This window comes from Staurois parvus, unplaced genomic scaffold, assembly GCF_062004578.1.
Source record: "Staurois parvus isolate SC_StPar_1 unplaced genomic scaffold, SC_StPar_1.0 ptg000226l, whole genome shotgun sequence".
In the NCBI taxonomy this organism is placed as follows: Eukaryota; Metazoa; Chordata; class Amphibia; order Anura; family Ranidae; genus Staurois; species Staurois parvus.
Window position 1 is genome coordinate 545,394 of NW_028318022.1, and position 288,358 is coordinate 833,751.

General features: G+C 42.7%; 3 protein-coding genes across 3 annotated transcripts; 2 read left to right on the forward strand and 1 right to left on the reverse strand.

Moving 5' to 3' along the window:
* Positions 1–12,688: 12,688 nt before the first annotated feature.
* On the forward strand, positions 12,689–80,492 carry LOC149460530 (glutathione S-transferase 3-like). The gene is made up of 7 exons (XM_089679512.1): positions 12,689–12,805; positions 36,730–36,826; positions 48,738–48,789; positions 70,152–70,284; positions 76,879–77,020; positions 79,358–79,483; positions 80,225–80,492. The coding sequence occupies exons 2-7, from the start codon at positions 36,740–36,742 to the stop codon at positions 80,345–80,347; spliced, it is 663 nt and encodes a 220-aa protein (XP_089535638.1). The 5' UTR covers positions 12,689–12,805; positions 36,730–36,739; the 3' UTR covers positions 80,348–80,492.
* A 12,089-nt stretch (positions 80,493–92,581) lies between these two features.
* LOC149460531 (glutathione S-transferase 3-like) lies at positions 92,582–138,100 on the forward strand. Its single transcript, XM_089679513.1, has 7 exons — positions 92,582–92,694; positions 102,491–102,587; positions 118,566–118,617; positions 122,890–123,022; positions 131,604–131,745; positions 137,073–137,198; positions 137,852–138,100. Exons 2-7 carry the CDS (start codon positions 102,501–102,503, stop codon positions 137,972–137,974), a joined length of 663 nt encoding a protein of 220 aa, XP_089535639.1. The 5' UTR covers positions 92,582–92,694; positions 102,491–102,500; the 3' UTR covers positions 137,975–138,100.
* Positions 138,101–161,237: 23,137 nt separating this feature from the next.
* On the reverse strand, positions 161,238–184,528 carry TMEM14A (transmembrane protein 14A). The gene is made up of 5 exons (XM_089679514.1): positions 184,394–184,528; positions 179,804–179,883; positions 171,623–171,724; positions 163,838–163,925; positions 161,238–161,610 (listed from the first exon to the last, which is right to left on the reverse strand). The coding sequence occupies exons 2-5, from the start codon at positions 179,877–179,879 to the stop codon at positions 161,571–161,573; spliced, it is 306 nt and encodes a 101-aa protein (XP_089535640.1). The 5' UTR covers positions 179,880–179,883; positions 184,394–184,528; the 3' UTR covers positions 161,238–161,570.
* Between the last annotated feature and the right edge of the window lie 103,830 nt (positions 184,529–288,358).

A 288,358-nucleotide genomic window follows, 5' to 3' on the forward strand; every position in this document is an offset into this window, starting at 1 on the left:
GATCAGGCGAACGGTCCAACCCTTTCGGGGGTAGGACAAACACACCCCTAAGTGCACTTTTTCGTGTGGTGTTCGCACTTGCACTTTTTTTGTGATCACTTACGGGTTTTTCGTTGTAGTTTGCACGTTTGCGGACTTAAAAAGCTAGTCTTTGGAGTGTGGGAGGAAACCCACACAGGCACAGGGAGAACATGCAATATCCAGGCAGGAGGTGCCATGGCTGGGATTCAAACCAATGACCCGAGTACTGCCAGGCGGAAGTGCTAACCATTCAGCCACTGTGCTGCACATAAAACCTGTCAGTTTCATAATAAAATGCATTGTGAATGGATAAAGAACAAATGTGAATTCAAACACATTCAAACATTCAAATACATAGAAACTTCACAAACAGTGTGCAACAATTAGCAGCTGAGCAATAACGCAGTTGTAGCTTGTGAGGTGAAAAATGAACCAATAATAAAACATAAATAACCCTTTAAAACTGACAGTTTATGGATACCTGACCTACATTACTGAGTGCCATGGATATCTGCTGGTGAAATTCCTATTGCAATAATGTGTATTATGGGTAGATACATTAATGAAATATTGAGGAATATTTTTGCATAGTTACCCAGTTTGGTATGTTCTATACCTGTGGTATCACTGCGGAAGCTGGAAATCTCTGTAATAGGTGCCACTACTACTGTGATAGTGGCCAGCTTCCAGGTCCTATACTTCCTTGCTGCTTAGTGAACACAGAAACTGACTCTCTTGGTATGGGTGACATTCAGGGATTGCATTTTCTTAGCCACCTGACCTCTGGAAGGTTTTACCCCCATGACCAGGGAATGTTTTGCTATTCAGCACTGTGCTATTTTGTATTTCAATGGTTTTTATTAATTAATAACAATTAACACAGGAGCAACAAATCACGTCCATGCAGGGGCTATCAATTGCATATAAAAGAAGTAGAAAATTAAAGAAATCAGTGCTCTAACACCAACAGGGCAAAAGCTCGCCCACGCAGGTGCTCTCAATGGCACTGAAATAACAAAACATAAATATAACACTGATAATAACTCAGGCTAAAGGCAGCTATCCACTGCCACACCAAAAGCAAACAGAAAAAAAAAGGGATGGGGGGGGGGGGGGGAAGGAGAAGTATGAAAGAAAAAAGATAACCAAACCAAGAGCAGGGATCCAAGAACGCTAAAGCTGAACAACATCTCATCCCCAGACTAGCCGGGGGGAGCGTGGGAAAGGTATATTGCAACCACGGCTCCCACATTTTCAAGAATTTACATTGGGAGTCGTTGCAGATACTCGACATCTGTTCATTGAGCATCATAGTGGTCATACGGTCCCGCACCCCCTGAAGAGGGACAAACGGGCTCCTCCTGAGCAATTGTTCTAGAGGCCAACAAAAACAAATAGGAAGCCAACTTCTGCTGATGAGCCAATAGGCCCGGTATGGGACAATGAAGCAAAGCATACCGAGCATCCCGTCGTATAGAGAGATGGAAAAAGGTGAAAAGGAGGCCAAACACACGAGACCAAAAACAAAGCAGTCTCGGGCATGACCACCAGATATGCAATACATCACCACGATGGCCACAACCCCGAAAGCATCGATCACTGCAGGCAGGATTTGCCTGTGCCAAATGAGCCGGAACCCAATACCAACGAAACAATACCTTGTAAGCCGCCTCCAGCATGGTCGTATTAAATGAGCATTTAGCTATGAGTGACCAGGTCCCTATTCCAGTCCCCCGGATCCACAGCCACTCCCAGGTCGCGCTCCCACTGAACGACATATCAAAGAGAAGTATGCGACAAGCATCTATTCAAAGCTGCATAAAGAAGGGAAATAAGGCCTGGGGCACCCGGCCGCTGTTGGCAAAGCAATTCAAAGGCAGATTTCTGGTACGGGAAGACAGAAGTGCCCCGCAATGAGAGCAGCCAATGCCGCAATTGAAGGTAGCGAAAAAATTCCGCCGGAGGGACATCCCGTGACTCCCGAAGAGAATTCCAGGTAGGGAAGGACCGAGAGGTCAAAAAGTGTCGTACCTGTGAAAAACCATTGGTCACCCACCAAGAAAACGCCCTTGGTTGATCTAAACCTGGTGGGAAGAGGGGGTTGTTAGTGATTGGGAGCAAAGAGCACTGTGCTATTTTAACAGGCAATTACTCAGTCATGCAACACTGTACCCAAATGACATTTTTATCTTTTTTTTCACATAAATAGAGTTTTCTTTTGGTGGTACTTATCCACTTCCCCTCCGAGCGTTTATGTACATGGGCCAGACAGGAACAGTGCAGGAGCGGGTGACCATTTATAAACGACCCCCGCTTTCACTGCCTGTGCGCACTCCCTGGGAGCACGTGGCACCACCGATTGCTGTACGTGACCTCTGTATGAGATCCTGATCATGTGATCACTAATTGACCATTCAATGATCATATGTAGTAAGCATGATGTCACTTCCTGACATCATTTCTTAATACTTGTGAAATCTGTGAATGATCACAGAGGTCACATGGTACAAGGCTATTCACAACAGCCTTGTACCATGTGACAAGCTGTGACCAATCACAGTATTTCTCAATGGCTGCAAGAATGCAGCCAGAGAGAAGGAGAAATTATTGCTTTTACAGCCTTTATGAGTGTAAAAGCTATCAGTGTAAAAAAAAAAAATCTTCATCACCCCCACAAGTAGTACAGTGTCACTATGGTGACACTGTACTGCTAGGGCAGTGGTTCTTAACCTTTTTGGAGGTACTGAACCCCACCAGTTTCATATGCGCATTCACCGAACCCTTCTTAATTGGAAAAATAAAATATGATTTTTAAAATTCAAAACATAGGTATATATTTATACATAGGTGCACAAAATGAACAAAACCATTAAAACATGATTTTCACACAAAAACAAAATAATGAATATTTACCGCAAATCAGTGTGACTTCTGCTGTTGTCTTTCAGAGGCCAGTTCAGAAATGCGCGGCATTACCTTGGCAAGTGCCACTCTCATGTCATTTTCGCAACAAAGTCTGTTCCTTTTCTTCGTCTTTATGTCCAGCATCCTCGAAAAGGATTGCTCGCAAAGATATGTTGTAACAAACGGTATGAAAATTCATCCACCATAGTAATTCATCCCCCATATAGTAATTCATCCCCCATATAGTAATTCATCCCCCCATATAGTAATTCATCCCCCATATAGTAATTCATCCCCCCTATAGTAATTCCTTCCCCATATAGTAATTCATCCCCCATAGTAATTCATCCCCCATATAGTAATTCATCCCCCATAGTAATACATCCCCCATATAGTAATTCATCCCCCATATAGTAATACATCCCCCATATAGTAATACATCCCCCATATAGTAATTCATCCCCCATATAATAATTCATCCCCCATATAGTAATTCATCCCCCATATAGTAATACATCCCCCATATAGTAATTCATCCCCCATATAATAATTCATCCCCCATATAGTAATTCATCCCCCATATAGTAATTCATCCCCCCTATAGTAATTCATTCCCCATATTAATTCATCCCCCATATTAAGTCCCCAAGTCCCCCCTGTGTCAATTCACTTACCTGTGCTCCGCGCGTTCCTCTCGCTGTATTCCCGCGCCGTTCCGGTCTTCAGGGCGGACTGTGAGAGGAGCCTAGCTCCTCTCACGTTCGTCACGCTGCCCCGCTTACACACATCCTGACAGCCAATCACTGGCTATCAGGATGTGAGTGGCAGCGAGACTGGCCAATCATTGCATTTGAGTCCCTGCCGCCCGAGAGGAGGGAGGGGAGCGGGCGCCCGGCACACAAGAGCCACGGCTTGCCGACCACTGGGCTAAGCGATGTTGCGTGACCACCTGCAGCCAATGATGGACAAGCGGGGCATGTCATCACAAATCATATGAGTCGGGTGTGGGTCACCTCCGCCGAACCCCCGAGACTGACTCACCGAACCCCTGCGGTTTGATCGAACCCAGGTTAAGAACCACTTTGCTAGGGTGACAGTATGATAAAAAAAAAACCCATAAATAATAATAGAAAAAATTAAATAAAAATGTAAAACATTTTTTGAAAAAATTAGAATTTTTGGTTATAAACTAATTTGTGTTATTTTCCTTTTACTAAAAAAGATATCTGAATACATTTTGGCCAAGATTTATGAAGAAAGATTATTTATTTGCAAAATTTTATAAGAAAAACACTTTTTTTTTTCAAAATGTTTGGACTTTTTCATTTATACAGCAAAAAAATAAAAATCCCAGTGGTGAATAAATACCACCAAAATAAAGTTTTATATGTCTCAAAAAAATGCTTAAAAATTCATATGAGTACAGTGTTGTGTGACCACGCATTTGTCATTCAAAGTGTGATAGCACTGAAAGCTGAACATTGGCCTGGACAGAAAGGGGGTAAAAGTGTCTGGACTTGAAGTGGTTAATCACCACTTGGCTTTGTATTTATTACTATGTAAATGAAAAAATACTGACATTTTTTTAAAAAATACCAACACTTTTTAATAGTTTGTTTTAAAATTTTGCCAATAAATAATCGTTCCTTATAAATTTAAGCCCAAATCGGTGTATATTATTTAGTCTGTGTGAAAGTTAAAGAGTCTACAAACTATGGTATATCTATATGAAAATTGATCAGTCCTGGTGTTACTGACAGCCTATCTAATTTCTTAAGGTGCTTAAAATGCCAGGACAATACTAATACCCTTCAAATGACTCCTTTTTGGAAGATAGACCGTCCAAGGTATTTAGTAAAAGGCATGGCAAGTTTTTTAAAGTTGTAATTTTTTTGTCACAATTTTTTGGAAAATTAATTAAATAAAATTTGGTTTTTTTTTCACAAATTTTTTTCATACTGTCACCAGTGCAGTACAGCATCATAATATGACTGGTGTGATGGTGATCAGGGATACTGACAGGTGACAGTATGTTCACAAAAAGAAAAATAAATAATTTTTTGTTCATTTTTGTAAACTTTTTTTCTTTTCTAAAGTTAATCAAGGTTAAGCAAGGTAATGTCAAAATGTGCCAGTATGCATTGCATACTTAAATTAGTAACAGAAAACTTAGTAACAGAGTACCAGAGTACCTAGAGTCTCAAACAGTTAAAAACCATATTGACATACAGTATGTAAAAGAGAAACATAATGGTCACAGGTATTTCTCCTTCAATAGTAATACGCCAGTGCAGTATCCTGTATATCGGGGTCTGGGCATTTTGCGGCATAGAGCCACTTCCTCAGGATGCCCCAGCTGAGATGAACTATTGTGTAGAAAGTTCCGTTGGATGTTGATCACACTTCTTGTGAACTATAGCGCATATCCAGCATACAGCAAAACAATCTGTCCCCCAGTTTTTTTAGAGTGCATACAACACCATGTTCACCAATCTATGGGCACATATGCATCAAGCTACATGGATCTGTAAAGCAAATGTCTGTAAAGATGACCGAACAAGCAACCGCAGGGTCCAACAAAGTTTTAAGAAGACTCTCATAGTGTACTTTTTTGTTGTACGAGTATTTATACAGTAGGCTATCAAGTACTCCATTTCACTGTATGCATTCCTTTAATTAGTATGTTGTGCAATGTACATTAAACAGTTTATTTCTTTTGCTTTGAAAATTTATTTGTAAATGCTTTTACTAGTTGCTCTGTATTAGCATGCTATTTGTGCCATGCTCAATATCTATACACTGTATTATAGGTGTTTGCCACCCTCCTGCCTAGGTTGCTAACAGTTTGAGGCAAATTTAGTTTTTGGCTCCCCTGTAGTCAGTTGAGTGATGTTTATTGCTTTTGACGGTTCTGGTGGTTGCAAGCTCGACTGCTTTCCTCTGATTTTTGGTAGCTTCCAGATTTTTGTGGACAGAAGAGGCAGACCTTCACTTGCGTATTTCATACAGCCTCAGCCAATCCCTGGCAGGAAGAATGGCCAGTAGGAGGCTGAGGTGTGTATAAATAGGCTGGAGCCTGGGACAGCAGGGTCCTTGTCCTGTGGGAAGACACCCAGCCTGAGGGCTATGCCCTCTGGGACACATAGCTGAAGATTAGAAGAGGTCATCTGGGTCCCGACTCCAATTAGAGTTAGGGGACCCAAGTCCAAAGTTCCTAAAATCAGGTGCAGGAAGACCCCAGAGAATCTCACCTGGAGGCACACAGTACGAAAGCTGTCTGGCACTGCAGGAAAGCATTCAAGTGCCCACAGCACACAGTACGTGACTAAAAAGATACCAGAGACTGTCCCTGACAACTTTTCTTGGGGGGGATAGCTACTTCATGTTTGCTAGTTCAGATTTTACATTTGCAATGGAGCCCCCTGAGCTGTAGTCCACTAATCACTAGCTTGAAGAGGGTGGCTGCACCCTAAAGAGACAAAGGGTAACCATCAGAAATTTTGGGGCCCCTTACATTGCTTTAGGCCTGGATCCCCAGGGCCTGACCACCAACATTCCCCAGGGCCTGCCGACTGTCTGTCCCACTGAATCCACCCACCGGCCCTGAAGGAATGTCTCCAGAGGGGAAAGACTATAAGGAAATCTCAGAAAGAAACTAGACAGAACAAAAGGAGTGCAGCTCCCAATGTGAGCTGCATACTGTACACACAGACTGGATAGGAGGTGCAGCAGAGGTGGGGGATGTGCCACTCCTATGTCACGTACATTAAAGATGACAGGCTGGTTGGTCATCTGTCTTAATGTAAACCTCTGAAGCACTTCCTCCTCGCCAATGGCAGCTCACCTCCTGAAGCAGGCTTCTTTCTGTGACTGGTACAGCTGTGCTATCGTTATTAAAATGGTGGCAGACCAGATGAACGGTCATGACAGGGCATTGAAGGCATTGACTCCTGGTCAGGACAGCAGCCAGTTCCATTCTTAGCATGAAGCTGCAAAGTGCATCACTAGAGGTTACCGGGGCCTCCCTGCACCTGACTGTTTGCTAGGCTGCTAGGCCGGTCTAGCAACCAATAGTTTTTATACATGTGTAGCCCAGTGCTGGCTACCTAACCTGTATCATTGCAAGGCATTCATAATAAGGACTATGTTGAACCAGCGCTCCTTCTAGTGTTCAGCTGTGATAGTGAAATTGTGTTCAGAGGCACAGAGAGATAGGACCCAGCAAAGAGCAGGGAATGGTGGGATATGTTGTCCAGAAGGCTGGATTTGCAGAGGGAACAATACTGTTGTGAACTATAAGTTCCAGCTGGTTGGAGGAGGAAGTGGAATGCTGGTAGAGTACATATACAGCAATCGGATCCTGGGAGAAGGACTTCCTCTTGGGAAGAGGGGCTTCTGTGAACAGTTAAGTAGGCCGCACGGTCCGGATAGTGTGGAAGATCATTGGTGGGTGAGCTACAGACCTGCAAGCAGATCATCTGTCCCCAGTTTCCTGTCAGCAGAGTGACTAATTGGAGTCGTGTATATCGTCACTTCCACAGCCACAGTAGAATCCCAGTGTCGTAAGGTGCTAAGTCAGATGCCCCAAGCTGGTTGTAGATTCTGCAGGAGACATCCTGAATCCCTTGAGCTGCGGCGTCATCAGGATTGGTGAGCAGGCAGAAGCCCATTCTGTGTTCACTGCTCACTAACAGACACTGCATGCAGACACCTTTTACCACACCTCTTCTAATAAATCAGCATTCTCCACTAGGAATCATTTACTTTTATCATCTATTATTGCTGGTCAACATTGCACTGCAATCTCTTTGGGCCCTATTGAGCCAGCTGAAGATTCAAGATGTCCTTCTCATCAGTACTCCTTTTACTACCTCTCAAGTCAAGGACTCTGTGCCTCACATCTGTGTGTATATTAAAGGGGAACTCTATTTAGAATTTGTTCATAGAGTAGTCCACACGGGTAGCTCGTACAAAGTGTGTTGTCATTTCTGGACCTGTGACTTCAGGATTCTAAGGAAGCAGGCTGAAACTGAAGTCTTTTTTTTCCCTTTCATACCTGAGGTCAAAGGCTCCCTCTGAGTAAATCTGAAGCACTGTCTGACTTATTGTTTTCACTATTGCAAGCGTATTTGTGTTTCACCTTGAGACTTGAAAATAGGTTATTACTTTAAAAAGTATTTGCGTTAATGGTCTGTTAACTAAAGCACCTTTAGTAAATACTCAGTTGCTTTACTATTATGTCTAAACACAAGGTGTCAGAGGTCACCTATGTCTAAACACAAGGTGTCAGAGGTCACCTATGTCTAAACACAAAGTGTCAGAGGTGTTGGGAGGCTTGCAAGGTCAGGGCAACCTTTGGGGATCGTCATCTTACAGTGGCCTTCACGAGAGTAGCGCTACACACAGATAGGCAGAGGCGACAGGAGTCAGGATTTGGACGACTCCTAAATCTACGGGGGGAAGCCAGTCTCAGGACAGTGTGTATCCTATACAAATTGTCTGTAAAAATACTCATGGTTGACAACACCGCATAGGGCCCTTCAATGACCCAGGACAGTGCCCGTGTGCCCAAATGGTGAAACTCAGTATACAGATATCAGTGTGCACTCAGTTTTTAGAGAACAGGGTTGTTAGATAGGGAATAGCAGCTGGTTTATGGGCACAGAGCATGAACACTTAGCATGGCTATTATAGATTTAACAGAGAGATAAGCTGCTGGGCTGGTGATCACTGTCACACAATGCAGGTTGCTCTGAGTCCGCTCTGCAGCGCACTCTGTCTGCCACCTCCGGCTCCCTTCAGCACTGAGTCTGACTTGCTGTCCCCCATGGCTGAGATATGGACTGTGACCCCTCCCCTCTTCTGAAGTCCCCAGGAGCAGAAGTGCCAAGAGCGTCTGCCACTGCCCTCGTCCCCATAGGTCCACTATCCCTCTCTCATCCCAGCCAGCATCGGAGTCCTCTCCCAGCGCTGCATCAACCGCCAGCAGGGATGCCATGGTTCACTGCCTCCTCCGGGCTTAACCCTCCTCTTAGCTGCATCATATTCTGTGGGAACCTCCAGGGGCAGACTGAGCCTCTCATGGGGCCACCTACGGAACCCAGGCCCTTGAGCAGTGCCCAAATGGTCAGTCCACCCCTGGTTGGGTGTATGGGCTGTCCCCCCTGATGGTGGCCCTGAAGAGACAGTACAGATAGAAGTGTCCTCCATTATCTTTTCTGCTAGGCTTGGAGTATCCTAAGGTTCACCCTGCCCCCTACCCCATCAAATCGATTAAACTGCAAAAAGACATGCTCTGCCTGTTTCTTTAGTTGTGAGACTGTGAACTGCTGTGTGTCTGGCTGCCGTGTGCCTCACAAGGAATGGAATCTGGGACAATACAGCCAGCCCTTTCCGGGGTCTGTGCTACAGGTGTTTTTACAATAGTCCGTTTTGCCTGTAAAGACTGCTGTAAACTACCTACACTCTATTTCAACTTTTTAGGATGACACTGCTACATGTTGGATGAGGTCCTGTGCTGAAAATGATAAATTCTACAGCTGTTCACTCCAAGTCAAGCTGTCAGATCACATTCACATGTCTGCCTGGGCATCTATTGCATAGCTGCTACCATCAGACCCCAGGGACCAGTACTAGTTGCACACAGGCGTAATGACGTGATACACTGGGATGAATCCCCAACTGGACCTGGGGGTCATATGATGACAACTTCCAATGCTGGAGCATATCAAGGCAAGCAAAAGTTGGTCTGACCATTTCCTTTAAATCAGAGATGTTTATCTGAGACCTAAGCCTTCCAGCTTTTAGTTGAATATTACAATAAAATAATACAATATGAATGAAGTGGAAGTTTACAAAGGATAACAGAACAGATACATTGTTAACAAAATGTGTTTAAAGGTGAAGGACAAAAATTCTGCATGTATATCAGGCTGTACAGATGCTGCAAAACTAAAACTTTTTGTCAAAACTTGGTGAACTGTGAATGTAGACTGGAAAATGGGTTTGCACTGTGAAGTCCTTCAAGCCAGGGGACTGTAAAGAATTATATGGTGGCTAATTTCGCTATGAAATCCATGAATAGCCTGGCAACAAGGGAACATTTGTGTTGTGGCACTGCCCTGTGTGTACATGCAGCGTGCCCTACTTCTCCCATCCCTGAACAACATCTTTCCTGTCTACTTGCATTCCCTCCTCTCACTATGTGACACCATCCTCCCTTTCCACCAGCATCCCCTCCTCTCGCCATGTGACTCCATCCTCGCCTTCCACCAGCATCCCCTCCTCTCGCCATGTGACTCCATCCTCGCCTTCCACCAGCATCCTCTCCTCTCGCCATGTGACTCCATCCTCCCCTTCCACCAGCATCCCCTCCTCTCGCCATGTGACTCCATCCTCCCCTTCCACCAGCATCCACTCCTCTCGCCATGTGACTCCATCCTCCCCTTCCACCAGCATCCCCTCCTCTCGCCATGTGACTCCATCCTCCCCTTCCACCAGCATCCACTCCTCTCGCCATGTGACTCCATCCTCGCCTTCCACCAGCATCCCCTCCTCTCGCCATGTGACTCCATCCTCCCCTTCCACCAGCATCCCCTCCTCTCGCCATGTGACTCCATCCTCGCCGTCCACCAGCATCCCCTCCTCTCGCCATGTGACTCCATCCTCGCCTTCCACCAGCATACCCTCCTCTCGCCATGTGACTCCATCCTCGCCGTCCACCAGCATCCCCTCCTCTCGCCATGTGACACCATCCTCCCTTTCCACCAGCATCCCCTCCTCTCACCATGTGACTCCATCCTCCCCTTCCACCAGCATCCCCTCCTCTCACCATGTGACTCCATCCTCCTCTTCCACCAGCATCCCTTTAGTATCCTCGCCTTGGTACCAGGACCTTGCCCTGGCACTAATCTAGTGTTGAATAAGGTATACATATATAAAAAAGCTGCAACCATTTCTTACTTCATCTCAGTTTTTCATTTGATATACTACCCGCTTATCACAGTCTAAAAGCTCATCATTGCCATCAAAATTCATGAGTAATGTGTTTACAGTTATCAAACATTTCTTGGATGTGTGTTTTTTTCTTTATACTAACTATGATGCCAAGTAGAAATGTGCTCTTATTCTTTACCTGGAGACTACATTATATATTTATTATTTGTTTCAGGTACTTATATAGTGCTGTCAATTTACGCAGTGCTTTTACATATATATTGTACATTCACATCAGTCCCTAACCCTCAAGGGGTGTACAATCTAAGGTCCCTAACTTACATTCATACATATACTAGAGCCAATTTGGACAAGGACCAATTAACCTACCAGCATGTCTTTGGAGTGTGGGAGGAAGCTGGAGTACCCAGAGGAAGCATGCGAACTCCAGGCAGGAGGTGCCATGGCTGGGATTTGAACCAATGACCAAGGTGTTGCCAGGTGGAAGTGCTAACCACTTAGCCACTGTGCTGCCCCTGTATATATAAACCTTTATGCATTTCCTGATTGAAAAGAAACCTACTGAAAGAAATATATAGACTGCCTTAACTGACTTCTCCTTCTGAAAATGCTAGTTGCCTGGCTGTTATGACTTCCTATTTTTCTAAGTCCCCATTCACACCAAAAACATCGTGCAGGAAACTTGCGTTCCATGCACATTTCTCGCACCACATTCAAAGCGCACTGCAGTTGCAATCTGCAGAGGGTGCCAATGTTACGTTGCCGACACCCAAAACGCAGGTCGCAAATGCAGTACATTTGTCTGCACCAGATCTAGTTGCAGTGCATTTCCAAAAAATAGTGCATTCACTACTTTTGGTGCAGTGTAATCAGAGCCCATTTAAAATAAATGGGCTCAAATCGCACCCAATGAACTGCCTGTGAATCACACAGGAAAGCACAATGTGTTTCTGTGTGATTCCTAGTGTGAATCGCCCCTAAGCCACTCACCTAAAACATCAGCAGTTCCACTGTATGCTTTTTTTCGGATTGATAACTCTAAATCTTAAGGTCATTGGGTCAGCATATCAGCCAGGCAAAAAGCATTTTCAAAAGAAGATCAGCAATGGCAGCCCTCCTTTTTCTGTCAGTACATGTTTCCATGATGTCTGCAGATGTCAGTAGTGCTGGAATCACATTATTAGGCACCATTCACCAAATGCTTGACGTGGTAAATGGACAAAGTTCATAGCATGAAATAAAAATATTAAGACAACACAAAGTCATAATATTTAAAAGAAGGGCATTCTGCTACTTGCAGGGCCATACTTGGATGTGTCTGATGAAGGGTTACAGCTTTTCACTGCACCACAGATATATCTATTCCTACAGGGACCCAGCTTGGCTCTTCAACTGAGCGCTTGGCTTCAGGAGAGCTATGTGGATGAGGGGGGAAAGGGACACCCGCCTAACAAATCAGATCAGCCCATACAAACACTAGCGATCAATGACATGACAGATGTCACACCAAATCACCCTCACATCCATTGAAAGAAACTGACGAATTTTATATATAGAGGGTGTGTATTTTTTTCTCCTCAGCTTATGGAGAGAACAATTTTGTACTTTTTTTTTTTTACTATTATTATTATTTTTTGTTTCACCATCGCAGACGATATCTACTAAACTATTACTAGTTTTACTCTCTCCTTCCCACCATCAGTTTACTTTATGTATTTCTTTGAAACTTTTAAAATTCAAGGAATCTATGTGCTTTCCTTAAACATGCAAATCTGCACACAAGGAGCAACAGGATTGGTAGGGCAGACCCCTCCCCCCATATGTTACTACTATGTATATGCTGGAACTGCAGCTGTGTCTTCAGTGTGTGAGCAGAGGGCCATTCACATCTCAATTGCTGGGCTGTCTTTTGTTCGGAAGTGGGGTAAGACTTTTACTGCAAAAAGAAGGACTGGATTTTAAGTTTTACTAGAAAAATTGTAATTCGAGATTGCTAACTTTGTAGTGTTTGTGTGTATTCTTCTCTTCTACTATGTGTATATAATGTATTTGTATATATACATTTTTTTTTAAAAAGGTAGTATATGTACAATCTTATTGGCAACTGTCTTTAATTTGTATTGCTTTTCAAAATACACAGCATTTAACATCTTTCCCTAATTACAAGTGTACCGTTACATGGAGATGAAGCTACACGGCTTATCTGGTGTCCACCCTGCTCTGTGATTAAAGTGTTCTCTATGAGTATAGAACATATCCCTCTGGATATATAATGCAGTTCTGTTAGAAACAGGAAACAAATTTATACTCAGTAGTTACTGTAAGACACTAGTTTGTTAATCCATCCTTCTCCTTGCCAGATACACTTTGTCATTTTTGTAAAAGTGATACTAAAGGTAATTAAAAAACAAACAAACAAACATGTTATACTTACCTGCTCTGTGCAATGGTTTTGCACAGAGCAGCCCCGATCCTCCTCTTCTTCGGTCCCTGGCTGGCACTCCTGGCTCGTGCCCCCCAGTGCAAGTGACTTGCTATGGGGCACTTGTGTGTGCTTGCTCCAGAGCCACCTCTGTGTAGGGTTGTCACCTCATCTCTTTAACACCGAACACATATTCATTACACAGGTTCTGTGGCTGATTAAGATGGTAATTAGCTCACTAATGCAGGCCATAGACGGGGAGAAAACTAGCCGAAAATTTGTCTGAAAGAATAATCGGCCGATTTTCAGATCGTTAGTGGGTGCATTTGTCAGCAATTTTTTCGTGATTCTGACACATTTTTTTAATCGGTGAAGTTGGAAAAAAATTGGCCGAATTTGCCGATCGGCCGATTTTCACAGCAATGATGGGCAAATAAACCGATCTTTTTACTGATTAAAAAAATGCACATGAGCCGTGACCTGCAAGAAGAAGAGGAAACAGAAGAAGATGAAGACAAAAGAAAAAGAACATCTGTACTTTTAAATGTCAAATAGAATAGTGGAGTGTCCCTGCAGAGAGCTCCGTCCGCTATTATATTTGACATTTAAAAGTATAGCAAAGTTGCAACATTGTATCCATTTGTATCCGAATAGAAACATCTGTATCTGAAATGGATACAAATGGATACAATGTTGCAACTTTGCTATACTTTTAAATGTGAAATATAATAGTGGTGCTCTCTGCAGGGACACTTCACTATTATATTTGCCGGCCGTAGACGGGACAAAAATCAGCCGACTTTATTTTTACCAATGGTGGTAATGTCGGCTGATTGAACGACCGATTTTTCGTTTTTCTAAAAAAAAAAAGCCGGTTTTCTCCCCGTCTATGGCCTGTGTTAGTGCCTTATCTGCATCAATCTAGCTACAGATTCTGTGTAATGAATATGTGTTCGTTGTTAAAGGGCTGAGGTGGCAACCCTACCTCTGTGTGTCCAAAGACACATGCTTCAGGTAAGTATAAAGGGTGAAGGTGGAGGGGGAACATCGCACAGAGGGTTTTTTACATTAATGCAGAGAATGTATTAAAGTGTTACTAAACCTATGACCCTGTATTCACTATATCTGGTCTCCCACAGTACACAAGATGGAAGTGCAATTATTTTCGTAAATATAAACTACTAATTACCTTTTCTCATCAGCAGTTAGAGCAGTCTTGTGACTTCTATCAGTGTCCAGCTGAGCACGTTACAGCTTTTAGGAGGACTTTTCATTCTGCTAGACCAAGGTAGACCAAGAAAGATTGCAGCCATAACTGACAGAAGAATTTTCCGGGATTCAAAGAAAAACCCACAGACAACCTTAAAAGAAATACAGGCTGCTCTGTAAAAAGATGGTGTGGTTGTTTTTAACCACTTGCCGACCGCGCATAGCCGAAAGACGGCTTCACCGCGGCCGGCCAGTTCTGAGTGGACGTCATATGACGTCCTCCCAGAATGCGCTCTCCTGCGCGCCCCAGGGGGCGCGCACCCGGCGATCTCCGTGATCGCTGTGTCCTACGGACACAGCTGATCACGTGATGTGGTGAAAGGCCGATCCCACTGGCCTTTTACCACGTGATCAGCGGTGTCCAATGACACGCTGATCACAGGAAAATGCAAGTGCCGGTTCTCGGCTGCACTTTCCTCACGCTGTCAGATCGTGAGGAAAGTACTGCCGAGAACCGGCAGTTGTCAGAGCGGGGATTGGCACCGATCATCAGGGCACTGATGATCAGTGCCCTGATGATCGGTGCCCAGCAGTGACCCCCGCAAGTTCCGATCAGCAGTGCGCCCACTAGCCCCGCCCACCCATTCCCAGCAGTGCCCCCACCTGTGCCCAGCAGTGCCCCCACCTGTGCCACTCTGCAGTGCCACCTACCTGTGCCCAGAAGTGCCACCTACATGTGCCCAGCAGTGCCACCCACCTGTGCCCACCCACCTGTGCCCACCAGTGCCACCCACCTGTGCCCACCAGTGCCACCCACCTGTGCCCACCCACCAGTGCCCGTCCACCAGTGCCACCCACCAGTGCCACCCACCAGTGCTGCCAGTCAGTGCCACCAGTCAGTGCCCAGGGGTTGTGCCAGTCAGTGCCGCCAGTCAGTGCCCAGAAGTGATGCCAGTCAGTGCCGTCTATCAGTACCCATCATCAGTGTCACCTATCAGTGCCGCCTATCAGTGCTGCATATCAGTGCCGCCTATCCGTGACCCCTAATTAGTGCTGTCTATCAGTGCCGCCTATCCGTGCCACCTCATTAGTACTGCCTATCAGTGCCCTTTAGTGCTGCCTATCAGTGCCCATCAGTGCCGCCTATCAGTGCCCATCAGTGCCGCCTCATCAACGCAAATCAGTAAAGGAGAAAAAATACCTGTTTGAAAAATTTTATAAAAGAAACAAATAAACTTTTTTTTTTTTTCAAATTTTTTGCACCTTTTTTAATTTATAGCGCAAAAAGTAAAGTGCCCAGTGGCGATTAAATACCACCAAAAGAAAGCTCTATTTGTGAGAAAAAAATGATCAAAATTTCATATGGGTACAATGTTGCATGACCGCGCAATTGTCAATCAAAGTGCGGCAGCGCTGAAAGCTGAAAATTGGCCTGGTAAGGAAGGGGGTATAAGTGCCCTGTAGGCAAGTGGTTAAGGAGTACAATACGGTGATACTTGAACAAAAATGAGCTGTTTGGTCGCGGTGCCAGAAAGCAGCTTTTACTGCACCAATGTCGTAAAAAGCCCGGTTACAATATGCTTGACATGCCTAACCAGGCCTTTTTGCGTCATTGATGTAGTACAGGCTTCTTTCTGGCACCTCTAAAATTCAGCTCATTTTTGTTCAAGTGTCATCAAATTGTGCTCCTTCAAAACAACCACATTGTCTTTTTCCAGAGCAGCCTGTATTTTTCTTGTGGTTACCTATAGGTTTCCCTTTGTATCCCGAACAATTCTTCTGGCAGTTATGGCTGCAATCTTTCTTGGTCTACCTGACCTTGGCTTGGTATCAAGAGATCCCAGAACTTTCCACTTCTTAATAGGTGATTTAACATTACTGATTGGCATATTCAAGTCTTTGGACATCTTTTTATTTCCTTTTCCATCTTTATAAAGTTCCATTACCTTGTTACGCAGGACTATTGGCGGTTCTTTTCTGATCCCCATTGCTCAGTATCCATCCTAGTCAGTGCTTCCAGGTAAGAGCTAACAAACTCATTGACTATTTATACACGGACACTAATTGCAATTTAAAAAGCCACAGATGTGGGACATTACCTCTAATTTGCATTTTAACCCGTGTGTGTGTCACCTTGTGTGTCTGTACCAAGGCCAAACATTCCAGGGTATGTAGACTTTTGATCATGGCCATTTGGGTGATTTCTATTATCTTTATGATTTAAAAAGGAGCCAAACAATTATTCCATAATAAATGGCTTCATATGATTATCATCCTTCAATAAAAGAGTATTTTGTGGCATGATCAGTCATATTTTCAATATCAATGCTAAAATTTCACAATTTATGCCAGGGTATGCAAACTTTTGAGCACAACGGTATATAAAATGCTGCGTAAATTGTCTGTCTTATATTACCTGTAATAGGTAGCACAGTGACTTAATGGTTAACACTTCCGCCTGGCAGTACTAGGGTAGTTGGTTTGAATCTCAACCATGGCACCACCTGCCCGGTGTTTGCATGTTCTCCCTGTGCCTGCATGGGTTTCCTCTGGGTACTCCGGTTTCCTCCAACACTCCAAAGACATGCTGGTAGGTGAATTGGCTGTTGTCTAAATTGGCCCTAGTACATGTATGTATGAATGTGAGTTAGGGACCTTAGATTGTATGCCCCTTGAGGGTTAGGGACCGATGTGAATGTACTATATATATATATATATGTAAAGCACTGCGTAAATTGACGGTGCTATATAAGTACCTGAAATAATATTATGTTGATATACACTATATTGCCAAAAGTATTGGGCCGCCTGCCTTTATATGCACAAGAACTTTAATGTCATCCCAGTCTTAGTCCGTAGGGTTCAGTATTGAGTTGGCCCATCCTTTGCAGCTATAACAGCTTCAACTCTTCTGGGAAGGCTGTCCACAAGGTTTAGGAGTGTGTCTATGGGAATGTTTGACCATTCTTCCAGAAGTGTATTTGTGAGGTCAGGCACTGATGTCAGACGAGAAGGCCTGGCTCGCAGTCTCTGCTCTAATTCATCCCAAAGGTGTTCTATCAGGTTGAGGTCAGGACTCTGTGCAGGCCAGTCAAGTTCCTCCACCCCAAACTCACTCATCCATGTCTTTATGGACCTTGCTTTGTGCACTGGTGCGCAGTCATGTTGGAACAGGAAGGGGCCATCTCCAAACTGTTCCCACAAAGTTGGGAGAATGAAATTGTCCAGCATGTCTTGGTATGCTGACTCCTTAAGAGTTCCCTTCACTGGAACTAAGGGGCCAAGCCCAACCCCTGAAAAACAACCCCACACCATAATCCCACCTCAACCTAACTTTACACTTGGCACGACGCAGTCAGGCAAGTGCCGTTCTCCTGGCAACTGCTAAACCCAGACACGTCCATGGGATTGCCAGACAGAGAAGCGTGATTTTTCACTCCAGAGACCACATCTCCACTGCTCTAGAGTCCACTGATGGCGTGATTTACACCACTGCATCCTAAACTTATTGCACAGGTGGCAAACTATCACAGTACCAAGCTGGACTTCACTGAGCTCCAGGGAGAGAGACATTCTTTCACAAATGTTTGTAGAAGCAGTCTGCATGCCTAGGTGCATGATTTTATACGCCTATGGCCATGGAGGTGATTGAAGCACCTAAATCCAATGATTTGGAGGGGTGTCCCCATACTTTTGGCAATATAGTGTATGTGGTTAGTGTGAGATGGCTGTCAAGGGCAGAATGAATGTTTCTTTGTACATCCAACTAGTAAGCCCACCTACTAAAACTAATATATGGAATGTGAATTTGCTCATCTTTTGTGTCTATAAAACTGTTTTAAAGGACTCTAATATTAGTTTTGAGTTAGATCTCATGGAGTTGTCTCCACTTGTATTGTATGTCTACATCTGCTCTGTATTTTGGTAAAAGCAGCATGCTCTATTCTGTTGCATTTGAACTGCACATCTTCCCCACAATGCAACTCAAAATGTAAAGACACCATTTTAAAAAATCATATTCAGTAAATCTCTCCAACACATGCAAATTTTCCCTTTTTTTTTCTCTTTAAAGGATAACATCACCTTTTGGACAAAAATAATAAATGCACTTTTTTGTTGCAGGTAAAAAAATGTGTGTTTATTATTTTTGTCTGCAGTATATCTGCTTCCTCATACGGGATGTATGAGAAAGCAGATATACTGGCAGGAAGAATGGAAAAACTACCACAGCGCTTCACAGCCCATTGGTAGTTCATTGAGGACTACAAGCTGACAGCGGTAAGGCTGTCGGGACTTGTAGTCTCCCATTCTCAGATGACTGTGAATGAGTGATGTGGCTAGGCAGGCGCAGTCCTTCATAGCCACACTTTTAAAAAATTTGACAGCTAGCGAGGGGGAGAAGATCACTCAATAGCTGTAAAAGCGTGGAGCGGGGGCAGTATGATCACATGTTACGAAATGTGAATCTATCCTTTAAAGATGCTGCAAGTACAGAAAAATATCTGTTGATCCTGATAGAAATCCAATGAGCTGCTATCTTCCTGTGCTCTCTGCCTGTTCTGCACTGAGCTTACAACCAGTGTCAGTTCTCCTCTGTAGACTATAGAACCCCCCCCCCCCCCCATGTTAAGATGAGGGATGTATTCAAGCAGCCAAGGACGACAATGCTGCTCCTGCATACATGTAATACATTAAATGAGCATGGCCACCCTAGGACAGTGTGTTACTAGAAAGAAACACTAAGTGAAAATAAAGAGGGGGGAAAAAAAGCAAATGCAGACACGACATGGACTGATAAGCTGTGATTTATTCTTTTTTTGGCTGCAAATTGAATTTACAGAAAAGTATGCTAACCAAATTTTTTTTTTTTTTTTTTTTTTACCACAAAGCTCCTGAACTTATGCTGCATTTGACGAAGTTTGAAGCTCATTCACTGACTATGAACTGGGGAAGATAGGTCTTCTATTTTATTGCTTTTGGGTTTGAGAGCCACTGATATTTGCACTTTCAATCTGCCAACATGATCAAAATCCAAGTTCTAAACTCCATCTAGGTTAAGAAATATTTATTTGTGCAACTGGTCAAATATATATATCAGAGCGCCCAATCCAAATCTGCTACTGTTCATGGACAATGATTAATGGCAGCAATGCACTAGGCAAGATTTCAAAGGTCTTCGTAGGTGTGCTAATCAAATCATGTTACTGATTAGTCATGGTGTCTGAAACATTAAGGACAACGTCAAAGGATAAATGCACCTTGTTAATAATATAATAAATGCACATTTTTTGCAGATAAAAAAAATGTGCATTTATTTTTTGTAGGCCTGTAAAGCACTGCACCAGAAATCTGCAGATCACGGGTGAAATGCAGGGTTCCTGCAGACTGTCAGTGTACCTGTCTGCTCATACCTCATACAGGCAGGCAGTTACACACTGACAAAGAGAGTCAATGAACTACCTAAAGTGCTCACTAGCGCCCTGGTAGTTACTTGAGAACAAGATGACAGTTGCAAAGGCTGTTCGTACTTAAAGTTCTTTCATTCTTAGGCTAGGTTCACACTTGACTTTATTTCTAACTCCTGCCAAACGCCCCTATAGCATTTGACAAGCGTTAGACAGGTGTTTGAGAAGTGTTTTTAATGCTCTCAATGCCCTATGCGCTTGAGCATCACCATAGACTTGAATAGGAGGTTTCAACCCCTCCTGACTCAATATGAGGCGTCAGTTTTGCCACAACGCTAACACTTCAGTTAGCCAGGCCAGGAGCGCCAGCAGGTGACCCAAGAAGAGGATCCAGGCTGCCCTGGGCAAAACCACTGCAGAGAGCAGGTAAGTATGACATATTTGTTATTTTTTTAGAAAAACTAGCAGGGCCCTCTGAATCCTCCTGTATTATATTGTAATTGTACTGTCTGCCCTTATGTTGTACAGTGCTGCGTAAACTGTTAGCACTATATAAATCCTGTATAGTAATAATAATAATTCTGTATTTAACAGACAAAAAGGGAGCAAATAGGAGAAATTTGTTGTACGGCCCCTTTCACGCAGGCTTTCTGATCAGGTCCTCCTGTCAGTGTTTCAGGACAGGCAAATGTAGACAAATTTTAGTCCAATTACATCCACCTACCTCCAAGTTTGTCCAGATGTGAACATAAAAACCAACAAAGGTCGGCTTCCTTTTCCATTATTCCAGATCTAAGCATGACACAAGTCCGTGTACATCTGGCAACCCATAGATCCAGTACGGCTCTGTTGAATGGGCACGGATGTCTCAAAAGTGATCTGTCAGTTCTGCTTTGATTCAGCAGGGGATGTGCTTTCGAATACCTTGATGAAAAGAGTGACAATTTAACCACTTGCCTTCCAGAGGATTTACCCTTTACCCCCCCCCCCCCTTCCTGACCAGGCCATTTTTTGCGATATGTCACTGCGTTACTTTAACTGACAGTTGCACAGTCATGCAATGCTGCACCCAAATGAAATTTACGTCCTTTTTTTCCCACTGATATAGCTTTCTTTCGATTGGTATTTGATTGCCTGTGCTCTGAACATCATCTAAGACAACAATAGAAGAACACAGTCTGCTGAACATAATACTACACAAACATTAGATGTTGCCATGGTTTAATTGCACATAACATGTAAACATTCACAGTGCAGGGAGGAAAAAGCACATGAGGCCCTAGCTTAATGACTTCTCCCAGAGCTAATTGGAGCCAGGAGTGAGCCAACCTGGACTCCAATCAGTGTGATGATGTTGGATGTGTTGCTGACAGCTGTCCTGCCCTTAAAAAACACACACCTGTTTTGGGTTTACTGGTTTCAAGAAGCACTGTCTGATGTGAACCATGCCTCGCAGAAAAGAGCTCTCAGAAGACCTACGATCAATTGTTGACTTGCAGGAAGCTGGAAAGGGTTACAAAAGTATCTCCGAAAGCCTTGATGTTCACGTGTCCACGGTAAGTCAGACTGTCTACAAATGGAGAAAGTTTAGCACTGTTGCTATTCTCCCTAGGCGTTGTCGTCCTGTAAAAATGACTGCAAGAGCACAGCGCAGAATGCTGCATGAGGTAAAGAAGAATCCCAGAGTGTCAGCTAAAGACCTACAGAAATCTCTGGCACATGCTAACATTTTTGTTGACACATCTACAATAAGGAAAACCTTAAACAAGAATGGAGTACATGGGAGGACACCACGGAGGAAGCCATTGCTGTCCAAAAAAGAATATTGCAGCACGTTTGAAGTTTGCAAAAGAGCACCAGGATGTTCCACAGCACTACTGGCAAAATATACTGTGGACAGATGAAACCAAGATTGAGTTGTTTGGGAAGAACACACAACACTATGTGTGGAGAAAAAAAGGCACAACACACCAACATCAAAACCTCATCCCCACTGTAAAGCATGGCGGAGGGAGCATCATGGTTTGGGGCTGCTTTGCTGCCTCAGGGCCTGGACGGATTGTTGTCATTGATGGAAAAATTTAATTCCAGAGTTTATCAAGACATTTTGCAGGAAAACATATGACCATTTGTCCGTCAACTGAAGCTCTGCAGAGGATGGGTGATGCAACAGGACAATGACCCAAAGCATACAGTAATTCAACAAAACAATGGCTGCAACAGCACAGAATACGCCTTCTGGTGTGGCCCAGTCAGAGTCCTGACCTCAACCCGATTTAAATGCTGTGGCATGACCTTAAGAGAGCGATTCACACCAGACATCCCAAGAATATTGCTACACTGAAACAGTTTTGTGAAGAGGAGTGGTCCAAAATTACTCCAGATCGTGTGCATGTCTGATCTGCAACTACAGGAAACGTTTGGTTGAGGTTATTGCTGCCAAAGGAGGGTCAACCAGTTATTAAGTCCAAAGGTTCACATACTTTTTCCTCCCTGCACTGTGAATGTTTACATGTTATGTGCAATTAAACCATGGCAACATCTAATGTTTGTGTAGTATTATGTTCAGCAGACTGTGTTCTATTGTTGTGACTTAGATGACGTTCAGAGCACATTTTATACCCAATTCATGCAAAACTCCACATAATCCCAAGGGGTTCACATACTTTTTCTTGCAACTGTAAGTATGAAGTGCAGGTACTCAAAAGCTGTTGGGAACCCTGTTTCGTCTTCACATGGGCTAATTAGTGATGGGCCGCTGTTTGTTACGTGGTCAAACTTTCAAATCTAATGAACGTTCAACCGCGAACCTTGAACAGAAGTTCCCAGCTGAAAGCTGAATGTAAAAAGGAGTGCCGGCATTGCCCGGCAATTCAAAAACTGAAAAAAAAAAAAACCTGTGAGGTCCCCCCCTTCCCATCCATACCAAGCCCTTCGGAACTGGTATGAATTTTGAGGGGAACCCCCATGCCAAAATCTTTTTAAAAATGGCGTGGGGGTCTCCCCCAAAATCCATACTAGACCCTTATTCCAAGGATGTAGCTCAGAAAATGGGGGGGGGGTGAGCAAACCCCCCCCCCTTTCTGAACCATACCAGGCCACATGCTCTCAACATGGGGGGGGTGCTTTGAGGCGGGGGCTCACCCCCCCAAAGCACCTTGTCCCCATGTGGATGGGGATAAGGGCCTGTTCCCCACAACCATGGCTGGGGTCTGCGGGCAGAGGGCTTTTCAGAATCCCCCCAGATCCCGCCCCCATGTACCCATGTGAATGAGTATATGGTACATGGTACCGCTACTCATTCACAAAAAAAGTGTATTGTAAAAAAATGACACAGTCTGACAAGTCCTATATTAAAAAAAATGCCCCCCGAAGTAGATCCAACATCTATCATGACGCACGTCACCACTGCCGACCCGAAAAAAAAAAAATACTCTGCTCTTGACGCTGGCTCCTGCCGTCAGATAGCTGCGATGGGATAACAGCTCTTAAATACTGTGATGTCACAAGGGGTGGGGTCCCCCCCGTCACCTTGTGCCATCACCACGCGCCGTGATTGGCCAAAGCACTGCACCTGACCTGTGGTTAGGTGCATTGCTTTGGCGTTTTACAATGCACTGTCGGGGTGCAGTGTATTGTGGGGTGTGGCAGGCGAACAGCCCACCGAACACCCTTACTGTTTGTGTTTTCGCCAAACACACAAACGACCGATGTTCGAGTCAAACTTATGTTCGACTTGAACATAATGACCAACACTAGTGCTGATCTGGTAAAGCGCCAACACTTATGTAGTTGGTATACAGTCGTATATACAGTATATGTTACATACAAACTTGTGAATGGTAATGTTTATCCACTTAGCTGTGCAGCTTGTTTTTGGGAGTGCTTTTGCATTTCAAATAATTGCTACATAACATTATAGCACCCTAGCTAGCACTGTTGGGCAGTACTACCTAAATATTAGTATTTTTTCTTTTGTATCTATCAGGATCTGAATAAATACCTACGATTCAGAAAGAAACTTCCAGGTAACATTTTCTTTCTGAGAATTGTACGGTTCATTTTGACATTTTTAGCAGTAGAATGACCTGTTATAAGAGATATAGGAAAGTTGACATTGCAGACCTCTGTGAGAAAATGCAAGAAATCTGGCCTTCAAGGCTTCCTGAGTCACTGAACTAGAATAATTGTGTGCAGAAACCTGGAGTCTTTTATCTACTTGTTATGAGTCCAAGACTCAAAGGTAGTGGGCCAGAATGACCTTCCTTCTGTTTCAGTATGGCAGCCTCCTTCAGATTGCCAGGCAACTTGCATTTTCAGATTGAGATAATTGATGATAAGCCCCATGTTTTTCTCAAGACTAGTGTCTTGAACCACTTTAGTTTGACTACTGATTTTATTTTTGTCCATGGTACCATTAATACTAGCTCAGTCTTCCTGCTTTCTCACTGTCTTCTTCATAGTTGTAAACATGCACACTGGGGTGATCTTGGAATGCATGGGTATGGAAAGATCTTTTCTCCTTGAAGTCATGCATACTTATCTAAGTGCCCTTTTACATCCGTGCCTATCTCAGTGAAAATGTACAGAGTCCTTGACTTGTGTAAATATCGCAGTATGAATTCATGTGTGAGGAGCAAATCATACATAGGTTTTTCTTTTTAGAAGTGTTATAGTGGGTGTAACTTACAATAAGGCATTTTTAGCAAAAGCTGAACGTTTTGTACATACAAGTGATATGAAACAGAATTAAATTGGTGCCATATCTCAGGTTGGAGAATGAATTTAGGTAAATTTAACAACAAGTCACCCATTTGCACACAATTCCTGAAAAGCATCACAATCAGACTTTGAGCTTACTGATCTGTGTGAATATAAATCGGGTTGTTCGAGTTGTAGCCTGTGACGGGAGTGACTTTTGGGGGTGGGGGGACTTCTGTGTCAGTTCATGTTCTCCCCATTATGTTTAAGGCACCCTGTGCCTGTTAGGGGGTACAGGGTGTGAATGTGAATTTCCTAGTATTGTGTATTGGTGTGTTTGTTCTTTGTTCTCGGCCACCTGGCTGTCCTTTGTCCTTGCCATGTGCTGTAGCCCATTGTTCTGTGTCTTGGTTGGATGGGGAGGGGTGATGATGTGTTTCCTGCCCATACTGTAGCCCTCCCCACTGATGGGGTGGGCTGATGATGTTTCCTGCAGCCCTTCCCACTGATGGGGTGGGCTGATGATGTGTTTCCTCTTCCTGGTTGTGTTTCCCCACCCTGTGTATATAACTTGTTGTTTGTGTAAAATAAAGGAGTTCACTTCCTGTTTTAAGAAGAGTTGGGTGCTGTCTTTACGTTCCTGCATGATCAGTGGTGGTGTGGTCCATGGATGGTGTTCGGACAGGGGAAGCTGCGGTATAACGGAAGATACCCAAGAGTGTTGTCGGGTTCCGGTTCCGTTACACAGCCTGTTAGCCAAACGTGGACCTTTGCATGCCTTTATTGTGCCTTTTGTAGAACTATTTCTCCCACTGACACCAACAAGAACGGACCATTCCTTCCACTGACACCAACAGTGAAGAACCATTCCTCTCGCTGACACCAATGATGGGGCATTTTTTTTCTTCCACTGACACCAATGATGGGGCACAATTCCTCCCACTGACACCAGCAATGGGGCATGATTCTTCCCACTGGTATAAACAATTGGGCACTATTCCTCCAACTAATACCAATGATGGGGCAATATTCCTTCCACTAATACCAATCATGGGCCCTGTTCCTTACACTAATATGAATGATCGGCCCTGTTCCTTCCGCTTATACCAACGATGGGGCCCTGTTCCTTCCGCTTATACCAACGATGGGGCCCTGTTCCTTCCGCTTATACCAACGATGGGGCCCTGTTCCTCTTTCTTATACCAACGATGGGGCCCTGTTCCTCTTTCTTATACCAACGATGGGGCCCTGTTCCTTCCACTTATACCAATGACAGGGCCCTGTTCCTCCTTCTTATACCAACGTTGGGGCCCTGTTCCTCCTTCTACTGCCTACAGGCACTATGTAATTTTTGTTTTTTACTCCCACTGATGCCAAACCATTTTCTACTCCCACTGGCCACTCTGAGCCCCCCCCCCCAAATTCTGCAGGACAGCAATGAGCTGTCAGGGCTCTCCCTGGTCCCCGGCGCTTCCATCTTCTCCCGATTTTTTTCCCTTGGAGTTTGGTATCTGTGGCCGCTTGATTGGCCGGGCCAAAGTGATGTCGGCATGTGCGGCTCAGATCACATTTATGATAGAGACCTCTAGGGTCTCTTCTGTTATTAAAAGCATGTCAGCAGATTTTTAAATTACTGACTTTACTACCAGCATAAGCCACCAAGTGGTGTGTGCTAATCAAGTCTATGGGGATGCAGCGGCTGCATGGACACAGCTGCTCGTCCCAATTTGATGGCAGTGTGGGTGAGTGGCCCCAAATGCACACTGTCTGTGTTCGAGGGGACCACTCACCCACACGGCTGTCAAATTGGGACCATGCAGCTGCTGCATTCCCATAGACTTGAATGAGCTGCCTGAACACAATACCTGGTGGCTTTAACTGCCTAAACACCTTGGCCCATTCATGAACTACCGGTCTTTGCACCCATGGGAATGAGGCCTTAAGGTGTTTGGGATTAGGTTTCTTATTTGTGGAGTATAAGTACTGACCACAGCATTGAACCAAAGCACAGAAAAGGACACAGGCATCCCAAGCTTTCAGAATTGCTGACTGCTGAAGAATCTGAAGGAGGTTGCCACACTGAAACTGAAGGAGGGTAATGAACGCAGGCTACCAGATGTGTAAATTTATAGTGTGCTTTTGTTTGCACAGAACTGTTTAGATGTTGGTGTGAAAATCTTTAATGTGAAACGTAATCAAAATTTTTCTATAGTTTTACATAAAGAGAGGGTATGTTAGAACCAGGGCTTTTTTTCAGCAGGACCGCGGGGAACGCAGTTTCGGCACCTCCAGCACTGAAAGTATGTTATGACAAGGGGTGCTGGAGTGTGCTGGAGGATCTGTTGTCACTGAAAAGGATCTATTTCTGTGTGGTGGTCTTTTGTTGCAAGGGAGGTCTATTGTTGGGAATCTATTTTTGATGGGGGTCAATTATTGCTAGAATTGATCTACTGTTGGGGGGGGGGGTCTATTTCCTGTTTGCTGGCTGCTGTGGGATTTTTGTAGCTGCTGGGGCTTATTGTTGCTAGTATGGTATTTTATTTTGGGGGTATATTGTTTCTGGAGGAATTTATTGTTGCTGGGGAGGTCTAATTCTGCTGGCTGCATGTGAACTATTGTACTACCTCTTCTTCTACACTTTTTTTTTTTTTTTTTTTATCATTAACAAATTCCATACAAATTATTTAGCACCACAAAATGATACCTGTATTCTCTAAAAGGAGTGGTACTGGGAGGTAGGTAGGGGGTGGAACCAAATGAAGGTGCTCAGAGGTGGGTAGGGGGCGTAAACAAGAAGTGACTCAGAAGGGGGGAGTTCCTGCACCTATTTTTTGAGGAAAATAAAACCTTTGTCTGGTTATTGCTGTCTGTGTCCCCCTTGGGGAGTCTTCTCTTTACTTTAGGCCCAGAAGCACGACAGAAAGTGGAAATTTATGCAAAGTGAGGGGAAGTACCACCTTTGCCAACTGTTAGAAACCCCCCCTCAACTCCTGTTTCACTGACAGCTGTTAAAGTTTTACTTTTCTTTTCACTTTCTGTCCCAGTTGACCATGGTCATCATAGCAGACTAAGTTTAAAATTTGGGTCCACACTTGGCGCTTGAGGATGATGAACTTGAAAATATCTACTGAGCCATTTTACTCTGCATCCACAAAAGACTATGTACCCTTTGTCAATTTAAATGCAACAACTTTTATTTTTATAAATTTGTATATTTTTTTAAATCTACAACAAAAGTTTTTTTTTTTTCTTTCTAACTTGGGCTCACCTTTATATATTTGCGATTGGAATTAGTTTTCTACGTTTAACCACAAAAAGAGCTGTGCCTGATAACAGACACAACATATCGCCCATGCCAGATATTTCTTTTATCTGCTAAAAACACTTTTATTTAACTTCATGACAGCCATCATTACCACGCATGGTTAAGATCTGCCCCTTGTAAGACTTGGGGCCCATTCCCACTTTGCATTGCATCAGAGCTGTGTTCTTTTAGTGCATTGGGGTTCCATTTAATATGGTGTTGGCTGCCATTCAAAATGAATAGCTCCACAATACACGAACACTCTTAAAGTGCCTCAATGCACCACAGTTATTGGTTTAGAATAAGGCAGTGAAGGCACTGTGGACCCATTACTGCACAGGAAGTAGCAAATCTGTATATTTCTACAAACAGAAGATCATAAGTTAGGGTCACACAAGAGTTTGTGTGGTGTGTGTGTTTTTTGTTTTTTTTTTTTGTAGATTTTATGCTTGCTATCTCAGTAGACACAAAGCTTTTATCACAATAAATGTGTGAAAAGATAAGAACAATTCTCACTGATCCCACAGTCCTGGGATTTTTGCAACGATCATCAACTCGGAATTATTTTATACCATGATTTTGAAAATAGGACTCCAGTCAAAACTGAAGGAGGGGTTTCTAGTAATGTGATGTATGAGATGTGTCTGCACAGCGCTGATTGGTGCTGTGCCAGTCACAGGACATTAAAAAGACTTTAAGAATAGAGAATTAAAACAAATGGCAACAAAGTGTTAACGTTTCATACAAATGTTTAATATTTTTTTTGCAATAACATGGTGTAGGTGGAGTGTAAAATGACTGACAACAGCTTCTACTTTGTTCAAAATATATTGATATCTGGAGGCGGTTTTGCCAATATAAGGCTGTGTCACTCTTCTTCAGCCTGTCTATGGTGTGTATGTGCTAGGATTAACACGGAGGTGAAACCTCCATCAGTAGCCATCCTATATCACACCCCAATAGCATTTAACAATATGATGACATATAGAAGGAGTGAGAGAGAGAGGTAATATCATTTACCAGGGTGTATACACCCACATGTGAGACTCTAAAGTTAAATGGGATGCACGGATAAAAAAGGAGCTAATGAACAGCTTAGAAGGGAACTGTGCTATAAGTCCATCCGTGAAATTTCCTTGCTACTAAATATTCCTTGGTCAACTTTTAGTGGAATTATAGCAAGGTGGAAGCAATTGGGAACAACGGCAACTCAGCTACGAAGTGGTAGGCCACGTAAAATGACAAAGCAGGGTCAACGCACGCTAAAGTGCACAGTGTGCGGAAGTAGCCAACTGTCTGTAGAGTCAATAGCTAAAGACATCCAAACTTCATAAGGCCTTCCGATTTTAGCACAACAGCAGTGCATAGAGATCTCCATGGAATGGGTTTCCATGGCTGAGCAGCTGCATCCAAGCCTTACATCAGAAAGTACAATGCAAAGCATCTGGCAATCCGATGGACGTTTCTGGCATTGGCAGTTGCCAGGAGAACGGTACTTGCCTGACTGCATTGTGCCAAGTTTAAAGCTTGGTGAAGGGGGGATTATGGTGTGGGGTTGTCTTTCAGGGGTTGTGCTTGGCCCCTTAGTTCCAGTGAAGGGAACCCTTAAGGCATCAGCATACCAAGACATTCTGAACAGTTTCATGCTCCCAACTTTGTGGGAACAGTTTGGGGATGGCCCCTTCCTGTTCAACATGACTGTACACCAGTGCGCAAAGCAAAGTCCATAAAGACATGGATGAGCGAGTTTGGGGTGGAGGAACTTGATTGGCCTGCACAGTCCCAATCTCAACCCGATAGAACACCTTTGAGATGAATTAGAGTGGAGACTGCGAGCCAGGCTATCTCGCCTGACATCGGTGCCTGACCTCACAAATGCGTTTCTGAAATGATGGTCAAACATTCCCATAGACACACTCCTAAACCTTGTGGACAGCCTTCCCAGAAGAGTTGAAGTTGTTATAGCTGCAAAGGGTGGGCCAACTCAATATTGAACCCTACGGACTAAGACTGGGAATCCATTAAAGTTCATGTGCGTATAAAAGCAACCGTCCCAATACTTTTGGCAATGTGTGTGCCGGCCACTTTATTAGGTACACCTGTTCAATTGCTTGGTAACACAAATTGCTAATTAGCCAATCACAATGCATTTAGGTATCTAGACATGGTAAAGGTGACTTCCTGAAGTTCAAACTGAACATCAGATTGGGAAAGAAAGGGGATTTAAGTGACTTTGAACGTGGCATGGTTGTTGATGACAGACTGGCTGGTTTGAGTATTTCAAAAACTGCTGATCTACTGGGATTTTCACACAGAACCATCTCTAGGGTTTAGAGAGAATTGGTTCAAAAAAGAGAGAATATACAGTGAGCGCCAATTGTACAGACAAAAATGCCTTGTTGATATCTGAGGTCAGAGAAGAATGGGCAGACTGGTTCGAGATGATAGAAAGGCAACAGTAACTCATGTCAATATGGACTAAAATCTCTGAGGAATGTTTCCAACACCTCGTTAAATCTATGCCACGAAGAATTGAGGCAGTTCTGAAGGCCAAAGTGGGTCCAACCCGATACTAGCAAGGTGTACCTAATAATAAAGTTGCCTGTGTGTGTGTGTGTGTATATACACACGCACACACCCACACACACACGTACACTATCTCAGTAGCTATGCCAAATGCACATTCGCTAAGCCCTTTTTTTTTTTTGTTCCTGTATGATATGTTTGCATGCTTGTGCCTTATCTCAAAGCAGATAAGTATGACTTGCACATTTTTAAATAAACATGTTTAAGAACTAACTTGATATCTTCTTGACTTTTTATTAAACCTGACTCATGGAAGATTGCAAAATGGGCCAATGATGGGCCGCACAGAACTAATAATATGTAGCTGCATACTCCTATACCTCATTGCAAAGGTCTCCCACATTTTCTACTTTTACCTTATTATTTTCACTATATATATATCTATCTATCTATCACACACACATACTTTCAAACAGTATAACATACCGATGAGCATGAAAACCTATTTTTACTGATGAACACACTTTAATCATGCCTCCATGTAGGCCTTATGCAGTACTGGGTACTGTTACAAGCCACTGAGCAGCTGAAAAATGTAATGAGCTTGTCAATAGATCAATTGTGATGACGAGAAATGTATCTGAAGAATGTACATGAATCATAGTTGGCATTCTTGTATCTGAAAAGATCATTCTAGTCCAGATAAAAAATACTTGTTTTTATAATACTGGGAGAGTGGCATTTTGTGCACCAATTTTCTTTTTTTACTAGTGAAATGCAGGATTTTTTTTTACAAAAACTACAATTCATTTTGCAAGGGACTTCTTTTAGAGTATAGTGTAAAGACATGCAATGGCTTTTATTATTTTTTTTTTTTATCATTGTGGACAGAGTGGGAAATGGTTAGACCTTCTGTCAATTTTTTCCTTTCAATGACTTCTATAAGGAGATATAGTAAATTTCAAAATCTGCACCATTATAGTTAGTAGGAGCATCACTTTACCGATTCAGAAAACCTCCATCCAACCTGATAATTCTGTACAATGTCAGAGATGATAAACATTTGTATCTAGTATTGAGTCATCCCTATTTTACTTTACAGAAAATTGTAAACATAAACAGGGAGATATGTGTGATTTGAGAATGCTAGAAAGTCTGTTAACAGCATATTACTTTAAGAAATTGAGCTTTGCATACATAAAGAAGAAATCGAAAGCATGGATAAATATAAGGAAACAGAACGTCTCGTGAGGGCCAGCTGGGGTGGAAAACACTGAATCTCTACCAGCATCACCTCCCAGTAGCAAAGCCAGGAAAAGGTATAGAATAGAAGAAGAAAAAGAATGGGGACAAATGTCAATAGTCCATGTCTTTGGATTCCCTCCCAGGGCCCCAACCCTCACAATCCTCCCCTCCCCCCCAGCTGGAGGTGTCACGTTTCCCATGGCCTCTCAAAGAGTTCTTGCTTGCCGTTAACAATGCTAGCCAAATTTTCATGGCTCACTATCCAGGATAACTTATTTTTCAGAAACCATAAGCTTACTGTAATAGTTTTCTATGCCCCATCAATATTATTTTTGCAGCCAAAAAAGTGAATATACAGTAATTAGAAAGTATGTGCATGCCTTGGAATTAACTGGTTTTCTGCAGTAATTTGCCATAATACGTGATCTGATCCTCTTCTAAGCCACAATAATAGACAAATACAATGTGCTTAAGCTGATAACACACAAACAATTCAAATTTCTCCTGTCTTTAACCACTTAAAGACTGACTGCCCTCAATGTACTGTGGACAGCCATCACTGTTTTTCTGGGCTTGATCCCTGCCGTCATTCGCTGCAGGACATATTTGTCAGCAGGTCTCTGCCAGTGATTTTGGTTGGGACTCTGCTGATCTCCTGCAACGAATGGAGAAGCAGATCTGTGCCTCTATTTGTAAATACAGGCACAGGATCTAGCTTCTCTCAATGGAACCTTTTCGTTCCAGGGAGAGAAGAAAGACAGACATACCACACGTGAGTAAAAGCAGCACATTTGCACCCACACCATAGTTGGATACATATTAACTACTTTACTGCCATTTTTAACCCTTTGATCCCCCAGATGTTAACCCCTTCCTGCCTAGTGTCATTAGTACAGTGTTAGTGCTAATTTATTAGCACTGATCACTTTTATTAGCGTCACTGGAGATGTCAGTGGCAGTTAGTCAGTTCCCACCCAGTGTCATAATGCCCGCCACAGACCTGCTATAAGTTGCTGATCTCCACAATTACTAGTTCTAAAAAAAAAAGAAAAGAGAAATTTCATTATCTATACCACCATTTGTAGACACTAAAACTTTAATGTAAACCAATTAATATACAATTATTGGGATTGTTTATTACCAAAGACATGTAGCAGAATGCATTTTGCCCAAAATTGATATAGAAATGTTATTTGTTAAATTTTTTTTATTGGATATGTTTTATAGCAAAAAGTCAAAAATATTTTTTCTTCAATATTGTCGGTTGTCTCTGTTGGCGCTGTCAGGCTGCCCCCAGCTCTCTTCTTCATGTCTGGTAGGAATGTCCCCCTATTTATGGGTTTTGGGATCGTATTTTGCGAGTTTACTCGGAGGTTACGGACCAGAATGTCTCCAATACACCCCAAATTGTTCTGCTTTCTATCCTGCCTGGCTCCTTCAAATGTATCAAACGTGGCCTTCTCCGCTATTGCTTGATGGCTGCCAGGCTGGTTATACCTCCCATTGGAGAACTAGCTGTATTCCGACTCTTGGAGTGATTTGAGAACATGGATCACATTGGACGTATGGAGTCGCTCTTGACTCAGGAATTGTGCACTTCAGAACGATGTCGTCAGACTTGGCTCTCCTGGCATATGTATAGGGAGTTCTCCACACTCCGCGCTCTCATGGCTACTTGAGCGGGAATTGTCCCTTTTTCTCTTTCTGGTTCATGTTGGTTTATTCTCTTACTGGGTGCCTTTCCTCAGGCGGATCTATTTTCCTTTGTTTTTCCTTTTCTTCCTTCTCTATTTTTTCCCCTCTCCCCTTTTCTTCTCTTCACCCCCCCCCTTTTTTTTTTTCCCCTCCTATTTTTGTTTTTCTGGGCGATTGTCCTCTGGAAGGGGAGGGGTGTGCATTGTTGTGGTGGGTTCCGTTGCTCTTTTCCTTTTTTTTCATACTGATCTCAATTGTTCTGTATGGTACATCATCCCTTAGGCTGACCATAGACGGGCCGTTTGTCGGCTGATAAACAAAAAATTGGTTGCCGATGCTGCCACCAATGCCTAAGGAAAATGGAAATTTTTCGTGGATTTTCCAGCATGACCGATAAAAATAAATGAGAAGATCCGGGAAAAACGGCCGATGGCATTGCCCAACTAACGGCGTGAAAATCGGCCGATTTTTCATGCGGACGGAAATTCGGCCGATAAACGACCCATCTATGGCCTGCATTAGGGTTTGTGATTCTTTTGGTCTTTCTTATCTGTACCCTTGATATTGTTTGTACAACAAGACTATTTGCACTTCAGCCTTGGGTCTGCAATTGGAGCTACGCAGTGCCAGACTGTTATTGTTTATTATTGCCTCATGTTCTTTTGCCTACCCTCCTTCTCCCCCCCCCCCCCCTTCCCTCACCCTCCCTTAGTCCCTTTTTGTTGTATTCTCTACCATTGTATTGTTTATGTGCCAGTTTGACTTTTTTTTTTGTACAGTTTATGAAAAGTTTTAATAAACTGAGATTGATCATAAAATTGTCAGTTGTTTGTTGTTTTATAGCATAAAAATAAAGAGGTGATCAAATACCACCAAACGAAAGCTCTATTTGTGGGGGAAAAACTGACATAAATTTCATTTATGTACAATGTTGCATGACCGCACAATTGTCAGTTAAAGTAACGCAGCGCTGTATCCCAAAAAATGGCCTGCTCACGAAGGGGGGTAAATCTTCTGGAGGGCAAGTGGTTTAATGAGCATCAAACATTTACAGTGCTGGAGGAAAATGTAAGTGAGCACTTGGAGTTAATTACTGGTTGAACCTCCTTTTGGCACCAATGACAAGTACTTTCTGTAACTCTGGATCAGACCTGCATGTCTCTCAGGAGGAATTTTTCACCATTCTGCTCCAGCTCAGACACATTTGTAGGATGTCTGTTGTGAACGGTTCTCCTGAGGTCATTCCACTGCATCTCTATCGGGATATGGGATTGAGGCCACTACAAAAGGTGCCATGTTGTGACTTGTATGAGGCTCAGATGGATTTTTTGGCAAATTACTGCAGAAGACCAGGCTTCCCATACTTTTTCTTGTCATTGTAGGTCTTTGGGAGGATTTTAAAATATCCAGAATGGGTTTATTCCTTAAAGGCATGCAAGCAGGTTTTGGGACAGATTAAACCTCTATTCATTAAAGGCATCCAAGCAGGTTTTGGGACAGATTAAACCTCATTTGTTCTGGTGACCAGGGTCATCAAGGCAGAAGTTGGGGGAAATCCAAACGTTTACAGATGTCACCAGAGCAAAAGATGAGGAAAAAGTCTTGCAGTGAAGACAATTATTTGGGTGGCAGCTGTCTAAGTCTTTGGTAAGATTTGGATGGATTGGAAAAACTGGTGCCTTTTTATTCAACCTTACCAACTATGTATTTATTTATTTTTTTTCTGTTACATCCATCTCCAGGACAGGAAGTAATTGAAAATCTCCCTTGTTTGTCAGATGCAAAAAAGAAAGCTATGGCTATGCTGTATATTCCCTGTCGTAAGCTGAAAATGTGGAACATTACTTTTATTCAAGCAGCAAATACAGGCAAAATTAAAGAAAAAAAAATGGAAGAAAATGCATACCAATATATTTTTTGAGGGTTTATGTAAACATTTTTACTTCACTGAGAAATATTGCTTTCAAATAACGTTCTACTTACGATTTGCAATAACTGTGGACTCTTGGGACTGGTATGGACCTCTGCTTCAAGCAGGTCTCTTAAAGCTGAACTCCTGGGCAAAAAAAAAGTTACATTTGCAGTGGTGCTCTCCCTGCATTGTACAGGCTAAATGCTAGGGAAGGGGTGGGCAACTGTGGCCCTCCAGCTGTTGGTGAACTACAAGTCCCATCATGCCTCTATCTTTGGGAGTCATGCTTGTAACTGTCAGTTTTGCAATGCCTCATGGGACTTGCCCACCCCTGGTGTAGGGGGAACATAAACAGCAGTTTTTCCTACCCTATCTCTTGCTTCTCCGGCAGCTAGCGCTCTCCTCTTCTCTCTGGCTATCCAGCATGTGGGCAGACTGTCTGCATCCTCACTTAGAATGCAGGATTGCTGGTCCTGCATTTTTTCCTAAAGATGTCAAAATGTCCCTGCAACTGACAGATCAGTGAAGAGAAGGGGGTTCAGGGGACTGGTCATGCAGCTGGGAGGCAGTCTATTGAGTGAGGGATAAGGTGAGTGAGTATAAGTCATTTTGTCATTACCCCTAGACCAGTGCAAGGGGAGCCCCACTGCAGGGATAACTGCTGATTTTACCTGGGGTACATTTTGTTATATGTTGTTATGCTCCAGAAACAGTATCAACAGATGTTTTTGTGGGATTTTGTACGCCTCATCATACGACAAGAACATTTTGTCATATGCTCCTCTTGTGCTTGCAGAGGCTTTAGAACCCTAGTTTGAATGAAAACCTTTGTGAGTCTTTGAAAGTCTCAACATTCAGGCATGAATAGCCTCCCATCATACTCAGTTTGGCAATCTTCTTTGTAAAAAAAAAAACACATTTAACACTTAATGCATTTGAAACCGGCAAATAAAGCATAGATAATCTTTCTCTTTATTGAAGAGAATGTATAATTAATTTGAAATGACAAAATATTGCTGTTGAATTTTGGATTAATTTTTTCCTTTCACACTTTACTGCTAAATATAAATGTAATATAAAATATTTCAATGTAAATATATTAACTTACATTCTATTATATTAAATATGAAAATTTGCAAATTGGCCACTAGAGGAAGCTTGAAGTAGCTCAGTGTCGTGTTCCCTTTATTACTGAAATAAGATACCAGCCACGATGAGTTGATCCCATGGCTTTGCAATAAGGGAAAGAGCACTAAAGCACAATCGTATAACTTTGGCAAGCGGAGTTTTTGAAATCTTTAAACTTTATCTCTTGTGCATGTTACTCTGAAAAGAACATTGAAGAGACTGCTTTAATTTCATATAGATTTTGTAACATATGAATATTGTGTAATCTTCTCATAACTGTTTATATAATGTTTTTTCCTAGGCCTGTAATCATGTGTGATAAACCAGTGCTTCACTACTTCAATGGAAGGGGGAAAATGGAATCTATCCGCTGGGCATTTGCTGCAGCTGGTGTCGAGGTTGGTATAATCTCATAAATAATATTATTGTGGCGCCTGTGTGTCCTATGTGTCAAACAATGAGTTTATACCGGCAATGTGAATTAACAGCTGCCCCTAAAAAGTGAAAAACACTTGGACATAAATAAACGTGAATAGGTAGGAGCTGTACAACCATATAACAGAATTTCAAAGCAAAACATCTCTCTGGTATTAGCACCTGCTAGAAAATGCAAAGTGTGATATTACATACTCCCGATAACATCTAACCAATAATGAACATCTAACAATATTATATGTGATATAAATGATCACAATATGTGTAGTGACAGTCCCTTAGAGGTACGTTGCCGTGGACCAAAACTTTGTGCGCTTTCACTACGTGTAGATGAAATAAGTGAATTTCTCACTCCCCAGAAAAATTTAACCACAATTAAGGTGGTCAAATACCACATTATTATAGTATGAATGGAAGATCTGCAACCGGCTCTCCTAAGATATCCCTCCTGGTCATCAGCACATCATAGATATTGGCCCCCGATGGATAATCACAAGATTCCAGGTAAAGCAGTAGTAAATGGGCTCTTAATACCAAGCTCTCCTTAACAAGGAAGTGATGCTTCAAGCAGATCAAGTAAATCAGATGAGTTAAGCGTTCGAAGTGTAGTTTTTTATTGAAATTAACACAATAAATAAACATAAGGCTTATACACTCATATGTGGAGGTGCCCAAAAAACCGGCACCAGTCTATATAGCCTGTGTAATCCAAAAATGGCCGGTGTGCATACCAAGCCTCGCTTTCGCTGTGGCCAGATGTGACGTCATGGGAACCCGGAAGTGACGGGATTACGCTTCTACGTACGTTTCACCTGGCGGTATCTTCAGGAAATCAGTTGTCAGAATCTTTCATCTCAAAACATAATGCAGTCTATCTATAAAACGGTCACCAAAATGACTTTTCCGATGACAACATAAATATTCTGTGTTTGCTCTAGTATGAAGACCAGATGATGCATTCTGCAATGTAAATCTTCTTCTTTTTTCTGCTATATACAGTGGGGCAAAAAAGTATTTAGTCAGCCACCAATTGTGCATGTTCTCCCACTTAAAAATATGAGAGAGGCCTGTAATTGGCATCATAGGTAGACCTCAACTATGAGAGACAAAATGAGAAAAAAATCCAGACAATCACATTGGCTGATTTGGAAAGAATTTATTTGCAAATTATGGTGGAAAATAAGTATTTGGTCACCTACAAACACCTGTCCACAACCTCAAACAGTCACACTCCAAACTCCACTATGGTGAAGATCAAAGAGCTGTCGAAGGACTCCAGAAACAAAATTGTAGACCTGCACCAGGCTGGGAAGACTGAATCTGAAATAGGCAAGCAGCTTGGTGTGAACAAATCAACCGTGGGAGCAATAACACTGTTCAACAAATTTTTATTTTTTGCCAGTTTTGGAAACAAAAGGATCCATTTCTTAATGAATTTCAGATTCTGAGTTCAAATATAACAATGAAATTTGTCAATTGGCTCTAGTTTTTCTGTAAACGGAAAGTTTTCTACTATAGGCGTAATGACTACATAATGCACAATAATTATATAGATAGATGTCTTTCCACAAATATAAAGCAAGTGATTAGAGATGAGCGAAGTATTCAAAAATTCGATTCGGCTGATTCGGCGAATTCGAGGAATAAATTCGATTCGAGGCGAATATATTCGCTGCGAATTTAACTTATAAAAAGGGTGTTTCTAGGCTTCAGAGAGCCTTTATATTAGTGCAGAACACTGTACCTTTAATTTAAATGCCCTTGGAGTCTGCTGGGGAAGAGAAATAATACTGTCAGTCAGTATGACATGCAGATGAGTGCCGTCGATCTTAGAATCACCGCACACTTCACTCATTTGGGCAGTCACAGGGCCAAAACCAGAGTGTGGAGCCACAGTGTGGCGGTGGAGGCAGCAGCAATGGGAGGCCATACAGCACCCTATGACAAAATGGAACCCACCAGCAGTGTGAGGAGACCTGAAAGTGGCACATGGCAGAGTGTGGCAATGGAGACAGCAGCAATGGGAGGCCGTACAGGGACCCATGAGACACTCTGGACCTGGCAGCAGCATGAGGAGGCGGTACAGGGGCCCATGACAGATTACGGGCCTGGCAGCAGCATGAGGAGGCGGTACAAGGGCCCATGACAGATTACGGGCCTGGCAGCAGCAATGGGAGGCCCGTAATCTGCCAGCACCCTATGACAAAATGGAACCCACCAGCAGTGTGAGGAGACCTGAAAGTGGCACATGGCAGAGTGTGGCGATGGAGACAGCAGCAATGGGAGGCCGTACAGGGACCCATGAGACACTCTGGACCTGGCAGCAGCATGAGGAGGCGGTACGGGGGCCCATGGCAGATTACGGGCCTGGCAGCAGCAATGGGAGGCCCGTAATCTGCCAGCACCCTATGACAAAATGAAACCCACCAGCAGTGTGAGGAGACCTGAAAGTGGCACATGGCAGAGTGTGGCGATGGAGACAGCAGCAATGGGAGGCCGTACAGGGACCCATGAGACACTCTGGACCTGGCAGCAGCATGAGGAGGCGGTACAGGGGCCCATGACAGATTACGGGCCTGGCAGCAGCATGAGGAGTCGGTACGGGGGCCCATGGCAGATTACGAGCCTGGCAGCAGCAATGGGAGGCCATACAGCACCCTATGACAAAATGGAACCCACCAGCAGTGTGAGGAGACCTGAAAGTGGCACATGGCAGAGTGTGGCGATGGAGACAGCAGCAATGGGAGGCCGTACAGGGACCCATGACACACTCTGGACCTGGCAGCAGCATGAGGAGGCGGTACAAGGGCCCATGACAGATTACGGGCCTGGCAGCAGCAATGGGAGGCCCGTAATCTGCCAGCACCCTATGACAAAATGGAACCCACCAGCAGTGTGAGGAGACCTGAAAGTGGCACATGGCAGAGTGTGGCGATGGAGACAGCAGCAATGGGAGGCCGTACAGGGACCCATGAGACACTCTGGACCTGGCAGCAGCATGAGGAGGTGGTACAAGGGCCCATGACAGATTACGGGCCTGGCAGCAGCAATGGGAGGCCCGTAATCTGCCAGCACCCTATGACAAAATGGAACCCACCAGCAGTGTGAGGAGACCTGAAAGTGGCACATGGCAGAGTGTGGCGATGGAGACAGCAGCAATGGGAGGCCGTACAGGGACCCATGAGACACTCTGGACCTGGCAGCAGCATGAGGAGGCGGTACGGGGGCCCATGGCAGATTACGGGCCTGGCAGCAGCAATGGGAGGCCCGTAATCTGCCAGCACCCTATGACAAAATGGAACCCACCAGCAGTGTGAGGAGACCTGAAAGCGGCACATGGCAGAGTGTGGCGATGGAGACAGCAGCAATGGGAGGCCGTACAGGGACCCATGAGACACTCTGGACATGGCAGCAGCATGAGGAGTCGGTACGGGGGCCCATGGCAGATTACGGGCCTGGCAGCAGCAATGGGAGGCCCGTAATCTGCCAGCACCCTATGACAAAATGGAACCCACCAGCAGTGTGAGGAGACCTGAAAGTGGCACATGGCAGAGTGTGGCGATGGAGACAGCAGCAATGGGAGGCCGTACAGGGACCCATGACAGATTACGGGCCTGGCAGCAGCATGAGGAGGCGGTACGGGGGCCCATGACAGATTACGGGCCTGGCAGCAGCAATGGGAGGCCCGTAATCTGCCAGCACCCTTTGACAAAATGGAACCCACCAGCAGTGTGAGGAGACCTGAAAGTGGCACATGGCAGAGTGTGGCGATGGAGACATGGGCCCCCTGGCCACGCTTGACTTTCTGGCCACATAGTCGACATACGGCTATGTTTACTTCCTCGGGCGGCTTGACGAAAAATTGCCACACCGCCGAGTAGGAAACTTTGCCCCCGCTACTCCTCACTGGCTGACTGCTACTTCCTCCGTGCACACCGGCACCACTACTGGCCGTGGTGGTAGGCTGCAGTGGAGCTGGTGTTCTACTCCGTGGCCGTTTGCCTCCACTGACACTGCTGCGACTCTGCTGCCTCCTGGGCAACCCACCGACTGTTTTGCTCTCTGCCAAGCTGGCACCCTCTTCTCCTGATGATGCGGAAGCAATAGCCTGATGACGACGAGGCTGCCAAGTACGATCAGCCTCATCATCATCAATTAGGGTCTCCGCCTCACTACTAGCCCCCTCGGCTGCGTGTGGGTCAGGAGACAGACCTGTCTCTAGACCGGCTACCGAGCCACTCTCCTCGCCAGTACTTCTTCGCCTGGCTGCTGAAGAGGCGGATGTCTCCCCCCGTTCCTGACCGCCCTCTGTTAGCTCTTCCTCACTGTACAGTGGGGCTGAGCCCACAGCATGCGATACTTCGCTTGGTGAGGGAACACCAAAGGACAGGGGCAGGTAGAGGACACGTGATTTCAGTGGGCTTGCTCCCGGGCCATGCCAACTAACGGTTGTGTCTGACGTACCCACCGACCATTGGCTGTAGGTGTCAGAGGTGACCTGGGAAGAAGAAGACGACCGAGCCAACCAATCGATGACGGCAGGGTTGTCGGTGGAGACACGACCGCTGGATGACACCGGGAGCACTGGCCTCTGGCTGCGACTAGTGCTGCCTCGACCCCTTCCTCTGCTGCAACGTCTGCTCACTCCTGAAACATTGCCTCCTCTGCCACTCCTCTGCGTGTTGTCTGACATACTCTTTAATTCAACGATTCTGTGTCCCTGAGTAACGATTCTGTGTCCCTGAGTAACAGTTCTGTGTCCCTGAGTAACAATTCTGTGTCCCTGAGTAACAATTCTGTGTCCCTGAGTAACAATTCTGTGTCCCTCAGTAACAATTCTGTGTCCCTCAGTAACAATTCTGTGTCTGTCCCTGAGTAACAATTCTGTGTCCCTGAGTAACAGTTCTGTGTCCCTGAGTAACAATTCTGTGTCCCTGAGTAACAGTTCTGTGTCCCTGAGTAACAATTCTGTGTCCCTGAGTAACAATTCTGTGTCCCTCAGTAACAATTCTGTGTCCCTCAGTAACAATTCTGTGTCCCTCAGTAACAATTCTGTGTCTGTCCCTGAGTAACAATTCTGTGTCCCTCAGTAACAATTCTGTGTCCCTCAGTAACAATTCTGTGTTCCTCAGTAACAATTCTGTGTCTGTCCCTGAGTAACAATTCTGTGTCCCTCAGTAACAATTCTGTGTCCCTCAGTAACAATTCTGTGTCTGTCCCTGAGTAACAATTCTGTGTCCCTGAGTAACAGTTCGGTGTCCCTGAGTAACAATTCTGTGTCCCTGAGTAACAATTCTGTGTCCCTCAGTAACAATTCTGTGTCCCTCAGTAACAATTCTGTGTCCCTCAGTAACAATTCTGTGTCTGTCCCTCAGTAACAATTCTGTGTCCCTCAGTAACAATTCTGTGTCCCTCAGTAACAATTCTGTGTCTGTCCCTGAGTAACAATTCTGTGTCCCTGAGTAACAATTCTGTGTCCCTCAGTAACAATTCTGTGTCCCTCAGTAACAATTCTGTGTCCATCAGTAACAATTCTGTGTCCATCAGTAACAATTCTGTGTCTGTCCCTGAGTAACAATTCTGTGTCCCTCAGTAACAATTCTGTGTCCCTCAGTAACAATTCTGTGTCCCTCAGTAACATTTCTGTGTCCCTCAGTAACAATTCTGTGTCTGTCCCTGAGTAACAGTTCTGTGTCCCTGAGTAACAGTTCTGTGTCCCTGAGTAACAATTCTGTGTCCCTGAGTAACAGTTCTGTGTCCCTGAGTAACAATTCTGTGTCCCTGAGTAACAATTCTGTGTCCCTCAGTAACAATTCTGTGTCCCTCAGTAACAATTCTGTGTCTGTCCCTGAGTAACAATTCTGTGTCCCTCAGTAACAATTCTGTGTCCCTCAGTAACAATTCTGTGTCTGTCCCTGAGTAACAATTCTGTGTCCCTGAGTAACAGATCTGTGTCCCTGAGTAACAGATCTGTGTCCCTGAGTAACAGTTCTGTGTCCCTGAGTAACAGTTCTGTGTCCCTGAGTAACAATTCTGTGTCCCTCAGTAACAATTCTGTGTCCCTCAGTAACAATTCTGTGTCCATCAGTAACAATTCTGTGTCTGTCCCTGAGTAACAATTCTGTGTCCCTCAGTAACAATTCTGTGTCCCTCAGTAACAATTCTGTGTCTGTCCCTGAGTAACAGTTCTGTGTCCCTGAGTAACAATTCTGTGTCCCTGAGTAACAATTCTGTGTCCCTCAGTAACAATTCTGTGTCCCTCAGTAACAATTCTGTGTCCCTGAGTAACAGTTCTGTGTCCCTGAGTAACAATTCTGTGTCCCTGAGTAACGATTCTGTGGCCCTAAAGTCTCTTTGGCCCTAACTCTGTCCCTAATACAGAGAGGTCTGTCTCTCTTGAATGACCGGAGGCTAATGGAGAATTCTAAGATGGCCGCAATTTATAGCTCGACCATTACACAGTGCTGGCTGGCTGGCTGCTGATTGGCTAATGCGATCACATGTCATGAATGAATGTATTATGGGTCAGCGCGCCTTGTCTGCGCGCCTTCCCAGAGATCCCCGCTCCGTCGCCACACATGTCGCCGCCATTTATGGAAAATTTCGATTCGCGCATCCGAAGTCTGCTGATTTTTCCTAATCTTTGAAACGAATTCCACTTCGCCAAGTTCGATTCGCTCATCTCTACAAGTGATATTGACTACATAACAAAGCCTAAATGGCATAATATATTGCATAGGATTACCAAGAAAAATTATAGCCATAAGCTAAGTTGAATCATTTTAATACTTAGTATTCTCACTAGTTTTGTCTTCAGTTTGTGTCGGTTTTGCTTCTCTTGGCTTTTCTCTTGTATTCGAGGAAAGGGCTATCTCTTACAACTGCACGTGACTACACGCTTCAGGTTCTTCCTCACTTGACTCAACCACGAAGGATTCTGGTGCTTTAGGAATTGGTAGCCCCTCTCCATGAGGAACTGGACGTATTGCCGATGGAATATTTGGATAGTGCACAGATAACTTTTTCTTCTTATTTAGCCCTTTTACAATTGGAGGCACCATACAAAAGTAACAATTACTAACATGATCTGTTGGCTCTCTCCAAATCATTGGCACAGCGAAAGGCATAGATGCCTTTTTTCCATTCAACCATTGCTCCAGTGCCGTCCCACAAGAATTGCAGCATATATGTGGTGCCCAGCTCTTGTCCTGGTCTCCTATCTTGCAGCCAAAATACAAGTTGTAGGCTTTCTTAATCATTCCTGTTATCCTCCTTTTTTGTGAGATAAAAGTTATTTCACCGCAGATATAGCAGAAATTATCTGCTTTATTCACACAAGTTTGAGGCATTACTGAGTAGCCTATATAAGCATAAAACGAAATGTAAAGACGCTGTCGAACTACAATCAGCTACAGATACTGCAGCTTTTATGCAGTGAAGTGATGCAATTAAAGGCTAATATTGCATCATCTCAGTATACATGCAATTTTCTATTGGTCACCAGTATCAATTGCGCAATATGCAGCTGAAGTTGCATCATAATTTTGAATGGCTTACGTCATTAGATGGGTGAATATATCATGGAAACTAGAGCCAATCAACATTTTTTAGGGTCATTTTCATTTTCAGCACCCCAAAATTATGTAAGATTAGCTAATTTTATGCCCAAAACTTTTTACCTGTTGAACAGTGTAATTAGAAAATGAAAGACGTACAAGACCACTGATAATCTCCCTCGATCTGGGGCTCCACACAAGATCTCACCCCGTGGGGTCAAAATGATCACAAGAACGGTGAGCAAAAATCCCAGGACCACACGGGGGGACCTAGTGAATGACCTGCAGAGAGCTGGGACCAACGTAACAAAGCCTACCATCAGTAACACACTATGCCGCCAGGGACTCAGATACTGCAGTGCCAAACGTGTCCCCCTGCTTAAGCCAGTACATGTCCGGGCCCATCTGAAGTTTGCTAGAGAGCATTTGGATGATCCAAAAGAGGATTGGGAGAATGTCATATGGTCAGATGAAACCAAAATAGAACTGTTTGGTAGAAACAAAACTCGTCGTGTTTGGAGGAGAGAGAATGCTGAGTTGCATCCAAAGAACACCATACCTACTGTGAAGCATGGGGGTGGCAACATCATGCTTTGGGGCTGTTTCTCCGGAAAGGGACCAGGACGACTAATCCATGCACAGGACAGAATGAATGGGGCCATGTATCGTGAGATTTTGAGTGCAAACCTCCTTCTATCAGCAAGGGCATTGAAGATGAAATGTGGCTGGGTCTTCCAACATGACAATGATCCCAAACATACCGCCCGGGCAACGAAGGAGTGACTTCGTAAGAAGCATTTCAAGGTCCTGGAGTGGCCTAGCCAGTCTCCAGATCTCAACCCCATTGAAAACCTTTGGAGGGAGTTGAAAGTCCGTGTTGCCCAGGGACAGCCCCAAAACATCACTGCTCTAGAGGAGATCTGCATGGAGGACTGGGCCAACATACCAGCAACAGTGTGTGCCAACCTTGTGAAGACTTACAGGAAACGTTTGACCTCTGTCATTGCCAACAAAGGATATATAACAAAGTATTGAGATGAACTTTTGATATTGACCAAATACTTATTTTCCACCATAATTTGCAAATAAATTCTTTCCAAATCAGCCAATGTGATTGTCTGGATTTTTTTTCTCATTTTGTCTCTCATAGTTGAGGTCTACCTATGATGCCAATTACAGGCCTCTCTCATCTTTTTAAGTGGGAGAACTTGCACAATTGGTGGCTGACTAAATACTTTTTTGCCCCACTGTACTACAAGTATTCTTATTATTATTATACAGGATTTACATAGCGCCAACAGTTTGCTCAGTGCTTTAAGTATGACATTTTATCATACTGATCTATAAACCAGGCATACATGGATCGAAATGCAGCTGGTTCAACAGGGCTTGGACCAATTTTGATCTATGTATGGGCAGGCTGATTGTACCCAAGTCGATCCATTGATCGACTAGGGTACAACCAGCCTGTCTGATTTTTTTTTTTTTTTTTTACATTCAATTACTGCTTGTGGCTATAACTTTTAGCATTATTCCTGTTCTTCTGGCCACTAAGGCCCAGGTCCAGCCATCAAACACATGCAGTTACTTCCCCTGTGCACAGTTGGCTGCAACAGTCCTGGCACGGGCAGCCTGTGGAGTTTTCATTCCTAGGGACATATATGACTGGCTGGCAATGGGCTGTCTTGTCACAGTGTCCCTCTCAGATGAGCAGTGCCCTGGCTGTGGCAGGTTGCGTCCTCCTCCAAGTGGTATCTCAGTATCCTGACCTGGTCAGAGGTCTGGTAAGCAGGGGTCTCTTCCACTGGTTTCCACTCTTCTGAAGTAGTCCGTGGTTTTTTTATTTACACTGTTTTGAGCAAGATGTCTGACATAGCACATGGGGAAAAATTGCTCCTTTGCTTAGAAGTTGTGGTGTTATTTTAGAGGAGTCTCTGGAGGGTTATCTGTGCTTAAGATACATACAAACAAATGTACTGTATCAGTGACCCTTCACATATCAGTTGTACTATGTATACTGTAGGGCATTTAAAAGCAAAATTAAATATCTATAGTGTTGCTATCACTTTAAAGACTTGGTTAAGTCAAAACTGTATTTTAAAAAATCAGCACAAGGGACTACAATCAATGATCTATGAATGGAGGAAGATGACCTTTCGTTTATCTACCTGTCCTCTTATTCCTAGAGTGCTTTTTATTTATGGAAGCTGTGTGTATATGTATGTATGTATATATATATATATATATATATATATATATATATATAAATAGAGGGTGGGCATAGTCAGCACCCCTGACTCTTTACAACAGGACCTTCGGATCGCATTAACCTCCAAAGTACCACTGCTAGCAGCACAAGGGACACTCCTCAATGATTTGTAATTACAGTCCCAGTGCATAACATAAAAAAAAATATGCAATCTTTTTAAATAGTGACGTGAATCAATAAGTATAAATAATAAGTAACTAGTATACAGAAAGTCTCCTTTAAAAATGTTGTGTAAATAGTGAGAACAATTCACACCTGAAAGTGTCAAGTGCTTCTTCCACACATCTTTGCGAGGCTCCCCCAAAGGCTAACAAACTCACCAACTATATATGACCCCTCTTCAAATGGGAATATCAAACAGCATTCAAGTCATTGCAAGTGGTTGTTGGATGGTTGCTGCACAGCCCCTTTGATTTGAATGGGTCACCTTTGGCGTACAGTATGCCCACCAAACGTTACGGGGGGGGGGGGGGGGATAATGTTTGCTGCAATACAATGCAAGACTTTGTGACTATGGCATGTGTATACCCTTGTGCCCCTGCCTTTGCGGCTTGGGGGTGTAAAAATGTGGCTCAATGGCCTACTGCAAGTGAAAACTAGGCCTAACTAAGCTGTGGCCTCCAGCTAGAATAAATTTTTGATCTGTACATAATGACCCATTCCTGCAGAATAACCCAAATGACAAGCTTAAAATGGAAGAAATGGCTTATATTCAAATAATCCCCTGCAATTGGTAAAAAATTAATAAAATCTGGATTGGTACTTTTTTTTTTTTTTTTTTTTCCCTTGCGTTGCTTTGCTGTCACGTGACCTCATTGCCTCTCTATTATTTCTGTAAGGGCAGCTGGAGGTTGTTTTCCTTCACTTCTTGTTTTAGTGGCAATGTTGAATAAGAAGTGTATACGAAGTAAAGGATCATGCTCTCTCCCATCCTTTCCAAAAATCTATTCAATCCAAATGCAAAAAAAAAAAAAAAAAGATATCCAATTAGAACCTGGTAATTGGAATGTGGAGGTGTACTGGTTCACTACTTTAATTAAGACATAGGACAGGTATTGTCCTAAGATCCGGTTCACACCAGAACTCTGTGCAGGAAAGGCATGTTCTGTGCGCATTTCCTGCTCTGTGCTCAAAACCCACTTCCTTTGTGATCTGCTGCAGGTGCCAATGTAATGTTAAAGTGTTACTAAACCCAGGACCCTACAGTCACTATATCCGGTCTCCCACAGAACATGGAAATGCAATTATTTTAGTAAATATAAACTGCTAAATACCTTTTCTCATCAGCAGTATAGAGCAGTCTTGTGACTTCTATAAGTGTCTGACAAAGCAGTGGTTAAAACTTGTAGGAGTTTTCATTCTGCTGCTGATTATGAAGCTGCATAATCCCTGACACTCTGTCCAGACAGTACTGATTAGTCCTGTGCTGATCACATGCACCATAAAAAAAAAACCTCTAGCAATACACACTAAACTGAGCATGTGCAGAGTTACTCATAGAGCGCTGTACTATCAGCAGATGGATTGGGGACAGTAGAAAGGGAGGATCAGAAAAGACAGGCTCAAACAGCCTTTTTACACAATGCTGAGGATTAACCCCTTCCCTTATGGTTCCACAGTGAGAATAACAAACATGCTTTACTGCATATACAGACTGATTTTACTGTGTGGGTTTAGTAACACTTTATTGGTACCCCAAATGGAGATCACAAATGCAGTGCGTTGGTCGGCACCATGCGATTTGGTGCAGTGCCTTTTTAACTCAGTAATCGCACAGGAATGCGACACGTGTTCCTGTGCTATCTCGGTGTGAACCAGCCCTAAAACTGCCTACAGACTTGAGAAGATTGTTCATGCAACTAAAAGCCTCCCTTCAAACCATTCTCTGTTTGTTAATTTATTTAGATGAAGAATTTATAGAGTCCATACATTCTAGTCTTTTTTCCATTTTGCCTCACTGATGCTTGTATATCAACAGATATTTCCCGGCATACTCAAAGGTTTCATTGACCAATGTCACTGACTTGATTTTTTTTTTTTTTTTTACAGTTTGAAGAGAAGCTCTATGACACAAAGGAGGAATATGAGAAATTGCTTAAGAGTATGCATTTTTTTTACTTATTGTCCTAACTATGTTGTTTGTACAAACAATACCTTGCTAAATTAGACTCTGAACTATGTCCTTGTTGTTTAATAATATTTTAAATAATTTAAAATGTATTAAAGAGAATGTTTCTTAAAAAGCATAAGGTGCTAAATGGGGGTACCACTCAGGATATCGCTCAGCCCCCTCCAGTCGCAGCATATTTTAGCCTGCTATAAACTGATACTTAAATAGAATATATGTTTTAACCAGTGTTTAGTACCACTTTAAAAGTATGTAACCAGAACATTTTAGCCTTTTAACAGTGTTATAAAGCTGTATACTGTAGATATGATTTTTTACCATAGTAATGTCAGTACCCTGGCCTTGTTGTTCCTACAGAATGGGTATGCAGATAGGAATTTTTTACTAATATACATAAATGCCCTCGGTTGCTGATTCAGAAAATACTTAGACCCCACAGGTCAGCAATACAGCTGAATAAAGAGCTTTTTCAGAAGGTCAGCAATGATAGCTCTTGTATTTCTTTCATGAGATAATTCCTATAACACCTTGATGCCTGCAATATGTAGATTAGTGTTCTTGGGCAAAGTTTCTAGAAATGAAAGAATGTTTATCTATGTTCCATGTTAGAACTAGGACCACATACAGTTGCAAGAAAAAGTATGTGAACCCCTTGGGATTACGTGGAGTTTTGCATGAATTGGGCATAAAATGTGCTCTGAACGTCATCTAAGTCACAACAATAGAAGAACAGTCTGCTGAACATAATACTACACAAACATTAGATGTTGCCATGGTTTAATTGCACATAACATGTAAACATTCACAGTGCAGGGAGGAAAAAGTATGTGAGGCCCTAGCTTAATGACTTCTCCCAGAGCTAATTGGAGTCAGGAGTGAGCCAACCTTGACTCCAATCAGTGTGATGATATTGGATGTGTTGCTGACAGCTGTCCTGCTCTTAAAAAACACACACCTGTTTTGGGTTTACTAGTTTCAAGAAGCACTGTCTGATGTGAACCATGCCTCGCAGAAAAGAGCTCTCAGAAGACCTACGATCAAGAATTGTTGACTTGCATGAAGCTGGAAAGGGTTACAAAAGTATCTCCAAAAGCCTAGATGTTCATGTGTCCACGGTAAGACAGACTGTCTACAAATGGAGAAAGGTTAGCACTGTTGCTACTCTCCCTAGGCGTGGTCGTCCTGTAAAAATGACTGCAAGAGCACAGCGCAGAATGCTGCATGAGGTAAAGAAGAATCCCAGAGTGTCAGCTAAAGACCTACAGAAATCTCTGGCACATGCTAACGTTTTTGTTGACACATCTACAATAAGGAAAACATTAAACAAGAATGGAGTACATGGGAGGACACCACGGAGGAAGCCATTGCTGTCCAAAAAGAATATTGCAGCACGTTTGAAGTTTGCAAAAGAGCACCTGGATGTTCCACAGCACTACTGGCAAAATATACTGTGGAGTTGTTTGGAAGAACACACAACACTATGTGTGGAGAAAAAAAGGCACAGCACACCAACATAAAAACCTCATCCCCACTGTAAAACATGGCAGAGGGAGCATCATGGTTTGGGGCTGCTTTGCTGCCTCAGGGCCTGGACGGATTGTTGTCATTGATGGGAAAATGAATTCCAGAGTTTATCAAGACATTTTGCAGGAAAACGTACGACCATCTGTCCGCCAACTGAAGCTCCGCAGAGGATGGGTGATGCAACAGGACAATGACCCAAAGCATACAAGTAATTCAACAAAACTATGGCTGCAACAGTACAGAATATGCCTTCTGGAGTGGCCCAGTCAGAGTCCTGACCTCAACCCGATTGAAATGCTGTGGCATGACCTTAAGAGAGCGATTCACACCAGACATCCCAAGAATATTGCTACACTGTGCAGGTCCCAAGAATATTGCTACACTGTGCAGGTCTGATCTGCAACTACAGGAAACGTTTGGTTGAGGTTATTGCTACCAAAGGAGGGTCAACCAGTTCAGTTATTAAGTCCAAAGGTTCACATATTTTTTTCCTCCCTGCACTGTGAATGTTTACATGTTATGTGCAATTAAACCACGGCAACATCTAATGTTTGTGTAGTATTATGTTCAGCAGACTGTGTTCTTCTATTGTTGTGACTTAGATGACGTTCAGAGCACATTTTATGCCCAATTCATGCAAAACTCCACGTAATCCCAAGGGGTTCACATACTTTTTCTTGCAACTGTAGCTGTGTTACTGATAGCCAGTGACAGAAGGCAGTCTCTGTGATTTACACCTGTCCTCCAGGCTAAAAAATGTGACTGATGGCTGTTTTCCATTTCATTTTCAGTTCATGAAAAAAGGATATATAGTGTGTGTGTGTGTGTATACATACTGTCAGGGTCCGCCGCGGCTCCGTCCCCGGCGCATGCGCAATAGCGGCGGCTCACGCCGGGACACAGGCACCAGATCCCGGCAGGCCGCGGCTGACAGGAAGCCGCACATGCGCAGTAGGAGCCGCGGGCGCGCCTCGGGCGACCAATGACAGCCCGGGGGCGCGTCCTGGGCGGCTGTTAGGAATGGACTGGCCAGCAATGGTGGGACTCACCTGCCTTTTGATCTGCAGTACCAGGGCTGGCCAGCGGGTGCTCCCAGCAATCGGAGACTCAACCTTTCAGCCAGCTAACACCTGGAACAGATGATACTGGTGTATTTAAGGGATGGCCAGACTTGCAGACTCTGCCTTGGTGTTGTGTTTGTCCTGGGCCCTGTATCTGTCCTGCATCCTGTTTCTGTTCCTTTGCTGACTTCTCCTGCTCTGATCCTGGCTTGTGACCCTGACCATCCCTCTGTCTGACCCTCTGTACTACGCTGCTTGCTACCTGTTCTGATCCCTGGCTTGTGACCCCGACCATTCTCCGCTTGCTCCCCCTGTACCTACCTGCCCAATTGATATTGACCCGGCCTGCCTGACGACGCTTGCTTGTATATACTGTTATTTGTGGGTGGTTTGGTTTGGTTTGTTTGCACCGTATTATGTTTTAGTATTGCACTGCGTTTATGTTTGTACTGTTAGTGTTAATAAATTATATTGTTTATAACATATCTGAGGTCTGCGTTTCCCTGCTTCAGTCACACACCTCTGGTCATACCTGGGAGCCCTGACATTACACCAAGGCCAATCCTGACCAGAAGTGGCTGCACAGGGAAGCCATCTTGGCTTGTTGATGGGAAGGATGGATCTTGATGAGGTTGAATATTTATATCTGCTAGTGTTTGATGACAGGGAGTATGCTTATCAAACTCTGAAGGAGTATACCCGGGATGAATTGCTAGAATGTATACGGCTCGCTCATGTTCTAGTAGATCAGGGCACAGTATTCTCTGAGGTGCAGCCATTGATTGAGGTTTGTGCAGAGTTGGTTTCATCTGGTTCCCCCGAATGCAGGGATGAATTTTTGCCACCATTTAGTGCAGACCAGGTAGAGTCCCTGGTGTGGTTATTAGAGGATGATGTGGGTTACTTTCTGGAGCGTTATTCCACATGTTCACCACAGACACTGAGAGATTGTATAAACGCAGTGCAGTCATTGACCAGACAGACTTTGTGTAAGCTCAGCTTTGTTCAACCCCTACTGCAGACATGGACAGATTTGTTGCACCCAGCCTCAGTCAGCTTACAAAGACCCAGTCCTGCTTCTAACTCTACTCCTGTATTCCCACCAGCTCCTCCAGTTACAGCCCAGTATACTTGGCTATCTACCGCATGTCAGTACCCTGTTCCCACTCGCTGCACCTATCCTGCCTTTAACCCTGTAAAAAAGCCCTCTGTAGCAACTGCTCCCTCTCCTGTTCCATCCTCCAGTTCTTCTCTGTCTCCAGCTGCTCCATTCGTTTGCAGACCTGCGTTTACTTGCAGTGCTCCAGTAGTTAAAACCAGAAAAAAGCGAAAATTCTTTCCAACCAATACCATCCTGCCAGTATCCAAACCGGTGAGCCTGCCTTCCGTGGTTCAGACTGATGCCTGTACGCAGCCTGATGCCTCTACTCGGCCTGAAGCCTCTACGCGGCCTGAAGCCTCTACTCGGCCTGAAGCCTCTACTCGGCCTGATGCCTCTACTCGGCCTGAAGCCTCTACGCGGCCTGAAGCCTCTCCTCAGCCTGAAGCCTCTACTCGACCTGAAGCCTCTACTCGGCCTGATGCCTGTACTCGGCCTGATGCCTGTACTCGGCCTGATGCCTCTCTTCAGCCTGAAGCCTCTACTCGGCCTGAAGCCTCTACGCGGCCTGAAGCCTCTCCTCGGCCTGAAGCCTCTCCTCGGCCTGATGCCTGTACTCGGCCTGATGCCTGTACTCGGCCTGATGCCTGTACTCGGCCTGATGCCTGTACTCGGCCTGATGCCTGTACTCGGCCTGATGCCTCTACTCGGCCTGATGCCTCTACCCAGCATGATGAACTGATCCAGCCTGACGATCCTATTAGGCCAGTTGACTCGATGCCCGCTGTTGATCCAGATGATCCGGTACCTGATCCGGTGCCCGCTGTCGTGCCAATTGACTCAGAGCCCGCTGTCGTACCTGGTGACTCGGTGCCCACTGCCTTGCCAGATGACGCGGTGCCCGCTGGCAAGCCAAATGACCTGATGCCTGGTGACCTAGTGTCCGCTGTCATACCTGATGACCCGATGCCCGCTGTCGAGCCAGACAATCCGGTACCTGATGACCCGGTGCCCACTGTCGTGCCTGTTGACTTGGAGACCACTGCCTTGCCAGATGACGCGGTGCCCGCTGTCGAGCCAAATGACCTGATGCCTGGTGACCCGATGCCCGCTGTCCAGCCAGACGATTCAATGTCTGCCCCGGTGCCCGCGGTCATGCCAGTTGACTCGGAGCCCACTGCCTTGCCAGATGATGCGGTGCTCGCTGTCGAGCCAAATGACTTGATGCCTGGTGACCCGATGCCCGCTGTCCAGTCAGACGATCCAATGTCTAACCCAGTGCCCGCGGTCATACCAGTTGACTCGGAGCCCACTGCCTTGCCAGATGACGCGGTGCCCGCGGTCGAGCCAAATGACCTGATGCCTGGTGACCCGATGCCCGCTGTCCAGCCAGACGATTCAATGTCTGCCCCGGTGCCCGCGGTCATGCCAGTTGACTCGGAGCCCACTGCCTTGCCAGATGACGCGGTGCCCGCTGTCGAGCCAAATGACCTGATGCCTGGTGACCCAATGCCCGCTGTCCAGCCAGACCATCCAATGTCTGACCCAGTGCCTGCGGTCATACCAGTTGACTCGGAGCCCACTGTCGTGCCTGGTGTCTCGGTGCCCGCCGCTCCGCCTGGGGGCCCGAGACCTGTTGCTCCGCTTGGGGGTCCAGCGCCCGCCGCTCCGCCTGAGGGCCCGAGACCTGTCGCTCCTCCTGGGGGTCCGGCGCCCGCCGCTCCGCCTGAGGGCCCGAGACCTGTCGCTCCGCCTGGGGGTCCGGCGCCCGCCGCTCCGCCTGAGGGCCCGAGACCTGTCGCTCCGCCTGGGGGTCCGGCGCCCGCCGCTCCGCCTGAGGGCCCGAGACCTGTCGCTCCGCCTGGGGGTCCGGCGCCCGCCGCTCCGCCTGAGGGCCCGAGACCTGTCGCTCCACCTGGGGGTCCGGCGCCCGCCGCTCCGCCTGAGGGCCCGAGACCTGTCGCTCCATCTGGGGGTCCGGCGCCCGCCGCTCCGCCTGAGGGCCCGAGACCTGTCGCTCCTCCTGGGGGTCCGGCGCCCGCCGCTCCGCCTGAGGGCCCGAGACCTATCGCTCCGCCTGGGGGTCCGGCGCCCGCCGCTCCGCCTGAGGGCCCGAGACCTGTCGCTCCATCTGGGGGTCCGGCGCCCGCCGCTACGCCTGGGGGCCCGAGACCTGTCGCTCCATCTGGGGGTCCGGCGCCCGCCGCTCCGCCTGGGGGCACGATGCCTGTCGCCCCGCCCGGGGGCCCGGTGCCTGCTGCTCCGCCCGGGGGCCCGGTGCCTGCTGCTCCGCCCGGGGGCCCGGTGCCTGCTGCTCCGCCTGGTGGCCCGCTGCCTGCTGCTTCGCCTGGTAATCCGATGTGCCTCTGCCCGGAGTCCTGCCCGATGTGCCTCTGCCCGGAGTCCTGCCCGATGTGCCTCTGCCCGGAGTCCTGCCCGATGTGCCTCTGCCCGGAATCCTGCCCGATGTGCCTCTGCCCGGAGTCCTGCCCGATGTGCCTCTGCCCGGAGTCCTGCCCGATGTGCCTCTGCCCGGAGTCCTGCCCGATGTGCCTCTGCCTGGAGTCCTGCCTGATGTGCCTCTGCCCGGTGTGCCTCTGCCCGGAGTCCTGCCTGATGTGCCTCTGCCCGGTGTGCCTCTGCCCGGAGTCCTGCCCGATGTGCCTCTGCCCGGAGTCCTGCCCGATGTGCCTCTGCTCGATGTGCCTCTGCCCGGAGTCCAGCCCGGTGTGCCAGTCTTTGATATCCCGCCAGTTGCCAGACCCGGGCGGTGGAACATTTTGCCCAGCTAGGACTGTTTGGAGCGTCCTGAGGCCACTCCTTGAGGGGGGGGTACTGTTAGGAATGGACTGGCCAGCAATGGTGGGACTCACCTGCCTTTTGATCTGCAGTACCAGGGCTGGCCAGCGGGTGCTCCCAGCAATCAGAGACTCAACCTTTCAGCCAGCTAACACCTGGAACAGATGATACTGGTGTATTTAAGGGATGGCCAGACTTGCAGACTCTGCCTTGGTGTTGTGTTTGTCCTGGGCCCTGTATCTGTCCTGCATCCTGTTTCTGTTCCTTTGCTGACTTCTCCTGCTCTGATCCTGGCTTGTGACCCTGACCATCCCTCTGTCTGACCCTCTGTACTACGCTGCTTGCTACCTGTTCTGATCCCTGGCTTGTGACCCGGACCATCCCTCTGCCTGACCCTCTGTACTATGCTGCTTGCTACCTGCTGAACCTGGCCTGTGACCCCGACCATTCTCCGCTTGCTCCCCCTGTACCTACCTGCCCAATTGATATTGACCCGGCCTGCCTGACGACGCTTGCTTGTATATACTGTTATTTGTGGGTGGTTTGGTTTGGTTTGTTTGCACCGTATTATGTTTTAGTATTGCACTGCGTTTATGTTTGTACTGTTAGTGTTAATAAATTATATTGTTTATAACATATCTGAGGTCTGCGTTTCCCTGCTTCAGTCACACACCTCTGGTCATACCTGGGAGCCCTGACAGCGGCCAATGGCAGTGCAGGGCGCAATATTTAAAGATGCCCTGCACTGTCATAAATCGCCGCAAGGTCTGATCTGATACCTGTGTTTCCTGTGATTGTGACCCGGATTGTTTGACGTTCTGTCTGCTCCTGCCCTGACCCGGATTATCTGACTACGCTGCCTTCCCCTGTGATTGACCCGGATTGTCCCTGACTACGCTGCCTTCTCCTGTCCCGACCCCCGGCTTGTTTGACCATTCTGCGGACTGACCCCGGTAACTGACCCAGCGTGCGACCTGACCACTCTCTGCCTACTGTCTCAGTACCACGCCATTTCCCACGGTGACAACCGCCGGTTTATCCTGCCAGGTCCTGCCGGCCTCCTCACATCTGACTCTACTCTGTCCTACCTCTATCCACGGAGGCTCCCTCTGCCACGGGTGGTATTGCTCGGAGGTCGTGACCTGGTCCCGGTTCTGCTCCAAGTCCATCCCCACCATCAGGGGCCCTGGTGAAAACGCAGACCGGGACTTAGACCCCACGCTCCGGGTGATTCCGCCTAGTGGGCTGCCAGAGGTGCCACCTGGCGGATCCGTAACAGTACCTTGCGGCCATGACAGTCAGGAAGAGGCCTGGCCTCCCTGGAGGATATCTGCCAGCATATGGCGACCCTAACCCAAGCGGTCCAGACTTTTCATACCCGATGCTCCCACCTTGAGGACCGCATGGAGACGTTAGTCACCCTTACATCCCCGGCACAGAGCTCGAGTCCCGCAGCTTCTCCTGGGGAATCACCTGCTACCCCAGCTCACGGAGCAGGGGCCGCACCCCCTACTCCTGAACCCCGCGTTCCCTTACCAGAACGCTTCCGTGGAGACCGAAGCCGCTTCAGGGCTTTCCGGAATGCGTGCATCCTGTTCTTCGACCTGCAGCACGTTCACCACCGAGACCGTCAAGGTGGGGTTTATAGTCTCTCTCCTTCAGGATGAGCCCCAGGATTGGGCTCATCGCCTGATGGAGAATCACGACCCCCATCTTGATTCCGTGACTGAATTTTTTAGAGCCATGGCCATACTATATGACGACCCTCAGCGAGCTGCTTCCGCAGAGTCCACCTTGTACTCTCTGCGGCAGGGTCGCCGGGCAGCCGAGGAGTACGCGTCTGAATTCAGACGCTGGATGGGGGACACCCGATGGAACAATGCGGCATTATGTCACCAATTTCGCATCGGGCTATCTGAGTCACTCAAAGACGAGTTAGCACGGGTAGGCCTACCTGACTCCCTAGAGAAGCTAATCGAGCTGGCCATACAAATTGACCGCAGATTGAGAGAACGCCGGCTTGAACGAAGCAACCAGGGTCAAAGGGCGGCTTGGGTACCATCAAGGGGATTATTCCCGCCCACAGGAAGCACTACCCGGAGTTCGGAACCTGAGGACACCTCCGAACCCATGCAACTGGGACTGGCTTGGTCCACATTATCGGCCGAAGAACGTCAGAGGAGACTATCACAGAACCTCTGTCTGTACTGCGGGGAAGCTGGCCACCGGGTGCGCTCCTGTCCTACGAAAAAATGTAAGTCCACTTCTAGTTTTTTTCCGTTATCTGCGGAAAGGGGTGATCAGTCAAGTTATCTGGCCATACCGGTGTCTTTACAGCTCCCAGGAAGAACCTTGACGGTGACAGCTATCATAGATTCGGGGGCATGTAGCTGCTTTATTGATCTCACGTTTGCTCACCAGCAAGGTATCCCACTCCAGACCAAGGAAAGGGGGCTGAACATCTTCCTGGCGGATGGGTCTAGCTTAAAATCGGGAGTGGTGAATCAGGAGACACCCCCTATTTTCGCCTCAATGGCTGATCATCACCAGGAATTCCTCCGTCTGGACGCCATCGCGTCCCCCCTTTTCCCGGTCATTCTGGGGCTTCCTTGGCTGCGAGCCCATAACCCCCAGATTGACTGGGAGAAGGGAACCGTGCAGTTTCAGTCCACATACTGTCTGAAAAGTTGCCACGTCTCAGGGCCCGTGGTCCCCCAATTACTCCTATGCATGGATGGGGATACAGATCTGTCCCAGGTTATTCCCCCGGCCTACCACGACTTTCTGGACGTGTTTAGTAAGCAAGGGGCAGACACACTTCCCCCACACCGATCTTACGACTGTCCCATAGACCTCCTGCCCGGATCCGAAATTTCGTTCGGCCGTATTTTCCCTTTATCAGAGCTCGAGTCAGGAGTTTTGAGGGAATACATAGACGAAAACCTTCAGAAGGGGTTTATTCGCCCTTCTACGTCCCCAGCCGGAGCCGGGCTATTCTTTGTAGAGAAGAAGGACAAGACACTGCGGCCCTGTATAGACTACCGCGACCTGAATAGGATCACGGTGAAAAACCGCTACCCGTTACCCCTGGTTCCCGAGCTCCTCCAGAGGTTAAGGTCCGCAATGGTTTTTACTAAGCTAGACTTACGGGGGGCCTACAATCTAGTTCGTATCAGGGAAGGTGATGAATGGAAGACGGCCTTCCGTACGCGATATGGACACTTTGAATACCTAGTCATGCCGTTCGGGCTCTGTAACGCTCCGGCCACCTTCCAACATTTTATAAACAACGTGTTTCGTGATTTCCTTGATATCTTCATGGTTGTCTATTTGGACGACATCTTAATCTTCTCGCCCTCTCTGGAGGCTCATCGAAATCACGTGATGCGGGTGTTGGAACGTTTGCGCCAACACAGGCTATACGCCAAAGCAGACAAATGCTGTTTTGAACAGCATAAGATCACATTCCTGGGATTGGTTCTCTCCCCCGCGGGGGTCGCGATGGACCCCCGGAAAGTCTCGGCAATCCTGGATTGGCCGATACCCACCGATAAGAAGGGCGTGCAGCGTTTTATCGGTTTTGCAAACTTTTATCGAAAATTTATCAAGAACTTCTCCGGACTGGTCTCCCCAATCACGCAACTGACTAAACAGGGGATCCGCTTTAAGTGGTCTACCGAAGCACAAACTGCTTTTGAAGTTCTCAAGAAACTTTTTACCTCTGCTCCGATACTCAGTCATCCCGATTCTTCTCTCCCATACGTGTTGGAAGTGGACGCCTCAGAAAACGCGGTAGGAGCGGTCCTGTCTCAAAGGAACGGCACCAAGGAGCTGCTACATCCTGTAGCGTTCTTCTCCAGGAAATTGACACCTGCCGAGCGAAACTACGACATCGGAGATCGGGAGCTCCTGGCCATAAAGACCGCCCTGGAAGAATGGCGGTACTTGCTGGAAGGAGCTACACACCCCATCCTTATATATACCGATCACAAAAACCTGGAGTATTTGAGGACAGCCAGACGACTGAAGCCACGCCAGGCGAGATGGGCTCTTTTCTTTTCCCGGTTTACCTTCCACATAACTTATCGACCTGGCTCTAAGAACACTAAGCCGGACGCGCTGTCCCGCATGTTTGAGGACCCCGACGATACACCAAGACCTGACACGATCCTACCATCCGGAAATTTCCTCGTCCTACAGACGGAACTCCGCTCCAAACTTCTTGACGCTTCCATGGGACTACCAGCGCCGCCTGGGACACCTCTCCTGAACCGTGAAGGGTTATTGTGGAAGGAGGGTCGGATCGTAGTACCCGAAGGAGTCCGAACCATGGTCCTGGGCCACTGCCACGACCTTCCAATGGCGGGCCATTTCGGAGTTACGAAGACCCTGGAACTTCTGCAGCGCTCATTCTGGTGGCCGAACATGGTCAAGGACTGCGAGCGCTACGTTCAGACTTGTCCTACCTGCCAGAGGAATAAACCCTCCAGAAGCAAGGCCTGGGGATTGTTGCGCCCGTTGCCAATTCCAAAGAGGGCCTGGCAAATGATAGCCATGGACTTTATTGTCGAACTCCCACCGTCTCAAGGCCACACTGCCATATTTGTGATTGTCGATCGCTTCTCTAAGATGGCCCATTTCGTACCCCTGGAAAAGACCCCATCCGCGCCGGAAACTGCACGAATATTTATCAAGGAAATAGTTAGACTACATGGAGTTCCCGAGGATATAGTATCAGATCGGGGAGCCCAGTTCACTTCAAGGTTCTGGAAGGCCTTGTGCGAAGCATTGGGAATCAAGTTGTCACTCTCGTCCGCCTACCATCCCCAGACCAATGGGCGAACAGAGAGGACCAACCAAGTATTAGAGCAATACCTCCGATGCTACACGTCCTACCTACAGGACGACTGGTTGACGCTGTTACCGTCAGCGGAGTTTGCCTACAACAACTCGAACCACTCCGCTACGGGGCAATCCCCATTCTTCACCAATTACGGTTACCATACAACATTTCTTCCCGATCTCATGCCAGAGAGCTCAGTACCAGCATCTCAGGACATCCTAAATTTCCTTTCGACCAATAACAAAACAGTTCAGGAGGCCATCACGAAAGCCCAGGAGGACAGCAAGAAGGCTTTTGACAGGAGGAGAAGGGGGGAACTGGCACTTCAACCTGGAGACCGGGTTTGGCTGGCCACTGCCAACTTGAAGATGCAGTGTCCATCAAGGAAATTGGGTCCGAAATTTGTTGGCCTGTTCCAAGTCAAGCGAGTCATCAACGAGGTAGCTTACGAACTCGAACTGCCGGAGTCTTTCAGGATTCACCCGGTGTTTCATGTGTCTCTTCTGGAACCGGCCGCATCGGACCCTTTCCCGGATCGGGAATCCAGGCCTCCTGAGGCAGTCACCATAGGTGAACAAGAAGAGTACGAGGTAGAAACGATTCTCGGTTGCCGTAGGAGGGGAGGCCAGACGCAGTTTTTGATAAAATGGAAGGGTTATGGTCCTGAGGAAAACTCTTGGGAACCCATCCAGAATGTTCACGCTCCCAGGCTCATCCGGGAGTTCTTTCGTGGCCACCCGCGGTGGAGAAATCAGTGGGGCTCCCGGAGGGTGCCCGTAGGGGGGGGGGCAATGTCAGGGTCCGCCGCGGCTCCGTCCCCGGCGCATGCGCAATAGCGGCGGCTCACGCCGGGACACAGGCACCAGATCCCGGCGGGCCGCGGCTGACAGGAGGCCGCGCATGCGCAGTAGGAGCCGCGGGCGCGCCTCGGGCGACCAATGACAGCCCGGGGGCGCGTCCTGGGCGGCCAATGGCAGTGCAGGGCGCGATATTTAAAGATGCCCTGCACTGTCATAAATCGCCGCAAGGTCTGATCTGATACCTGTGTTTCCTGTGATTGTGACCCGGATTGTTTGACGTTCTGCCTGCTCCTGCCCTGACCCGGATTATCTGACTACGCTGCCTTCCCCTGTGATTGACCCGGATTGTCCCTGACTACGCTGCCTTCTCCTGTCCCGACCCCCGGCTTGTTTGACCATTCTGCGGACTGACCCCGGTAACTGACCCAGCGTGCGACCTGACCACTCTCTGCCTACTGTCTCAGTACCACGCCATTTCCCACGGTGACAACCGCCGGTTTATCCTGCCAGGTCCTGCCGCCCTCCTCACATCTGACTCTACTCTGTCCTACCTCTATCCACGGAGGCTCCCTCTGCCACGGGTGGTATTGCTCGGAGGTCGTGACCTGGTCCCGGTTCTGCTCCAAGTCCATCCCCACCATCAGGGGCCCTGGTGAAAACGCAGACCGGGACTTAGACCCCACGCTCCGGGTGATTCCGCCTAGTGGGCTGCCAGAGGTGCCACCTGGCGGATCCGTAACAGATACATACATACACTGTATATTGCCAAAAGTATTGGGACGCCTCCTTTACACACACACGAACGTTAATGACATCCCAGTCTTAGTCCGTAGGGTTCAATATTGAGTTGTCCCACCCTTTGCAGCTATAACAGCTTCAACTCTTCTGGGAAGGCCGTCCACAAGAATCAGGAGAGTGTCTATGTTTGACCATTCTTCCAGAAGCACATTTGTGAGGTCAGGCACTGATGTCGGACAAGAAGGCCTGGCTCACAGTCTCCACACTAATTCATCCCAAAGGTGTTCTATCAGGCAGGGGCGTATTTGCCACAAAGCAAACAAGGCATTTTCCTAGGGTGGCACTTTTCAGTGGGGCGGCGCACTGGCGCCGCCGCCCCCCCTTTCCCACAGAAGGGACACTTACGTCATGCTAGAGATGTACTGCATGGGTATTCAATACAGGAATTTCAATTATGGCTCCCACGCCGGAAGTGAGTAAGTCACGTGTCTTGTGACGCAACGCGTCGGTACGCGAGGAGGCATTTCCGGGTGCGCGGTGACGTCACTTCCGGCGTGGGAGCCATATTTGAATTTCCTGTATTGAATACCCATGCAGTACATCTCTAGCATGAGGTAGAATAGCAGTGTCAAAGGCATAGGAACATGTGAGTGGGCAATTTTATTGTTTACATACCCCATTAAAAATTGGTTTTACACTATGGAGGCTTTGTGTTTACATATGGTCCAGAGAGGAGATTGCTGACAGGGCTGTGTATGGAAGGATTGGAGTACGCGGCAGTGGACTTGGCAACTATCCTGGTACCATTCAGAGGGGTTTACACTCAGAGCGAGCTGACCCTGTAGGGTCGATATAAGTAGGTTAGGGGGCACTTTGGCCACTAAGGATTTGCACGGAGTGAACACATATCAGCACTTGCATGAGCACTAAGATTGGACATTTTATATACATTTTCTCTCTTTTTTTTTTTTTTTGTGTGGATTTATTATATTGATATTATTAATGGTTTATATGAGTGGTTTTCAGGAGTGTCAGGACACTGGTCACATGTACATTACTTATTCCCGCAAGGGAAGTCACGTGTTGCACTGTTTATGTTGTACCCACTGTTTGCACTGGGGTTTTTTTTTTGTATTTTTTTGTATTTATTTGTGGTATATATTTATCTTTAGCGCTGCACTGTTTTACAGTCAGGTCCATAAATATTGGGACATCGACACAATTCTAACATTTTTGGCTCTATACACCACCACAATGGATTTGAAATTAACAAGATGTGCTTTAACTGCAGACTGTCAGCTTTAATTTGAGGGTATTTACATCCAAATCAGGTGAACGGTGTAGGAATTACAACAGTTTGCATATGTGCCTCCCACTTGTTAAGGGACCAAAAGTAATGGGACAGAATAATAATCATAAATCAAACTTTCACTTTTTAATACTTGGTTGCAGATCCTTTGCAGTCAATTACAGCCTGAAATCTGGAACGCATAGACATCACCAGATGCTGGGTTTCATCCCTGGTGATGCTCTGCCAGGCCTCTACTGCAACTGTCTGCAGTTCCTGCTTGTTCTTGGGGCATTTTCTCTTCAGTTTTGTCTTCAGCAAGTGAAATGCATGCTCAATCGGATTCAGGTCAGGTGATTGACTTGGCCATTGCATAACATTCCACATTTTTCCCTTAAACTCTTTGGTTGCTTTTGCAGTATGCTTTGGGTCATTGTCCATCTGCACTGTGAAGCGGCGTCCAATGAGTTCTGAAGCATTTGGCTGAATATGAGCAGATAATATTCCCGAAACACTTCAGAATTCATCCTGCTGCTTTTGTCAGCAGTCACATCATCAATAAATACAAGAGAACCAGTTCCATTGGCAGCCATACATGCCCACGCCATGACACTACCACCACCATGCTTCACTGATGAGGTGGTATGCTTAGGATCATGAGCAGTTCCTTTCCTTCTCCAAATTCTTCTCTTCCCATCACTCTGGTACAAGTTGATCTTGGTCTCATCTGTCCATAGGATGTTGTTCCAGAACTGTGAAGGCTTTTTTAGATGTCGTTTGGCAAACTCTAATCTGGCCTTCCTGTTTTTGAGGCTCACCAATGGTTTCTATCTTGTGGTGAACCCTCTGTATTCACTCTGGTGAAGTCTTCTCTTGATTGTTGACTTTGACACACATACACCTACCTCCTGGAGAGTGTTCTTGATCTGGCCAACTGTTGTGAAGGGTGTTTTCTTCACCAGGGAAAGAAATCTTAGGTCATCCACCACAGTTGTTTTCCGTGGTCTTCCGGGTCTTTTGGTGTTGCTGAGCTCACCGGTGCGTTCCTTCTTTTTAAGAATGTTCCAAACAGTTGTTTTGGCCACGCCTAATGTTTTTGCTATCTCTCTGATGGGTTTGTTTTGTTTTTTCAGCCTAATGATGGCTTGCTTCACTGATAGTGACAGCTCTTTGGATCTCATCTTGAGAGTTAACAGCAACAGATTCCAAATGCAAATAGCACACTTGAAATGAACTCTGGACCTTTTATCTGCTCATTGTAATTGGGATAATGAGGGAATAACACACACCTGGCCATGGAACAGCTGAGAAGCCAATTGTCCCATTACTTTTGGTCCCTTAACAAGTGGGAGGCACATATGCAAACTGTTGTAATTCCTACACTGTTCACCTGATTTGGATGTAAATACCCTCAAATTAAAGCTGACAGTATGCAGTTAAAGCACATCTTGTTCGTTTCATTTCAAATCCATTGTGGTGGTGTATAGAGCCAAAAATGTTAGAATTGTGTCGATGTCCCAATATTTATGGACCTGACTGTATATTTAGTCACTTCACTCTTTGGTAAAGAGGTTAGTGCCAGCAGCTTGAGAGTTAGGACCCCCTTTTGAGCGCAGGAGGATTTTCTGTCATCTCTATGCACTGTTGTTGTGCTAATCTGAAGGCCACATTAAAGTTTGAAGGTCTTTAGCTAATGACTCTGCAGACAGTTGGGAATGTCTGCGCACTGTGCACTTCAGCATGCGTTGAGCCCACTGTGTCATTCTACAATAAAGAATCTCTCAGTTCAGATCTACTTTAAGCCCCCAGTCACATCAAATCCGATTTTGAAATCGTGCGACTTACAGTGAAGATGCACAATTTCACAATCGGGTGACCTGCCGATTTCAGTTGCGATTTGCAAGACATCTGACACAGATGTCTATGCAAATCGCAACAAAAGTAGTACATGCACTACTTTAGAAATCGGTGCGGCTCTGAACAAAGTCGGAACCGCACCGATATGACCGCTCTAATAGTGGACAATAGGGTGCAACTTGGCATACAATTTGCAAGTCGTCTGGCATGCAAATTGCATTCCAAGTCGCATTCTATGTGACCAGGGTGTAAATCAAACACAGAATTGTACAAGACTTGCAGCATTCAAGCTATTCAGGACTTACTGGTATACTGTTTAATTACAGAGGTTAATACAAATGCTGTTTTGTCTGTGCCAAAGTGCCTGCAGCAGTTATATACTTTATCATTACAAAAGCAATAGTGCAGATGAATGCGTGTTCAGTTGGCAGAACACACCCATCCTTCCAGCTATTGCCACAACACTGTCTAAAACAAAAATTAAAAATAAAAACAATTCTATTCTATATACACACACACATATACACACACCACAACTAGCAGTCTAGGAGTTACTGTGTTTACTGAATAGCATTAGAAGCTTACTGAATATTTTCAATTGTTGAATAAAGGAGTCACTAGCCAGAAACAAATATGCGGATAAAGACTTTATTTTGAATTTAAATTGATACTAAGGCTAGGTGCACATATGTGTGGGTGGTGCCACTGCGGATCCGCCCGAAAATCCATGCAGCTGCACCACCCGTACAGAAGAATGCGGTCCTGCGGGCGGGTGCCATTAGTTCTTATGGCATGCTGCCCGCACTGGAAAACGCAACCATACTGGGAACTGAGGTTCCTGTGCGGACTGCGTTTTCAGAAGAAGTACAGGGACTTCTTCCCTGCATGTTACGGGGCAAGGGAGTCCATTCAAATGAATGGGCTCTCGTGCCTGCGCAAAACGTGGCCCGCACGGCCGCATATATGTGTACCAGAGGTTAAGCTTCTTTTTTTCATTTAAATAACAAACATGTTATAGTTATCTTCTCTGTGTAATGGTTTTGCACAAAGCAGTCCCAATCCTCCTCTTCGCTGGGTCCCCTGCCAGAAGTACCACATTAGATCTTACTTCTCTTGGGCCTTTTTATGGAAGGGGGCAGACCTGGGTGATTAATATGCTGAAAGTTCAGAGCACTTCATTCAGTTGGCTCTGAGTTCAGTCTTTTAGGTTGAATGATGCTGGGTAGAGATGAGCGAATCGAACCAGGCGAAGCGGAATTCGATACGAATTTCAGGAAAAATTTGATTCGCGTCGAATCAGAATATTTGCCTACTTCGGGTGCGCGAATCGGATTTTTCCCGATCAGCCGGCAAAAGTGTCCCTGCAGAGAGCTCCGCTATTTCTGACAGTTCTCTGACAGTTCCTTCACATGTACAGCGGTTGAAACATTGTATCTATTTGTTTCCATTTTGGATACAGATGTTTTTATTCGGAAACAGATGTTTCAACCGCTGTACATGTGAAGGAGCTGTCAGAGAACTGTCAGAAATAGAGGAACTCTGCAGATACACTTTTTGCTGGTTTGGAATTATTCTTATTTTCATCCTACTTCTTCTTCTTCTTCTTCTTCTTCCTCTTCATCCTCATCCTCATCCTCTTCTTCTTCTTCTGAGGATGAGGATGAAGAAGAAGAAGAAGAAGAAGAAGTAGGATGAAAATAAGAATAATTCCAAGCCGGCAAAAAGTGTATCTGCAGAGCTCCTCTATTCTGCAGATACACTTAGAGGAGCTCTGCAGATACACTTTTTGCCGGCTTGGAATTAATCTTATTTTCATCCTACTTCTTCTTCTTCTTCTTCATCTTCTTCTTCTTCTGAGGATGAGGATGAGGATGAAGAAGTAGGATGAAAATAAGATTAATTCCAAGCCGGCAAAAAGTGTATCTGCAGAGCTCCTCTAAGTGTATCTGCAGAATAGAGGAGCTCTGCAGATACACTTTTTGCCGGCTTGGAATTATTCTTATTTTCATCCTACTTCTTCTTCTTCCTCTTCATCCTCATCCTCATCTTCTTCTTCTTCTGAGGATGAGGATGAAGAAGAAGTAGGGTGAAGATAAGAATAATTCCAAGCCGGCAAAAAGTGTATCTGCAGAGCTCCTCTATTCTGCAGATACACTTAGAGGAGCTCTGCAGATACACTTTTTGCCGGCTTGGAATTATTCTTATTTTCATCCTACTTCTTCTTCTTCTTCATCCTCATCCTCAGAAGAAGAGGATGAGGATGAAGAAGAAGAAGAAGTAGGATGAAAATAAGAATAATTCCAAGCCGGCAAAAAGTGTATCTGCAGAGCTCCTCTAAGTGTATCTGCAGAATAGAGGAACTCTGCAGATACACTTTTTGCCAGTTTGGAATTATTCTTATTTTCATCCTACTTCTTCTTCTTCTTCTTCTTCCTCTTCATCCTCATCCCCATCCTCTTCTTCTTCTTCTGAGGATGAGGATGAAGAAGAAGAAGAAGAAGAAGTAGGATGAAAATAAGAATAATTCCAAGCCGGCAAAAAGTGTATCTGCAGAGCTCCGCTAAGTGTATCTGCAGAGCTCCGCTATTTCTGACAGTTCTGTGACATTCACTCCATACAGCGGTTGAAACATTGTATCTATTTGTTTCCATTTATGGAAACAAATAGATACAATGTTTCAACCGCTGTATGGAGTGAATGTTGTTGAAACCGCTGTATGGAGTGAATGTCACAGAACTGTCAGAAATAGGCTATTTCTGACAGTTCTGTGACATTCACTCCATACAGCGGTTTCAACCACTGTATGGAGTGAATGTCACAGAACTGTCAGAAATAGGCTATTTCTGACAGTTCTGTGACATTCACTCCATACAGCGGTTGAAACATTGTATCTATTTGTTTCCATAAATGGAACCATTTATGGAAACAAATAGATACAATGTTTCAACCGCTGTATGGAGGGAATGTCACAGAACTGTCAGAAATAGCGGAGCTCTGCAGATACACTTAGCGGAGCTCTGCAGATACACTTTTTGCCGGCTTGGAATTCTTCTTATTTTCATCCTACTTCTTCTTCTTTATCCTCATCCTCATCCTCAGAAGAAGAAGAAGAGGATGAGGATGAGGACGAAGAAGAAGAAGAAGTAGGATGAAAATAAGAAGAATTCCAAGCCGGCAAAAAGTGTATCTGCAGAGCTCCGCTAAGTGTATCTGCAGAGCTCCGCTAAGTGTATCTGCAGAGCTCCGCTAAGAAATAGCGGAGCTCTGCAGATACACTTTTTGCCGGCTTGGAATTCTCCTTCTTCTCATCCTTCTTCTTCTTCTCATCCTTCTTCTTCTTCTCATCCTTCTTCTTCTTCTCATCCTTCTCCTTCTTCTCATCCTTCTCCTTCTTCTCATCCTTCTCCTTCTTCTCATCCTTCTTCTTCTTCTCATCCTTCTTCTTCTTCTCATCCTTCTCCTTCTTCTCATCCTTCTTCTTCTCATCCTTCTCCTTCTTCTCATCCTTCTTCTTCTCATCCTTCTCCTTTTTCTCATCCTTCTTCTCATCCTTCTCCTTCTTCTCATCCTTCTCCTTCTTCTCATCCTTCTCCTTCTCCTTCTTCTCATCCTTCTCCTTCTCCTTCTTCTCATCCTTCTCCTTCTTCTCATCCTTCTCCTTCTCCTTCTTCTCATCCTTCTCCTTCTCCTTCTTCTCATCCTTCTCCTTCTCCTTCTTCTCATCCTTCTCCTTCTCCTTCTTCTCATCCTTCTCCTTCTCCTTCTTCTCATCCTTCTCCTTCTCCTTCTTCTCATCCTTCTCCTTCTCCTTCTTCTTATCCTTCTTCTCATCCTTCTCCTTCTTCTCATCCTTCTCCTTCTTCTCATCCTTCTCCTTCTTCTCATCCTTCTTCTCATCCTTCTCCTTCTTCTCATCCTTCTCCTTCTTCTCATCCTTCTCCTTCTTCTCATTCTTCTCCTTCTCCTTCTTCTCATCCTTCTCCTTCTTCTCATCCTTCTTCTCATCCTTCTTCTCATCCTTCTCCTTCTTCTCATCCTTCTCCTTCTTCTCCTTCTTCTCCTTCTCCTTCTTCTCATCCTTCTCCTTCTTCTCACCCTTCTTCTCATCCTTCTCCTTCTTCTCATCCTTCTTCTCATCCTTCTCCTTCTTCTCATCCTTCTTCTCATCCTTCTTCTCATCCTTCTCCTTCTTCTCATCCTTCTCCTTCTCCTTCTTCTTCTTCTCATCCTTCTCCTTCTCCTTCTTCTCATCCTTCTCCTTCTCCTTCTTCTCATCCTTCTCCTTCTTCTCATCCTTCTCCTTCTCCTTCTTCTCATCCTTCTCCTTCTCCATCTTCTCATCCTTCTCCTTCTCCTTCTTCTCATCCTTCTCCTTCTTCTCATCCTTCTCCTTCTTCTCATCCTTCTCCTTCTCCTTCTTCTCATCCTTCTCCTTCTCCTTCTTCTCATCCTTCTCCTTCTTCTCATCCTTCTCCTTCTCCTTCTTCTCATCCTTCTCCTTCTCCTTCCTCATCTCCAAGGGCATTTAAATTAAAGGTACAGTGTTCTGCACTAATTTAAAGGCTCTTTGAAGCCTAGAAACCCTTTTTATAAGTTAACTTCGTAGCGAATTAATTCGCATCGAATCAAATTTCTTCCTGAAATTCGGCGAATCGGCCGAATCGAATTTTTGAATAATTCGCTCATCTCTAATGCTGGGTGTCATTCAGCATTGAAGACTGAGTACTTTTTTGGAGTTTATACTGTGTATATCAAATTTAGCTCAGGGTTTGGGTTTAAGCAAAGGCTAGTTTATGCTATAACGGTAGTTGACTGACTGTGTTTACTTCTGATTATTTATTTCAGGTACTTTTATAGTGCCGTCAATTTATGCAGTGCTTTACATAGAAATATTGTACATTCATATCAGTCCCTAACCCTCAAGTGGCATACAATCCAAGGTCCCTAACTCACATTCATACATACATGTACTAGAGCCAAATTAGACAGGAGCCAATTAACCTACCAATATGTCTTTGGAGTGTAGGAGGAAACCCATGCAGGTACAGGGAGAACATGTAAACTCCAGGCAGGTGGTGCCATGGTTGGGATTCAATCCAACGACCCTAGTACTGCCGGGCGGAAGTGCTAACCATTTAGCCACTGTACTGCCCTCTTCACTGACCAGTTGCTCTTGCATTGACCTTGGATCCCACCATAAAAAGCACGTACCATCCTAGAGGTTGATAGAAGCATGTTCCTTGTGAGATGCAGCAAAAATATCACATTGATTGACTTTGGCTTAGCTTGACTTTTATTTACTCAGCATTGTTCTTTTCTGCTCTAGGTGGAGATTTGTTGTATCAGCAAGTTCCAATGGTGGAAATGGATGGTTTAAAACTAGTACAATCAAAAGCCATCCTGAGCTACATAGCTGGAAAATACAACCTATATGGAAAGGACCTAAAAGAGAGACTATTGTAAGTATTCAATGAAAAAAGAGTACTTCTATAAATGTAAACAATGCTAAAAAGTATGGATCAAATTTAAGAAAGTGGTGCATTGAATGTAAATGTTTTTACAACCTTAAGTAACCAGTACAACTGTATCATATTATACTAGGATGTCATAGCCTGCTACACACAGGTTTTTTTTTTTTTTTTTTTCATTTTATAAGTTTAAGGCTCAATGCACCCCCTGAAGCATAAAAACATATGTAAACGGGAAAAACCATACATCATTTTGTGCTTTTAACACACGCTGCAATACATGATGATGTATTAAATGTAAACGTGTATCATAACGCACAGCACACATTTGCATGCATCATGACGTGTCTTAATGCATGCATTAACGTGTTTCTATTGATTTCCATGGAAAATTTGTCAAGCAAAAATGCATAGATTAATCCAGCCACAGCACAATTTCTGCATTCCAGATGCGATTCTGAATGTGTGTTTTTACATGCATTTGATGCATGTGTTTTTTTCCCCTCTTTCTTTTTTCTTTTTTTTTTTTTTCAGTTCAAGATATGTGCTTTTTACATGCAGTGTGTTTTCTACTTTTGTTGACTGCAGTGGAACGCTTCGCACTGGTGTGAACTAGGGCCTTTGGAATACATGGAAAACACTGTGCATGTATTTTTGATCCAGTATAAAAATGCATTGGACTACATCTGGTGTGAACTAGCTGTAAAGGGGACTGAATAAGTGTAAAAATATTTTCCTTTTAAAGTGGTTCTGAAGACATTAGTGGTTATAAAGCATATCTTCTGGTATCAGTTCCCCCTCTCCAAATACTTACCTGGCTCCTCTTTCGATTCAGTGCTGTGCCCAGAAGCAGCATTGCAGCTCTCTTTTCTCACAGGAACAGAGGCAGCAGCAGGAGCCCCTGGGTTTGGCTGCTGTCAATCGAATCCTGTGAGCAGAGAGAGGGGTTCTGGGCTGAGCCACGCTGTGTATCAGATGCACACAGCTCCACTCAGAAGCAGGTCTGCATGTGTGCTCCCATAGCAAGTGGCTTGCTATGGGGTGCACAAAGAAGAAGAGGAGCCAGGAGTGCCGGCGGGGGGGCCCAGAAAAGGAGGTTTGGAGCAGGTAAGTATACCCTGTTTATTATTTTAGAGGAAAAAAATATGAGCCTTTATAATCACTTAAAGCTGAACTCAAGGTTTGACCTTCTTTCCAACAAATCCCAATCTCCCCCCATACAATCAAAATGCGCAAACATTTTTAAACATCTGTACTGCTACCCCTGCAGGAGTGGCTTGGTAGATTGGGTTCTCTGTTCTTCTTCTGCCATGACTCAGAACAACCTCAGCCCCATTGACACACCAGGTTGAGCAAATAGATACTGCACTGTTTCTGTTAGCACAAATATAGACACCCTGCACACAATTAATGTTTGGTATCATTTTACCCCGGTACAAATCATTAGTAAGACCTCATCTGGAATATGCAGTTAAATTTTGGGCATCAATTCACAAAAAGAACATTGGGCAACTGGAGAAAGTACAGAGAAGGGCAACTAAACTGATAAGAGGCATGAGGAGCTCAGCTATGAGGAAAGATTAGAGGAACAGAATTTATTCTCTCTTGAGAAGAGGAGATTAAGGGGGGATATGATCAACATGTATAAATACATCAGTGGTTCATATAGTGAACTCAGTGTAGAGCTATTCACTCTGAGGTTATCAGAGGACAAGGGGGCACTCTTTATGTCTTGTGGAAAAAAAATTTAATCTCCAAACATGGAAAGGTTTCTTCACAGTAAGAGCTGTGAAAATGTGGAGTAGACTCCCTCAAGAGTTTGTTCTGGCCAGCTCAGTGAATTGCTTTAAAAAAGGCCTGGATTCCTTCTTGGATACACAGAATATAACTGGTTACTAACATTTATAGGTAATGTTGATCCAGGGAATATCCGATTGCCTCTCTAGGGATCAGGAAGTATTTTTTTTTCCCCTTCGGGAGTAAATTTGATCATGCTTTGCTGGTTTTTCTTGCCTTCCTCCTCTGGATCAACTGTGGGTATAGAATTATAACTTTTTTTGTCTATGGTTGAACTGGATGGACTTTTATCTTTTTTCAGTCAGACTAACTATGTAACTATGTATTAAAAAGAAAACATCAGACTGGTTAGTAGTAAATGAACCCAATATATTGTCACGAATTGCAGTAAATATCAGTATACACATAAATAAGTACAGAATTTAGTCACAGTTCACTAGAGAATATGTTCACTAGACTATAGCAGCATAAAGTGGAGTTCTATGCATTTAAATTAGTTGCTGGTAATTCACAAAATCAGCAATAAGTAATGGCATTAGAAAACAGTAACATCAATGATATTCAATATTGCAATAACGCCTCTGTAAACAATAGGCTATAACCACTTTAGAGTGCACTCTACAGGTGAAACTCAAAAAATTAGAATAGCGTGCAAAAGTTAATTTATTTCAGTAATGCAACTTAAAAGGTGAAACTAATATATGAAATAGACTCATTACATGCAAAGCAAGATAGTTCAAGCAGTGATTTGTCATAATTGTGATGATTATGGCTTACAGCTCATTAAAACCCCAAATCCACAATCTCAGAAAATTAGAATATTGTGATAAGGTGCAATATTCTAGGCTCAAAGTGTCCCACTCTAATCAGCTAATTAAGCCATAACACCTGCAAAGGGTTCCTGAGCCTTTAAATGGTCTCTCAGTCTGGTTCAGTAGGAATCCCAATCATGGGAAAGACTGCTGACCTGACAGTTGTGCAGAAAACCATCATTGACACCCTCCATAAGTGCTGTATCAAAGCACATTAATAGAAAGTTATGTGGAAGGGAAAAGCGTGGAAGAAAAAGATGCACAAGCAACAGGGATGACCGCAGCCTGGAGAGGATTGCCAGGAAAAGGCCATTCAAAAGTGTTGGGGACTTTCACAAGGAGTGGACTGAGGCTGGAGTCAGTGCATCAAGAGCCACCACACACAGATGGATTCTGGACATGGGCTTCAAATGTCGTATTCCTCTTGTCAAGCTGCTCCTGAACAACAAACAACGTCAGAAACGTCTTACCTGGGCCAAAGAAAAACAGACCTGGTCTGTTGCTCAGTGGTCCAAAGTCCTCTTTTCTGATGAGATCAACTCTTGCATCTCATTTGGAAACCAAGGACCCACAGTATGGAGAAAGAATGGAGAGGCACACACTGCAAGATGCTTGAAGTCCAGTGTGAAATTCCACAGTCTGTGTTGATTTGGGGAGCCATGTCATCTGCTGGTGTTGGTCCACTGTGCTTCATTAAGTCCAGGGTCAACTCAGCCGTCTACCAGGAGAATTTGGAGCACTTCATGCTTCCTTCCGCAGACGAGCTTTATGGGGATGCTGACTTCATTTTCCAGCAAGACTTGGAACCTTCCCACACTGCCAAAAGCACCAAACCCTGGTTCAATGACCGTGGGATTACTGTGCTTGATTGGCCAGCAAACTCGCCTGACCTGAACCCCATAGAGAATCTATGGGGCATTGCCAAGAGAAAGATGAGACATGAGACATGAGACCGCACAATGCAGAAGAGCTGAAGGCTGCTATTGAAGCATCCTGGTCTTCCATAACACCTCAGCAGTCCCACAGGCTGATAGCTTCCATGCCACGCTGCATTGAGGCAATAATTGCTTCAAAAGGGGCCCAAACCAAGTACTGAGCACATATGCATGCTTATACTTTTCAGAGGTCTGATATTATTCTATGTACAATCCTTGTTTTATTGATTGCATGTACTATTCTAATTTTCTGAGATTGTGGATTTGGGGTTTTCATGAGCTGTAAGCCATAATCATCACAATTATTACATGCAAAGCAAGATAGTTCAAGCCGTGATTTGTCATGAGTCTATTTCATATATTAGTTTCACCTTTTTTAAGTTGCATTATTGAAATAAATGAACTTTTGCACGATATTCTAATTTTTCGAGTTTCATCTGTATATGAATGGCAGTGATGACATTTAAAACTCCCTAAAGAGATACCTCTTACTATGGACAATAGGCAGAGTTTTTGTGAAGCAGCTATCTGAGTGAGTGGCTGTCTAGCCCTAGCTCTTCAGCCAGCAAACAATGGGGCCCATTCTTCATGGTGGTACACATCAGTGCCCACAAGTGCAGCCTATCAGTGCCCATCTGTGTAGCCTCATCAGTGCACGTCAGTGAAGGAGAAATATTACTTATTTTCAAAATTTTATAACAGAAATTTAGAAAAACTTCTTTTGTTTTTTTGTTTCAAAATTTGTGAGCTTTTTATATTTGTTTAGCAAAAAAAGAAAACAGTGCTGATCAAATGCCACAAAAAAAGAAAGCTCTATCTGTCTCAAAAAATGGTAAAAAATTTCATATGGGTACAGTATTGCATGACTGTGCAATTGTTATTCAAAGTGTGACAGCACTGAAAGCTAAAATTTGGCCTGGGCAGGAAGGGGGTAAAAGTGCCCGGTAGGCAAGTGGTTAAGAGAGGTACATGTTCAGAAATGTCTAAAACTCGGTAAACATGTTTATAATGAGAAATATTACTGTCATATTTTTTATGACTTAAGGGTATGTCTGTAATTGATAAGGGGAATTTTCCTGAAACATTGAGAATATGGCAATTCTGCAAAGTCATGGAGCAGGGCATGCTCTTGGCATGGACATTCAAGTGACTAATTAAATATTGCTCTGGGGTTGGATGGAAATTGTTTATGTAACTGATACTACTATTATTATTATTATTATTACCAAGGGTGTGCAATTGTGTGTGTTTTTTTTTTTTTTTTTTTCCTAATTGCAGTGTATCCACTTATGGACTGCCCCATGCACTTTTACAGTGGCAGGTCGGCCACTCTGCACTGAATCTGCACTGAATCACATACATGTACTGTATATGATCCAGCATTTCTGGGTAGGGGGTGCACGAATACATGCCTGCCCTTCCATCTGTGCTGTCATTCGGTACAGCACAAGTCGGTCAGCAGGTTCCGGCCAATGATTTATGGCTTGGCACTATTGATTGGTTTAGGTAATGACACTACAGAGCCCTATGTTTACTAACTACACAGGGCTCTGTGCACAAAGCAGCAATGTGGATCGTTCGTCTTCCTGCAAAGCAGGGAGAAAAAATACCCACATTTCTTTGAAAGAGCAGAACACATTACACATTGTTAACCCTTCTGATTGCCTCTAGATGTTAACCCCTTCCCAGCCCGTGTCATTAGTACAGTGACCGTGCATAGTATTATTACTGGTCACGGTTTTAGTGTCACTCAGTTCCCACCCAGTGTAAGAATGCCTGTCGCACTATCATAGTCCCACTATAAGTTGCTGATCACCGCCATTACTAGTATTAAATAAATAAATAATATGTACCATCATTTGTAGATGCTATAACGTTTACACAATTCAATCAATATACACTTATTGGGATTTTTTTTTTAGCAAAGTTGTGGCAGAATACATGTTGGTCTAAATTTTATGAAGAAATGTTTATTTATTTTATTAGATATGTTTTATCGCAGAAAGTAAAACATTTTCAGTCTTTTTTTTTTCATTTCTATCATAACATTTAAAAAATACAGCGATCAAATTCCACCAAATGAAAGCTCTAGTTGTGTGAAAAAAATAATTTCAATTTCATTTGGGTACAGTGTTGCATGACAGCGCAATAGCCAGTTAAAGTAGCGTACTGCCAAATAGCAAAAAAAATCCCTGGTCATGAAGGGGGTAAAACCTTCCTGCGCTTAAGTAGGCATAGACACGCTATATGATCATGGGCGGGTCGGCAATTGTTTTGCTTGTGAGCTGCCACCCCCCCCCCCCCCCCCCCACATGCATGTTGAATAAAATTCTTATCTGATTCAAAGCTGCTCAGTCTGTTACTGTTTGCTTGGGAAGAATCCCTGCTAATATATCTGACTTCTCATTCTGTAAAGGCTAGTTCTCTCGTTGTCATATTGACTTTTTGCCTTTAATAGACTGTTAGGATGCATTCACAATTGAACGACTTGCAGCTTGAAGCGCCAAAAACACTCAAGCGTAAAAAAATCAGTTCTCTACTAAGCCTGTTCATGCAATCAGGAGTGAATAGGTACCATAGAGAACAATTGATTTCTTAAGTTTGAGCATTTTTAGAGCTCCGTGCTTTGAGTTCAAGCTACAATCCGCTCATGTGTGAATTCAGCCGTATGCCCACCTTGCCTGTGCTCCCTTGCTGCTGCTTCCTCTGTCATTGTCGGCAACCAGGGGAAGTGGTGGTGTAACTCCCTTGGTCACATGATAGTGATTCAGCCCAGCAAATGGCTACTAAAAAAAAGCACTATCAGAGGGAAGGAGGTTGCATGCTCCCCCTTACTTGGAAGCACCAGTGCATCTGGCAACAAAGAATAGCAGCTATTGGTAAGTATAAAGGGGTCAGCGGGGGTCATTTTCAGAGACACTGTCACTTTTCCCTTCATATGCAAAGCAACATTGCCTATGATTCAGTATTGTGCAAGTCTGTACTTAGAGAGGGGTCCATTGGTGTAAGAGATAATTACTGTGCCTTTTCTTATGTTCCAGCATTGATATGTACACTGAAGGAATCACAGACCTCATGGGATTGATTATACCATCATTCTTTATGGCTGAAGTTGAACAGAAGAAACAAAGGGATCTTGTTAAACAAAGATCTATGAACAGATATTTTCCAGTTTATGAAAAGGTATGATATTTTTTTTCTTTTAACAATGGTTTACATTAACATACGTAGACGTGGAGGTTTACCCTGTCCATAATGTATATGAATCAAAATAAAACCTGTCCTCATCACTACACACTGCCTATACCCTCTAAACTGTTAAATGCTCCCATCTGTTAACATACCGAACACAGCACTTCATGAAAATGTCATTAATTCTGCAACATATACATTTTTAACAAATCATATGTGGTTTTAATTTTTTTTTTCCACCCATTTAGTAGGGGAGTACTGGCATTCTTAGGCCAGTTTTGGCATCTTGTCGAAATGTATGTTATAGTATAACTAACGTCAAACCTTTTTTAGTTTTGTGCAGTACAGTTGAGACGTATTAGAACACCTATTATGTTTTTATTGCTGTCTGTGTCCCAGTTAGATTTACCCTCTCTTTTATCAAGAGAGCCCCAAAATTTGAGTTGCCCCCATAAAAGTAATAGAGGGGACATTTTCCAATAAGGACACTAGTATTGTTGACATGGTGATGATTCTCATTGAATTCTCCTAATTTGCGGGAAATATCCTCACTACCTGTTTTGGCTGTGAGACAGTCAGTCAAGGGAAATCTCCCCAATGGCACACAGATGGCAAACAAAAATAAACTGACAGGGGATATAACCTTCCCTTACTCTATCCAAAATGGGAAAAAAGCTTTCCTTATAGTTCTACTATAAATTTGTCTTTTGTGCGTTGATTTTTTTTTCCTGTGAATATGCATGCTGATATTCCCCATTCACATAATGCAGAAGTATTGCCAGATAATCACCCATCTAATGTTAGGGCATATCCCAATTATTGGATGCAACATTTCACCTTCAACTGATATTGTGTTGCTTTTGGAATGATTGGCTGTGTGTCCTTGCTAGGGATGCTCCCTTTATTTCCTGTTTATTTCATGGATTTCAGACAGAACAGAGAGCATGGGGAAATCTCCAAAATCATGACTAAACCAAAGCTATTAGTAGAGAAGGATAAGAACCTTTTGTGAGGTGTGGATTTTTTTTGCGATCCCACTTTTTGTTTGGGAAAACTTTTAAAGTCATGACCAAAACACTAAAACAATGCTATTAGTACAAGAGGATAAGAAATGCTTTAAAGTGTGGATTTTTTTGTTTAGGTGATGATGTAGGGTTAGAGGGAAAATCTCAGCAGTCTCATAAAACATGAGCCTGACATAAAGTAAATACATTTGTTTGTAAGTCCCCATCCTGGAGAGTGGGAGACTTTAATGTCATGCCCTAGAAGGCCTTATGTAAAATAACATGGTAAGTAATTACACATAGATTTCAATACACAGTTGTGTTCTCTGAGAACTTCTGGACTACACAATCAGCTCATGCCCCAAGCTACATCCAGCAATGCCCATTGGACTCTATGATCAGTGGCATCTGACACAAGCCCAGTCTCTGAAGACACAGAACAGTTTTTACCCATTGGTTTCCCTTCATTTTATTCCTCTTCCCTTCTTTTCCAAATGTGAAAGGCAAATTGTCCTCTTTGGTAACTACTTCTCTTTGGCTGCCAAAACACCTTGATTCTTGTTCAGCTTTTATCCCCCAACTAGCTCTCATTTCTCACAGCATAAACTCTATATTGGTACAGCTGGATATGATGAATGCACACACTTTGAAATTTCAACGTAGTACACAGCATCTTTGGGTCATATACCCAGCTGCAAAACAAAAAAATTTAAATTGGAACTAAACCCTCCTATCTTTTACAGTCAAGGAAATTGCCATCTTAGCCTCTGTTTGATCTGCATTGCCATGGTGCTGCACATGTGATCAGCTATGACACCAGCCATTTGTTGGCTTGACAGTCCAGTTGCGAGCATAAGCAAATGTGACAATTATCCTTCACGCCATGCTTTGAACGTAACTGTTTTGAGAAACCGTTAAATCCATGGGTTTAGCTCCACTTCAAGATAACTTACTTGGTTGATTGATCTCTGATCATGTAGCAGTCCTTTCCAAAAACAGTCTCTTAGGCATCCTCATAGGAATTTCTGTACACAGACCCTGCCCTGGGTTCACCTTCTTTAGAACAGGGAAAAACTGCTGACCTCATGGCAGGTCAGGGGATATACAGCGCACAGAGAACAATGTTATTTTAATGACTGCCTTCAACACCTAAACTGGTGCCCCTTTTCCATGATTGCAAGGTGTCTTCTAATAATAGAACAGGAACTTGGTTGCTATACGATCAGAGGAATGGTGCCAAGGTTTGTAAGCACTCCTTACATAGCAATCTCTGTGGTTACATTTTACATTTTTTTTGTGTAGCTAATCTGTTTTGCTTGTTTAGGCTTTGGAAAACCAGGAATATTTAGTTGGAAGACAATTTAGTATAGCTGATGTGCAGCTCCTGGAAGTCAGTTTAGCAGTCGAAGAGCTACATGCTGATATCCTGCAGAACTTCCCTAATTTACAGGTAAACAAATTACATACTTTATGTCTAAGTTGTGCCATTTTTATTCAAAGTACAGGTGTACCTTTTTATGAAAAGCTCTGTAAATTCTCCTCCCCACTTAGCTATTATAAAAGAATTCAAACCTCATACTCAGTACTGTCCTCTACACTGCCCAGCTCTCTGCTTCACCAGGCACTCTTTACTTTCCTCCAGCATCTGTGCCCCAGTACTTAGGTATGACTATAGGCTCTAGAGAGAGGAATAAAAGTGTCCAACTTGGCTCTTCTGTTCATCTTTATAGAACATGTAGTCATACCTGCACACTGCAGCACAGTAGCTTGGAGAAAATTGAATATAAAAACTACCTATAGAAGGCAATATACAGTGGGACCCCACTGCATCTGAGGTCTAATTTTAACTATAAGGGAGAATGGGGAATTATAGTGGGACACATCGTGTGCTGAATCATTTTGCAATGGATTGATCGAAAATGTTCAGCTGACAGGAAACCTGCATTTTGCCAATAACACCATTCCATAATGGTGGTTTTCCATTATTTGTTCTATATATAATACATGAACATCACAGATAAATCTCAGCTATGCACTATGTTTCCAGTGGTCTTCAAAGAATTTCAGGATATTAACCTTTGCGTTTTTACAAGACTTATATCTTCTTTATGTCATAAACATGTTATATTGAAACATTTTATTTATTTGAGGGATGGGTTTTAATATACTGTTGTATTTGCTTCTTCCATAGGCTTTCAAAGCAAGAATATCTTCAATCCCAACAATTGAGAAATTTTTGGCACCAGGAAGTAAAAGAAAGCCTATTGCTGATGCAACATATGTAAACACTGTAAAGAAAATTCTTTTCATCTGATGTGAACAAGAAATATCAACACCTGTGTTTAAAAAAAATGCAATGATCAATATGCATATTTTTGAACTTATACTAAAGTGTGCAGTTCATATTTGTTGCAGCTTATATTTCAGAGTTTTTCATTAAAGACTGTATGGAAATTCTATCTAATTTTTTTTTTTTTTTTTTGTAAAGAAGCTGTTCCTAGTTGGGTGCATGTATGGGGTGTGGAGCTGAGAAGGGTTGGGAGTGCAAAAAAAGGGGGGAATGAAGAAAGGGGGAATAAACAACATGGGCAGTGGTCAAGTCCTTGCTTAGAGACCCAGGAGGCTGTAATTAGTTCCATTTGGAAGACAGTATACCAAGGGTACCAGATTGCCATATACTTTTCCATTGTGTCATTTAGTCTTACCTCAGTGTTTTTAAATGCAGCATAACCTGCATAACTCTAGCCTGTACCCCCGCTTCAGCTAATGTTTGTGTAGTTGCGGTGAGAACATGTACTAATAAATTAAGTCTTAAATAGACCTGGAGGTTTAACAGTGAAGCACCACTCTGGGTGTCTGGGGCATTGATTGACTCATAAGCTTAGTAAGGAGTGATAAGATGTTAGTCCAGAATAGTTGGACCACTGGACAAGACCACCGCTATATTGAAGAGGGAGCTTTATGCAACATGCTTGTCAACATTAGGGAGTTCATTGGCATAGTGTAAATTGACTCTCCTTTGTCTTGCCATTCCCCTTTGTGCATGAACAAGGACTGTTTTGAAAGTTTTTGTGTTCAGATAGAATGTGCACTCTATACCAACTGGATCATTCCTGAAAGGGTTTTTACGCATACAAAACTATGCTGAACTCTATCCAGTCATAAAAGAGTGCACAAAATGGGCTCTTCCTGTGGTTGACCCTGTCATTGCAGTCTAAAACAAACATCTCACAGTACCTATTGAAGATGTTCCATCTTTTAAAGATTCTGACAAATAAATTCAGGTGCTCTTAAAAGCTCTTTTTAACCTAGTGAGACCAGCCCTGCAACCAGCTCTTACTGCAATTTCTGTATGTTAAACTGCAGCTAACTGGACTAGGACAATTAATAACCAACATGACTATGTATTTTGGGGTTGTGCTATTGCAGATCAATTACAACAACTGCCTTCTGCTTTTCTTTTCTGTGTAGATGCCTTGCAACACATCATTAGACAAATATCCATAATGGCTCTAACCTTCATTCATATGCCCGGAGTCTTTTGGCTAAAGGCTTGGACAGCAGCAGCTGCCTGTAAAAGGCAACTCACACATAGAATTTCAAGGAAGACATTTGTTTTTGCTAATGCACTTGAACCAATTCATAAAAGAGGAAAATTTTACTTCCTCAAAGGAAAGTGACAAAACCCCCTTCATCAGGAGCCCCTAACTGCTCTAAATGCAGAGCACCTCCACACTCAAACTAGGCTTCAAATTCAAAACCTTTTGGCACAATGAAGGGGCACCCTCATTCTTAATAGTGGGGGGACGCTTGTTGAAGTTTGTATCTCTCTGGGTCACAGACGTCCCAGACCTGTGGATTCAATTGGTGGTTTAAAAACTCTACCTCATCACCACTTTCTTTTTTCAGATCAACCAAAAACTGTCTCAAGGCAGTCAGATTTGCCAAAGGCCCTGAACCACTTGTACCAGGGAGTCCTTGTACCATTACCACCATAGGACAAGATCAAAGGATTCTATTGAAACCAGCTGATAATACCATAATACCGAAGCCCAATGGAGGTTTCCTCCTATCCTCAACAAAATTCTTTTAAATTCAAGGTCAGCAATTGCCTCTCTGAGACAATGGCACATGGCATCCATGGACATCCTAGATGCTATTTGCATGTTATTTATTCACCTCACCTGCAGTTTCTATACTTTGCAGTTGCAGATGGCCACTTCCAGTTAGTTGCACTGCCTTTTGGCCTATGCTGTACTCCCATGGCGTTCACAAAGGTCTTAGCACCCTTGCTTGCCCTTACGCCCTACTCCTGAAGGATTCGCCCTTGCAACTCTCAGCAAATGTCCAAAAGACAATTCAGCTACTTCAGGCTTTTGACTGTGTGATTAGCTTCACCAAATCTGTTCTTCAGCCTGTGCCTAGAATACTTGGGTCTGATCCTGGATACATCCCGGGCAAACGTCTTTCTTCCAGAAAGACTTGACAACTGACATCCAAAAGGAATCCCACAATGACTCACTATGAGAATTCTGGGATTAATGGCTGTCTCCTTTGAAGCAGTTCCTTTTTCTCTCCAACATAACATTCTGTAAGCACGGGAAAAGCAGGCTTTTTCCTCAACTTGTCCATGCTCCTATCCAGCCAAACAAGAATTTCCTTGTCCGGATGGATCACCACTTCATTTCTAACAGTGGGAAAATGTTTCCTTTCTTATAACTGGAAAGTTCTTACTACAAATGAAAATCTGTCAAGCTGGGCAGGATTCTTCAGTCCTTGAAAGTTCATACAACATGATCAAGAAAGAGAAAACCAAACTCCCAATCAATATCTTGGAACTCAGGGCAGTCAGGTTTTCCCTCCTCCACTGGACTCCAGTTCAAACTAATTTATGTCTTCCCTCCACTGTAGATTACAAAACACAGCAAGTGAGGAAACCAGTGATTCTACACAGATAGACATACTTAGACTTCTGGCAGACAAACCCTGGCCTCTTCCTAACAGACCAGATCTCCTGTCTCAAGGCTCTTTTCCTCCATGCTCCAGTCTCTGGCTTTCACAGTATGGCTGCTAAAGGATAGAGGGATAGAGTGTAAAAGGCCACTTCCAAGAAGATTTATTATCATCCATGGATGATACCCTGCCAGGGATTCTTTGCCTGGTGTAAGTACAGTCAATTCAGTCCCAGGGATTACCCCCTGCCTCCCATTATGGCCTATCTGAAAACAGGTTTTGACCAGAATCTAGCTCTTAGCACCCTGAAAGGGCATGCATCTGCCTCATCCATCCTTTTCACTCCCTGGTGAAAACCTTTATCCAAAGTGTTCCTCGTAATAGGCCCCCCAATGCAGCACCTTGTGCTTCCCTGAAATTTTAATTTGGTTCTTTCTGCCCTGCATAAACAACCCTTGAAACCCATCAGGGATAATCCTTTACAGATTCTTGCCAGCAGAGTGCCGGTTTTGAAAGCCATCACATCTTTCAGACATGTCTCTGAACTAGAGGCCCTTTCCTGTGAAGAGCCTTTCCTCATACGTCACAATGATAATGTGTTATGCCCAAGACCATCCTTTCTTCTATAGGAGGTTTGAACATTTCAACTCCGGGAGGAAATTTTTCTCTCATCTTTGTGCCCTGCTCCTAACCATCCAAAGGAAGTCTCTCTACATTGCCTGGGCATAGTCAGAGCCATTAGATTGTGCCTAACAGCTACTGCTTCCATTAAATCGATTCCCTGGTTGTTCTTTCCTCGGGATCTCACAAGGCGCACCCTGATTCTGAATCCACCATGGCACAATGGGTCAGGTACCTGATTACAAGAGCTTATGCTTTGGAACAAAAACTTCCTCCTGCGCTGTTATGCACCCATTCCACCAGATCTGTAGAAGTATCCTGAGCCTTTAGGCACCAATCCTCTATTGCCCAGCTGTGAAAGGTTGCCGCCTAGGCTTCTGTTCATACTTTCTCAGATTTACTTTTTCAAGTGTTATCAGGTTGATGTCCAATCTTCTGTGGATGCAGTTTACAGCTGCAATGAACTCTGCAGGTTTTCAACCCCTGTTGTTTAAACCAGTTGGCACAGTTCTGTTTGCCTAGCTGTTGCCCACCCTATGTATTTAATTCTTGGAGATGTTCCATGGTGCATGAATAAGATGGCTGTGTCTTGTACTGTACGACTAACATATTAGAACTTTTAACTTGCTTGTAAATTCCATATCTTGGAGTACAGTAAAGGACACAGGACACCCTCCCTAAACTCCCCTTGTTACTCTGTATTGCTTGACACCTGTCTTCGCTCCTCGCCCCTCTACATCTCTCTCTCTCGTGACTCCAAGCTAGATCCCTAGGTATTCTGTGCCATGAGGTCAGCCCCGGTATGTGGGGAGCCTGTTGTTAGTGAAGGGGCCAAGCATAACACTCCTTCACCACCAGAGTATCCATCACCCCTGCCACGTCACCGATTTCCTGGCTGGCTGGCTGCTTTGGCAAGTGACACAAATACCAACTAAAAAAGAGAAAAGACAGATGGAGCTCCAGCCTAGTGCATTATCCCAGGGCTACTTTATTTGTAAATGATAAAATCATACTCCCAAACAAAGAAAATCCAGCATGTAGGCCCACCAACTCATGACACAATGGGTAGTAGGACACAGAGAGAACCAAAACCAGATGGATGCTATCCAGGGTCTGAAAATGGCTTACCCGTTTCAAGGTTACCCCCCTCTTCATCAGAGCCAAAACTGCAGAAGGTGTTTTTTCTTTGAGTGACATAAATACAGCAGTCCTTGGCAATGGCAATATAACCTCCTCAGAATAGATTCTGCTCATTGGACTTCTGCACTATATATTCTCTAACCTTCTCAGTCCCCTGAAGTAAGCCATATTTTTTTGATATGCTTTACATGCATCCCTTCAGACCAGGAATTTTGGATGAACAGCAAAGATCTTTTATTGAGGGAGATCAAGGTAACAAGCAAACAGTTCTCAAAGACATTTTCCACACACTTTCTTGAACAAAGTTCTCTAGTGCTTCTGAATATCTCCCCATGAGGTACTCATACCTTAGGCAACTGGAAAAGTCCATAAAGAGTCCATAATAGGCAGCAAATCATCATGATGTAGCAATAAGGGTTCCAGCACAAGGTAGCAAAAGTTCATATAAGTCCACAGGCTCCAAACCCCACTGGGAACCCTGACTGGGCTCCACCCCAGGGGTTTTCAGACTGACGGCATAACTGCTACATCTTGGCAGTCTTTTCCTTAGCCAACTTCAGGCAAACTCTCCCAAGGACACTAATGAGCCCCTATTTATACAGTCAGGTCCATAAATATTGGGACATCGACACAATTCTAACATTTTTGGCTCTATACACCACCACAATGGATTTGAAATGAAATGAACAAGATGCGCTTTAACTGCAGACTGTCAGCTTTAATTTGAGTGTATTTACATAAAAATCAGGTGAACGGTGTAGGAATTGCAACAGTTTGCATATGTGCCTCCCACTTATTAAGGGACCAAAAGTAATGGGACAGAATATTAATCATAAATCAAACTTTCACTTTTTAATACTTGGTTGCAAATCCTTTGCAGTCAATTACAGCCTGAAGTCTGGAACGCATAGACATCACCAGATGCTGGGTTTCATCCCCGGTGATGCTCTGCCAGGCATCTCCTGCAACTGTCTTCAGTTCCTGCTTGTTCTTGGGGCATTTTCCCTTCAGTTTTGTCTTCAGCAAGTGAAATGCATGCTCAAAGGGATTCAGATAAGGTGATTGACTTAGCCATTGCATAACATTCCACTTCTTTCCCTTAAAAAACTCTTTGGTTGCTTTTGCAGTATGCTTTGGGTCATTGTCCATCTGCACTGTGAAGCAGCGTCCAATGAGTTGTGAAGCATTTGGCTGAATATGAGCAGATAATATTGCCCGAAACACTTCAGAATTCATCCTGCTGCTTTTGTCAGCAGTCACATCATCAATAAATTCAAGAGAACCAGTTCCATTGGCAGCCATACATGCCCACGCCATGACACTACCACCACCATGCTTCACTGATGAGGTGGTATGCTTAGGATCATGAGCAGTTCCTTTCCTTCTCCATACTCTTCTCTTCCCATCACTCTGGTACAAGTTGATATTGGTCTCATCTGTTCATAGGATGTTGTTCCAGAACTGTGAAGGCTTTTTTAGATGTCGTTTGGCAAACTCTAATGTGGCCTTCCTGTTTTTGAGGCTCACCAATGGTTTACATCTTATGGTGAACCCTCTGTATTCACTCTGGTGAAGTGTTCTCTTGATTGTTGACTTTGACACACATACACCTACCTCCTGGAGAGTGTTCTTGATCTGGCCAACTGTTGTGAAGGGTGTTTTTCTTCACCAGGGAAAGAATTCTTCAGTCATCCACCACAGATGTTTTCCGTGGTCTTTCGGGTCTTTTGGTGTTGCTGAGCTCACCGGTGCGTTTGTTCTTTTTAAGAATGTTCCAAACAGTTGTTTTAGCCATGCCTAATGTTTTTGCTATCTCTCTGATGGGTTTGTTTTGTTTTTTCAGCCTAATGATAGCTTGCTTCACTGATAGTGACAGCTCTTTGGATCTCATCTTGAGAGTTGACAGCAACAGATTCCAAATGCAAATAGCACACTTGAAATTAACTCTGGACCTTTTATCTGCCCATTGTAATTGGGATAATGAGGGAATAACACACCTGGCCATGGAACAGCTGAGAAGCCAATTGTCCCATTACTTTTGGTCCCTTAATAAGTGGGAGGCACATATGCAAACTGTTGTAATTCCTACACCGTTCACCTGATTTGGATGTAAATACCCTCAAATTAAAGCTGACAGTCTGCAGTTAAAGCACATCTTGTTCGTTTCATTTCAAATCCATTGTGGTGGTGTATAGAGCCAAAAATGTTAGAATTGTGTCGATGTCCCAATATTTATGGACCTGACTGTATAATGTGACCTACAGGGGGACGTTAACCTTCTGAAAAGATCGGGAAAACCTTGCCAGCAGCATTTACCCTTCCTTCTCAGAACCATTAACTCAGTAGGTCAACCCAGGGACGCAGGTTGCAATAAGATATATTGTAACATTTAGTTTGCACACATATACATAGTTGACCTGGTTCACCTCGGAGCATGAGTCACAGGAGAAAAAAAATGATTAACAAATTTGAAACCTCTTGGAAGCACCTGCTTACCTAGTTGTTGTCCACCCTATGTATTTATTGCTTGGAGATATGTGAATGAGATGCCTGTGTCTTGTACTGTATGCTTAACATAGGAGGAATTTTGATGTACCTGTGATTTCTATACCTTGAAGTACAGTACAGAACACAGGACACCCTCCCTAAACTTTCCTTATTACTCTTGTTTATTGTTTTTTGAACAGTAGGCACTGTTCCAGTTGTGGGCAGAGCCCCAGATTGGCACGTCCTCAAAAGCTTGCCAGTGTCCAATCACCTGAAGTTATGAGCCTATAACCTATATTGCATGAACAAGTCTCCTGTGTCCTGTACTGAACGCCAAGATTTGGAATTTACAGGTAAGTTCAATTTCCTCTTTTTTTTAATTTTCCGTGCATGTGATTGGGTATTCTTTGCAAAGTGAAACTTCACTACAATCACTAAGGCTGGCTATACATTATACATTTTTTTTCATTTAACTAGCGAGTTGAATGAAATAAATGAGCCAATTTCCCCCATCCACACATTGGATGTAAATGGGGGATTTCATCCTGCTGTGGAATTGTATCCTGACAGCGGGGAGCCTCCTACGCCATCAGAATACAATGACCAGTATTACTGGCTATAGCTGGTGGTAATTATCATTCGTGAAAAACCCAATAGCCTGGTTGTACACAAGTCGATTGATCGTAGGTAGACCTCAACTATGAGAGACAAAATGAGAAAAAAAATCCAGACAATCATATTGGCTGATTTGGAAAGAATTTATTTGCAAATTATGGTTGAAAATAAATATTTGGTCAATATCAAAAGTTCATCTCAATACTTTGTTCTATATCCTTTGTTGGCAATGACAGTGGTCAAACATTTCCTGTAAGTCTTCACAAGGTTGGCACACACTGTTGCTGGTATGTTGGCCCATTCATGATCCCCTATTGCCCAGGGGCCCAATGAGTTGTCAGTCCGCCCCTGCCCCCTAAATCAGGGTTAGTCAACCTTTGAGAGGTCTACTTGAACAATATGAAAGAGATCAAAGATCACTTGGGTTCGGCGCCCCATTTTTTTTTTAAAGATATTAACTAGCATAGCAAGGCCAAACTAAGTAATAAGGAAAACTTAGAAAACATAATACAAACAAATGTCACTGTAAAAATATAAACTTAACCTACCTTAAAAGTGGACCATGTCAGTCAGTAGAGCAGTGGACAGTGTCAGTAGGTAATGATCACTCACTGTGTTCATTCAAAAAAAGGAAGGGGCCAGTAAATGGCATATTTACAGTGCCTTGAAAAAAATATTCATACCCCTTGAAATTTTCCACATTTTGTCATGTTACAACCAAAGGTGCAAATGTATTTTATTGGGATTTTATGTGATACACCAACACAAAGTGTCACATAATTGTGAAGTGGAAAAAAAATGATAAATGGTTTTCAACATTTTTTACAAATAAATATGTGAAAAGTGTGGTGTGCATTTGTATTCAGTCCCGTTGAGTCAATACTTTGTAGAACCACCTTTAGCTGCAATTACAGCTGCAAGTCTTTTTGGGGATGTCTCTACCAGCTTTGCACATCTAGAGAGTGACATCTTTGCAAAATAGCTCAAGCTCTGTCAGATTGGATGGAGAGCATCTGTTAACAGGAATTTTCAAGTCTTGCCACAAATTCTTAATTGGATTTAGGTCTGGACTTTGATTGGGCCATTCTAACATGAATGAATATGCTTTGATCTAAACCATTCCATTGTAGCTCTGGCTATATGTTTAGGGTCGTTGTCCTGCTGGAAGGTGAACCTCTGCCCCAGCCTCAAGTCTTTTGCAGACTCTAACAGGTTTTCTTCTAAGATTGCCCTGTATTTGGCTCTGTCTATCTTCCCATCAACTTTGACCGGCTTCCCGGTCCCTGCTGAAGAAAAACATCCCCACAACATGCTGCCACCACTATATTTCACAGTGAGGATGGTGTGTTCAGGGCGATGTGCAGTGTTAATTTTCTACCACACATAGCGTTTTGCTTTTAGGCCAAAATGTTCAATTTTGGTCTCATCTGACCAGAGCACCTTCTTCCACATATTTGTTGTGTTCCCCACATGGCTTCTCGCAAACTGCAAATGGGACTTCTTATGGCTTTCTTTCAACAATGGCTTTCTTCTTATCACTCTTCCAGAAAGGCCTGAATTGGCCTGAATTGTGGAGTGTACGACTAATAGTTGCCCTGTGGACAGATTCTCCCACCTCAGCTGTGTATCTCTTGAGCTCCTGCAGAGTTACCATGGGCCTCTTGGCTGCTTCTCTGATTCTGCTTCTCTGATTAATGCTCTCCTTGCCCGGCCTATCAGTTTAGGTGGAAGGCCATGTCTTGGTAGGTTTGCAGTTGTGCCATACTCTTTCCATTTTCAGATGATGGATTGAACAGTGCTCCGTGAGATGTTCAATGCTTGGGATATTTTTTTATAACCTAACCCTGCTTTAAATTTCTCCACAACTTTATCCCTGACCTGTCTGGTGTATTCCTTGGCTTTCATGATGCTGTTTGTTCACTAATGTTCTCTAACAAACCTCTAAGAGCTTCACAGAACAGCTGTGTTTATACTGAGATGAAATTGCACACATGTGGACTAATTAGGTGACTTCTGAAGGCAATTGGTTCCACTAGATAGTAGTTAGGGGTATCAGAGTAATGGGGACTGAATACAAATGTATGCCACACTTTTCAGATATTTATTTGTAAAAATTTTTGAAAACCATTTATCATTTTACTTCCACTTCACAATTATGTGCCACTTTGTGTTGGTCTATCACAAAAAATCCCAATAAAATACATTTAAGTTTTTGGTTGTAACATGACAAAATGTGTAAAATTTCTAGAGGTATGAATGCAATGTACCTACCCCTTCCCCTGCTCTCCATCCTGAAAAGATCCCCTGCAGCAACTAGCAGGAGAGGAGAGAAGCTGGCAGCACTGCGGGGGAGGGGGTCAGGAGAGTACACAAGGGGGCTAGGGCAGCAGAAAAAAGAGAAATAGGGATAGGAGTGGTGGACGGGAGGGCATTCACTGGAACCGGCCCCCTGGATTTTCTTCTTTCAGCTGGTGCAGGAGGAAAATACAGAGATTCAGTTCCAGTACATGGTGCTCCTGCTGTCCTTCCTGTTTAGGTTCCGGGAGTCGGCAATGAAGGATTGATGGGTTGATGACCTCCACCCTAGATGAAATAAGCATTTAACCTTTGCAGTAACTTCACCGCAAGGGAAGATTTTGTGTAATTCCTGGCGTTCGGCTTTAAGTAATTTATTATTTATCTCATTCAATTAGGGTACACTTTTGCTAGTGTAGCACCTACCCTCTAAAGGGCCCACTGTTTAGATCCCAAGGCACACAGAAGTGAGTCTTTATCTGTGGGGCTGTATATATGCATATCTCTTTGGCTAGGAGTGCACCACATGCACTCCCAGAACAGAGACCAGGCTCTTACCAACAATCGGGACCTGGGACTCCCACTTCTGGGTCACCTGATCACTGTGATAGCCTCTGATTGACTATCATAGTGATCAGTCACTGTGAGCTCGCCCTGTGTTTACTTCCTCTTCTGAATGAAGAGAAACATACATTGTATCTCTTCATGAGGGAGAGGAAGATGTAAACAAACAAAAGTGTGTAAAAAAATATCAACAAAATACAGAAAAATAAAGAAAAAATAGCATGATCAAGTTTTGATCTAGGTCAGTGCCAAGTTTAATGTTAGGGTCAAGATAAGGGTCAAAAGTCAAGGATGGGGGTCAAAGGCCAAAGTCATTAAATTTGGGGTAGATTAAAAAAAAAAAAAAAAAAAAATTTTTTACATTAGTGTCAATTAGTGTCAGCTTGTTTTAGGTAGTATAAAAAAATCAAAATGCTCACCATTGTTTCTGGGCCCTACTACAGGTACAAGCAACAACTAACATATACATCTGTGGTTTTGCTGCAATAATAAGGAGGAAGAAAATTTGTTTTGAGTTGTTCTTTGGTGGTAAATTATGGTAATAGCATGAAATATACAGCTAATTTTAAAAAAGAATTTTTCTGGGCTAGTTTTCCTTGATATTAAAAAAAAATCAGATGTCTATTACCATTTACCACCAAAAGAAAGCCCAATTTGTCCTGAAAAAAAACAAGGTATAATTCACCTGAGTACACAAAGTAGTTGTGAGGATGTGTACAGTTTTACTAGCATATGTCAGAGTGGCAAAAGTGTGTTTAGGGATTAACGTTTGTTTTACCCTCAGTCAGTAAGGGGTCAAGCACAGGCTGACTCTAATGTAGGAGGGATAGCAGAAGCACACAGCTCACTCACTAATGTCCTTATATTGTCTCCTTCCATCATCTTCCAAACACATTTACTGTGCAGTCTTCCGACCAGATCCCAGAAACAAGAAGTCCCTTAGTCAGCTCCAGCAGATTTCAGCCGAATAAGCCCCCCAGCTAGCACAGCTGGGACCTCGGTGAGCAGTAGAAAGCCCAGCTGGACTGCTCAGAAGGGCAGTAGCTCTTCAGGCTGGGATCTCCTCCTCCTAGACAAGAACCCCTCTGTTCCAAGCCTCAAGCCATTTATGTTCCCTTCCAGACACCTACTGGGCACACTCCTCCAGGGATTGGAATCTCAGCCCAATGCTTTCCAGGACCCTCCAGAAAACGGGGAAGCAGTCAATCCAGCAACCAGTGAGACTCAGAACAGCCAAAAAAAAAACCATTGGACCCTTGCAGGTTTAAATCATACTGTGCTACATTATGACAGACTTACCCGGACAAGGAGCCCTCCAGTGCAGTCACGGCTCCTGGGCGCATCCATCTTCACCTGGTCTTCCTTCCAGGTTCATGGAATGGGGGGCCGCGATGACATCACTACTGTGCATGTGGCAGGAGCCCCGGCCCCGACATAGAGCTCTGAAGGTATGTTCCTTCAGAACGCGTGACGTCACTGACTTCATGCTGTGTGTATATCTCCTAAACAGTGTATATTTAGTAGATACTCACTGCACCTACAGGTAAGTCGTACTATAGGCCTTACTTATAGACATACAAGTTAAAGAGTGGACTTAATTCCACTTTAATCACAAGCAGATCAACTAATTACAGTGAAGCTAATAACCAAATTTACCTAACCTAGCACCTATCTAGGAGGGTGCTACACTAGATAGGGCACGAAGCGTCATTCTTAGATGTGGTTGATGTGTATTTTATCTATTCACTGCTATAAAGGTAATCTCTACCATACCATACCATATAATTACTTATATAACTTTGAAACTTTTAAAAAGTATAATATCTTTCTGTTCATGCAAATTAACAAGTAATGAGCAACAGGATTGGTTGGATGGACCCCACCCTCCACATGTTAATACTGTACACATACAAGAACTGCTGCTGCGTTGTCAGTGTGTGATCAGAAGACGTCTCATTGAATTGCTGCAAATTTCTTTGTCTGGAGGTAGGATACAATTTTTAACTGAAGTATATATAAAATATTTCAAATGCTTTTAGTAGGAAACGTATCATGCCAGATTGCTAGGTTACCAGTGAACAAAAGAGCTTTCCACACTATTCTGCCACACAGGTTGTTATATAGGGGGCTACTTACTCCGTTCTTGTAGACATTATTGTGTGCAGCAGGGATACTAGTGTGTGTATATTCTTCTTTTCTACTGTTTGTATATAACATATTGGACAATTATATATCTGCATGTGTATGTTAATTGCCTTTAATAGATCTATTTATTTTGAATGTACAAATCATTTACAATATATCCCTGGTATAGCAAAGCTGTAAGTTGGCAATTTTATCCAGTTGATCCTACATGGCTCATCACGGGCACTCCCAGCTTTGTTGTTGAAATATTTTTCACTGTAATATCCCTCAGGATATAATGCAAGCGTGTCAGAATACAAAGCTGAATGACTGGGAATTAATTAATATACAGATGAAATACATATAAAAATACATAAATGGGATCTGTTTTCCTGGCCAAAGTATTTAATTTCTGTCTATCCAGTACTATGATTTACACAGCTCTATCACACACCACATTACTGGCTGTGCTAACACTTATGGATAGCTGCTAGAGACGACTTTTGGTGGGGCTGTATATTTCTGGGATGAAGGCATTTAACATCCTGGGAGTTTGTCAGTAATAGTGCCAGTCTGAAATTTGGATGCATATGACTGTTTTGATCTCTATCATATGAGATCATTGTAGTCCAGTAAGAGGTTTGCCTTTTCTCTCAGGAGCACTTTGCAGCACAGGAGCACTTTAAATGAAGTTTTCCAGTATGGAGCACTTTTTTCACAATTGATTTCGGGACTTTTTCATCAGTTACTTATTCACTTGTATATATTGATGGTTATTTATATGTACTGTAATTGTCTGATATTACTTCTACCTAGTAAACCGCCATTTATTTCCCCCATCAGCTCATCCCCCACAGCTATTACCTTTTGTATCACTCAACCCTTCCTCCAAGATTGTAAGATCTAAGGAGCAGGGTCGTCTGTTTCCTCTTGTACCAAATTGTATTGTAACTGTAATGTCTGCCTTCATTTTGTAAAGCGCTGAGCAAATTGTTGGCACGATATAAATCCTGTATATTGGCACCTATCATTTAAAGAGACAGTGCACTATTTGGTTTATATTGTATCCCCTGGTGTCCTCTGTAGTTCCTCCTGCCAACCTCTGTATCACTAGCTTGTGTCCAGTATACCCAAACTCTGTACACTGAGCTGTACTTGACATACTTCTAAATGCCCCTCTCTGTAAGCTGTGCCCCTGTAGCCACTGTTGGGTTGAATTACTAAAACCGGAGAGTGCAAAATCTGGTGCAGCCGTGCATGGTAGCCAATCAGCTTCTAACTTCAGCATGTTCAGTTAAGCTTTGACAAAAAAATCCTGGAAGCTGATTGGTTTCTGTGCAGAGCTGCACCAAATGTTTCACGCTCTAGTTTTAGTAAATCAAGCCCTGTGTGATTCCCTAATGCCCTGTTATAGCAGTGATCTCTAGCATGCTCATGCAACATGTCTCCAGCCTATGGTATTAAACCCAAAAAATGTATTATACTTCAGCTTACCAATCATTAGATATGGTGGCTGTATTAGTCTTCTTTTTTAGGCTTTTCCCCTCTGTTTTCACCTGGTGATCTGGCTAGTAGCACACCTCCTGTATTAGAGTGCCCCCACTCTGGATGAAGGAGCACCTTTGGATAGCAGCATTTTTAATCTTGGGGGCTGGGAGTGTTGGATGTATTAGGAAATTTAGATACCCTAACAAACTAAAGCCAAACTCCAGCTCACACTTTATAAGAAGTTACAGTAAACATGTTTTAGCTTTTGGGATAAATGTTTTACATTAATAAATAAAAGCTGATCATAGACCTACTGGCCAAATCAGCAGGTGGAAATAAAAGAAAAAAGCCTAAAAAAGAAACCATTGCAGCCACCACATTCAAGATTTGGTAAGCTGCAATGTAAAAAATGTTTTCTTTTGGGTTTAATACCACTCCTATAACAAGTTCACAGTCTCTGACAGTCTCCTACAGCAAGCCCCCATCTCCTATATCATGACTGCAGTCTCTGAACATCTCCTGTACCATGGCCACCATCTCTGAACATCCTATGTTTCATGTTCACAGTCTCTGACCATCGCTTGTATCGTATTCACAGTCTCTATCTCTTGTATTGTGGCTGAAGTTTCTGACCATCTCTTGTATCATGTCCATAGTCTTTGACTATATCCTGTTGTGTGCCTGCTATCTCTGACAATGAATATTCACTGAATTTTATGTGTGGCCCCTTGGTGATGTTGAGGACTGCACTTGAGGCCCGGCAGTTCAAGGTATCACAGCTGAAGTCTCTGTCCACCTCTTGTTTCATGCCCACAGTCTCTGACCATCTCCTATACAATCTCCACAGTCTCTAACCATTTTATGTTTCATGTTTTCAATCTATGACCGTCACTTGTATCGTATCCACAGTCTCTGACTATCTCTTGTACTGTGGCTGAAGTCTCTGACCATCTCTTGTATCATGTTCATGATCTTTGACTATATCCTGTTGTGTGCCTTCTATCTCTGACAATGAATATTCACTGAATTTTATGTGTGACCCTTTGGTGATGATGAGGGCCACACTTGAGGCCCACCCCAGTTCAAAGGGAGTTGACATCCACTGTCTTATAGGTTCATGCACATGGATGCATGCTCCAGTACAGAATAAACACGTTGGTGTATTTTGCTGCTCGGGAGCTCCTAGTTCTGCAGCCACCCATAAACATGAATGATGGCAGGGGGTTGCTATTGCAGGTACGGAGCTATGCACCAATACTTGCATAAATCAGCATATGAACACAGGCATAAGTACCTGAAAGCAGAAAATCTGGGTTCTGAAACCTTCACCAGCAACCTTTCATGTCTATGGGCTGTTGTATGGATGCATTGAATGGATCTTTTTCATAAATAACCCCATGTCTAATCTATTGTCCACTGTGATCACACTATGAGGACTTAATATTTGTATGTGGCAATGGTTTGATATACTGTACAGCAGCCTTTTTCAACCAGGGTGCCCAGGCACCCTTGAGGTATCTTCAAGGGAGCCTTGGCAAAATGTCTAAATATTGCCCAAAACTTGTATACAAGCCAGCGGGTGGAACAAGCCTGCCTTTTATGAGGACTTCAGCCTGCCTTACACTATGAGGACTTAATAAGCCTGCCTTATAGTGTGAGGACTTAATATTTGTATGTGGCAATAGTTTGATATACTGTACAGCAGCTTTTTTCAGCCAGGGTGCCTTGAGGTATTTTCAGGGGTGCCTTGGCAAAATATCTAAATATTGCCCAAAACTTGTATACAAGCCAGCTGGTGGAATAAGCCTGCCTTTTAGTTGCACAAAGCCACAGATTTTCATTGTGCACCATTACGACCTTCTAGCCACCGGCGTCCTGACAACCAATGATGTCACCAGTTGACATGGAGGATGTTGGTTACCTTCACAGCATCCTGGTTTGACCCTCCCCTGCCCTTCTCTGTTAGTGCTGGGGTCACATTAGCTGGTGGGAATAGAAACATTGGAATACTACTCAGTACCAGTGTGCAAAAGTGTATTTGCTTTGGAAGAATAAATCACCTCTAATGTTGGGTGTCCTACATGCGTGGATGTTGCTGCGTTATATAAAAGTATTAGAATAGTTTTTACATTTTAGAATGGGGTGCCTCAAGAATGTCCATAATATTAAAGGGTGCCTTGGGACTGTGCATAATTTTAAAGGGTGCCTCGGGACTGCTCATCATTTTAAAAGGTGCCTCAGGACTGTCCATAATTTTAAAGGGTGCCTTGGGACTGTCCATAATTTTAAAGGGTGCCTCGGGACTGTCCATCATTTTAAAAGGTGCCTCAGGACTGTCCATCAATTTAAAGGGTGCATCGGGACTGTCCATCATTTTAAAAGGTGCCTCAGGGCTGTCCATAATTTTAAAGGGTGCCTCGAGGCTGTCCATCATTTTAAAAGGTGCCTGGGGACTGTCCATCATTTTAAAGTGTGCCTCGGGGCTGTCCATCATTTCAAAAGGTGCCTCGGGACTGTCCATAATTTTAAAGGGTGCCTCGGGACTGTTCATCAATCTAAAGAGTTCCCTCAGGACTGTCCATCACTTTAAAAGGTGCCTCGTGACTGTCCATCTTTTTAAAGGTTACCTTGACATTGTCCATAATTTTAAAGTGTGTCTGGACTGAAAAAAGGTTGAGAAACACAGCTGTAAAGTACAATGTTACATTCTGGTATTAAAGAGCTGTCTTTTGCAAGCTTCATCAGTTAGAGTCTATCTGATTGCGTTTCTTCTTACCTGATATTGCTCCCAAAATGTTCACAGGTGTGGCTAGTGCATAAAGTATATATATATATAATTTTTTTTTTTACTGATGTATATTTGCATGAGGGATTATATGTACAGGACCACTGTTCACATGCCAATCTAGTTTTTGGCTGTGTTGTTTGACATTAATCACTGTTATTATCCAGTTGCCTAGGAATTAAATGCTCACTGTATGTCCACGCCAAGTGTGATGTCACTTCCGGGACTTAAAATAGAACTAAACCCATTGATTTAGCTGTTTGCCAAAATAGTTACATTAAAGTGTTACTAAACCCAGGACCCTGCATTCACTATATCTGGTCTCCCACAGTATACATACCATGGAAGTGCAATTATTTTAGTAAATATAAACTAATAAATACATTTTCTTATCAGCAGTTGGAGCAGTCTTGTGACTTCTATCAGTGTCCAGAACAGCACTGGTTAAAGCTTGTAGGAGGAGTTTTCATTCTCCTCTAGGAGGATGCAAAATCCCTGACCCTCTGTCTGGACAGTGTTGATTGGCCCTGTGCTGATCACATGCACCCTCCCAAGAAAAAAAACCCTCTGTAGCAATACACACCAAACTGATCATGTGCATGTGGCTACAGGTTCAGTCTGTCTTATCAAGAGATAAGACGTGGGCATTTGAATAAGAGGAGGGGCAGAGAAAACAGAATCAAATAGCTTTTTTACACAATGCAGAGGATTAACCACAGTAAGTATAACAAGCATTCTTTACTGCATATACAGACTGATTTTTACTGTTGTGGGATTAGTAACACTTTAAAGGCATGTCGTGAATGATAACTGTCACAGTTGTCTGTGCTCCCAACCAAATTGTGAAGCCATCAATTGGCTGATGTCATAACTGATCAAGTGCAGCACCATGGCAACTGTGAATCAGAGTCTAATATGGCAGCTTCATTGGCTCTAAAGGATGGAAAGGTTTATTTCCCCTTTCATTTTGTATACTCACCTGGTTTCCTAGTAACAGTGACATTTTTTACTGTACATGCATGACGTCCCTAAGTTCCTTCTATCCAGCATCTTTCAGCTAGTATGTACCCATAGCATCTTTCTAAACTTCCAGTAGTGCAGTTTTGTGTGCACTTGTTGGGCAGTTTTCTCACATCTGGTTAGGTTGCAGTAAGTCACGACTTGCGACCGGACCTCATGCTTAAAGAGGTTATAAAGCCTAAACATTTTTTTACCTTATTGCATTCCTTGCATTAAAGTGATTGTAAACTTCAAACATGAAATATGAACAAAGCATATCCCTCTATAGTGTGTACTTGTTTCACACCAGAGCACTAAATGTAATTTCTCTGCTGCTTCATTCTTCTGCTATCAGCATGAATCACTCAAGTTTTCCTGACACTAAGAGAAGAATGGTGACAGTAAAGGGACCTCCAGCAGATTGACAGCCTCAGCTCTGTTCCTGTGAGCTATGTGAAAGGGGAGGGGGGGTGTAGTCCCTTCCCTCCAAGCAGACTCGGAGCTCTTCTCACAGCTCTGCAGCATGTAACATCTGCTCTCTGCCTCCTGCTTTCTGGAAGCTCAGACAAGCTTTATACATTCTGCACTTTCAACGGATGGTGAGATGAAGAGACTGCAGATAAACAGGTACAACTTTTGTAAGAGGATTTGTTTCATCTCTGTGTATCACCTGAGGTCAGTCACTTCACTAGGTATAAGTGAGGGTTTACAACCAGTTTAAGGTAAAAAAATGTTTAGGCATTAGTATCCCCCCCCTTCCCCCTCTTACATACCCTCATTCGATCCAGCAATGTACCCATCAACGACTCTTCTCTCCCCTCACTTCTGGGTCTCACAGGGTTCGATGAGGCAGCAGTAGCCATTGGCTCCAGCTGCTGTCAATAAAAGCCAGTGACAAGGGAGCGGGGGGGTTAAGTCGAGTCCCACCGTGTGTGCCTATGGATGCAGGCAACAGGAATCAGGAGTGAACCTGCATGAGTGCCCCCATTGAAAGTGGCTTCCTATAGGGGTACTCGCTGGAGAGGAGGAGCCAGGAATGGGGGACTTGAGAAGAGAAGGATTGAGGCCAAACCTGTTTTTTTTTTTAAATTCACATTTACAATCATTTCAAGGAGGATATACATGTTTTCACACAGACTTTATCTTTAACTACTTGAGTACCAGTCTGTAATACCCCTACATTAACAGGCCATTTTTCGGCTTTGGCACTATAATAGTTTGAAAGACGATTGCCCCATCATCCAAAGCTGTACAAAAATGAATTTTGTATAACTTGTTTGATGGTATTTAATAGCTGCTGAGTCTTTTTTTTTATAAAACAAAAGCCAGAATCATATGAAAACCTCCTAAAATTACTCCCTTTTTGAAAAGCAGACACCCCAAAATGGTCTCATTTTATTTTCCACAAGTTTTTGGAAATTAAAACACATGCTGGCATTGAGGGAGTTAAACACGGGCCATGAGAATGGTGCACTGGATACATTAATGTACAGGTATACACAGAGGAAGGAGCTAATAAAGGGGTTAATGTACAGGTCACATACAGTGGCATCATAGAGATGAAGGAATGAAAAGTTCAGTTGTGCAAGGTAAGCAAGGGGTTAACATACAGGTCATGTAGAGACAGCATTGGAGATAATATATATAGGAGAAAAGGGGGCATGAAAGGGTAAAAATAAAATTCCTGTATCACTGTAACAGAACAAAATGGATCAGCAGCAGGTGATTGGAGGGAAGGGAAACAGCCCCCTTCACACAACACACAGGAACAGAGCTGACCCTGACAATCATAGGCTGTGTGCTGGAGCTCCTCACCTGTCACCCTTTTCGCTCTTAGTGTCAGGAAAAAGAGTGAGAAGTGACAGATACAGATGGCAGAGGAAGGAGGCAGCAGGCAGAAAAGACACATTGGATTGAGTACACATTTTAGACAGATATGGTTTGTTCATATGTCTGAGGTTTATAACCAATTTAATATAATATGTTACAACACCATATAAAGCATGGCCACCTCCTCAGAAAATATGCTTTACAACACTTTTGGTGAGGTTGTATTGCAGTAAAATAACAAATAAATGAATGAGAAGAAAAAATGTTTGTGAGGCTGGGTGCAAATGATCGAGTGGGCTGTATATTCATGTATATTTAGTAAGAAAACAGGAATACCTATAGTACAGTAACATGCAGTAGATACATAGTGCAAATTTATTCTACTTGAAACAGTTTATAAACACTGCCTCATAGCTGAATACAACGCTATTACAATCAAGTTTGTAAATAAATTAATCTAGTAGACAAAATCCATATACAGTAGATATAAAAGCATATTCACATGGTTATACATGTCTGGTATAAAGAAATTCATACACTAACAAAGTAAACAAATAGGTGCATATTCCATATGAAGGTGCGGTTTAGCCATCAAACGCTTTAGACTAGGTTCACACCTATGCAGTTTGCGCTTGATCCATTGTGGTGCATTTTGTGTTTTTGCACATGCATTTTTGACGCGTTTTGCATTTTTTTCCAACTTGTTTCTGGTCAGATTAAAATGCATCAAAAACGAGTCAAATGTGCATCAAGAATGCAGTACACGTAGTGTCTCCATTGAAGTCTATTGAACCAAAAACGCAACGCTTTGCATTTAAAAAAGTCCCTGACCCTTTCCAAAAAACGCATTGGGTGAAAACGTGGAGATGTGAACCTGTCCCGTAGAAAATCATGTTAAATGGACTGCTGTGCATTTCTGCAAAACGCAACGGAAGATGCATAGGTGTGAACCTAGACTTATGCAGTGTTTTCACACAAATTAACATTTTATGAAGATGTGAAATTTCATGACTGATTTCAACATTTTATTACCAGGTGGGCCTGCAGCATGAAACCAAGTGGGATTTTGGAGATATCTCCCTGCCATCTTGCTACATTATTACATTGCATTCGAAACTTGACAAGCATACAGTATAATCAATTCATTGACTGAAAATGGGAAAATAGAGAATTTCGAATGACCAAACATTTTTACTTTGTAGTTTTGTAACTTTTTTTTATGACTTACATATTTTTACATGCTTCATTTTCATTGTTTTTGTTATTGCATTAAAGTGTTATTAACCCACCACAATAAAATCAGTCTGTATATGCAGTAAAGCATGCTTGATATACTCACTGTGGAACCTAAGGGGTTAATCTTCTGCATTGTGTAAAAATGCTGTCTTCTCTGATCCTCCCCTTCTTTTACTGTGCCCAGTCCATCTATCATGGTACAGAGCAGCAGTGGCAAGTCTACACATACTCTGTTTGTGTATTGCTAGTTTTTTTTTTTGGGGGGGGGGGTGGGGGGTGCATGTGATCAGCATAGCACCAATCAACTCTGTCCTGACAGAGGTGCAAGGGTTATGCAGCCTCATAGGACAGTCAGAGACAAATGAAAACTCCTATAAGATTAACCATTGCTCAACCTCACACTGATAGATATCACAAGAGTGCTCTAACTGCTGATGAGAAATGGTATTTAGTAGTTCGTATTTACTAAAATAATTGCACTTCTATGTACTGTGGGAGACCAGAGAGAATGAATGCAGGGTCCTTGGTTTAGTAACACATTCATACATTAGCCGTTTGAGGAGGTCTCAGTAAGGGCTCTTTCACAAACTCTGTGGAGTGGAGTGACCTCTAAGTAGCGATCAACATTCAGATTGCTTCTCAGAGAGAAATTGACAGTGAGGAATGTTTTATACTGCCTCTTTACTGTCTGAGAAAACCCTCAATTGCTGGACTACCATGCTGTAATTGCCCACATTGTACACGGTTGCTGTTCAGTCCATTTGCATTCAATGAAAGAGTTTGACAGGCGTTTCCGCCAGCAAATTTTACACCCTGAGTAACAAATGCTACGGTCACGACATGAGTAGGGCCCCTTCTGGCTGTATTGGGATAGTTCGGGTGGGCAAACAGGGGTGGTAAAACCATTGCTCAGCTGTTCGTTTTTACTGAGCTCTGGCCACCTGTATGAAAGAGCCCTAACTCAGTGCAGCTCTCTCTTAACTGTTGGGATACAATATCAGCCACAAAGAAAGGACATTGATTATAAAAAAGATGGCCAACCCATGGGCTTGCATTGTGAGAAGGATCAGTAAAGTGCAATGTATAATGCTGCCAAGCAGTGAACAGAACCTGAGTATGTAATGAACAAATATGACTGCTCCCATTTGTATATAATAAAACATGTTACATCAGAACAGTTTTTAAAACATTAACAGATATCTATTGTACATGTTAATCTAAATAAAAACATTGAAAACACTATACATTCACTTTATTTCAATATAGATTTTGTATCCCATGAGTAATCTTAACATAAGTGTATTTATTTATTTATTTTAGGGCCATAATCATGAGTGATAAACCAAAGATTCACTACTTCAATGGAAGGGGGCGAGCGGAAAGTATCCGCTGGATGTTGGCAGCATATGGTATCGAGGTTGGTAAATTGCAATGCTGAAATATTAGAGATAATTAAAGTCCAGCTCTTCTTTCAAAAAAATGTGCGGGCGGCGTGCCATTAGAACTAATAGCACTCGCAGGAATGTAAGGATGCCCCATCATTTGATGGAAATGAAAATTATCAACCTACAGAGGACTGAATTCAAAGACACCCGAAAATCAAAGTGAAAAAATTATGCAGCAGGCTAGTCCATTTTGCTGAAATTTCATTGCAGCAACTCAAAATGGTACTCAGTAGTTTGTATGGCCCCCACGTGCTTGTATGCATGCCTGACAAAGTCGGGGCATGCTCCTAATGAGACAACGTGTGGTGTCCTGGGGTATTTCCTCCCAGATCTGAACCAGGGCATCACTGAGCTCCTGGAGAGTCTGAGGTTTAACCTGGTGGCGTCAGATGGACCGAATCATGATATCGCCAAGGTGTTCTATTGGATTTAGGTCAGGTGAGCATTGGGGCCATTCACTGGTATCAATTCCTTCATCCTCCAGGAACTGCCAGCTTACTCTCGCCATATGAGGCCGGACATTGTCATGCACCAGGAGGAACCCAGGACCCACTGCACCAGCGTAGGGTCTGACAATGGGTCCAAGGAATTCATCTCGGTACCTAATGGCAGTCAGGGTGTCATTGTCTAGCCTGTAGAGGTCTGTGCGTCCCTCCATAGATATGCCTCTCCAGACCATCACTGATTCACCACCAAAACGGTCATGCTGAACAATGTTACAAGCAGCTTAACATTCTCCATGGCTTCTCCAGACCCTTTCACGTCTGTCACATGTGCTCAGGGTGAACCTGCTCTCATCTGTGAAAAGCACAGGGTGCCCGTGGCAGACCTGCCAATTCTGGTGTTCAATGCCAAATGCCAATTGAGCTCTATGGTGCTGGGGCAGTGACCACAGAGCCCACCAGAGGAGCCACCCTCATGAAGTTAGTTTCTGATTGTTTGGTCAGAGATATTCACACCAGTGGTCTGCTGGAGGTCATTTTGTAGGGATCTGACAGTGCTTATCCTGTTCCTCCTTGCACAAAGGAGCAGACACCAGTCCTGCTGATGGGTTAAGGACCTTCTACGGTCCTGTCCAGCTCTCCTAGAATAACTGCCTGTCTCCTGGAATCTCCTTCATGCTCTTGAGACTGTGCTGGGAGACACAGCAAATCTGGCAATGGCACGTATTGATGTCTTCACTGAAGCCCGCCTCACCACCTGCCCCCTGGACCCTATCCCCTCACAGCTCCTCCAGTCACCCCCCCCCTCCATCATCCGCTCCCTCACCCACATCTTCAATCTCTCCCTCTCCACAGGCACCTTCCCCTCCCCTCTAAAGCACGCACACATCACCCCCATACTCAAAAAGCCCTCCCTTGATCCCACTAACCTTAACAACCTTAGACCCATCTCCTTGTTGCCCTTCACTTCCAAGCTCCTTGAGCGCCTGGTCTACAATCGCCTAAGCACCCACCTCACTGATAACAACCTCCTTGACCCCCTACAGTCTGGCTTCCGCCCCCTGCACTCCACCAAAACCGCCCTACCTAAAATCACCAACGACCTGCTAACTGCCAAAGCCAATGGCCACTATTCTATCCTCCTGCTCCTTGACCTCTCCGCGGCCTTCGACACTGTTGACCACCCTCTCCTCCTTGCCAAACTGAACTCCCTTGGCATCAAGGGCGCTGTTCTCTCCTGGTTCACCTCCTACCTTTCCCAACGCTCCTTCAGCGTCACCTACAACACTGCCACCTCCCCCTCCCTCCCCCTCTCTGTCGGGGTCCCCCAAGGCTCTGTCCTCGGGCCCCTCCTCTTCTCCATCTATACCTCCTCCCTTGGCAAACTTATTCACTCCCACGGCTTCAACTACCACCTCTATGCCGATGACACCCAAATTTACCTCTCCACCCCCCACCTCACCCCCTCACTCTCTGCCCGCATCGCCCACCTCCTAAACGACATATCAGACTGGATGTCGCTCCATTTCCTCAAACTTAACCTATCCAAAACCAAGCTCCTGGTCTTCCCCCCTCCCCATGCCCCCCCCCCCCCCATCCTCTCCATCACTACTAACAACGCCACCATCTCTCCCACCCCACACGCCAAAGTCCTGGGTGTCACCCTGGACTCCCACCTCTCCTTCCTACCCCACATCCAACTGCTATCTAGATCTTGCAGGCTCCACCTCCGCAACATCTCCAAGATATGCACATTCTTCACCCCAGACACTACCAAACAACTCATACACTCCCTCATCATCTCACGCCTGGACTATTGCAACTCCCTTCTCACTGGCCTACCCAAACGAACGCTATCCCCACTCCAGTCAATCCTAAACTCTGCGGCCAGACTCATCCACCTCACCAAGCGCTCCACATCTGCCTCCCCCCTCTGCCAATCCCTTCATTGGCTCCCGATTGCCCAACGCATCAAGTTCAAGCTGCTAACCCTGACCTACAAGGCCACTCACAATGCCGCCCCGAACTACATAACTGACCTGATACCCAGATACTACCCTACCCGTGCCCTCCGCTCCTCACAGGACCTCCTGCTCTCTAGCTCCCTGGTCTCCTCCTCCCACGCCCGATTGCAGGACTTCTCCCACCACTCCATCCCCCACAGCCATCTCCTCCTGTGCCACCTTCCCCTCCCTCCTAGATTGTAAGCTTGAAAGAGCAGGGCCCTCGAACCCCTCGTGTAGTGTATTGTTACTGTCTTGTCTCATGTTATGTCCCCCTGCTACTGTACAGCGCTGAGCATACCCTTTGGCGCTATATAAATACTGTATAATAATAATAATGTGCAATCCTGGAGGGGTTGGGCTGCCTGTGCAACCTCTGTAGGGTCCTGGTATCGCCTCATACTACCAGTAGTGACACTGACCCTAGCTGAATGCAAAACAAATGAAAAACAGTGAGAAAAGATGAGTAGGGAAAAAAATTTCACCATTCCTGTTTTGGGGGTCGTCTCATTGTTGCCCATCTGATGCACCTGTTGTTAATTTCAATAACACCAAAGCAGCTGAAACTGATTAACAACCCCCTCTGCTACTTAACTGACCAGATCAATATCCCAGGAGTTTAATTGATTTGATGCTATACTCTGATTAAAAAGTGTTCCTTTATTTTTTTTTTTCAGCAGTGTACTATATGTATCACTGGAGTAGATATACTAAAGGTAACTAGATTGTGCGCTTTGCAAGTGCAGTTGCTCCAGAGTTTGGTAAATGAGGTAAAGCTTCACTTTACAAAGAATACCCAATCACATTGAAGGAAAATTAAGAAAAAAAAATCATTTTTGCTTGCACATGATTGAATGATGGAAGTCAGTATAACATTCTCTTATTTACTAAATAGTTGGAGACATCCTATAAGGATGTTATTCCACTGCAATCCTTGGTGTCATCTGCAAAGACTGAAATTGTATTTTTAATCCCAGACCCTATATTATTTATAAATATATTAAAAAGTAAGGGTCCCAGCACTGAACCTTGGGGTACACTACTAACAACCCTAGACCAATCAGAGTATGAATCATTAACCACTACTCTCTGTATACGATCTTTTAGCCAGTTTTCTATCCATTTACATACAGATTTTTCCAAGCGTGTAGACTTTACCTAACACATTAGCCTTGTGAGGGGAACTGCGTCAAACACTTTTGAAAAATCCAAGTATACCATGTCCACCACCACCCCTCTGTCCAAGGTTTTGCTCACTTCCTCATAAAAAGAAATCAGATTTGTTTGACAACTTCTGTCTTTCATGAATCCATGCTGTCTGTTGCTTAAAATATTTTTTTTCCAGCAAAAACTCCTCTATGTGGTCTTTTAATAAATTCTCCAGTATCTTCCCAACTATAGAAGTTAAACTAACAGGTCTAAAATTACGACCCCTTTTTAAATATTGGCACCACATTGGCCTTATGCCAATCCAGTGGCACTATGCCAGTCATTAAAGAGTCCCTAAAAATGAGAAACAATGGCTTTGAAATTATTTCCTTACATGTAATCCTATAGGGGGTTCCAAATGCTAGCTAGGGTATACAGACAGGGACACAGGTTCCCCCAAGCCACAAGCTGAAATATAAGGGTGAACCTGGCCAAGAAGCAGCTTTAAGGTTTGGAGAACTTGTTGTCAGAGTAGAATACTGTGCAATATAATCCCTTAATGTGGTGAATAACATAAGCATTGCATAATTCCATATATGTAGCACATCCCAGTCAGGCCATTAGTGAAATATAGTTTTTGGCTCACTCTGTAGACAGAGAAGTGTGATTGCTTGTTTTAGTCTGCAATGGCTTCACAAGCTGTGGCATTGATTGCTTTCCTCTAGTTCTGTTGAGAATCTTCCAGAGCATGAGGTGGGATGATACAAATCCTCAGCCTGAATGTTTTCCAACTATCTGACTAATCCCTGAGGAGTTGCACCTAGCAGGTGGCCAGAGGAAGGGGGGTAAATAGACCGAAGACTTGGCAGACAGAGTTAGTTTGTTCTTGGTCCCATCTGACGAAGGATGGATTGCTTCAGGGAGGTTGCTTGCCCCAGGAGCCACCCAGAACTAACTGCTGGACTACCTGATGCTAAGAGCAGAACACTTAAACATGGACTTCTCCCTTCCGGGTCTGTGAGTAGTTTATTCACAGAGCTGCAGTCTCCATGGTCTTCAATTGAGAATAGGGGACTGTTCCAGATAGCCCAGATTGTCCCTGTTGCCTTATGACCATGGGCTGCAAGAGATAGACTGTTCTAGCCTATAATTCCTCCCCCCCCCAAAAAAAAAGACAACTCCTAGACTGCTTCCTGAGCCAGAGTAAGTTAACTGCTTGCTGTGTGCCTGGCTGCCTCTACACTACCTAGGAGAGACCCTGTACTAAATTCAGTGCCCCTCTCGAGGGTAGTGCTACACATACTGTAAATAGGGTATTGCACCCAACATATATATCATACTAAGTAAAGAACGTAGGAAATGCAATTTCCTTGCACCATTAGACAACAGCAACATAGGAGACCTTTATTAGCACTGTCATGCTACTAAAATCTCTACCAATTAACCACTACAGCTAGCAAGTGATGGCACAAATGGCTCCCTATGGAGTAAGATACACAAGCAGCATACAGTAACGTCCTGCAGCAGTCAATTGTATATGATTTGGAGCATTGTGCAGTCATGTAAGACAGATCACTACTACATGCTATTTGTGTAGTTTACTCCATAGGGAGTCATTTGTTCTATCTGTTTAGTAATCTATTGCTACTCCTAGCAAATTAATTCTATCAATTTTAGTAGCACAACAGAGCCATTTGAATCCTTCTGTGCAGATTTGGCCTTAAAAATTATCCCTGGCTAGAATATACCCAAGAACCTTTGGCTTCTTTTTATTGCTATACATCAAGGTTTGGGATTTCCCCTTACTTCCTGTGCAGGTGACATGTTTCCTTATTATATTGCTTTTGGTGCCACTCATAATAGAGTTTTAAACATATCCATGTGTCCCTGAACATGGGGTGCAGGCTTATCCTGATACCAATCCAGAGGACTAGTAAACATAAAGAGGAAAGGATTGCCGCTACTCCCGACGAACCCAGGTGAATAAACGATAAGGAGCTTCAGCCTATATGTCTCCACCAAACCACAAACCCTGAAGCATTTTGCCCGTCCACCAGGGCTTAGACATAGTCTATGACAATACATTTATTGTGTGACCAAATGTCTTGCAAACTCCTATATTACCTTGTAAATATAGCGTTGATTTAATTGCAGGCTGCACATTGCCTGTGCACAGTGCAAAGCTGTGGGAAGGACCCAGCAGTTACACCCAATAAAGACTGCATGTAAAGACCTACAAGGAACGTGGTACAAGACCAGTCACCCTGAGATCAACAGTTTCCAAATTTTTTTGTATTATTTTTTTTTATTTAGTTTTTCCAAAATAACACAATACACATATAGAGAAAAAAAATTATATGCACAATTATAATAAGGTGTACATACTGTACATCCATATTCATCACATTTCAAACCTGAGACAGGTGAACCTGAGAGCAACAGTTTCCAAACTTTTTTTGTGTTATTTTTTTTACTTAGTCTTTCCAAAATAACACAATATGCATATAAAGAACAAAAAAAATGATATGCACAATTATAATAAGGCAGGCCTTGAAATTTCCACTCGCGTGCTTGCCAATGGTGAGTGGAAATTATGGTGGGGACAAGTGTGTCCCCAGGGCCATCTTGCTGAGCAGGCTCGGAACTCAGGGCTGGATCTGTCATTGGCACTGGGAGCCGTCAGACTGCTCAACAGCTGAGCGCAGTGAAAGCAAAGGAAGGAGTGTGTGCTGTGCTCTCTGCCTCCCCCTAGAGTGCAGTACCCAGCTCTGTGAGTGAACAACAAAGTACTGCAACTTTTTATAGGGGTGTGTTTGTGTGTGTGTGCATGTGTGTGCATGTATATGTGTGTGTGTGTGTTTGTGTGTATGTACGTACATGTGTCTGTGTGTACAGTACATGTTTCTAAGTATGTATGTATGTACATGTGTCTGTGCGTGTGTGTTTCTGTGTATGTACTTGTGTCTGTGTGTATGTACATGTATGCGTGTGTGTACGTGTCTGTGTGTGTATACATGTGTCTGTATGTGTGTGTGTACATGTGTCTGTGTGCGTGTGTTTACATGTTTCTGTGTGTGTATGTATGTACATGTCTGTGTGTGTGTACAGGTGTCTCTGTTTGTTTGTGTGTGTGTATGTACATGTGTCTGTATGTAAACCTACATGTATGGGTGGTTTGGTCAGGTTCAGGATTATGTGGTTATTATGGGTGGTAGAGTATGGGGCATTTGAGGTACTGCTGGGTTGGATAGTAGGTAGGATATGCTTGGTAGAGTTATGGTTATGTGAGTGAAAGATCATGGGGGGTTATGGTTGTATGCGGTGCATGATCTAAGTATGATGGAGTGTTTAGGGGGACATTGGAGGCCCTGATGTAATATGGTAACATTTAACAGTGTAATTTCATGAAATAATTTATGAGGGCATGTTTAGGGGGGAATTAGGGGTTTAGCAGGGTAGGGGTTGGGTGGGGCAACTGGTGGCGAGTAACTCTTAAGGCCTGGCTATTAGCTCAGGACTTGAAATTTTAAGCCCTGCAATATGGTGTACATATTGTACATCCATATTCATCACATTTCAAACTTGGGACAGGTCACCCTTTAGAGCAACAGTTTCCAAACTTTTTGTGTTTTTTTTTATTTAGTCTTTCCAAAATATCACAATACGCATATAGAGAACAAAAAGGAAAATTATATGCACAGTTATAATAAGGTGTACATACTGTACATCCATATTCATCACATTTGAAACCTGGGACAATTATAATGTAACTACTACAAAAAGATAAAAGTCAAGGATAATATAATTAAGGGGTCCAAAGAAACCCATCCCTCTGGTACCCACTCACTGTACCTTATCAGTGTGGCTCAGTGATCAGAAAAGCATACACGGACAAACTGGCCACAGAAAGAAAGGGCTGTAGTCAACAGATCAGAACAATTAGAGCCTGCTGGGTCAAAATCCACAGGAGGTTAACACATATTTATAATCCAAAAAATCCTTTATTAAAAAATAATTATCATAATGATACAAATGCAAAACAAAATTGAAAAAAAAGTGTTTTTAGTTTTGTTTTATATTTGTATCATTATCATACTTATTTTTCAATAAAAGATTTTTTTGTTTATAAATATGTGTTAACCCCCTGTGAATTTATGCCCCGTAGGCTTTAATTGTTCTGATCTGTTGACTACAGCCCTTTCTTTCTGTGGTCGGTTTGACAGTTATAATGTAACCCTGAGGTTAATGCAGCCAGAATATTCCCTACCTGTCACGTGAATATGGCAAAAGCACAATCAACAAATAAGAATCAAGCGCATATAGTCCAGATATATGTCTGGAGCAGACTTTGTGTTTTATAATATCCGCAGAGGGTAATTTAGTAACTACTAGAGGGGGAAATTGGAAAGATTAAATATAAGGGAAACTGTAAAGGTGAGAGAAAGGGGGAAAAATACATGAGGTCTGGGCATTGAAGGGTATGGTCTCCCCACAGTTCTTGCATTTGGAAAATAGCTAGCCTAAAAACGTAGCCTAGAGGTCTGGAGAAACATATTCTTGGGAAAAATGGAAATCATGCCAATAAAACCACAATTTGCAAAACTGGTCCTTCTTGAGTTTCAGTGAGGCCATAAGTTCCTCTATGCATTTGATATTGATGACCATAGGTATCCACTCTCCAACAGAGGGAAGGGTCAGCCATTTTGTCTGACTCAGTTAAGAGAGAATGATTATAGTAACTTCTAGGAAGCATAGTAAGCTGCAAAGGAAAAGCTACAGGGAAACATCTGTGAAGTTAGTCACCTAGGTTTCCCAATAAGGTTGTGTTGGGAATTCCCAAAAATATATAATGGAGTACCCCTTGTCAAGTTGCATCTCCACCATATAAAAGTGGAAAGAAGGATTTTATGCAAAAGGACTGGTACTCTATAACACCTGGTCAAGATTTTATACCTGGCCTTCTGGAATCTGCTAGAAATAGACTGTACAAAAAACATCATATGATCCCTTTGTTCTTGTGTCAAGGTCAGACCTAAGTCGTGCTCCCATTTTTGAGCAAATAGGGGATGAAGCCCTCATCTGGAAGAGGTATAGTATTATACAAACAGGTAATCAAGGGGTCTAGGCAGTAATTATCAAAGGATAAGTGAAATTAAAGTGCAACTAAAGGCAAAACAGTTTTTTTTAGTTTTCAATAGCGTGAACAGGGATTAGAACACCTGACAGTTTTTATTGCTGGCTGTGCCCCTATTAGGGAGATTCCCCCTCTCTATTTGTCCTGTTCATTGTTATCATGGAAAGTGAAAGTAAAAGAAAATCCAGAATTTTGGGTTGACATCAGAAAATTAATAGAGGGTAAATCTTCCAATGGGGACACTAGTTCTGGTGACACACCGGAATTCCCTCACTTTGGAGGAAGTTCCTCTCATTTCCTGTTTTGGATATCGGGCAGGAAGTGAAATCTCCGCAATTGGACACAGATGGTAAAAAAAAAATTGGGGGCTAAAACCCTCCCTCACTCTATCCTAAATAGGATAAAAGTTTGAATTTAGTTACTTTAAAGTGGAACTGCATTGCATCTGAACACCACAAAGCAAAAATGCTATTTAATTCATTTTTAATATTCAAAGCAAATGTGTCATTTACGTCCTGGAATCCATCTGCCCTTAGCTCAGGCATATGCTGAGCTGAGTTCCTTCTTATAGACTAATGGGGTGTATGACATCATTTGTCTAGGCATGGAAGCCAGGAAGTAACTGAAGAATTGTAAAAAAAAGTGTAAAACAAGTAAATATGACATACTTTCCTGTATATTTACTAATGCTAGCAGCATAAGGATTAAAAATAGTTGATTGAGAGAGTGAAGTTACACTTTAATGCTTGCAGTTTAATAGCAGACAAAAAGTTATATGGACTGCCAGTGTTTCATTTGAGGATCTAAGATTGCATGTATTTCCAAAATAGACTTCCCCTCTCCCCTGAATTGTTTAAAATGAGGATCTGAAGTCCCAGGTGGAAAGGCCCAGGATCTGATAACTGGAGTCATAACAGAGGGATGAGGCTGTAAGGTTAGAGATGCAACAAGATTTAGAGATTATCAGTAATGTAATCCCTTTAAATTGATGAAGTTTAATCACTGGTGGGAGAGTGACCTGTTGCCAGAGCGGGAGTTCAACCATGTTTTGCTCCAGGTTCATCCAACTTTTAAATGAGGCATGTGTATACCAGTCTAAAACTCTTGACATGTGGACCACCTGGTAATATTTAGATGGATCTGGAAAGTCTATGTATCTCCATTCTTTTGGCAAGGACAAGAGTTTATATGATAACCTCTTGGATTTGTATGCCCCCAAAAAGTTGGGAAAATCAGCTTTTACGGACCAGAAAAAAAGGATCTCAGAATAGATATCAGGATTTTCTGTAGGAGATGCAACAGCCGGGGAAAAATATTCATTTTTAATATGCTATTCCCCTTGACCACGTAAAAATATGATGATTCCAATGCACCAGGTCTAATCTATGGTAACAGTAATGGGGGACATTTCCTTATGAATGGTGTAATGTATGCCCCTAATATTTAATTATAATTGAATTTGTCATCCAGTTGAGTAGGAAATGTTAATGATCTGTCGTAGTATATTTTGTTTAATGCTTCCAACTTGACAACTTTTTTTTTTGTAGTTGGCAAGTTCTGCATTATTCAGACCTTAGCTAGAAAGGGAGAAATTAAAGATATGAGTTAAAGAATGAAGGATCGAGCCAGAGGGTGACCATAGTATTTGCGAGGGAACAGGGTCCAGGGGGCAGGTGGTTAGGTGGGCTTTAGAAAACAGTTTACCAACTTCCTCTATAGTAGCTGTGTTAAACAAGGGAAGTATAGATTGTGCAGGTGGACAAGGAGTGTAGAGTGAGGGAGATATCTGTACAGTGGAGATCTCGTCACGAATTGTATCAATCTTATTTGTTAAGTGATTAGCGATCTCCTGGGCAGTGAGTGAGTTAGTGGGTGGATGTAGAGAAGGACGAAGTAGAGTGCTAAAGGTAGAAAAGAGTTGACGGGGATTGCGTGAGAGGGTGTTGATGAGAGTGATAAAATAGGTCTGTTTGGCAGTGTGGAGACAAGAATTGTATTTTTGAAGGGTAGATTTATATTGGTTGAAGTCTTGCTGGGTCTTAGTCTTGCTCCATAAACACTCAAGAGCACGGCTACGTTTTTTGAAGCATCTGGTATTGTCTGTTTGCTAGGGCTGTAGTGGTTGGGGCCTAATTCTCTGTGTAGTGAGGGCCAATGTATCCACGGTTAATCACAGTGAACTATTGTAGACAGAAGTGGCCAGGTTGGGGCAGGACAGGACTGAGATTTTGTCATAGAGACAATCTGTTGCCGAAAAAGAAGGGTAAAGGTAGCGAAGGTTTTTATGGGTAACTGTTTGGTAGTTGGAAGACAATGAGGAGGAAGCCAAGGAGAGAGTGAAGCTAATAAGGGAGTGTTCAGAGAGAGGAAAAGGAAAGTTGGTGAGGTTGCAAGGAGTGCATAGGTAGGAGAATACAAGGTCAAGGCAGTTACTATTAGAGTGAGTAGAAGCATGTGTCCATTGTTTTAGGTCAAAAGAAGTGGTTAGGCTCAGAAGTTTAGAGGTAGCAGGAGTGTTGAGATTAACAGGGATGTTGAAGTCACCAAGAATGATTGTGGGAATTTTATGAGAGAGAAAGTAAGGCAGCCAGGCAGAGAAGTCATCAAGGAAGCTTGATACCGGTCCAGGAGGACAATAGATCACAGCAATTCTTCAAGAAACTGGAGAGAACAGACGAATATAGTGAACTTCAAATGAGGAGAGGGACAGAGAGGGAGGTGAATGGAGGACCTGAAAAGTGCTTTGAGGGGATAGGAGGATTACAACTCCACCTCCTTTCCATCCACTAGGCCTGGAAGAGTGAGTTCAGAGCAGGGGCGGACTGACAACTCATGGGGCCCCCAGGCAATAGGGGATCATGGGGCCCCTGTGCCCTTGCCCAAACTCAAAAAAGCCTATGAAAAAGGTACCAGGGGCATCTCATGGGGCCCCCTACTGACCCCGGGCCCTCGGGCAGTGCCCGAGTTTCCAAATGGTCAGTCCGCCCCTGGTCCAGAGGAGACCACCATGGGAGAGGGCAGCAGAAGAGGAAAAGTCAGATTCATGAAGCCAGGTTTCTGTAATTGCAAGTAGGTTAAAGGAGTTTGTGATAAAAAGGTCATGGACAGAGGTGGGCTTGTTACAGACAGAGCGGGCATTCCAGAGGGCACAGGAAAAGGGGAGGCTGGTCCTAGGAAGAAGAGCAATAGTAACCAGATTGAGTGGATCCTGTGAGAGGATAGGGGTGCCAGGTGTGTTAGTCAAAGGAAAAGTATGGTGGCCCAGGATTTGGGGAAATGTCTCCAGATGTTAGGAGAAGCAGAAGTGTGAGAGAGGTAATATGGGAGTATGACTTATGTGGAGGGACAGGTCCCAGTGTCCTGGAGGTTTAATTAGTATGTGGGTTCAGAATTATTAGGAGTTGATGAGTACAGTAGTAAGGTGAAGAAAGGAGTGAGGGTGATATATATATAAGCTGTGGGGTGGAGAAGAGGGGTGAAGGAGAGAGAGTTTGAAGAGAGAGGACACAACTGTGAGAAGGAGGAATAGGGAGTGCATGTTACAGAGTGGTGAGATGAAGAAGCAGACTAGGTAAGAGATGAAAGAACTGGATGGGGAAACTGGTCACCTGTAGTCTGTTTAGTATTTGAAGTTGTCAGCTTTTCGCTTTGTGCATTCACTGAAGTACAATGCTCAATACTTAATCCAAGATCAATACTTTAGCCAAGATGATAGTTGCCAATGCTGCCCACGGCTGTGTCTCCCCTAAGGAAGGCCTAAATGTATACTGAGTTGGGTGGGGGTATTGCCAATTAATCAATTAGGACATCCCTGCCTTTTCCCATTAGTAAGAGAGATGGCCTCATTTACCCAAACTGCTGCAGCAGGATGGGATTAAATTGTATCAGTCAACCAAGACACATTGACTTTGGCGACAATATATATAAATTTGTGTTTCAAAAAGTCCCAGTCTATCTGATCGAAGCCTTTCTCCAATCCTGCTGATTTCCGCAGAAGCAGAGTATCCTTTGACTGAGCTAAGTGGCTGAGGTATAGAACCATGCTTGTATTGTCTTTGGCTTGCCTACTAGTCTGAATCACATCTGAGTGTTTTTTCATGCATATTTTACAGTGTTTTTGTGCATTTTCATACAGCGTTTTTAGCTCTTTTTGAGCTTTGGCGTTTTTTTTATTAGCCACTAGAAAAAAATTTCATCTGTTGCATCATTTGTTGATAGGTTTTTCTGTTTCAGCTTTTCCATCAACTTTTATTTGTTTTTTTATTATTATTATTATTATTATTATTATCTATTAATTAATTAATTGTTCTTTTTGTTCAGGTGATAATAATAATAATTATTATTATGATAAATTCATAAATAAATGTTAAATAAATACACACATACAGTTGCAAGAAAAAGTATGTGAACCCCTTGGGATTACGTGGAGTTTTGGATGAATTGGGCATAAAATGTGCTCTGAACGTCATCTAAGTCACAACAATAGAAGAACACAGTCTGCTGAACATAATACTACACAAACATTAGATGCTGCCATGGTTTAATTGCACATAACATGTAAACATTCACAGTGCAGGGAGGAAAAAGTATGTGAGGCCCTAGCTTAATGACTTCTCCCAGAGCTAATTGGAGCCAGGAGTGAGCCAACCTTGACTCCAATCAGTGTGATGATATTGGATGTGTTGCTGACAGCTGTCCTGCCCTTAAAAACACACACCTGTTTTGGGTTTACTGGTTTCAAGAAGCACTGTCTGATGTGAACCATGCCTCGCAGAAAAGAGCTCTCAGAAGACCTACGATCAAGAATTGTTGACTTGCATGAAGCTGGAAAGGGTTACAAAAGTATCTCCAAAAGCCTTGATGTTCATGTGTCCACGGTAAGACAGACTGTCTACAAATGGAGAAAGTTTAGTACTGTTGCTACTCTCCCTAGGCGTGGTCGTCTTGTAAAAATGACTGCAAGAGCACAGCGCAGAATGCTGCATGAGGTAAAGAAGAATCCCAGAGTGTCAGCTAAAGACCTACAGAAATCTCTGGCACATGCTAACATTTTTGTTGACACATCTATAATAAGGAAAACATTAAACAAGAATGGAGTACATGGGAGGACACCACGGAGGAAGCCATTGCTGTCCAAAAAGAATATTGCAGCACGTTTGAAGTTTGCAAAAGAGCACCTGGATGTTCCACAGCACTACTGGCAAAATATACTGTGGACAGATGAAACCAAGATTGAGTTGTTTGGGAAGAACACACAACAATGTGTGGAGAAAAAAAGGCACAGCACACCAACATCAAAACCTCATCCCCACTGTGAAACATGGCGGAGGGAGCATCATGGTTTGGGGCTGCTTTGCTGCCTCAGGGCCTGGACGGTTTGTTGTCATTGATGGGAAAATGAATTCCAGAGTTTATCAAGACATTTTGCAGGAAAACGTACGACCATCAGTCCGCCAACTGAAGCTCCGCAGAGGATGGGTGATGCAACAGGACAATAACCCAAAGCATACAAGTAATTCAACAAAACAATGGCTGCAACAGCACAGAATAGACCTTCTGGAGTGGCCCAGTCAGAGTCCTGACCTCAACCCGATTGAAATGCTGTGGCATGACCTTAAGAGAGCAATTCACACCAGACATCCCAAGAATATTGCTACACTGAAACAGTTTTGTGAAGAGGAGTGGTCCAAAATTACTCCAGATCGTTGTGCAGGTCTGATCTGCAACTACAGGAAACGTTTGGTTGAGGTTATTGCTGCCAAAGTAGGGTCAACCAGTTATTAAGTCCAAAGGTTCACATACTTTTTCCTCTCTGCACTGTGAATGTTTACATGTTATCTGCAATTAAACCATTGCAACATCTAATGTTTGTGTAGTATTATGTTCAGCAGACTGTGTTCTTCTATTGTTGTGGCTTAGATGACGTTCAGAGCACATTTTATGCCCAATTCATGCAAAACTCCACGTAATCCCAAGGGGTTCACATACTTTTTCTTGCAACTGTACATAAAAATAACCCCTAAAAAATATATTAAACAAATTACTTTTTTTATTATTATTATTATTATTAATAATAATAATAAAAAAATAATTAATTAATTTAAAATAAATACACAAATAAAAATAATCATAAATAAATACTTGTAATAATTAATTAATAACAATTAACCCATAACTTTAACCCCTAAAACCTAAAAAAGTTATAAAATAATAATAAAAATAAATTATTTATATTATTATTATTATTATTATTAATAATAATAATTCATTTCATTTATAATCTAAGGGCCACGCATCCTCTGGGGTTAAATACTGCACTTATGTTTAAGCCATCTCTGTAAATACCAGTGACTGTTTGTTTTTGTTTTTTTCCTGTTTGTTGTGTAATTTTTCAATTATGTTCTGAATTGATATCTGGCTGCTGTTCTGTCCAGAAATGTTCTGTCTCCTGTTGTCCGCTCTGCTGTTATAACAGCGGTGGAGGATGGGGAGAAAGAAGCGGTTCCTAAGTGGCGTGATCGGGTCAGGGTGAAACAGTGGCTCGGTCCGCATCCGGACCACAATCCACCATTTAATGATGCCTTCTCTATAGTGTGTACCTGCCTCAATCCAATGCAATAAGTGTTATTTCTGTCAGCTACCTCCTTCCTCTGCTATCAGCATGATTCACTTGTGATGACTTTTCCTGACACCAAGAGAAAAATGGTGATGGGGAGGGCACAGCCTGTGATTGACAGCCTCAGCTTAGTTCCCGTGTGCTGTGTGAAGGAGGTGTGCTGTCCCTTCTTTCTAATCAGCTCTCAGAGCTCTCCTCGCTGAGTTTAACTTCAGCTCCCCACCTCCTGCTTTTCAGAGCTGAGACATCCTGTGTAAATTTTAAATGGATGTAGGGGATATACAGCTGTAGATAAACAGGTACAATGTATGTAGGATGACTTTTTTTCATATCTGTGTTACACCTGAGGGCAGTCTGGGTATACATAAGGGATTACAACCACTTTAAGCTTATTTAAAAAAAACAAAAAACTGTCATGTACCCGTTTATTCATGTTTTGTTTTAACTTTAGAGAATGAGAAGGCCTGGTGTGAGGCCAGTATTACCCTAAAACTGTCCACAAATTCATGATGATTTTTAAGTAAATATAAACAAATATTTCCTAGCACACATGAATGCTTTATTGTCTGGTGATACTTTTTTATTTATTCTTTTTATCTTGCCAGTTTGAAGAAAACTTTATTGAAGAAAAGGAACAATATGACCAGATGGTTAAAAGTATGTATTTGTTACTATTTATCTTGTCCACTTGGCTTGGGTGGGCTGTTATGTACCATGTGCTTGTTACTTAGTAGTACTCTAAATAATGTAAAAAATCTCTTCAGGGATTTGTAAGATGTATATTTGATTATCAGCTTAAAGGAACCTACTATGGGAAAAAGAGGTGTCCATTGGTTCTCCTAAAATGCTAGAAGTCTGGCGCTTGAGTGTTAGCATTTTGACCCAGAATAGGCATGTAGATAAGAACCTTTGACTCTTCTGAGACTTTCATGATCTTCATGCCAGTTCTGGGTTGGTGAAGTGGAAGGTTTTGAAATCAGCTGAAGGATTGCAACTGCATAATTAAAAAATTCTGTACTCCCTTTTTTAGTATTTTTTTCTTTCCTGGTGAATTTTCATTGCAGCATACAATGTTTTGAAGCTTTCAAGAAAATAGGAACAGTTATTTATAAATTCCACATACCCCACTATCTGACATTTCTGTAAATTTTATGCTGTTAGGATGGGAGCTATGCATGCTGCCATGAAGATGCATAGGGAAGGTAAAATTACTGAAAGGTGAGCTTTTGTTTTCCTGGAGTGTCATGGCAGATACAGTGGGACTTGTATACAAACACACAGTGTGGGAATACAATAGTAATTTTTTGTGGTCGGGTCTGAACAGACGTGCTGAGCGAAAGTTAATTCAAATTGAACTAAGGAGAGGCAGGCTTGTTTAACTACTGCTTGGTCAACTGGTGATGCCAGTGGCGAGTGTATTATTATTGTAATTTAAAAAAAACTCTTAGATGGGCATCTTAGCAAACACAACATACTGGAATATGGCAAATGGTATTGACATAAACACACACACAAACACACACACATTAAACTGGATGGACTGTTGTCTTTATTCAACCTTACCAACGATGTAACTATCTAGTATGTGAAAATCTGTTGTTGATGGCCATATAGCTACTTTTCATATGGTCTCTGGAGAAGCTTTACAAAAGGCTTGCCCAATAAGCTGCAATCCTGTGTGTGGAATGAGCCCTGACTTCCAATGGAATGGGAGACTGTTGAAAGCTAATGTCTTTCCAGTTGATTCCAACTAGCCAGATAAGGCAGCAATTTTTCTATATGTTCCATTGCCCTTTCATGGCTCCATGAAGAATAACATAAAGTTGTCAGATGTTCTAGCTGTGCTAGTGGCGTCTTATATAGTTTTTAAGATTGTTGCCTATGTTCAGTGTTTTCACTCTGCTTAAAGTGCTTTCATCAATTGAGGGTTCTGTCTCCAGACTTATCCATCTTGGTTCTCAGGATGACTTAATCCAAAAGGTGAGAAACGCCTTGCAGTCTCCAAATCCCTGCATTTCTGAGAAATTTCTTGCAGAGGTAACTACTACCATAAAAACAGTTTCCGAAGTTATGTTCAGAAGACTGCAGCCATCTGTGGGTGAGAAGGGTGGTTCTAAGAGAGTACTGAGTATGACTGAAAGGTCCCACTGTAGGAACAAAGCCTTCCTGGGAGGGTGCATTCTGCTGCAGACCTTTGAGTAATTGCACAACTATTATTATATCCAACCATATGAGATCACTGAGACTGAAGCCAAAAGGCCACTGTTCATTACTGTCTGCAAGATGCCCAGGATGCTTGATCTCTGGACATAAAGGATTGATCTGGTTCTGGTCAGCAAAACTCAGAAACACGATCAGCTTAATTTCCAACATTCTCCTATGGCTGTGAATACTGCCCTGAAGTCTCTTATGTAACTTCTTTGCGGTTGTCTAGTTGGAATTTCACTCTGGTGTTGTGATTGAGTGAAAGAAAGGCCTCAAGCGTAAGGAAGGAAACTCAGATCTCTAAAATGTTGGAAACAAAATGATATGGAGAGAACTTCCATTGTCCTTGAACCATATTAAGACCGGTCTTGATGTTGTTTTTATGTGATTTTAGGTCCTTGTGTATTGTCTCATACTGAGGTGATGGTGAACTAGGGTATTTACCCTATTGTTTATAACTATTGTGTAATAAAGCATACATTTTGGGAATTATTATGATTATCGCAGTCTGTCCATGATGTAACCACTTTTCTGTGAATTCCTTTTCACAACCCTTCTTTTTTGCATGCATGTTTTTTGGTTACTGGGCAGAAATCATATATTGGGTGATACAGTACATTTATGAACCTCTACCCTCTCTTATTCTTTTGTGGCCCCATGAAATGCCCCTGGTACCCTATTTATAGGCTTTTTTGAGTGTGGGCAAGGACACAGGGGCCCCATGATCCCCTATTGCCCGGGGGCTCCATGAGTTGTCAGTCCACCTCTGCATGGGTGTGCAGTGGAGACTAGAGGTGGCCTTTTTGACACACATTATACAAACAAGGTCCAGTGTTGTCACCTCCAGGACACATGCTCTGATAAATGCTGTGCAACCATTGCTGTAGACAAGAAGAAAAAGAGCAGCACCGAAATACAACAAAGGATGAAGAAAAGGATGAACAGTATTTTACCATAACAAAATTACAAGTATTTATAATACACTGTGTTTTAACAAGCTAAATATTGCCCAGGGCCTACATCTACCTTAAAAAGATCCCGTCGCCACAAGGTTACTTGTGCAGAATGCACGCATTTTAAAAGGGGCAGTATGCTTACTATAACCTTTCCGGTGTTGAAATGCCGTTGCATTGCTTCTCTGTTCTCTATTGGTCACTGCAGGTACAGTCTTTCACACTTCTAGGTGTAACTGCTCCATCATCGCACGCTGTAGTTGCTCCTGCTAGTTCATACATCACTACTGGGCATAGTGATGCCAGCAGGAACCACAGCTTGCAGCAGGGCACTGGATATTTAACCTACCTGATAGTATGTACTGACATTTTTATTTATTTATACTAGTAATGGCGGCAATTAGCGACATATTGCAGAACTGTGGCGGGCATTTTGACATTGGGGGGGGGGACTGACTAACTTCCACTGACATCCCCAGTGACAATAATACAGTGGCCAGTGCTAATACAAAGCACTGACACTGTACTAGTGACAGTGGGCAGGAAGGGGTTAACATCCGGGGTGATCAAAGGGTTAACTGTGTACTGTTTTTACTGTTTTCCTAGGGGACTGTGTTTTTACTAGGGGATGTGCTGCTTTCTCTCGCTCTGATTTGCCCGCTCACAGGAGAGAGAACTGTGTTCTTTACAGACAAATCTCTCCCCTGTCAGCTTCTCTGATGATCTCCAAGTCCTGGCCATGAATGGCAGGGCGGGACCCGGTGCTTGACATCTTCAGGAGCCAATGACCACATGGGTAGGGCGGTGCGAGCGTCCCCTACCTGCAAATGCAAAACCACGTATTTATACATTATTTTGCACAGTGCAGCCACCCCGTAGCCATATATCTGCTAGGGAAGAGGGGGGAGGGGTCTTTAAATGATTAAACACAGTGTTGTACTTTTTTATTATCTCACTTTTCCGGTCACTACTTTGGCAGCCCATTGATGATGTGATTTTCTTTCCTTCTACCACAGGTAAAAGGTAAGAAAATCGCTCTTGCAGTATATTGTATTCTGCTGGGGCATAGGGAGACTTCCCAACCAGTAGAATACAATGGTTACTGCTAGCAGCTATAGCTGCTGGCATTAATCGTATGAAGAAAAATTTGACAGGCTGGTTGTACGCAAGTCAATCGATGGATCGACTTGGGTACAATTAGTCTCCACATACATGGATCAAAATTTGGCCAGGCCTTTCTGAACCAAACAAATTTCTGTCCATGTATGTCTGCCTTAAGGCTTGGTTCATACTGGATGCGATTTAAAATCGTGTGTTTTGTTTGCCATGTTCTCTGAAGATTTGCTAACGATTTCTTGCGTTTCCATTGCAGTTTGCAGTGAAATTTCTATTGTAGTCTATGTGAACTTGCAACAAACTGCAGAAAAAGTAATACACGAACTACTTTTGAAATTGCACTGCAGCAAAGCGCGTATGTTAAGACACTCACATTCACATTCATTAGATCCGATTTCAGGTACGATTTCAATTCCCAAATTGCACCTGAAATCGCGGCATTGAGAACCAGCCCTAAGCTGTTCTAATTTTTGACATGACAGTTGCCTGTGTTTACTGAGTAGTTGTTCCTACAATACAAAGCATGAGCCTCTGTATAGGTTGATAGAGGTCTGTTCCGTGTTAGTTCCTGCAAGATTTCTCTAGTGATTAACTTTTGCCCAGCTTTGAGGTGACTTTTATTTACTCAGTCAGTCCTTGTTCTTTTCCACTCTAGATGGAGATCTGATGTTTCAGCAACTTCCAATGGTGGAAATGGATGGCATGAAATTAGTATCATCAAGAGCCATCCTGAACTATATAGCTGGAAAATGCAATATATATGGAAAGGACCTAAAAGAAAAAGCATTGTAAGTATTCAGAGAAAAAAGCGTTCTTCTCCCTATGTATAAATGTATATAAATCACAAAGTGGTACAATGAACATGAATGTGTTTATAACTCATAATAGTAAATAAAACTATATCACGTTCTTATACCAGAGCTTATAGCACCCTATGCAAAAAGGATGTTTGCAAAGGCCAAAATCTTTTAGAAAGTGATTTTTATAGAAGAGGAATAACAGAAATGTGTACATGACTAGTGTAGAAGAGATGTGTTGGCTAAGACTAAAGCAACTAAAACCATACCAACCCGACTCTCTCGAAATACCCCTACTCTCCCTCTACAAATAAAGGAGACCAAACACCGTTGGAGTAAAATGGCCTTCACTGCCTTTTATTAACAATTCAACTTAAATCACAAAAACATTCCTTAAAACAGAAACATACAGGATACGTTGTTGGTCTACAAAGACACCAAACAATATTGATATCCCCCTGCGGAACCTTAACCCTAATATTCATACTAGGCCTCCAGCCGCAACGCACCGACTCAGAGACAAAAACACACCTTCCACAGTATAGAACCTCCACCTTCCAATTCAACCTCGGTTAACCTGAATGCACCCGGGCACACCATACCACAGATGGGTCCTAACCATACACTTTCGCTTAAAACATTTTGCCGCCTCCAAAGACCAACTGCCCCAAAAATTAAATAAAGCAAGCACGGAAAGACCCAAAACACCCCAGGGGAGGGCGGGAGGGAAGTTTCCACTTCAGCTGTTATACCAGCACTGGATTGTCCGACCCCCCAACACTCTCCAAAATCATCAAAGATCCCACCATGCGCTACCATCAGCAATCAGGTAACCTTCATGTTTTAAACCATCCCCTTTAACTTAACCCCTTGCTGTCTTTCTTTCCCCTCTTCACCTAGTCATGTCTGCCCTCCACTATTCTTCTCTTTTCTTTTCCGGTACGGGCACCACTTTTCCATTAACCAGTAATGCAGACAGCTGGTCAGGCTATCATTTTGGCTGAATCAAGGGAAACCTCTATAAATTCTTTTAACAAATTTTTCATGTTGACTGTGGTGAGAGCATTGTGTGGCTAGTGAGCTGCTTTCTCACAGCCTCAAAAATATACCCTGATAGCAACTTTCAGTATTTATTAGCTGTGAGGCTCTTGCCAAATACAACTGTTGAGATGCATGGAGTGTCTGCCTAGCCCCCAACTTTCTGTCATTTAGAGTCAGGCCCCCTATATGACCAAATTCTTCTGTGCCTCACTCTTCTTTAGCTGTCCCTCATTTTTTTTTGGTCTGAGATATACAGTCATGGCCAAAAATATTGGCACCCCTGCATTTCTGTCAGATAATGCACCACTTCACCCAGAAAATTGTTGCAATTACAAATGTTTAGGCATTCTCATGTTTATTTTTTTTGTTTGTAATCACACACTACCCAAATGATTACAGAGGAGCTAAAGAATTAACTTTACCTGAACCTCTCTAGCAACCTATTGTAGTAGGGTGCTACAGACCTCCATTATCCACTTTACGACTGCCCGCCTGCATTGTACGGGTACTTTGCTGGTCTACTTCTGGGTTTCGGGCGTGCATCCCCCCCTCCAGCTTCCACTGTGATTGTAAACTGCAGGAGCCTTTCAATTAGTCCTGGCCAGGACCTACTGATTGGCTGTGTACAATCACAGCTGAGAGCTCAGTGTTGGTAAACCACACAGGGCTCTGCACAGAGGGAACGATCTGTCAGTTTCTTATCCATGCAAACCAGGGATAAGAAACTGAGAGATCTAGTAGTAAAAATCAGCACACTTTACAATCATATACATATTTAGGTACACATTTAACTCTTTTCATCACCCTAGAAGTTAACCCCTTCTCAACCAGTATCATAAATACAGTGATAGTGTATAGTATTATCACTGATCTCTGTATTAATGTCACTGGTGAGGTCAGTGGCAGTTAGTCAGTGTCAGTTGGTGTCAGATTGTCCACTGCACTCCAGCAGTCCCATTATAAGTCACTGTTCACCGCCATTAGCAGTATAAAAACTATAACACTCACATTAACAAATCAATATACTCCTATTGGGAATTTTTTTTATCAAAGACATGTAGCAGAATATATTTTGGCCAAAATGTATGACGAAATTAGATTTTTTTAAAAAATGTTATTGGATATATTTGATAACAAAGTAAAAAATATTTTTTTTTTTTTTTTTTTAAATTTCAGCCGTTTTTCATCTTAATCGCAAAAAATAAAAAAATCCAGTGGTATAGCAAAAATGACCTGGTCACGAAGGGGGTAAAATCTTGCTGAGCTGAAGTGGATTTTATAGAATTAATTTACAGAGATATTTTCAAAGAGGCAATGTAAAATGAAAGTTTCTTAAATAGTTAGCAGCAACTTCCATGTGCAGTATTCTGCAGACTACCTCCTCACCACTAGGGGATAGAGTAAGTTAACAAAGAGTAAAGGTAAGAGAGAAAATAGAAATAAAAAACAGCAACAGACAAAGGAAAGGGGGGTATGGTATGAGGTCAATCGCCCTATCAACAAAATCCAAAATGCACCACAGGGCAGCATAGGGGAGGGCCATCATTCATGCTGCTGTGTATCTACAGCAGGTATACCAAGTGATCAGGAACTAGTGGGCTAATTGAGTAGATTTAAAACAGATCCAAGTGGCCATATCTTTTAATATGTATCATCTTTATCCTTACAGATATATACCAATTCTTCAGCTTCCATAATGAAATTTACCTTACTAATCCAATCATCCACCGTGGGTACCTGTATTTGCTTCCAAAACAGTGGAATCAAACTCTTAGCAGTATTAGGCAACACAACGAACATTGAGCCAAATCATCATCTCTCACTTTCAAAAGTGGTGATGTCCAAAATCAGTTTTTGGATTTTGGCCCAGTAAGGCTTAATTTTCAGACAGTCCAACTAGACATAAAGGTGGGAACCTTGCATGCCACAACCCCTCCAGCAGCTATCCAGAGCAAAGAAGTATGCTAAAGCCAGTGTCTTGGAACTCTGTACCACCTCATAATTATTATTCTAATTATTCCAATTCGTTGTCTTGCATTTTAGAGCACATTGTGGAAGTATGTGTCAACTTTAAAAAGGTGCGCCTACAGGGCTCTGATAGTATGCACTACATCTCATTTTACAATTCCTTGAAAAACCTCAAATCTGTAGTGGAGTTGGTCTAATTGAGGAGTTTATGTGAAACAAACAGGAGTCCCCCTTCAATTTGCAATTAGAGCCTCAAAGATTCAAAGAAAGTTGGGGAATAAGCGGGTATTCAGGCTAGAGTTAACAAATTTTGCATTTGTCTATATCTCCAGGCATATATGGATAAAGACCCAAACACTTCCCTAAGATATGCTAAGGTACGACGCTTGCCAGTAACCAAAGATTACTGGCCAAATCATGGGAAATGCCAGAGTTGGACTAACACCTTGTGAGGTATGCCTTGGGCTGCCTAGTTGAGTTAGTTAGGGAACGTTTTGTTGTATTGTTCATGTTGGACTGTGTTTTGGTTGTTAGTAAAAGTTGCATCAACTGTTCTAAAGCCTGGTCTGAAGTTTTTCTAAAGAGATGCATAATGATTCTTGATGCATAAAAGAACTTGGGTCAGTATTGTATAAACGGGGTAGGAAGCAAGTCCACAACAATGGGTTAACTAGGCAAGACAAATGGAGGAAGAATGCAGTTGCTATGGGTAACTAAGTCATGGCGTGAAGTGTACAGTAGCCTGTCATGAAGTGTGGTACCTGGCATGGCAGAGGGTCCTCCGGTAGCAAGGTAGTGAGTGATCTGGCTTCCTCCCCAGTGGTTGGTTTCACAGAGAACCCGGGACTGAACCCACATTACGGAGACTCGTAGCCTAGCTGCATGGTAGAGAGCTGAAAGAGTTAAGTGGGAACATGCATGAGATCCTCAGTATCCCCATTCTGTCACTGGGGGGGAGGTGGTAGAGGTGCACTGGACAGGTGGAGAGGGCATAGGCTCATCAGTGTCCCTCCTAAATGTTACATATTACAAGAAAGGTGTGTAGTGATACAGGGCAGAAGGCTTGTCAGAGGTACTCTGCTTTCCACCCAACTACACATAGTGCATGGCTCACCCCTAAGCCAGGGAAATGCCATAATGTTTGACTTTCACATATCTTTTCCCCGCCTAGTCCTGGGCATTGGTGAGCATCTGCATGGCAAAAGGCAATCCTAAGTGCAGGGCGAGTGGCCCCACCCACAAGTCAATGCTAGACTTCCTTTTGCCAGGTCCTGGAACTGAAGGGCTGAACAGGGAGCAAGGTGAATCAACGCCTACCAGCTCTCAATGACTAAGGGTCCTCCTCTGGTTAAGGTCTCAATGGGGCAGCAAGATAAGCCTATCTAAAAAATCTACTCCCCTATTACTTTATATATCCATAAAGGAACAAAGGATTTGTATCTGATCACAATCTTAACTTGCTGGCCTATAATCGGGTGCAATTGAGCTAGCTATGTGCTGCCCCAGACAGGAAGGAGTTACCCTTAGTTCCTGGGTCTTTCCTTGGGGGGCTTTCTGCTGGGTTCTGCACCCCCCACCTTTTCCTCACTGCGCATATAAATTCAGGAGTGAGGCTTTGCAGAGGGCGTTCTGGCCATATGGGGGGAAGGAAAGATGGCAACTGAAATGTAACCCGATCAGCCAGCAACCATGGGAGGAAGATAGTTGAAATCTTCTGAGGAAGCTGTAACTCCCTGCTATGCTGCTTTTAGGAGCCTGTTATGATGTAAGAGGTCATTAGGACCTGGGGTTCACTCCGAAGATACCAGCACTGTAGGATGCCACCTATGGACCTTTTGCACATGGACTAAACCTTTGCAGATATGCTAGGGCACCGCACAAGCCTGAGTTTAGGTTTAGGGACGTAGGGAAAAATTGTTCTCATGCATTTAGGCTTTGTATGTTTGGAATCTTTCTTAAGTAAAGCATTGAAACTTTGACTTCTGCTCAGTCTGAAATTAAAGGACTGTAATGCAAGTAACTGGCACATTTCTAGAGATTTGAGCCACTAAGCACATGGGGGTATGAAGAGACAGCACTGAGTCATCCTGGTGCCGCACAACAGGTGGTTACCATGGATAACAGAAGTCTACAGTCAGTTAAGCAACCTTTTGGTAGCTTGTACCTGTTACAAGTAGAATGGCCTGTAGCAGCGAGCCAGATGTTGTTAGCATTCCTTCCGCCAGTGTTCTGTCTCCCATAGCAACGGGAGTGGATTTGCGCTGCAGAGGTTCTCATCCTGTACAGAGGTACATAAGCTGAAGAGTCAAGGCAAGTGCATGTGTGGAGTCACACTGAGTGCACAACGGGGCCCTTTTCTAATCCCAGGAGAGATAGTGTAGAACGCTGGACAGGTGGATGTGAACATGGGCTGAGCGTGTCCCTCATAGTTGCAGGTCAACAGTGAAGGTGTACATTGTCACGGCGACCTAGAGTTAACTAGAGGACAGCTGTGGTACAAGTGTACACGGTGTACGTTCATCTCTAAGAGTGGAGGCCCTTAAAATGAGTTAAGGAAGGCCCTGATGACATCAACCATTGAAATAAAGGCCATTACTGATTTCCATTGACTAAACTCATTGGGTGAAACTACAAACAGCAACGTCATCACATACTGGAGGGAGCGGTACAAACGTTCTGAAGAAATCTGTAGTGAATGGTGTCCTGTTCAGTCAAACACTCATATTCTCAGTGCTGGTTGAAACACTACTGCTATAAACATTTTTTATGCTTGTTAGTAGATGCTAATCTTATGTAGGCAGCTACAGTAACATAGATGCAGTGGACATTGCCTTCATAACTGCAGACTGTCCAGTTCCTCCCTCTAGTGCTGCAATACAGACTTTGCATCATATCCTGATCCAAGAAGCAAAGGACCATCTGACCTGTAGTCTTGTTTTCAGCCATAATCGGACTCCTGAGCCTTTCTTTGCCTATATCTCCCAGTAAGCTTCTAATTGGAAGGGGGATTATGGGAAAGGCCATTTATAAAGCTGTTTTTCGGTGGGCCTGCTCTCTTCTTCCTGGGACCTTTCAGTGAGCATCAGAGCTGTTGTCCAGGAGCTGGGGCCTACCAAGACTCTGTGAGCCATAGCTGTCCCTGCATAGGTGAATCTGGTGGTGATTGGTGGACCGCACTGTGGGCACTAACCCGGTTTGCTGTGTTCATATCCAACCAAGCTACCATAGCCATCCTTCTACCTGCTGGTGTACAGACCCTGCATCGCTTCCTGTGTATGCCGACTACCTTCAGGATCTGGTGAGCAGGCTCAAGCCCACACTCAGCATATGGACCATGCATGCAGACATCAAAACCCAGGGTACAAAGGAACGTGCCACTTTTGCTATAGCCACTACTCGCTTGCTGACTGCTTAAACCCCCCTGATAAGTTTGCTTCAATATTACTAAGCTCCAATGTGCCAGCAAAGACTGTGTTCTGACCTGACACTTGGACTACCATGTTGCCCCCCCTGTATGCCTGGATAGGAAGAGTGGTGGGGGAACCCGGCAGAGCAGTGGGGGATCAGGAGAGAGCATGGGGGGGCGGAAAAGAGCTCATGGGGGCCAGAGAGCATGGAGGGAGCAACAGAAAAATTCTGGATAGGAGAAGCCATGAGGGCAGCTGCATATAGAGGTACCAATCTCTCCATGTTCCTTCTCCATCTGCCAGCTGAATGACTGAGGGAGGGAGAGGAGGGGAAGCAAGCATTCAACTGCAGGAGGAACATGAAGAGATCGGTTCCCCTATATGCAGCTGTCCCTGCCGCTTCTCCTATCCAGGATTTTTTTTCTCCCCCCCCCGTGCCCTCTGGGCCCCTTGAGCAATTTCCCAGCCCTCCCATGCTCTCTCCTGGTCATCCTTGTCCTCTCTCCTGCTGACTGCTGCAGGGGATCTGTCAGGAGGAGCCAGTAAATGTGTCATTTTCCGGACCCTTCTTTTTTCTGAATGGAGAGTCAGTGATCCATACCGATCACTGACTCTGTCCGTTCATAGCTGAAACATAGTAAACTGTGTTTGCTATGTTTCAGTTTATAACTAAAGCTCTGTACAGAGCTATTCCTCTCCATTCATTCTGTGCAGTGGAGGCTGCTGAGATGAGGATTGAGGGCTGTGGCCTCAATATCCTTTCTCTGTCTCAAAGGTGAGATATCAGGGGTCTGCTTAGGCCCCTGATATCTCACAAAAGCCCTCAATGGGGCTCCTAAAAAAGTTGTAAAAAATAAAAAACCGGTAAAAAAAAAATAACAAAAAAAATAAAATAACAAAAATAAAAAACTACTGACACCAGTGGCAGAACTAGCAGGGTCACAAAGGTCACACTTGTGACCGGGCACTGGGGTTCCGGCACCCAGGTTCAGAGGGAAGGGGACCCGCCGAGGTTCAGGGGGGCACCTTCATTGTCCCTTGCACCATTACGCCACTGCCCTAGATACAATATAGATAAGGTTTTATGAAACATTGATTGTTATGTTGGAGACATCATTAGTCACTTTATTAGGTACACCTGTTCAATTGCTTGGTAACACCAATTGCTAATCAGCCAATTACATGTTAGCAGCTCAATGCATTTAGGCAACTAGACGTGGTGAGGACGAGTTGCTGAAGTTCAAACCAAACATAAGAATGAGGAAGAAAGGGGATTTAAATGACTTTGAATGTGGCAAGGTTGTTGGTGCCAGACGGCCTGATCTGAATATTTCAAAAGCTGCTGACCTACTCGGATTTTCACACACAACGATCTTTAGGGTTTACAGAGAATGGTCCGATAAAGAGAAAATATCCAGTGAGCGGCAGTTGTGTGGATGAAAATACCTTGTTGATCTCAGAGGTCAGAGGAAAATGGGCAGACTGGTTCGAGATGATAGAAAGGCAACAGTAACTCATGTCAATATGTACCAAAATCTCTGAGGACTGTTTCCGGTGTTGATAATAAAGTGACCGGTGAGTGCATTTGATTGTAAAATGTACATCTTCATTCACTTTAATTAATGAAGTTTTGTAAGATATTTACATTTTATTTACCATTTGTGGAACATAGTAGATTTATTAAAATTAAATGTCTACTCAACTTACAGTACAACAAAAGGAAAAACACTTTTTTTAGTTTTGGATAAAGTGGAGGTTTATTAGAACACGTCAGTTTTTATTGCTGTCTGTGCTTCTGTTAGAGAGATTCACCATCTGTATTTGTCATGTTTGCCATTATCATTGAAAGTAAAAGAAAATCCTAAATTTTTGGTTGTCCCCAGTTCAGTAATAACAGGGAAATCTTCCAATGGGGACACTAGTTCTGACGACCTGGGGGTCCCCAATGGATTCCCTTAATATGCAGGAATTTCCTCTCGCTTTCTGTTTTGGCTATGGGACAGTAAGTGAAGGGAATTCTTCCCAATGGGACACAAAGGGTATAAAAGAAACTGACAGGGGTTATTACCTTCCCTTACTGTATCCAAAATTAAAAAAAAAAGATTTGCCTATTTATTAGTGATAATCACTAAGAACCTTTTTTTCTTTTTTTCCAGCATTGACATGTATGTTGATGGAAACAGTGACTTAATGGCACTCTTGCTAGCAATGCCCTTCCTGAAAGAAGATGAAAAACAGAAGCAAAAAGATCTTATTAATCAAAGAGCTTCAAAAAGATATTTTCCAGTTTTTGAAAAAGTATGATTATTTTTTAACAATGGTCTGCAATGATAATGCATAGAATTGGATGTCTAGCCATGATGGATTAGAAATCTAGAAAAAACTGTCACCTTACAATGTCCTGATCACTACACCTTGCCTGCACCCTCTATGTTCAAGGTGTTAAGTGAAAACACTCCCATCTTAACATACTGAAGACAGAACCTACAGATCATGAATGCTTTAAGAACTGCAGTATATAAAGTTGAAAATACCAGAGGTGCTGTATGGTTTCATTATTTTTCACTTTTTTGGGGGTGGAGCACTGGCACACTTGGTCAATTTTGTCCCCCTGCCCAAACTAAAAGTTAAGGGCATTCTTCTAGCTTGTCTCGATTCAAGCACCATCCACCTACTTATTTGAGGGGTTTCACTTGGTATGCTTCTCTCCCAGCTGCTTTTTGCCTCAGACGTTTGATGGTGTCATAAGCAGTATGGTATTGGGTATCATACAAACCCAGGAGCCTACCGCAGTGGGATTGAGTGTGTTGCATGACCAAACCAAAACTATGCAAAAAGATAAAGCTGGCCACATACTAGTTAGATTTAATTTGATATTTGCCCTTGTAAGAACATTTGTTTGATTTTCTAACCACTATTGGGGTCAAATTGTTTTTTTTCGACCACAGTGACACAAGATAATTTGAAGGTGCAGGATGGAAAATCTTTCATGAAGAATTTACAACAGTGAATGTGGGTTTTGTTCAGGAAAGTCTATTCATTCCAAAATCAAATGTTAAAAGCAAACAAAATTTTGAAGTACTTTCGAACATTTATCATGTCATCGAATGTACTGAGGATTTCTAACAATGTATGTAGTTTTCATTCGTAAAGTCTAGGATGGCATAGCTCATTCTCCAAAAACCTTTGCAAAGATAACACAAGCAAATGTATGCAACTGCCCGATCTACACTTTTTCCTTGGGTCAGCTATTAGCTTCCCATGGTTTCCAATACCATTTCTATGCTGATGACACACAAATCTATCTCTCTACTCCTCAGCTCACCCCATCAGTTTCCACACGTATAACCCATTTACTAACAGACATATAAGACTGGATGTCACTCCACTTCCTAAAACTCAATCTATACAAAACTGAGCTCATAATATTTCCTCCCCCACATGCCTCTTCCCCTGATTTCTCGGTCAGGATCAGTAGCACCACTGTCAACCCATCCCTGCATGCCAATGTGCTAGGGGTAACCCTGGATTCTGAACTATCCTTTCAGGCCCACATCTAATCCCTGTCCAAAGCATGCCGCCACAACCTCTGCAACATCTCCAGAATACGCCCCTTTTTAACCAATGATACTACAAAGCTCCTAATTCACTCCCTGGTTATCTCCCGCCTCGACTACTGCAACTCCCTCCTCATTGGCTTACCTTTACATAGGCTATCCCCCCTCCAGTCCATCATGAATACTGCTGCCAAGCTCATCCACCTTACCAACTGTTCAGTGTCTGCTACCCCTCTCTGCTAATCCCTCCACTGGCTTCCACTCACTGAACGAATAAAATTCAAAATGCTAACAACAACTTACAAAACCATCCACAACTCTGCCCCCAACTACTTCACCATCCTGATCTCAAAATATCAACCAAACTGCTCGCTTCGATCCTCCCAAGACCTTCTGTTCTCTAGTTCCCGTTTCACCTCCTCCCATGCTGGCCTACAGGACTTCTCCCATCCTATGGAACTCCCTACCCCAATCTGTTTGGCTATGTCATAATCTATCCACCTTTGGATGATCCCTGAAAACCTTTCTCTTTAAAGAAGTCTATCCTGCTTCTACCGAGTAAAGTGCCATTTATTTCCTCCATCAGCTCATCCCCCCACAGCTATTACCTTTTGTATCACTCAACTCTTCCTCCTAGATTGTAAGCTCTAACGACCAGGGCCTTCTGTTTCCTCTTGTACCAAATTGTATTGTAACTGTAATGTCTACCTTCATTTGGCGCTATATAAATCCTGTATAATAATAATAACTGGCCATCGTGCTGCTCTAGATCAATACTCTGAGGCACAGATTAATAAGAGAAATGATGGTATTCTTATTTCATTACTCAGTTCTTAAACTTTCAAGCCCTCAAATGGCTGGTGTCATAGTTGATCACATATGCAGCACTATGGCCACTGCAGATCACAGGCCTAAGATGGCACTGTCCATAGCCATAAAGGACCGTTTTAAAACCCACTGAACGCTCAAAGCCTAACACCATGTTTAAAGTTATGGCCCAAATGAACTATTTACTGCACTAACAGATGCACTTGCTGGGTGCACTGAATTAACTGTTCGTAGCCTCAGCTAGGTGATGGTTATCAGACAGACGGAATTTAACCACTTCACTTCTGCCCGTAGTTTATAGGCGGCAGACGGAAAGCTGTGTTGATGGGGACTAATGTACCTGTATGTTGCCCGCATCAGCGGCTCCTGTGCTGCTCACAGAGTGCACACCTGGGAGTCCAGCAATCAGTATGTCGCCCGGACACAGCGGATCACATTACCACTGTGTCCAGATGGTCACATGATGTTTTACCATGTGATTGCTGTGTTCAATCACAGCAATCACATAGTAAACAGTGAAAGTGTAAAGATCGGCTCTTTCTGCTCTCACGATGAGAGCAGGGAGAACCAATGCTGCAGCCTGTGAGTGTACAGAAGCCTGTCAGACTGCTTATACACTCACAGACTGCTGTTCCAGCCACCCCAATGTCCCAATCACTGCCTCAGTGTCCCTGATCACTGCCCCACAATAATAAAAAATGCATCCTGATCATCGCCATGCCCCATACCATCATCCTGATCACCCCATATGCCATACGAGCATCCTGATCACTGTCATACGTCATACCAACATCTGGCATTTTAGGGTCTCAACTGATCAATTTTCAAATATATATTCCATAGTTTGTAGACTTGAAAGCTTTCACACAGACTAAATAATATACACTATTTTGGGTTATTTTTACCTCAAAAATGTAGCAGAATACATTTTGGCCTAAGTGAAAAAACATTTTTTGCAAAAATTTCTAACAAAAACTAAGCAAAAATTTTTTTCTTAATTTTTATTATTTTTCATTTATATAACAAAAAACCCCCAGTGGTGATCAAATACCACCAAAAGAAAGCTCTATCTCAAAATGCTAAAAATTTTGTAGTGTTGCATGACTGCGCATCTGTCACTGAAAGTGTCATAGTGCTGAAAGCAGAAAAGTGTCCTGGACTGGAAGGGGGTGAAAGTGTCTTGAAGTGGTTAAAAGACATAAGGGTTGATTTACTTAAACTGGAGAGTGCATTATCTGGTGCAGCTCTGCACATAGAAACCAATCAGCTTCCAGATGTTATTGCCAATTGCTTATTTGAACAAGCTGAAGTTAGAAGTGGATTGGCTACCATGCTCATCTGCATCGGATTCTGAGTTTTAGTAAATCCCCCCAATATTCTAAGCACATCTACATGCTCCAGATGAGTGGCTGGCAACCAACAGAGCTGCGGCTTCATGTCTGCTCTGACAGCCACTGCTGTCAAACCATTCTCCAGCATGTCCACTCTTCACTTCATCTGCCCCACGGCTGACACTAAAAGCACACTGCGCATGCCAACTACCTTCTAGCTGCTAGAAAGCAAGTGATTGGCCATGCATGTGTAGTGCACACTCCATACTAGCTATGGGCAGTAGGAGAGAGGGGACAGAGAACGGTGCAGGACCCTTGCCCTGGTATCTAGAAGAACCTGTCTTGGCACTGGCTACACATGCCTAAAAACAACTTCATGAAAGTAAACAGGACGCATATAACATGTCCTGTCCTTTTCCCCCCACTGTCGCTCCCCCTGCCATGTTTGGTGATTTCCTCTTCTGACATATTGTCATATTTGTTACTTTTGTATTTACTCTGCTCCATTCATCTGCAAATCAGTGGGGCGAGCTTTAATCTGTATATGATGTCACCTAAAATAGAATTAAAGACAAAACTTCTAAGTTTTTTTTTTTATTTCAGATAGAGTAAGGGAGGGTTGTGACTCCTGTCAGTTTTCATTTTGCCATCTGTGTCCCATTAGGGAGATTTCCCATCACTTCCTGTCTCATAGCCAAAAATTGAAAGGAAATTAGGGAATCTCGTGCCCCCCCCCACGTTGTCGGAACTAGTGTTCCCATTGGAAGATTTCCCCTCTAATCCTGTTCTGTTGCAACTCAAAATTAGGATTTTTTTTTTGCACTTTGACGTTTGATGATAACAGTAAATTGGACAAATGGAAAGGGTGAAGCTCCCAAACAAAGACAGCAATAAAAACCTGGCAGACAGTCCAATGCCTCTACACTCTATCCAAAACAAAAAAACTTTAAAGGAACTTGACAAGTAAAAAAACAAAACAAAACTCTTTTTTAAATATTTTTTTCCTATTTATTGTAAGCCCTTGTTAACCCTTAGTTTACCATATTCAGCCCTACATAAATTTTTCTTCCTTTCTTCACTATACTTTGTATACATTAACAGTACAGTAACTTTTTTAAAAAATAAAACTGATCAAAATAGAAGTAAAGTTCTTTTATATGGTTTTATTAAGTTTTGTGTTTATAAGCTGCAGTAAATTTAAATAATATTTGCATTACAGGATCATCAAAATAAGCTGTATTTGTTGTAAAAAAAATATAATTCCTATTACTTTAATATCTTATGTAATAACAAAGTTATTACCGAATACATAGGCCCATGGCAGAAATGTAAAAATTGCTCTGGTCCATAGGTGGTGTACAGGTGTGAGATTTGAAGTGGTCAAAAGTTAGTATTTGTGTTTAAAGGTCCATGCACACTAGGGGCAGAAAAAATGGCAGAACTTCTTGCAGAAAATACGGTTAAAAAAATGCTCTTAATGGCCCGTATTGCACAAATGTTTGTGATGGTTTATGGGCATTTGCTTTTATAAGTGTTTTTTTCCAAAACATTCCCCTCTGCTCATTTTTCACATTTGAAAATGCTGAATGCTTCTCAACGCCGTGTTTAGGAGTGGCAAACGTTTTTTTCTGCCCAAAAGCTCCTCCCAAAAACACACTTGTGATTTATTTTTTTTTGCCTTAAAACACTCCTCTGCAAATATGTCTCTAAACACCCAAATGTGCATTGACAGATAGACTAATATAGATTTGCTTATACAGGCTGAAGAAAAAAAATGTCAAAAGCTTGTATAAACAGAAATGTTTATGCCCTTATAACTTAAAATAAAAAGCTGACAAAAAGTAAATTATGTGTTGACCTTTATGATTGTAGTTACCATTTTTATTGTGTTATTAATCTACACTTTTAGGCTTTGCAAAATCAGAAATATTTAGTTGGAGAAAACTTCAGTTTTGCAGATGTGAGTCTTGTGGAAACCATTTTAGCAGTGAAGGAGATGCATCCTAATATCCTGCAACACTTTCCTAATTTACAGGTAAACACATTATATAACTTACAAGGATGTTTATGCCATTTTTATTAAACTGGTACAAATGGATTCTTACAGTTGCTGGTAAACTTGGTTTGATTAATTCTACTGTCTGATGGCTGCATGACAATATAGATTTTATATTTTATAACGGATGGCTCTACAAATATGCTCTGGAGGGAGTGAAATGCGTTGGGATTGAAGGAACAGTTTGTGCACTGGTCATTCAAATAAATGTACAGTATGTGAGGCTTTTAAATAAAGAGCTGCTTCTGTCTAAAAGGGGAATATAGATTTTATATTGCTCAAATAGACGTTATGTTCTGGTATAACCTTAGAACATAATAATAATTAATGCTTGGTAATTTTGTGTACCGTTATGAAATAAATTGGTAGAAAAGAGTTTACAAATAGTAACATTTCTCTCTTTTTATTCTTGGTTACTAATATACTACATGACCACCACAGCTGAATCTCAATTCTTTATGGAAAATTACCATTGTGCACTATGCTTCCAGTAGTCACCATGGGATTTTTTTATATGAACTTTGTGGTTGTTATTTTCTATATCTTATTTTGTTGTGCTGATGTCTTCCTATGATAACTTTTTAATTATAGGAGCAATGATTTTTTATATGTTGTATTATTTTATTCTTCAGGGTTTCAAAGCAAGAATGTGTGAGATGCCAACAATTAAGAAGTTCCTAGCGCCAGGGAGTCAAAAAAAGCCTGTTGCTGATGAAGCATATGTAAACACCGTAAAGAAAGTCTTGTCGTTGTGATATGGACAAGAAATCTTGGCACTCTGTCTTAATACAAAATACAATTTGATTGATATGTGAACAAAAATAAAATTTTGCATTGTAGTTTATATTTCAGAGTTTTCAATTAAACAGTTTATGGAAATACTTTATTCTTTATTCTGCTTTTTAAAACATTAAACTAACAGTCCTATCACAGTTTATACATCTCCTTTGTCTGCATCCTCAGAGTACCAACTATAAATTTAATTGAATGTGAAAAAAAAAATTTTCAAGATTTTTTTTCTTTGAGATTGATATGTTTAGATGTTTGGCAAAATTGCTGAGCCTCTGAAAAGGCATCTGCATTCAGATTACTTTTCAGAGGTGTTGACAGGCAGTGAGGAGGGTGATATGTTGCCTCCTCACCACCTGTTTTAACCCCGTAAATACTGCAACTGCATTCATTGCACGTGGTTGCAGCATGGTCCCATTCCACCGAATTCGGCAGGTCGGATCATTTTTGCTGCTTCCCTGAAGTGAAACACTCCAGCTGCGGCATGTAAACACTCCTCTCAACTGCCACTGCAGCTTATGAAGGGGCAGTTGGGGTGTGGTAAAACATGGCTTAACCACCTGTTTTTTACCACCTCCCAACCGCATGTGCAAAAAACCCAGAGTTATTAATTAGTGTCCATATCATGTTACACATGTATTGTTGTTTGGCCACACAGCAATAACACAATGGCAGCGAAGATGTCCAGTGCATCCCTTCAATAATTAACCAACAGTACAAATAAATGGCACACACCCCAATCTATAACTTGCCTTTGCAGGAAGGAGCACACGGAAAGGCGACGCATGTCAAACAACATCAAAGAAAAATTCCCAGCTCACTTACCAGCCAGCCTGAAACAAACCGAATTGTCATGTCCAACAGTTCGTTAAAACCAGGGGTTTGCACATATATGTGTAAGCTGCACAGCCACTTCACGGCACCCCAGTGTACTGTAGTCCTAACTCTAAAAAATTTTAAGCGAGCCTCCAACGTTGGAGCACATACTGTATATAACAATGGATATTCATTATTATATATGTGCTCCAACATTGGAGGCTCTCAAAGTTTACTTGTTAGGACTACAGTACACTTGGGTACCATGAAGTGGTCTGGCAGGACAATACGGTTTGTTGCAGGCTGGCTGGAAAGTGAGCAGGGAATTTTTCTTTGCTGTAGTTTGACATGCGTCACCTTTCCATGTTGCTACAAAGGCCAGGAAAATTTGGTTTGTTGCAAGCTGGCTGGTAAGTGAGCTGGGAATTTTTCTTTGTTGTTGTTTGCAACAAGGAGCACATGGAAGGGCGACACATGTCAAAGAACAGATATAGATTTGGGTGGCTGCCATTTTGCTTTGCACATATCTCCCTCCAAACCTCCACAGCCATCATTCCCTCCCCTTCCCCCTTTCCTCGGCTTCCTTGCATCTCTCCTACCTTGCCCAACCGTAGAACCATCCTGTGTAGGTGGCTATCTCCCTTCATAGGTGGCTCAAGTAGCCGTGTATTCAGCTTTCCCTCGTCTGACAGTTCTGTCAGATTCAGGAACTCTGGCCCAGCAGTGCCCCACGTTGAGTGCCTGTGGTGATCTGTAAGAATAGATCCAGGAGCTTCCGAGAGCAAAGCTGTCACCATAAACACAGAAATTTTACAGTGGGAAACAGAGCGTGAGAGCCTGAGCTGGTGAAAGCCTCAAAACTGTGAGGTCCACATTCCATGGCCTGGCGGGCCTTGTATTTGCCACATGTGTTCAATGTAGTTAGTCCTACCCTTCTTCTTCGTGCATTTATCACATGTACTGTATTCTGCTGGAGCTAGACATACACATGACATGGCCTGGCGGGCCTTGTATTTGCCATATGTGTTCTATGTAGCTAGTCCCACTCTTCTTCTTCGTGCTTTAGCCTGCATTAATCACATGTACTGTATTCTTCTGGAGCTAGACAGACTATGATTTTTTACCTTTTTCTGCAATCTGCAAGATGTCATTTGGATTTAGTCACTGTCTGCTAAATCTACTAAGACTGTAAGTACAGCTATAACTGGATTAGTTATAGAAATCACACTTGGAGTGCTTAGACTGCGGAAAGAGAAGAAAAAAAAGTCTTTATAGCTCAAGCAAAAAAGTCTTTATAGCTCCAGTAAAAAATCATCTATAGCTGTAGAATACACTGTGAAATGTGATATCACCCTGGATATACAGTATTTAGGACGATGCAGCCATTGTCATACAGGCCTGCACATGCCTGCAAGCTAATCACAGACAAGACAGCAATATTTCAGTGTTTTTCTAATGCAGCTGTGTTACTCAAGACAAGCTGTGCATTTATACAGTAGAAGCTGCTTCCATTACTACATGCCATCCTGATTTTTGCGTATATTATCTTCTCAAACAAGTGAGACAGGAAACAGGCTGTGCTCTACAAACAGACACGAAGCTAGGCAGCTGATGCATGCCTCAGAGGCTGCCATCATTCATGGTTGGCACAATGTTACAGCAAAACATTACATTTTCTGTGGAAGTTAAAACACAGCAAGAACCAGAATTCTTTTTCAGAGCAGGAACTACGCAGGCAAGGTAAACCCTACATTTAACCAAATTAGAAGGTTGAGCCTGGGTTCACACTGATGCGGTTCGGAATTTGCAGCGTTTTCTGCGTAAATTCCTCACCGCATCAGAATCGCACCCCTTTCATGTGAACCGCTGCGGGTGTGTATGTTAAGTTAACAACACCCCGAAATTGGTCCGCAAAACGTGATGCGATATGCAGAATTGGACCGCATAGGTGTGAATACCCATGTGATCCGATTCTAGAGCGGACCAAAAAAAGGGTCCTGCACGATTTTGGTGTGGGTGCAGTACGATTAGAGCCATACAAAATGTATGTCTCCAATCGCACCGCACACAAATAGCATGTGATTTGCACAGGAATGCAGTACGGTTCCTGTGAAAATCACATGCGATATACCGCACCGCATATATGTGAACCCACTCAACAGAGTTTTAAGGCTGAGAAGAAGAACCGTTAGTTAACCGCTTCCCCGCCGCCCTATAGAAGAAATACTGCTACAGGGTGGCAGGGGTCTGCAAAATCACGTATATATATATATATATATACATATATATATATACAGTTGCAAGAAAAAGTATGTGAACCCCTTGGGATTACGTGGAGTTTTGCATGAATTGGGGCATAAAATGTGCTCTGAACGTCATCTAAGTCACAACAATAGATGAACACAGTCTGCTGAACATAATACTACACAAACATTAGATGTTGCCATGGTTTAATTGCACATAACATGTAAACATTCACAGTGCAGGGAGGAAAAAGTATGTGAACCTTTGGACTTAATAACTGGTTGACCCTCCTTTGGCAGCAATAACCTCAACCAAATGTTTCGTGTAGTTGCAGATCAGACCTACACAACGATCTGGAGTAATTTTGGACCACTCCTCTTCACAAAATTGTTTCAGTGTAGCAATGTTCTTGGGATGTCGGGTGTGAATCGCTCTCTTAAGGTCATGCCACAGCATTTCAATCGGGTTGAGGTCAGGACTCTGACTGGGCCACTCCAGAAGGCGTATTCTGTGCTGTTGCAGCCATTGTTTTGTTGAGTTACTTTTTTGCTTTGGGTCATTGTCCTGTTGCATCACCCATCCTCTACGAGGCTTCAGTTGGCGGACAGATGGTCTTACGTTTTCCTGCAAAATGTCTTGATAAACTCTGGAATTCATTTTCCCATCAATGACAACAATCCGTCCAGGCCCTGAGGCAGCAAAGCAGCCCCAAACCATGATGCTCCCTCCGCCATGTTTTACAGTGGGGATGAGGTTTTGATGTTGGTGTGCTGTGCCTTTTTTTCTCCACACATAGTGTTGTGTGTTCTTCCCAAACAACTCAATCTTGGTTTCATCTGTCCACAGTATATTTTGCCAGTTGTGCTGTGGAACATCCAGGTGCTCTTTTGCAAACTTCAAATGTGCTGCAATATTCTTTTTTGGACAGCAATGGCTTCCTCCGTGGTGTCCTCCCATGTACTCCATTCTTGTTTAATGTTTTCCTTATTGTAGATGTGTCAACAAAAATGTTAGCATGTGCCAGAGATTTCTGTAGGTCTTTAGCTGACACTCTGGGATTCTTCTTTACCTCATGCAGCATTCTGCGCTGTGCTCTTGCAGTCATTTTTACAGGACGGCCACGCCTAGGGAGAGTAGCAACAGTGCTATACTTTCTCCATTTGTAGACAGTCTGTCTTACTGTGGACACATGAAATCAAGGCTTTTGGAGATACTTTTGTAACCCTTTCCAGCTTCATGCAAGTCAACAATTCTTGATCGTAGGTCTTCTGAGAGCTCTTTTCTGCGAGGCATGGTTCACATCAGACAGTGCTTCTTGAAACCAGTAAACCCAAAACAGGTGTGTGTTTTTTAAGGGCAGGACAGCTGTCAGCAACACATCCAATATCATCACACTGATTGGAGTCAAGGTTGGCTCACTCTTGGCTCCAATTAGCTCTAGGAGAAGTCATTAAGCTAGGGCCTCACATACTTTTTCCTCCCTGCACTGTGAATGTTTACATGTTATGTGCAATTAAACCATGGCAACATCTAATGTTTGTGTAGTATTATGTTCAGCAGACTGTGTTCTTCTATTGTTGTGACTTAGATGACGTTCAGAGCACATTTTATGCCCAATTCATGCAAAACTCCACGCAATCCCAAGGGGTTCACATACTTTTTCTTGCAACTGTATATATATATACAGTGGGGCAAAAAAGTATTAAGTCAGCCACCAATTGTGCAAGTTCTCCCACTTAAAAAGATGAGAGAGGCCTGTAATTGGCTATGATGCAGGTAGACCTCAACTATGAGAGGCAAAATGAGAAAATAAAACTAGACAATCACATTGGCTGATTTGGAAAGAATTTATTTGCAAATTATGGTGGAAAATAAGTATTTGGTCAATATCAAAAGTTCATCTCAATACTTTGTTATATATCCTTTGTTGGCAATGACAGAGGTCAGACGTTTCCTGTAAGTCTTCACAAGGTTGGCACACACTGTTGCTGGTATGTTGGCCCATTCCTCCATGCAGATCTCCTCTAGAGCAGTGATGTTTTGGGGCTGTCGCTGGGCAACACGGACTTTCAACTCCCTCCAAAGGTTTTCTATAGGGCTGAGATCTGGAGACTGGCTAGGCCACTCCAGGACCTTGAAATGCTTCTTACAAAGCCACTCCTTCGTTGCCCAGACGGTATGTTTGGGATCATTGTCATGTTGGAAGACCCAGCCACGTTTCATCTTCAATGCCCTTGCTGATGGAAGGAGGTTTGCACTCAAAATCTCACGATACATGGCCCCATTCATTCTGTCCTGTACATGGATCAGTCGTCCTGGTCGCTTTGCAGAGAAACAGCCCCAAAGCATGATGTTGCCACCTCCATGCTTCACAGTAGGTATGGTGTTCTTTGGATGCAACTCAGCATTCTCTCTCCTCCAAACACGACGAGTTGTGTTTCTACCAAACAATTCTATTTTGGTTTCATCTGACCATATGACATTCTCCCAATCCTCTTCTGGATCATACAAATGCTCTCTAGCAAACTTTAGACAGGCCCGGACATGTACTGGCTTAAGCAGGGGGACACGTCTGGCACTGCAGGATCTGAGTCCCTGGCGGCGTAGTGTGTTACTGATGGTAGCCTTTGTTACGTTGGTCCCAGGTCTCTGCAGGTCATTCACTAGGTCCCCCCCGTGTGGTCCTGGAATTTTTGCTCACCGTTCTTGTGATCATTTTGACCCCACGGGGTGAGATCTTGAGTGGAGCCCCAGATCGAGGGAGATTATCAGTGGTCTTGTATGTCTTCCATTTTCTAATTATTGCTCCCACAGTTGATTTGTTCACACCAAGCTGCTTGCCTATTGCAGATTCAGTCTTCCCAGCCTGGTGCAGGTCTACAATTTTGTTTCTGGTGTCCTACGACAGCTCTATGGTCTTCACCATAATGGAGTTTGCAGTGTGACTGTTTGAGGTTGTGGACAGGTGTCTTTTATACTGATAATAAGTTCAAACAGGTGCCATTGATACAGGTAATGAGTGCAGGACAGTGGAGCCTCTTAAAGAAGAAGGTACAGGTCTGTGAGAGCCAGAAATCTTGCTTGTTTGTAGGTGACCAAATACTTATTTTCCACCATAAATGTTTAGACATTGGGATTGTTTATTTGTTTTTGGTATACTGTAAGTCAATCATTTTCAACTAGGGTTCCTCTAGAGGGGTCTCCAAACTATGACCCACCAGGTGTTTAGGAATTGCAAGTCCCATGAGGCCTTGCAATACACAAGCAAGTCTCTTAGAGGCAGAGGCATGATGGGACTTGTAGTATTTCAACAGATGCAGGGCCATAGTTTGGAGACCCCTGTGAGAGGTTGCTAGGGGTTCCTTGAGCTGTGGATGATTGACCTCCCATCTAATGGTGCCTGCATGGTTCCAGTTGGCTATTAAACATGTCCAGATGAAAAATTTTAAAAATCTAATTTCGTCATAAATTTACACCAAAATATATTCTGCTACATGTCTTTTCTAAAAATAATCCTATTATGTGTAAATTAATTGATTTACATTAAAGTTATAGCATTTACAAATGGCATGTGATAGATACTGGAATGTTTTTTCCTTTTACTAGTAACGGTGGCGATCATTTATAGCAGGCCTGCAGGACTGCAGCGGTCATTCTGACACTGAGGAGAACTGACTTGGTGTCACTGACATCCCCAGTGACACCAATACAGTGATCAGTGCTAAAAAAAGCACTAACACTGTACTAATGGCATTGGACAGGACTGACATCCCCAGTGACACCAATACAGTGATCAGTGCTAAAAAAGCACTAACACTGTACTAATGGCATTGGACAGGAAGGGGTTAACATGAGGGGCAATAAAGGGTTAATTGTGTACAGGGAGTGTTTTACTAGGGTGCCGTGTCAGTGTGCTTCACTGTAATTCAGAGCAGTGTGTCCGTGCTGACAGGGAGGAGGACTGTTGGTAAACAAATCACTGGGCACCAGCGGGGAAGCACCGGCCGGAACCCGGTGATTGAAAGCTGCGGCCGTGAATGGCGGCGTGGGTAGGGCTTACGCGCGCCCACTACCCGGGAATGCAAAATCACGTATATATATATATATATATTTACAGTACTTTGCATTGACACTCGCTGCAGATCACAAGGGCAGTGCGATTTGAACACGATGCAGGAAATCATCAAGGATCACATGTTTCCTGCACTGCGTTCTAGTGTGAATGTGTCCTTAGTGTGAAATACAAGTATCTTCATTCATTTCTCCACTTTCTTTATTATTACTAAAGGGAAAACGTATTTTTAGTTTTGGAAAGAGGGATTTGAACACCTGTCAAGTTGGTATTGTGGTCTGTGCCCCTGTTATGGCGATTCAACCTATTTATCCTGTGTACTGTTATCACTGAAATTGAAAAAATAATCCGAAATGTTGGGTTGTCACCTGAACAGGATCAGAGGGGAAATATTCCCTTGAGGACACTAGTCCTGGAGACCCTGGTGACAACCAGGGATTTCCTTTCTTTGGAGGGATTTCTTATGCCATTATTTCTACTTGAAACATAAGGTCATATATCACCATACTCTACTCTACATGTATTACATACATCACATATGTACATACTGTATTCTGAAAACCTCAAATTCTTTACCCACTTTGAGAATTATTATGTGGTTAGAAATGAGCTGTACGTGCTGGATGTTGTATTGTTTTGACACATAGAGAGGACAATGAAATGAAATCTCTTCAGTTTGTCGTTTGTCTTGCTTGACTGTAAGTTTATTGTAAAGATGGACAGACACACACAGATGAACAGACATCAAAGAAGAAAACTGAATGCATTTAGCACAGAATGCTTAATTTTTAAGGGTAACACACATCTAACTGTCAGCTGATTAAATAGTCCAGCAAGAAACAATGATGGAGTAAACTCTCAACTTCCTTTTAACCAAGCTGAAGCTGTTACTATCAACATAGCAGATGTTTCATTCACGTATAGCAAGAGTTTAAATAAGGATAAAATATACAGGTAATACAAATTTCTTTAAATATCAATTCATATCAAGATATAATTATTATTTTAATTGTTTAATAATTTTTCAAGTTTTCACAAGAGATAACAAGTAAACACTAAAAACCCCCCCACAAGGAACATATAGTTCAAAGAATAAGCCAATAATATCACCAATCGGTAGTGAGACATCTTCTAAATGCGGCCAGGGCTCATGTGCCAACACACTGGAAATCTTCATCCCCCCCCCATGTTAGGTCAGTGAATCAAAGCAGTAAATGAATGATTGAGAATGGAGGAACTTACGGAACCTCTGAATAGGCAGGAAGCTCATTTCCTTAAAACTTGGTTGCAATGGATTAATTTCACTTTATCAGCAAGATACCAGATACTTACTGGTCTCTGATCTATGTTTGTGTAGGCAACAACATGGTGGAATATGATATTCTGTTAAAATGTTTTATTTTAGCTCCTCCAGGGGGGATTGAGGTGCAGGAGTGCGCTGCATTCCCGCAGGCGACATATATTTAGTGTTATATTGTATAGAGTATTCTTTTGGTAATTGATATTTATTTTTATAAAAGCCCAGAACTTAGCAGACTCACTAGTTATATAATGGGTATAAAAGGTCTATACACCCCTGTTAAAATGTCAGGTTTCTGTGATGTAAAAAAATGAGACAATGATAAATCCTTTCAGAACTTTTTCCACCTTTAATGTGACCTATAAACTGTACAACTCAAGTGAAAAACAAACTGAAATCTTTTAGACGGGGAAGTAAACATAAAAAGCTAAAATAATGTGGTTGCATAAGTGTGCACACCCTTTTATAACTGGGGATGTAGCTGTGTTCAGAATTTAGCAATCATATTCACAATCATGTTAAATAGCAGTCAGTACACACCTGCCATCATTTAAAGTGCCTATGATTAACCCCAAATAAAGTCCAGCTGTTCTAGTAGGTCTTTCCTGACATTTTCGTAGTCACATCATAAAGCAAAAGCCATGGTCCACAGAGAGCTTCCAAAGCATCAGAGGAATCTCATTGTTAAAAGGTATCAGTCAGGAGAAAGGTACAAAATAATTTCCAAGGCATTAGATATACCATGGAACACAGTGAAGACAGTCATCATCAAGTGGAGAAAATATGGCGCAACAGTGACATTACCAAGAACTAGACGTCCCTCCAAACTTGATGAAAAGACCAGAAGAAGGGGAGAAGGGGGGAAGAGGGGGGTGAGAGAGAGAGGTGGGAGGTGAGAGAGAGAAAGGGGGGAGAGAGGTGGGAAGAAAGGGGGTGAGGTAGAAAGTTAGGGGGGAGAAGGGGGGAGAGAAGGGGGAGAGAGAGAGGGGGGTGGGGGTGAGAGAGAGGAGGTGAGAAAGATATGGAGGTGAGAGAGGGGTGAGGGGGAGAGAAGGGGTGATGGGGGATAGAGAGGAGTGAGAGAGAGAATGGGGTGAGAGAGAGAGAGAGAGAGAGAGAGAGAGAGAGAGAGAGGGAGGGGAGAGAACTGGACTCCAGTGTTTACAAGTTACAGCAGTGAGTGGCTAGCACAGGGCCAGCATTGGAGCTGGCAGAACACCGTTCCACCATGTTTCAGCAGAAAAAAAGCCCTGGACACAAATACAGATCTACATCCATACAGCACAGTGGCTAAATGGTTAGCACGTCAGCCTGGCAGTACTAGGATCGTTGGTTCGAATCCCAGCCACGTCACCACCTGCTTGGAGTTTGCATGTTCTGCCTGTGTGGGTTTTCTCCAGGTAATCTGGTTTCCTCCCACACTCCAAAGATATGCTAGCAGGGTAATTAGATCCTGTCTAAATTGTCACTAGTATGTATATGTATGAATGTGAGTTAGGGACCTTAGATTGTATGCCCCTCAAGGGTTAGGGACTGATGTAAATGTACAATATATATGTAAAGTGGTAGGGACCTTAGATTGTATGCCCCTTAAGGGTTATGGACTGATGTGACTGTACAATATATATATAAAGTGCTGAGTAACTTGACGGTGCTATATAAGCACCTGTAATAAAAAGAAGTGCTAAAGTCATGTTCACTTCTGAAACTGATGGATTACTTATTAATGATTTGAAACATTCTTTTTTAGAGTTTAGGCCCGGTGGGATTCTATTTTCTGATTTAAATATCCAAAACACATCTCACTTGCAGAGTTTCAGAAAAACATCTTCACCATGTATTTGAGGTTTGACTCTTTCTCTGCATTGTACTGAAAACAAATTAATATCTGAATTATGTTCTTGAGGGATGTGCTTTGTTAAATTGGTGGGTTTGCTGGACTGAAAAGATAAGTTCACCTTCAGGAACATATTATATGTTCCACCCATGTGTAGGGTTGAAGTCTGCAGGAGCCTGACATTGCACCTGTGATCTGCTGATCATGGGTACAATGCTTTACAGGCTCCTAAAAAAAATTATAAATGAGCATTTATTTTACCTGCAAAAAATGTGCATTTATGTTTTTAAAAGGTGAACTTATCCTTTTAAGTAGTATTAAACCCAAAAACAAACATGTAATATACTGCAGCTTACCAAATGTGGTGGCTGCATTAGTTTTCTTTTTATAGGCTTTTTTCCCTTTTACCCTGGGTCCTTTTTTCCCTAACATACCGTGGGTCCTCAGAAAGTACTGGTAAAGGTTTCATACATTTCTAATTTTAATCAAATTCCACACTATAAGGAGTATAAAACCTTTGATGACCATCCTGGTTTCTTTTTCATTTAGTTCTACCATCAGCCTAACTGCGATTTTTTTTTTGTTGATTATTAAGGGCAATGTTTAACATCGATAGGGGATAACCTCTACTCAGAAATCTCCATTTAAAATCTTCCACCTGAAATTTAAAGTCAGACATTTTAGCACAATTTCTTCTGAGTCTGAGAAATTGACCAACTTGTATTCCCTTAATTATATGTCTTGGGTGGCATGACATACCATGCAGAAGGGTATTCCCTGCACTCTTTCCTATAAAAATTTAGCATAAAGGGACAGAACAGTAATAAATGGTGAGTTTCGAAGAGTCTATACTCATATAGCACATAATTTGGTTTTGCAAACATTGTATTGTATTGTAATTGTATTTTGATTACTCTCAGAAGCACATAGAGTTTTAGTTGACAACACTCAGTTTTCTCACACAGTATTTTGAATACTTAAAAGTATAATCTACAAGTATGTGGGCTTCTATAAGTGCTTCTTTTTTTTACCTTCTTTTGTTAATTTGTACATAACATTTTGGGAACATTGAATTTTGGTAGTACAAACATTTAGAACATAGATTAATTTTTGTTTCGTTATATTGATGATTTATTAATTATTGTTGACGCTGATTAGGATCATTTGGACACCTTTATGACATTTTTAAATGATGATGAGATTTTTTTGTTGCAGGATGTACAAATAATTCTGTCATCACCTTTCTGGATGTATTATTATTTGGAGATGATGTTTCCCAGAGTGTGGAGTTAACATTTTATAGGAAAAACATTGTAGGGAACATACTTCTGCATGCCACTTCATGCCACCCAAGATATATAATTAAGGGACTACCGGTTGGCCAATTTCTCAGTCTCAGGAGGAATTGTAAAAACAAATCCAAAGTATATGGTGAGTGGTAAAAATTAAATTAATAGCTAGCTAGCGGAGCAAGGAGCGGCAGCCATCCCTGTACATGTTTTATACATGCTTATACATTCATCCACATGGATTGTTTTATATGTTCGTTTTATTAAAATTCTACACTATTTACTGAATTCTCCTGGGCTCCTGTGGAGAGCAATTCTCCTTAGGAGGAATCCCTCTTTCGGTTTGCAGTCCTATTAGTGTCTGGTGGAGAAGTCCGGTCTGCACTATATGGGTCTACGAAATCTCCATCAATGTGATCAACATTAATGCTACTTACCAGTAGCTTTCTGGTGACTGCACATCCATTAGAGGTGGTGGATTCCTTCACTGGATTAAGAGCACTGTTTTTGAGCAACATCGGTATTGCTGTACCTTGTAGTACCACGGACACTCTGTATGCTCCATTTTAATACTGGATGGACATTTATGTATTACACTTAAGCTGTTTCACATTGTTTGTATTTAGGTGTTCACAATTGTTCACTTTATACTTAATGATGATATTTAATATTTAGCGCTGCACTTTACTGTATATGTTTTATCAGGAGGAATTACAAAGTTACATAGTTAGTCTGGCTGAAAAAAGACAAAAGTCAATCCAGTTCAACCATAGAAAAAAAGTTATAATGCTATACCCACAGTTGATCCAGAGGAAGGCAAAAATACCCCCAGCAAAGCATGATCCAATTTGCTCCTGCTGGGAAAAAAAATTCCTTCCTGATCCCCCAAGAGGCAATCGGATATTCCCTGGATCAACTTTACCTATAAATGTTAGTATCCAGTTATATTCTGTGGATCTAGGAAAGAATCCAGGCCTTTTTGAAGCAATCCACTGAGCTGGCCAGAACCAACTCTTGAGGGAGTCTATTCCACATTTTCACAGCTCTCACTGTGAAGAAACCTTTCCATGTTTGGAGATTAAATGTCTTTTCCTCCAGAAGTAAAGAGTACCCCCTTGTCCTCTGTGATGACCTCAGGGGGAATAGCTCTACACGAGTTCACTGTATGAACCACTGTATGATGTATTTATACATGTTGATCATATCCCCCCTTAATCTCCTCTTCTTAAGAGAGAATACATTCAGTTCCTCTAATCTTTCCTCATAGCTGAGCTCCTCCATGCATCTGATCAGTTTAGTTGCCCTTCTCTGTACATTCTCAAGTTCCCCAATGTTCTTTTTGTGAATTGGTGCCCAAAACTGAACTGCATATTCCAGATGAGGTCTCATTAGTGATTTGTACAGGGGTAAAATGATATCTCTCTCTCTGGAGTATTAATTGTACTGAATTATATTGAAACATATGAATTTCAATTCAGATTTTTGAGTAAAAGGTATCTTCTGTGGATGGTAGAAAAGCGCTTATAATACCCCCCTTAATAATCAGCATAAAAATATCATTAGTGAAATTAAATTGAAAACTAAATCCATCAGTTCTACCTCTTCGGGACAAAAATGGGAAAACTGTCAATGTATAAATTTTAGTGTGAAAAATATTATTACTTATTACTTGTAAAGTCTGTGGAATACAATATTTTGACAGAACACTGAATGATAGAATGATAGAAGACAAATTAGGAGATATTAAGTTAATAAACTCACCCTTGATGGAGATGTTTTGATAACACTCTGCGAGGTTAGTGAGAGGTGGTTTGGATAATGGAAACCAGAATCCCATCAGGCTTAACTTTTGCACAAGTTATTATTAATACATTTCAGATGTGAACATGGATATGGCATCTATTAGACATGACGTTGTATTCCATATGTGACCAATTTTAGTACCAGAAGAGTAAAAGTGCTATTAAACCTCCCCCCAAAAAGTAATATATTGCAACTTACCAATAATCAGATGTGGTAGCTGCATTCATCTTCTATTTTATGTTTTTTCCCCCTTTATTTTCATCTGGTGATTTGACCAATAAATCCAGACTTAGGGAAGTAGTGTGTTATTGGCCAGATCACCTGTCTTAGGGGGACTCAACCTTTGGACAGCCATTTGGGGCAGACGAGAGTGTGAGGTGCAATAGCATGTTTAGATGGACCTGATTAACAAATTAAAGCCATACTCTAGCTGACACTTTATAAGGAGTGTGGCAGTGCCTTGCCCTGCTTGGGTCTAGACAGAGGTTTTGACCAAGGATTCTCAACCTGGTAAATTGATGGGCTCCAGGGAGCTTGTGTTATGCAAAGGAAACTGGATTTTCAGTTTCCTCTTTGTTTAGTAAAGTCCATTTTGGGACCTGGAGCCCGGAGATTTGGAAGTGATCTGGGAGGAATTAAATCTCTAATCCTGGGTCCAAGTTTTCGGAACAACCAGCATACTGATTGGTCAGGAGTGTGCTGGACTATTAGTAGTGAGCTAACCATGGTTCTGCACTCCACCTTCCCGAGGAGTCTAGGTGCGTGCAAGGGAGAAGCCAGAGGGGTGCATGTGTACACTGGAAAAGACAGAGACCCAAGCCTGAGGGCCAGAGCAGCAAGGGGCTGCTAGCTATGTGGACAAGTATTGGTAAGAAATCAGTCTGTAGGAGAAAGATGAGGGTCTAAAGTGAAAGGCCACAGCAGCAATGTTCAATGTTTAATGCCAGGAGGATGAATATATTGTTATTTTGTGTTGATGGTAGAAACCCTCTGCATTGGAAACATATGTTATATGGACTTTCCTTTGTTTTTTCTTAATAAAAGTGGGCTAATGAGCCCTTAACCACTTCCCATCCGGTCCATGTATATAAACGGCTGGGCGGTGGCAGTGCAGGGTCTGGTGGCCATTTATAAACAGCCTCCCCGCACCCTGCTTGTGCGCGCTCCCTGGGAGCGTGCAGCACCGCGATCCGGTGCCCGCTGTGTCCTCCGGACACAGTGGAACACCGATCGTCGGACGGGACCTATGTGCGAGGTCCCAATCATGTGATCACTGATTGGCCAATCAGTGATCACATTCAGAGTAGTAAGCAAGATGTCACTTCTGACATCATTGCTTACTACGTGTGAAATCTGTGAATGATCACAGAGGTCACATGGTACAAGGGTATTCACAACAGCCTTGTACCATGTGACAAGCTGTGACCAATCACAGCTCACACAGTAGTTCTCAATGGCTGCAAGAATGCAGCTGGAGAGAAGGAGAAATGATTGCTTTTACAGCCTTTATGAGTGTAAAAGCAATCAGTGTAAAAAAAAAAAAATCTTCATCACCTCCCACAAGTAGTAGTGTCACTGCTAGGGTGATAGTATGTAAAAAAAAAAACCCATAAATAATAATATAAAAAAAATTAAAAAAAATGTAAAAAAAGTTTAAAAATTATAATTTTTGGTTATAAACTAATTTGGGTTATTTTTTTTTTACTAAAAAGATAACGGAATAACTTTTGGCCAAGATTTATGATGAAACACTATTTATTTTTTTGCAAAATGTTATTTTTTTCATTTACATAGCAAAAAAAATAAAAAACCCAGTGGTGAATAAATACCACCAAAATAAAGCTTTATCTGTCTCAAAAAAATGCTAAACAATTCATATGGGTACAGTGTTGCATGACCGCACAATTTTTATTCAAAGTGTGATAGCACTGAAAGCTGAAAATTGGCCTGGACAGAAAGGGGGTAAAAGTGTCCGGACTGGAAAGTGCTACAGCTGAGCCAGATAACCCCGAACTTCACAGCAGTTACAGCAACAGGTCTTGTTTCCTTTTGGGATAAAGGTTTTACTTAAATGAATGAAAGCTGGCCATTTTAAGCACATCTGTCAGTGGTAAATGGATTGCCTCAACCCTGTAACTGCTACTTTTGCTGGACAGCTTGGTCTGTTAAAGTGTTACTAAACCCACAACAGTAAAATCAGTCTGTATATGCAGTAAAGCATGCTTGTTATACTCACTGTGGAACCTAAGGGGTTAATCCTCTTCATTTTGTAAAAAAGCCATTTGATCCTGACTTCTCTACTCCTCCTCTTGTTCAAATGTCCACATCTCATCTCCAGATAAGACAGACTGAACCGTATCCATTCTGCACATGCTCAGTTTAGTGTGTATTGCTAAAGAGGTTTTTTTTTCTTGGGAGACTGCATGTGATCAGCACAGGGCCAATCAGCACTGTCCAGACAGAGGTCAGGGGTTTTGCATCCTCCTAGAGCAGAAAGAAAACTCCTCCTACAAGCTTTAACCAGTGCTCAGCTGGACACTGATAGAAATCACAAGACTGCTCTAACTTCTGATGAGAAAAGGTATTTATCAGTTTATATTTACTAAAATAATTACACTTCCATGTTGTGTGTACTGTGGGAAACCAGATATAGTGAATGCAGGGTCCTAGGTTTAGTAAGACTTTAAGGAAGTTAAAAAATAAGAGACTTAAGGGTTGGCTCGCCAGGTGAAAATAAAGCATAAAAACCTAAACAAAACCCCAAATAACATGAATATACTGAGGAATTGGTAAATAACAATATTTTTCATTTTCATTTTGGGATTTAATACTGCTTTAGGCTAGGTTCACATATGTGCGGGTTGGGAATACATGCATGTGTTGCTGACCTGCAAGAAAAGCATGCTGCACTTTTTCAGATGTGTGGGGGTTCCATTAATTCCTAATGGCACCCCCAGGTATTGGAAAACACAGCACTTTGTGGGTGTGTGAAATTGCCTGGTGCTGCAGCACTATGTAGTTTCCTGCGGCTGCATTTTTTTTTTAAAAAAAGGGGACATACTTACAAATTAATAGGCTGCTGTGCCCACACAAATGCGTGCGCACAGAATTGTACAAACTTGAATCTAGACTAAAATTACTGTGCATTACATGTAATTGTGGAATTTGGCCACTAGGGGTCTCCAGAAGGTGTCTATTGTGCTATTTATCCCATTTATAAAATGTGCTTTTTCAAATGTAAGAGTTTTGTTTGTTGTAGTTTCTTATTTTGTTTAGGTGTTTACTTTTGGAATGGGTAAAAATTATCTTGATTATAACTGACATTTAAATCAATTTATTTTGTATTTGTATTTTATTTTTATTTCAACTCTTGATACTCATGAATGAACATCTGCTATGTTGATAGTAACAGCTGCAGCTTGATTAAAAGGAAGTTGGAAATTTACGCCACCATTTTTTTTCTTGCAGTAATATTTAATCATGCCGACAGCTAAATGGTGTATTATTTTTACAATTAAGTATTTTGTGTCAAATGCGTCATTTTTAAATGTCTGATCAGCAGTCTGTGTTTGTGCATCTCGATGAATATATCAGTGTCAGACAAGATCTGAAAGCCATGATCCTTGAAGCATGGGGTATGTAAATCCAGCTCCCTTGAGGAGCTAAATCTTGGTTCGCTCTTATGGAAACTTGAAAATGCAATAAACAATGAAAAAGAGGGTTATATTTCCAGTTCAAGAAAAATTAAAGTGGTATTAATCCCCCCCCAAAAAAATGCATTATAATGCAGCTTACCACTAATTGGATATGGTGGCTGCATCGGTTTTTTTTCCTTTGGCTTTTATCCCTCTGTTTTCACTAGTGATCTGGCCAGTAACACACCTCTTGTATTAGTGAGACATCACTATGGAGGAATGCGCACTGATAGCACAGCAGACAGCAGCATTGTCAGTCTGGGGGGGATGTGAGTGTTAAATGTATTAGCAAATTTGAATACACTAACAAGTTTAAGCCAAACTCAAGCTCACATGTTATAATCTGTTACAGTAAACTGTTTTTTGTTTCTTTTGGGATAAAAGTTTTACATGAATAAATAAAAGTGAATCATTTTATTCACCCCTGCCAGTGATGAATGGCCTCAACCATTTATACTGATACATTCTGCTGGAGAGCTTGAGCTTTTGAAAAACAGTTAGTTACTAGCTGAATCACCAGATGAAAATAGAAGAAAGAAAGCCTAAAAAAGAAAACAAATGTAGCCATCAAATCTAAGAATTTGTAAGCTGCAATATAAAAATGTTTGCTTTTGGGTTTAATACTGCTTTAACCTTAATTCATTTATAATAGGAAACAGATGTCTGTCCAAACCAATTTCATTTTATAATTTTAGGGAACAATCTAAATATAATGGACACAGTGATTTAAAAAAAAATCAACAAATGTAAATATAGTCTTTTTTACAGAATTTTGTACAGTTACAAAAATATTGTTCAGCCAAAATCTCTAAAGTGATTTATAAAATGATGTCCATAGGTCACAGGGAGAAAGTTTCAGTGAAACCTTGAGCTCTCACATATCAATGGAATGCAATCCTTCCACTTCTCTTGTTGTACATTGACCTTTTTATTCTGGAAAATCTTTTATCTACCTGGAATGCTCTCACCTCTTGTTACCCAGCACAATACTGAACTGAAACAAAATGAAAAGGTCACATTTGCAGCACGAATTATAATTTGATGTGCTTATTTTGTACATTTTAAGTATCAGTAGTTTGCATTTTAATAGATTTCATGTCTAGCCTGATTTGTAGCCACAAGACAACACAACACAGAGATCAACACATGCAAAGCACAATAATGTTTTAATCTATAGAACTCCATTGTTAGCTTTTCATTAGTTTGTTTACTCTTAGAGGCTAACAACAAAGGCTGGATTGGTTGTGATGAACTAGGCCTCCTTGACAAAAGCAAATGTACCTACTACCTCCATTTCATGGTGTTAAAGCACAAAATGAAATGTAGCACGGACCATATCTGCTGTATATTGCCCATCTTACTTCTTTACATTACAAGTAATTGTATCAGAGAGTATGAGGAGATTGGCACCACACTGAATGCATACCTAAGCCATCTCAGCTTCTGATTTCTCTGTTGCATGATATCCTTCTATATTTATTTCTTTCTCTTCTTTCTTTTTCTGTTCTTCTTACCATTCCGAGTTTGCTTGGGCATCTGACATATACTGTACCTAATAATCTTTCCTTCCAAAGTTTCTACCTGTGATGTTATAATGTATGTTATATTAAGAACTCCAAAATTGTGCATACATTTTTTATACCTCATTTGTGTTTAGATTGACAATCCTATTAAAGAACTATTAAAGATTTCTGTTTTAGGCCGGTCATAGATCAGGCATCACTAAATGGCAGACCGTGGTCCAGATCCGGACCCAGTAACAGTCCTATTCAGACCACAGCCTCGCTAAATAGGTGAGTGTCCTCTTGCCCGCTATCATCCTCAAGGAAGGGCATACCATGGGAGGAGTGGCAGGTCTGTCCCTTTCACAGCATCGCAGCTCTCCCCCGTGCCCACACTGTCCTACCTTATTCATACAAAATGGGAAGCACTGCAGGTCTGGAAAAAAGAACAGGTGAATGACTGCTTGGACCACCCCACTGCATAGCAACCAATCACCTGCTTCTTAACTTGAAAAGTCCTGCCCTTTGTCCAGATCTGATGTTCTTCCGCTCTTGTGTGAATAAGGTAGGACAGTGTAGGAAGGGGTGAGTGCTGTGAAGTTATGAAAGGGACAGGAGTCTGTAATGGTGGGAGAACTGTAATGGCGGTCTTTGATAAGGGATCTGTGATGAGGGGGGTGTGATGTTTACGGCATCAGACCCCTGACCTCCTCACCAAACTCGTGACCGAAGGACTAGCCAATCTAAAACCGCAATGTCACGTGCGTAACAATGCCACACCCAGCTGCACCCTGCACAATGATTTTTCAGCTAATGGACCACAAATCGATGTACCGGCAGCCTGGGTGCGATTGTTACTGGGTCAGGTTAATTACGCAATTAACCCTTCACACTGCCACCACATCCTTTTTGTACAGAGAAGGAGGACACAGCGGGCACCGGATCGCGGTGCTGCACGCTCCCAGGGGGCGCGCACAAGCAGGGTGCGGGGAGGCCGTTTATAAACGGCCACCAGACCCTGCACTGCCACCGTCCAGCCGTTTATATACATGGACTGGATGGGAAGTGGTTAAGGGCTCATTAGCCCACTTTTATTAAGGAAAAACAAAGGAAAGAGGAAAGAGGAAACTCGGCAATATCAGCAATAACACTATGATGGCTGAGTTAATCATCTGTATAGCACTGTCACTGCAGACAGGTTATACAGAGGGTTAAACACACACAGTTGCGCTCTTTTAGAGGCAGGAATTCGTAAGTTGCAATAAAGAGCTGTAGAAACAGTTCAACACTTTCAGAAAGTAGGATTTATTACTAAAAGGTCAAAAGGGTGCAATAAAAATATTTACAGAAAAAAGATGTAACCAATATATATATAAATATACAGAGAACAATAGCACAGCAAAGAGGTAACAGAAAGGAGGTTAAAGGGTTAAACTACTTGCCATTCAGCCTTGGGTTAAGCAGATCAAGTTTCAGAGCAAAAGGGCACCATCTCCCAAGTTGGTTCTGATGTTAAACGGGAGAATTCTTCAACTCCCACTCTTAGGCCTGACAGCCTATTTTGTGGTCCCCCAGCAGGGGGTGTCTCTGAAGCCAAGGACCAATGCCTCATTTGGGGAGGGGTGTCTGGGCGGAGACCCAAACTAGAACCAAAATCTCTCATAGCTCATATTTTGGCTCATAACTTTTCCTAGGCACAAGTACCATTCCACCCGCAGGCAGATTAATATGCAGACGCATGTGAGGAACGGTTAGATATGAAATACATACTTTAAGGGTTTAAGAGATGTAATTTTCTGCTTTCCTATGTATTCCAGCCAGGGAGTGTGACCTATCAAACAATTTGTCTGATTGTGAGCAATCTGAAGATATGCCTGGTTTTTATGTAAGTCTCTCATATTCCAAGATATGAGACATAGGGGAAAAATGGATTTTAAAAGTGTTATCTAGTTTCTTACTCCTCTGGAATGTCTTTGAACTCAGGTGAAGGCTTGGGTTATTCTTTTACGAGGTGCCAGATTGCTCAGCTTCTCAGATCGCCCGGCACCCTGCTCAGAGATGTTTTATAGCTCGCCCTGGCATGCCTGTGACACTTCCAACACACACACCGACCAAATGTCACTGTGGCTCTCAGAGAGGGAGGGGGATGATCCAAGAGGGGGAGAAGGATCTACAAGATGGGTTTGGAGCAAAATGGTTGAACCGCGTCCATCACTGTGGGCATGATTGCTACGGGGGGGGGTCTGTGATGAGAGGTCTGTGATAAGGGGTCATCTGTGTCTGTGATGGGTGGGTGCAAGGGAGGCTGTGATATGAACAAGCCATTGTGTTCTCCCAGTGAGAAGGGCAGGGGAACATGTGTACACCAGTAGAAGACAGTGATTATTTCTAGCAGCTATAACAGCTGCTAGCGATTATTGCATCTAAAATCCAGCAGGCTGGTTGTACCCGATCGATCAACTTGGGTACATTCAGCCTGACCATACATGGCTGAGATTCAAACCGTCTATGCCCAGCTTTAGATGTACATGTGTAGGGAGCTGTAGTAGTATCATGAGTGTCCCTGATAATCAACAATACGGTTTTAATGGTGCATCATCAGTCAGCCAATGCTTAAAAACGTAGGGGTTGATTTACTGAAAGCAAACAGACTATGCACTTTGCAAGTGCGGTTGCTCCAGAGCTTAGTAAGTGAGGTAAAGCTTCACTTTACAAAGAATACCCAAGCACATGCAAGGAAAATAAAAATCCTGTATTTTTGCATGCACACGATTGAATGATGGAATTCGGCTGAGCTTCCCCTCATTTACTAAGCTCTGAAGCAACTGCACTTGCAAGGTGCCCAGTCTATTTTCCTTTAGTAAATCAACCCCTTAGGGTACTTTCACACCATACTGCACATACAAATGCAATGAAAATGCATGTGCAACAATCCACATGTGCATGCATTTTTATACATTCTGCATTAGATTTATGGTTCAATAGCTTTTATTGAGTAAATAAACAATATTACAAAGATATTCACATTTTTTTTGGATGCGTTACAAGAAAGATCGAATAGAGTGGATTAAGGCATGGATGAGATATCCAACATGTTAGGTAAGTTGTGGTTACATATCAGTAGTATAAAATATATTGAGCATACTATCAAAGGAAAAAAGAAAAAATGGGCGGAGTAAAGCCAGACGAGGTACGAAAATTTGGCCGGGTCAGCAGGAACCTGACAAATTTCAGTCCATCTATGGGCAAGCTGGTTGTACTGAAGTTTATCTAAAGATTGACTTCTGTACAACTAACCTGTCTGTTTTTTATTTTCTTGCGATCTCTGCTGGCGGCAGAAGTGAACATTGTATTCTGCCTGTGGGAAACTTCCTGCTGGCAGAACACAAAAGTGCTGCAGTAGGGATTACCCCATCAACACTGACTGTGTAGATAGGAAATCGAGCAATGTTCTTTCCTTGAACTTGTGGTTGAAGGAAAGAAAATTGCATACTGTATAAGCTAGCCTTAGGGATGCAAAAGTAAAAAAAAAAAAAGACTGCTATTGCTTTGCACTTATGTGTGTTAATGTTTGTTGTGATGTGAATGAGGCACATAGAAAACATTTTCTATGTAACCTTTTTATCCAGTGCAGAAAAATGCTGGTCACTCGCCACATTGTGAACATGCCCTTACAACTGCTAGAACAGTAGTTTTGGCACTCCTCTAAGAACCTAGAAATTCCAATCAGAAGTCACCCGAGCAGTTCTTCTGTACAAAGGGTTAGAAAAAACAAAAAGCACAATAGTCAGAAAAGCTCAGTTTGCATAATTTAGGTATTGTGTAATCTGGGCTGTGTCTTTACTTTGTCACATATGCAAGAATAGCAAAACATCAGCATATCTCAGAACACTGCTCTGTTATTCTCATAAGAGAATTATGCCACATATCTGTGTAGTTCAGTCTGATAAGAACTAGTCTTCCACAAAGAACTATAGTCAAAGACAAGGAGCATACAAATCTGACTTCCATTACAGAAACACATTTCACTCTCTCCCACACTCTGTATACCAATCCACATTCTAACGGCTTGAAAAACTATGCCATTCATTGCAGGGGATTAACTAAAACTGGTGCACACAGAATCTGGCACAACTGTGCATGGTAACAAATCACTTCCAGGTTTTATTGTCAAAGCTTAATTGAACAATTTGAAGTTAGAAGCTGATTGGTTACTATGCACAACTGCACCAGATTCTGTGTGCATTAGATTTAGTAAATCACCCCCATTGCCTTAAAAGAAACCTCCTATAAGAGAAACATGAAGGATGTCATTGCTGACCTCTAATCCTGAAATGCTAGTTGTCCAGCAATCTTGCGCTATATATTTAGGTCAATGGCCTAGAATAAACATGTAGATAAGGGGTTCTGCTATTCCTCGGACTTTTCTTCTTGGTCTGCGACTCAGAGCATGTTGATGCTATTGTGTCAACATAACAGCCAGGCAACTAGCATTTCTCCAAAAATGGTCAGCATTGGCAGTGCTCTTCTTGTGTAGGTTTCCTCAACTCCTAGGACTTTAAATAAGCAAAAGGCAAACCGGCCTTCTACCACCATCACCAAGCAAAGGTAGTCATGCATCAATCAAATACTGTAGTCAGTTCGTATTACAAATGAATAAAACACCTGACATAAGAAACCAGGCACTTTTATTTGCTGAAACCGAAAAACATGAAGCTGGGCATTTCTAATCATTTGCCTTTTAACAGAAGCCATGTTTTGTAACAGAAATGTAATATGAGTTTTGCTCTAGTGCTTGTGTTATTCAGAACTATTCAATTTGAAATAAAGAACAGTATAAAATCCAAGCATAGAGATGTAAAAATGAGTGCAATGAAAATTATGGAATGATTAAAAAGTCAGTGCATATGTCATGTTACAGTAGAATGTATAAACTGGAAGTCTTCTGATCTGTACATCACAAGGGGCTGGTTGTTGGCACCTTTTGCAGCAGGTACAGATCTCTTAGGTCAGATTCAACAACAGCTTGAACACCATGAAAATGCTGTAGAAATAGAAAAGCTTATTAACATTTTTTAGAATAGCAGAAGAATATAGTGCTGCTCTGTGACAATAGATACAGCATGTTGAATGACGCTGTGGCATTGATTTATAATTGCAAATACAGGTTGCTTATAGGATCTTCAACTTCCTAGGTGAATACAAATAAAAATATCAGGTCAGTCTTCATCACATCTGCAGAAAATGTGGACCCAGGCATAAACTCAGTGCATGTTTCCATAGCAGTGGTGTGGCAATAGTCTTAGCAGCCCACTCAACTACTATGGGGCCCATTAGGGAGCTGTTGTGGACAGGTAAATATAGCAAATCTGTATGCATGTGACGATAACACATCTCCAGTACTGTATGATTAGGAATTGAAGATATTGCTGTTAACACTGACCTTTCCAATCAAGAAAAATGAATATTATTTCAAGGATAGTGAGGTGCACATTGTGGACAGAGGGGACAACTGGCTTGCAAGAAGCATGAAAGAGGTCCGCTACGTCCAAATTGAACAACCATCCCTGGACAGGGGTGGGTCTCTTCATCACCATCTTTCTTCCATATGAAATGAGATTTTAACATCTCTTAACCGGTGATTTGACAATTTACACCTTTAGCCACATAAATTGAGGAACTAAGACCTATGTAGACTTCCTAACACCAACAATGGGGTTACGTAAGTAAGACAGGTTAGCACCACAATCAGATCTCCCATTCTGCACTTGGACCATCAACTTTTATACAATTAATAACTGGAATACGGGGTCCTAAGGTGTGAATGTAAATGCTGTGGTATCTTCCTGACACTCTTGGAACTGAAGAGGTGGCTTGGTAAGCTATGAAACTTCTTCAACATTAGAAAAAAAGTCCAGTTGAGTGTGACTAATACTAGAAGTAGTATTCAAAAAGAGCTGACTTCAGATGCACAAGCAGACTTTTCAGGATCAACCTTGCTAGTCTCAGATGTCCCTTTGCAGGCTATGCCGTAGGGAGAATTTGAACAGCTTCTTAGCAGTGTAGATTTATTGCCCTCAGCAGTGGTGTATTCACTTTTTGAGCTGTCCTAGGCAGCACAAGAATTGGGCGCACCCCACCAGCACCCAACATCCACCCCCCCCCCCTCCTGTTACAACCTTTTCTGACACCTCCTGGTTGATTGCATATGTAGGAACATGTAGGTCATATAGAATAGTAGGGGAGAAGATACTGCCAATAGAAGCTAATGATTATAAGACTGGCATTCTGGGGAAGGTACACAGACGTTTGGTGACACAAACACAGGAATTCCCAGAATACATAACCTATAATTAGGTCACCACCACACTCCACCCTCCCCACCCAAAACCACCACATCAGATCTGTAGTAGCTCACTCCTATACTCACTCTGTTTCCCCCTCTTGTCAGCATGTTCTTTGTCAGAGCATGTTCAAGCAGTACAACTGATTGGCTTCTAATGCTAATCCACCCCCTCCCAGTCTGACTGTCGACAAAAAGTTAAATTCAGTTACTAACATGAATTGAAATTAAATATATATTTAATTATTTTTTAAAGAATACACAACTGCATTAGTGTGTGTTTTTTCATATTTGCCTGGCGTTTAGCTTAAAGCAGTTGTAAAGTCATTTTTTTAATTAAAATAATAAACATTTTATACGCACTAGCTCTGAGCAATAGTATTACACAGAGTGGCCCCGATTCTCCTCTTCTGGGTTCCCCGCTGGTGCTCTTCGCTCATCTTCTTCTGTGTGTGCCACCATAGGAAGCCATGTGTTATGTGGGCACACATGTGGGTGCTGTGTGCAAAGAAACAAACAGAGGGTGCACGGGCCTAGTGCATTACCTTCTAAAAATGAGATTTATTGAATAAAAAGTAGTATACTCACAAAAGAATAAAATCAAAGGCACATCACAAAAAAGACAGCATGGTCCAATCTCCCTAGATGGTTGCTGTTGGGGGACTGTAGGTCTCCAAATGGCTGACGCAGTAATGCACTAGGCCCAAGTGCCCTCTGTTTGATTCCTTGCACACAGCTTCTTTGGATTTCCCTGGTCCGTTTAGGGCAGCAAGGCTTGCATTCCCAAAACGTACTCCATGTGAGGTTACTGACATTGTGTAGCTCATCGTCCAGCACAGGAGTTTCAGCATTCATTTGCTGATGCTTTTTTATCACACATGTGGGAGCACCAGATATTAGCATGTAAACTAATAGACATAAAACGTACCTAATTCCAGCTACAACTCCAGCAGGCATGATTTTCCTTGATCGATTGTACCTCAGACCCATTATTACACTTAGAGAACCGGCAGCAACTATGGAAATAAAATACAGTAGAGGCAGAAATTAAATCATGCTATATACATCATCAAGTTAACCCCTTTGCGCTTAAGGGTAAAACAAATCTTAATGCCTAAGCACAATTTTGTACACTTTGACATGTGTTAGCAAAACCGTACATATCATCACAACTTGGGAATTCATTTGGTGGTAAATGGTAATGGATATCTCCTTTTTTTTTTTTTTTTTATAATCAAAAAGAAACACAAATTTAGCTGTATATTTCTTGCTACTACCATAACTTACCACCAAAGAACCCAAAATAATTTCTCCTGCTCCTGAAGATCGCAGTGATACCACATACATGTATGTTAGTTGTAGTTTGTGCCCGTAGTACGGCCCAGAAACAATAGTGCGCATTTTGCTTTTTTATTCTGCCGCTAACTGATACTAATATAAAAATGAATCCTGACCAAAAAAATCCTGACCCTTGACCCTGACCTTTGATCCTGACATTGACCTTTGACCCTAACCTTGACCCAAACACTAACCCTGGAAGTGACCTAGATCAAACCTTGATCTAGGTATTTATTATTTATTTATTTTTACACACACTTTCTATTTTTTCTCTCGGAAAGGACAGAGAGAGATACAATGTTTCTCTCTCCTCCATTCAGAGATAGAAAACAAGGGGGGTGGTCTTCACAGTGGATGATCACTGTGATAGCCAATCAGAGGTTATCACAGTGATCAGGTGACCCAGAATCAGGCGTTCCAAGTCCCGATCGTTAGAACGGGACCCAGGGCTTTCAGTGAAACCCCAGTCTATGTACTGGGAGTGTACCGTGCGGCGCGCTCCCAACACCAACTCAAGTATGCAAATTAGTGGCCCAATGGGAAAAAGGCCCAGTCCAGTGTGGCCACATATTTGCATGCAGTTGGCATGAAGGGGTTAAAGTGTTTGTAAACCTCAGACATGAAATATGGACAAAGCATATCTCTCTGCAGTGTGTGCTTGTCTCATATCAAAGCACTAAGTGTAATTTCTGTCTGCTGCCTGGTTCCTCTGCTAAAAGCATGAATGACAAGTTTTCCTGCCATAAAAAGAAAAAAAAGGTGACAGGGAGGGAGCTCCAGCACACAGCCTGTGATTGACAGCCTCAGTTCTGTTTCTGTGTGCTGCGTGAAGGGGGGTGGGTGTGTCTCTTCCCTCCAATCAGCTCTCAGAGCTCTCCTCACTGATGTAACTTCAGTTCTCCCCCCTGCTTTTCAGAGCTGAGAGATCCTGTTTAAATTCTGCACTTGAAATGGATGTAGTGGACAGGTGCTACAGATAAACAGATACAACTTATGTAGAAGGATTTGTTTTATTTCAGTGTACCAACTGAGGCCAAGTCACTTCACTGGATATAGTTAATTGTTTACAACCACTTTAAAGTAAATCTGTTACTTTACCCATTAAGAATAAAAAGTAACAGTTTCTTTTTTGATAGTTCAATCACAAATATATATTGTCCAAACCTTCCTATACAGCAGGGTAACCTTCTAGTGCTCTGAGTCTAATTGTGTAAACTCCATGTTCTCCTGTGGTGGAGCTCACAAGGTTGATGACCTTCTTCCTCACAAGACAATATCCTAGTGACTGGCAGTGAAAACCTTTCTATTTAACTCAGCAAATGTTTCCTTTAAAAGGGGAATATCGGGTGTCTCCATGCCTATTCCAGCTCAGTGAGTCACAATATAATGATGGATGGGAAACATGCAACTTTAATTGTGTATTGGCTGCCCACATATTTCTATCTGACAAGTTCCTTTAAAGTGTATCTAAAGACAGAACTTTTTTATTTAGTTTTGGAAATAGTAGGGATGTTTTAAAAAGACCCCCCAGTGGTTTTGTTTCATTTTTGCTGTCTGTGTCTATTCAAGATTATTCCTTTCCATCCTTCAAGGGAGGGGATTCCCTCTTAGACAATTGTCACTGGAACAGTTGTGAAGCGAAAACAAACAAAGAGTGCACCAACCTTGCGCATTACCTCAGTAAGCCAAAATGTATTAATTACAGAATAATACTCACAAACACTGAAGTATATCATGCATGTAAGTCCTCAAAGGGACTAAGGATAAAAGCAGCCTGCACGAGTCCCATCAGAGGAGTGGACACTCAAGGAACAGCTGACGCATTTCGAAGGACGAACCTTCTTCATCAGAGCTTGACTGAACAATGAGTGATCACTCCTATATATACTCTAGATCCAAAAATAAATTTAAAGATAAAGGATATAATGAAAAAACTGATTGAAACAGCCTTTAACAAATATTTACTCCTTTATGATCCTAACTCCTCAGATTACAATGATACGGCAACTAGCACATACTCCAAGAACCTTGCTGCTTCCAGCAATCTGGTAGAAGTATGCTTTTGTACTAGGTTTAACAACAAATCCTGGGATATTAAACATATTTTGTCCAAAAATTGGGATATCCTGAAAAGCGATCCCATGTTAGGAAACGCATTCCCAGACAAGCCCACACTTATCTTTAGGAAACCGAGAGACCTCAGGAGTATTATAGCACCAAGCAGATTACGTAAAACTACTAAGCAGTTCAAACCCAACCTGAGCCCTTGGTCTGTGATCTTTGGTCAAAAGGGGTGCTATAGATGTGGAGTCTCAAATTGTGGCACTTGTGAGGTTCTGTGGCATCGAAAACGGGACTTCAAGAGTACTAATGGCAAAAAATACCCAATAAAACAATTAATCAATTGTGGTACAGCCTTTGTTATATACGGCTTACTTTGTCCATGAGGCCTATTATATACAGGCCGCACTTCCCGGTGTCTTAGGACCCGTATTATCGAACACAAAAGCAACATCAAAATGGGTAAAGATAAATACTCAGTCCCACGCCATTTTAAAGAACCTCATTTGAGCAACTATAGTGGTATGAGAGAATTTGGAATTGAGGCCATCTCTAAAGATTTAGATAATGGAAGGAGACATCACTGTGTAGAAGAGAGAGTTTTTGGATCTTTTGGGCACCCTTACTCCCAAAGGGCTAAACGATGATCTTGAAATACACACTCTCATTTAGCCCCCTTTTTTCTACAATAGGTGCAGACAATTTGCTTTGAGATTCCATTCTGGTTCCCTGTCAGATTTTTAGCTAAAATACCATTGCTGTTATTACTGACACATCCAAAACTGGATTATAACCACACATGCACTCCAAATACTTGTGTGGTCCACATATGTATTTATATATAATTTTATATATTTTTTTATATTATATTATTTGTATTTATTACACAGGAATTCAATCAACTATAGACTGTGTCTGGGTCTTTGAGTTTTATGTTAATATTAGTATACATTTTTATACATTTTATTTCTACATTTTATATATATATATATATATATATATATATATATATTTTTTTTTTATACATTTTTTCTATACATTTGTAGGCTGAGCAATTTTTATTATCCATTATTCTGCCAATTTCATTCACCATTGCTGTCTTTATCTTCTACATCATTCCCCATCACTGAGTACAGTACTACATAAGAATAAAGTTCACCTATTCTGAGAGAAACAGTTGACACTTATCTCGTTGTCATAACATATGTGGTTACATGAGGGTGTGTGGGATTGCATACATACATACATGTAGGCATACCCACGCATATATACACACATTTATATGTATGTACAATCATTATATATTTTTTATATGTATATGCAATCATCTTATCCGATATTCCTGAGATCACAACCCATATCAGCTTTTCCTAAGGGTTGTTCTGCATATATTGATATATATTTAATTGATATATTCCTAATCCAAGTTTCATTTAATGTATAATCTATGTCTTTTACCAACATTAGGTTCATAGCATAATTTCTATTTTTCTCTCTCTTTCTCTTTCCTAACATCCCAGATCACCACTGCCCCCCTATTGACTATAGACGACAAGCAGTGTTATCAATAGCACTTAATCCCTTTTTTACGTATCTTCTTGGATTCTTTCACTTCAGTTATTCATTTATATTTATATATATATATATATATATATATATATATATATATATACACACACACCAGTATTCATATACATTTCACATGTTATTCAAATTTTCTAGGTGCCCCAAGACTATAACTTAGTCTATATGATTTGCACTACATATCATTCTCCCATCCCCCGTTTTCTTCATGCAAGGGGTTAAACATGAGATTTTCCTTGGGGCTGTCCACCATGCTGTATTGGCCTGCGTTCCATACACAGGAACTGCAAGCAGCCATATATGGTATTAAGCACGAGATCCCCCTCTGCTGCTGATTTATAACTATTACTTTCCTCTAACATCATGTTTGAGGTGATTGTTGCCGTATTAGTGCATTTGCGACAGAAACAATTGAGTACTGTCCGTGATACTTTTTTTATTTGCACTAACATACAATTTTGAGGACAAGCTTTGGGGGTATGTCCCCTTCTTCAAAGTCCAAGCAGTACTATCAATATATAGATAGTACTGCTTGGACTTTGAAGAAGGGGACATACCCCGAAAGCTTGTCCTCAAAATTGTACGTTAGTGCAAATAAAAAAAGGATCACGGACAGTACTCAATTGTTTTCTTTAACATCATGAAATACGACTTACATTCTGCTAGCCTGGTAATATAGAAACCTTTTACGCTTGACTAATCTTTGTATAATAGATAGATGGATCCATGTAATAACAATAGCACTACAATTATATTTATTTCTATACATACTGATTTACCATCTACCAAAGAATTAGTGATGAACTATTGATTAACTAATTTGCTATCACATCTTTATCACATCATATCAGTCATCCAGTTCACTTTCTTTCCAGAGATATGTTTCACAAAAGAACATAAGCTTTACTACATTTATTTACTATTTAATCATAATTAGCATCCTGATTTTATTTTGTATATTTAATATATATAATTTTAAACACTAACCCATGTATCTATACGGATATAAAAATATAGAGATAAAATATAGAGATATATATATCTACATTTTTAACAATTTGACTCGGTCATTGTTTACATCTGGGCATGTTTGTTTATTTATTTATAGCATTTGTATCAAGGTTTTTAAACTTATATGGATCATGCTTTTAAATATTCTTATCATTTGTTATATGTAAAGTTTTATGCAATCATGATTGTTGTTTTATCAAGCTTTGAATTGTACTATTATGTCTTTTCTATCACTAGCACGTTTTACTGAGACATTTTTTGACACCTTAGTCCCTCCTCCCAATTGGAGATGGCCCATCCCAAACAGGGTGGACCCAATTTTAGTTCTAGAGTATATATAGGAGTGATCACTTATTGTTCAGTCAAGCTCTGATGAAGAAGGTTCGTCTTTCAAAATGCGTCAGCTGTTCCCTGAGTGTCCACTCCTCTGATGGGACTCGCGCAGGCTGCTTTTATCCTTAGTCCCTTTGAGGACTTACATGCATGATATACTTCAGTGTTTGTGAGTATTATTCTGTAATTAATAAATTTTGGCTTACTGAGGTAATGCGCAAAGTTCGTGCGCTCTTTGTTTGTTTTCGCTTCACAGTATTGGTCGGGCTTCCCCAGCCTTGTTTGGAGCTGCACAACCCCATATGCACTGGTGGTAGAAACTTCCAAGTCCTGACTCCATCTACCTACCCCATGTAGGGTCATAGAGCGCAAGAGAGTTTGTTTTCTTTCTATTGTACTGGAACAGTTGTCCCAATCAAAAGGATCTCTTCAACTCTTGTCCCTGTGACCGCTTTAAAATTTGGGATTGATGATTATTTCTTTTTCCCTGAACAGTTGTCCCCAGAACAAATAGAGGGGAAGTGTCTCCCCAGTGGAGACAGAGGCAATAAAACCAGACAGGGGTTTTAAAGAATAGGTTGACCTTTAAAAGTAATATTAAATGCACATCTTTTTGCACTTATTATTTTTTTATTAGGAGCCTGTAAAGCATTGCACCCATGATCAGCAATGCAAGGCTCCTGCAGACTATCAGCATAAACTGTCCGTTCGTACCTCCTCCCCAGCACTCTGGTAGTTCACTGAAAACTACAAGCCATCAGCCCGCAAAGACTAGAAGGCAGTTGCAGCTTTCCTATTCACAGAACTCTGAACGAATGATGAAGCCGGGTGGGCGGAGCCACACATGGTTGCGTTTTTTTTTTCAAAATTGTGACAGTGGGTGCCGAGAGAAGATCCTTGGCTCTAGTAGTTCATTGAAAACTAGAAAACATCAGTCGCAAAGGATAGAACGTAGTTATAGTTTTCCTATTCACAGAACTCCGAATGAATGATGAGGCCAGGTGGGCGGAGCCACACATGGTTGCATTTGTTTTCAAAGTTGTGACAGTGGGTGAGGAGAGATGATCCCTGGCTCTGGTAGTTCATTGTGAAAACAAAAACCATCAGCCGCAAAGGCTAGAAGGCAGTTGCAGCTTTCCTATTCACAGAACTCTGAACGAATGATGAAGCCGGGTGGGCGGAGCCACACATGGTTGCGTTTTTTTTTTCAAAATTGTGACAGTGGGTGAGGAGAGATGATCCCTGGCTCTGGTAGTTCATTGTGAAAACTAAAAACCATCAGCCGCAAAGCCTAGAACGTAGTTGTAGTCTTCCTATTCACAGAACTCTGAATGAATGATGAGGCCAGGTGGGCGGAGCCACACATGGTTGCATTTTTTTCAAAACTGTGATAGTGGGTGAGGAGCAGGGGCAGACTGACCATTTGGAAACTCGGGCACTGCCCGAGGGCCCGGGGTCAGTAGGGGGCCCCATGAGATGCCCCTGGTACCTTTTTTATAGGCTTTTTTGAGTTTGGGCAAGGACACAGGGGCCCCATGATCCCCTATTGCCCGGGGTCCCCATGAGTTGTCAGTCCGCCCCTGGTGAGGAGAGATGATCCCTGGCTTGTTGTCACTAGCGGTAGCAGATCAGGGAGAGGCTGCAACAAGTTCCATGTTCTACCCTAAAAACTGGTGGAACATGTAACATGTTCCAAAGTTGAACTTGTCCTTCAACACTTGTCCAATGCATCTCAAACCAGACAAAGGGGTTTATATATACTTGAAAGTAGCATACAATCTCTAGGTAGTTGCCTCTAAATAAAATGTGAGGGTTTTCAATCTTATTTATTATGCTGGCACCTTTATTGGTACCCACAGATTATATATCATAACTGTAAAATTTGGTATAGTTGATCCCACATATTTACAGCAGACGGAAAAAACAAGACAATTGTAAATATCGGATTCCATCAATGAGTTAAACTCCCAGGGCAGATTCATACCAGTATAATGCAATGCAAAACAATTGTTTCCTTTGTGCTCTTGTATTGAGTCTGCATTGCTCAATGCTGATCAATGAAGTTCAATGCACCTGGTGTGAATAGGCAGTGGATCCAACCGTTAGTTATAATTACAAGAAGCTATATTTATAAAGTATGTGGGTTTTTTTGCATTATACACTATCTAGCTTACTAATAACAGCAGCACAAAAATCGATGATGACAAACTTCAAAAAACACAGAGAACAATAACTGAACCACTTCAATTTTTTATACTGTACATACTTACTGTATATTCTTACATATAAAAACCAAGGTCCACAAATACAGTACAAAACACTGATCTCTTTACATATATCCCAGCCTAAACATTCCTCCTTAACATATATAACTTATTTCACTTACTCAGTGATATCTTGATATCCCTTGGATTGAATGAAACACGCATTGCGCCATAGGCAGCAAGCAAACCAAACATGAGACCAGCTGCCAAAGATACAATACTACCTGGAATGGAAAGAGAAACATATGAAAATGAATCTACAGTGATCCTATGTAACCTATAAACATGCAAAGTCTGCGCATACCATTAGATTAAGTGGCCAAAAAAGAGACAACTTATTGAACAAAGGATGGACCAGAGATACAGGTTGGGTACACACAAAAATGTCGAAAGCTGTAGGTTCTAAGGGCTCATGTACACTGCAGCTGATAAACTCACATTTAGGAGCTGTTCAGCATTTTTTTTTCAGCAGCCCCTGGACTCTCCCTAATGTTTTCCTATGTGTCCATGTACACATCTTCGTTTACAGTTGTTTACAGGCATTTGAGTTTACAGTGGTTTCTTTGAATGCAGAAAACTTGCGTTCAGCAGTAGATTTTATCAGCGTTTCAAATGCAAAACGCTTGTAAATGCGTGTAAACGTGGCTAAACACGGCTAACTGCGTTTATAGGCGTTTGCGGTTTAAAATTTTTTTTAACTCTTCCATTTCCAGATGCTGTCCAGAGCCTTTTTTCATCATGAAAAATGCATACAAAGCGTTTTCCCGGTACTCAAATGGACCTAGCACACCATCCTTTGAGGCTTTGCATGAAAAAAAAATTTTTTGACACCGCCGCAATAATTTCTGCACAGAAATTAGCTGGAACACATCAAAACACCACAAAAAAAAAGACAACTAATCTCAACAAATACTGCTCTCTCTGCTTCTGCTCTCTCTATTTCTCTCAAAATGTCTGAAATAGTAAATTTTTTACTGTTTTTCAGTGCATTCTGGGCATTTTGGAAGGTCTCCTGGGGTTATTTTTAAATAACGCTTCTAAACACAAACGTGGTATGCAAACGCGGCTAAACAGACATTTTTTAACCTTCGTTTTCCAGCAGTCAGTTTCCATCATTCAGAAGTGTCCCATGTACATGGGGACTAAAGGTTGCTTTGCTGGACAGATGTTAGTAGTACAGACACTCCTCGCTTAACGACCTACCTGTTTAGCGACCGCTCGCACTTACGACCATCTCTTCACCGTTACGACCGCTCACACTTACGACCATCTCACCGACGGTACGTGCTAAAACGTGGTTACGCGCTAAACGTGGTAGCGGCCCTGCGTCTCAAAGTCATTCATCATTCATGGCTGAAATTGTACACTATTCTGAGGTCCGGTACTGCTGGTTTCCTGGTCAGTATTCACATTTCAGCAGTACTGTAAATTACTGTATTTTTTTGCGATGCAAAGAAAAAAACTTTATAAACAGCTATACTGTACTGTACTGTATACAGTCCAGGATCTCTCTCAGGCCCACACAGTACAGCACAGTAGTATGACAATACTGTATACAGTACAGATATAGTACATTACAGTATGTACAGTACAGTGTAACTATTTATAAAGCTTTTTCTTCAAGCATACAAGTTGTGTGTGATCTGGGTGCCTTATTCTGTATTGTACTTTACCCCAGATGTCTCCAAAAAGGAAAAGCAAGGTTGCACCAGAAAATGCCAAGAAACAAAGGAAGGCTATTGATCTTGAGAAGAAAATGAAGATCATAAAGGATTATGAAGGTGGCAAAAAAGTCCATGAGATAGCACATGACTTGCAGCTGGCACATTCAAAGAGGCAGTGAAAGCATCAACAGGCTTTAAAGCCATAATAACTAGACAGCGGAAAGGCCTAATTCATGATATGGAGAAGTTACTGGCTATCTGGTTTGATGACCAGATTCAAAAAAGAATGCCACTGAACCTTTCAATAATTCAAGCCAAGGCACTCAATATCTTTGAGACTTTGCAAGCACGCAGCGGTTCAACCGAAACCTTTACAGCAAGTAACGGATGGTTTCAACGGTTTTCTCAAAGATTCAACCTGCATAATCGGAGTGTCAGTGGTGAGGCAGCAAGTGCAGATGTAGAAGCAGCAGAAAAATTTGTTGACCAATTTGATAAAATCATAGAGCAAGGTGGCTACTGTCCAGAACAGATCTTCAATGTGGATGAAACTGGACTTTTTTTGGAAGAAAATGCCTGAAAGATCCTATATACACAAAGAAGCTAAGACAATGCCTGGCTTTAAGGCATTTAAGGACAGGGTCACATTGTTGTTGGGAGGAAATGTTACCGGGTTTAAGTTGAAGCCTTTGCTTATCTATCGCTCTGAAAACCCACTTGCATTGAGCAGAGTTAGAAAGAACACACTGCCTGTTTACTACCGAGCAAATAACAAGGCATGGATGACTCAAGCTTTATTTGAGGATTGGTTCACCCACTGCTTCATACCCTCAGTGAAGCATTATTGTCAAGAAGAGGGCATTCCTTTTAAAATTATCCTCCTGCTTGATAATGCTCCAGGCCATCCCCAGTATCTTGATGACCTAAACCCAGATGTAAAGATACTATATCTACCTAAAAACACAACTTCAATCCTTCAGCCAATGGACCAGGGGGCCATAGCCACATTTAAAGCATACTATTTACGCACAACTTTTTCCAAAGCTGTCGCAGCAACAGAAAATGATGAAGTAACTCTCCGTGATTTCTGGAGATCTTACAACATTTTAGACTGCATAAACAACATTGAATCAGCTTGGAAGGGAGTGACAGAAAAGTGTATGCAAGGCATATGGAAAAAATGCCTAAAATGTTTTGTGAACAATGTTGCAGTTTTTGAGAAAGATGAACATGTTGATGCCATAAATAAAACAACTATGGAACTTGCTAAAGTGCTTAATTTAGAAGTTGAGGTGGAAGATATTGAGGAATTAGTGCAATACAGGGAGGGAGAGCTAACTACCGAAGATTTAATAGAGTTGGAAGCACAGCAGAACCTGGCGGAGGAGGAAGAAGAAAATGAAAACATGGAAGAAGTACCAAAGAAGTTTACTGTGAAGGGATTAGCTGGTGTGTTCTCAAAAGTGAATGCAGCTATGTTCCAACTAGAGAGTATGGATCCGAATGTTGAACGATTCACAAAGGTGGAAAGACAAATAAGTCAAGTTTTACAGTGCTATCGTGAAATATATGAAGAAAAAAAGAAAATGACAAAGCAGACCACTCTAAGTGGATACTTTTGGAAAGTTACACCAAGCACTACCAATGCTTCAATTTTTACTCCATCGTGTCCCTTACCTGGGCCTTCAGCAGCTCCTGATATTAGCTCTGATGATGACACAGATGAAGATTTTGAAGGATTCGTTTACTAAAATGATAGCCTGAATTTATTTTTTTTTGTTTGTTTGTTTTGGTTTTTTTGTTTACTGTATTTTAAATATCCTTTTTCCTTCTTGTACACTCTACAGTACAGTACTGTGGTTTTTGGTGCTTTAATGTACCTACTGTACTTTATGTACAGTAGGTACATTAACTTTATGTTCTGTAATACAACATTCCAGTACTGTGTGTAAATTACACAACCTATGCAAATTAAAACAAGTGGAAGTTTTCAGTTTGATCTTTCTTGTTATTTTACTTATTCAGAATACTGTATTGTCAAATACTATGCATATATTGTACTACTGTATACAGTACATGCAGTTCCTCACTTAACGACCAATTCGCTTAACGACCAAGTCGTTGAAACGGAACTCGGTCGTTAAGCGAGGAGTACCTGTATATATCTGGGCATGACACAGGTACACTTTGAAGTAAACATAGCAAACCTGGGCAATTTCAGCTAATGATCAGGCTTTACTAGCAGATATGCAGAAAAAAAACCTGCAAATTGGGGTATGGGTGCAATGGGGGAGATTCACTAAAACCGGAACGTGTAAAATCTGGTGCAGCTCTGCAGAGAAATCAATCCTCTTCCAGGTTTTATTGCCAAAGCTTAATTGAACAAGCAGAAGTTAGAAGCTGATTGGCTACCATACACAGCTGCACCAGACTCTGAGTACTTCAGTTTTAGTAAATCTCTCCCATTACAGCTAATTATGCACCTTATATTTTGATCTCAATGGTGTGGTTCTGTGGTGCCACCATACCTTCGCCCACCTTGTTTGTGTCTCAGTGCCCATTGTATTTGTAAAAACTTTTTTGAAAACCCATTTATCATTTTCTTTCCACTCCACAATTATGTGTCACTTTGTGTTGGTCTATCTCATAAAATCCCAATAAAATACATTTTACGTTTTTGGTTGTAACTGACAAAATTTGGAAAATTTCAAGGGGTATGAATACTTTTTCAAGGCACTATATGTCAACCACATTTACAGACTGGAGCTGTGGACCATATGAATAATTGTATCATTACAATAATTTGTCTTGCAAATGTTGTTAATGCTTTTCTTTGTTTAGATACCACTGCAATCTTCCCTTATGAGTCCTGAAGAAGCAAAATGAGAACGCATTGACCCATTAGGACTTATCTCCACAGACTATTTTATTTTAAGGAACATGAATGCAAAGTATAATAGGAGGACAATTAGGAATGAATATGTTACTGTGAGAGAAGTCACAGTTGGTATTCATTTATCATTGCATATAGGCTATGTGTTTATGTCCTATGGGTAGTTATGTGATTTTATTGTGAATCTGTAATAATAAAATTTGTATTTGATTTTATATATACCTATGTGTGTCCCACTTGTGTGTCAGTAATCATCAGCTAGAATTGCCCAAGTTTAGTATTTTTACTTTAAAGTGTACCTGTGTCATGTGCAGACCTATAACACTAACATCTGTCCAGCAAGCCAACCTTTAGAACCTATAGCTTTCAACATCTTTATTTTTGTGTGCACCCAACCTGTATCCACTTTTTTGATTTGCTGTATGTGATCTTATACATACATGTGTGTCCAGCTTGTATGCCAGTAAAGTCCAATCATTTTCTTTTGGTACAAGTTTGGTAGTATTGCAGATGTGGCATTACATTATATTATAGGCAGGAGGAGCCTGCCGCGCTGATGTCACTGACCACCGAGGCCGCATGTTAGGCCGGCGGCCACCTTAGCTACCTCTGTCCAATTATTATCTTGATGCTTTGGAAACCATTATATTGGAATATTATTACTGCTGTGCACTTTATACCTTGTTATACCTTTGGCTCAATAAATATACTACACCATATCAGCAATTCTTGTTTGGGGGCTGAATTTTTGAGCCATTCAAGGTGGATACTTACCGTTCCTGATACTCTGGATACCTGCTGTAAGTGAAGCATAAGAGCAGTCCCTGTATGCTGTGAGGTTCCTAGCTGAGAGCTCTGGAGTTCATACCTGTTTGCACGGTGTACCAGTGGAGCCCCTTATTCCTACCAGTTCCTTGATAACCACCAGTGCCTTTCTGGATATTATAACACATGCGCATTAATATTGTGTGTCCGGTGAGTGCAATCATACCTCATTTTCCTTACCACGGAAGTCAAGAGCACCTTATTTCCATGCATCACTTGTGAGGACAACCCATATCCCAAGTCACTGGATTATTATTGCATTACTTGCTATTGGCTTTATTATTATAGTCTATTGGACTTTTCATTACGTTTATATGTCACTTTATTTGTCAAAACTTTGATGACACATTATTGTCACTTTTTAGCGTTCCATTTGGAGCTTGATCATATCACCAGTCACTTTGATATATACGATTATTTATCATTATTTTAGCGCTGCCTTTTACATTGACGTTTTTAGGACTTAGGGGTTTATCCTTATGCTAGCTGCTTTAATTACATGAAGCACTCACATATTATATTTAGTATTGTTCAGATGTGGCATTATAGTTGTCTAAGTACTGTATCATAACCAGCTTGCCATATGATGAAAATAAATCCATAAGCAGATGTTACCTATAGTGAAAACTGCATTTCTAAATAACCTATAGATCCAGAGATGTATGTGGCTGATTTTTGTGAATTTCAGTTTTTCCATTGAGGACTGAAACAGACTTTGAAGCTTGTGTGCATCAGCACTCTGGAATGCTCTTCCTTTTAAATGGATCTTCAGTAAACTAGGGCAATGCAGCTCACCTGTCTGCACTGTAAAAAAAAATATGCATGGCTGTTCTTATGAGTAAATCAAAGAGTCAAGCGCAAGAAAAATCCACCATACGAGATCACTACTCACTGCCGCTGTATGAGCACTAAAAATAGTGAAGCATTAGGTCCAAGAAAAACAGTGCTGTAAGGGTATGGTAAATAATGTTTACCTCCCAAGACGGTATACCTTTGATTGGAGTAATATATCATGATAAGTAACATCAAAGAGTATGGTAGCCAGGACAAGGCAGAAGAACCGTCCACTCCTCAGGGAACACAAGCCTGGAGAGAACTCTGTTGTAGTGAGCGGCTTGGACCCACCGGGGATCGCGGCAATCCAGAAGTGACGTCACCACGACCATGGAGGGGGCGGAAGCCGTATCCTGGCCTTAGAACACAAGCCGAGCTGGTAACCGTGACAAAGCATTTTGTGCGCATGTGTTTTATTAAATCTCGATTATCAAGAGACTTGATAAAGTGCTTGCGCAAGAAACATGTTGTCACGGTTACCAGCTCGGCTTGTGTTCCAAGGCCAGGATTCGACTTCGGCCCTCTCCATGGTTGCAGCAACGTCACTTCCTGATCGCTTTGATGCCCGGCGGGTTCAGCCACTCACTACAACGGAGTTCTCTCCAGGCTTGTGTTCCCTGAGGAGTGGACGGTTCCACTGCTTTGTCCTGGCTACCATACTCTTTGATGTTACTTATCATGATATATTACTCTAATTAAAGGTATACTTCCTTACAACGCTGTTTCTCTTGGACCTAATGGCTGTTCTTATGTGTTAGCAGACCATTCATACTTAATGGGCTGCTTTAATGAAATGACCATTAATTCATGACATATGCCCATTCATATGTGTGCATTAACCAAATGCACAAGAACAGCAGTGTGAATAGTTCCTAAAATGATAGCTTAGTCTTGAACCCTGTCATTGGTCATCCAAGTTGCCCAACACATTTAAGGGCTAATAGGGAGGTACATGAGTCTGAAAGAGACAGTGCTTATTTTTTTACAGGAAAACTCAAGATTTGTGGCAGCAGTGGCTAAATAGTTAGCACTTCCACCTAGAAGCAGAGTAGTTGGTTCAAATCCCAACCATGACACTACCTGCCTGGAGTTTGCATGTTCTCCCTGAGCCTTTGTGGGTTTCCTCACACACTCCAAAGACATGCTGGTAGGTATCTGAATCCTGTCTAATTTGTCCCTAATATATGTATGAATGTGAGTTAAGGATCTTAAATTGTATGCTCCTTGAGGGCAGGGACTAATGTGAATGTAAATTTATATATATATAAGATAAAGCTCTGTATAAATTGATGACGCTAAATGAGTACCTGTAATAAATAAACAATACAATTTGTATATATTTCAGAGACCCATAGCTCTGGATCTATTGATCACGCTGACATGACTTTACAAGCAAAGTTCTGGTGCAGAGGGAGCAGATGCCACTCGGAACCATCCCCTGGAGTCAAGCGTGTTAAGTATGTGTGAAGTGGCCTCAGAACCGCACTAGCCACGCCCTCTGACACATTTTTCCCCGCCCTTCTGGGCTTGGTCACAAAGACCTCTCAAAGTGCTGAGGCTACTTCACACATACTTAACACGCTTGACTCCAGGGGTTGGTTCCCAGTGGGGTCCGCTCCCCCTCACCTCACTGAAGATACCGGAAAAAACCTAGGATGCTGCTCCCTTCATTCCTCTGCCAGTGGAGCAATTCCTCTATTTCAATCTGGCTTCAGAGCGGCACCACTAAGCCTCACAAACAGTCTACAAAGTTCTGGTGCAGTCATGTTTCACATCCCTTCCCTTACAAGTGCTGCAATCTTAGCTAGGCAGATTAGAAATGCAAGTTATTCTCTCTAGAGCAGGGAAAAAAAAACTGCTTGATACATCAATATCTAAGAAGAGAAGCCAGCCACATGTTCCCCTACACTTACACATCCTAGGTATGCCAGAATGTATATCAACCTATCTAACATAATGTACAAGATGTTACATTTTAATATTACCTGACAGTGTTTAAAATAATGGTAAATTACCTTTGCATACCTAGCTAAAAGATTAGGGCAACAAAATGGATAGTGGCAATCAAGATGAAATTTAGAGCTTACCTTTCCGAGAAAACCCCATAAAGCCACCAAAGGCCAAGAGTGCAGCGTATCCAAAACCAAGCCAGTCCACAGCCATGATTCTGAAAATATTCACAGAGTTAGCTATAACTATTATTAAAACATTGACATATATTGTAGTAGTCTACATTTTGATATTTATTTACAGAAAGAATTCCCAAAAATCTGCAATGCAAACTATTACTAGCTGAAAAGAGAGCACTGGACTAATAACCCTCAGGCTCCATGCACACTTGCTTTATTTAAGCTCAAAAAATGCTTGGAAAAAATTTGGTAATAGTGGTTTTAGTAGCAGTTAGAAACATTAGCATTTTATTAGCATCTTTAGAGTATAAAAAAGCTAGAAAAAAAAGCTGTTAAGAGTGTTTAGTGTTTTTTTTTCTGCTGGAAAAATTCTCAAAAAAAACTCTACAACGACAATTTTTTTTCTGCTCCTAGATGCTAAAGCCCCAAAAAACCCTAAAGTAGTGCGCATGGATGCATAGGATAACACTAATTAGCTTCTAAGAGCAGAAAAAAATGCTAGCGTGCATGGAGCCTTGAGGAACTGTCCATATAGTAGAGCTGCAATTAATGATTATTTTCACAATCAATGAGTTGGCCAATTATTGTTTCGATTAATCAGACAAAAACCTCAAAAATAGTGTGGTATACAAATTAATTAATAGGTAATGTTTAGGGTTATAGCCGGTATCGGTGCTGATACTAAGCATTTGCTGAGTATTGTGCAATTGCTCCAATACTTGAAACCGATACCTTCATGCTCAGGGATTCCCTCATTGACAGCTGAAATGTAAGCAAAAAAAAGCCTACAAAAACAAAAAAAAGAGCCAGCATTTACCGGTTGTTAAGGAGCGGGGCTACCACGTCCTTAGCAACCGATGACTCATTCAGCTGTCATCGGGGTTCCCCTGCTGACAGCTGAAGTGCAAACAAAAGAAACATCCAGCAATTGGAGCGGTCATAAAAAAAATGCAGCCTGAAAATGTTTATTAACAATAACACAGAAAGCTAAAAAGAAACATTGTTTCATTTTGTATCTTTCTGTTTATTCATCTACAGATCAAAGGGATGTACTTCCATCTGCAGATGAAGTCAGTTAAAAGCAACCTGTCAAATAAAAAAACTTTGTTTTTCAGTTGCTTTGGTGTTAATGAAATTAACAACAGGTGCACTAGATGGGCAACAATGAGATGACCTCAAAAACAGAAATAGTTTTACAGGTGGAGGCCACTGACATTTTTTTACCTATTCATCTTTTCTGAATGTTTTTCACTAATTTTGCATTTGGCTAGGGTCAGTGTCACTACTGGTAGCATGAGGCGATACCTAGACCTTACATAGGTTGCACAGGCAGTCCAACTCCTCCAAGATGGCACATCAATACGTGCCATTGCCAGAAGGTTTGCTGTGTCTCCCAGCACAGTCTCAAGAGCATGGAGGAGATTCCAGGAGACAGGCAATTACCCTAAGAGAGCTGGACAGGGCCGTAGAAGGTTCTTAACCCATCAGGAGGAACAGTATCTGCTTCTTTGTGCAAGGAGGAACAGGATGAGCACTGGCAGAGCTCTACAAAATGACCTCCAGCAGGCCACTTGTGTGAAAATCTCTGATGAAACAATCAGAAACAGACTTCATGAGAGTGGCCTGAGGGCCCAACATCCTCTAGTGGACTCTGCACCATAGAGCTCAATTGGCATTTGCCACTGAACACCAGAATTGGCAGGTCCGCCACTGGCGCCCTGTGCTTTTCACAGATGAGAGCAGGTTCACCCTTAGCACATGTGACAGACGAGAAAGGGCCTGGAGAAGCCATGGAGAATGTCATGCTGCCTGTAACATCGTTCAGCATGACCGTTTTGGTGGTGGATCAGTGATGGTCTGGGGAGGCATATCCATGGAGGGACACATGCGCCTCTACAGGCTATACAATTTCACCCTGACTGCCATTAGGTATTGGGATAAAATCCTTGTCAGATCCTACACTAATGCAGGGGGTCCTGGGTTCCTCCTGGTGCATGACAATGTCTGGCCTAATGTGGCGAGAGTATGCAGGCAGTTCCTGGAGGATGAAGGAATTGATACCACTGAATGGCCCTCACTCTCTCCTGTCCTAAATCTAATATAACACCTCTGGGATATCATGTTTCGATCCATCCGACGTCGCCAGGTTGCACATCAGACTGTCCAGGACCTCAGTGATGCCCTAGTTCAGATCTGGGAGGAAATACCCCAGGACACCATCCGTCGTCTCATTAGGAGCATGCTCAGACGCTGTCAGGCATGAATACAAACATGTGGGGGCCATACAAACTACTGAGTACCATTCTTAGTTGCTGCAATTACATTTCAGCAAAATGGTCTAGCCTGCTGCATCATTTTTTCATTTTGATTTTCTGGGTGTCTTTGAATTCAGTCCTCCTGTAGGTTGATCGTTTTCATTTCCATTAAACGATAGGGCATCCTTAGGTTCCTAACAAATTACCCAGACCATATCAGTATAGATAACCAGCATTTTATTGCTCCCCATTGAGATCTAATGTGTTTTCAATGTTTTCCTTTATTTTTGTTTGAGCAGTGTATTTACATGTTTCACATTGAAAAAAAGCGCAAAAATTGGAAAAAATGTATTTAATTTGTAAATAACTTTTCAATGCTTTGTACCAGAATCATAGTGCTAAAATAAAACAGAAGGACTGGTGGTACTCCCTTATCCACAGCCCTACTCCTGGGTAACAATCCTTCCCCAGCCCAGACCAGCTCTGTGATGTCAGCCATCAGCGGACTTTAACCTGCTGTCACAGGAGTGCAGAACTAACTGCACTCCTGTCATCCACAGGCAGGGACGTGGATAAGGGGGTACCACCACCCCTCCTGTAGGGGGCCCAGGCCAACATAGGGGCCCAGGCAGCTGGGTGAATCAGATGTGGGCAGGGAGGGTGATCAGCATGGTGGGGGGCAATTACTGGAACCGATTCCCTGTATGGCTCTCTGCAGCAGCTGAAAGCTGGCTTCGTCTCCTATCCCTCCCACTGGCTTTCAGCTACTGCACATAGAGCCATACGGGGATTAGATCCAGCAATTGCTTCTTGTGGCATATATGTCACATATACCAGCCCCTCCCTTTCCTGAAGGAACACAATGAGTGATCGGTACCAATCACTCACTGTGTTCTTTCATAACTGAAGCGTAGTAAACTGTTTTTATTATTTGGGGGTTCTGGGGCTGTCAGGTTGGCTGTGTGGGGCCCTGTGGTTTCTAACAGCAGCCCTGTCCACAGGAGAAGTATGGCTGCATTTCTCTTTTAAGTAAGCTTATTATAATACAAGAAGAAAAGATCCTTTACAGAGTGACACTTTGCACATCATTTCAGTTCCCTTTAGCCAGAATTAGAGCACTTTAAACATCCTTACTGAACACGCTGCAGGGTGAAGTGTAACTGCAAGGGACACAAACCCCACCCTATGGACAGGGAGGGTTATCGGCATGGCGGGGGGGGGGGGGGGGGGCAATTACTGGAACCGATCCCCTGTATGACTCTCTTTGCAGCAGCTGTAAGCTGGCTTCTTCTCCTCTCCTTCCCACTGGCTTTCAGCTGCTGCAGAGAGAGCCATACAGGGGATCAGGTCCAGTAATTGCTTCTTGTCGCACCCATCACTCACCCTGTGCACCATACATTTCCCCCTGCTGCCAAGGCCCCTCTGCGTGCCTCACCCCCACAGTGCTGCCGGCTTCCCTCCTCTCCTTTCCACTGGCAGCTGCAATAGGATGGAGAGTGGGGGAAGGGTTTGGCATATATGTCACATTTACCAGCCCCCTTTCGTGAATAAACACAATGAGTGATCGGTACCAATCACACACTGTTCATTCAAAACTGAAGCATATTAAACTGTGTTTATTATTGGGGGGGCTTTTAGGTTGGCTGTGTGGGGCCCTGTGGTTTCTAACAGTGGTTTCTGTGTGGGGCCCTGTGGTTTCCATTGGAGAAGTACGGCCAAATGAGCTTTGGCTGTACTTCTACTTTAAGTAGGCTTATTATAATACAAGAAGAAAAGACACTTTGCACATCATTTCTGTTCCCTTTAGCCAGAATTAGAGCACTTTACATGTCCTTACAGAAAAAGCTGCAAGGTGAAGTGTAACTGCAAGGGACACAAAGGGTGTTACTGTCACCACCCCACCCTATGAGCCAAGCCAAGCCGAGCGGCTACTCCCTTCTGTTCCCCAGATGTGTGCATTCTGCTCAGTAGGAGCTCTGTTTTTCCTAGAATGAAACATATCAGATTTAGGTCAGCCCAATGCTGCTGTCTGTGAGTCTCCTGTTCACATGTGCAGCACATGTCATTCTCTTCCATCTGAAGTCTTCCTGTGATCATGTCCCCAGGAGACAGGCAGCTGACACTTGAGGGAAGCTAGTTGTACAGAGATCCTGAACAGCCACCCCAAAGTCTGACCTCTGCCAGCTAGGCACAACCCTGCTGTAAGTCATGCTACCTCCTTCCTATTAACAATCACAGATCATTAATCCACCCGATTGAAGAATTAAAAACTGCACTCAGAGCTCATGCCTACCTCTGTCTGGTCCCCGCCTCCAACTTCCAACCTTTCAACTATGGCATTCAATGAGAAAAGTTTTTCCACTTCCTCCTTGGTGTGCAGGACGTTCTACTCTAGTTTTCTAGGCGCTCTGTTCACCCTCTGCCTGCTACTGCCATCTACTGACTGTATCTGGGACGACAAGAGATTCTTTAACGTTCTGTACCCTCTACTGGAATGTTCAAGTAGGCATTTGCAAAACCTGCCTTTTACTGCCACCTAGTGGCTATAGATAGTATTGCAGAAAGACGTGCGTTCCTAACAACTACATTATGGGGTTGATTTACTGAAGGCAATTAGACTGTGTCTTTCCAAAGTGCCATTGTGCTCTGCAAGTGCAGTTGCTCCAGAGCTTGGTAAATGAGCAGAAGCTCTGCTGACTTCCATCATCCAATCATGTGCAAGCAAAAATGCTGTTTTTAAAAATTTTCCTTGCATGTGATTGAGTATTCTTGACAAAGAAAGCTTTAGGGTCAGTTCACACTATAGAAACGCTTTTTGATGCATTTTCGGTATGTTTTTATGTGTTTTTGACACGTTCCAGTGTGTTTTTTTATGCATTTCAGTTAATTTTCCCTCTTTTTCGTCAATTTAATTATACAGGATTTATATAGCGCCAACAATTTGCTCAGCACTTTACAATATAAAGGTAGACAATACAGCCACAATACAGGTCAATACCACCTGGCAGCACTAGGGTTGTTGGTTCGAATCCCAGCCACGGCACCACCTGCCTGGAGTTTGCATAATACATAATGTCCCACTTTTTTTTTTAAAACTGACTTTTTCAAAAGTTCTGTGTATTTATTTACATCATGTCAGGGCAGCTCAGTGGCTAAATGGTTAGTACTTCAACCTGGCAGTACTAGGGTCACTGGTTCGAATCCCAACCACAGCACCACCTGCCTGGAGTTTGCATGTTCTTTCTGTGCCTATGTGGGTTTCCTCCAGGTACTCCAATTTCCTCCCACACTCCAAATACATGCTGGTAGGTTAATTGGCTCCTGTCTAAATTGGCCCTAGTATGTGTATGTATGAATGTAAGTTAGGGACTTTAGATTGTACCCCCCTTGAGGGTTAGGGACTGATGTGAATGTACAGTATATATGTAAAGCACTGTGTAAATTGATGGTGCTATAAAAGTACCTGTAATAAATAATAATAGGAGGGTTAGGAGGGCCCTGCTCCTTGGAGCTTACAGTCTAAGAGGGAGGGGCTAGTGGTTCAAAAGGTAGTTACTGTGGGGGATGGACTGATAGGAGGAATAGAAGATTCTGTTATTAGCTGAAGGCAGGATAGGCTTCCCTGAAGAGATAGGTTTTCAGAGATCACCTAAAAGTGGGCAGAGTAGATGATAGTCTTATAGATTGGGGTAGAGAGTTCCAGAGGATGGGGGAGGCTCTGGAGAAGTCCCGGAGACCAGCATGGGAAGAGGAGACAAGGAAGCTAGAGAGCAGGAGGTCATGGGAGGAGTGGAGAGGACAGTTTGGGTGATATTTGGACACAAGAATGGTGATGTAATTTGGGGCAGAGTTATAAATGGTTTTATATGTTATTGTTAATGGTTTTAATTTTATTCGTTGGGTAATGGAAAGCCAGTGGAGGGATTGGAAGAGAGGGGTGGCAGATATGGAACGGCGACATGTGCATTCCAGTGCATTTTTGGTGTGTTCCAGTGTGTTTTGATGCATTTTACTGCGTTCCAGTACAATTCTGTGCAGAAAACATGCAGCATGCTCTGCTTTTTTTTCTGCAACTGGAACGCACTGGAACTGCAAGCACTGATGTGAACTATGACTTTGACAATCATATAACCTACTTTCTGTGCATTTTGGATACAGAAAAAAAGCAACTGAAACGCATGTAGTGTAAACTGGCCCTTAGTCTAGGTTCACATCTATGCAAGTTGCGTTTGAGGCGTTTCTGCATTGTGTTTTGCGTTGCATTTAAAATTTTTGCACTTGCAGTTTTTAAGCATTTTTGATGCGTTTTGCATTTTTAAAAATTTTTTTAAAAAATTTTCTGACAAAAACACAATACATGCTTTTCTGCAGCATTCCCATTGAAGTCTACAGAACCAAAAACGCAACATTTTGCATTCAGAAAAGTCCCTGACCCTTTCCAAAAATGCACCGGGTGAAAATGAGGAGATGTGAACCTGTCCCATAGGAAATCATGTTAAATGGACTGTACTGTGTTTCTGCAAAACGCTGCAGAAAACGCTTAGGTGTGAACCTAGGGTTAAATAGGGTTGTCATCTCATCCATTTAAAACAGAAGCTTCTGAGGCTAAATTTAATGCAGATAAGGCATTAAATTAGTTTAATTACCACCTCAATGAGCCACAGAAGCTCGCTTCCCGACTGCCCTATAGCAGAAATACTACTACAGGGCGGCACAGGTACTCAAAATCACGTATATATACATGATTTTGCATTTCTGGGTAGGGGGTGAGAGCAAGCCGTAAGCGTGCCCTACCCATGCCGCCATTTGTCACTGTCAATCACCGGGTCCTGGACGGTAATTACTCGCTGCACCTGGTGATTACCGATGATCACCGACTGGGTGGAGGACTGTTTTGTTTACTAACAGTCCTTCTCCCTGTCAGTTGGGGCACACTGCTGTGGATGGCTGTGCAGAGCTGTCCTGCAGTCCTGCTATAAGTTGCTGATAGCCGCCTTTACTAGTAGAAAAACAAAAATTCCAGTATATATACAGCCATTTGTAAACGCTATAACTTTCACGTAAACCAATTAATTTACATGTATTGGGATTTTTAGCAGACATGTAGCAGAATACATTTTGGCCTAAATTTATGACGTAATTTGAATTTTTTTTTTTTTTACTGGACATCTTTAATTGCAAAAACTCAAAAATATTATTTTTTTCCTCAAAATTGTTAGTCTATTTTTTTTATAGAGCAAAAATAAAAAAAACCGCACAGGCGATAATATACCACTGAAAGAAAGCTCAATTCGTGGGGAAAAAAGGATGTAAATGTAATTTGGGTGCAGCGTTGCATGACTGCGCAATTGTCAGTTAAATTAACACAGCGCCGTAACACAAAAAATGCCCTGGTCAGGAAGGGGGGTAAATCCTCAAGAGGGAAAGTGGTTAATATGTGTTTGATTTTAAGAGGATGAGGTTGCAACCCTAGCTTTACCTTATTTACTAAGCTCTGGAGCAACTGCATTTGCAGAGCACAATTGCACTTTGTAAAGTGCACAGTCTATTTGACTTTAGTAAATCAACCCCTACATTGCCAAAAGTATTGGGACGCCTGCCTTTACACGCACATGAACTTTAATGGTATCCCAGTCTTAGTTCGTAGGGTTCAATATTGAGTTGGCCCACCCTTTGCAGCTATAACAGCTTCAAATGGTCTGGGAAGGCTGTCCACAAGGTTTAGGAGTGTGTCTATGGGAATGTTTGACTATTCTTCCAGAACTGTATTTGTGAGGTCAAGCACTGGTGTCGGACGAGAAGGCCTAGCTCGCAGTCTCTGCTATAATTCATCCCAAAGGTGTTCTAACGAGTTAAGGTCAGGATTTTGTGCAGGTCAGTCAAGTTCCTCCACTCCAAACTCGCTCTTCCATGTCTTTGTGCTTTGCTTTGTGCACTGGTGCGCAGTCAGTTTGGAACAGGAAGGGGCCATCCACAAAGTGTTCCCACAAAAAATGGGAGAATGAAATTGTCCAAAATGTCTTGGGATGCTGACGCCTTAAGAGTTCTCTTCACTAGAACTAAGGGGCCGATCCCAACCCCTGAAAAACAACCCCACACCATAATCCCCCCATAATCCCTCCTCCACCAAACCTTCCAATTGGCACAATGCAGTCAAACAAGTAACGTTCTCCTGGCAACCACCAAACCCAGACACGTCCATCAGATTGCCAGACAGAGAAGCGTGATTGATCACTCCAGAGAACATGTCTCCACTGCTCTAGAGTCTTTAGAGTCTTGCTCTAGTGGTGCTTTACACCACTGACGCATTGCATTGCACTTGGTGATGTAAGATTTAGATGCAGCTGCTTGGCCATGGAAACCCATTCAATGAAGCTCTCTACATACTGTTGTTGTGCTAAACTGAAGGCTTCGCAAAGTTTGGAGGTCTTTAGCTATTGACTCTGCAGACAGTTGCCGACTTCTGCACATCGTGCATTTTAGCATACGCTGACCCCGCTCTGTCATTTTACATGGCCTACCACTTCGTGGCTGTGTTGCTGCTGTTTCCAGTTGCTTCCACTTTGTTATAGTACCACTAACAGTTGACCGTGGAATATTTAGTAGCAAGAAAATTTCATGGATGGACTTATTGCACAGGTGGCTGTAGCAATCGTGCACAAAGAGACAGATACGAATCTCCATTTTGGCAAAGAACCGTCCATCTTGTACAATCATATCTCTCTCCCTCTTTTCTCATCCCCCTCCCTCTCTGTTGAGTGACATGTGGTCTGTTTGATGCAGAGTTCAAAAAGGCATCGAAACCCAGTGGGAGGGTGTCCTGGCTATAAAACCTCACCAGCTAGGTGCCTAGCTGTCTGTTCGCTGTGCAATCTGGGATATCGTAAAAGTGTAAACCAAGTCCCTCACTGAACTTCAAAAGACCTTCCAAGGGGTCATAAAAACAGACTTACTGTTAAAAACTCACTTTTTCATATAAGTTGATATCTTCACGTAGGACATAATTACCTAAACATGGGATCCCCATATTCGGACGGCTCAATTTGAGACCATTCTCCTGGTATGTTGCACCCCTTATCTGACACATGTAAGAGAGCAGAAAATTATATCTCCTGAACCATTCAAGTAGATATGACATGTTTCATCTCTAACCATTCCGCAGATGCGGCTGAGTATTAATATACTAGTGCCCAGGCTGGCAAATGCCCCGAGAATGAGTTATGAATCATAAAAGCAGCTATGAGAGTTTCTAGTCATAACTTAGGGCTCCACCTACACTTCCCTCCCCAAAGGAGACGATTGGTTTCACTGCTCCAGGGAGACACCCTGCTGAGATCCTAGAAAAAGGATGTTATGCTTGGTGTGGGGAGAGAGAAAAGAAGAGTCTCCTGTTCTTAACATCGAAACTGACAGAGACAAGAAATCCTTTTGACTTATGAAACTTGAAGCTGCTTACACCAAGGCTGACTGGCAAGAACTTTAACCCTCTAAATTCCTTTCTGTTATCTCTTTGCTGTGCTATTGTTCTCTGTATATTTATATATATATATTGGCTACATCTTTTTTCTGCAAATATTTTTATTGCTCCCTTTTGACCTTTTAGTAATAAATCTTACTTTCTGAAATTACGAATTCCTGCTGCTGAAAAGTGTTACTGTGTGTTTAACCCTCTGTATAACCTGCCTGCGGTGACAGTGGTATACAGACAATTATTCAAACATCATAGTGTTATTGCTAATATTGCCGAGTTTCCTCTTTCTCTGTACAAAAAGGAGGTGGTGACAGTGTGAAGGGTTATTTGCGTAATTAACCTGACCCAGTAACAATCACACTCAGGTTGCCGGTACATCGATTGTGGTCCATTCGCTGGAAAATCGTTGTTCAGGGTGCAGTTGGGTGTGGCATTTTTACGCAAGTGACATCGCGGTTTTAGATTGGCTAGTCCTTCGGTCACGAGTTTGGTGTGAAGGGCTGGGATCTGACATCGCGATCGTCACAGTGGCAACCTATCACAGTACCAAGCTTGAATTCACTGAGCTCCTGAGAGCGACCCATTCTTTCACAAATGTTTGTAGAAGCAGTCTGCATGCCTAGGTGCTTGATTTTGTACAATTGAGATTATTGGAACACCTGAATCCAATGATTTGGAGGGGTATCCCACTACTTTGGAAAATATATAGTGTATATTAAAGGGTTATTTCACCTTTACCAAAAAAACTGCCTATGCAGATAAGGGGTGTCTGTAAATAAAACAAACTGCAGCTCTGACTAAAGTTGAATAATGCCCTTGCTATAGGTGTAGGCCAATTATTTACCTTATGAAGCTTGAGTGGAATACTCCCAGGACGTTGCTAAGTGAGGCCTAGTCATTCCTGCCACCTCCTCCATCAAGAGAGAGTTCTCAGACGCTGAGCTCAGAGCTACTACATCAGGGGAGAGAAAGAGCATGTGAGGGGGTCTGAATCAGATAAAAAGTTCACTCCTGTGATGGTGGAAGTGAGCAGAGAAAAAGATTAGGTCTCACTCAGCAAAGTCTCAGCAACATCCTAGGAGTATTCCAATCAAGCTTCATAAGGTACGTAAATGGCCTACACCTATAGCAAGGACATTATTCAACTTCAGTCAGAGACACAGTTTGGTTTCATCCACAGATGCCCCTTACCTGCATAGGCAGTTCTGTGGTGAAGGTGAACTATCCCTTTAAAGTTCACTAAAATGGGGGTGTGTGACTAGATGTGAAGAGAGCTAGACGTGTGGTGGCTGTGCTACGCTCTGAACTAATCCTTTCGCTTATCCTGTTGTAGCAGTCTACCTATTTCTCACCCTCGGCTTCTCCCTGACAGCGGTAAGCCTGGTGGGCACACCGCCTCTATGTACCAAGTCACCAAGCAAGCAAAAATTGGGTCAGCCTTTGGCTGTCCCCTCGCACTTCTCTCCTCGGGCAGCCATCTTGGCCACGAGGCCAGCTCCTACTGCAGTGTCGGCGGGCACACAGACATCTCCGGAGAACATGGAGGATCCTGGACCATCTCCGGATGATCTCATAGCAGCCATCACCTCCTGCAAAGAAGCCCTGACTTCCAAGATTTACTCACTATCCACAGATATAGGTCTTATCCGTCATGATATGGAGAAGTACAGCTCTAGGCTGACTGAGGCGGAATCCCGCATATCCCAGGTGCAGGACGCGGTTCAGACCGACTCTATGGAACTCAGGGCTCTCCAAAGGCAGGCAAAAGCACACCAAGGCAAATCTATCAATATGGAAAATAGGCTACGCTGGAACAACCTGCGGATAATAGGCATAGCGGAGAAGGCTGAGAGCTCGAAAACCTGCAAAATTTGTGTAGCACTTTCTACCCAAACTACTGGGCCTCCAGAATCTCTCACCTGCATTTGTGGTGGAGTGGGCCCATCGGGTCCCTCCTGCCACCACGCTCCCCTGAGGCCTTTTCTAATCAAGATCCTAAACTACTGGGACCGGAAAATGCTGCTGTCGGCCTTGCGGAATTCACCTGAGCTTTCATTTGAAAATGTCAAGATTTCTCTGTATCCTGATTACTCTTCTGAAGTGCAGCAATACCGGCGCTCTTTCACTGAGATTTGCAAATGTCTCCGAGAGTGCGGCCTGAAGTACAGCCTCCTATACTCGAGCAGACTCAGGATCCTGGATGGTGGTACCACCCGATATTTTGATAGTCCTGCCATGGAGGACACTTGACTGGAAAACCGATAGGGCATCAGATTTCAAGAGCTCTGTAAGTACTCTGTTTTCTTTACCCCTTCCCTTTACTCCCCTTACCTTCTCTACACTCCTTGCCTTGGTTGGACCTCTCTTCTGTGCCCTTCATCTTTCATCCAACACCGTTATACAATTGGAGTTATTCCTCAGCTTATTCTCTACTGATTAAATTGCCATCCCACAAAGGACTGGGACTCCTATGACTTTAGTTTTTCTCCTATCATCCTTCCAGCCCGCTATGATGGCCTAAGGAGTGAAAGACTCTCGCTTGCACAAGTATTGTCAGCTTCCCCAAGAAGGACTGTCGAATGGACGTTTGGAGTCCGCAATCTGTTTCTAGGTTTTGGGTACAAACCCTGCACCAGTATCCAATTTTGTTTATTTTTCGTGGTGCAAGTGTAGGGTTTTGTTGTTTTGAGGAGTGGGGGGATCTCGTTACATTAGTTATGTATTTCTTTTGTAATACTCATCTAGATTTATTCATGCAAAGGCTTAGACTGATTTTGCTAGTGTCCTAGAGGATTGAAATTGCCTCATAACCTTACACCATCCATGTGTACCACTCTTCTGCCCTGGAGGACTGGGCTTAGATTGGAATCTCTCCCCTCCAATACCTTACCCCCGTATATTCCACTTTGGCTGAACCCTTCCCTTTCCTACTTTATCACAATCCCAGACCCCCAGGCCTGAGCTAAATACAAAATAAAAACATTGGTACACATCACTGGCATAATGGTTTACTCCTCTTTCATATATTTTGGTCTTGCCCTGCTATTGTGCCATTTTAGCAGGAAGTGTTACAAACTATTGGAGATATAGCACAAATTACAGTATTCCTTGACCCAAAGTATTGCCTGTTGAGGCTGGTAGAACCCTTAGTTCCTGCAGCAGCTAAATGCACCCCCCTTAATACACTGTTATTTTATGAACGTAAAACAATTACTTAGTGTTGGAAACAACCCTCTCCTCCTACAATACCTTTCTGCCCTTATATCAAACTACCAATGCTAATAGAGGATGCCCCCGTAAAATTCACAAAATCTGGTCCTGCTGGTTAGATAATGCCTCCACCGCCACCATGGTGGAGGACAGGAGGACTTAGAATTGTATGTAGTTATTTACTGTGTTTTCCCTTCCTTCTTCCCATGGTCTCTACATTTGACTGTATTTGTTTAAGCCTTGTATGTCCTGTACCCCCCCTGTACCCCCCCCCTTCAGGGTTTAATTTTAGTTAGGTTTGGTGTTGGTTTTGTTGGGCCAGTGGCAGCTTGCTTATGTGGGTACATTCATATTTGAGGTCAGGGAGTGGTAAAAGTAGGCAGTTGAGCCGTGCTTTTACCCCCACCCCTTAACACAATACAGTGGGCAGAGGTACACACAGCACAGCAAACTTTTTACCCTACTGAGTTCAGCAGGCAGTACTGCCACCAAATGCAACCCATGAAAGTGAACGGAGCACGCTGCAACCACAGTGGCGTAGACATTTCAGGGTTAAAATAGCTTGTCAGCTAATTTATATCAAAATTTTGCTTTTCAAAAGGGCAGCAAGGGCTGCAATCAGTATAAGCAAGCCATAGACATGTGCAATTTGTTTAGTTCCAAATCTAAACTCGGACAAACTTTTAATTATTTGGAGATAACTAACATTTTTTTTATTTTGGAGATTCGGATGTATTTGAATCTCAGAATGACAACAGTAACGAATTTAAATGAATCCGAAATAAATTATAATGAAACAACAAAATTAATTTATTCAATTCGGATATATGAAGCATGCCATTCAGGTTCGGTATAGATTTTGAGGTAAACCCCAAACCAAAATTTAAAAAAATGGGGTGCCTCCCCAAAATCCATACAAGATGCTTATCTGAGCATGCAGCCCAGAAAGCCAGGAAAAAAGGAATGAGTGTGCACCCCCCTCCTGAACCATACCAGGCCACATGCCCTAAACATGGGGGGGATCCCCTCCAACACACCTTGTCCCCATGTTGATGAGGACAAGGACCTCTTTCCCACAACCGGGGCTGGTGGTTGTGGGGGTGCAGAGGGTAACTTATTAGAACTCGGTGACCTTACCAGGTGACCCTGCCCTGAATTTACTTTTCAATGGGGGAGAATCAAAATTGTAGTAATTTGTGCACTGCCAAATATAAATGAATAACAATGTGACACTAATATGCCTTGGATCAGCTGCTGCAATCACTAATTTGTGGTTGTTAAACACAAAACAAAAGAAAAAATGTGTTGCGCTACTACTGATAGGTGAAAGAGAATCATCCTGTCACCTAAGCTCCTCCCCACGCGTATCATCACAGACCACGTGACTTCCTCAGGGGTAGCCAGATGACATGGGCTAATCGCTTATATGGATACCGCTATCCCAGCTGATGGCTGGGAACTGTGTGGATACTGTATGTCTGCCTCTGTTACACAACACTTTTGGTGATACTGGGATAGCAGTATCCATATAAGCGATTAGCACATGTTACCTGGCTACCCCTGAGAATGTCACGTGGTCTCTGACAGGAGAACCGACATGTAATTTTAATAAAGATCTTTGGGCATTTTAAGTACTACACTATGACAGATTCCTTTGTCCTTGTCAGCTTTATTTAACAGATTGACAGCAGTGGGAGTTTACCATTACCTGTGTGCAGTGGAGGAGAGTGATTAAAAACCTACAGAGACATCTATGCAGATCCTCCATTGGTGTGGAGAAAGTGCTCCTGACCTGCTTTTAATTAAATAGAACCATATGGGAATGGGGGAGAAGCAGCTGTCATTCCGCAAGTGTCTCTTGATAGGACCAGTTGTGTTCAATGGGCGTCAGAGTTTCTTTTATTCTCATGGGTTGGTGATCATCATGATTGACACTGAATTTACATTGGGGGACATGTTTATTTATTTATTTTTTAAAATAAAGTACTTGTCAAAAACTGTGTTTGTGCTTTTATTTACTTCTGACATTATTTTGGTGAATGAGTAGTGGTACTATCGATCCCATACACATTCTCGATCCCATACACATTCACATGGGGGGGGGGGCTGCATCTGGGGGCTCTTGTCCTCATAAACATGGGAACAGGGTGCTTTGCTTCCCCCAAAGCACCCCCCATGTCAAAGATATGTGGCCTGGTATGGTTTCGTGGGGGGTGCTCACTCATCCCCCCTCCTTTCCTAACCTGCCGTGTTGCATGCTCAGATAATGGTCTGGTATAGATTTTGTGGGGTTCCCCTCAAAATTCATGCTCCCACAGACCCATGGACCCCCACTCTATTTTTTTCAATGCTTCTTTTGTTTACATTCTGGTATTATGATTAGCCATAGATGTAAGCAAGTCGCATAGAAGTCTCAAACAGGTCTCATCAAAAGTCGCAAGCAATTCACATCAAAGTTGCAAGCCACTGAAATAATATAACGAATGAATCCAAAATAACTTCAGACACTATTTGATCAGGATATAACAAGAATACAAAATGAACTCCAAAATCGAATAATTTAACATAATGAATATGACAAAACAAAATGATTTACTTAATCTGGAACAAAACATTTTTTTTTCCTTCTGCACATCTCTATCAAGCTCCATGAGTAGCCCTTTTGAGTTTTTAAAATGACCCAGATGTAGCTTCACTGCCCTGGGCTGGGAAAATCTAGTGTATAGCTATGCTGTAGCCAACTGAACATCAATTTGCTTGTTAGGTCTAATCAGATTTATCCTTAAACCTGGGTGCTGATTGCTTCTACCTGCCTCTGGAAGAAGGTTTCAGAAATAGTTTAGAAGGGTCAGTCACTGGATTATAAATATTTATCTTACCTTAGCCAATCCCCAAGAGGCTTGCCCAGAAGTAGTGGTTGGGGGCGAAGATAAATATTTGGGAAACTCTGATCAGAGGTCTCTCTCCTGGGGTCTCCCTCCACTGGAAGGCAGCAGGTGTGTGATGCAGAAAGTTACTGCTGTTAGTCCTCAGCTTGTGCTATGGCTAAGGGCTTCATTGAAGCTGGACTGAAGGAGTCTTGCTGGAGGATCCCACCTGTGGAAACTGGGCTGGAAGAGTGGCGCAGGGGAGCTGCTTGGGAGCGGCTTCTGGACACTCCAGCATTACTTTGAGGCTACTACTGAAGGGCCTAATACTGCTGAAACAGGACTTTGAGAATATGTCCTCCAAGACCTGCGTGTGCTTTTGAATATCCTGCACTCTCATCTCTCCTTTCTGCCCAGGTTCAAAATCTGCAATAAAACATCAAAAACTCCCCTAGATAGAGCCTGAATCTTGTCGGTGTGCTTCTGGAGCTGGTACCAAGGGCCCGTCTGGGGGGAAACACTACACAAAATAGATATAAACCCCAATCTAATGGCTTTTAGTTTTCTAAAGCACTATGAATCATAAACATTTTGTAATAATGATATTTTGTTTCACAGATTTTTTCAGCCTTTATTACAACTCAGTGCTTCTGATCCCCTGCAGTCTCTTCATTTTGCTTGGAGTCACCACTAAGAGAGTGAGACAGGGTGACAATGCAGGAGAACAATGGAGAGACATGGACAGAGAGCTGTCGCACTATAAAACAGGAAGTGCCTGCAAAAGTTACATTAATATATTCATGCTTATATGAGATTTTAATGAGTGGGTTTACAGTTGCTTTAAGCATTAGATGCAATGTAAACATTTTACTTCACTTGACATCTTGCTTTTATTTTAATCAGTCCAGTAAACCGCACATCTGCAACATTTTTTGCCCAGACCCGGTGAACGTGTATAACCAAGCTCTCTCTCTACAGGACTGGATGAACACATCCACATCCTGTTCTCTCATCCTGTCTTGAAGTCTTCTTAGGTCCTTAGAGGTGGGAGACAAGTGTCCAGCAAGACTGGGCTCTTCTTTATATAAAAGCTGACAATCCTGGGTATGTTCTCTGAGTTCCTGTTGATCATCTTAGAAATTGCTTTCTCTAGTATGTCACCAAACAGTGACTGGGCTTTATATGTTAATCACCCTTGTTTGGACGAAGGATGGGTGACCCAGGGACAAAGTCACAAAACTCTCTTTGCTGTCACTTTGTATAGCTTGGATCTAGCAGCTGACCCATTCATATCTATTGCTGCCGCAGAATTAGTCACTGGATGGCTTCAGTTCCCTAAAATTTGCTAATATGCACTCCTTCTCACAACTGGTTTGCACTCCATTTTCAACATTCTCCACTTATATGTTGAGAGCCTTTTAATCATGCCCAAGCTGTCAAGTCTATTGTTGGATGGCAGGCTCCAACTGAGTTTTGGTAAATCTCTAAATATATGACACTGCATCATCTAGCAGGTGTGACATGTAAAACAAGTTGCATAAGTAAAGCATCAAAAAGCAGAGCGGTGTCAACGCGCTTTACCTCAGACTCCTTGACTCCTTCTTCCAATCCACCTTACTCCATTCCTCACATAGTAGATCTTTAATCTTGTCTAAAAATGTGAGATTGATTATCTTTTTCTTGAGGTTCTTGTCAAACCTCCAATTGGATGGAGTTTCAAATGTTTTCTCCCCTCTCTTATAGTTTTGACATAAGTAAGTAAGACAGTACAGGAAATACATGAGAGAAATAACAGCAGATTAAATAATATAAGAAGATAGAGAAATATTCCAGTGTATTTATTAATTCTATAAAATAGTGGAAAATAGAGTAAGAGCTTATCTCCTTAATCCTAAAACAGTCTAGACATATTTGACTTATTAGGGATGTCAAATAGAGTATCTTTCTAGATAAGAGTGAGAAAACAGAAAAATATGATCAAATACTTTCCTTTCTTGATTAACTCTCTGGCAGCATACGATTGGGTAGACTCTGCCCTTGCTTCTACCCCATAAGATGCCTCTGCCATAAATGTTGAGGTTGCTCTAGTCCATGTGTTCTGTAACTAGCCTATTCAACAAATGGGAGAGATCCTATGCTGCCATGGAGTTAATCAGGAAAGGACAACTATGGTAAGCATTTGATAACAATTTTCTGTTTTCCTCACTAACTTCATGGCGGCATACAAATGGGAACTAACAAGCCACAAACAAGAATGGAATGCTGAAAAAGTAAGGTCTCAATCACAGATATAGCTAACAGAACCTTAAATGCCAAAAATACCAGGATAATGATGCTGTCTTTAATCCACAATAAGCCATAACAGTATTAGTCGAGGACCAATGTGTCACCCTACAAGTAATTATGGGCACCCCGTGACAGGGAGCCCATGTAGTTTACACATTCCTAATGTGTTTTCATTACTTCTGTAGGACTCAAACCTTTAGCCCTATAAGCCAGTTGGCTAGCCACTGCAGTAAGTATCCAGCAATGAATCTGGGTGAGGTTTTCTTTCCTTTGGTTTTGCCAAAAAATTAGACAAAGAGGTGGCCTAAACCTCTAACGAAGCCGAAACTTGTAATTAAGCTCAAAAGAATCCTGACATCTGGCAAATGCAACTGGTCATCTATAGTAATCCTGCATACAGGTAAACATTTTTTATTCTCCTGGGATGCTATTGCCACTTTGGGTCACATCCTAGAATGGGTACAAGTAGTACCCAAACTGGACAGAACACCAATAAGCACCCTTGTAGCTTAAGGTTCTGATCTCTGCAAGCTTCCTGCCTGAAAGTGATAGCTATTAGAGAGGTTGTCTTCAGAGATCAATTAGTTTACCTAGGCTGAAGGTGATCCTATCTGGAGCTAGCATGAAGTTGACAGCAAGTGGTATTTTCCACTTAGGGAGTCTTGTCTCTCTAGAATTTAAGATGCAGCTCCCCATTAAGGAATAAAATGAAAAAAGAGTAATTTGTCCACAAGACATTGGAGATGGCCTGGAGTGCTGAGATCTGCACTCTAATAGAGCTGAAGATGAGTCTAATATCCAGGTTGGTCTGAAAGAATTCTGCAATGTAGTGGACCTGAGGAACAGATCATCTTCCTGGGTTATAGATAAAATCTTAGGGAAACAGTCAATAACTGGAGGAGAGATTAACAAGGGTGGAGTGTTTCACCCTTCAACAGAAGATTTCATCAGAGAGATAGAATGAGATTTGAAGCAGAAATGGGAGTGAAGGTCTATTTGGTCAATAGGGAATCACTGAAACAGTCTCCATTGTTTTTAAATATGGTGAGGACTACATCAAAAGTATACAGCTTAGGAAACCTCTCCTGATCTGTCTCAACATACAGTTCTAGGACTTGTGGGTCTAGGCTCCTATGAAAACCATCCAGCATGCATTCATAAGGAGATTCAAAGAAATCTAACTCTGAAATCCCATGCAGAGACAGAATCACTTGAAGAAGCCAAGATGTTCTAACCACTTATTGTTCAATACGAACGTGGCCTATGAAGTATTCCTAGAAGTTCTGAATCCTTGCCATGTAGATTGGTGAAATGTTAGAGAGATTCTTCTTTACCCAGGTCATAATCAACTCTACCTTTCTCAGGTTCCAATTTGCCTTGATGTAGTACACCATTCTTATGTTGCCCTATAAGACTGAAGAGCCTACTGTCAGATGGAAGGCACAGGCAGCAAAAAGCTGGACAGAATTCCTGACAACTCCCTGAAATAGGATATTCTGTTGGCCACTGTTTGGCTGCTGAGAAGAGTTTCTACAAGTCCACCACAACAAATTTCTTATCATTGCTTGGGAAATATAGTTTGGTACATGTCCACTGTTGGAGAAAAACCCTTCAGGAAATGGTGTCTCTTCTAATGAGCCCACACTAATATAGGAAAAGGAGAGACCTTGACAGCTGAAGAGAGGAAAGAGAGGCAATCTATGACAATCCAGCACCTTACTACTGTTATGCTCTTTAGCAGACAAAATAGCATAATTCTGAACTCTGATTAATTGGGTTTCCATACCATGTTCTTTATTCCCTAGCCAGCTGAGCACCTGTAGCAGACATGTAAACTGCATAATGTCTCTTATTTATTGAAAAACAGAGGTACTTCTGCAAAGAGATAGCTATGGGAGGGAGGAAATAGGGGACCACTTAAGCAACAGACAGTATCTGTTCTAAAGCCTCTCCTCTGCTGGGATAGGAATTGCCATCTCCTGAGAAAGTAAGTTTTGATTTGTTTGACAGGTTAGGAGAACTTGTTTCTTGTTGCTGAAGCAAGGAATTCTTTGTGGCACAATCCCAGACCATGAGGATGAATGATCTACAAACATGGGCTGCGATGCTTGTCCTGAGAGTTCAGGCATCCAAAACCAATGCTGCACACTTATGTCAAAGGAGAAGCAAGCAGCCAAGCACTTATAGGACATGTATGGGTGACACAAACCCTAAAATACCAGGAAGCATCCTGGTTTGCTGAATTCGTGGATGAGGTTGTGCTCACTTTCAAAACTATCTTGGACTCCCAGCCAGAACTGCAGGAGCAAGCCTGTCTGAAGTGAGAGTGGAAAACGACTCTTACACTGCGGTCTTAACTCAACTGAAAAATATAAGGAGGCAAAAGATGTGCATCTTTAAGATGCCCACAGAATGACTGACAATACAGGTAGAAATATCAGTAAGGAAATGCACTCGCTCCCATCAGTTACTGCCCTGCATCAGAGCAGTCACAGCATAGGGGGATTAGACTGCAAGCTAAACCTGTCTCAGTAAAAAAGCATGTTTAAAGGAGAACTCCACATTGTTAAAGATGAAATTGAATGAATGTCACAAATAAACACACAGTAGCCAGATGTGCTACTGTATGTGTGTAGTAGTCACCTTGCTATATGTTAGCAGGTGAATTTGCTAATTACAATAGAGTTTATATGCAGCTCCTGTTATTTAAGTAAACCCTGTCCCTTCCGGTCTGGGATTTTATGACTAATTGTAGATTATTTTTTTTAGTAGGCGGCTGAGTAGCAGTCAGGAAAGATAGCTAGAGGACTTAAATTTCTCTAGAACTCAGTGGGCGGGGGTGAAACGGAGCTGGTCTGCACTCTTAAGGGATCCTGACCAATCCCCGAGCAGGAGGCTTGGCAAGGGATCAGGACAGCACTTAAGAATTATTGAACCTGCTCAGTAGCAGGGAGAGTTCGGGTGAAAGATGGAGTGAGCAGGGTGAAGTGTGGAGTCTGGGAGGGGATCTAGGAGAATATCCTACAGACAGAGGAGCTGGAAGGGAGGACCACTCAGCCTCAACCATCCCCTGGGAGAGGACAACTGGGAAAGCAATGAAGGAGCCAGCCTAGTGTAAGGCCTGAAGGAAGACACCAACCCTCAAGCTTACAGGCAAGGACTGATTGAGTAATCCCACACCCCCTGGGCCAGACCATGGGAGAGGGCATTCTGGTGGGAAACCTGTCTAGCCCCCATCTGGGACTGCTGATCTTAAAGTGGTAGATTCTGGGTCCGCTTGCCCAGGAATTCCCTCAGGCAGTAGGGTAAAAAGGAGATTTCATCTGGGGTCTGAGATGGTACATCAGGAGAAGCTGGACAGCTCTCCAAAGAAGAGAAACACTTCTGAGCACTTATACATAGTTCCAGGAAGTTATCCTCAGTTAACAGTTCTCTGGGCATCCCATGTATTCCTCATCCCCATCCAAGTTTAAATCCCTTAATAAAATAAAAAAAAAACAAGTTCAAAGACTGTTTCAAATACTGTCTCTGGAGTGCAAGACTGGAAGAAAATGTGTGTTGCCTGGCTGTGCAGGACTATAGGGGGACCCAAAACTTCACCAACTCCTAAGGGGTGGTATTACATGTGCACAGTTCCAACAGTACTCTTGGGCCCTTTGCTGATAGTACCTGTGTGTACATTGGATGTATGTACTATTATTAATCTTTTCTTTTATAAAGCTTGTATTATTTTCATTCTGTGTGCATCTATATACTTATAGTTAATGTTTTATGCTGGTTGCAGTAGTTTCTCTGTTCCCAATTACTTTGATTAGTTTACTGGTTAATCTCCCCTCTGTTCACAGGGGCCCTGACCTAGGTGGAGGCACTGCCAACTTTTTTTATCAAACCCACTCTTCCACTTAGCGAAGGCTCTGGTTCTCTTATTTACCTACACGTTTTGTAAACTATCCTCTTCGGGGAGAGTAATCTCTCAAGCCCCCACAAATGGCAACTACATTAGTACAACCTCTCCTTTCTTTAAAAACTGACCTTTTGAGGATGAAATTACAGCTTTCTGTGCTTATTTGAAGCCCTGGTTGTTTGGATCAGGGGCGGACTGACCATTTGGAAACTCGGGTACTGCCCGAGGGCCCGGGGTCAGTAGGGGGCCTCATGAGATGCCCCTGGTACCTTTTTCATAGACTTTTTGAGTTTGGGCAAGGACACAGGGGCCCCATGATCCCCTATTGCCCGGGGGCCCCATGAGTTGTCAGTCCGCCCCTGGTTTGGATGAAGCAAGCACAAAGTCCACACATCACTGCAGCCTTAATAGCATACCCATTCAATGGACATGTTCATGCTTGTAAGCAGGTGCAATTAGATAGTCTGCCACTACAGTAGGTGTCCCAGAAGAGTGTGGTAAAGGGAATGATGTAAGTACTGTAGGTGTTAAGTCCCCTTTTAGACAAAGCTTTCCTGCTAGAGCTAGTGCCCAAATAAATGCCAGGATAGGAGGAGCCTAGTGAGGTGGGGAATGAAAGACATATTCCCCACAGTCATGTGGATGTAGTCAGCTACTGCCAAGGGCCCTTAAAGTGGTAGTAAAGTCTGCTTTTTCAGCTGCACCTACAGGTAAGCTTATAATAAGGCTTACCTGTAGGTACAGTGCATATCTCCCATACATGCCCCATTTAGGAGAGATTCTCTGTTGCTGCAGATGGTGACATCACTGGCACATGCGCTCTGAAGGGATGGCATACTCATAAATCATATGTGCATAGTATTCAAAGTGATGCATATATTAAAAGAAAAACTAAGTGAAAAATAAATTCAAAGTCCCAATAGTGTTTGAAATCAAATAAAGTCCCAATAGTGCTCAAAATCAAAAACAATATAGTGACAGAACTCTTGCTCTTTCACAACCTTCCAGCACCAGCATGCACCACCACCATAGGTTTAAGGGACTCTTACCAGAACAAGTGGACTCTTTTGTCCCGAGAGACAAGTCTGTTCCCTTCCTTGTGTCGGACGGAGCTTATGCTTGTGACATCATCACGCAGTCCAACACGAGGAAAGCATCCAGCTTGTGTCTCGGGACCAGTATTTACTGTATATACATACAAGCAATTGTTCATGGTTTTAATGAGAGTAGTTAGAATATATTTTACAAGAAATATGTGTTTTATGGTTTTACAATATGTGAACATCTGTGCCTTTTTTCATGATACTATTGGGACTCCCACATCATTGAACATGATGTCACATTGACTATTGAGTCCTGATGGTTTTTATATGGCAATATGAAGGAGTTAATGTGTCCATTGTGGATGATTCATTAAATCACACGCTCTCTTGACTCTCTTTCTGTAACAAAAGAGTCCATTTGTTTCAGTAAGAGTCCATTAAACCTATGGTGTGGTGCACGCTGTCACTATATTGTTTTTGATTTTGAACACTATTGTGATTTTATTTGATTTTCAACACCATTGGGACTTTGAATTTCTTTATTTTTCACTCAGTTTTTCGTGTATTATATGCCTCACTTTGAATATTATGCAGATATGACTTATTAATTGTCACTTAATATACTGTAGCGCTGCAATATATATATGTATAAGTCTGCATACAATCTAATTGTTTTGCCAGCTGCTTCTTTTAGCTCTACTAGCCCGATCTTTGCCTATATAGTACGGCATACTCATGCAGTTCCTTCAAGCTCCATGCCATGGCCGTGACCCACACGCGCATACTGTATGTGGCAGTGATGGTATTGCAGCTTGACCATTCAAGCGGCCAGAGCCCGTGAACCTGAAAGGAAGACCAGGTGAAGATGGAAGCACTGTCAGCACTGACAGAATGCCACTGGTGGGCATTGTTTTAAGGTAAGTATTTCATAATGTGCTAGTATGCGATGCAGGCTAGTACATTATGCCATTACCTTGCAGGTGGACATTTTTCTTTTTTTTACAACTTTACTACCGCTTTAACAAGGCTGTAACACAAGTGAGGTAGTTTAACACCCAGAAGAACAAGCTGTAGTCACCCTGACTCTTCTTATGGCTCGATGTGGACTTGAGTGGTGTGCAATAGGCCGTTTAGGCCAGGGTAAGTGTTCTCTAACGTGAGTACTAGTACACGTGGGAGTGAGAGAGTAACATGCCCAGCTGGGTAGAGCTATGGAGTGGGACCTAGAGACTGGTATACTTTAGAAAAGTACCTTGTTAAACTCAGTTTGACAGAAGAGGAATGCTGTGGTTCTAGTATACAGTGAGGTTGGTTCCAATCCTGTGGTGCTCCCAAGGAGAAGTAAGGAGAAGGTGGATTAATAATTATGTGCTGGCATTCCACACCTGAGTGACTGCTACAGAAGGTTTGCTCTTGTGTATGGCAAGGAGTACTGAAGAGTTCTGCCAGTATGTCAAGTAATGTTACATGTCACTGCCATCTTTGAAGAATATCAGCAAGTGCAGAAAATATACTTCATGTGTGGACATTCCTCTCTTATTAAATATAAAGGCCTATGGTTGGGGTTTTCATGGGCTGGGCTATGGCCAGGAGCACAATATGGGAAGGATTCTATCAGTAGTCAGTCACTGTCCTATCCAAAAAGAAGAGGGGGCTCTAGCAACTTGGAGCCAATGCACAGCCAGTCATAGTCTCTCTTACATGCTAATTAGGTCAGCATACACAAGCAGCAAAAAGGAAAAGATTAGCAGACTCCAGTAATGAAGACAGAAAAGTATACAGGTAGGAGGCAGAAGTGTGAATAAGGAGGAGACAGGCTATTTGAAACCAACTACCAGAAAGAAAAGATAAGCTGGAGTTCAGCTTTAAGAAAAATTAAATAACATGTACAAATGCTACTCAAGCTATCTAGTAATTTAAAGATTTTAATAGTTACCTGTCTACTTCAATTGTAGCTTCTGAAATTTAATAAATAAATAGCGGTCCAAGAAAAAATTCAATGCAATAGGAAATTAGGTTGTTTAGTAAGAAATCCCTAAAGGATTAACTACTGCTAAAGGTATACCAACATTACACCTTCCCACCTTATCTGTTCAGAACAGTAACAAAAAGATAGGAACCTGCAACAAATGTGATAATATTCTGCAATGTACATATAGTAGATTACCCAAGGGAATTGTCAGTATCATTTTTTTTTTAACAAAAGTGAATTTCTACTTCAGATATCCTGCATTGCATCCAGGCAGGTGCCTTGAATTTGCCCAAAGCCACTGTGGAACTCGGGAAGCATTCCAGCCACCATAAGAGGTTTATTTAGATCCAGAGAAGTATCATTTAGGGAAAATCAGATGCAGAGCCTGCTTGCTCAGAGGCAATAAAAGAGTATTAAAATCAGACAGAATCTACATGCCAGAAAGCTGCACAGCCATGATGTCACCCTTGGGCAGGGACGGACTGACAACTCATGGGGCCCCCCGGGCAATAGGGGATCATGGGGCCCCTCTGTCCTTGCCCAAACTCAAAAAAGGCTATGAAAAAAGGTACCAGGGGCATCTCATGGGGCCCCCTACTGACCCCGGGCCCTCGGGCAGTGCCCGAGTTTCCAAATGGTCAGTCCACCCCTGCCCTTGGGAACAAGATGGGCAAGTGGCGCTCATCTTGAAGCAACAGGTGGTCAACCACAGATTTATTGCATCTATGTAAGGGGAGCTGCTTGCACAAGGTGAGGAGGACAAAATAGGAACACATGGATTGGACCAGCCTCAAAATTTATGGGAGAGGTCCTATGGAGTAGAATTGTAGAGTCTGCTGCCATGGAGTTAGTGAGGAAAGAGTCGTGTATCTCAGACTGCTCCTGAAAGATTCATTTTTAATAAAAATATGTGTAGCACTACCCCTGGAGGAGCTTTTGTTTAGTATGGGTCCCCTGTTCCTGGCCTCTACCTTCCGAAAAGACTTCAGCCCTTCTGACACACCAGGCTGAGTACACAAACACAAAACACAGAAAACAAACACAGTTATTATTGTTAAATAGTTATTAACTACCTGCCGACCGCAGATAGCAGAATGACGGCTTCACTGCGGCCGGCCAGTTCTGAGTGGACGTCATATGACGTCCTCCCAGAACGCGCTCTCCTGCGCGCCCCAGGGGGCGCGCACCCGGCGATCTCCGTGATCGCTGTGTCCTGATGATCGGTGCCCAGCAGTGCCACCCGCACGTTCCGCCCACCTGTGCCCAGCAGTGCGCCCACTAGCTCCGCCCACCTGTGCCCAGCAGATCACCCACCTGTGCCCAGCAGTGCACCCACCTGTGCCCAGCAGTGCACCCACCTGTGCCACTCTGCAGTGTCACACACCTGTGCCCAGAAGTGCCACCTACCTGTGCCCAGCAGTGCCACCCACCTGTGCCCACCCACCTGTGCCCACCAGTGCCACCCACCTGTGCCCACCCACCAGTGCTGCCCACCAGTGCCACCCACCAGTGCAGCCCAGCAGTGCTGCCAGTCAGTGCCACCAGTCAGTGCCCAGGGGTTGTGCCAGTCAGTGCCGCCAGTCAGTGCCCAGCAGTGATGCCAGTCAGTGCCGTCTATCAGTACCCATCATCAGTGTCACCTATCAGTGCCGCCTATCAGTGCTGCATATTAGTGCCGCCTATCCGTGACACCTCTTTAGTGCTGTCTATCAGTGCCGCCTATCCGTGCCACCTCATTAGTACTGCCTATCAGTGCCCTTTAGTGCTGCCTATCAGTGCCCATCAGTGCCGCCTATTAGTGCCCATCAGTGCTACCTCATCAACGCACATCAGTGAAGGAGAAAAAATACCTGTTTGAAAAATTTTATAATAGAAACAAAGAAAAATTTTTTTTTTTTTCAAATTTTTTGCACTTTTTTTATTTATAGCGCAAAAAGTAAAGTACCCAGTGGCAATTAAATACCACCAAAAGAAAGCTCTATTTGTGAGAAAAAAATGATCAAAATTTCATATGGGTACAATGTTGCATGACCGCGCAATTGTCAATCAAAGTGCGGCAGCGCTGAAAGCTGAAAATTGGCCTGGTAAGGAAGGGGGTATAAGTGCCTGGTAGGCAAGTGGTTAATGACACTATATTAAAGGAACAGGAATAAATTCAAGCAGTGATTGAAAACTTAGCATACTTATGCCTATTGGCAGGTAAAAAATGCAACAAAAGAGGTGATCAGAAGAAGGATTGGAGGTCCTTTCTTTCTCTCTCCCAGGCACCAAAAGTTCTGAACTTTCTCTGGCAGCCTTGTAAAAACCTCTCTAGCACTTCCTTGGAGTCTCATAGCTCTCTGGGAACTGTTGCCCTTTCCTGTTTCATTCACTACAGCAACTCCTCCATGGGACTACATGTCCATCCTTCCTCTCAATTGCCCACCATGGTTTAACAGAGGCTGCTGGATGGAAGGAGGAGAGAAGGAGAAGAGTAAGAGTGAGAGTGAGCGGGTGCACACGGAGACCAGCAGGAACAGGAACCAAGCTGCCAGCACCTGGTTACATATGCAATATTCAAACCTATTATGACTACTCAAGTGGTTGTAAAAGCAGAAGGTTTTTACCTTCATGTATTTTATGAATGAAGGTAAAAAACCTTGTGAGTGCAGCTTATCCCCCAGCCCTCCCCACATACGTAACTGAGACCCATCTCAATTCAGCGATGTGCACATGAGCCGAGGCTCTCTTAGCTGTCTCAGCTCTCTCACCTCTCATTGGCTTAAAGACAGAAGTGGGAGCCTTGGACACACATGGCTTTGGACACACAGAAGCGGCTCGGGAGCAAGTTTATCTACCTTCCCCAATGCCCTAGAGATAAAAAAAAAGCACTTAACGCTTGCACTGCGGGCACAGCCACACTGTAATAGAAAACTTTTTTGCCCAGAGTTGGACTTTAGGATTAAAAAATAAGAACAACATTTCTACTTCACACGGGATATTTACTGTATCACACAACTAGTACATGCTTGTACTGCATTGGTTAGCTCATCATATCTACGTAGTGTACCTCATAAACAAATGACAATACTATATAAATTACTTTTGATGTCTTCAGTTATCAGTGAAGGTCTGTTACTTGCACTTTGGAAACAATATTTGATCACAGGAACTATAGATCTAATACTTCCATCCAGCATAGCTGCATGAAAGTGATAATACCCACATTTATATTTGTAATTATCATAACCATGATACCTGTCCCGCTACCCACATACAGGAAAAGCCTTTAACTGGAAAGATTACGTCACATATGTAGCACAAACCTTGGGGCCTATTGTGGTTTTCTAAGTATCCATGCAGTAAATGGTGTCAGAGCAAGGCAAATGCAGAACTCAAGCATTGCATGGCACAAGCAGACACAGGTGAGATAGCTTGTGTAACTATTGTGTAGTATACATGAACTATGTGTAAAATCTGGGGCACATACAGTGTTGGAATTGATGATTTACACTATGTACATTATCCACGAATAAACCAGCCTATTTAAATTAAAGCACATACTGTATTGAAAAAAACAATAATCAGCACAGATCCCCACCTCAATAAAATTATACATAAAGTAATTGTGACAAAAAGTAATTGTGACCACCTCAATAAAATTATACATAAAGTAATTGTGACAAAAAGTAATTGTGACCACCTCAATAAAATTATACATAAAGTAATTGTGACAAAAACAAATTAATAAATCAATATGTGAATATTCCAAAACAATTAAATAATTATTGTGTTGCCCATAATAAAGTCCAAATAAAAAAATATATTAAATCTTTACTCCCCAGTGCCAGAAAATATACTTCCACCATCCACCAGTGAAAAACCAACATCTACCGCACTCACCAGATGTTGGTGAGTGTTGTGCCTTTTAGGATTATTTTGGGCTCCTAGACCCCCTTTAAGACCTCCAAGATTCCTTTCCACCACAAAGTATAAAATATTCCTCCACTCGGTCCTGCCTTTTCCTCTCTCCAGCTCCACAGCAGTGCAGGGAAAAGAAATACCAATAGTGTAATACTGCTAATGAACTGTGTTATACCAAAAACCGTTTACCAGACCACTCACATTTCTCATGATCATAAACAGCGTTTATTGCTTTTGAGCTCCCACAGAATCACAGGTTCCACATTTGTTTAAAGCAGAGACCTCACAGCCTGATCCAACAGCAGGATGACAGGATACAGGATATACCATTCAACAATGAACCAAGATGGCTGCCTGGAACGCACCGCTCAGCGTACGCCCCACTCCCTGTAAATGATGTGGGACGTACGGACAGCCAACCGGAAGTGCGTCAATGCGTTTCGCCCCACCCACAGGGCGTTCTCAAGGTCTTAGCCTAAACAAGAGAGGAAATTCCTCCAAAGTGAAGGAATCCCTGGTTATCCCCAGGATCACCAGAGCTATTGTCCGCATTTGAAGATTTCCCCTCTAACTCAAAAAGAGGGGTGAATCTACCTTACAGGGGCAAAGTCAGCAGTTAAAACCTGACAGCTGTTCTAACCCTTTACATTCTATAAAAAAAAAGCCTTTAGTTACTATAATGCACAGCACGATGCCTAGGTCAGGGACAATAGCTGGCTGTTGTTTCTACTGTCTTTACCAGCCCCATTCCCTTAAGGCAAGCAGGCCTACCGGCACCTGCCTTAGTTCATGATGCTATAGTTTCTGGCCAGCTGGCACCAGGACTGAGCAAATGACACAAGGAAGGGTATCTATACCCCTGAAGCTGGTCAGTCAGTAGATAGCAGCTGGTATTGGAATCCTGGGACTGTCCAAGGTCAGCACAGGTAGTGAGCAAGCATAGACATTAAACAGCTCTGGGGCCAGGGTAGGTAGCAAGCAAGTGTAGCCCAGCAAAGAATTTAAGGTCAGGCAGCAGTCAAAAGGATATTCTGGGTACAAGGCAGGGGTCAGCAAAAAGGAATCCAATGACAAGTCACAGAACGGCATAACAAGAAGGAAGCTAGGAAGAGCCCTGGTCTTGTGATGCCTACATAAAGTTTTAGAAAGCACACAGCCAACCTGAGGGCAGGAGTTAGGGGTAGGGGTTTGTACTTGTAGATCAATCAGTCCTAGGGACAGCTTGTCATACAGAACTGACCCACTGTCTAGCATCAAGGACATCTTGAGTAGGCTGCACCACCGCTAGTTGATCAGTGCCAGGGGATGAGAGGGTTGTGTTGGCCTGGTTTTCCAGAAACGAAGACAACAGCAGGACAGAGAGCGGCTGGGTGGCGATGAATGGATCAGAACTCAGAGTTTGCCTAGCACTTTCTACAGCTATTTGTTTCAATATCAGCCCCCTGCTCAGCAGCACTCAGGCTGGGAAGGATGAAGGGCAGTGCTAGAAGTCAGGCTCTTCTACAAGCACATACAGTGGATATAAAAAGTCTACACACCCCTGTTAAAATGTCAGTTTTCTGTGATGTAAAAAAATGAGACAAAGATAAATCATTTCAGAACTTTTTCCACCTGTAGTGTAACCTATAAACTGTACAACTCAGTTGAACAACAAACTGAAATCTTTCAGGTGGAGGGAAGTAAAAATAAAAAGCTAAAATAATACAGTTGCATAAGTGTGCACAATCTTACACTATACTTTGTTGAAGCGCCTTTTGATTTTATTACAGCACTCTTTTTGGGTATGAGTATCAGCATGGCACATCTTGATTTGGCAATATTTGCCCACTCTTCCTTGCAAAAACACTCCAAATCTGTCAGATTGTGCACAGCCATCTTCAGATTACCCCACAGATTTTTGATCTTATTCAGGTCTGGGCTCTGGCTGGGCCATTCCAAAACTTGAATCTTCTTCTTTGTTGATTTGAATATATGCTTTGGGTCATTGTCATGCTGAATGATGAAGTTCCTCTAAATGTTCAGCTTTCTAGCAGAAGCCTGAAGGTTTTGTGCCAATATTGACTGGCATTTGGAACTGTTCATAATTCCTTCTATGTTGACTAAGGCCCCAGTTCCAGCGGAAGAAAAACAGCCCCACAGCATGATGCTGCCACCACCATGCTTCACTGTGGGTATAGTGATGTGCAGTGTTTTTGCGCCAAACATATCTTTTGGAATTATGGCCAAAAAGTTCAACCTTGTTTTCATCAGACCATAACACATTTTCCCACATGCTGTTGGGAGACTTCAGATGTGCTTTTGCAAAATGTAGCCGTGCTTGGATGTTTTTCTTCGTCTTGCCACTCTTCCCCATATCCCAGACATATGAAGAATACGGCAGATTGTTGTCACATGTACCACACAACCAGTACTTGCCAGATATTCCCGCAGCTCCTTTAATGTTGCTGTAGGCCTCTTGGCAGCCTCCCAGACCAGTTTTCTTCTCATCTTTTCATCAATTTTGGAAGGACATCCAGTTCTTGGTAATGTCATTGTTGCGCCATATTTTCTCCACTTGATTCTGACTGCCTTCACTGTGTTCCATGGTATATCTAATGCCTTGGAAATTCTTTTCTACCCTTCTCCTGACTGATACCTTTTAACAATGAGATCCCTCTGATGCTTTGGAAGCATGCGGACCATGGCTTTTGCTGTAGGATGCGACTAAGAAAATGTCAGGAAAGACCTACTAGAACAGCTGGACTTTATTTGGGGTTAATCAGAGTCACTTTAAAAGATGGCAGATGTGTACTGACTCCTGTTTAACATGATTTTGAATGTGATTGCTTAATTCTGAACAAAGCTACATCCCCAGTTATAAGAGGGTGTGCACACTTATGCAACCACATTATTTTAGTTTTTTATATTTACTTCCCCCCCTAAAAGATTTCAGTTTGTTTTTCAACTAAGTTGTATAGTTTATAGGTCACCTTAAAGGTGGAGAAAGTTCTGAAATTATTTATCTTTGTCTCATTTTTTTACATCACAGAAACCTGACATTTTAACAGGGGTGTGTAGACTTTTGATATCCCCTGTATGCTGTCAGTGATGAAAGTGCAGAGAGCTTCTCATCAATGTGCTGCTGCTCTTTCACTGCCCAATCAGCAGGGTAGGGTATATATTGATCCAGTGTTCTTGACCATGCTGATACTGCAGTGGAAGTCAATTTTCTGGCTGAGCTGTTTGGCATGGGTAGCTGCTCAGAATCACAAATCCTTTGGCAGATGGAACTGTTCCCCAATATTTGGTTCAGCTGGTTTGTTGATTATATTTTTTTTATATTGAATTCACATCAATATATTACCTTGGAATATTTTTAATCTGCAGTTTAGTATTATAAACATGGTACTCTTCTGAATATACACGGCATTTAATATATTTAAAACAGTTTTGCAAAAAAGTGTAATAATTTTACTTTATCAGCTAATATTTAAATATCTGCAGGTTGGATTTAGAAGGAATAACACTGCTTGGCAGATGGAAGATAGTGCACATAGGGACTTGTATTTTAATTCTCAATTTGTGATGCCTTTTTGACAGTCCTGTAATGCAGTGTTTGAATTTTGAACTGGATTATACACTTGTGTTTCTTGTTGCTTTTGTCATTTAAATTGTTGCTTTGCTTTTATTCCTCCATAGAAAGATGAATACATGTCAGACTGATCTTGAAGTGAAAGGCCTGGATTGGATACTTTTTTTTTTCTGCCTGTAAGTCTGAGGCTGTCTGGGATAAATCAGCCTGGGAGCGAGGCAGTGAGTTACCTCAGGTGGCTCTACAGGTTAGGGATTCTGGAGCCCACCCACCCTTCTAGAAAATGCTGGAACTTTCTAGAAGAGGGAGGAGGAGGGGAGGAGGCCTGGATTTGCATGTTTGAGGGAACCCGCCCAATCCCCAGGCAGAAGGCCTGGCACGGTGGTTAGGACAACCCTTAAATGTGGGAGAGCCTGAGCAGCAGGGTTGTTGTTGGAGTCGGGTGGAAGATTGAGTGGAGAAAGGTTTGGAATCTGGGAGGGGGCCACAGCAGAGGGGGGGCTGCCTATAGGCTGAAGCTGGACAGAAAAATCTCCACTGTCCCACAGTCTTCCTGCCAACAGGAAAGGAGCTATCCCAGCATGAGGCGTGAAAGCAGCTGCAACCCACTAAGCTACAGGAAAAGGACAGTGTGAGTACTTCTACATGCCGCTGGGCCAAAAAAATATTCTCACTGGGAATATTTCACTGTAGATCTTGGAATCCCTTGCTCAAAGACACCCTCAAGAATGCCAGGTGGATGAGTTAAATCTGGGGTCTGAGGAGGTTCACCAATGGGGATTCAGTGCTCCTTACTAAGACTGTTGCTGATTATTGTTCATTCTTGCTAAGAAGTTGTTCTCAAAGTTCTACAGTTCCTTGGGCATCACATGTACCCCATTTAAGTTTTTAATCCCTAAAAAAAACAACAAAACCAAGCTCAAGGACTGTTTTGCTGGCTCTAGGAGAAAGTGTAGAAAATGAGTGTTGCCTGGCTGTGCACAGATTAGCAGGACCCAGCAAAATTCAGTGGCCCTCAAGGGGGTAGCTCTACATGAGCAACAGAAAAAACTACATGGGCAACAGAACAAAAGGTGTGACTGATGAGTGCATGTACTCATTCCTTGATATTGCTTGCAGATGTCGACAAAACTTTGATGAAAGTCTGGAGCAGTGGAACTTGTCAATACTCTCTGCCTCCCACACCCATATGCATACTGCTATTGGCACATCACGATGCTGGAAAACTGCACCGGCCAGTAGGATTGTGCAAAAGACAGGAAGGGATGGACAATTTCACTTTAGGAAGTGCTAGAGCTTTGTCTGTCAGAAGGGTCTACTTGTATGTGCAGGCATGCCTTTTTTTACTGGCATAGTCAATATAAACTTTACTTGTGTCCCCAACAAGCACCCCCAAACTAAGATAATATATATGAATAAGGAATCATTAGAGATCACCATTCTTATTGTTCTTTTTGTATTGTACAGTATTAGCACAAAGGATATTTTAGGGCCTGTGTTGATGGGGTTTTTGTTCACTTCATGCGGTTTTGCATTTCTGTACAAATCCATAGGAGTGCTAAATCCACTTGAAGGAGGTCATAGGAAGGTCAGTTGCAGGTCAATGCACCTGTCAATAGATTATAAATGATCTCAGAAGCGTTTCTGATGTCAAACTGTTGCCATTGACACAAGCCTTTATGCAACAATAGTGATTTTTTGTCATATATTTTTGGTTGTGCATTCCCAAGGGACATCATGATAGCATTGATCAGAAATATGTTCACATTGCATTGCCTGTATTAGAATATCCAGTGCACTCTGTTTTTTCATGCAGTGTTGCTTCATGGCTAAGCTGGTTTACCCCATGGGAGAAGAAAGAGAAAATAATAGGCTGCTGGGCTCTAAAAGTATTTTATAATATTCAGTTTGCTCCACCACAACTCCTTGCCCGCTGATCATTGAATGTGTGAGTCTGTATGAATCAGAATCACCTGCCAAAAGCCTCTCTTACAGTTGCAGTGTGGACAAGCCCTTAAAGTTTTATTAAAGGATCAGATTTTTTTTAAAATAACAAACATGTTATACTTACCTGCTCTGTGCAGTGGTTTTTAAAGAGCAGCCCCGATCCTGTTCTTCTCAGCTCCTGGCTCCTCCCCCTTGACCAGTGCCCCAATAGCAAGCCGCTGCTATGGGGGTACTGAAGGGTGCTCTTGAGCCCGGTTCTATGCATCCATAAGACACAAAAAGTCGCACTTAGCCCTGCCCCCCCCACTCTCTCCTCATTGGCTCACTGGTTGTGAATTGATAGCAGTGGGAGCCAATGGCTCCCAGTGCTGTCTCAGCAAATGAGGAGAGGGAGTCCCAGGATAGCCGAGGCTCTTGTGCACAGTGCTGGATCGAGAGGGGGCTCAAGTAAGTATTGGGGGGGGGGGAGCAGCAGACAGAGTGTTTTGCATTGAGTTAAAAACCATTCTGCCTTCACAACCACATTAAACTCTACTATCACACTATTGTTTTTGTGCTCGGGGAAACCTTCCATACTTTAGTTCAATTGAGGAATGATGACCCCCAGCAATAGAAGCAGATGTAGTGCTACCCCCATAGAGGCCGCTGGTAACAACTAATTTTTTCCTAAAAGTACAGAGACTGTCCATCACCACACGCACTAGTCTATTCACACTGGCTCCAATAACACAGTCTATGGGATGTATTTTTAAGATTTATTGCTTGAAGAAACTTTAACAGGAGAGGGTTTATGGCATGGGATATTCCAAAATTAATAACACATAGCAGTTAGAGGACAATCTTCTCCTTAATTGTGATTGTTTGAGCAGTCTTAGGCCTCACAGCTGGGAACCATGTGGCAAAAGTCTGAGCAGAATAACGCCTCACATTTGGGGACCATGAGATGAGTTTATTTGGCATCTATTTACCTTGCACCTATGCGCAACTATCGGTAGCCAATGCCATTTTCAGAACACTGCCCTCTAACAGGGATCAATTAAAGGTCTTTACTCGCAAGTCTCCAGGACAGCTGCCACTTTCCAGCTTCCTTGGTTCAGTGAGTAAAACAGTTCTTCTTCAAACCAGATCCTATATGGTGAGGTCCTGCAATCAACTTCTTCTAAAACCCATACAGGTCCTCAGCCCTCACACTGTTGCGGCCTGAAGAACAGATACACAGTCCATGAGCTGCCTGGGGCAGCAACCCCTCAGGCTATGACACCCTCCTGAAGAGAGAAAACCCCACTCTCCAGTGCCTCAGACAATTTATCACCTTTCCAGCCCCCTTGTGGACACTCCTCTCCAGAGATTGACTGAAGCATGATACAGTAAATTATCAAGCTGGTTATTTGAATTTCCAAGCCTAAGCACTGGACGCTTCTTTCGGAGGCATGGGCATTCAATCAAGTTCCAGCCTGTGAAACCGTGAACAGACTAGGAAAAATAATAACTGCTCCCTTGATTAAAGAAGGAGCCAAAACCTAGCATCCTACATTAGAAGGGCACTATAAAAAAATAAATTAGGCCCTGTCCTCAGAGACCAAGTAACATGACAATAATGCTCTTGTTCCCAAGAGCGAAATATGATAAAATAGAGGATGGGGAAAGGAAGAAATAACTGCCACAAAGGATATATGGCATTCCACATAGTAAACATTCTTTACTTTAGGTATGATAAATGTTGTACATTACACTCAGGAGACTGTCGCCAGGTAAGATAAAAAACAGAACCCATACATATACAACTATACAGCCTATCTGGGTAGAGCCGAGCACTAGCTAATAAAAAGAGGTTAGTGCATTAATGAACATCAATATTAGCTTCTTGAAACTTCAACTGGAGTGCAGGATTCCTTTCAGAATTAAAAAAGCAGCATATACATAAAAATCCAGGGTTGGGGTATTATCTCCACAGAGATGATCCTCCAACAAATCAGTACCACATAACAGTCTATAATCGTGAGATATACTGTAGTATTTAGAGTCCATAAGCTATTTTCACTATTGAAGTACCGCAGCACTCCTAATGGACATACAGTTGTGACCAAAATTATTCAACCCCCAATGCTGTAAAGGGGTTTAGGGACTATAGTGTACATTTGGAATTGTATTCAGAATCAAATCCTACAAGGACGTTGTAACTACCCAAATGCAACCAAAATGACATCAATTGTTTATGTAATACAGTAGTAAATGGTTCTTATGTGGTTTCTTCATTGCCACAATTATTCAACCCCTTAAAGACTACCACTCTGAAGAACAGAGGTTCATACAGGTGCTTTCCATCAGGTATTGAAAACACCTGTGGATGTCACCGAGCAGCAATCAAGCATAATAAGCACCAATTAGGCAGCTTTAAAATGACTGTGATACTCAGCTCCTTCTAGACATTTACTGGTGTGGTTACAAACATGGTGAAGGCAAGAGAATGGTCCAGGAAGACAAGAGAAGAGGTGATTTCTCTTCACAGGAAGGGCAATGGCTATAAGAAGATTGCAAAGATGTTAAACATACCAAGAGACACCTTAGGAAGCATCATTCGCAAATTCAAGGCAAAGGGCACTGTTGAAACGCTACCTGGTCGTGGCAGAAAGAAGATGCTGACTTCGACTGCTGTGCGCTACCTGAAGCGTAGAGTGGAGAGAAGTCCCCGTGTGACTGCTGAGGAACTGAGAAAAGATTTGTCAGATGTGGGTACAGAAGTTTCAGCCCAGACAATAAGACGCACACTGCGTAATGAAGGCCTCCGTGCCAGAACTCCCAGGCGTACCCCCTTGCTGTCTCCAAAGAATAAGAAGAGTCGACTGCAGTATGCCAAAAGCCATGTGGACAAACCACAAAAGTTGTGGGATAGTGTTCTGTGGACTGATGAAACAAAATTAGAACTGTTTGGGCCCATGGATCAACGCTATGTTTGGAGGAGGAAGAACAAGGCCTATGATGAAAAGAACACCTTGCCTACTGTGAAGCATGGTGGAGGGTCAATCATGCTTTGGGGCTGTTTTGCTTCTGCAGGTACAGGGAAGCTTCAGCGTGTGCAAGGTACCATGAATTCTCTTCAGTACCAGGAGATATTGGATGGAAACGTGATGCAGTCCGTCACACACCTGAGGCTTGGGAGACGTTGGACCTTTCAACAGGACAATGATCCCAAGCATACCTCCAAGTCCACTAGAGCATGGTTGCAGAGGAAAGGCTGGAACATTTTGGAGTGGCCATCGCAGTCACCAGACTTAAATCCGATTGAGAACCTCTGGTGGGACTTAAAGAAAGCAGTTGCAGTGCGCAAGCCTAAGAATGTGACTGAACTGGAGGCCTTTGCCCATGAAGAATGGGCGAAGATACCCGTAGATCGCTGCAAGACACTTGTGTCAAGCTATGCTTCACGTTTAAAAGCTGTTATAACTGTAAAAGGATGCTGTACTAAGTACTAAGATTGAATGTCACTTGGGGGTTGAATAAAACTGATAATGCTGTGAGCACAGAAAAGACATTTGTGGTTATTTCATTATAACTGTTATGTTATATTTGTCTGACCTACAAGTGCCTCTTTAATGTAAATGTAAGCAAGATGACTGAATGATCAAAAGCAATGTCAAACTGGCCAAAACACTCAATTTCAGTGGGGGTTGAATAATTTTGGTCACAACTGTAAATGTAAACACCAGCCTGATTTTACAATAGCCAGAATTAGAGATGAGCGAATTATTCAAAAATTTGATTCGGCTGATTCGCCGAATTTGCGGGAGAAATTCGATTCGATGCAAATTTATTCGCCGCGAATTTAACTTATTAAAAGGGTTTCTAGGCTTCAGAGAGCCTTTATATTAGTGCAGAACACTGTACCTTTAATTTAAATGCCCTTGGAGTCTGCTGGGGAAGAGAAATAATACTGTCAGTCAGTATGACATGCAGATGAGTGCCGTCGATCTTAGAATCACCGCACACTTCACTCATTTGGGCAGTCATGGGGCACGAAGAAGAAGAAGCAGAAGAATGAAAAGAAGAATGAAAAGAAGAAGAAGAAGAATGAAAAGAAGAAGAAGAAGAATGAAAAGAAGAATGAAAAGAAGAAGAAGAAGAATGAAAAGAAGAAGAAGAAGAATGAAAAGAAGAATGAGAAGAAGAATGAAAAGAAGAATGAAAAGAAGAATGAGAAGAATGAAAAGAAGAAGAAGAAGAATGAAAAGAAGAATGAGAAGAAGAATGAAAAGAAGAATGAGAAGAATGAAAAGAAGAATGAAAAGAAGAAGAAGAAGAATGAAAAGAAGAAGAAGAAGAATGAAAAGAAGAATGAAAAGAAGAAGAAGAATGAAAAGAAGAAGAAGAAGAATGAAAAGAAGAATGAAAAGAAGAAGAAGAAGAATGAAAAGAAGAAGAATGAAAAGAAGAATGAAAAGAAGAAGAAGAAGAATGAAAAGAAGAAGAAGAAGAATGAAAAGAAGAATGAAAAGAAGAAGAAGAAGAATGAAAAGAAGAAGAAGAAGAATGAAAAGAAGAATGAAAAGAAGAAGAATGAAAAGAAGAATGAAAAGAAGAAGAAGAAGAATGAAAAGAAGAATGAAAAGAAGAAGAAGAAGAATGAAAAGAAGAATGAAAAGAAGAAGAAGAAGAATGAAAAGAAGAAGAAGAAGAATGAAAAGAAGAATGAAAAGAAGAAGAAGAAGAATGAAAAGAAGAAGAATGAAAAGAAGAATGAAAAGAAGAAGAAGAAGAATGAAAAGAAGAAGAAGAAGAATGAAAAGAAGAATGAAAAGAAGAAGAAGAAGAATGAAAAGAAGAAGAAGAAGAAGAAGAATGAAAAGAAGAATGAAAAGAAGAAGAATGAAAAGAAGAAGAATGAAAAGAAGAATGAAAAGAAGAAGAAGAAGAATGAAAAGAAGAAGAAGAAGAATGAAAAGAAGAATGAAAAGAAGAAGAATGAAAAGAAGAAGAATGAAAAGAAGAATGAAAAGAAGAAGAAGAAGAATGAAAAGAAGAAGAATGAAAAGAAGAATGAAAAGAAGAAGAAGAAGAATGAAAAGAAAAAGAAGAATGAAAAGAAGAAGAAGAAGAATGAAAAGAAGAATGAAAAGAAGAAGAAGAAGAATGAAAAGAAGAAGAAGAATGAAAAGAAGAAGAATGAAAAGAAGAAGAAGAAGAATGAAAAGAAAAATGAGAAGAAGAATGAAAAGAAGAATTAAAAGAAGAATGAGAAGAATGAAAAGAAGAATGAAAAGAAGAAGAAGAAGAATGAAAAGAAGAAGAAGAAGAATGAAAAGAAGAAGAAGAAGAATGAAAAGAAGAATGAAAAGAAGAAGAAGAAGAATGAAAAGAAGAATGAAAAGAAGAAGAAGAAGAATGAAAAGAAGAAGAAGAAGAATGAAAAGAAGAATGAAAAGAAGAAGAATGAAAAGAAGAATGAGAAGAAGAATGAAAAGAAGAATTAAAAGAAGAATGAGAAGAATGAAAAGAAGAATGAAAAGAAGAAGAAGAAGAATGAAAAGAAGAAGAAGAAGAATGAAAAGAAGAATGAAAAGAAGAAGAAGAAGAATGAAAAGAAGAAGAAGAAGAATGAAACGAAGAATGAAAAGAAGAAGAAGAAGAATGAAAAGAAGAAGAAGAAGAATGAAAAGAAGAAGAAGAAGAATGAAAAGAAGAATGAAAAGAAGAAGAAGAAGAAGAATGAAAAGAAGAAGAAGAAGAATGAAAAGAAGAATGAAAAGAAGAAGAAGAAGAATGAAAAGAAGAAGAAGAAGAATGAAAAGAAGAAGAAGAATGAAAAGAAGAATGAGAAGAAGAATGAAAAGAAGAATTAAAAGAAGAATGAGAAGAATGAAAAGAAGAATGAAAAGAAGAAGAAGAAGAAGAATGAAAAGAAGAAGAAGAAGAATGAAAAGAAGAATGAAAAGAAGAAGAAGAAGAATGAAAAGAGGAAGAAGAAGAATGAAAAGAAGAAGAAGAAGAATGAAAAGAAGAATGAAAAGAAGAAGAAGAAGAATGAAAAGAAGAAGAAGAAGAATGAAAAGAAGAATGAAAAGAAGAAGAAGAAGAATGAAAAGAAGAAGAAGAAGAATGAAAAGAAGAATGAAAAGAAGAAGAATGAAAAGAAGAAGAATGAAAAGAAGAATGAAAAGAAGAAGAAGAAGAATGAAAAGAAGAAGAAGAAGAATGAAAAGAAGAATGAAAAGAAGAAGAATGAAAAGAAGAAGAATGAAAAGAAGAATGAAAAGAAGAAGAAGAAGAATGAAAAGAAGAAGAATGAAAAGAAGAATGAAAAGAAGAAGAAGAAGAATGAAAAGAAAAAGAAGAATGAAAAGAAGAAGAAGAAGAATGAAAAGAAGAATGAAAAGAAGAAGAAGAAGAATGAAAAGAAGAAGAAGAATGAAAAGAAGAAGAATGAAAAGAAGAAGAAGAAGAAGAATGAAAAGAAAAATGAGAAGAAGAATGAAAAGAAGAATTAAAAGAAGAATGAGAAGAATGAAAAGAAGAATGAAAAGAAGAAGAAGAAGAATGAAAAGAAGAAGAAGAAGAATGAAAAGAAGAATGAAAAGAAGAAGAAGAAGAATGAAAAGAAGAAGAAGAAGAATGAAAAGAAGAAGAAGAAGAATGAAAAGAAGAATGAAAAGAAGAAGAAGAAGAATGAAAAGAAGAATGAGAAGAAGAATGAAAAGAAGAATTAAAAGAAGAATGAGAAGAATGAAAAGAAGAATGAAAAGAAGAAGAAGAAGAATGAAAAGAAGAATGAAAAGAAGAAGAAGAAGAATGAAAAGAAGAAGAAGAAGAATGAAACGAAGAATGAAAAGAAGAAGAAGAAGAATGAAAAGAAGAAGAAGAAGAATGAAAAGAAGAATGAAAAGAAGAAGAAGAAGAATGAAAAGAAGAAGAAGAAGAATGAAAAGAAGAATGAAAAGAAGAAGAAGAAGAATGAAAAGAAGAAGAAGAAGAATGAAAAGAAGAAGAAGAATGAAAAGAAGAATGAGAAGAAGAATGAAAAGAAGAATTAAAAGAAGAATGAGAAGAATGAAAAGAAGAATGAAAAGAAGAAGAAGAAGAATGAAAAGAAGAAGAAGAATGAAAAGAGGAAGAAGAAGAATGAAAAGAAGAAGAAGAAGAATGAAAAGAAGAATGAAAAGAAGAAGAAGAAGAATGAAAAGAAGAAGAAGAAGAATGAAAAGAAGAATGAAAAGAAGAAGAAGAAGAATGAAAAGAAGAATGAAAAGAAGAAGAAGAATGAAAAGAAGAAGAAGAATGAAAAGAAGAAGAATTCCAGTACAGCAAAAAGTGTATCTGCAGAGAGCTCCGCTATTTCTGACAGTTCTCTGACAGTTCTGACAGTTCATTTACAGCGGTTGAAACATTGTATCTATTTATTTCCGAATAAAAACATCTGTATCCTAAATGGAAACAAATAGATACAATGTTTCAACCGCTGTAAATGAACTGTCAGAACTGTCAGAGAACTGTCAGAAATAGCGGAGCTCTCTGCAGTGACACTTTTGCCGGCTGATCGGGGAAAATTCGATTCGTGCATCCGAAGTTTGCTAAAATTCGGATTCGATGCGAATCGAATTTTTCCTAATATTCGAAACGAATTCCACTTCGCCAAGTTCGATTCGCTCATCTCTAGCCAGAATATTTACAATAGATACAATAGTCTTAACATGCTGTCATCTACCAGAGCCCTGGAATAAAAGATAGAGAAGATAAGACAAATACATCCTATCTAACCTAAATCTTAACTACAGTAACCGCATATACATTTTCTGTAGAACAGTACTATTCCCTCAATGGGGCAAATAATGTTTTGCAGTACTATTTAACTTTTTTGGTAAACATGCATCTACACATGTGGTCATTGGCTCTGCAGGCCCAAAGTCTAATCAGTCTTATGGAAGAAAATAACTGTGACCAAAAAAAAAAAAACAACTGCAACCCATTGTAAGGGTTTTTTCCTCTTTTCCAAACTTCAGCAAACTGCACTAATGCAGAGGATCCCCTCTGCAGATGGGAAGCAGACCACCCTGCATGTTCTAAGATGTGTGTAGGCACGCAGGTTGCTCCCTGTGTTGAGCAACAGTTCAGTCTCAAATCTCAAACTTTACTAAGAACCAGTGAACTGTAAAGTCAGTCTGTAGAATTCAACAACAGATGAGGAGATAAACATCACAACTGCATATCTGTAAAAATTGAGATTAAGGACCTGCACCATTTTTTTCTGTTAGGGCCCCATATGTTAATGGACCACTCCTGGTCCCTGTGTCCAGCTTCCTTGATTACAAGTCCCTTTAGAAAACTTTAGCCAAAGAGACCAAAGCCCATGTCATCACCTGACTCCCCAGACTCCTCCTTCACTTCAGCTGGAACAACTCCACCACCAGGTGCAGGAATGACAGGGGCAGCACCAACAGTCAGGGCACCACAGCCACTTCCCATACTGCAGACCAGACCACTACTGTTTACACTGGAACATGCCCTGGTGAATAGGTCAAGACAGAGAGGCTCCATGCTGACTCATGCCAGTGTGTCAATCTTTTCTTCTGTGATGGTGACACCGCCATCGCTAAGGATGAGAGGGGAGTAAATACAGGCAAGCTCACGGACTTCACAGCCAACTCTTTCATGCCCACTAGAAAATGCACCTTGTCCTAGCAGCTATTTCCTCAGAGAAAGCTGAATTTTCATAGCAAAAAAGGAATGCAGCACCCTCTCCTGCATGTACTTGTACAGGACAGTCCACAGAATACCCCAAATTTGTGAACTTCCTGTTGTTATTGGTGACGACAGTATATACTGTACAGAAATTCGGCAAGAGCCCTACCACCCTGTAGGAGCTGCTGAAAAGAATGAGTTCTCTGTTCTTTACCTCAGCCATATAAACAGCTTCAGCTCTTCTGATTCACCAGATTAAGCAAACAAAGCTTGCAGTACCACTGCAAGCTCCAAGAATAATACTTTGCACACCATAATGATAGTTTATCAATAAATAGACACTGACCAACTAGTGAAAACAGGTCTTAGTGTATTGTCACATATTAAAGTAAATAGTAGTAAATGCATAACACAGCAGATTTGTAGTATAGAGTAATGCAACTCATCAAACAGTATAATCACTAGACAGCAGCAATTTGATAAAAGTACTATGCAAAAGGGTTGGCATAAACAATAGCAAAGATAACTTTAACTGCATAGTCAGTATCGCAAAGACTCTCCTGATGCTATACTACTAGAGTGTACTCTATTGATGACTATGCTGTAATTAGACCTGTCTGTAAGGTGTAGCCTCTATCTAGGCAGCAAATAGAGTCCTTGTGGAAAAACTTTAGATTAACAGTTCTCTTCCCTACTCTTCAGCTGGCTAGTGTTGGGGCCCAGACTGAAGTTGGTACACTTAAACACAGCACTAATTAATCTGCATGCAGTATCATTTGGCGCTAGTCAAGTGTCCAGTCCCTGAATGCTCAGACTGTACAAGCAAAAAGAGCATATGGGCAGCAATGCCCTCTCACCAGTCCCAGCAATACAGCTGCGATCTTGCGCTGCACAATGGTCACTTGAATTTGTAAAGAATGACTTTCTGACAGTTCTCTTTGTGGCAATAGTGGTATCACCTCAGCGGTGGCGCTCCCCGGCCTTGTGTCTGCCAACACTCTGGCATCAAACATGGTTCACAGTCCTTAATCTCTGGCTCAAGTCACTCGTCCTGTGAATGGTCTGTTTGCACCAGGACTAATGTGCACACCTCGGCTACCATGCTGCAAAAAAAAAAAAAAAGAGAGAGCCTAGCTGTACAGTTGCAGAAATGCAGCACCAATGCTTCTCCTTGCCCCAGTGTCTCTTTGAAATTATAGTACAAAGGGTCCATAAGTTCCACAATATGGCATACTTCATGGACTTCAAGTCCCATGATCCTCAGCGTTCTTCATAGAAGTCCATAGGCTTTGCTGGTTACAACTCTCTCCCTGCTGACTGAAGGTAATAGTACAACACAACATCCAACATAGCAGTCAAAGTGAAAGTGAAAGCAGCTTTAGCTAATGTCCTAGCTTGTTCTCCATATTCTTGTAGCAGAGCACCTGGCTACACAAAAGTCACCAGATCCCCTCAGCAATAGCTTGGAACTTCCTATGGCTCAATGCTCTGTGATCCACCATACTTTCACCACTACTGCTTTTTTAAATCACTTAATAATTTGTAACTTTTAAAAAGCTGTTTTGCATCTAAAAATAAGTGTTGCCATGTTTACTAGAATTTTCCCATCTAACATAGAATATATAAATGGATGCACACTTAATCAATACATTATTTCTAGACTTCTATCCATCACACCTTAATAACTCCTTCATTCCCACAAATGCGTGGTCTCCCAGGAAATGCCATGTTCTCAGGAACTTTTATTTCTTCAAATCCCACAGGAACTGTAAGAAAACACCATGGTGGATGAGAAATGCCAAGCAGAGCCAAAAAAGTCACGTCCTTTGTCCCTGTGCTGACGTAGTCCTCTTATAAAATAACTGTCTATCAACATTTGTTTTATTAGTAGCAGAACTTGAAGGGATATTTAGTTTTTAATTTTCTATGCCACAGAAATTTCTTAAAGTTTTTTTTGGTTTGGAAAATGAGTTAACTGTTTTTCAAGTTTTTATTCATGTAAATGGGGAGAATTTCCTTCACTTTCTGTCCTTGCAACACAAGAAGAATAAAGGGGCAAGTGGTTGCCACAAATAAAATGGGAAGTTACAGAAAATAGTTAAAGCAATATGGGAAGTTCTAGCCTATCCTTGTTAAAAATGTGTTGTTGTGGTCTATGTCCACGTTGGAGGAAAGTCCCATTAACATCATCCTGACAGTGAGGGCAAATCTATCCAATAGGAATACATATACCAATAAACAACCGACGGAGGTTCTAACCCTTCCCCTGCTCTATTAAAAAAAAATGAAATAAAACTTTTTAGCTGGAGTTACATTTTTGAAATTACCATAAACAAATTCCTAAAAATGTTTTAAATATTTTCTGTTATTTATTGCAGCATTTCTCAACCCTTTGTCAGTCGCAGCACCCTTTATAAGTATGGAAAATATCAAGGCACCCAAGTCTGAAATGTAAAAACGTAAATGTAACTTATCAATGGGAAACTTGAGCCTAGGACAATGAATGTAACTGCCTTGATTAAATGAAATTCACATTAGAAGCTCACCTTCACATTAGAGGTTCCCCTAGCACATCAGAGGTCGTTCCATCACATCATAGCCTCCTCTTCACAGCAGGCCCATCTCCAGCATGGAGGCTCAGGATGCTATCCAGAACAAACTGGGTCCCATACTAGCGCCACCCCAGGGAACCAAGATGACACTGCCTTAGAAAATTGCAATTTTGTTGCAGTGATGTGCAGGTAGGCTATTTATAGCTTAAATTGGTAGAATGGGTCCTACAACTACTACTATTACATATTAAGTACAAAACCTTTTGTAACTTCATTAAACTATGAGTATTCAAAGCCCAGAAAATAAAGATAGTAACACAAAGATACATTTTTTTCAGTTCTATTCAAATGTCTCCAGTGTCCTTGATGCATGTAAAGTGAACCTGCATTCCAGCAAAGAATATAAACTAAAGCAGCATTTGAACAGGAGGCATCATGAGGACCCATACTGTGGTATGACAGCCCATCTCCCCAGATCTGCTGGTGCTCCCTGAAAAAACCCATACAATAAAATACACTGTGTCTGAGGAACCTTTTGTCACATCTCTGCATTGCCACAAAGGAGAAGGACATGCATATGTCAATTCAAATGCTTAAGGAAACTGTTTTGGATTGGGGGGTTAAATGTATTCATTTTTTTCAGTTTATATGTTTTTAAAGCTGGACTCTGCAGGAAACTACAGGAGAAGGCTGATGCAAGCCCACTCACCTTACACAAGGACACAGCAGCAGTGACTGATCTTAATAAATGAAGCTCCTGCACAGAGGCAGAGTTTCACACAGGATTACGATACAGGTCTGGAAGAAATACACAAAGCACACCATGATTCAAGTAAGACAAAATTTGCTATTCCCGGAGTTTAGCTTTAAACATTTTTGTACTGTTTATATAAACTTCTAATTACAATAATCTTAATACGGAGTGCAACTATAGTACTAGTGTTACATATAGAGCATGATAGTTTTTCTAGGATGAGGGCACATCGGCAGCTGTTTGCTTTCAGACTGTCTCTCTCTAGCTAAATATTTGTACAAAGCTGAGAGGTTAGAGAGGGTGAATAAGTTTCGGTCACTTCAACTACAGTGGGGATCGAAAGTTTGGGCACCCCAGCTAAAAATTTGTATTAATGTGCATAAAGAAGCCAAGGAAAGATGGAAAAATCTCCAAAAGGCATCAAATTACAGATTAGACATTCTTATAATATGTCAACAAAAGTTAGATTTTATTTCCATCATTTACACTTTCAAAATAACAGAAAACAAAAAAATGGCGTCTGCAAAAGTTTGGGCACCCTGCAGAGTTAATATCTTGTACCATCAAGTACAGACACAATAACCTCCAGGGCAGAGTCATGGGCAAAAGGTCTTTGTCCTCATCAATATGGGGACAAAATACTTTGCCAGGGCCACCTCTTGGCAACAGACACACCCCTAAGTTGAGGTCATGTGTCCTGGTATGGATCATGAGGGGGGCTGAGGTTGCATGCAACGATAAAGGGTCTGGTAAGGATTTGAGGTGGGGGGCAGGCCTCTTGCTTTTTTTTCTTGTTTTTTTTGCATAGAGTTCCTGCTTAAAATACACACCAAACCCAAAGGGCACGATGTATCATTTCGAGGGAACTTTTCCAGGGCCACAGCATTCCCCAGGCATGTTAGTTAATGGAGTTTTGCATCTTTAAAGTGGTTCTAAAGGCTGAAGGTTAAAAACCTTCAGTATAGGGACGTGTCCAAGATGGCAACCAGAATGGCAGCATATTGAGGGAGCTCCACTGCCTTTCCCTGTTTTCTGTCTGTTTACTAGCAAATCGCCTCAGCTCGGTGATTTTATCTTTGGTTCATGGAGACCAGTCGAGGTTCATGCTTGGTAAAGGCACTGACATCAACATCTGATAACTTTGTACCGATATAGTTTATCTTTTGGATAGTAGTTCTGCTTTTGACTCTGTGTAGTGGGAGTTCTTATGGCAGGTGCTTCAGAGATTTGGGTTCAGTCCCAAATATGTGTTGGTTACAACTGCTATAAATGGCACCTATGGCCACGGTCAGGATTACTGGAATCTTGTCTCTGCCGTTTCAACTGAAAAGGGGCACCAGGCAGGATTGTCCTCTATCTCTGAGACTCTTTGCCATGGTGATAGAGCCACTAGCTATTATTCTTTCCTCTTCTCCTTTGCTTCGGGGACTTCTAGTGGGACTTCCTTTGACTGAATGGAGCTCACTGTATGCAGACGATGTGCTCCTGTACCTACCTGATGCTTCAGATTCTCTCAGATAGCCCTGGAGACCATCAATCAGTTTGGCAGTTTCTCTGGCATCAAGAATCATTGGAACAAATTGGTTCTGTTTCCACTCTCCCAGCCGGCTCCCTCTTCTCCTCACTCAACCACATTGACCTGGGTATCCTAATTTAAGTACTTGGGAATTGAAGTTCAGGGGGATCTTTCTTGATATCTAATTGATAACTTATATCCAATCTTACAGAAGCTAACCCATAAGTGTCTAGCTCCAAGTGACTTGGCTTGTTGTTGTGGTAGGGGTTCCTTTTAGGTTTTTATACAGGGGGCATAATGTTTACATGTGTGTATGTTGAGATTGTTATATTTTTCACATATGTTTGGAGTTTTATTTATAGAAGTTTATTGTAATTTGCGTTGCAATTACAATAATGGATTTTTTTTTATCTTATGTAATCTTATCTTAATTTCTGGTAAAGATACTGGTAAGATCTCCCCATTATTTCATGTCTGACAAAGAGATATTCCTACCCTGACGACCTAATATTGGGATGAAGAGATTCATCATCTTCCCCTGGTAATCTCAGACACATATGTCCAGTTTAAATTTGTACACAGAGCATATTACGTACAGTGAAGGAAATAATTATTTGATCCCCTGCTGATTTGAATGTTTGCCCACTCACAAAGAAATGATCAGTCTAAAAATGGAATGGTAGATCTATTGTAACACTGAGAGACAAAATAGCAGCAAAAAATTCAAAAGAAATGCATGTCTAACAAATTATGCCCTGATTTGCATGTTCATGAGGGAAATAAGTATTTGATCCCCTATCATTCAGCAGGATTTCTGGCTATCAGGTTTCTTTCATACAGGTAACAAGCTGAGATTAGAAGCAGTCTCTTAAAGGGAGTGCTGCTAATCTCATTTTGTTACCTGTATAAAAGACACCTGTCCACAGGAGCAATCAATCAGATTCCAAACTCTCCACCATGGCAAAGACCAAAGAGCTGTCCAAGGATGTCAGGGACAAGATTGTAGGCCTATATAAGGCTGGACTGGGCTACCAAACTATCACCAAGCAGCTTAGTGAGAAGGTGACAACAGTTGGTGTAATCTTTCGCAAATGGAAGAAACACAAAACAACTGTCAGTCTCCCTAGGGCTGGTGCACTATTCAAGATCTCACCTTGTGGAGTGTCAATGATCAAGAGAACAGTGAGGAATCATCCCAGAACTACACTTGAGGATCTTGTCAATGATCTACAGGCAGCTGGGACCACAGTCACCAAGAAAACAATTGGTAACACACTATGCCGACAAGGATTGAAATCCTGCAGTGTCCACAAGGTCCCTCTGCTCAAGAAAGCACATGTCCAGGCCCGTCTGAAGTTTGCTACTGAATATCTGAATGATGCAGAGGAGGACTGGTTGAAAGTGTTGTGGTCAGACGAGACCAAAATCGAGCTCTTTGGCATCAACTCAACTCACCGTGTTTGGAGGAGGAGGAATGCTGCCTATGACCCCAAGAACACCATCCCAACTGTCAAACATGGTGGTAGAAACATTCTGTTTTGTGTTTCTGCTAAGGGGACAGGACAACTGCACTGCATCAAAGGGACGATGGACAAGGTAATGTACCATCAAATCTTGGGTGAGAACTTTCTTCCGTCAGCAAGGGCATTGAAAATGGGTCGTGGATGAGTATTCCAGCATGACAATGAACCCAAAACATAAGGCAACAAAGGAGTGGCTCAAGAAGAAGCACATTAAGGTCCTGGAGTGGCCTAGCCATTCTTCAGACCTTAATCCAATTGAAAATCTGTGGAGGGAACTGAAAGTTCGAGTTGCTAAACCTCAGCCACCAAACCTTAATGACTTGGAGAGGATCTGCCAAGAGGAGTGGGCCAAAATCCCTCCTGAGATTTGTGCAAACCTGGAGGCCAACTACAGGAAACGTCTGACCTCTGTGATTACCAACAAGGGATTTTCCACCAAGTACTAAGTCATGTTTTGTGAAGGGGATCAAATACTCATTTCCCTCAGGAACATGCAAATCAGTGCATAATTTGTTAGACATGCATCTCTTTTGAATTTTGTGTTGCTATTCTGTCTCTCAGTGTTATAATACACCTACCATTCAATTTTTAGACTGATCATTTCAAAATCAGCAGGGGATCATACTTTTTTCCTTTACTGTATAGCCCTCAATGGCTCTCAGTGATGTACCCTACCCAGTCTGCTGTTTGTCCTAAATGTCAAAATGAGACTGGTATGTTTATACATGTTGTGTGATCTTGCCCTCTTGTTTAGAGGTTTTGGAGAGAGGTGAATATCAATCCAGTGGGAGGTCTGCCTGTGGCAATGGATCCCTTGGTGCTCCTACTCTGGGGTCTGTGACTTAGTAGCTCAAACTACCCACAAAAAGCTTTCTGTGTTATATGCTGCTTTTTATGCTAAAACTATTCTGTTGAAATGGAAACTGCCAGATCCCTTTACGGTCTCCCAGTGGAGGTTCATGAGTTGTCTCAGACTCTCTACAAACGTATGCATATGAGCTGTAAGTGTCCCAAAATGTTTGAAAAACATTTGGGCTGTCTGCTTGGAGGCTAGATCCCTATCTATCTGCGGTGGAGGCCCTGTCTAAAGGTAACCTGGATGTGAAATTTTGGGAATCCTATTAATTAATGGTGGTAGCTGCTCGATACTGGTTTTTCTCTCCTTCCCTTTCTCCCTCCCTCTCCCACTCCCTTGTCCCTCCTCTGGTACCCTTTACTTCCCTACCCTCTCTTAGCAGTACTGTATCCCCCCCCCCTCTCCATCCTCCACCTCAACCCCCTGGTCTTTCCCCTACTTTATCAGATACCCCTGGGTTGATTTCCTGACTTTGGATGATGGGTGACCTCTTCTATTGATATGATATTTCTCCACCTATAGTGGAAAAGTGTACTACTCTCCCCTTGAGACTCCCCCTCCACCCCTGAGGTATATCTACTACAGCCATATTTGCTTCTATTAGTCCTCTGTGCGGCTATTATCTGATGTTAATCACTATGTTCTTCTTTTTGCTATTCCAGAAGTGGAGTAATGTACATTGTACTGATAATGTCTTACAATTTACATTGTAACTTTTGTGCCATATGTTGGCTTACTCTCCGTCTTAGAGCTTGATGTAACCTTGTTGTACATGTCTTTATTAAGATGAATAAAAACATTTCTGCTAAAAGAAAAACTTCAGTGTGCACCACCTCCCTAGACAACCCTTATACTTACCTGAGTCAGATATCGATCCAACAATGTGCATGAGAGCAGCAGCTTTTCTGGGTCTCTTCCTCCTCATTGGCTCAGACATTGGCTCCCACTGTTGCCAATCACAGCCAGTGAGGAGAGGGTGGGAGCAGGGCCAAACAGCTCTCTGTGTGTCTTATGGACATACAGTGCTGGCTTGGGAATGAGCACGCACCTCTGCCCTCAGAGCAAGAGGCTTGCTGTGGGGGTACTCAGCAGGTGGAGGGCCCAGGAGCACTGGCAGGGGACAGAGAGAAGAGGAGGATTAGGATTGCTCTGTGCAAAACCATTGCACGGAGCAGGTAAGTATAAAAAAAAATTTTATGTTTGTACCTTTACAATCACTTTAGTGTTTCACTTTACATTCTACTATAATCACTGCTCACAGCCAAACTTTACACATTATTTTTGGCTTTGGCATGCCCTCCTGGGCTGCGCCCAACATCCTATGCCACTTGTTTGACAATTCTTTGCCTATAAGCGTAAAAAATGTCCTGAACTGTTTTTTAATATTCAACTCTCATTGACTTCATTGGGGCTCAGCACCCGCACCTTTGTAATGCTCAAACCAAATCCAAGTATGTTCAGCTCATCGCTAAACTTGAGCTATTGAGTTCTGTATACAGGATTCTTTTCCAGCCAAGCGGTTAAGATTAGCCTGGCGAAAAGGAACCTAAAGACTCATCTGCTGGCTGGAGTTCATAAATTAATTGCAGTATTTTATATTTACCTCATTAAAAACAAAATGGATAAAAAAATATTCAATATAGGTTATTTTTGAAAATAGAAATAAAACAAATACCTATAAAATAACTATACATTCCCATTATGAAATCTGATATTTATTTAGGAACTTCAAGGGTCTCTAGGAACATACCAGAGAACTACACTGTTTCAGTAGAATAATGATATGGCACTTTTTGTTGCCTCCTGTCCAGAATAATAACTACAAATCACAGGGGACTATAGCAAAATGTGATTGAGGCCCCTGGCAATCTCTGTGGTACTCAGCACAAGCATTGGTGACTTATATGACTGGATTATATGGCATCACTAATAGCATCACTTTTCACCACTGCTATATTACACCTTTAATAACAAACTGGCCTTCCATTATATATTGATGGTTACTACAGAGGCCTCTGTTATACTTTGGTGGACTTTGCAATCATGACAATGTTTTACATTGATAGTGCAAACATTCACTTTGTACATTGTTACATTGGTGGTCAGTGAAAACGTATGGAAAAATGTCCTTGTGTCAGTGGTTAGTAGGAGCTAAAAATTTTACAATCAGCAGTCAATAAGAAATACAGGGATTAAATGTCCAAGTTTTGGTAGCCATTGAGAGGAAAAAATGTATTGCCATTGGTGGTCAATAGGAAAAAGAAATGGCCTGGTATTGCTGGTCAATAGGAATAAGAAAAAAAATGGAGGGGCTCTGTTGGGAGCTGTAGGGCACTTTGAGGTGACAGGGGTTCTGGAGGAAGCTTGGGGACTCTGCAGCAGGCTGCATGTCCCAGTGGAGGAAGGGAGTTTTGGAGGGGGTAGGGGGTTTTGGAGGGTAAAGGGGGAGGTTGGGGGGCACCGTGGGAAAGTAAAGGAGGATGGAGAGCAATGTTGGAAGTTGGGGGAAGCAATGGGCCTTTAGAAACTGGGGAGGCTCTGCAGAAGCTGGAGGCACAGTGGGGGGCTGGGAAGAGTGCAGTAGTGCCTCTAGAGTGCCTGCTATCAGCACAGTCAAAGTGGAACTTCTTTCTATTCCCAGTTATGTGATAGGTCACATGATAGGGAGAGAAAGGATGAGTCTTCATTTCCTGGCAGGCACCCATACTTCTGCTTGTCTGTAGCTGCTCTGCAACGGGGGAGGCATTGCTCCCTACAGGGGCGGACTGACCATTTGGATACTCGGGCACTGCCCGAGGGCCCGGGGTTAGTAGGGGGCCCCATGAGAAGCCCCTGGTACCTTTTTCATAGGCTTTTTTGTATTTGGGCAAGGACACAGGGGGCCCATGATCCCCTATTGCCCGGGGGCCCCATGAGTTGTCAGTCCGCCCCTGGCTCCCTATGATGCTTAATGGAACAGTCCCCTGTGCTGGAATGCTTAGTATTCCAGCCCAGGGTATCTGCTGCCACTCTGCAACCCTGGCAGCAGGGTGGAGACATGGTTATATAGAATATGCTGCTAAAAAGTACTGAAGCTATAGCCAAAATCCACTCTGATCGCCCCCTCCCCAAGCTCCAGAGCAGCCACATGGATACATGCCAGAACACATCTGCCCACCAGTCCAGACATAGGTCAAGTCATTTGATTCCCCCCTCTATTCACGTGTTTGTGTTTCAGCCTGTCTTTTTTTCTAAAAAAAAATATGTTCATTATAAATATTTCGGCTCAAACAACAGAAACTATTCCCAGACTTTGCTCCACAGACAGTCTCAAAGCTTACAAACTCCTCTCCATTTCTGCCTGTCTCAAAGTACTGTCATTTCTATCCTGTAGGCTATAAATTGATTTGAAATCTCTTTGCTACTTCCAGAATATTTATGTAAGCCTGTTTATTTTTTTAAATCTAAAATAACCTTTGTGTTGAACATTTTTCTTTTTTTTTTCCTGTTTTCCTGTTTCAATCTAGTTTCTGCAATTCTGCAGATTAATTACTAATTATTTATTATTAATAATGATTAGTTTAGGTCTTAAGGGAGCAAAGATCAATAAAGTTGTACAAACTGTTTAAATGGGGAAGATGAATACAGTCTGCCGTGAGTTCCTATGCCATTACCATTGATCAAATTATTTGCCCATGTCTGGCAGTGCATAAATGTCTGGTGTTTTAATACACATTAAAAGTTGACAGCTTTATAACTTGTAAAGCTTTTTAAAGAGATGCTAATCCATCAAATTAGCTATCAACTGTGCAATGCAAGAATCATTCCTGTTTACTGGCTAGTCGCTGTTTTTATAAATATACTTGAAAAGAAAATTTCCATTCTACTGTAGAATTTTGTTAATAAATCGTACAAATGGTAATTCTCCACTTGTTACTGATACCTTTTCACCCATACTTTGATTATAACTAGAGAGGGTCAGATCAGCAGTGGATAAAGGCATGCATAGTAACTTTTTTATTTCTTTTTTATAATATGGCCAAAAGCAGTGTCAGTAAGTCATGCAGGAGTCAATGAGAGATATCTCTATGGCATAAGCTGGCTGATCAAAAAAAAAGAACAGATTTCTCCATCCACTCAAGCAGGGCCTTTCTTCACCTGGAAATTGGTGAACTTAGTTCCACCACCTTTGGCTCAGGCCCTCTGCTCCCCTCAATCACTTGTAAATACAGATATCCGACTTCTGTGTTTACAAGTGATAACTTTTCTCCCAACAGCTCCCACAGATAAGATCTCCTGAGAAGATCCCACTGAGTGCAGGACAGGGACAAGGGAGATGCAGGTGCCCCCTCGCAGTGTAGTCATAGGCAGCAGGAGTTGCATGGTAGGCTGCATCCTCTGTGATCTTCTTTTTTTCCATGGTGCCCAGATGCTTATGCCCCCACTGGATGATCTCCCTGTAAGTGAGAGGTATGTGTGTGGGGAGGTAGTAGAGCTGGCTGGGTGCTTCAGCTTAATACTGCAACAAACGTGGAAGATAGTGGAGATTTTTAGGGGGGGGGGTGAGGGCAGTGGAGGGGGGCTGCATTTTGGTCCCTGCTGAACCAGCCAAATTTTGATCCATCTATGTCCATCTTAAGCTTGTACAGACTCGTTTACACTAGCAGTTGGAGGGGAAAGGGTAAAACCACTTGGGTTTGCCACCTCCCAACCGCTACCCATAATTGCCAAATTTTGATCCATCTATGCCCAGCATAAGCTTAGTGGTTGGGGGGGAGGGTAAAAACACTTGGTTTTACCACCTCCCAGCTGCTCCCTCTTTTGCTGCAAAGGCAGCATCCGGAGGTGTACACATGCCATGCAAAACAGAAAAAAAATATTCCTGCCATTGCGTTCAGTACTGCCTGCTGAATGCAACCCATTTTATTGAATAGGGATTACCGACAATTGCCCCACAACTGAATGCAATGGTGTGACTATATAAGAACTGTGCTCACAGCTACACTCAAAAACATAAAAATACAAATTCTCAATATAAATAAATACATCCGGTATTGTTGTGCTATGTTAATAATAAAAAATCTTTTAATCAATTGTTATATCTACTAAATAAAGTGAAAACCATAAAAAGCTATTAGATATGGTGTCTTTAAATAAAAATGACCAAACTAAACTGTAACTCATAAAGTCTACGAAAAATGTCTCTTAATGTTCAAGAGTATCCAAAGGCATGTGTTTCAATAAATAAAGGCCATGCTCATGATATCTTCCAAACTTACCAACCAGATGACCAGTGCACCCACCACCGCAAAACACACAGCTTCTTACCAGATTGTTACACCCCAAATTATAGGTGGTCTAACATAGCATAGAGCTGCATGAATCTTGCTTCATGGATTTCTTAGCATAGGGGACACATGCTATCTCCAGTATACTCCACTTGCATGTTTCCCTTCCTGCTCCGCTGTAAGGCTTGGCCAAAAAAGATGAGACTCCAAGTAGTGTAATACTGCCAAGTTTTTTTAATGTATAGATAAAAAATCTACTTACAAGCATCCATTAATATATACATTTAACAATAAAAACAGCTGGCGCCGAGTCCAGACAGGTGTGGGTGACGTCAGCACAAAACTTTGCCCCACCCCGGCATACGTTTTTATATAAAGAGACGTTATCAAAAGGATCAGCTGGTTGTGCAGATGTATGAAGCAAGTTTAATTAGACAAGAGCAAGTATACAGTGTCTTGAAAAAGTATTCATACCCTTGGAAATTGTATACATTTTGTCATGTTATAACGAAAAACGTAAATGTATTTTATTGGGATTTTATGTGATAGACCAATAAAAAGTGGCACATAATTTTGAAGTGGAAGGAAAATGATAAATGGTTATCAAGATCTTTTACAAATAAATATCTGAAAATTGTGGCATGCATTTGTATTCAGCCCCCCCCCCCCCCCCCGAGTCAATACTTTGTAGAACCACCTTTCGTTGCAATTACAGCTGAAAGTCTTTTTGGGTATGTCTCTACCATCTTTGCACATCTAGAGAGTGACATTTTTGCCCATTCTTCTTTGCAAAATAGCTCAAGCTCTGTCAGATTGGATGGAGAGTGTCTGTGAAGAGCAATTGTCAAGTCTTGCCACAGATTATCAATTGGATTTAGATCTGGACTTTGGCTGGGCCCTTCTAAAACATGAATATGCTTTGATCTAAACCGTTCCATTGTAGCTCTGGCTATATGTTTAGGGTCGTTGTCCTGCTGGAAGGTGAACATCCACCCCAGCCTCAAGTCTTTTGCAGACTCTAACAGGTTTTCTTCTAAAATTGCCCTGTATTTGGCTCCATCCATCTTCCCATAAACTCTGACCAGCTTCCCTGTCCCTGCTGAAGAAAAGCATTCCCACAACATGATGCTGCCACCGCCATGTTTCACGGTGGGGAAGGTGTGTTCAGGGTGATGTGCAGTGTTAGTTTTCCGCCACACATAGCGTTTTGCTTTTAGGCCAAAAAGTTACATTTTGGTCTCATCTGACCAGAGCGCCTTCTTCCACATGTTTGTTGTGTCACCCACATGGCTTCTTGCAAACTGCAAACAGGACTTATGGATTTCTTTCAACAACGGCTTTATTCTTGCCACTCTTCCAGATTTGTGGAGTACTAATAGTTGTCCTGTGAACAGATTCGTCCACCTGAGCTGTGGATCTCTGCAGATCCTCCAGAGTTACCATGGGCCTCTTGGATGCTTCTCTGATTTATGCTTTCTTTGCCTGGCCTGTCAGGTTAGGTGGGCGGCCATGTCTTGGTAGGTTTGCAGTTGTGCCATACTCTTTCCATTTTCGGATGATGGATTGAATAGTGCTTCGTGAGATGTTCAAAGCTTGGGATATTATTTATAATCTAACCCTGCTTTAAACCTCCTGTCTATCCCTGACCTGTCTGGTGTGTTCCTTGGCCTTCTTGATGCTGTTTGTTCACTAATGTTCTCTAACAAACCTCTAAGGGCTTCACATAACAGCTGTATTTATACTGAGATTTAATTACACACAGGTGAACTCAATTTACTAATTAGGTGACTTCTGAAGGCAATTGGTTCTACTAGATTTTAGTTAGGGATATCAGAGTAAAGGGGGCTGAATACAAATGCACACTTTTCAGATATTTATTTGTAAACAATTTTTAAAACCATGTATCATTTTCTTTCCATTTCACAATTATGTGCCACTTTGTGTTGGTTTATCACATAAAATCCCAATAAAATACATTTAAGTTTTTCATTGTAGCATGACAAAATGTGGAAAATTTCAAGGGGTATGAATACTTTTTCAAGGCACCATACAAGAGCCATCTCCTCATCTGGGCTGATATTGTACTGCTAAAAATGAACATCAAACTATATAATAAACACAATACCAGGGGAAAGCAAGGGAGCGGCTATAGATATCATGAATAAAAGCGACTATTTAAATGAGCTGAAGAAAATTCTCAGCGATGGTAAGACGTATAAAGCACTAAAGAAAAACCCCACTCTTCATTTCATAAAGTGTTGAATACTTTGAAACAAAATGCATATATGGATGGCATAATTAGTAAACAAATAAAAAAAATATTTGGTCCCTTCGGCACCTAGAATGCCGGTTATATACTGCCTTCCAAATATACATAAGTCCCTAGAATGTCCCCCAGGCCATCCTATAATAAGTGGGATAGATTCCTTAACGGCAAGGGCAGGGAAATTTGATTGTTTTCTCCAGAAACATGTATGCAATACACCAGCATATTGGAGAGATACCAAAGATACACTAATTTAGTTAAATAAAATAGAGATAAATGATGTATTTTAATAACAGTAGACATCTCTTTTCTATATACCATTATTCCACATGCTAAAGGAATGGAAGCGGTTGAATTTTACTTGACTAAGGATTGCACTATATGTGTGAAACAAAGTGTAGTTTAGACTATTTTAAAGGGAGGAGGAAGCCATATTTAATAAAAATCTAGCTGAAGTAATCATCTGGAAGAGATTTATAGATACTGCCCTCCTAGTCTGGTGAGGAACAATATTCTGCATGTGTTTTTATGACTTCTCTCAATGAAAATTCTCTATGGATAAAATGGTCCTACAGAAATCAGCTTCTTAGATCTCACTATTTACAAAGAGATACAATCATTAGTTATTAAAGCCTTTTTAAAAAAAACAGATAAAAATGGATATATTTCAACTTAGTTATCACCCCTCACGGTTACGATGCATACCGAAAGGCCAGTTTATGTGTTTATGCAGAAATTGTTCTAATATCTTAGACTTCCATCAACAAGCTGAAATGCCATAAGGGAGGTTTATAGCAAAAGGTTACAAAGAACAAAGTTTAAATACAGATATAGATCAGGTCTCAAGTTTAGAGAGGATCAGTCTTTTAAATACTGGCTCTACAAAACAAAGTGATAATACATTTGAATGGGCAATTGTCACAACCTATTCGACACAACACCATATGGTAAGGAAAATACTAAATAAACATTCGAGTATTATTAAAAATTATAACATTTTAGGAAATAAGATTCCAGATAAACCTCCCATTGTATATAGAAAAGCTACCACCTTGAGACATTTCAATGCTCCTAATATGGTCCAGAAACCACAGAGAACATTTATGTTTGACAATCTTCAGGGTTTTTTTTCTTGTAGAAAATGCAAGGTATATAGGTTAATTGGGAATAACTGTCTAAAGACAAAAAAGTTTATATCAGAAGTAACAGGAAAATTGTACAGTGTTAGGCATTCTATTACATGTTCCACTACCAATATCATGCTGGATATCTATACTGATATGGACTGGGTAATGTGTTAGGAACGTAAGGATGCCTCAATGTTTGAAATCAAAATTATCAACCTACAGAGAACTGAATTCAAAGACACCTTGAAAATCAAAGTGGAAAAATGATGCAGCAGGCTAGTCCATTTTGCTGAAATTTCATTGCAGCAACTCAAAATGGTACTCAGAAGTTTGTATGGCCCCCATGTGCTAATATGCATGCCTGACAACATCATGGCATGCTCCTAATGAGACAACGGATGGTGTCCTAGGGTATTTCCTCCCAGATCTGGATCTGGGCATCACTGAGCTCTTGGACAGTCTGAGGTGCAACCTGGCGGCATCTGATGGACTGAAACATGATATCCCAGAGGTGTTCAATTGGATTAGGTCAGGCGAGCGTGAGGGTCATTCAGTGGTATCAATTCCTTCATCCTCCAGGAACTGCCTGCATACTCTCGCCACTAGAGATGAGCGAATCGAAGTATCCGAAGTGGAATTCGAGTCGAATATCGGAAAAATTTCGATTCGTGCCGAATCCGAAAAACAGCCTAATTCGGACGCGCGAATCGAAATTTTTCCGAAAATGGCGGCTGACATGTGCGGCGACGGAGCGGGGATGTCGGGGAAGGCGCGCAGACAAGGCGCGCTGCCCCATAATGCATTCCTCAACGACATGTGATCGCATCAGCCAATCAGCAGCCAGCCAGCCAGCACTGTGTAATGGTCGAGGTATATATAGCGGCCATTTTGGAAATCTTCATTTGCCTGCAGTCATTGAACAGAGGCAGACCGCTCTGTACTAGGGACAGGGACAGAGTTAGGGCCACAGAAACGAGAATTGGGGACAGAGAGAAGTTACTTAGGGACAGAGAACCATTACTCAGGGACACAGACTTGTTAATGAGGGCCACAGAATCGTTATTTAGGGACAAAGAAACGCTAGTTAGGGCCACAGAATTCATACTCAGGGACAGACAGAATTGTTACTCAGTGCCAGAGAATTGTTACTTAGGGCCACAGAAACGTTATTAGGGCCACAGAATTTTTACTCAGGGACAGACAGAATTGTTACTGAGTGCCAGAGAATTGTTACTCAGGGACAGACAGAATTGTTACTGAGTGCCAGAGAATTCTTACTCAGGGCCACAGAATTCATTCTCAGGGACAGACAGAATTGTTACTCAGGGACAGACAGAATTGTTACTGAGTGCCAGAGAATTGTTACTCAGGGACAGACAGAATTGTTACTGAGTGCCAGAGAATTGTTACTCAGGGACAGACAGAATTGTTACTGAGTGCCAGAGAATTGTTACTCAGGGACAGACAGAATTGTTACTGAGTGCCAGAGAATTGTTACTCTCACAGACACAAAATTGTTACTTGCACAGACACAGAATTGTTACTTGCACAGACACACAATTGTTACTCAGGGCCACAGAATTCATACTCAGGGACAGACAGAATTGTTACTGAGTGCCAGAGAATTCTTACTCAGGGCCACAGAATTCATACTCAGGGACAGACAGAATTGTTACTCAGGGACAGACAGAATTGTTACTGAGTGCCAGAGAATTGTTACTCAGGGACAGACAGAATTGTTACTGAGTGCCAGAGAATTCTTACTCAGGGACAGACAGAATTGTTACTGAGTGCCAGAGAATTGTTACTCTCACAGACACAAAATTGTTACTTGCACAGACACAGAATTGTTACTCGCACAGAGACAGAATTGTTACTCAGGGCCACAGAATTCATACTCAGGGACAGACAGAATTGTTACTGAGTGCCAGAGAATTGTTACTCAGGGACAGACAGAATTGTTACTGAGTGCCAGAGAATTGTTACTCTCACAGACACAAAATTGTTACTTGCACAGACACAGAATTGTTACTTGCACAGACACACAATTGTTACTCAGGGCCACAGAATTCATACTCAGGGACAGACAGAATTGTTACTGAGTGCCAGAGAATTCTTACTCAGGGCCACAGAATTCATACTCAGGGACAGACAGAATTGTTACTCAGGGACAGACAGAATTGTTACTGAGTGCCAGAGAATTGTTACTCAGGGACAGACAGAATTGTTACTGAGTGCCAGAGAATTGTTACTCTCACAGACACAAAATTGTTACTTGCACAGACACAGAATTGTTACTTGCACAGACACACAATTGTTACTCAGGGCCACAGAATTCATACTCAGGGACAGACAGAATTGTTACTGAGTGCCAGAGAATTGTTACTCAGGGACAGACAGAATTGTTACTGAGTGCCAGAGAATTCTTACTCAGGGCCACAGAATTCATTCTCAGGGACAGACAGAATTGTTACTCAGGGACAGACAGAATTGTTACTGAGTGCCAGAGAATTGTTACTCAGGGACAGACAGAATTGTTACTGAGTGCCAGAGAATTGTTACTCAGGGACAGACAGAATTGTTACTGAGTGCCAGAGAATTGTTACTCAGGGACAGACAGAATTGTTACTGAGTGCCAGAGAATTGTTACTCTCACAGACACAAAATTGTTACTTGCACAGACACAGAATTGTTACTTGCACAGACACACAATTGTTACTCAGGGCCACAGAATTCATACTCAGGGACAGACAGAATTGTTACTGAGTGCCAGAGAATTCTTACTCAGGGCCACAGAATTCATACTCAGGGACAGACAGAATTGTTACTCAGGGACAGACAGAATTGTTACTGAGTGCCAGAGAATTGTTACTCAGGGACAGACAGAATTGTTACTGAGTGCCAGAGAATTCTTACTCAGGGACAGACAGAATTGTTACTGAGTGCCAGAGAATTGTTACTCTCACAGACACAAAATTGTTACTTGCACAGACACAGAATTGTTACTCGCACAGAGACAGAATTGTTACTCGCACAGAGACAGAATTGTTACTCAGGGCCACAGAATTCATACTCAGGGACAGACAGAATTGTTACTGAGTGCCAGAGAATTGTTACTCAGGGACAGACAGAATTGTTACTGAGTGCCAGAGAATTGTTACTCTCACAGACACAAAATTGTTACTTGCACAGACACAGAATTGTTACTTGCACAGACACACAATTGTTACTCAGGGCCACAGAATTCATACTCAGGGACAGACAGAATTGTTACTGAGTGCCAGAGAATTCTTACTCAGGGCCACAGAATTCATACTCAGGGACAGACAGAATTGTTACTCAGGGACAGACAGAATTGTTACTGAGTGCCAGAGAATTGTTACTCAGGGACAGACAGAATTGTTACTGAGTGCCAGAGAATTGTTACTCTCACAGACACAAAATTGTTACTTGCACAGACACAGAATTGTTACTTGCACAGACACACAATTGTTACTCAGGGCCACAGAATTCATACTCAGGGACAGACAGAATTGTTACTGAGTGCCAGAGAATTGTTACTCAGGGACAGACAGAATTGTTACTGAGTGCCAGAGAATTGTTACTCTCACAGACACAAAATTGTTACTTGCACAGACACAGAATTGTTACTCGCACAGAGACAGAATTGTTACTCAGGGCCACAGAATTCATACTCAGGGACAGACAGAATTGTTACTGAGTGCCAGAGAATTGTTACTCAGGGAAGACAGAATTGTTACTGAGTGCCAGAGAATTGTTACTCAGGGACAGACAGAATTGTTACTGAGTGCCAGGGAATTGTTACTCTCACAGACACAAAATTGTTACTTGCACAGACACAGAATTGTTACTCGCACAGAGACAGAATTGTTACTCAGGGCCACAGAATTCATACTCAGGGACAGACAGAATTGTTACTGAGTGCCAGAGAATTGTTACTCAGGGACAGACAGAATTGTTACTGAGTGCCAGAGAATTGTTACTCTCACAGACACAAAATTGTTACTTGCACAGACACAGAATTGTTACTTGCACAGACACACAATTGTTACTGAGTGCCAGAGAATTGTTACTCAGGGACAGACAGAATTGTTACTGAGTGCCAGAGAATTGTTACTCAGGGACAGTCAGAATTGTTACTGAGTGCCAGAGAATTGTTACTCAGGGACAGACAGAATTGTTACTGAGTGCCAGAGAATTGTTACTCGCACAGACACAAAATTGTTACTTGCACAGACACAAAATTGTTACTTGCACAGACACAGAATTGTTACTCGCGCAGACACAGAATTGTTACTCAGGGCCACAGAATTCATACTCAGGGACAGACAGAATTGTTACTGAGTGCCAGAGAATTGTTACTCAGGGACAGACAGAATTGTTACTGAGTGCCAGAGAATTGTTACTCAGGGACAGACAGAATTGTTACTGAGTGCCAGAGAATTGTTACTCAGGGACAGACAGAATTGTTACTGAGTGCCAGAGAATTGTTACTCGCACAGACACAAAATTGTTACTTGCACAGACACAGAATTGTTACTCGCACAGACACAGAATTGTTACTCGCACAGACACAGAATTGTTACTCAGGGCCACAGAATTCATACTCAGGGACAGACAGAATTGTTACTGAGTGCCAGAGAATTGTTACTCAGGGACACCTAATCGTTGAATTAAATAGTATGTCAGACAACATGCAGAGGAGTGGCAGAGGAGGCAATGTTTTAGGAGCGAGCAGACGTGGCAGCAGAGGAAGGGGTCGAGGCAGCAGTATTCGCAGCCAGAGGCCAGTGCTCCCGGTGTCATCCAGCGGTCGTGTCTCCACCGACAACCCTGCCGTCATTGATTGGTTGGCTCGGTCGTCTTCCTCTTCCCAGGTCACCTCTGACACCTACAGCCAACGGTCGGTGGGTACGTCAGACACAACCGTTAGTTGGCATGGCCCGGGACCAAGCCCACTGAAATCACGTGTCCTCTACCTGCCCCTGTCCTTTGCTGTTCCCTCACCAAGCGAAGTATCGCATGCTGTGGGCTCAGCCCCACTGTACAGTGAGGAAGAGCTAACAGAGGGCGGTCAGGAACGGGGGGAGACATCGGCCTTTTCAGCAGCCAAGCGAACAAGTACTGGCGAGGAGAGTGGCTCGGTAGCCGGTCTAGAGACAGGTCTGTCTCCTGACCCAGACGCAGCCGAGGGGGCTAGTAGTGAGGCGGAGACCCTACTTGATGATGAGGAGGTTGATCGCACTTGGCAGCCTCGTCGTCATCAGGCAATTTCTTCCGCATCATCAGGAGAAGAGGGTGGCAGCTTGGCAGCGAGCAAAACAGTCGGTGGGTTGCCCAGGAGACAGCAGCAGGGTCGCATCAGTGTCAGTGGAGCCAAACGTCCACGGAGTAGAGCACCAGCTCCACTGCAGCCTACCACCACGGCCAGTAGTGGTGCCGGTGCGCACGGAGGAAGTAGCAGTCAGCCAGTGAAGAGTAGCGGGGGCAAAGTTTCCTACTCGGTGGTGTGGCAATTTTTCCTCAAGCCGCCCGAGGAAGTAAACGTAGCCGTATGTCGACTATGTGGCCAGAAATGCAAGCGTGGCCAGGGGGCCCATGTTGGGACTACAGCGTTGCGTCAGCATATGCAGCGTCACCATTCGGTGGCCTGGGAAAACCGTGATAAACATACGGCGGTTCTGCCTGCCCCAGCCCCCGCTCCATCACCCGCTCCGTTACTTGCTCCGTCACCCGACGTCGTCAATCGCCCTCTATCAGCCAGTCAAGGCTCCAACACCTCTGCTGAGGGGAGTTGTCGCTCGTTGGCATCTTCCGCTCGTTCAGATGCTCCTTCTCCTGCTACTCCTCTTCTCGGATTCCGTCAACAGTCTTTCTTGGAATCCGTATCCAAGAGACAACAGTTTGCGAGCACGCACCCGACGGTGCAAAAGCTGAACGTCCTCCTGTCCAAGTTGCTGGTGCTGCAGTCCCTCCCTTTCCAACTGGTGGACTCAGCACCTTTCCGAGAAATGATGGCTTGTGCCGCGCCGCGGTGGAGAGTGCCAAGCCGTCATTTCTTTGCCCAAAAGGCAGTGCCAGCCCTGCATTCACATGTAGAAGAGATGGTGGGCCAGTCTTTGAGCATGTCGGTCTCTGCCAAAGTGCACGGCAGCGCCGACGTGTGGAGCTGTAACTACGGTCAGGGACAGTACATGTCATTTACGGCCCACTGGGTGAACGTGGTGCCGGCACAGCCGCACCAGCAACTTGGACAGGTCACGACGCTTTTGCCTCCACGTTTGCACGTCCTTGGTCCAGCAAGCATGTCCGCCTCTACCACCTCTTTTTCCGCCGTGTCCTCAGCCGCCACCCCCGTGCCAAGTCCCATTACCCGACCGGCATATCACATGTGCAGGGCGCAACGGTGTCACGCTGTGCTGCACCTGGTATGCCTTGGCGAACGTAGTCACACAGGGGAGGAACTGCTGAGTGTAATGAACAGAGAAATCGACAGATGGCTGTCTCCGCGCAAACTAAAAATCGGAACCATGTTGACTGACAACGGAAAGAACATGGTGTCTGCTCTGCGTCAAGGAAGGTTGTGCCATGCGCCATGCATGGCTCACGTGTTCAATCTGGTTGTCAAGCGGTTCCTAAAATCCACCATCCCACTGCAAGACATCCTTAAAATGTCACGTAAACTGTGCATGCATTTCAGCCATTCCTACACCGCAAAGAACACCCTCATTGAGCTGCAGCGGCAGAACGGAATTCCACAGCATCGCCTGATCTGCGACGTTGCAACAAGGTGGAATTCAACCCTACACATGTTAGACCGCCTTTACGAGCAGCGAAAGGCCATCACCGATTTCCTGATGTTACAAGCGGATAAAGGTACTCCCCTGTGTAACTTAGATGTCAGCCATTGGCAGCTCATGCGTGACACCTGCCGCTTGCTCAGGCCCTTTGAGGAGGCCACGCTATTCGTGAGTCGGCAGGACTATGGGATGAACGACGTCATTCCTCTGTTGCACGTCCTGGAACAAATGCTGTTAACAATGGCTGGTCAGGGTGCGGTAGACGTGGCGCACAGATCTCAACGCCACATGACCCCTGTGGGGGCAGGACAGGAAGAAGAGGAGGAGGTAGAGGAGGACATTTGTGCTCAGGAATTATTGAGTGAAATGGGTGGTTTTTCCACTCAGCGGACAGGAGTGGAGGAGCAGGAGCATCTGGTAGAGGAGGAGGAGGAGGAGACAGAGGACCCAGACGCACCGTGGCAGTATGCTGTGGAGATGGAGGCAGGGAGTCCCTCGCATTCCTTGGCACAAATGGCCCATAGCATGCTCGGTTGCTTGCGTAGCGACAGCCGAATAATAACCATCAGACAGAGGGATGACTTTTGGCTGTCCACCTTGTTGGACCCTCGCTACCGGTCCAAAATGGTGGCCTTTTTCACACCTGCTGAGAGGGAGGCCAAAATTACGTACTATAAAAACCACCTATGTAGTCAGTTGGTCTCTGCCTTTGTGCGCCAACGTCCATCCTCAGACACTGTGGGCCCTGTGCGCTCGCGTTCCGCTGGCATGGCAGCAGGGGAGGGGTGGGGTGGTAGGAGCAGTGGCAGCTCCACCAGCAGTGGCTGCCTCAGTCTGCAGTCGATGATGAGTAGCTTTCTTCACCAGCGCAGTGAGGAAACTACTAACCAGCCGCAGCAGCAGCAGCAGCATCAGGTGGACCTGGAGCAGGAGCTCAAACAACAGGCTTGGGCCTACTTGGACAGCACCCTGCCAACCGAGGTAGACAATCCCCTTGACTACTGGGCAACGAAACTTGACCTTTGGCCCCAACTAGCTGAATTTGCCCTTGAAAGGCTGTCATGCCCGGCCAGTAGCGTGGCATCGGAGCGCGTGTTTAGTGCGGCAGGAGGTATTGTAACTCCGCGGAGGACACGACTGTCCACCCAAAGTGTGGAGAGACTCACGTTTGTGAAAATGAATCAGGCGTGGATTAGTCTGGATTTCAAACCACCAGTTCCTGACACAACTGACTAAATCCGCCATGAATCATGCCTCAAACATGTGCCACTTTCAGGTCTCCTCACACTGCTGGTGTGTTTAATTTTTTGACATAGGGTGCTGGCAGATTACGGGCCTCCTATAGCTGCTGCCAGGCCCCTAATCTGCCATAGGCCCCTATATACCGCCTCCTCATGCTGCTGCCAAGTCCAGAGTCTCTCATGGGTCCCTGTACGGCCTCCCATTGCTGCTGTCTCCATCGCCACACTCTGCTGCCATGTGCCACTTTCAGGTCTCTTCACACTGCTGGTGTGTTAAATTTTTTGACATAGGGTGCAGGCAGATTACGGGCCTCACATAGCTGCTGCCAGGCCCCTAATCTGCCATGGGCCCCTATATACCGCCTCCTCATGCTGCTGCCAAGTCTAGAGTCTCTCATGGGTCCCTGTACGGCCTCCCATTGCTGCTGTCTCCATCGCCACACTCTGCTGCCATGTGCCACTTTCAGGTCTCTTCACACTGCTGGTGTGTTAAATTTTTTGACATAGGGTGCAGGCAGATTACGGGCCTCACATAGCTGCTGCCAGGCCCCTAATCTGCCATGGGCCCCTATAAACCGCCTCCTCATGCTGCTGCCAAGTCTAGAGTCTCTCATGGGTCCCTGTACGGCCTCCCATTGCTGCTGTCTCCATCGCCACACTCTGCTGCCATGTGCCACTTTCAGGTCTCTTCACACTGCTGGTGTGTTTAATTTTTTGACATAGGGTGCTGCAAGATAACGGGCCTCACATAGCTGCTGCCAGGCCCCTAATCTGCCATGGGCCCCTATATACCGCCTCCTCATGCTGCTGCCAAGTCCAGAGTCTCTCATGGGTCCCTGTACGGCCTCCCATTGCTGCTGTCTCCATCGCCACACTCTGCTGCCATGTGCCACTTTCAGGTCTCTTCACACTGCTGGTGTGTTAAATTTTTTGACATAGGGTGCAGGCAGATTACGGGCCTCACATAGCTGCTGCCAGGCCCCTAATCTGCCATGGGCCCCTATATACCGCCTCCTCATGCTGCTGCCAAGTCTAGAGTCTCTCATGGGTCCCTGTACGGCCTCCCATTGCTGCTGTCTCCATCGCCACACTCTGCTGCCATGTGCCACTTTCAGGTCTCTTCACACTGCTGGTGTGTTAAATTTTTTGACATAGGGTGCAGGCAGATTACGGGCCTCACATAGCTGCTGCCAGGCCCCTAATCTGCCATGGGCCCCTATAAACCGCCTCCTCATGCTGCTGCCAAGTCTAGAGTCTCTCATGGGTCCCTGTACGGCCTCCCATTGCTGCTGTCTCCATCGCCACACTCTGCTGCCATGTGCCACTTTCAGGTCTCTTCACACTGCTGGTGTGTTTAATTTTTTGACATAGGGTGCTGCAAGATAACGGGCCTCACATAGCTGCTGCCAGGCCCCTAATCTGCCATGGGCCCCTATATACCGCCTCCTCATGCTGCTGCCAAGTCCAGAGTCTCTCATGGGTCCCTGTACGGCCTCCCATTGCTGCTGTCTCCATCGCCACACTCTGCTGCCATGTGCCACTTTCAGGTCTCTTCACACTGCTGGTGTGTTTAATTTTTTGACATAGGGTGCTGCAAGATAACGGGCCTCACATAGCTGCTGCCAGGCCCCTAATCTGCCATGGGCCCCTATATACCGCCTCCTCATGCTGCTGCCAAGTCCATAGTCTGTCATGGTCCCTGTACGGCCTCCCATTGCTGCTGTCTCCATCGCCACACTCTGCTGCCATGTGCCACTTTCAGGTCTCTTCACACTGCTGGTGTGTTAAATTTTTTGACATAGGGTGCAGGCAGATTACGGGCCTCACATAGCTGCTGCCAGGCCCCTAATCTGCCATGGGCCCCTATATACCACCTCCTCCTGCTGCTGCCAGGTCCAGAGTCTCTCATGGGTCCCTGTACGGCCTCCCATTGCTGCTGTCTCCATCGCCACACTCTGCTGCCATGTGCCACTTTCAGGTCTCTTCACACTGCTGGTGTGTTAAATTTTTTGACATAGGGTGCTGCAAGATAACGGGCCTCACATAGCTGCTGCCAGGCCCCTAATCAGCCATGGGCCCCTATACCGCCTCCTCCTGCTGCTGCCAGGTCCAGAGTCTCTCATGCCATGTGCCACTTTCAGGTCTCTTCACACTGCTGGTGTGTTTAATTTTTTGACATAGGGTGCAGGCAGATTACGGGCCTCACATAGCTGCTGCCAGGCCCCTAATCTGCCATGGGCCCCTATATACCGCCTCCTCATGCTGCTGCCAAGTCCAGAGTCTGTCATGGTCCCTGTACGGCCTCCCATTGCTGCTGTCTCCATCGCCACACTCTGCTGCCATGTGCCACTTTCAGGTCTCTTCACACTGCTGGTGTGTTAAATTTTTTGACATAGGGTGCAGGCAGATTACGGGCCTCACATAGCTGCTGCCAGGCCCCTAATCTGCCATAGGCCCCTATATACCGCCTCCTCATGCTGCTGCCAAGTCCAGAGTCTGTCATGGTCCCTGTACGGCCTCCCATTGCTGCTGTCTCCATCGCCACACTCTGCTGCCATGTGCCACTTTCAGGTCTCTTCACACTGCTGGTGTGTTAAATTTTTTGACATAGGGTGCAGGCAGATTACGGGCCTCACATAGCTGCTGCCAGGCTCCTAATCTGCCATGGGCCCCTATATACCACCTCCTCCTGCTGCTGCCAGGTCCAGAGTCTCTCATGGGTCCCTGTACGGCCTCCCATTGCTGCTGTCTCCATCGCCACACTCTGCTGCCATGTGCCACTTTCAGGTCTCTTCACACTGCTGGTGTGTTAAATTTTTTGACATAGGGTGCTGCAAGATAACGGGCCTCACATAGCTGCTGCCAGGCCCCTAATCAGCCATGGGCCCCTATACCGCCTCCTCCTGCTGCTGCCAGGTCCAGAGTCTCTCATGCCATGTGCCACTTTCAGGTCTCTTCACACTGCTGGTGTGTTTAATTTTTTGACATAGGGTGCAGGCAGATTACGGGCCTCACATAGCTGCTGCCAGGCCCCTAATCTGCCATGGGCCCCTATATACCGCCTCCTCATGCTGCTGCCAAGTCCAGAGTCTGTCATGGTCCCTGTACGGCCTCCCATTGCTGCTGTCTCCATCGCCACACTCTGCTGCCATGTGCCACTTTCAGGTCTCTTCACACTGCTGGTGTGTTAAATTTTTTGACATAGGGTGCAGGCAGATTACGGGCCTCACATAGCTGCTGCCAGGCCCCTAATCTGCCATAGGCCCCTATATACCGCCTCCTCATGCTGCTGCCAAGTCCAGAGTCTGTCATGGTCCCTGTACGGCCTCCCATTGCTGCTGTCTCCATCGCCACACTCTGCTGCCATGTGCCACTTTCAGGTCTCTTCACACTGCTGGTGTGTTAAATTTTTTGACATAGGGTGCAGGCAGATTACGGGCCTCACATAGCTGCTGCCAGGCCCCTAATCTGCCATGGGCCCCTATATACCACCTCCTCCTGCTGCTGCCAGGTCCAGAGTCTCTCATGGGTCCCTGTACGGCCTCCCATTGCTGCTGTCTCCATCGCCACACTCTGCTGCCATGTGCCACTTTCAGGTATCTTCACACTGCTGGTGTGTTAAATTTTTTGACATAGGGTGCTGCAAGATAACGGGCCTCACATAGCTGCTGCCAGGCCCCTAATCAGCCATGGGCCCCTATACCGCCTCCTCCTGCTGCTGCCAGGTCCAGAGTCTCTCATGCCATGTGCCACTTTCAGGTCTCTTCACACTGCTGGTGTGTTTAATTTTTTGACATAGGGTGCAGGCAGATTACGGGCCTCACATAGCTGCTGCCAGGCCCCTAATCTGCCATGGGCCCCTATATACCGCCTCCTCATGCTGCTGCCAGGTCCAGAGTCTCTCATGGGTCCCTGTACGGCCTCCCATTGCTGCTTTCTCCATCGCCACACTCTGCCATGTGCCACTTTCAGGTCTCCTCACACACTGCTGGTGTGTTGAATTTTTTGACATAGGGTGCTGGCAGATTACGGGCCTCCCATAGCTGCTGCCAGGCCCCTAATCTGCCATGGGCCCCTATATACCGCCTCCTCATGCTGCTGCCAAGTCCAGAGTCTGTCATGGGTCCCTGTACGGCCTCCCATTGCTGCTGTCTCCATCGCCACACTCTGCCATGTGCCACTTTCAGGTCTCCTCACACACTGCTGGTGTGTAGAATTTTTTGACATAGGGTGCTGGCAGATTACGGGCCTCCCATAGCTGCTGCCAGGCCCCTAATCTGCCATGGGCCCCTATATACCGCCTCCTCATGCTGCTGCCAAGTCCAGAGTCTGTCATGGGTCCCTGTACGGCCTCCCATTGCTGCTGTCTCCATCGCCACACTCTGCCATGTGCCACTTTCAGGTCTCCTCACACTGCTGGTGTGTTGAATTTTTTGACATAGGGTGCTGGCAGATTACGGGCCTCCTATAGCTGCTGCCAGGCCCCTAATCTGCCATGGGCCCCTATATACCGCCTCCTCATGCTGCTGCCAAGTTCAGAGTCTGTCATGGGTCCCTGTACGGCCTCCCATTGCTGCTGTCTCCATCGCCACACTCTGCCATGTGCCACTTTCAGGTCTCCTCACACTGCTGGTGTGTTGAATTTTTTGACATAGGGTGCTGGCAGATTACGGGCCTCCTATAGCTGCTGCCAGGCCCCTAATCTGCCATAAGCCCCTATATACCGCCTCCTCATGCTGCTGCCAAGTCCAGAGTCTGTCATGGGTCCCTGTACGGCCTCCCATTGCTGCTGTCTCCATCGCCACACTCTGCCATGTGCCACTTTCAGGTCTCCTCACACACTGCTGGTGTGTTGAATTTTTTGACATAGGGTGCTGGCAGATTACGGGCCTCCTATAGCTGCTGCCAGGCCCCTAATCTGCCGTAGGCCCCTATATACCGCCTCCTCATGCTGCTGCCAGGTCCAGAGTCTCTCATGGGTCCCTGTACGGCCTCCCATTGCTGCTGTCTCCATCGCCACACTCTGCCATGTGCCACTTTCAGGTCTCCTCACACTGCTGGTGTGTTCCATTTTTTGTCATAGGGTGCTGGCAGATTATGGGCCTCCCATAACTGCTGCCAGGCCCCTAATCTGCCATGGGCCCCTATACCGACTCCTCATGCTGTGACGTTGCAACAAGGTGGAATTCAACCCTACATATGTTAGACCGCCTTTACGAACAGCAAAAGGCCATCACAGATTTCCTGATGTTAAAAGCAGATAAAGGTACTCCCTGTGTAACTTAGATGTCAGCCATTGGCAGCTCATGCGTGACACCTGCGCTTGCTCAGGCCCTTTGAGGAGGCCACGCTATTCGTGAGTCGGCAGGACTATGGGATGAACGACGTCATTCCTCTGTTGCACGTCCTGGAACAAATGCTGTTAACAATGGCTGGTCAGGGTGCGGTAGACGTGGCGCACAGATCTCAACGCCACATGGCCCCTGTGGGGGCAGGACTGGAAGAAGAGGAGGAGGTAGAGGAGGACATTGGTGCTCAGGAATTATTGAGTGAAATGGGTGGTTTTTCCACTCAGCGGACAGGAGTGGAGGAGCAGGAGCATCTGGTAGAGGAGGAGGAAGAGGAGACAGAGGACCTAGACGCACCGTGGCAGTATGCTGTGGAGATGGAGGCAGGGAGTCCCTCGCATTCCTTGGCACAAATGGCCCATAGCATGCTCGGTTGCTTGCGTAGCGACAGCCGAATAATAACCATCAGACAGAGGGATGACTTTTGGCTGTCCACCTTGTTGGACCCTCGCTACCGTTCAAAAATGGTGGCCTTTTTCACACCTGCTGAGAGGGAGGCCAAAATAACGTACTATAAAAAACACCTATGTAGTCAGCTGGTCTCTGCCTGTCTGCGCCAACGTCCATCCTCAGACACTGTGGGCCCTGTGCGCTCGTGTTCCGCTGCCATGGCAGCAGGGGAGGGGTGGGGTGGTAGGAGCAGTGGCAGCTCCACCAGCAGCGGCTGCCTCAGTCTGCAGTCGATGATGAGTAGCTTTCTTCACCAGCGCAGTGAGGAAACTACTAACCAGCCGCAGCAGCAGCAGCAGCATCAGGTGGACCTGGAGCAGGACCTCAAACAACAGGCTTAGGCCTACTTGGACAGCACCCTGCCAACCGAGGTAGACAATCCCCTTGACTACTGGGCAACGAAACTTGACCTTTGGCCCCAACTAGCTGAATTTGCCCTTGAAAGGCTGTCATGCCCGGCCAGTAGCGTGGCATCGGAGCGCGTGTTTAGTGCGGCAGGAGGTATTGCAACTCCGCGGAGGACACGACTGTCCACCCAAAGTGTGGAGAGACTCACGTTTGTGAAAATGAATCAGGCGTGGATTAGTCTGGATTTCAAACCACCAGTTCCTGACACAACTGACTAAATCCGCCATGAATCATGCCCCAAACATGTGCCACTTTCAGGTCTCCTCACACTGCTGGTGTGTTCCATTTTTTGTCATAGGGTGCTGGCAGATTACGGGCCTCCCATAGCTGCTGCCAGGCCCCTAATCTGCCATGGGCCCCTATACCGCCTCCTCATGCTGCTGCCAAGTCCAGAGTCTCTCATGGGTCCCTGTACGGCCTCCCATTGCTGCTGCCTCCATCGCCACACTCTGCCATGTGCCACTTTCAGGTCTCCTCACACTGCTGGTGTGTTCCATTTTTTGTCATAGGGTGCTGGCAGATTACGGGCCTCCCATAGCTGCTGCCAGGCCCCTAATCTGCCATGGGCCCCTATACCGCCTCCTCATGCTGCTGCCAGGTCCAGAGTCTCTCATGGGTCCCTGTACGGCCTCCCATTGCTGCTGTCTCCATCGCCACACTCTGCCATGTGCCACTTTCAGGTCTCCTCACACTGCTGGTGGGTTCCATTTTTTGTCATAGGGTGCTGGCAGATTACGGGCCTCCCATAGCTGCTGCCAGGCCCGTAATCTGCCATGGGCCCCCGTACCGACTCCTCATGCTGCTGCCAGGCCCGTAATCTGTCATGGGCCACTGTTGTCGCTTGTTGGCATATTCCGCTCGTTCAGATGCTCCTTCTCCTGCTACTCCTCTTCACGGATTCCGTCAGCAGTCTTTCTTGGAATCCGTTTCCAAGAGACAACAGTTTGCGAGCACGCACCCGACGGTGCAGAAGCTGAACGTCCTCCTGTCCAAGTTGCTGCTGCCAGGCTCGTAATCTGTCATGCGCCCCTGTACCGCCTCCTCATGCTGCTGCCAGGTCCAGAGTGTGTCATGGGCCCCCGTACCGACTCCTCATGCTGCTGCCAGGCCCGTAATCTGTCATGGGCCCCTGTACCGCCTCCCCATGCTGCTGCCAGGTCCAGAGTGTGTCATGGGTCCCTGTACGGCCTCCCATTGCTGCTGCCAGGCCCGTAATCTGCCATGGGCCCCTGTACCGACTCCTCATGCTGCTGCCAGGCCCGTAATCTGTCATGGGCCCCTGTACCGCCTCCTCATGCTGCTGCCAGGTCCAGAGTGTGTCATGGGTCCCTGTACGGCCTCCCATTGCTGCTGTCTCTATCGCCACACTCTGCCATGTGCCACTTTCAGGTCTCCTCACACTGCTGGTGGTTTCCATTTTTGTCATAGGGTGCTGTATGGCCTCCCATTGCTGCTGCCTCCACCGCCACACTGTGGCTCCACACTCTGGTTTTGGCCCCGTGACTGCCCAAATGAGTGAAGTGTGCGGTGATTCTAAGATCGACGGCACTCATCTGCATGTCATACTGACTGACAGTATTATTTCTCTTCCCCAGCAGACTCCAAGGGCATTTAAATTAAAGGTACAGTGTTCTGCACTAATATTAAGTCTCTCTGAAGCCTAGAAACACCCTTTTTTAAGTTAAATTCACAGCGAATTTATTCGACTCGAATCGAATATTGTCCACGAATTCGCCGAATCAGTCGAATCGAATTTTTCATTTCTTCGCTCATCTCTACTCGCCACATAAGGCTGGGCATTTTCGTGCACCAGGAGGAACCCAGGACCCCCTGCACCAGCATAGGGTATGGCAATAGGTCCAAGGATTTCATCCCGATACCTAATGGCAGTCAGGGTGCCATTGTCTAGCCTGTAGAGGTCTGTGTGTCCCTCCACGGATATGCCTCCCCAGACCATCACTGATCACCACCAAAATGGTCATGCTGAACAATGTTACAGGCAGCATAACATTCTCCATGGCTTTCCCAGACCCTATCACATCTGTCAGATGTGCTCAGGGTGAATCTGCACTCATCTGTGAAAAGCACAGAGTGGCGAACCTGCCAATTCTGGTTTTCAATGGCAAATGCCAATCGAGCTCTCAGGTGCATGGCAGTGATCACAGGGCCTACTAGAGGATGTCGGGCCTTTAGGCCACCCTCTTGAAGTCTGTTTATAATTATTTGGTCAGAGAAATCACATCAGTGGCCTGCTGGAGGTAATTTTGTAGAGTTCTGGTAGTGCTCATCCTGTTCCTCCTTGAACAAAAGAGCAGATACCGGTCCCACTGATGGCTTAAGGACCTTCAACAGCCCTGTCCAGCTATCTTACAGTAACCACCTGTCTCATGGAATCTCCTCCATGCTCTTGAGACTGTCCTGGTAGACACAGCAAACCTTCTGGCAATGGCTTGTATTGATGTACCATCCTGGAGGAGTTGGACTGCTTATGCAACCTCTGTAGGGTCCGGGTACCACCTCATGCTACCAGTAGTGACATTGACCCTAGTCAAATGCAAAACTAGTGAAAAACATTCAGAAAAGATGAGTAGGGAAAAAAATGTCAGTTGCCTCCACCTGTAAAACCATTCCTGTTTTGGGGTCGTCTCATTGTGGACCATCTAGTGCACCTGTTGTTAATTTCATTAACACCAAAGCAGCTGAAACTGATTAACAACTCCCTCTGCTATTTAACTGACCTGATCAATATCCCAGGAGTTAAATTGACTTGATGTTATACTCAGATTAAAAAGTGTTCCTTTAATTATTTGAGCAGTGTATAAACCACTAGGGGGAGATAATAGTTACGGCAGTGCTGAATTTTGACTAATACAACTACATGCAATGCACATGGTTGTGGCACACTAGTGCTGAGTTCAAGGGGTTACAGTAGGTGTGGTAAGATGATAAAATGTCTCCTCACCATCTGTCAAATACTGTCTGAGAGAGTGCTGCTAGTTTAAATGAGGCCTAAGGGTGAAACATGTCAAAAAGGGGTGGTCTACATAGAATCACCTATTTTATTCTTCTAGTGGGCACCACAGTGGTTAAATGGTTAGCACATCCACCTAGCAGAACTAGGGTTGTTGGTTTGAATACCATGCTGGTAGGTTAATTGGATCCTGTCGAAATTGGCTCTAGTATGTGTATGTATGAATGTGAGTTAGGGACCTTAGATTGTACACTCCTTGAGGATTAGGGACTGATGTGAATGTACAATATATATATGTAAAGCGCTACATAAATTGATGGTATAAGTACCTGTAATAAAAAAATAGTGAATGTACTCTACTTTCTCAAAAGGTAAAATCTGATTGGTTGACCATTGTCATTTTTGTAAACTGTCTCATTAAATAAGCCTATCCAAATTAATAAAGGAAACCTGTCATACATATAGGCATTTCAAACTAATACAGGATAGTATATGATACAATGAAATCTTATGAAAAACAATTTTTAGTAAATTACCAAATTGCTTTTGGGGATCAAGAAGGAGTTTTTTTTTTCATTTTAGAGCAAATTATACAAACAGGCAGTTGTCAATTACAGGGAGGTAATAGGTGCATGGAATTTGCAGTCCATAAAGTCTTAATAAATTCAGTGGATTGGGAATCCAATGATGGAGAATGGGATAAACAGTCTGAATGCCAGGGCAAGCTGTGGTAGAGTGAAGCAGACTCTAACGTGGAGAAACAGAGGACAAAACATAGCGCCTCAGCAGGTGCTTGTACTGTTATTTTGGGGGATCAACACTCATCTTTCATCTCTTTCCAGACCACTGCTTAGAGTGCTGCTAATTCAATACTACTGTAATTGACAACTGAGGAAAAAACACAGTGCCGCTGAGTGTAGACTGTATTACAAGTTTAATTGTTAAAAAGTAAGTAGGCAACTCACATGTTCATAGTTACAAACAGGCTCATCATAGAAGGATGTACAGTCCGCCTCATCGTCGAGCTGTTAACCGCAATATAGTGTGCGAGAGTGGGACCGCAGGGAGCGCTGAAGAGGGAGGAAAAGCGCTGGGTTGTACGACTGTACTAGCTCACTGTGAACTTCGGAGCGGTGGCGTCGGCGTCTGACAACATAGAAGTGTGACGTGTTTCCCTTCTCACTTTGATACACATATGCCTGTTTTTTCTTGTGGGTGGTCTACATTCTACATTTCGTGGGTGGTCATTTTTTAGCTCCCATTCATATCGGATCACATGCTTTCCAAAGGAGAGCACTGGTCTATGCCGGACTTTGTGCATGCTCAGAAACACGTTGCACTTCTATGACATCAGGCGCCAATGCCACCACTCCGAACTTCACAGTGGGTTACTACAACCCGGTGCTTTTCCTCCATCTCCAGCGCTCCCTACAGTGCTGATCATATGCATCCTCCCAAGAAAAAAAAAAACCTCTCTAGCAATGCACATCAAACTGAGCATGTGCATGTGACCACGGGTTCAGTCTGTATCAGGTGGTCATTTCAACAAGAGGAGGGGCAGAGAAGAAAGGATCAAACAGCCTTTTTACACAATGCAGAGGATTAACCCCTTAGGTTCCACAGTGAGTTCCACAGTGAGTATAAGAAGCATGGTTTACTGCATATAGAAACTGATTTTACTGTTGTGGGTTTAGTAACACTTTAAAATATAACTTTGTGGAATTCTGGGAAACAAAAATATTACACACATATAGATCACTGATCCACTCTGTTTCCAGTTGCTATTGTTTACTCCAATAGGATCTTACTGCTCTTCAGTAAATGCCTGAAGCTACTCCTGGGATGAGAAGGATGGATTAAATACGACTGAAATACGCAGGCAAAGGCAATGAAAGAAATCTGCATGGAGAATTGACATTTGCTTAGCATATGTTGCAGAATGTCTGCAGGGCACAATTTATATTGAGATTTCAAACACTAACCTTTGGTTTTGCAATAGCTGTGAAAATACAGCGCTATATATCTAGTAGGTTTGGTTGCCTGTGCCTAGAAGCCAGACAGTAATGATCTCATGAATATTTTCATTAAAAAGTAATTCTGCCTTACGCGCTTTTATGAGATCATTAGGGACTGGTTAAATATTTAAATAAGGATATAATTACAATATGCTGATTTGTCATCATTTTGCCATTGTTCATTTAATCTAAAATTAATTTGTATTAACTCATTTACTGCTTTGGTACAGTTTCATTAGGTCTGTTGCTTCAAGGCAGCATTGGAAAGTGTGAATTGCATTATACTTTATTAGTTCTGTATTTTAACCAGCTGTTTTCAGTTGTGTGTGTGTTGGTTTTGTTTATAATCAAGTGATGGAAAGATTGTACAGCTGGTTTTTATATTTGTAAAATAAATGTGCTGTTAAGTCAAGGCTACTAGATTTTTTTCATCAAATTACATAAAGAATAATCAAGCTTGAGCTGTAAGTAAATGATGAGAAATGATGATCTATATTCACATGTAAGGGATTCCCTAGATGGATCTGGTGTAAACACATCTATGCTCTGCTGCCTTACAATTGTTCCACTGACATGTCAGGCAGAAGTTTGGTATACTTTGTTCTGACTACAATAAATGTATCTTTGTGGGTTTACCAAATGCACCATAAAGTGACTGTGCAACATACAGCTGATTTCTTTGCAGCTGAATACTGCTATTCTGCTTTATACGACTTCTCTCCCATATCTATTCAATCTTACTATCCTCACTGCTTCTCTGCCATATATCCACAGTTCTACTATCCATAATTATTCTCTCCCGTAACTCTGCAGTCCTACAATCTATAGTTATTCTACTCCATATCTATGCAATCTTACTATCCTCACTGCTTCTCTGCCATATATCCGCAATTCTACTATCCATAGTTATTCTCTCCCGTAACTCTGCAGTCCTACAATCTAGTTATTCTACCCCATATCTATGCAATCTTACTATCCTCACTGCTTCCCTACCATATATCCGCAGTTCTACTATCCATAGTTATTCTCTCCCATAACTCTGCAGTCCTACAATATATAGTTATTCTACCCCATATCTATGCAATCTTACTATCCTCACTGCTTCCCTGCCATATATCCGCAGTTCTACTATCCATAGTTATTCTCTCCCATAACTCTGCAGTCGTACAATCTATAGTTATTCTACTCCATATCTATGCAATCTTACTATCATCAGAGCTTCTTTCCCATATCTCTGCATTCCTGCTATCCATAGATTTTCTCTCCCTTTAACTGTATATCCTTCTATCCATTGTTATTCTCTATCTTATCTCTGCAGTCTTACTATCTATAGTTATTATTATCAATTGTCTCTGCAGTCCTACTAGCTATAGTTATTCTCCCCCATTGTGTATGCAGGCCTACTACCCATAATTATTCTCTCCCATATCTATGCAATTCTACTATCTATAGTTATTCTCTTCAATTGTCTCTGCAGTCCTGCTATCCATAGTTATTATTTTCCATATACAGTATATGCAGTCCTACTATCCATAGTTATTCTCTCCCATATTTCACCAGTCCTACTATTCATAGGTATTCTCTCCCATTTCTTGCCAGTCCAACTATCCATAGTTATTCTCTCCCATATCTATGCAGTTCTACTATCCATAGTTATTCTCTCCCATATCTATGCAGTTCTACTATCCATAGTTATTTTCTCCCATATCTATGCAGTCCTACTATCCATAGTTATTCGCTCCCATATCTATGCAGTCCTACTATCTATAGTTATTCTCTTCAATTGTCTATGCTGTCCTACAATCCATAGTTATTTTCTCCTATGTCTATGCAGTCCTACTATCCATAGTTATCCTCTTTGTCTCTGCAGTCCTTCTATCCATTGCAATCCTCTCCCATTACCTATGCAGTCCTACTATCCATAGCTATCCTCTTCCATATCTGTACAGTCCTACTATCCATAGTTATTCTCTCCAATTCTCTCTCAGTCTTACTATCCATAGTTATTCTCTCCAACTATCTTTGCAATCCTACTATCCATAATGATTCTCTCCAACTATCTCTTAAATCCTACTATCTTTAGTTATTCTCTCCAATTCTTTTTGCAGTCATACTATCCATAGTTATTCACTCTCATTATCTATGCAGTCCTACTATCAATAGTTATTCTTTTCCATATCTATGCAGTCCTTCTATCCATAGTTATTCTCTCCAATTATCTCTGCGGTCTTACTATTCATAGATATTCACTTCGATCATCTCTGCAATCCTATTATCCATAGTTATTTTTTCCAACTATCTCTGCAGTTCTACCATCCATAGTTATTCTCTCCAATAATCTCTGCAATCTTACTATTCATAGCTAATTTCTCCAATTATCTCTGCAGTCCTACTGTCAATAGTTATTCTCTCCAACTATCTCTGCAGTCATACTATCCATAATTATTATCTCCCATTATATCTGCGGTCCTACAATTCATAGTTATTCTCCTTACCAAGTAGTCTGACTATCCATGGTTATTCTCTCCCATTATCTACAGTATTTAGTCCTGCTATCCACACTTATTCTCTCCAATTATCTATGCAGTCCTACTATCCATAGTTGTTCTCTCCCATATCTATGCAGTCCCGCTATCCACAGTTATTCTCTCCTATATCTATGTAGTCTTACTACTTATTCTATCCTATGTTTATGCAGTCTTACTATCCTCAATATTTCTCTCCCATATCTATGCAGTTATACTATTCAAGGTGTTTCTCACCCATACATATGCAGTTCTACTGTGAAATGTACCCCCACCCATATCTATGAATTCTTATACTGTACCGCGCTCCAATATTATCAACCTTTTGTGATTAACCTTTTTTGGTTGTGTGAATTTCTTAATATACCACCTATAATCCAATCATTACTTACTTCTATGGTAAGAAATTCACACAACCAAAAAAGGTTAATCACAAAAGGTTGATAATATTGGAGCGCAGTACAGTATAAGAAATCATAGTTTAATTTCATACACCTAGAGAGGGTGTAATTAGTGCCTGGCGATCCAATATTTAATTAATATTCACTTAAGCACACAATTAACACTAATAATAGAGTAAGTTAACTCCTGGTGGCTCACAAATAACTATTCTATTAAAATCCCACCCATATCTATGCAGTCCTTTCAATAGGGTTTCTTTACCATACCTTTGCAGTTTTATTTTCTATTGTGCTTACATTCCATATCTATACAGTCTTTCTATCCACAGTACTTCTTTCACAAATCTATACAATCTCACTATCTACTACTTCTCTCTTATACTGTAAATATGCTGTTTTATTATCTGCCTAATAAAATCCAAAATCGTAACTTAACAAGCCATCCACAGCATTATCCCCAGCTACATTAACAAACTTATCTCAAAGTATTACCCAAGCCATACTCTTTGCTCCTCCCAAGACTCCTTGCTCTCTAGGTTCCATGTCATATTATTATTATTATTACAGGTACTTATATAGCGCCGTCAATTTATGCAGCACTTTACATATATATATATATATTGTACATTCACATCAGTCCCTAACCCTCCAGGAGTGTACAATCTAAGGTCCCTAACTCACATTCATACATACACATACTAGGGCCAATTTTAGACAGGAGCCAATTAACCTACCAGAATGTCTTTGGAGTGTGAAAGGAAACCGGAGTACCCGGAGGAAACCCATGCAGGCGCAGGGAGAACATAGCCTCCTATGCTAGCCTCCAGGAATTCTTCCTCTCTCTTCCTTTGGAACTCCCTACCCTAATCTCTCTGACTTCTTCTTTGTCCACCCTTATGTGATCACTGAAAATTCTATACTTTAGGCAAGCCTATCCAGCCTCTAACAGCTGAATTTTACTTTGTTGAACAACTCATTTTCACAGTTGTTACTTTTGTGTCACTTGCCCTTCCCTTTAGATTGTAAGCTCCTGTGATCAATGCCCTCTGAACCATCCTGTCTTGAATTATATTGTAACTGTACTGTCTTCCTTTATTTTTTAAAACTGTTGATATTATATAAATCCTGTATAATAATAATAATATATTTTGTAGTGCTTCTTCTCCATATGTCTAAAGCCCTACTATCCATAGTTCTTTCCTCACACTATCTAAGCAGTTCTACTAATCATAGGTCATGTGCTCTTTCATTTAAATCCTGATATCACCATCTCTTTCCACTTTTCATAAAATGTGATGGGAAGGAAATGCACACTTCCACTTCTCAACCTTCTGAGATGGAATATTGCCCAGAATATTAGGCAAACCATTTTCTGAAACAGAAAACCCACTTTTTTGCGCCTTTTCATAGCTGTGCTTCCTTTATATTAATAACATAATAATTTACAGGCAGTATCTACTGTATATATAATATTGGAGAGAGATGATTACGAGAGATGTGGGGAATTGGGTACAAAACAAGGTCTGTTCATCCAAAAGAAGAAAATTTACAATAAATAGAAATGAAGGTATCACTACATGTCTCCACAAAATGATTGTGAACATATTCTTTGCTTATGCAGGGTAGGGCACCAGGTTCACTCTAAAGTTGAATGGAAAGTAGAAAGCCAGCAACTCGTGCATCTGAATAAGGTGACTTTATTAATGCAGGTAGAGTACAAAATATACAGAGCCTTACGCATTTTGGCCTGTGGCCTTAATCATAGCCATGAATGTATTAGTTGCTGGCTTTCTACTTTCCATTCATGCTGAGTTTGGGAGTAAGGAAGACATCTGCAAGCCAGTGCACTACCTATTCGTTTCTTCAGGGAGTTTGTCTGGGTGCAGCTTCTTTACTTTGTCATTTTAAAGTTGCCCCCCTGATTGGCCACTTACCAAGCACCACATGTCATGTGGGAGGAAGGGGTCACATGTTCCAAAATACCCACAATACCCTTTGCCCATATGACTTTGTATGGGCAAACTACAGGTTTACTTTAGGGTCACTGCATAAAATATAATTTGATTTTATAATCACTGTACAATCTCTTTTAGACAGGTAGCAAATCCATTAAATCTATGTCCCTAACACTACATAATGTTTAGCAAATCTAAAGGTGATTATACAAACAGATTATAACGTGTTGCTAGTTTCTAGGAATCTATTATACCAGTGGCATTGCTAGGATTGTGAAAAATTCGGAGCACCCCTGTGCACTGTAAATTAAAGCATGGTGTGGCTTGGTTAGTGCACCATGAGGAATGGTGAGTGTGACCATTCGGCCTCATGCGCACTGGGCATTTTTATAGCTGCTGTTTTTGGCCTGCATGTTATCCTATGTATTCATCCACACATAGGCTTTTAGCAGTGTTATATGGCAGGAGAGTTTAGTGGCAGGAAAAAAACCCTCTGCCAGCGCCTTCTGGGACAGCAGCATTTTGGCAGAAAAAATGCTGACAGCTCCTAAACCACACTAAACTCTTCTAAACTCTGCTAAACACCGGTGCCCAGTGTTTAGCAGAGTTGTATTTTTTTTTTTGAAGAGGAGGCAACTGGCTTTCTTAACACCCAATGAATAGCTGGTTGTTAAGAAGCGGGCCGGGAAGCCGGCTGCCACATCTTACTAACGAATGAGTCAGCTGAATATAGAAAAAAACCTTTGCCAGCAATAAAAAATTGTGAAAGAAAACGGTATGGGGGTACATAGAACCTACTCATTCACCAAAAAGTGTAAAAAGTAAATAAAAACACAACACAATTTTTTGACAAGACGTTTATTAAAAAATCAATAATAAAAAAAAAGTCCCCCGGAGTAGATCCACCATCAATCATGACGCTACTGCCGACCCCCCCCCCCAAAAAAAAAACTACAAACTTCCAGTCCCTGCAAAGGCTCCCTCTGTCTGACAGCTCCGCCATCTAACAGTTCTTAAAGTGGAGTTCTGGCCCCGTCCCCCCAAAAAATAAAAGTCAGCAACTACAAATACTGTAGCTGCTGACTTTTAATATTAGGGCACTTACCTGTCCAGAGATCCAGCAGTGTCCTCACCCTGAGCTGATTCTTCAATAGGTTGTCGGGTGCTGGAGCCACCATCTTGAATAAGGGAAACCGGCAGTGAAGCCTTGCTGCTTCACAGCCGGTTTCCCACTGTGCATGTGTGGAATACACTGCACTTTGTGAATGGGCCACAGTCTTCTGGGACCTATGAAGTGTCCCAGAGGACTGTGGGGGGGGTTAAACTTCTGTCTCAGTTCGCCGAGGTGAACTTAACCACAAGTTAGAGTGGGTACTGCCAAATGTGGCAGCCAAGGGGGAAGGAAAAAGCTAAGTGCAGCTTCCACTTGTGTGGAACTCCGCTTTAAATAAATAAGGGGTGGGGTCACCTAGTTACATCACCACTTGACCCCGTCCCTTGTGACATCACTGACCCAGCATGCCCCCTGTCGATGACGTCACAAGGGGGTAGGGTCACTCAGTGACATCACCGAGCGGCCCCGCCCCTTAGCTATTTAAAAGCTGTCAGAGGGCAGAGCTGCCGGGCTGAGGTCATTGTGACTGACAATGGATCTATTTATTTTTTAATAAAGGACTTGTCAAAAACTTGTGCTTTTATTTACTTTTTATACTTTGTTGAATGAGTAAGGGTACTATGTACTCCATACTCATTCACATAGGGGAGGGGAACCTGGATCTGTTAGCCCCCTTGTTAAAGGGGGTTTCAAAATTTCGATAAGCCCCCCTGCCTGCAGACCCCCACAACCACTAGCCAGGGTTGTGGGGAAGAGGCCTTTGTCCCCATCAACATAGGGACAAGGTGCTTTGGGGGGGAGCCACCCCAGGTTGAGTGCATGCGGCCTGGTATGCATGTTCGGATAAGGGTCTGGTATTGATTTTGGGAAGGAGGGACCCCCACTCTGTATTTTGTTTCACATTATTTTATTGCCGGCAATGCTTTTTTTACATTCAGCTGTCAGCAGGGACAGCTAAAGACTCATCCATTATTAAGTACACAGTGGCCGGCTTCCTGACCCACTCCTTAACAACCAGCTATTGACTGGCTGTTAAGGATGCGGCCCCGCTCCTTACCACTTAACCTCTTGGCGCCGGCCGCATGCAAATGTACGGCCTCCCGGCATCTGGGCCTTGATGCACATTTGCTTGCAATTAAGAAAAACATATGTGCTGAGAGCGTGCACCCTGCGTGCTTCAAGCACACATGTCCGGTACCCGCCGAAAGATCCCGATCTCCTCTTTCAATCGGGACCTTTTCCGATCATGTGACCGCAGTGACAGCAAATCACGCGGTCACATGACCCTAAAACCCCGCCCCGCCTCCCAGCTTCTGAAACCCTTAAAGGGCCAGGAGGCGCCGGCACCAAGGGGTTAAGCTACTAAATGTAGCTTACACACTAGGCTAAATGCCAGCAAAAAACACTAAAACATTAGAGGTTTTAATCCAGTATTTCTAAAGCAGGTGTGCATGAAGCCTATTGAGCAGACAGCAGGAGGTAAAGTTGAATATGATCTGAGGCTATTTACTATATACGCAGCAATCTTATGCTATAGTGTGTTGATACCAGGGGCGGACTGACCATTTGGAAACTCGGGCACTGCCCGAGGGCCCGGGGTCAGTAGGGGGCCGCATGAGATGCCCCTGGTATGTTTTTCATAGGCTTTTTTGAGTTTGGGCAAGGACACAGGGGCCCCATAATCCCCTATTGCCCCGGGGCCCCATGAGTTGTCAGTCCGCCCCTGGTTGATACCATGAATGAATGAAAGTGTTTTCATCATGCAGCAGTCTCTCAAGAGCTGTCAGGTCCACAGAATGAAAAAAAACTTTCATTCATTCTGTCAGCAAGAAGATCTTGTTTTCATTATCAGTATGTAAGTTTTAAAGGAATCTCTCCTGAGCAACAGATGGACTCGGGAGCTGAATCATACTTACGGCAGTGACTGCAGCTCCCTGCAAAGCCACACATTGATAATGATGGTAGAGAGGCTAAAATCAGGAGCTACTCACAGAATTAATGAATTTTTTTCATTATGAGACCCTGTCAGCTCCAGAGAGAGACTCTCGCTGAAGTATTTTATTCATTCATACTATCAGCAAGGAGCTCAAGTACTGTCAGCATACGCTATGAAAGCTGCTGGGGGAGCTGAAGTATAGATGAATCTGACACTCCAAGAAATGTCAGATTACTATTTATCTTGCAGAGCTTCTAAATAAAGTAAAAAGCAAACAAAAAATTGCATATACAGGTGCATCTCAATAAATCAGAATATCATCAAAAAGTTAATTTAGTTCAGTAATTCAATTCAAAAAGTGAAACTCATATATATGTAGCACCTTCTAGTTTAGCTAGGGGGAGCTAGACACTGATGGCTAGAGAGGAGCTAATTAGCAGCTCAGGTGAGTGATGGGGAAATTGTATATTACATATTTCCTTATTAATGTTGGCCTCACAAATGTTTATTAATGCCTTCAAGCCTTGGTTAAAGGGTTATAGGAGGACAAGGTCTGATTACCTTAAATAACAAAGGAATGTGACTATTTGGACAAGGCAGACCACTGCTCTCCTTTTTGTTTGCATGGGGGGTGGGTTGTCGATTGCTTACACACAAGTCCAGTATATAACACACAGCTAGACTGGAAATATTTGTCTCCACCCAGAGCTTGCATTAAGCATGCATCTGTTCTGATCATTGGCCACGCTATATAATGAAGGGATCCATGGTGGAAACAGCATATTTAGTAAAGTATTCTTGTTAGATTTTCTTTTTCTTTACCTGTATCTTGTCATTACTTGTAATTAATGTTTTACTCGAATACAACCGCAAAACCCTAACAAAACAGTGAGATAGTCATAGGGGTCAAATTTTGGTCACGACTCTGCAGGCCAGTCCCTCTGGAATTTCCCCCTGCTCTGAGGCTTTTGGAGGAGGACCTTGGAGGCAGTTGGTGGATCTGAGGAGTGGTTGGCTGCACTTTTGAGGGACCTTAGCCAATCTCCAACAGAAGGCTTGGCAAGGGGCTGGACTCCCTTAAAAGTGTTCTCAGTACCAGGAGAGTCAGAAGGAGGAAGGATAGAGGAAGATATGAGGTTGAGGTGGAAGGCTGCCAGGAGGTCTAGTGGGATGGAGCCTGCCTGTGAGACTGGAACTGGAAAGGAAGAAAACTCAGAGCTCATTGGCCCCCTGAGAGAGGACCACCTGTATGGCAGGAAAGGAGCAGCCCAGCTTATAGCCCTGGTAGCAGCAGCTATTCCACAAGTGGTACTGGAGAGGATCTGAGTGAGTATACCTGCACCCCCTGGGTAGATAGGGGAAGGAACACTGTGGTGGGAAACTGGTGACTGTTACCCATTTAAAGGATCAGGAGCTAGATCCCCTGCTGGATGAAAATGAGTTCATCCAGGGTCTGGGGTTGTACAACTGGAGCTGCTGGTTAGCACTCCAACAGAGACCGTGACAGAGAAGCTGTGAATAGTTCAGGAAGCCGTCCTCAAATTTCAGTTTCCTTGGGCATCATCTACACCCCTTTACCTTATCCAAGTTTAATCCCTTCAATAAAATAACAAAATCAACACTCAAGGCCTGGTTTCTGTCTGTAGACAGAAGCTGTGTGGAAAATGCTAACTGACTGGCTGTGCAGGACTATAGGGGGACCTAAATTCTTCCCTAAGGGGGTAGTGCTACATATATTATATAGATTCATTACACACACAGTGATTTCAAGCATTTATTTCTTTTAATTTTGATGATTATGGCTTACAGCTAGTGAAAACAAAAATTCAGTATCTCAGAAAATTAGAATGTGAAAAAGTTAAATATTGTAGACTCATGGGGGTTTATTTACTAAAGCTGGAGAGTCCAAAATCAGACTCCCTTCTGCATAGAAACCAATCAGCTTCCAGGTTTCATTGCCAAAGCTTCATTGAACAATCTGAGGTTAGAAGCTGATTGGTTTCTATGCAGAAGGGAGTCTGATTTTGGACTCTCCAGCTTTAGTAAATAAACCCCATGGTGTCACACAATAATCAACTAATTAACTCAAAATGCATGCAAAGGTTTCCTGAAACTTTAAATGGTCTCTCAGTCTGGTCCACTAGGTTACACAATCATGGGGAAGACTGCTGACTTGACAGTTGTCCAGAAGACAGTCATTGACACCCTTCACAAGGAGTGTAAATAACAAAAGGTCAATGCTAAAGAAGCTGGCTGTTCACAGAGTGCTGTATCCAAGCATATTGATAGAAGGTTGAGTGAAAGTAAAAAGTGTGGTAGAAAACGGTGCACAAGCAACTGCAGCATTGAGAGGATTGTGAAGGCCATTCAAGAATTTGGGGAAGATTCACAAGGAGTGGACTAAGGCTGGTGTCAGCACTTCAAGAGCCACCACACACATATGTATCCAGGACATGGGTTACAACTGTTGCATTCCTATGTCAAGCCACTTCTGAACCAGAGACAATGTCAGAAGTGTCTTAGCTGGGCTAAGGAGAGAAAGGACTAGACTGCTGTTCAGTGGTCCAAAGTTCTCTTTTTGGATGAAAGCAAATTTTGCATTTAATTTGGAAATCAAGGTCCTAGAGACTGGAGTCAGAGTGGAGAGTCACAGAATCCAAGTTGCATGTGGTCCAGTGTGAAGTTTCCACAGTCAGTGATGATTTGGGAAGCCATGTCATCTGCTGGTGTTGGTCCACTGTGTTTTATCAAGTCCAAAGTTAGCGCAGCCCTCTACCAGGAAATTCTAGAGCAATTCATCCTTATTGAGATGCTGATTTCATTTTCCAGCAGGACTTGGCACCTGTTCACACTGCCAAAAGTACCAATACATGGTTTAATGATCATGATATCACTATGCTTGATTGGCCAGCAAACACGCCTGACCTAAACCCCATAGAGAATCTGTGGAGTATTGTCAAGAGGAGGATGAGAGACACCAGACCCAAGCGAGCTGAAGGCCGCTATCAAAGCAACCTGGGCTTCCATAACATCTCAGCAGTGCCACAGGCTGATCACCTCCATGCCACACTGAACTGATGCAGTAATTAATGAAAAAGGAGCCCCAACCAAGTATTGAGTGCATACTATACTGTACATGGACATACTTATTAGTAAGCCAACATTTCTGTATTAAAAATCCTTTTTATTGGTCTTATGTAATATTCTAATTTTCTGAGTTACTGAATTTTGGCTTTTCACTAGCTATAAGCCATAATTATCAAAATTAAAAGAAAACATTGCTTGAAATATATCACTCTGTGTGTAATGAATCTATATAATATATGGGTTTCACTTTTTAAATTGAATTACTGAAATAAATTAACTTTTTGATGATATTTTAATTTATTGGGATGAACCTGTATATACTGTGGCACAAATGAGAGTTTCACCGAAACATATAAACTTTAGTACAATCATTTTTAATAATAAACTGAAATCCATCAATTATATAAACTTTTCTGGACATAGAATAAAGACAGAGATGTAACGCCTTGTCTGAGCCTGCCTTGAGAAAGAACTTCATTAAAATAGCATGTTAGGACCCGGGTCTGAACCTACGACCTCTGCGATGTCTCCTCCTGCTGAGCCACCTTGGATGCTGGACAGCTCCCTGGACAATCCCTTGAACAATCTTGCCTTGACCCTTGTTTCTCTTGAACCTTGAACCCTTCGCTCCTCCCACAAACTTCCTATTTTAGTCATATCTTTGTGCTTCCTGTTTGTAAGTTTATTGGGCTCTCTGCAACCAATATCTTGCGCTTGTCACCCCTGCTGCTTCTGTATCTCTGCTACTATTTGTTATCAACCTTTGGCTTGTTCCTCAACTAAACTTCTGTTTGATCCCAGCCTACAACCACTTGTTACCAACCTGCTATATCTAATACTGGCCAAGGCTTGCTCACCTCCTGGTGGGGCGATTCTGCACTTATTTCTGCACCCCACCTCCCACATCTAACACCCAACACTCAATCTAAGCACCAAACACTATAATGGTGGCATCAGTGGATCTCAGGTCATGAGATCCATCCCTATTATTTATTTTATATGCAACCTCACAAAGCCACCACCCACCACTTATTTCTGCACCCCAACTCCCACATCTAACACCCAACACTCAATCTAAGCACCAAACACTATAATGGTGGCATCAGTGGATCTCAGATCATGAGATCCATCCCTATTATTTCTTTTATATGCAACCTCACAAAGCCACCACCCACCACTTATTTCTGCACCCCACCTCCCACATCTAACACCAAACAGTACAATAGTGGCATCAGTGGATCTCAGCTCATGAGATCCATCCCTAGCACTACCATGGTGGCAGCTAAGTGCCAAACATGATTGGTAAGCATTAACTGGTATTACTCCCATTCATGTGCAGGGAATGCCATCTGTTTTACAGTAACATCAGTGCACGTTTGAAACAGGGCCATATGTCTTTGCAGTTTAAAACCATTGAGGAGCCCTGCAAGTGCTTCTCTCTTGTCGTATGTGTATGACAGCCTATGGTAATCAGAGAGGTGATATTTTTTGTCACCTACATTTTTTTCTCTATTGCCCCATTTATATAAAGTATGATGATGGCATTGTTTTAATGGCTCATACAAAGCTACGAAGTCCCAAAATGCATTCTCGCTTTTAAAGCTGCTGAATTGATTTCTGTTATTTTAAGCACTCAGTGTGTAATAATTTCATAGTTGCTAAAACATTTTATGCAGGATTTGTTGATTTAGTTTTGCTGATGTGTGAATCATCTGCTATTCACTCTGAGAACTGCACATTAGTCCTCTAGATCAGCAGAAATGTTGCTGTTGCCTCTTACATTCATACTTTGTGAGCTCCTTCAGTTAATTATTATCCACCCTTTAAAGTTCTTAAACTCAGGATAAACCCCATTTTGCCTGGAAAAAAATGCAATTATGATATTTCACTGCCTTTATACTCAGTGAGTCCATTAGTCAGCCAGAGACAATAACGTAGGGCGATGTTGACTGATTTGATAGAGTATAGCTAGAAAACACATCAAGATTCCATTAAGCCTTGGATTTCTATTAGTTCTTGTGAAAATAGGTTCCAAAGCTCATTGAAACATCCCTGCAAAACTAGAATGCAAACAAAGGTATTGCAACTTAAATCCACTAGATGTCAGCAAATCCACTGGCAGCACCTTTGAATACATTTTGCTGGCATTCTTGAAACATCTGTGGTTTTCAGTACAATGGGTATAGAGATTTCTACAATATATACATCATTTCCCTATTTATTTCAATAAAATAGGAAATTAGGGATTAAACATCCTATAGAATACAGAATATGATTTAACTATGTTTTATTGTCACAAAATATTCACATATTTGTCATGTATACAAATTTTGCATAAACAGGCAATACATCAAAACTGAAAACACCAGCAAACACTGACTATAAATCATTCCACGAAAGTGTTTAAAACACATTAGGGTTCATTAAGCATAGTGTGTCAAGGAAGATCTTTTTTAACCCTTATCTTCTGGTTTCCAATCTACAGCATGGTAAATAAATAGAATAATATGGGCAAAATACATTTTGATATTTAAAGCAGTATTAAACCCATGAGCAAACATTTATTATATTGCAGTTTGCTGTTTTTCAGAAGTTCAAGCTCTCCGGCAGAATGTATCAGTTTACTTGGGTGAGACAATTCATTTACCACTGGCAGGGGTGATTAAAATGTGCAGCTTCTATTTATTTATGTAAAAACTTTATCCCAAAAGGAAAACCAAACTGTTTGCTATAACTGATTATAAAGTGTTCGCTGGAGTTTGGCTTCAATTTGTTATTGTATTCAAATCTGCTAATACATTTAAAACTCCCATCACCCCCAGACTGACAATGCTGCTACTTTATGTGTCCTGTGCTCATTCATCCAGAGTTGGGGCACTCTAATACAGGAGGTGTGTTACTGGCCAGATCACCAGGTGAAAACAGAGGAAAAAAGCTAAAGAAAAGAAATGCAGCCACCACACCTAATGATTAGTAAGCTGCAACATAATACATTTTTGGATTTGGGTTTAATACCGTTTTAAGGCCTACTGTTCTGTATGAAAAAGCTTGTTTAGATAAAAAATGCCAATGGAGATAAAACAGTGGAGAATATAAGTGCCCTTGGCCCCTGAAATTTAGCTCAGGTTGTCCACCACAATGTTCAAGGACTTCTAAACACTTTCTGCTTTTGGCTGAAGTCATCCTACTTCCCCCAGGATGGCATCATTTGACCCACCCTCTTAAAAAGGAAACTAAATATAATTTTTTCTTTACATGCCTTTAGGAGAATCCTGATGCATTGGGTTGTATTATTTATTTCAGGTACTTATATAGTGCTGTCAATTTACACAGCGCTTTACATATATATTGTACATTCACACCAGTCCCTAACCCTCAAGGGGTGTACAATCTAAAGTCCCTAACTTACATTCATACATACACATACTAGGGCCAATTTAAACAGGAGCCAATTAACCTACCAGCATGTTTTTGGAGTGTGGGAGGAAACCCAGGAACAGGGAGAACATGCAAACTCCAGGCAGGTGGTGCCATGGTTGGGATTCAAACCAACAACCCTAGTTCTGCCAGGAGGAAGTGCTAACCATTTAGCCACTGTGCTGTCCGTGTATAGCAGTGCATCCTTTTTTAAACAAGAATATTGACCTAGGGGGCAGTGCTAGTTTGTGTTCTGAGTATCATCTGTATGAGGGTGGTAGTTTTAGGCCGCATGTGAACATACCAAGACTTAGGGGAGTGCCTAGAGGCAAGGACCCCAAAACCAAAATGTATTGCAGGTTACTAATCATTAGATGTGATGGCTGCCTCTGTTTTCTTTTTCTTTGGCTTTTTCTTCTCAGTTTTCACCTGGTGATCTGGCCAGTAACACACCTACTACATTAGTGAGATAGCACCCTGGATGAATGAGCACAAGAGGCACAGCAGATAACAGCATTGTCAATCTGGGGGGAGGGTAGTGTTAAATCTATTAGCAGATTTAAATACTCTAACAAACTGAAGCCAAATTCTAGCTCAAACTTTATAATCAGTTACAGCAAACATTTTTTTTTTCTTTTGGGATTAAGCTTTTACATGAATAAATTAAAAAAAGGTAATTTTAAGCACCCCTGGCAGTGTTAAATAGTTTGTCATCCATGATATGTTCATCCATGTAAACTGGAGAGAGCTTGGGCTTTTGTAAAAAAAAAAAAAAAAAAAAAAAGTTGCTGGTTGGATCACCATATAAAAATAGAAGAAAGAAAGCCTAAAAAAGGAAACTAATGAAGCCATCACATCAAAGAATTGGTAAGCTTCAATATAATAAATGTTTTCTTTTGGATTTAATACTTCTTTAATATTAGCTGGCTTTTCTAAGTTTAGCAGAAATTATTTGAGCACTTCTGCCTGAGTGTGAGTGAAGTAGTGGTAGGAAAAAGATCTTGCAAAGGGTATAAAGGAGGATACAGAAGGTGGGATAGCTTACAACCTATTAGACTGTAAGGAAGGATGCAAAAGGTGAAAGAGCTTATGGATTTTTATAAGGGAGAATCACAAAAAGGTCTTAAAATCCATTAGGATATAAGGAAGGATACTAACAGTTGAAGAGCTAACAGCCAATTAAGGTACAACATAGGGAAATATAGACATAGTGAAAACGCTTACAGTCTCTTACAGTTTTTCTTACAGGGACACATGGTAGGTAAAGGAGCTAGCGATCTGTGTGGGTATAAGAGAGGATATAGAAGGTAGAAGAGCTTATAATCTATTAGGGTATAACAGAGACTTTAGAAGGTAAAATAAATTACATTCTATTAGGGTATAAAGGAGAATACAGATGAAAAAAGAGCTTACAAACCATTAGTGTATGATGGAGAAGTGCAAATGTAGGAAGAGCTCACAACCCAGTCGGGTACAAGAGGAAAGAATTTGCAACCTATTAAGGTATAGGAATGTATGCAGAAGGTGGAAGAGCTTACAGTCTATTAGATATAAGTAAACATACAGAAGGTCAAAGAGCTTAAAGCATATCGAAACCCCCCCAAATATTGTAACTTATCAGTCCTTTGATAAGGTGGCTGATTTATTTTGTTCAGGCTAAGAAAATTATCAGCAAGCAAAGAAAATACTTTTTGATCCTGGCAGAAATGCAGTGTCCTTGTGACAGTAATTCCATCATCCCTGTGTAATGGAGATAAACAAAGACAGACATGTTTGAAGTCCAGCCTGGGTAGCAACCATAGCTACCTTCATAGATAGAGCAGAGGAATGGGCAGACATGAAGTGTGTTATATGCAAGATTACAGGGAGAAAAAATGAGACTGGACTGGTAAACGGCCATATTTTAATTTAGGGAGTTTCCATAGCCTTTAAAGTGGTATTAAAGTCCACTTTTTGATTTATACCTACATGTAAGCCTACAATAAAGCTTATCTGTGGGAGTTCTGGAGATATTTACTTTAGTAGAAGCCAGTGACTTCATTGGAGCATGCACAATGCTTTCTGAATGGACAGTGCCATCCATTCAGATCTTTGTGCTGCAGCCGTGACTCAAGGTCATGTGCGCAGGAGTGACATGATCATGGTTCGGCCATTCAAATGGCCGAAGCCAGTGAACCTAGTAGAAAGACTGGATGAAGATGGAAGCCCTGGCAGTGGTGACAGTGGAGGGCTTAGTTTTAAGGTAAGTCTGTCATAATGTGCTAGTTTGCGATGCATACTGGCTCATTATGAAATTATCCAGCAGGGGTGTCTTTTTTTTTTTTTGCAGTTTACTATCACTTTAAGATCTGTTAGGGTTAAAGTAAGGATCCTCATAGTGTAGTAGGTTAAAAAAAACTTCACAATTTATTAAAGATTAAAGATACTCACAAGAGTAGTTGCCACGGGGCATGACGACTGTGACAGGAGTGAGTTTGGGTGGGGGGCCCATGGAACACAGCCCCCTTTGAAGAGGTGGGTAGACCCCTGTCTCAGCTCCCCATATCCCTATTATGTGTAAGTCACCCTGTGCCTGTTAGGGGTACAGGGTGATCTGTCCTAATATTGTGTAGACATGTATAGGTGGGGTGTGGGGGTTGTTCATTGTTTACTGCCAAGTGGTCCCATTGCTCTATTGTGTCTTGCTTTCAAGCAAACTATTATGGGATGTATGTGTTTATGTGTATTGGCTTGGTGGGGGGTGTCTGCTGTGTGTCTCTTGTTACTAAATGTATTGCCCCGCCCTGTGTATATATCTTGTGTCTGTGTTAAAATAAAGCAGTCTATTTCATGACTATACTTCGGGTGGTGTCTGTGGATCTGTGTTCAGACAGGGAAGCAGGAGTCTAATGGAAATACCTTAGTGCAAACGGGGTCCAGTTCCATTACATTAATCTCCTGGAATCCTTCAAGTAAGGTGCTGTCTTGTCTTGTATGGCCAGCGGTGGTGTCTGTGGATCTGTGTTCGGACAGGGAAGCGGGAGGCTAACGGAAATACCCTAGTGCAGTCGGGGTCCGGTTCTGTTACAACGACCTTACACTGATCGAGACCCAGAAGTGGAGTTTCGCAAGACAGGAGCAGAGGAAAAAAAAATATTATGAAGACTGTATGATCACTGCTTGGCTTTTATATGCTCTTGTGAGTAGTTTAATCTTTAATAAATTGTAAAGTTTTTATCTACTATGCTATGAGAGTCCCTGGTGTTTCTGTTTACCTTGATTGATATCCTTGAGATGCTACATCGGGAGGAACTTTGTTATTTTGAGATATACATATCCCAAGAGTGGATTAATTTGAAGCCTTTATGATCATACCATAACTGGTGGTCATATCATTTGGTAAGGGTCTAATCACATGCACAGTGGTGGATTGGTGGAAGCGTCTAGTTTGTTTTGCCTTGATTCACTTTGATTTGGAAGATTCATTTTCTTTTCTCCGTGAAGACAGCACTGAAATTGCACTTTTTATGGTGGACATTTCATGAGAATTTTCTGTTTGCATTACATTTGTTTGTATATGATATTGCACAGTTTTATATTATTTATTATTTGCTAATTATAAGTGCTCCACTTTCATTTACATTTATCTTTTAGAGTTTGTATGATTTCTCTTGGTGCTAGCTGCTACTATTGATTGTTTCACCTGGCCAGTAACAGAAGTTATATATATACATTTTCAAGCAAGGACCATGAGGTAGAATAGTTTACTAGGGTTGATACAGAAGTTGTAAAAGTTTTCAGTTTATGAGGATGAAATGGAAGGATACAGAAAATTTAATAGACAACAATTCATCACAGAAAAAAGTAGTAATATAGAATGTATTTCTTTGTGTGGTAACATTTTAGTCGTATTTTTCTTAGCCTGAACTATTTCCTTTTGCTGAAAAGCTTGCTGAGAAGTTGTAGTGTAATTTTGACATTATCTGGACACTGTTACCTCATAGTTGCATATCTGCAGTGTGAAATTATCTAAGACATGCCCTGCCTATATATGCTTCTGGTAACTGTTATTTTCAAAAGATTTGGAGAATCTTCATGAGCATCTCTGGCGACAGTTGGTGAGGTCACTATTGTGCTGCTCATGCTGGAGAAAAACTGTACCTGAGGACCTGAGGTGCACGGATCACCTTTTTCTGCTTCATTCAATCAGTGGATATGTGCTTCATTCACTTATCCTCTACTAATTATCAGTTCATGTATGAAGCCCCTTAGCACTCAGGTTGTTAAGCCAGTTCCTGTACTTACAGAGGGACACGTGTGCCACAGCTTTTCAGAAACAGCAGGCTAAGACGGCAAACTAGTCCCATTAGTTCATCAGAATAAGCTCTTTACTAGTTCCACTACTCAGGCCATAGGATTGGATAAGTGTTGTTGATACTGTGGTTACAGGCACGGTCATCAGTAATTTGCCACCCATATAGCATCGGTGATACACAGATGCCCAGATACCAGGGCCAGTGCACCAGAGGGACCTTTCTGGTAACCGCAGCCAAACAAATCGCTATAATCAACTGCCACTGTGTCCCAGACAGGCTGCCACACATTTGTTTTCCCCAGGTGTTTTCTGAGATTGGGTTGTACACAGTTCTGTTATCATCCATTATACTGTAAGACTTCACTGATGGACCCAATAGCCTGCAGCCTTAAAGCATTTGTAATCACTTTCGTGCTCCCACTTAAACAGAACATAATCAAAGACGAAGAGTATTTTTCTTTCATTACTTTAATTAAACAGCTTTGTTCAAAAGAGTTACATAGGATAGAGCAAGACTCCAAGGTACAGTTCATATACATGGTACAGTGACCTTTCACGAAAATGGTCATGTACATTTCCTGAGAAGGGCAATTATTTCTGGAAACCATAATGGGTTGTTCCTGGCTGAAGCTGACAGGAAGATGGAACCCGGAAGTCTGCATTGAGGCACACGTGGAATGCATGCCACTGTGATGATGTCACCGGGCGTGGTGATGCGATGAGTTTCCTGAGCATGTGCACTGGGGATCATAAACACAGGCGTGCACCTTTGTCAAGCTAATGGAAGTAGAGAACAGGTGTTTCCAGCTGTTTCCATTGTGGTTTCCAGCATTCACGGCGGTGACACAGACTGCTACACCAAGGCACCCCCCCCTTCCTGACGGACTTGATGTGTCTTTTATCTTCCCTTATCCTGTAAGTGTGCAATAAATGAAATGTTACATCTACACTTAGACGCACCTTTTTTCTATTTTACATGCTTAGGCCTAAAGTCTTGCTATGAGGATCCCTCTGGAGAGAGGTGGGCGCCCTCTCCCCTATATCTCTCTTCTCTCTACACCACTGCAACTGGTCCTTAGCCATAACTGGACGGAACAACCCAAGCAAACCAAATCAACTATTGTTACAATCAGACCAATAGTCATTGAAGGGGGTGGGGTCTGACAGGAGGAAGCAAAGCCCTGCTTCTCCAACAACATGGCTGCCATCAGAGAGAGTAGAAATATTGAATGCAGAACTTGAAATGTTAAAAATACAGTTGATATCTTTAAAGCTGTTAGCTGCAACAGTGCTTAGAGTTTACTGACACTTAGCTATTTTTTGGCCTGTTTTCTTAATAACTAATTTCAGTGCATATTCTTATAACGCACCAAAGCGGAATTAGACCTTGAATGTTAGGTGTTAAAGAAACTGATGGATGGCACCATGACCAAAAGATAAAGCATGTTGCCACTTGTTCATGAAAAAAATCATTACTTTATTTGTGCATATTTGCTTAAATCACAAATCATTGCAATGTTTTGGATTCATCAAGGCAATCCACTGTGGTCACACATAGTGACTTATGTGATTATGTACAAATAAAGTAAGGAATCTTTCCTGAGGAAATTGGTGTGCTGGCAACATATGTTTAATCTGCTCTATTGCCAAGTGACCCAAGCAGCATGACATACTAAGGACAAGATGCACTACAATAGCTGGATTATTACAAGGATCTGTCATACCTAACAGCTATTTGCAACTGACAAGTGACTTCCCATAAAAATTACGTAAATTGTCAAATATCCAGCTTCTATATAAAGTTGTGCTCAAAAGTTTGCATACCCTTGGAGAATTGTATACAGTATGTACCATTTTCAAAGAAAACATGAGTGAGAAGACACAACACATTTATTTTATTTCTTATGGGATTCATACTCAACTATAGGTCATAACAAAATAGCACAATCATAAAACAAAACACGATACCAAGTAAACAAATGAAATTACTCCTGTTTAAAAGTCTGAGTAACCTTACTTCTTAATACTGTGTATTGACCCCTTTAGCATCAATGACAGCATGCAGTCTTTTGTAATAGTTGTCTATGAGGCTTTGAATTCTTGCAGGTGGTATAGCTTCCCATTCGTCTGGGCAAATGTCTTCAGGTCATGCAATGTCTTTGGTCGCCTTGAATGAACCGCATATTTGAGATCTCCCTAGAGTGGCTAGATGATATTAACCTCCCTGGCGGTATTCCCGAGTGTAGCTCAGGGTTAATTATCAGTGCCAAAAGCGGTAACCCCCGAGCTACACTTGGGATTACCATGCAGTGTTGCTCCGTGATCCCTGTTTTACTAACCTTGTCCTTCGCTCCCACGATGTCCCCCCGGCATCCGTCTTCCGGGTTCCGGTCCCTGCGAGTGTCGGGACGTATGGGATGTAGTTTCAGTGTTTTTGGTTTGATTATATTATTGAAATAAATGTATTATTATTATATTATTATTTTTATGATTATTTATTATATTATAATTTATGATTTCATGTTTCAAATTTTCTCATACCCGGGATGTTTACTAGATTCTTGTTCAGACAGATTTCAGTGAGTAATTCCTAAGAATTACAGGCCTACAATAAAAAAACAACATATTTCCATGAAAAAAAATGTACCGCTTTTTGTGGCATTGCTGCAGTAAAGGCTTCATTCTGGCAACTTGACCATGCAGCTGATTTTTGTTCAAGTACTGTTTGTCATATTGTGGTCCATGAAAAAAACACATTATCTTTTTCCAGAGCAGCCTGTATTTTTTTCTGAGGTTACTGGTGGGTTTTTCTTTGTATCCTGAACAATTCTTCTGTTACTTGTGGCTGAAATCTTTCTTGGTCTACCTGACCTTGACTTGGTATCAAGAGATCCCTGAATGATTCACTTCTTAATAAGTGATTGAGCAGTACTAGCTGGCATATTCAAGTGTTTGGATATCTTTTATACTGTATGCTTTTCCATCTTTCTAAAGTTGCATTACCTTGCTATGTCTTTTGACAGTTCTTTTGTGCTCCCCATGGCTCAGTATCTAGCCTGCTCAATGCAACCACATGAGAGATATCAATCTAATTGACTATTTACATATACACAAACACTAACTGCAATTTAAAAAGGCACAGATGTGGAAAATTAACCTTTAATTGCCATTTTAATTTGTGGGCGTCACATTGTGTGTCTGTACTAAGGCCAAACATTCCAGGGTATGTAAATTTTTGATCATATGATCACCATTTGGGTAATTTCTGTTATCATTATTATTTAAAAATGAGCCAATTGCTTGACAACAAATTATTATTATTATTATTATACAGGATTTATATAGTGCCAACAGTTTACGCAGCGCTTTACAACATAAGGAACAAATGGCTTCATATGATTACTATCCTTAAATAATAGACATTTTTTTGGTATGATCAGTAATATTTTCAATATCAATGACAAAATTTCACAATTTTCTGCTAGGGTATGCAACTTTTGATCACAACTATACATATGGGTACTTACTGATACATTCATGAATGTAAATTTTTTACATTAAAGGAAAAGTACAGCTCTTTTGTGATCCACAGGAGTACAATTTGTTTAACACTCCTGTGACCCATTTTCAGCTGAGCGATGTGCTGAGATTCTGAGCCTCTTCCTCCACAGCCCAGCACTCCAGTGTGTGCGGGGGTGGAGGGTCAGAGCAGACAGTGGTCTGCTCACAGTGGCGGTGAGAACTCAGCAATAAGCGGTCATGTGATTGCTGAGTTCTCACACTTAGAGCCGGCGGGGGACGGATGCAGCATCAGATCGATGCTGCATCCACCTAGGTAAGTATTAGTTTGAAAAAAAAAAAAAGCCATAACATCTCTTTTATTAAATTAGAAGTTTAAGTTTACTTCAAATAGATAACTATTACCAGGTTTAGAGTATCCATCACTGCAAATTAGGAACAGCTGGCTCCTTGTATAGAACAATAAAAATCTGTTACAGTGTGAGGTAGGTAATTAAATGAAAAATAATACATGTAAATATCCTAGGGTCGGTGTCATTCAGAAGTGTTAACATCAACTACTCTGTTTGTGTTGGCCAAGATTCCAGAACAACATTAATAGCATTATAATGTGATCCTTTAGAAAAATAACCCTTTTAAACTGTGAAAAACAGTACCCTTCTTGAACATTGTATGCATTACATGATACAGTCACTTCTTTTCATTTCAAAAGAGCTAAATCAACAATAGATCAGTCCTAATATCAGCACATCAGGTTTATTCAATGCAGGGTTAAGCAAAGTAAGCTGCACACAGATAGACAAAGTGGAGCATTGTGTTTTATGTATATAAAATCAATTAAGCAACCATAAGACAACATTCTATGATAATGAGTTAGAATGTTTATGAGAATGGTTGGATTCAAAGGCAATCAGATAAGACTCCCATGAAATGCCTGAGGTCCTGTAGACAGGTCTACATTGTTTGAAAAAGGAATCCTACAGGAGCTAAAGGGTTACATTTTTCTATTTTGTATCCCTCTTTACATGATTTATCAAATTATGAATCAGTGTAATCATGCAAGGAATGACGCCAGAAGCTTGCTTTGAAATAGGCTTACAGTGCATCTCATTTGCAATGTAAAATGTAATGTGTCAAATGTATTTAGCTTTTAAATGGGCTTTTCCTTTCTCCATAATACCATACAATTCAGCATAGGAAAACTAGAAATAAAAATCGCAGTAAAATATTTTACCTTAAAATATTAAAAGTAATTTTCTAAATGGCAGAACATCTTCCACCATTGGGTATATGTGAATATATAATATATATTATGACCTTGGATAGGGTTTGAGATAAAATATATTTTAATTAATTTGAGCATACAGGGGATTCTTTACTAAAAGCAGCTGTTCACACTGCAAGGGAATTTTCACTATGCAATGTAGAGTTTCCTTAGCTTAGTTAATACAATGAAAGTCTGATTACTTCCATCCAATCATGTGCAAGCAAAAATACAGGCTTTTTTTTTTTTTGCATGTGATTGGGTATTGTTCGCAAAGTGAATATTCGCTACATTCAGTGAGCTATAAGATCCCTGTTTGCCTTTATAGCCTATTTGCCTTTAGTAAATCAACCCCACAGTTTTCACCAGGTTTTCTGCAAAAAGAGGGACAGATATGATGCCAGTACAGGCAGCAGTCTGGGGCCTATGACTTTTTTCACACAGTCTTCAGCTTGTGTAAGAGCAGTGTAAACAGCAGTGGCGTCCCTAGGGGAGTGGGGGGGTGTGGGCCGCACCGGGTGACACCATCACAGGGGGTGCAGGTGCAGGATGCCAGCAGAGCTTCTGGGCTCTGTGAAGGCCCTGGCCAGTTATTGGGGTGATCCCGGATTCCCGGCACAGTGACAGCTACCCCTGGTGTAGCGGTAAAATGAGTATCCCGACCCGTGAAGATGTGTAACCCCTGAAGCAACTGCGCATGTGCCAGTTTCAGGCCGAAGAAGCCGATCGCCGATCTCTGACTTTAGCACACAGCTGCCACAGTTAACCCCTTACTGGCTGAAAATCACTGAAGCTGATCTTGCGGATCACTGTGGCTTGCAATATCAGTTGATCTGCGGGATCAGCTTCAGCGGTTTGCAGCCTGTAAAGGGTTAACTGTGGCAGCTCTGTGCTAAAGTCGGAGATCAGCTTCTTTGGCTTGAAACCAGCACATGTGCAGTTGCTTCAGGGGATACATATCTTCACGGGTCGGGATACTCATTTTACCGCTACACTGGCACCGCTCCTTCCTCTCTGGAGGGGTGACACCACGTGTTACCGCACTGGGTGACACCATCCCTAGGGATGCCTCTGGTGAACAGCAAGCTTTTGCAAAGCTTTTGGCAGGCTGTGAGCAGATTTCTCTAATCCTTTAAAGCTTCCTTTAACTCCTGTTTGGAAATGGTATATACAGATCTTAAAGGAAGTGCTGATTGCCACTTTAAACAAGCTTCTAGCAGACTTCAACAGGCTTTCAACATGCTTTAAGTAGTGCTGAAGCCTGCTAGCAGCTTGTTTAAAGAGACAATTAACACTTTCATTAAGGTCTGTGTTCAACATTTCCAAACTGGAGCTACTTTAAGTGTTTCAACAAAGCTTGCTGAAAGCTCTGCAAATGCTTTGTAAAAGCTTGTTGTTCACTCTGCTCTTATACAAGTTGAAGCCTGTGTAAAACAGGCCCAAGGGACAAGGGGATTGGGTGGGGCATACATACAGTATAGTACCTACAGTCAGATTGAAAAAAAAATATTACAAAGTGTTTAAATAATTCTAAAACAGACCATGAGAAAAGCAACTTGCTAGCAATTTCAGCTGTCAACTGTCTTTTGATCTCAAACATCACCAAATACATTTTCAGGCAACCTAACACCATCCCTACCATATAAATAGAAATATAATTATATGAATGTTAGAAAATTGCTGCAATCCATCGGATTGTTTTTGCAAACAAAGACTGGTAAAAAGTGGTTATAAATTGTTAGAAAATGCCATGTGTTAAGCTGGTCATACACAAATAAGGTGGATGGAGAAATACCCTCTAAAGGGACATTGCTGAACCCCCCACTGTCAGAATACACCGATCAGTGGCTGCAATCAGTGATGGAGGAAAGCTTTCCTTCATGTCTCTTTGTCAGAAGCTGATCAAATGATTGACTTTTGTAGCATGATGGTGGCCACATATTTATCACAATTGGACTAGTCCCTGCTGAATTGGCCGAATTGCATTCAGTGTATGGTCAGCGTAATGACAGCATTGTTGGTTATGTGTTAGAGAAGACACTGGTAGCTTGTGATGAGGCAGAACACTGTTTTACTTGTGTGGCTTAAGTTGCAAACATACAGAACACATTTCAGCAGACATCTTGGTTTTGAAGAGAGGAAGAGAGGAAGGAAGAGAGAGAACCAACACGTTTTACACATATGCACAACTGGTAACCTTAGTGTACAGTGGCATCTACTGGTCAAGTGATATTAACACACAATACTATATAGTACATGCTGTTGCATTCCCAACAAGCATTACACTTGAAAACTGGTAGTTTATGTACACAGGTAGCTGTCCCCACCTTGTGTAGATGGCACAGTTAGATGGTCTTTGTATGCAGCACAGCAAGACTATATGGCCACATGTGTCACAGCTGATACCGACTTTAAGTGTATATAAATCTAAAAACATGATATGTTGTGGCTTACGAGTCCTTACATTTGGTGGCTGCATTCATTTTCTTTTTTTTAGGCTTTTTTCCAGTGCTGTAATTTTTCATAAACACGGTACAATGGTATAAACTAAGCTCATAGAAATACATTAATTTTTCTTCCACAAGTGCTTATACTGCTTATAAAAAGGCATTTGACAGTATTTGGTGTAAATGAGCCCTAAAATGTAACAAAAGGATGACAAAAAGTTAAAAAAAAGTATTGCAGTGAACATAGTGCTCTAGCAAACATAGTGCCATTCAGGTAGGGTTTGCATCTACTTAAAATATAATACTGCACATAAACAAAATAATTAATGGATCTGTCTATTACTGATAATTTCCATTAGCTCCCTTTAAAGCTTTACTGATGTTTTGGCTATAGAATCTGCATACTGCAAAAATAACTGCATAGATTCCTATTGCCCATAGTCACATTTTAGGAAATATCACTTATTATGTAGCATGTCATTCCAGTTTGATATAGAGCAGATGTTAGTAGCCAGCTTCAAAGTAAGCAATAAACTTAAAATAATGTTGGGCACTGAATGCACAGCGGATAGGGAGTATTGAATGTTCAAGTAATGAATGCTTGGAGCATTAGTCTCCTGACTTAAAATAAAGCATTACAGAAAAAAATCTCTTTAATCTAGACAATATTACGCATGTCCTGTACTACACATTCTGGTAAGATCACATATTACAGTAAGTCTGTTGCATTTCAATGCCATAATAATAATTCAACCTTAAAAGACTACTGGATTACTGCTACTTACTTTTGTGGTTATCCTGCCAATTTCTAAAATATATTTCCATTGCATATTTGATAAGATTACATATATTGACATGGAAGTGATTCTAAATATTATAGTAATAATGATTAAAATTATAATGCACATGAGATGCCTCTTAGAGAAATTTGCACTTTCTCTAAAAAATGATTCCCCATATAATTGCTATGTCAGCCATTTTGACATTCCATATGATTAAAAATGAACTTTTCCATTTCAATCTGCAGTAGTTGTGATTTTCTAAAACTCAGAAATTTTAATTGTGGGTTCCCTGCAAGATAACAAGAAAAAAATTACAAAAAAACAAAACAAAAACAAATTAAACTAAAACATAAAAATTAGAATCAACTTTACTGAGGTTATACCAGCATAAGATGATAATTGTTATGAATTGGGTAATGTGGATAGCACACTTTGTAAAATGCTCTTTTTTATTGGTTTACTGAATAAGCCCATAAAGGTTTTACAATAAAGGTCTCTCTTTCCAGAATGCTTGGTATTATAGATTTGCTGTTAGATTTGTGCTGTTCTAACAAACTAATAAAATTACACAAGTTACACTCCTAAAAAAAGCTCAGTGTACAACAAACTTCATAACCAAGCAGTTTCTGAAAATAATATTTTGCTTCAGCATTGTTCTAGTGTGAAACTGCTGGATCATTGAGATTACATGATTAAAAGTGCAATGATATAATGAGATGAGCAAATGTACTGCAGTATAAGTGAACTACATTTATTTTTATTTATTTCAGTATCCCTAATGGTAACATTTAAAAGCTAATTCATTATCAGCCTGTCTATATTTATCTATTGAGGCATTATGTTGTATTTTTTATTATTAGAATTTACATGTTAGGGATAGGTAAAAAGAAATCACTAGACATAAATGTGTTACACATAATAATATAACTATCAATTATTTAATGTCAAGTAAAATTCGATTGGTTGTTTGAAACCTGCAATTTAAACCAAACCTAAAGTGACTTATATCTACATGAACTGCTGTTGGTCCAGTAAAGTCAGCATATTCTACTACAGTACTTTCAAATACTTTCTGTTTCTCCCATTCTGCAGGTCAGAAAGTCTACAGTCGATGAGGTAGCTGTGCATGTCGGCTGCAACTAGATGTTTGATCCTCCACCATTATTCCCCGCATGCAGGCAGCCAGCCAGGCAGGAGCCCAATAGGGAGCAGCTTTCAAGGAAGACCCAGCCATTGTAGAAATCACTATATCAATTACTACCAGAGCTCTGCCCTGCATGTAGAGTGGCCCTGCATCCCCAGCCCCCTGCCGGTGCTCCTAGCCCTCCATCTGCTGCCCTGAAGTGCCAAACCAGAGATCCCTCCTGCTGTTCACCTGTGTACCCAGATCTACCCTGGACTCCAGTGTGGGTGATGCCATTGCAGAGGCAAAATGCAAGTAGTTTATGTACTGTACTTCTTGGTGAAGTAGTGGTCATCCTTCAGTATATTTGGCTTATAGAGAATGTGCTTTACTGCTACCTAGTGCCCTTACTGAGTCACAGTGACATTGCTCTTATGAGCCCCTGTTTCTACATCTGCATTACTGTTTTAACATTGTTCTGTACTATATGCAGGGCTGCAGATAAGGGCATACCACCCGTTCTCCTGTACGCTACATGTGGCCCATTCAACTGCTATTGCAAGGCTTTTATGGCCTCCTTCACATAGCCATTTAGTTGCATCCAGCAGGACCCAGTAGCAAGAATCAGCGGATTCTTGCAGCTGGAATTACAGGTACATGCAAATAGTGGCAGCTGCTCAGCCTGTGTAAAGTATTGACAGGCTGACAGCAGCTATCGTTGTTCCAGACGTGAACGCCCCTAACCGCAGGTAACCACTTGGTTTCTACATGCTGAGTGGCTGCCACTGTTTACACGCACCTGCCATAATCAGGGGCGGACTGACCATTCGGGCATTCGGGCACTGCCTGAGGGCCCGGGGTCAGTAGGGGGCCCCATGAGATGCCCCTGGTACCTTTCATAGGCTTTTTTGAGTGTGGTTTGAGTGTGGGCAAGGACACAGGGGCCCCATGATCTCTTATTGCCGGGGGCTCCATGAGTTGTCAGTCCGTCCCTGGTCATAATACATGTATCTTAAAGTGTCAGTTCACATTAACAGAAAAAATGTGAAGGTTTACTAACATTGGACACCCCCATCCCCCAATCCCTGATGTACTTACCTCCAAGGTTCTCAAGCACTCAGCACCAGTCAGAGAATTTAAAATCCTGGCTCTTCTCCCTCTTCTCTGTCAGTGCTTTCAGGATGGGCCAAATGGATTCTGATTGGTTAGTGCTGTCAGATTGATGGAGTATTGACAGGCTGACAGCAGCTGTCATTGTTCCAGACTTGAACGCCCCTAACCGCAGGTAACCACTTGGTTTGAACATGCTGAGTGGCTGACACTATTTACATGCACCTGTCATAATACATGTATCTTAAAGTGTCAGTTCACATTTACAGAAAAAATGTGAAGGTTTACTAACATTGGACACCCCCATCCCCCAATCCCTGATGTACTTACCTCCAAGGTTCTCAAGCTCTCAGCACCAGTCAGAGAATTTAAAATCCCGGCTCTTCTTCCTCTTCTCTGTCAGTGCTTTCAGGATGGGCCAAATGGATTCTGATTGGTTAGCGCTGTCACATTGATGAAGTATTGACAGGCTGACAGCAGCTGTCATCGTTCAAGACTTGAATGCCCCTAACCGCAGGTAACCACTTGGTTTGTACACGCTGAGTGGCTGCCACTATTTACATCCACCTGTCATAATACATGTATCTTAAAGTGTCAGTTCACATTTACAGAAAAAATGTGAAGGTTTACTAACATTGGACACCCCCATCCCCCAATCCCTGATGTACTTTCCTCCAAGGTATCACATTGATGGAGTATCTTAGAACTTTATGCATCGAGTCTATGTTGCCCAACAATGTAAATCCACCATCTGGTCTTTTGTTCATATACTTATTTACAGTTTTACCAGGTGAATGTCCAAGGTAAATGTGAAGGTGGTGAAAGCAGACAGAATGCTCCTTTACCGTAAGAGTAGTAGTCCTTTTCAGATGGCTTGTCACTGAAGGGAAAGAGCTATTTATTTCATTGTGAACACAATTGTTTGTTGTAGTATCGACTGCTGGAGAGCTGCTGAATTGCATACTAGATGCTTTCCCATAGGCCAGTTCTGTCAGTTTAATATTATTAGGTCAGCTAAATGGGTCTATCCAGAGTGGCAGCTGGCAATAGTATCTTTGTACAGAAGGCAGCAATGTACATCTGCATTTAATTCTCGATCTGGAGCATGATATCATTGAAGGGTAATATTATCTGTAGTGTAAGTCTGGTTTGTTTTTTGTACAAAGTGCTGTATCAGTTCTTATTTTAGGATTTTACTTTGTATTTAAACAATGTATTATTTTTCAGAAATAAAATAAAATAAGATCAGGCGATCAGTAAGAAAAATGAGTGTTTGACAGATGACAGTATGTTAGGGTTTATGGAGAGCTCTTCTAACCAGTTTT

What these genes read in the sequence shown, in the direction of transcription:
- TMEM14A (XM_089679514.1), bottom strand. Translation starts at nt 179,879, where the DNA reads ATGGCTGTGGACTGGCTTGGTTTTGGATACGCTGCACTCTTGGCCTTT. An exon ending in GGATATCAAGATATCACTGA is followed by an intron (nt 163,926 to 171,622) that starts GTAAGTGAAATA and finishes TTATTTCCATAG; the next exon opens with TTGCTGCCGGTTCTCTAAGT. An exon ending in GGAGTTGTAGCTGGAATTAG is followed by an intron (nt 161,611 to 163,837) that starts GTACGTTTTATG and finishes CTATTTCTACAG; the next exon opens with CATTTTCATGGTGTTCAAGC.
- LOC149460530 (XM_089679512.1), top strand. Translation starts at nt 36,740, where the DNA reads ATGTGTGATAAACCAGTGCTTCACTACTTCAATGGAAGGGGGAAAATG. An exon ending in ATATGAGAAATTGCTTAAGA is followed by an intron (nt 48,790 to 70,151) that starts GTATGCATTTTT and finishes TTTCTGCTCTAG; the next exon opens with GTGGAGATTTGTTGTATCAG. An exon ending in GACCTAAAAGAGAGACTATT is followed by an intron (nt 70,285 to 76,878) that starts GTAAGTATTCAA and finishes CTTATGTTCCAG; the next exon opens with CATTGATATGTACACTGAAG.
- LOC149460531 (XM_089679513.1), top strand. Translation starts at nt 102,501, where the DNA reads ATGAGTGATAAACCAAAGATTCACTACTTCAATGGAAGGGGGCGAGCG. An exon ending in ATTTTCCAGTTTTTGAAAAA is followed by an intron (nt 131,746 to 137,072) that starts GTATGATTATTT and finishes CTACACTTTTAG; the next exon opens with GCTTTGCAAAATCAGAAATA. An exon ending in AACACTTTCCTAATTTACAG is followed by an intron (nt 137,199 to 137,851) that starts GTAAACACATTA and finishes TTTATTCTTCAG; the next exon opens with GGTTTCAAAGCAAGAATGTG.